General features: G+C 39.6%; 5 protein-coding genes across 5 annotated transcripts; 4 read left to right on the forward strand and 1 right to left on the reverse strand.

Moving 5' to 3' along the window:
• Positions 1-674: 674 nt before the first annotated feature.
• NF1 (neurofibromin 1) lies at positions 675-170,065 on the reverse strand. The gene is given in 61 exon segments (XM_038375337.2): positions 675-5,077; positions 18,595-18,811; positions 19,653-19,699; positions 20,535-20,677; positions 21,937-22,037; positions 22,946-23,073; positions 23,789-23,831; positions 23,833-23,912; positions 26,982-27,139; positions 27,974-28,109; positions 28,695-28,826; positions 29,308-29,434; positions 30,047-30,187; positions 31,887-31,988; positions 32,867-32,945; positions 32,947-32,979; positions 35,400-35,461; positions 35,689-35,903; positions 37,896-38,175; positions 38,382-38,522; positions 41,507-41,556; positions 41,559-41,699; positions 42,827-43,029; positions 45,225-45,565; positions 45,795-46,227; positions 91,882-91,992; positions 93,454-93,600; positions 94,104-94,250; positions 94,416-94,513; positions 96,086-96,244; positions 100,776-100,838; positions 106,281-106,416; positions 108,786-108,889; positions 110,946-111,107; positions 112,358-112,569; positions 112,681-112,862; positions 113,482-113,598; positions 114,928-115,011; positions 115,465-115,587; positions 116,154-116,293; positions 116,792-117,232; positions 117,928-118,011; positions 118,139-118,212; positions 118,715-118,961; positions 120,380-120,532; positions 125,113-125,236; positions 127,347-127,426; positions 130,285-130,398; positions 131,650-131,784; positions 135,578-135,709; positions 137,462-137,536; positions 137,834-137,956; positions 138,613-138,786; positions 142,440-142,597; positions 144,038-144,113; positions 144,411-144,478; positions 144,781-144,887; positions 147,398-147,588; positions 149,838-149,921; positions 153,261-153,404; positions 169,731-170,065. Coding segments are annotated over 61 exon segments (8,505 nt in total). The 5' UTR covers positions 169,791-170,065; the 3' UTR covers positions 675-4,934.
• On the forward strand, positions 51,697-53,548 carry EVI2A (ecotropic viral integration site 2A). Its single transcript, XM_038375339.2, is given in 9 exon segments — positions 51,697-51,718; positions 51,721-51,756; positions 51,759-51,976; positions 51,978-52,107; positions 52,110-52,142; positions 52,145-52,199; positions 52,201-52,262; positions 52,265-52,320; positions 52,322-53,548. Coding segments are annotated over 9 exon segments (762 nt in total). The 3' UTR covers positions 52,472-53,548.
• On the forward strand, positions 55,334-59,647 carry EVI2B (ecotropic viral integration site 2B). Its single transcript, XM_038375340.2, has 2 exons — positions 55,334-56,792; positions 58,233-59,647. The coding sequence occupies exon 2, from the start codon at positions 58,504-58,506 to the stop codon at positions 59,176-59,178; it is 675 nt and encodes a 224-aa protein (XP_038231268.1). The 5' UTR covers positions 55,334-56,792; positions 58,233-58,503; the 3' UTR covers positions 59,179-59,647.
• Positions 61,468-65,749, forward strand: OMG (oligodendrocyte myelin glycoprotein). Its single transcript, XM_038375338.2, has 2 exons — positions 61,468-63,166; positions 63,931-65,749. Exon 2 carries the CDS (start codon positions 63,936-63,938, stop codon positions 65,256-65,258), a length of 1,323 nt encoding a protein of 440 aa, XP_038231266.1. The 5' UTR covers positions 61,468-63,166; positions 63,931-63,935; the 3' UTR covers positions 65,259-65,749.
• A 46,768-nt stretch (positions 170,066-216,833) lies between the features above and the next one.
• Positions 216,834-229,631, forward strand: WSB1 (WD repeat and SOCS box containing 1). Its single transcript, XM_038375761.2, is given in 10 exon segments — positions 216,834-216,990; positions 219,569-219,737; positions 220,866-220,936; positions 220,939-221,133; positions 222,162-222,293; positions 222,762-222,862; positions 225,086-225,258; positions 226,636-226,749; positions 227,719-227,826; positions 228,491-229,631. Coding segments are annotated over 10 exon segments (1,263 nt in total). The 5' UTR covers positions 216,834-216,950; the 3' UTR covers positions 228,651-229,631.
• The last annotated feature ends 10,879 nt before the right edge of the window (positions 229,632-240,510 follow it).

Below are 240,510 nucleotides of genomic sequence, written 5' to 3' on the forward strand. Positions count from 1 at the left end.
GCGTTTATACATTTTAAACAGGAAAAGTAATATTTTCACATGGAAGAAAACAGACTCGATTATAATTAAACTGCTGCCTTAAAAGTTGCCTTTAATTGATACTTAATTCACAGTTGAAATTCCAGGCTTCTAAAATAAGCTTGAATAGACAGACTAGACTAAGATTTTTTTTTAGAAAGACTAAACAGCCACCTTTAGTTATTAAAAAACTAAATTTACATTTAAAAATGAATCTGTTTGAAATACTGAGCTATTTTAATGATAAACTGATTTTGACTGTTGTGAGGTGACATGAAATCGCTCTGCTACTAGATATTAGCCATCTTTTAAATCAATGGGAGTTGCCCACGCTTAACAGAGGGCAGAATTTGGAACAATTAGTTTAACCATGATCTAGAAACAATCAATTATGGAGAAAAAGCATTCAGCAATATTCACAGCCACAAATCCACATCACCAGCTTTAAACACGATTGTGGACTTTCCCACTGAAGTCAGCAGAAGAATCCTTCCGACCTTGATGAGCTTTGGATTAGGTTCTTGGTTCACACTGACCTCTAGCTTCTAAAAGAATAAAACAAATCCCAGTACCCTGAGGGACAAGAAAATGATGAGAGAGAATAAAAAGGTCAGCCGTGAACCCTTGCAGCCAATGACCCCCAAACAACTCAAAGGAGGTTGAATTTACATTTTACTTCAAAAAAAGGAAAGTACATACATGAGGGGAAAATAGGGTGAACAACAATTACCTGAAACCATGATTTCTACAGTTTTTACCTACAAGTTACCAACTGTGTTCGAGTCAGCAGGATTCTCACTGGCTGCTGCACGCTTGCTTACAATAACAACAGGATTGTAAATCAAGGAAACATTTTCGAAGTTGAGGCCCAAATGGAAATAGTAATTTATCATACACAGTGTACATTTATCGTACACAGCATTTTTTCTTCTTTAAATGACAACGCACCAGCAGGAAGGAGAAGTAGTAGGTAACAATTACTAACACTAGAATAATCAAATTTGTATGTTATACATATACAGCAACTAACTGCTTTACAAAAAAGCAAAATAATACAATATATTGTCACATGTATTTACAGTGTAGTAAATATACTTTGTCAAATTTTACACAAAATCTATTTACAGGTGAATATACCGCATTAAAAAAAAGTGTGGGCAACACTAAAAGTGACTGTCTGTGGTAAGTCTGTTGCATAACATTAAGACGTGCTTCATTACATCTGAAAACTATTAACCTTAGAATGAAACAGAAAAAGCCCTAAAAGCTACAAACCAATTAGGAATAGAGCACTGGCACTTTCCCAAATGCTCAGTCCACAAAATACTTATTTGAAATGTTTCCTTTTCATGGAAAATAATTGCATGCACATTAAAGCAAAAGCATTGGTATAATTAACAGGTTGGTTATGCACTATTAAACTACTACCAAGTTAACTTTAAGTCAGGGAAAATACAAACACAAACAATAAAATGTCAATCGTCTTTACAGTACTTAATGTGGTTAATGCATAATGGATAAACATGCTCTAAAACAGGGGTGTCAAACATACGGTCCCCGTGATGTATTTATGTGGTCCGCATGTCAGATTCAGAGTCTCCAAAATCTAAGCTTTCCCGTAAATCAAAGTGTCTAGGCCCCAGGGCTGCAGAGATCACCTTAAGATGTGAACAGAGTGTAACCAATACAGTGATGGCTGCTGAGTCTGCAGCTGTCTGAAACAATGACTCAGAGGTGTGAACTACTCTGTTCCCTGTTAATCGGATTGGAATATCAAAAGCCCAGTGATTATACTTCAGGCTCAACATTAACTATTTAATCACTGACCATTTTAGTAAAAGGAATGGGTGCCAGGGGGAGGGAGTGAAGCACACTGTGTTAGGAAGTGGCAGTTGCCCAGGGAACAAAATGCAGAGAAAAGGGCAGAAGACTCAAAGACAAGGGGGGGGGGGGGGAGAAAGAGAAAGAAAGGGGAATAAGGAAATAATAAAGAACATGAGAAAGAAAAAGACAAAAATAGCAGTAGGGAGCAGATTTTACTGGGGAGCAGGTTTTCTGAGTGAAGAATGTGACAGTAAGGCACTGAACAAATAACTTATCACTAGATAGTTAGTCACTATATAAAGACCATATTCTTCCCTTGATCTCTTTGCAACCCTCCGACCAACATTGGTGGCTGTTCCACTGTATAATGTCGGGGAGTATATGGTCCTGAATGTATACGCTGGCCCACAAACTAGAATAAACCATAGAATACAGCCTTCTCCTCCAAATGAGTTTGGCACCCCTGCTCTAGAAGGTTCAGATCTTCTGACCCAACTCAATGGTAGAAATGTTAAGACAATCCCTCCCACCCAATGACATTGACTAAGGTGAGTTACTTTTTATTGCCTATCTTACATGAAATCAGTTTTGGTTAAGTGGGTATTGAGAGACTCCTGCGGTTCTCACATGAAAGATAATTTTGATCACTGTATTTTGATTTCACAACATACACATTTCAAATGCACACAGTTTTTATGAATTCAAATTTCTTCAGGCAATCTCAAAACATTGGAAAAAGTAGTTTTAAATACACTCAACCCAATCCAAACTGATTTGGTAATAAACACGAAAAATGCAGTATTTTTGAAAATTAGCTCACCAGGGAAACTGAAAGAGCAAAAAGCTTCCATTTTCTAACAGCATATTACCTTTAAAAGATTTCCCAGCCTTATGGTGAGAAAAAATATATTAGTGAGTTTTGTTTAGGATTCATAATCTTTAACAAAACTGAACACTTAGAAAACTGACAGGGCTAGAATGAGCTTGATTCAATACGATCAAGGTTTTAAACGGACAGAGATTTTGAAACTGACTACTTCACAATTGGATGTACTAGATGGAAGAGATTTTATCTGTGATATCCAAGGTTATGAATGCATAGCAGCTTAGTACCTGGCATTGGTCATTGCTCTATTCCTAAATTCAGTTCTATCCTCATAATCCATTTCATATATAGCTTTTGTAGAATTTTAATAATTAAGTTTCTACTGCAGCTCCTACATGATCAAGAATAAAAAAAGTTTGGTTAATTGCACAAGTCTTCAATATTTTCCAACATATCTAGTTCAAGATAACTACTAATTCTAAGTTTTCCTCTTATTTTGGCAAACTATTTGCATATTAAGTTTGTGTTCATAGTTTTTCCAGGACTGTAAACAAATTAAAAAAATTAAATTGTTATTTTCTGAATCAATACAATAAAGGCAAATTTTTATTTACATAAACATGTTACACTGTTACTGTGTGAATAAATGTGAATAATGTGCTATATCAATACAATCTGAACACTTAATGTACCATTCTTTATTAATTTAGCTGTGGAGTTTGATTTACTGAAAGCCACTACTGAAATCGCACTATGGGAGGTGTTTTTGTTTTTTAATACTATATATTTTCTTTAAAGCCATTCATAAATTGCTAAATCCTAACATACAACAGGGACCACTGGCATTAACAGTAGATATTTAGCCCTAAAATGAGCACCCAGATGACATGCCCTCCTTTGTCAGAATTTATATTTACCTCTGAGATCAAAATGTTCTGCACGTTTTTAGTCCATAAAGATAGTATTTGCAGCACTTTATGCTGCTTCATTACATATCATTCAACATAGCAGCATATTATCACAGTCATCCATTGTTAATATACTACTGTAAGTTGATGAATCTTTCACAGTGATAGAAAGCAATTTCAGTTTACTTCTTATAAACCCCAAATATAATTTTTGCAAATAAAAAAAAACCTGAAAATTCTTCTAGAAAAATTTGAGAGAAATGTCTATGCTGATAGCAGAAATTGCATTGCAAACATTCATACAAAACCTGTCTTTGACCAAGATGTCAGTTATTTTTAAATTCATGTACCATTTTGCATTGAAGTCAACATTAATGATTTTGTATCATTGCTTGGGCAGCACACAAGCAGCTTTGCCAAACACAATTCTGAGTGAGTTGAAAGTTACTTCAGACAACTTTCCCAAATAGTTATTCTGCCAGGAATTTCTTGAAGGTGCATAAAATTGGTGGAAAGGGCAAAAGTAACATATAGGATATGTGGTAACATAAAAAGTAATACATTTTCCAAGCAGCTACTAAGAGAGCATAATTAATAGTCAGTTCTTGATTATTTGCTTTTCTCTATACATCCATTTCTTTTAGTGCAGTCAAAGTTCAGCAAAAAATAAATGTACTTTGGAAAAAGTCAGTTTGTCCAGTCTGGTCCATATACAGTTCCAAATGTATGAAGCTACATTCTGGCAAATGAAGAGACAAGTGGCCTCCTCGTCCTCTTAAATTTATTGCTAAATTACTGAAGATTTAATTTATCAACCACCTCTGGTTAGGTTTACAGCACTGTGGCTAATTTCAAGGTTACTTTTAAATATGGTAAAAAAAAGTCCACAGCTAAAAATCTGAAGGGTTTGAATTAACAAGGATTATAGTACTTCCCTGGCTCATGAAGCCATTAACTTGAAAAGTGTGCAAAATAGGATTAAACATTAACACTTTTCTTTAAAGAAGAAACTAACAAGGCATATAACAGAAGCAAGGTAAAACTGTCTATGAGAAATGGCTTTCATATTTGGACAGCGACTGTACTGCACTGTAAAGAATTCCGTTCTTCATTCATCTACGAAGTTCTTCAGGATCTACAAATGATTCCGTCGAATGGTTCTGAAATACTGGCTTAAACCAAAAAGAAAAAACAGAATAAAAGAAGGCATTAAAATTCAGGCAATGTTTTAAGAGTTGATCATCTGGCAACATGGCTGGTGGGATGGGAACGTTAAGAATTAAGTGCAGCATCACAACTGGTGAAGGGCCACTAGCGAAGCCCAGGTACACAAGTCAGTTATAAAAAAAAGAAAAGCTTCACACTATCTTTTTAGAGCTGTGACGTTTGAAACTGCCAGCGCTTCGCTGCTTTTGCACTTGACTTGCGGACCCATGGCGTGTCCTCCCGCTGTTGGAGTGTCCTGTGGTGGGGGAGAGTTCGACATTCTCCTTGTCAATTCCTGATGAGAAATAAAGGGGACACAACATTACTTTCCTGAGACTACGTTTCTCAGTTCCATTTATCTTGTAATTTAATATTTTAAAGGCAGGTTTGTCCTCAGTTAAATTGGTCACCAAGAAGTCATTTAAGAATTTTAATGGCAGAAAAAATGAGACATTCTTTACACTTAAAATAACAAAGTTGCAGAAAAAGAAGATAAGAGAAATAAGAATTACTGCAGGTGAAGCTAGAAGCAGGCAGGCCTTAACTGAATGGTAATAACCATAGAATAGAGCATCTTCAACCCAAACCTTACCATAACTCTCCAGCAGAGGTCACCTTCCAATCATCTATAATTGCTCACATCTCTCCATACATTCTAATCACACTGAACTGAGCAAAATTAACATTGCAAATACCAAGCCAATAAAATTGCACAAGCAGGGCCACAGGTTTCTTAGATATATGAGACAGTCAAGAGGAGTCTACTATTTCAATCTTAGCTCCATTTCATAACAGCCTCCTTCCTCCACTTCTGGTCTTCTGTGTAAAATGCCAAACACTTCAACAGCAAGCAAAGCAACATTTATATTACAGTCTTTTAGTATTGCCATATAATGAGTTCATTTGTATTCCACCTGCACAGCTGAGTCATACTCCCAGTCAAAAGCCCCTTAATATAAATATTATAAGGGGGAGGAGGAGGAGGATGGGAATCAAAGAGTTCTATACAGCTTAATTAAGCAGTAAAAACAGAAAAAAATTTAATGGCAATTTACATGTATACAGTTCTGGCAACTTAAAATTCCATATGACCGGCAGGGTGAACTCTATTGAATAACACTGCGTTAGTTTAAAAAAACCCTGCAGGGGACGTGAAATTCTGAATTTCCAAGACTGATTATAGGGGTGTTTTAACACTTATTACAAGTAGCGTTCAGAAATACAGCATTTCACAGAACCACCATCTTTAGCTGTGAGTATTCTGCAGTAAAAGTTTAAACATTTCATTTCTAGTAAGGAATCTGCAGGAAATTACTTACTTTAAAAATACTGATAACATTGCTTTAGTAAAAGATGTATATAAATCTTACTGTTCTCAGATATCTCAAACTCTAGAGATAGAGACTATCTAGAGATAGACTTGATACAGTTGTATGAAATATGAAAAAAAATGTCAGGATCAGCATCTGATCTTTTCATTAAGAACCAAAAAGAGGATGCAAAGAATGTATCCAGGTACTGCACTGTCAGGCTGTACTATATACGTAAAAATATACAGAAGCTGCATATACTAAATTACCAAAATCAAATACAAAAATTGTGACTTGTGAAACTATTGTTTAACACAAAAATAATTCCCTGTATTGGTGTGGTTTGTTAACTTACTCCAAGCTTAAAAGAGAAGAAATCAGCTAATCAGGCCTCTGGAAACTTGCTGGAATGTTTATTCTATTGTGCTTTCACGACACCCTAAAGGTGATATGTAGGCATATAAACCATTCACTGAATCCAATAAATCCTTGTTTTCTAAACAGGAAGACGTTTTGAGTACAGGTGTAGCAATGCACATCTGCACTTGTTATCTTAAGTATCCACAGATTTTCAATTACAAAAAAAAACCGTATGGCCAGTGTGATCTAAACAGTGCACACACAAGTAAGTAACCTAATCCCTGCAGGTGAGGCTCACGTCTTATGAATTTTGGAGAGGAATGCAATATCTAAGTGCTGTTTCAGATCTATCTACATTGGAGTATGTATCAGAGCTATCAACATTCATGCATGGTAGAAGCAGTTCTTCTGCCCTTAGCGGAAGCCATATCCAGCCTCTTGTCCTTCAGTCATTGAAGTTACTTCCTCTTTCAAACTTCCCTGGTTTATGAACTGAATCACAATGCCTTAAAAACTGTTTGCCCCTGAATCAACCTCTACATTTCGATGGGTTACAGTGGAAACCTAATTTCACTGTATTACGAAATCAACATTTTTGGGTTGGGTTTTATAAAAGGATATTTTAGTGGAATAAGGACGGTCTTCAGGTTAAGCCACTGGACTAAGACTCGGAAGATCTGGGTTCAGTGTCTGGCTTTGCTGGGAAAGTCAATCAATTTTTTGTGCCTCAGTTCCCATCTGTAAAATGGGGACAGTACTTAACTCTGTCTAGTCCATTTCGATTGTAAGCTTTTCAGGAACCGTCTCCTTCCATGTGAAGATAGCACACGGGAGCTTCTAGATGGTACTGGAATAACATACAGGCCTTTTGAACATAAACAGTTTTTATTTAGGCCGAAGGTCTGTCATACTTTCAGAAATACCATCTCCCCTTAATTACACTATTTCTTTCTCTAATTCAGCCTTCAGAATACTCGTCGTTTTAAGTAATTTTATGATATCAGGAGTATGACAGAGACTGGCTGTAGGACTGTGGAACGTTGCTCAGTTTTAGTACCCTGGCTAGAAATGGGGTTTGGACAGTAAGACTAGGATCATTGGGCATATAGGTGGGTGCTATACAGGACAGTGAACAACTGATGCAAATAGAAGTTTAATCAAATGATTCAGTCATGATTTGATATGGAAACTAAGGATTACACTCTCCTCCTGTCATAGGCCAGAAATTTCCCTGGAAAAGAAGAGGAACAGGTATGTACATGTACAAATTCAAAGTCTGAGCAGTAGGTCTGGGGTATGAGCGACACTAGGCTGTATTAAGTCTTCTTACAGTGCTCATCAGATAGCATTGCTCAAGTTAAGGGATTTCTGATATTTTTATTATAAACATCTCACAGGGAGCCAGAGTTGGCAGCTTTAAATCACATTGTACTAAGATTTGCCCTACAACTTGGCAGCAGAGACAGAAAATACTTTTCAAAATTTTCAGATGTTTCTGTTCTGAACTATGCTGAAGAATGTTGAGTTGCCTGATTCATATGGTTATTTAGTGTACTAATCAAGTCAATTAAAAAAAACATCTGAATTATTTAAAAATACCTGCTAAGCACAGGTAGACTTACTTTTTATAACATCTCATTGCATCATGTTCCCTATCATGTACGGATAGTAAAAACAGTATGCAAACCCACAGAAAATTCAACTGTGAGATTAGATTTGAATTTTAATAGTCTTGTTCACTGCCAACAGGATATACCTGTTGTATATTCATATAATTTGTAGTATTAAATGTACATCTACTACACATCTAGTAGAAATGGTAATGAAAATTCCCTTGAATAAAAATGGGGTTTGCTCAGTAACACTAGGATCCTGGGGGAACTAGATGGTTCAAGGGACTGGTAATGGAAGAGAGCTTTTTCAGTGACAGGTTGCTGGCTTGACTCCTGCGCCCTGGTTGGTAGCCAATGTGAAATGACTGGCTTCAGTCCAATACCCTGTGGACAGATATCCCCTTCACACACACTACATGCGCTGAAGGGCTTGTTGCAGTGTCAGCAGAGACCACGTGTCTTGGCAGGGGAAGTACTTCCTTACCCTGAAAGTTGGCCCTCCAGGTTAGGAATAAGGCACCATGGTAGTGTAACTGGAATGTAACTTGCATTGCCTCTGGCTATTGCACTGTTGAACAGCCATACGATTTCACCCTAGGGCAGCCAATTCAGCACCTTTCACAAATTCTAATTTCCCCACAAAAGACACCAAACAAAAATATTGGACTCAAAAAATGGTTCTATCTATTGGGCAGAAATAACCTCAGACTTTATACATAGTTATTAGAGGTGCGTCACATAGTAACAAATGTACTGAAATAATTTTAACACTATCAAGTCCGTATGACAGAGAAACAGAAGGAAGGATGTAAACAGATGCTGCTACTTTAGAAAATGAAAGTGCCCCTTGCATTTAAATGGCTATAAACCAGATAGCAAATTACAAAAGCAGTTCAAATGTAATTCAATCAAGGGATATTTTTTCAATTTTTAAAAAGCTGGTATAAAATTCAAACAAATATCAACGGATGAGTGCCACTAGGAAGTAAATTCAGAGTGATGGTGGCAGTGGTTTGCTGCACTATACTCGCATTGTACAGCTCCTACAATCACAGACCTCTGCTATAAATGGGAACAATTATTTCTAATGCTCCATTTTTTGCTTCTCTGTTGATGCATGTCATTTTGTATATTTAATCATACACTGACAGTGTAACATGAAAATAACTAGCTTTACCCTCTTCAAACCTCAGGGTTTAACTCAACTTGAATCAGAGTTGTTAGGAAACTGGATACAATTTAAAAACCCAGTCACTTATCTTACTGTAACTGTGGCTGTGCAAGATGTATTGTCCACACAATTCCCCTTCTCGTGCACATGTGTCCATGCACACAAGATTAGATTCTTTTAGCCAGAAGTGCCAGTTTGGCTGTGCCTATGCCCTGGATGACCTATGCTCTGGCACTCAATGACCTAACAGACAGAGATAGCTCAGCTGTCCGTCAGCTCCTTTGCCAATACACTATCCAGGTGGCATAGGCCTCCAGGGAAGCAGGGAGGGTCATGAAACCCATGTAGCCAACACACTTTAAAGTAACTGATCTCTGATTGATTGTCCACAAATTCCACTTGCTGGTGACCAGCAAGCAGTGATATCTGATGTTTGTGGGTGAGCTTGCAACTGACTCATGAGATCTATTAAGGTCTTGAAACTCTCCTGTGGCAGATAAGCCCTTGATGTGGAACCTAGCACTGCCCTAATGAACGCTATTCTCTGTGTTGGTAACAGCAATAACTTTTCTTTGTTGATCCTGAGACCCAGTGTGGTGAAAAGTTGTAGGATTAGGGAATGGAATTGTTCACCTGCTACCGTGATCATCCTTGAATAAGCCAACTGTCAAGGTATGGCTATACCTGGATCCCTTGTCTCCTTAGGTAAGCTGCTATGACGGCCAAACAATACTCTTGGTGCTGTTCAAAGACTAAAGGCCAAGACTCTGTACCGGTAGTGAGATGCTTCCAACTGGAATCTGAGCGATTTTCTGTGTGCTAGCTGAATTGATATGTGAAAGTAATTGGACAAAGGTACCATAATTTACTGAGAAACTCCCTAGCAGAGAGACCCACAAATGACTCTCAAAAGACAAGGATCTGGAAAAAAAAATCAGATTATGCAGGAAAATTATTAATCAAGTCTGCAAATGTTGGTCTCCCTGAGATCCCAAAGGTTTATGCGTACAGTGATGGCTCCCTGTCAAGCAAGTAGGAGTCACAAGAATAGGACCAAGTTGAGTGGGGGGTGATACCTCCTTACTGTGCTCAGAAGGGAGGGAGGAAAGAGTACTCATGGGAGGGGGCACTACACTGTCTGGAGTTGTAAGGTGAAAATGAGTCTCCCCCACCACCGGAACTGAAGAGGAAAATAGTACTGTAATAGAATCATGCAATATCAGGGTTGAAAAGGACCTCAGGAGGTCATCTAGTCCAACTCCCTGCTCAAAGGAGGACCAATCCCCAATTTTTTTGCCCCAGATCCCTAAATGGCCCCCTCAAGGACTGAACTCACAACCCTGGGTTTAGCAGGCCAATACTAAAACCACTGAGCTATCCCTCCCCCATAGTACCAGTAGATGATACTGTACAGGGCATTCTCACAAGCTGAGGATAGTAAAGACAGCCTCAAGCTGTGTGGTCAGCACACGATAAGCTGGTAGTGAAAATAACTTCAGTACTAAAGAAATCCGTGCGGGAAGTTTCTGTACTGCAGGGGTTGGCACCAGAGTCAACAGCACCACATGCACAAATATCCGTACCGGGCGAGGCACAGACTGTTGCTGTATGTGCTGGGAGATCAGAAGGACCTGATTTAAGCTGTGAACCACCATAGGCTAAGTTTTTTTAGGACAGCTATGCCTCCTTTAACTTAGGTCCCCTAAGAGGGGCTTTTCTCACCTTCAGCATCCTCTTGCGGAACGAGTGAGACTGAAGATTTACCAGGGATATATATGGCTCTCCAAGACAAAAAAGGCATCTTGAGTGCCAGTCATTAACTAAGTGGAATATCTATGTTAAAGCCGGGATGGTTGAAACCTCAGGGACCATGTTTCAGTCATGCAAGCTAAATCCCATTACCGGGGAAGTCCTTAACACTAGTAATTTTTTTCTTAAATATATATAGCCAAAGTGATAAAAAATTACTATACTAATATTTTAACATATGTGTATGTATGTGTGCGCGCGCACACACACACACACACACACACACACCCACCCCCCAGATCAGTAAAGTAGCACAGTGTGCAGAGATCTGAACACTGCAGGGGTTCTGTCCTTGCAGCTGTGGTTGATAAGAAGGAGCTGACAGATGGTTGGGCTCACTCTGCCCTTTATGCCCTCAGTGAAAATATGTGGCAGGGAATCGAAGGTTCAGGTGCGACCCCAATAGCACTGCTGGCCAAAAATTCGATCTTGTGCACGTGGAGCACACATGCATTAGAAATGGACCATGTGAACAATCACTTGAAGAGCTGTTTAAGTGATGAAAGACCAGTTGAAGTGTTATTTAAGTATCTGTAAACCAGACATTTTTTGAGCACCAATATATTTTCCACAGCGAGCACCACAGAAGATAGAGGTCATAAAATGGGCCTAACAGGAAACTTCACTCTGTGTCAAATGGCTGTGCTGACTACCCACTGACAGGAAACCTTTATCAGCACTCTGGCTAAACAAGTACACCTCTATATGGTAAAGGTTGAGTGAAGCTTACAGTACAGAATATCAGGATGAAAGCACTAAATGGGATTTATGTTCAAATGCACAGACATTTCTAAACAGCTTAAACCCTTATTCTCTCAATATTGGACTAGCTATAATAAGTTAATTGTAAAGAACAGTGTGTAAAAGATTCATGTCAGAACAAAGCAAAGAGAAATTCTAACTATTTTAGTCTGAACTTCACACAAATAACTTACTACACTGCAAATGTGAAAAGTCCACCACACAGAAGGGACTTCGGGTCCAGAGCAATCGTCACTAACATCCTAAAACAGAATAATTAATTTGAGGCAATGAAGCTGAAACCTCATTTTAATCCAAACCTGCTTCCAAGTAACAGTTATCAATTTTATACTGAAATTGTGTATTGAGTGAAAATTATACCTGCACTAATATACTCGTGCACCTAAGACCTTTGCCTCATTATTTCTGCAGCAAAATGAATGCATTGGGGTGTTATGTTCAGAAATATTCAAGAGCATTCGTGTTAATGTTGAACAATAGAATGAGCACTGTACATAGAAAATTATTTTAATGGTAGCAGTTAAAGTGCAGTGTAGAGCAAAAATTAGTGACAGTGGAAAAAATGTTAACGGAATTTCAGATAATTTTTATCCTAATTATGGAAGGAGAAAGCAAGTAACTTTTTACTGAATGAATAAACTTTCCAAGCCATTTTAATAAACTGCCTCCAACTGTCTTCTGTCTCATATAGATGAGAATCAGCCTCTCATTCGATCAGTCACTAGATTCTCCTTTCATTTACACTACTGAGAGGGGAGAATCAGGCCCACTATTTTAAAGGCATAAGGATTATTTCCTAAATTAAAAACACAATTACATTCTGACTCCTGCTGTCAGTGGTGCCTAATTTCATCCTTTCGCTCCCCACACACTGGTGCAGACAACCTGGAGCTCAGGCAAACTACAGGATAAAGGAAAACAGGAAGCAGTCTATAAGGGTGAGCACATAACACATTCTCTGCTACTCTTTCTGTATCTTCCTGCATGAACGGAAACCTCAAAATGACATTGTCTCAATAAAAGCAGCATGTGCCCTTCAATAATTAATCTGGCAAAGTTGGTTCCAAACAACTCCTCTTGTGCATAAGTGCTGGTGGTAAACAACTGATGTTTAAGCTGATTTCCTATTAAGCAAAAGAACTCAAATGAAACATTTTGGCCTCTCTCTTATTCTTTGCTAATATCTGCAGTAGATTATCTTCACTGGGTGCCCATCACTGGAGTATCTAGGTGCCAATTCTCTTCTCAAACTGCCTTATTCCTGTGGATGGGGCTTACATTCCCACCTGCTGTGTTTAAGTATCAAGTAAGGAGCTAATGATAATAAGAAATGCAACAGCATTGCGCTTACTTACAAGTACTGTGTCTGGAGTCATTCCTGTGTTTAAAGAACTTAGTAAATTACTTCTCATGCCTTAAGCCCAACTGTAATGCATATCAAGCAGTATCTCGTGCAAATATGATGAAAGTAGAGGGTACCTTGATGAGGAAGTGGCATGAAAACTGCTGATTTAGAGCAAGGCAGAGAAGCTTCACGGACACAGAATGAAAGAAAAACGTAAGTGAATAATGTCCATGATAAGAAAAAAGAATAAGACACGAAACATTTATAGACAATGATTTTGCCTAGTTCTCTTGTTTCCAAAGGCAGGAAATGGAAAAATGTTAATATTTGCAAGTCTCTTAATAGATTAAAATAATAACAACCTGTTTGTATAAATCAATGGCTCTCTCTAAATTAATTCGATGTAATAAGATGGACATCACCAAAACAGCTGATTCTTTTGGTTGAATGGTTCTCAGACCATGGGTATACGGATCACTATGAAATTCTTGAGTATCCTAGAGCTTCCATGGCTACCTCACCTCTTTCTAGAGACCATGTGTAGTGGTCAGCTCTATCTCCGACCCTGGTGTGCTTGGGTTACTGATTTCATTCTGGGGAGAACATTTCTTTCACCCCTTGCTTCCTTTCACCTCTCCTGAGATAACAGCAGATGGGGAGAGAGATATATAGCAATGATCTGACTTCCCCAACAAGCTGAGCCTCTAATATGGCACAGTTAATTCGAACGCAAGACTTGGGTCACATCAACAGTTGCATTTCGATGTGGTAGGGAGGGGCTGATTAATTGGTCAACAGGACTGAACAGTTTGAAAACCGAGGTCTGATCTACATACCAAAGTTGTACCAGTTAAACATCACACCTTTAGCTAAACGTGTACGAATCTGTGCAGCTCAGGCGCAAGCAGTGGAAGATTTGGCGGTTGAGGAACAACATGAAGGGCTCTATCTATCTATCTGGCTTTAAGATTCTACTCGATAAGTTTATGGAGGAGATGGTATGATGGGATAACGTGATTTTGGTAATTAATTGATCTTTAAATATTCAGGGTAAATAGGCCTAATCCTGAGATGGGATATTAGATGGGTGGGATCTGAGTTACCCAGGCAAGAATTTTCTGTAGTATCTGGCTGGTGAGTCTTGCCCATATGCTCAGGGTTTAGCTGATCGCCATATTTGGGGTCAGAAAGGAATTTTCCTCCAGGGCAGATTGGAAGAGGCCCTGGAGGTTTTTCTCCTTCCTCTGTAGCATGGGGCACAGGTCACCTGAGGGAGGATTCTCTGCTCCTTGAAGTCTTTAAACCATGATTTGAAGACTTCAATAGCTCAGACATAGGTGAGATTTTTCATAGGAGTGGGTGGGTGAGATTCTGTGGCCTGCATTGTGCAGGAGGTCGGACTAGATGATCAGAATGGTCCCTTGTGACCTTAGTGTTTAGGAATCTATGACTTACAAACTGGTCCACAGAATGAGAAAGCTGGAGAACCACTGCTCCAATTCTAAGTCTCCCTTCCACCCAATTGCCAGAATGGGGCAAGTACATTCAGGTACAGGCAAAACACTAATAAGAAATAAAGGTAAAGAAAGAGACAAAGTAATATTTCAGTTAAGAGTTGGGGTAAGATATTCTTCGTTATTAGGGTTTTCAGGTGCTTTAATTTTTAAGTGACAAACTTGAAATATCTTTATGGGGTGATTTTCAGAGGCTTTGAGCATCTCTGAACACCAGCCATTCAAGATATCTGAAATTGGGTACCCAAAATTCAGTCACTGGTAAATTACGAAAGTATTGGCCTATATTAAGTTGTAATGTATACCTATGTTCTTAATAGATGACTTAATGTGTCCTTCTGTATTCCTCTCATTTATTGTATATATTTGAAAAGTTCTGAAAATAAGTTTAAAAAAAATTAAAATGCATCACAGAATCTTAGGACTGAAAGGGATCTTGAGAGGTCATCCAATCCAGTCCCTCCCCTGTACTCATGGCAGAACTAAGTATTATCTAGACCATCTCTGATCATCCTCTGAATTGAGCAACACCTGCAAAAAAAAAAAGCTTAAAGTTACCACTGAGCTTTCAGAGGAATGAGTTCTCCATGTGATAAATTTAAAGGAATAACTTAGTTTCTTGGAGGAGCGAGGTCTAGTAATTCACTTAAAATACTAGCCCACAATACAAAATAAAGCCAAAAAATAAAAATCAGTTTTGTAAATTTTAAAGAAATTTAAGAATCAGATATAGAATACCTTATAGGCTGAAACTTTTCTCTTTTGCTTTCTTCAACACTAGTAGAAAAATCTAAATGCTTAAACTGATAAAAAGCCAATAAGACCATTGAGAAAAATCTGCTCTCAATAGCAGTAACTCCAGGTACATCGTATCTTTTAGCTCCTACAGCACTAAACCACTCTTAATAGCTAAGGTATTGGATGTAGCAGTCTTGTGACCACAAAACATGCTCTGACTAATCTCTAGCTCTGTATTTTACATAGTCTAATTTATTATTACAAAAATATAATGTAATACATTTACACATTGAATAGACACTGCCAAACCCCCCCCCCCCCTTTTTTTTTTTTTTTTTAAAGTTAATGGATTTTTAAAAAAATAGTTTTCTCCTAAATGGTCTCCTATTGACCAGTGTAGTTTGCAGAACACTTTCTAGTGGTTTACAGGGAGCTGACTTGTTCCTTGTTTCTAGTTGAGAGAAACAGAACAGATGGGAAGTGATGAAATGAAGAGCAAAATCTTACATGGCAAAATTCCCCCCCCCCCCCCCCGTGAAAAGACCACAACACCAATACAGTACAGAAGCTAAGAATACACAAATGCTTTCCCAACATCACTTTACTATGAGCAAACAACTGCTGGAGTTGTCACTGAGATGTTATATAATTGTGGGATAAGAGGTAGCCATCGGACAGGTCTTTCTATTAAGACATTGACCAAACTTTGAAAAAGTTTGGGAACCCGTGATTTAAACAGCATGTTCTGAATTTTATTTTTAAAAAATGCCTTTAATTTTTTCCTACTCCCGTTTGTCTGTCAGTTTCCATCTTCCTAACTGACCATAGAGTGAAACAGTGAATTTACTAAACCTGCGTTGGCAAATACATAAATTAAACTGACAAAATTTTCCTTTAACTTTTTTCTGTAATAGGAGCCTTACGTGCTATTTATACCTATAGTCAGGTCAAAATTTTCAGAAAGAAATTGATTTTTAACTTAACTGTGTCCCTTTAAATACTCACAGTAATACCATTGAGACACCATCTAATATCTTCATGTAGTTTTCCGTTTTAAACAAAGTCAACCAACTTGACACTTTTGACTATTCATTGCTTTATAATACTTCTACCAAAAATTTCTGAAATGTTTATAAACAAAGCTAAAGCCACCTAAGAAATTAAGACAGGAACATAAATTCTTGCAATGTATAAAAATGATTTTTCCAAGGACTTCTAAAACTAACATCTACTGTAACCATTTATTACAGAAAAGTAGTGTTGATAATTTTAACACCTTGTGATCATAAACCTGATTGCACCTCAATTCTTCTGTTTCTCACTGCCCAAGTCTCGGTATTTGTCCTCAGCATGAACATCTATAACAAGGACACAGCAACAAGACTGCAATGACAATAAAAGCCTCCCTAGGGCTGAGCTGTGCTATTGATAAAACAGCACAGAAAGGTACAACTCTGAAAAACGAATACTCTTCTCCCATTCAGGACAAAGCTAGTTAGTGAAATAAATCATGTAGGCTTAGCCAGAACTTGGGAAAGGAGCCAGTTTCTCCAGATTTTTCTACTTGCACTGGCTCAATTTTCTCAAGACACAATCCTAGCACTTCTCTTCAATGATTAAATCAACTAGAGTGTTTCACCTGTTCTAAAAAATTGGAGTCCACTTCTTCAAAGACACTGAACAGACTCTGCATTGAGGTCACAATTAAGTGATGAAGTGGTAGGATTTTAAATACACTTCAATGTTACTCATTTGGTAACCACCCTTACAGGGCATTGCCTCATCTTTTGCAAACCTAATATTTATCGTCATATAGACAAAGAAACATGGACAACAGCTGTGAGCGGAAAGAAGAACTGGAAGGCTTGATTTCTTGAGTGCAACTGACTCCTGGTTTTGGGCCAATAGAAGCCAGACAGAAAACAGAGGCAATGAACACAGCCTATTGCAAGTACTGGCTCGAAAGGCAAGGAAGAGACTACCTTGCATCCAGAACAGCAAAATAAGCATGGAACCAAAAAGATGATTTTTAAAAGTGTCAAAACTGAAGTAATTTGAACACAACACGGCAAAATTATACACCTACACTACTATCACTGAGGCAGAAAAGACATAACTCGATGTGTAAGTTAGCAATTCAAAACTACTGCCTAATGTATAAAGAAATTTTCCTGAACATCCACCCTGTGTTTTCTTTGAACACTTCATCCTACTGCCCCTCACTCATATCCTCATGTACTGCATTTAATAGTTCCTCACCTTGCTCACTGTTTATCCCCCTGCATGCAAACATCGGGAGCTTTTTTTCCTCCCATTTAGTTGTCACATAGCAAAGCTATACATATTAAAGTCTTCCATCCTCCATCATTTACTCTTTCCTAATACTTGGTGGTAGTTTTTTTTGGAACTTCTATTTACCAGTATCCTTTTAGTAATGTTGTCAGAAGTGAAACAGTATTTCAGGTGTGGGAGCACCAGTTCTTTTATTCAGCAGGACTACCACCTCTGCTCTGTGACATCATGCTGGTGCCTGTACAGCCTTACACTACACTGGTTTTGGCTTTTTTTTTTTTGTTTTTAAACTATATTACATTACCAACTCTCATCTATTTACCCTATTACAACCCCCAGGTCTCCTTCAGCATTACTACTTTCCAGGGCTTGCCTCCCACTGAATATAGATGTTTTGGAGTTTTTTTTTCCCTGGGGCATTAATTTGCACGTTCCTATCTTGACTTTCATATTGTTATTTCCATGATGAACTATGAGGATATCTCAACACAAATGTAAACTTTTACTTTTTAGCATCCACTGCTCTAATATTATAGACACACACTAAAACGTAGCTCTTTCTGCTTGCTGCTGCACCTTGCTGTTATTCCTCAACATGTATCACCAACAACAGGAAAATCATGAGTTCCTATGCATTTTGCAAGTTTTCCTCATTAACAAATTTAACGTCGATACTGAGATACAAGTAACATATGGCAATGTTGAGAGTCCCACTCCTAGGGCCAGAAGACAATTTTCACGACAGACAAAATCAACATCAAGCTCTGCTTCAGAATGTAATGTCGCTTAATATAGTAACATCTCTGGAGTATTACTGAAAATTTTTGTTTGTGGGGCTACACAGATGTTAGTTTTAATACGTTCCCTTTATATAGGTAATATAAAAATATTTACTGACCTGGGGAATGCTGGGAAGTTGCGAGTGAGGTCATAGAATTAGAAAGGTTAAGGTTCGCAGTAATACTAAGCTGGCTCTGCACTGCAGGAGGATAAGGAGACGTAGGTGTCAGTAGGGATTCCTCACTGGTTTCCTCGTCAATTCCAGGCAAATATGTGTCAATCAAGGCATCAAGAAACTTCACTATAAGCTCAGCATAGTCTGGGATTTGTGTTTGCTGTGGAAATAAAAATTAGATCTGTTCCTATTTCACTTCCACCAATATCAACATAAATTTTACCTCAAACTTTTACTTTGGTGTTCACTTATTTTGTCTAGGTCTTTAAGCATTTTATGTGGGCATCTGCAATCTAGGCTCATATTCAGATTAATTTTAATATACACTAAAGGCAATCCATAGTTATAATATGCACATATCACTTGATAGCAGCATCATCAAGTAATGAAGTGGTAGCACCAATGCTGAAATTTCCTTTAGAAGGTGAACTGCTGTGTCTAGCTCTGAACGTGGCAATTTATAAACATCATCATCTGTGCTCCTTTAAATTTAATATCCAACCACTGCCCATGTCTGCCCATTTGGTCCTTGTTACATCGATTTGACAGAACAAATTGCAGTACAGATGGTCAATACTTAAGATGACATTGGGTTCAGCGTAAAATGTGAAATTTATCATTGTGAATTTACTCCTGTATTGATTTCCACATTTCTGTAAGCCACAAAATACATTTAATAAAGATCTAAAGATGTGTATGTCAAGTGCCTCTTAACAATGACAATGGGAGCATTGCAAAGGGTTATTTACCAACTTGATTGCTCTTACCTGATAGTTTAACAGTAGGTACCATTATCTGTTTTATACCTGCTTATCAAATCTATCAAGATTTGTGAGGGCTAGTTACTGCCTTACACATAAAAGTTTGCCTGTTTTATCAATGTTGTTTTTATATACAGAGAGAGAGAGAGAGAGAGAGAGAACACCATAAGGGCATCCTGGTGCTCCACATACAATAAAGACAAGATTCTGAAGAACTTACATTTTTCATACTATTCTTACCTTAGAGAATGGCCCAGCAAACCTCCACAATCCATTAAATCCAAAACCTATAACAAAAAATTGAATATTACCACCCTATAACAAACAATTTTCTCATTCAATTTTGATAGGAAACCAAACTAATTAGAAGGTATACAAGATGCATCACTTGGATTTGCTTACATATTGAAAAAATGTTATGTAAGGAACTCACAGTGACAAATGGTGAAATTTTTGATGCCTAAAAATAGACTGAATTGTGTTCAACATGTAAAAAGTACAATTACTGAGTTTTGTTTTTTATATATAATATATATCAAGCATTTTAAATGAATTCAAAAGCCCAAAATTGAAAAGGGATGCTGTCAGGTTAAGCATTTAAGTATGGGTAAAATTTCCAAAAGGGCAAATGACTTAGGAGCCCCAAGTCACATTTTCAAAAATGACTTAGGAGCCTAAATCGCATGGACTTTCAGTCACTTTGAAAACAGGTTTTAGGTGCTTTTAAAATTTTACCTTGTGCAATTTATTTACCAGCTGGACAACTGATTGTTAAATCTAAGAGAATTTTACAAATCTAATTTATTATTTGCAACTTTTGACCAGTATTCTCATTTTGTACTTCACATGCTGTTGTCAGTGGAAACAGATTATTGAGTTTAATTTCTAGCCTATTTCACTTACTGTCTTCTTACGTAGCTGGCAACATGCAGTCACAGCAAGGAATTTTACATTAACATTAAAACAGGTAATTTATTACAAATGAATACTCTTACATTAAGATTTGTGTAATTAAGAAAAAACCCACACAACAAATTCTGGGCAGCAGTAATCTTGATGGAAACATTTTTATTTATTTATTTTACAGCAGAGCAGTTTAAAAAAAAGCAGAAAGATATTTACTTTGTAGGTAAGAAGTTTGGTACTGGGGTGGAGATTCTTCATGGTAGACAACACTCTGAACAATCCCATGAATTGGATTCAACAAATTTGGGTCTTGGCACAGTGACAAAAGGGTATTGATCTTGGAATCCAATAAATTGTGCCTAAACAATACAAAAGTAAGTGTCTTTTTGCTCATATAGTTACTTAAAGTTAGATATGAACTGCAGGTTCATTTATCAAACAAAACTATTGGGATGGGATTTTCAGAAGTGTCCAAGTGATTTAGGAGCACACGCCCTATTCCCTTTCAATGGGACATGTGCCCTTAAGTCACCTCAGTGCTTTTGAAAACCCCAGACACAGAAAATGTAACGCATCAACCCTTTTCTTTAATTAGCAATTAACAAAATACTCAAACATGCACAATCAAATATTGGAATTTACAAGAAAATAATTAACTGGTAAAATGAATCTCTGGATTTACTCAATCCTCGGTATTACTCCCGATACTGTCATAAAGGATGCCAATTACTGCCAGTTTGATTTCAGTGACATGTGAAATTCCTTTGAATCTGACCATTTTGTAACAGGAGGATGTGATATTCTTTCTAGAACATGCACAACTGAAAAGTTACACTACAATAGCTGGACTTTCCTAAACTGTATTGATTGCACATAGACAATAATACAGTGATAAACTAAGCAAACAAGTTGCATGCGGAATCATATTGAAGGAGTATGCTTGGGCTGCACTTTACATAACTTGTTTTGACAGGTCACTTGGACACCAGTAAAAAACAAAAACAAAACAACCTGTTTATTTGCTGGAGGAAAAAAAAAATCTAAAAGGTAACATGTATCCCCTTGTTTTGCAACACCACACTAATGCAATGTAAATAAACCATAAGTTTTTATTTCAACTCTTTTTTGTAGTGTCAAACATTGATAAACCATGACTGAACTGCTGAACCAATGGCTGCAATGAGCATTGGAAGGTTTTGGTGTTAAGTTTGGAAGCAGCACAGCATGGGTAACAGCAGTGCAAGACTCTCCAGAGCCAGGCCAAAGCACCCAAACTCTGACTTGGAAGGATTATGGCAGAGCATAATTCAGTCTTCATGGCCTTTGGTGCCTCTGTGGTAACGGTCAATAGGGTACTTATTAGCACCAATTGTGGGCGTGGTTTCTGTATTGAGGATACCACTACCACCAAAACGCATTTCACATAGGCCACTAGATAGCCTCCAATGGTAAAAGCCTTCAGTCCTTGCAAGTCTAAGTTAAATTTGAACTAGCAACCTAGTGGCAAAAAAAGTCTTGTAACCCCCTGCCATCCGGTTCCCAAGGTCATTTTATGCAAGTGTAAAGCAGCAAGCTTAATACAAAAAATTATTATATAAACTGAGTTTTAATTACTTACACAACAGGAAAGACCTTTGGGAAGACAACGCTGGCTTCTGCTAAATATTCATAAAGAATTCGTTGGTCAAACTCATCTGTAGTGTACTTTACTAATGTTGCCTGGCATAATGCAAAGGACAAAAATCAGTATCTCTCTGATTTGGGAGGTGAATATTTGTGCTTCTTTTTTTTTTTTTTTTTAAACAAGGATCTCAAACATTGAGGCATAACACTAGTTCATCACAAACAGCACCTGATTGCCCAAAACAGAGCACTAGCAAGATAGATAATCACATTAAGGGACTTTTTAAGGACACAGTTTTTATTTCAAGTATTTCATGTGTACACAGGAACTGACAATGAACGGAGTTGGTCAAAATTTAAAATATTGGCAAAAATGTTGGTCAATAGATTTCCCTCTTTTGGTGAGAAATGTTTTCAACAAAGATTGCCCCACTGGGTTTCAAAAAATGAAAGTTTAGAAACGTATTCAAACTTCAAAAGAGTTTCAGAAAGAACAAAGAAATTCAGATTAAACATTCTTGAATGTCTTTTCAGAAGATGGCAGTGATGGGAACTGCACTGGAGCAGGCTGGGAGAACAAGTAATTTATACTTCAACCCTCTACCACCGGGCTCAGATAAGTTTAAAACTCAAAGTAATCTAGTTCCAGCAGTTTAAGATTTTCTTTTTTTTTTTAAAAAAAAGTAACGTACACATTGTAGCATCATTTGTTTTGTGATTCTCATCACCCGTGAAAAAGTGAGATGGTAATTTGATGTACTCTGCAAAAAGGTGCATAAATGTGAACATTAAATATTTGCCCATTTATGGATATTAAATATGCATTTAAAAAGGAATTCTCTTGGACATCCTAGACGTTAGTGGGCAAAATAGAATGCCTTTTACACATCAAGGACAGACCCTGATCAATCAAGCCCTATTAGCATTGCACTGAAACATACATGCTGGTTTTAAAGATATAGTGCATTAAAAAATATGGCATAATATGGGGAAAGTGTGCTTACAAGGACAGTAAGCAGCAGGGCTTGAATTTTTGGATCAGTAAGGACCTCTTCATCCAGGAGGACATTAGACTCAGACACAGAAACTTTCCGAAGGTGTGGGTGTTGTTGGGGTGATATTCTCTGGGTTTCTGCCAGAAAAAAAAATTTACTCAGCCACAGCATAATAATTAAAAAACAAAGAATTATATACCATTCCATCAAATTCAGCCACCTACAATTCCCATGAAACAGCTTTGTGTTATCCACTATCCAATGACTTGTATGTTATGAAAAAGCATATTTATTGTAATAATAATAATAATAATAATAATAATAATACCAAGCTCATGTGTAATACTTTTCATCAGTAGATAAACAATATCCCATTTCACAGAAGGGGAAAACTGAGGGACAGGGAGGTGAAGTGACTTGCTCAAGGTCACCCAACAGACAAGTGGCAGAGCCAGGAACAGAACTCAGGAGTCCTGAGTGCCAGCCCAGTCCTCTATACATAAGGCCACTGGTTCCTTTTTAAAAACCCTGCATTCAGTGCTCATAAACATATAAAGGGCATAATCTGGTTTATCTGATTTCATTCTGCAATGCAATGTTTTTTTTTTTGGCTGTCTTTTACTGTAGGTCTCCATATTAACTTTGTTCAACTGTAGTGATTTGAGATTCAATTGCTAGTGTTACAAAATGTTGGAGACTTACTAGGTGGCTTGTTTTGTTAAGACAAATGCATATTTATTGCCTACTTGTACCCTAAACAAATGAACACTGAATTTAGTAATAATTCTTTTCATGTGCATGCACTGCATTTAATACTAGGAATAGTCTAAAAGCATTAGTCTTTCTTCTCACCCATGTCATAGTCATTTTCAGCTACTCTCCTCATTTTGGGGGGGTGTGGTAATCCCAGATTCGATTTCCTGCCTTTTAGGAGCCTTTGTGTCTGATATTAAGTGGTCAAAACTTTTCCTTGTACCTAAAAAAGAAAAAAAAAAATCAAGAAATTAAATCAGTAAACCACAGTGGATATTCTGTGTATCTGAATAGTAAGGTACTGAATGTTTTTTTGCTGTGAAGGTACTACACTACCGAGGGCATATGGACAAGAACACTGGGAGAGGTGGTCTCACCATCCTCTGTGACACTGCTATCTTTTGTATGGAACAGCAAAGCATATCCCTACAAGAGCAGGACCTCTGTAGGTCTTTTTCCTGCTGGTGTTCTAGAACAATCTTCACTTGTGGATACGGTAGCTCTAGGTATGGTCACACAAGTACCTGGGATATTACTGTCACATCTTTTAAAACACTTGGCTAACACAACATACATCAGTTTAGCAGCCAATTTTAAAAAATATTATTTAAGGCTCAGGTGCCACGTGTGTGCTGCTTCTTTCCCAAAATCTACTACAGTGGGAAACTACAGGGAAATGGTCAGCATACTACAGTGTCTCCCATTTAGTAAATATTCTAATGCCTTATTACTGGAAAGTGAGTCACTAACAGGGTCACAACTCCTTCTCACTTAGCGTGTATATTTTAGTGCTTATGAAAGGTGAGAGGTTGAACAGCACCGGGTTTGAGATAAACAAGGTGTGGGTGGCTATTGTGCGGACCCCCACAAAGCTCGAAAAAGCAATATAATCCTAAGTGACATGGTCAGTATAATGACAGGTTTCAGAGCAGCAGCCGTGTTAGTCTGTATTCCCAAAAAGAAAAGGAGTACTTGTGGCACCTTAGAGACTAACACATTTATTTGAGCTTAAGCTTTCGTGAGCTACAGCTCACTTCGAAGTGAGCTGTAGCTCACGAAAGCTTATGCTCAAATAAATTTGTTAGTCTCTAAGGTGCCACAAGTACTCATGGTCAGTATAGTTATTCCAAGTCCTTGATCTACTCTTGAGAAGGAAACAGAAGCAAGCAGCTCACTGCAGTTGTCTAGTTGGCCAAGGCAGGAAGCCTGGACCACAGCAGGTAGTCTCCAATACTCCGATATGATCATTAAGGTTGCAATTTTGTCATGGATATTTTTAGTAAAAATCATGGACTCATTATGGGCACTAAACAAAAAAATCTTGGAAGCTGTGACCTGTCCCTGACTTTTACTAAAAATATCCATGACAAAATGGGGAAGGAGGGTCCAGCACCCTGGCCCTCCCTCACTCATTCCTCCAGCAACCAGCTGGGAGCTGCAGGGATCCCATTGCCTAGGGCGGGGAGATGTGGGGAGGGCCCTGACAATGGTGGAGTCTGGGGAGCTGCAGGGGGAAAGGGGGGCCCTGTCCCCAGCCACTGAGCAACTTTGGGGTGTCTCTGCTGCTGCCACCGGTGGCTGGGAGCTGGGTTGTGTGTGGGGTGGGGTGCAGCTGCTCGTAGCAACTGAGTAGCTGCAGGGGGGGCCCCTGCCAGCAGTGGCTGGGGAGATGCGGGGGGCCCCCACACCTGTGGCCGCTAAGAACTCTGGGATCCCTCTGCTGCTGCCAGTGGTTAGGAGCTGCGGGAAGGCCCTGGCTGCTCGTGGCAGCTAAGCCACTGCAGGGGGGATCCCGGCCACAAGTGGCGGCTGGGCAGCTCTGGGGGCCCCACGGAGACTGGGCTGCTGCAGGGTCTTCAATGTCACGCAGGTTGCTGGAAAAGGGACTGGCAGCAGCCCTGCACAATCTCAGAATACAGGAAGGGTAAGATGGCTTAAAGAACTGCTCAGGTGAGAGGTAATAGGCTATAGACTTGTAGATTGCCAATTCAAATCCAACATTGGCAGTAATTGAAAGTTGTTACTATCTGATTGCTTGTTGGCCTTTATATTAAATGAATCTTGCGGTCTCATTTAAACTTATTTAAGTTTCCACTGGTGCTGTGCTCACACTACCAACTGCTTAACCACTGCTACTAACTGGAGCCCTTATCAGAAGGTTCAAAGGGGATACCAAAGATTTAGTTGCCCTGGTCACTGAACTATCCTCTCTCTCCTTGGGGCTGAGAGCCCCTAGGGCAGGGCTGAAGCATTGTGGGGCAAGGCAACGTAGGAAGCTTATGCAACCATTGCATGTGTTGTAGTTGTTCCATGGCTATGTAGAACAAATTCCTCAATCTTCAAGACTGTTGTTCTGGCACAATTACCACCAAACAAGCCCTGCTCAGATACCCCAGTTTCACCCTCCAAGGAAATTAAGAGGCAAATTTTGCTGCAAAGCAAGGAGAGGCAGATACAAGTCATGTAACGCAAGATGCAATATGCCGGGAAACTTTTATCATTCTTGTTTGTTCCTGTGCAGTTAAGACTTTTCCACCCATAAACCTAATAAGTTAAGGAGCTGTAAGTGTAACATGCAGCTGGCAACGAACCAAAATTTTTCATCTTCTCTCACTAGGAGGGTAATTCTTACACATTTTAATTATGTCCTGAAGATCTGCCTTTTCCCAAGCAAATACTAGTAAGTATTCCTTCTGAAATGTGAAGAGGACATGGACAAAATCAGCAAGATTGAAAACTGCTTTTTCTTTCATTTGTTTTCAAAGGCAATGAAATTTGTAATATATATTTCAGTACTTCAATAAAAAAATAAGCAACAACTACCAAAAGCTCTTAATGTTTTGGGACTGCCTCATTTCTGGTGGTCACTGAGACACTGAGATCAGGAGAAGTGGTGAAGTTAGTAGCCTCTAAGTTTTAATGGAGAGGGCTGGAGGCAGCAAGTGATTCTTAACTCTGGAAATGCTTTCTTTTTGGCCCTGCATTGCTTGAATTTGATGACCTTTATGTTTCACTGCAAAGCTTTTTTATTTTTATTTTATTTTTTTTTTAAAGACTTCCTATTGGGTGGGTGGAAGCAGGGAAGGGGCCAGAGTCTTAGTTTGGAGGGACTTTAATTGTGGAGGTTGGTCCAATTTGTATTTTGTAGGTGTTATATACATCACAAGAAGAAAGGATTGGCACATTTTAACAATGTCAAAATAAATACGTTATATTCAACCCAAAACATTTTCTCTGCTTTAGCTTTTTAAAGACTGATGTAACAAACTAGTAAACATAGTGTTTTACTTACCTAGTAGCTTTTTAGTGTTGGCTTGTGAAGGCTGTCCCATATCCAAGCTCATGGATTTTCGTGTTCGTGGGCTAATTTGTCCCACTGTGGGGTAACTGGCAGCAAGATGTCTGTCTGACCCCTTTGGAGAGGACCACGGTTGGTTTTCCTTTAGTGTCCTGAAAGTGTGGAGGAATTTAATTTTTAAAAACGAGAAGTTGCACATATTTGGTTATAATCCTCCAGTAACTATTTGAACTTTCCCCTTTGTAATAGTAATAGTTAAAGCTGTCAGCGGGAATTGTTTATGTAGTAACCACTTCGGTTGCAAATTTCTGTAAAATTATCAGTGAAATGCAGACCCCTGTGTGATTATATTACTGAAATGGTAAAAACAAATAAGAAAATTACCCAATGTAAGGAAGCCAACTTATAAGGAAAGGGGAAGGCCCTATTTAATAATCAGCTGATCTATAAGGTTTTTAGATCTTGTTTTTATAAAAAAGCTAAATTCTAGAAAAATACTCAGGATTTCATAAAACCAGGCTTGCTCTTCCACTTACATGCAGACCTCCTATGCTATGATTTCACTCCCCATAAGCAATATTGATGTTACCAGCTACTGCGTGCTGGAATCTCAGCTAAAGGAGGAAGTAGGGGATCACTAGGTAGCTATTTTATGGCGCTGCTAAAGGAGAAAATAAATATGATTATGTTTTTAAAATTGTTGAAACAAGATTTAGGGTAAACTTCAGCCCTATGTAGAGAGGCTAGTATAAGCCCAAGACACCACTTATGTCTCACTTAAGCATATAGTGCTTAAGTAGTGCATAAGCCTTGAACCCTTAATGCACAGTTGATCTTTAAGCAGCCCTTCTTAATGCTGGTTCTAGTTTTTAAACACATTACATGTTACCTTTAAATAACCTGCAAAAGGTACAGCTTTCTTCCCAAAATAGTTGCTGAGGTTCACACAACTGCTGTAGTTTAAATAAAATGAGAGACACACTGACCTACAGCTGGTGTCACTGTGATGTATAGGATATGTATCCATAGGAACATTTTCCATTGAAACCTCTGTCAGCAAGAGAGACTTCCTATGTTTTAGGCTGCAGCGACTTCGAACTTCCTCAGACACGGTCAGCAAAGCTAAAAATCCAAAGAAAGTGAACAAGTTTTCAAAGAGAGCAACATTTTCCGAAGTCTATGCAGTACTCCATGGATTTTAATTTTTTTCTTAGCACATACACAAATCCTTTGGAAGCTGCAATTATTTCTCACTAAAATGCTTAAAGTCAATTAAAGGACAAGGAAGGTTTTTGAAATAATTTTGAAGTAGTTGAATTATTTTTCATAACAGTCTCTATAAGTTTACAACTAAAATTTTATTTAAATATTTTCCCTCCACACTGTTCACTCTTGCTAGGCTGCCGGAACTCTTGATTGCTTATTTTTTAACATATGCATTTAATATTTACATTTTAGAAACTCTCTCCAACCCCGTGAGAATTTTGAAACAGATACCTTACTAGGTACCCCACATGCTGAGTTTACCAACTTTTGTTAGCATTTCCTTCACTGATTTAACCTTTCAGACTGATTTTCTGAACAGCCCCGTTGTTCTCTGACAAAGTTTTCTTTAAATAGCTTTTTAATATTTTATCTACCTAAGGTCAAGAATGGCCACACCCTGTTCCTTTTGATTAGGCAGAAGGTTAGGAGTTCTTTTTTTACCTGCCAGATAAGCCACGCTCTGGGTATTCACCTCAAACTTGTCACAATTCCTATGTTTGTTAACCAGAGCTAGTAGCGTGTGTAAAATCCTTACTGTCCTTGCTACGATGGTAGGAGAGGGATGCCTATATCCTAGGAAACAAGGTTATGAAGAAATCAAGGATTGAACATTTAGTTTTTAATGCATATTTATTAACGCTTTTACCAATATTTTCTGATATGTTTCTCAGAACTCTTCATATATACAGAGTAAGAAAGCACAAAATTAGTGAATGATGACACACACTAAAACTATTATTTTTCTGCCCTTTCCCAAAGACCAGAACACTGCAAGTGTCTAGGCAGATATTCTACATATTTAAATTGTCCCATTATCATCACCTATAATATGCAGTAAGCCTGAAGTGAAGTCAAGCCTAACTGATAAAGAGAAAGCACTTTTACAGAAAGTACCATAAAGGATAAACAGAAATAAAGCCACACCTCCAGAGACAGTTCACACCGCACAACGTGAACTCTTGATTCCATTTAAGTGAATGAGTTTGCTTATGCTTCTAAACTAAAACTTAGAATATGACATGAAAAGCAAGCACAACAAATTTTCTATTCCTACCTTTTAGAAGATGTCCTATTAGTGCAAAATTAAAGTTAGAGTTAAAGTTGAGTCCAACAAAATGATCCATCTGTTTGCAGTGCCATTCCAAAGGTCTCCTGATTTCCATAAATACTTCTTCTGGGCTCTGTTAAGGAAAAACAGTGTCTGCTGCAGATTATTCATGTTTATTATTCATACCACTAATGTTTTGGTAAAAAATTACAGAAGTCAAAATAAGTTGGAAACTTGCAATAAAATATGTAAATAAGATCCTTAAGTGTAAATAAAATCCTTAAGTGACATGTCTGTGCTCTGTGTCAGTCTGGGTAGATTCCAAGCTATATTACAGGTTAAATTTGGACTTTTTTCCCTTTGTCTTTCTGGAAGTGGAAGAATGAATTTGCTGTGATTGTGCTCTCTCTGCATGTCAAAGATTAGGTTAAACATTTAAGGAAAAGTGGGAGAAGAGCCCAAATGTATTCAGCTTAATTCAGTATCCTTTTACCTAGCAGTGGAATTTCAGGTTCAACAGGCATCAACAACAATAAGAGAGTTTTTCTAGGCAGGTTTACATGAGGACCCCTAAATGTTGGAATACTGATTTCCTTGCACGTCAGACTACAGTACACCAGTTCTCTTCACTCAACTATTTTGTTCAACAAGGAAGCATATACACAGATTTGTTTGCTTTCAAAGGTAAGAATGCTCAGTACATTAGGGGTTGCTTACACAGTTTATTAGTGGGTGGATCACTTACCTTGTCATTGAATACCCGAAGACTATCTAAGGTATGTAGATTTTGTTCAAGTAGTGCTGTACCTGCTGAATAAAGGTTAACTTCATCTAGTTGCAGCACTGCCATTGCCACCCAAAAGAGGGCCTTGTGCATAGGAGAGTCCTAGGGGAAAAGATTGCAGTGATTTTAATTTCAAAACAGTTTCTGGAAATGAATAAAACAGGACAAAAAGTATCCTGGTAATCTTGTTTATGTCATGCATTCTTAAGCTATCCTTGATTGGTGGTGGTCTGTTATCCGCATTTGGGGTTCTCTCCTCAAACACATTAAAGACAAAACTGACAGTCCATGTGAACACCATCTATATTCCTCAAGTTGTTGTATTCTTCGAAGTGGATGTCTAAGTACCACAGAAGAACCAGTCACAAGGATCACTCTTTGTGATTGCTGCCTCTCCATTCATTCCATTCTTTCAAATCACACACATTTCAAAATCAGTATTGCACCAGCATTCCACCAATCTGGGAACTGATGTTTGCATTCAATACCAAGTCTAGATTCCAAAAGATGTGATCATAATACTGTGGTCAAACTAGTCTGGCCATTACATGCCCAATCAGATTGGCATGCTGAGCATGTGAGCATTCAACTAATCCGGGACTTCCAAATCAGCGGTTTTTATTGAGATTATGTCTTCCTTATAGATGACAGACATATTGGGGATTCAATTCTGACCCTCTGCGCATGACATTACCAGAGATATACACAAAACAGACTTTCAGGATCAGGGTCCAAAGTTACTAGCTTTATATTTTACTGAGGTACAGTCAAACTATTAGACTTAAAGTGAAATGAAGCAGAACTTCCAAAGGCTACGTGGCCTTCATTGTCTTTACAATAAATACTCAAATTACACTTCTGTACTAAAGTGTAAGTTCACGACATAACATAAAACTGAACCTGAAAATAATGTACTAAGGCGCAACTAATTCCTACAACTCATTGTCAGTTCTAAACTCTATATAATGCCATCCAGTTGGCTCAACAGACAACGCTGCTAATACAAAATAAAGTTATCAAGATAAGGATGAAATATCAAATGGTAAAATCACCAGAAGATCCTTCAGACAGATCATTAATGTTTGCTTAAATTCTTTGATGTGTATGGAAGATGAACATTACATTAACATGCCTTTCAAATGCATATATCAAGAAAATTTCTGGAAGTTAATTTATCTTTAGAACATATTTACAAGATCAGTTGCAAGCAGTACAGACTTTACAGAGCTAGCCACCCTCTTCCAGTAATGCCCAGATTCAAGAGCTTCACCCCATTTTCAAATGTACTGTGTCCCTTTGACAGCGTGTGCAATACAACTCTGCAAGGAAATTTTACAGAGATTCATAATTGTACGCAAACTGCTGGGTTGACAAAGTCATGAACTTGATGACTGGAACATTTCAAGTCAAATGAGACTAGCTTTTATGACAAACCATGATCCTGAAGACCTGTGCCAGTAGACACAGATTGGAGTACCAAAAAAGCTGAAGAGGTCAGGAAAGCAGATCATGAAATAACCTCTTTCAAACCTTGCTGTGGCTTGTGTTCTTTTTGACCATAATTCTGCTTCACCACACAATCCCATGCAAGCTCAGCTTTTCCAAAGTTTTTGCAGAGAGGGTCTCAAATACGAAGCAGTGACATTTTTGATTTCCCTTTGAGCAGGAATTACTTTTAGAGTAAAGGAACAGGAATATTGCCAGAGATGAAGTTCATAATTTGTATTAATATTTTTGAGGTTAAACATGTTTATAGTTTTCATTTACAGAACAGATTCATAGTTTTATCAGTGTTATTTACCTTATTAAGAAGTGGCTGCAGCTTGGTTAGTGCGATAACTGTGGCTTCTATAAGAACTTGGCTGTTGTAATTATCAGGACCTTTTAAACAGCTCTCAAGTCCCTTTTTGGAAAAATGGAAAAAAGATTTAATTTTTATTAAAAAACAGGGTCTGCAGACCAAAGTTCTAAGCAATAATTAACAGCATTTTTGATTTAGTTTCATTTTAAAAGGATTCTGAAGTATTGTCAGTGAGGATGACAAACCTAGAAAATGTTTCATGGTGCATATAAAAAAGTTAGGGTGCTGTACTGTTATTTTAAGGATCAGCGGAGCTACTATATTGGAGGGATTGAGTAGTCCTGATATTTCAGATACTGTTCACCTAAATTTTATGTCTATGCAACTTGAGTAGAATAGTAAAATGCTCAAGGGCAATTAATCTTTTTGGTACACTGGTCACCCACAATTAAACACAGCTTTATGATCTTGTTTGGTAGCATGGACACCATTACTAAGCTAACTGCATAGTTTTAAAATATTTCACTGGCATAAATGGTAGGCACTTTATTCAAATTCTCTTTAAGTTACTTTATTTGCTTTTCACAGCTATTAAATTTATAACTTCCCTCACAGTTATGCAGATGCAGCTAAGTACTGAGCTTTTAGATTCAACCTCAATGCAGTACTCCAAATTCAGTCCTCGAGATAAATTATCTAGCCATTCTATGTTTTTGTTTGAGCAGCAACAATAATGGGTAAAATTATTAAAGGAGGAATCATATTCAGACCCACCACATTTATTCTGGTCAGAAACTGTTTGGCTACAAAAACTGGATTTTCATTTATGCAGCAATTCCTTATTCTGCATAAGAATTCAACCTAAAATATGTCAGTCAATAAATTCTGCTGAATCCAAAATTTAATTGTGAGACAAAATTATTTGGCTGTTAAAGGAGCTATTCTATGAGTTACATCAAGAAAAACAAAGAACTATATACCTTGCTAAGAATTCGGATTATTTGTTTTATTTGCCCATGTGACACTCGTTTACTGATACAGCCAAAGACGACAAGTGCTTGGTTGCAGAGATGGATTATATTGAAAAGCAAACCTGTGAGAAATAGAAGTGAGTTGTATTAAACAAGTTTGTTTCCAAAAGCCTGTGTAGTGAAAAAAATCAAGAGATGCACATCTACTACACATGTAGAGTAGCAGCCGTGTTAGTCTGTATTCGCAAAAAGAAAAGGAGTACTTGTGGCACCTTAGAGACTAACAAATTTATTAGAGCATAAGCTTTCGTGAGCTACAGCTCACTTCATCGGATGCATTTGGTGGAAAAAACAGAGGAGAGATTTATATCACACACACAGAGAACAACAAACAATGGGTTTATCATGCACACTGTAAGGAGATGATCACTTAAGATAAGCCATCACCAACAGCAGGGGGGGGAAAGGAGGAAAACCTTTCATGGTGACAAGCAAGGTAGGCTAATTCCAGCAGTTAACAAGAATATCAGAGGAAAAGTGGGGGGTGGGGTGGGAGGGAGAAATACCATGGGGAAATAGTTTTACTTTGTGTAATGACTCATCCATTCCCAGTCTCTATTCAAGCCTAAGTTAATTGTATCCAGTTTGCAAATTAATTCCAATTCAGCAGTCTCTCGTTGGAGTCTGTTTTTGAAGCTTTTTTGTTGAAGGATAGCCACTCTTAGGTCTGCGATCGAGTGACCAGAGAGATTGAAGTGTTCTCCAACTGGTTTTGAATGTTATAATTCTTGACGTCTGATTTGTGTCCATTCATTTTTTTTACGTAGAGACTGTCCGTTTGGCCAATGTACATGGCAGAGGGGCATTGCTGGCACATGATGGCATATATCATATTGGTAGATGCGCAGGTGAACGAGCCTCTGATGGTATGGCTGATGTGAATAGGCCCTATGATGGTATCCCCTGAATAGATATGTGGACAGAGTTGGCAACGGGCTTTGTTGCAAGGATAGGTTCCTGGGTTAGTGGTTCTGTTGTGTGGTGTGTGGTTGCTGGTGAGTATTTGCTTCAGATTGGGGGGCTGTCTGTAAGCAAGGACTGGTGACCGCTATTCCTACCTACATGCCTCTAGCTTTCATCCAGATCATACCACTCGATCCATTGTCTACAGCCAAGCGCTACGATATAACTGCATTTGCTCCAACCCCTCAGACAGAGACAAACACCTACAAGATCTCTATCATGCATTCCTACAACTACAGTACCCACCTGCTGAAGTGAAGAAACAGATTGACAGAGCCAGAAGAGTACCCAGAAGTCACCTACTACAGGACAGGCCCAACAAAGAAAACAGAACGCCACTAGCCATCACCTTCAGCCCCCAACTAAAACCTCTCCAATTCATCATCAAGGATCTACAACCTATCCTGAAGGACGAGCCATCACTCTCACAGATCTTGGGAGACAGACCAGTCCTTGCTTACAGACAGCCCCCCAATCTGAAGCAAATACTCACCAGCAACCACACACTAACCCAGGAACCTATCCTTGTAACAAAGCCCGTTGCCAACTCTGTCCACATATCTATTCAGGGGATACCATCATAGGGCCTAATCACATCAGCCACACTATCAGAGGCTCGTTCACCTGCGCATCTACCAATGTGATATATGCCATCATGTGCCAGCAATGCCCCTCTGCCATGTACATTGGCCAAACTGGACAGTCTCTACGTAAAAGAATGAATGGACACAAATCAGACGTCAAGAATTATAACATTCAAAAACCAGTTGGAGAACACTTCAATCTCTCTGGTCACTCGATCGCAGACCTAAGAGTGGCTATCCTTCAACAAAAAAGCTTCAAAAACAGACTCCAACGAGAGACTGCTGAATTGGAATTAATTTGCAAACTGGATACAATTAACTTAGGCTTGAATAGAGACTGGGAATGGATGAGTCATTACACAAAGTAAAACTATTTCCCCATGTTTCAGAGTAGCAGCCGTGTTAGTCTGTTTTCGCAAAAAGAAAAGGAGTACTTGTGGCACCTTAGAGACTAACAAATTTATTAGAGCATAAGCTTTCGTGAGCTACAGCTCACTGCTTATGCTCTAATAAATTTGTTAGTCTCTAAGGTGCCACAAGTACTCCTTTTCTATTTCCCCATGGTATTTCTCCCTCCCACCCACCCCCACCCCCCACTGTTCCTCTGATATTCTTGTTAACTGCTGGAATTAGCCTACCTTGCTTGTCACCATGAAAGGTTTTCCTCCTTTCCCCCCCTGCTGCTGGTGATGGCTTATCTTAAGTGATCACTCTCCTTACAGTGTGTATGATAAACCCATTGTTTCATGTTCTCTGTGTGTGTGTATATAAATCTCTCCTCTGTTTTTTCCACCAAATGCATCCGATGAAGTGAGCTGTAGCTCACGAAAGCTTATGCTCTAATAAATTTGTTAGTCTCTAAGGTGCCACAAGTACTCCTTTTCTTTTTACTACACATGTAATTATAGATTATGTTTCTGTGAATCACAACGTACTTTTGTGCTAGGTCTGTCCACTGGTCCAGCCACTTGCATGTTGGAATATCTCTCATACAAGCCTAAAAAAAAGATATTGAATACATGTAACCTTAAGCAAAAGCAGCTATTTTAAATACGTATCTGCTTTTAATTCTTAGTGAGCTATTCCTTATTTAAGCACTTAGTGCTAAGTGAAGTCAGGAAGCCGACATCCTCTTACGCTGCTTGCCTGCAGGGTAGTATATGCAATACTACTATGCTATAATTCACTGCTTTTATTAGTTTCTCATAGTCTTACAAATCGTACCTCCATGATCTCCAGCAGAGCTTCAGTAACTGTTTCCAGGGAAGTCAGTGCAAAAGTCTCCCTCTCGTAGGAACCAGGAGAGAATGACCTATCCCGATAACTGGATCGGAATGCTATGACAGCTGCTGATTTCACTTTACTGATTCCAAACAGCAAATAAAACTTGGGCAGCGAGAACTCTGTCAAGCTGAGTCTCAAAACTTGCTTCGTCTCCTCTGTTAATTAAGAATTTACAAGTTACATTTAATATATTGAATCCCATCCCACATTTCAAAAAGTACCTTCAAGACCAAGAGCCCATTTTTAAGGTGTAAGCATGTATTTTAGGAAGTGGACCACCTTCAAAGGGGGGTAGGGAGAGGGAGAAGAAGAGATATTGTGTACCGTTTTGCCTGTTTTAATACTGTTTTACATGCTATTGGCCTGTATTTATGCCACTGTGTGTGGCCCAGTGTACTGATTCTCAAAATGTAGTCAGGAGAATTAAATGGTTTGAAAAAACAAGCAGTAGGGAATTGAGGGAATTTGGTCAGGGGAGGTGGTTCCACAAGCTCTCTCTCTGAGGTGGGCCACAGAATGAAAATGGTAGAGAACACCTGGTTCAACAGTTAACAACCGGTATTGGAAGGTAGTCCTGCTGAGTTCTATTCTGGTCATTTAGGCCCCGATTTTCTGAATGGGAGCTGTAAGGTTCTGAGCATTTTTGAAAATCTGGCCACTTCATTTTAAAGTCTAAATGGAAACTGAACTCTTTTGCAAATCCCTGTTGTGGGTGCTCAACACTTCTGTAAATCTGGTCTTTAACTTCACTATGCCTCAGTTCACCCATCAGTAAACTAGAGATACCTACCTATATCTCTGGGCTGTTGTGAGGCTTAATTAATATACAACGCGCTTTCAGATTCTTGGATAATGGCACTATTGTGGTGTGTGTGTGTGTGTGTGCGCGCAAAGTATTATAAGTGTTAAGGTTCCTTAACATGCTTTCCTGCCTCCACTTTTGTGATAAGATGCTATGAAGACATACTTGCTAGTCGGTTTTAACTCTATTGGTTCTCACGGTAAGTTTTATCTTTGGATCATTGAAAAACAGCAAAAATATAACAGCATGTAAGGTATCCTCTTTTAGTTTCACAATAGTCTTACACAAGTGACATTTTGGTTACCTGGTATTCTATACATCTATTCAACAGAAGAATTTCAGCCAATTAGAGCACAGAGACAGTTTCCTCTTCATCTACATAATGAAAATCCTTGTCGATAATGTGTCCACCTCACCCCTTTTCCAAACAAGCCACTCCCTTTAGTCATTATTTACATTGAAGATCTGTCCTAAATCAGCTAATCAGTTTTCAGCCCAATCCTCATTCATTCTAGCCATATACCCATGCAGCGATCTCTCACAAAGCTGAACAGCAACACACCACTTTCAAAACCCCAGAAGAGAAACAAAACTTTAGTGTTACAGAAGATGGCTATTTGTGAGCGATAAAGATTAAAGATTGATTAAATGACTCACTTTTGTTTCAACTATCCATCTCAGCCACCCTATTGTTATCCTATAATTAACTATTGTTAAATGAGTTGGAAATATTGTCTCTTATTGTAAGTTCTCCAAATTTATGACCATCACAGGTGATACATTTCTACCACTCCACTGTAGCCATTGGCCATACTGGATCAAGCACAAGAAAGCTCTGGCCTCAATGGTGATCTAGTACTGAACTCGAGTTCACCTTTACTAATGGTGTGAAAATACATCACCGCAGTGCCACCTGTTGTCTCATGGCTTGTTTCCACTTACTGTGGATCTAGAATGTAGTGATCAATCCACTGGGAGTCAATTTAGTGCGTCTAGTAAAGACCCACTAAATCGACCACCGATTGCTCTCCCATCACCTCTGGTACTCCACCAGAATGAGAAGCATAAGGTAAGTTGATGGGAGAGTTTCTCCCATTGACCCAGCACGGTGTAGACACCGCAATAAGTCGACTAAGTTAAGTCGATTCCAGCTACGTTATTCACATAGCTGGAGTTGCATAACTTAGGTCGACTTAACCCCGTAGTATAGACTGCCCTCAGATACAGTAGCTTCATAGAAATGACAGTGGGGGAGAATGGGATGGGAACAGGTCAGGGAGACGCTTGCTAAATCAAAGTAAACTAATGAGTGATCAACTTAATATAGTATTTCGTAAGAACTTACCGCTAAAGTGAAGTTGTGAACAAGTGCACAGAGAATGAATGATGTTGATGACCAGGCCATGTGTGGAAGCTCTAAGGGAAAGAGGACCAGTGGCCACCAACAAAGTAACTACATGGAAGAGGTAGGGGAGATGTGCTGCCACATCAAGAGAATTGTTAAAGGAGAGCATCAGCATGTAACGTGCTAGAATGGCAATATCATCCCACATCAGGTGTTGCTCTAATGTAGGAGTTGGAGACAGACAAGTCTTGTCGATTATTTTGCACATCCTCCCTATTACCTGAAAGGGAGCAAACATTTTCTTTTAGTTAAAGCAAAAATAGGGCTCAAAGTTTCACTCAAACACTATTACAATTAAACTTTAAAATGTTTCCATTAAGAACACATTTTAAAATACTATCGTACCACTGTTTAGAGTTGGTACCAAAGAGCAGTGTCAAATTATGGACTGACTTAAAGGTAAGTTAAGGAACGGAAACCACTCACTTTGCTTGAAACCAATTTCACATTTCCAGAAGCCAATGCTACAGCTGTGTCTGCCATAACCTCAGCTTTTATGGATCCCAAGCCCCCTGTGGCACTAGTTTTGATGAAACTGTCCAGCACTACATCAAGTAGATCTGTTATCTATTGGAGAACAATAAATAACCATTTGCTTGTTAACGTCAGTTACATGAAATTCACGTGTAACAATCTGAATTAAGCAGCCTACTAGACAAGTAACCACTTAGTTTTATTACTTGAATATATGTGGTGTAAATTACAGCACCAGTTTCAGTGATTTTTCAGCAAAGATAACCATGCTTAATTTAACATGTTTACATTGTTACATCTGAATTAAGATGAACCCCTCCCAAGTTTTATTACGAATGTAAATACATTTTAAGTGTGTGCGCTTTACAACTGTGTAGTTAGATTGTGAGGACTTAGTTGGCATCGTTTTCTAGTTGCCATTTGAATCTAAGATGTTAGATAACTAGTATTTAGAGCAACAATTTGGAAACTACGCACTGGGATTTTTAAGGTATAGTAAATCTGTTTTCTTTTTAAAAAGCAAGAAGAGATCTTATTGTTTATGTAAGGTATTGCCTAAAGTATTAGCCAGACGTGGCCTTAGCTATCAATAAAACGGTACTGACATCTTGCAAGATTCTTTAGGCTGTGAGAAAGCTATGTATTTAATACAGATATACCAGTCAGCAATGCAGAGAATGTTTCCCCTAACTATCCAGACAAATAGTACTAACGATTGAATTAGGCCACATACAGTGTTTGACTGCTGGTTTCAATCCATTGTAGTTTTCACCATTTAAGAACTTGGATAAAATCTTGGCTCCATAGAATTCAATGGCAAAACTCCCACTGACTTCAAAGAAGCCAAGATTTCACCCCTTAATTCTGTATTCTCCATGTTTGCCTGATAATTGACTTTCATATTGGCAATGGCATAATATAAATGAGACTCTTACTGATATGGTCCAGGGTTGCAAACTATACTATTTTTTAGTGACTGAAGTCGATCAAACAGGAGAGGCAGCTCACCAATTTTGGTGGCAGTTACCATGCGTCTCGAAGTAATTTGGTTGCAACTGTGTTGCAACATCATGTGGTGACAGGACTAAAAAAAGAGCATGAGAAGGGGAAAAAGGGAAGGAGTATAACTAAAAGGAGTTCATGTCAGCCAGTAGGAGGTCAAGTCAGTCAAGCAAACAAGCAGACATCCTCACAGCGAGTGAAGCTGTTTTTTTAATTGAAACTTTCCTTATTAATGGCATACCTCTGAAAGCCATTTTTCCTCTCCTCCAATTTCTCTTCTGGGAACAGACTTTTGAGCTTAATTCCTAATTAGGTTAGAGGAGAGGAGCTGTCATACTATTTGCCCATATTAACATATTATGGAACGTGTTCAATTTTGTTGGTTTAAACAAAGAGCTTTTATGCCCGCTCTTGAAGTATCCATGCAACTATTATGGTTATAACAGGAATGCCAAAGATATTTCCTAGACAAGGTGGATGAGAATATTTTTTATTGGACCAACTTTTGTTGGTGAGAGAGCTTTCAAGCTTATCCAAAGATGATCTTCAGGTCTGGGCTACAACAACACTGCATACAAAGATACTTCCTGAATTTTCAAGTTTCTGTAGAAGGCAGGAATGTGTTATTAAAAGCCAGAGCTCAATATTTAATGTTAATAGGAAACTTCATGAGAAGTTGTGTGTGCTGCAATCAACATACACGGTTAATATACTGAAGTGCTGTTAAAAGAAGAAAACTGTTTTGGCACTAATATTAAATGACTGTAGAATGCCTGTTTGCAGTATTATTGTAGCCATGTTAGTCCCATGATATTAAAAAAACAAGGTGGGTGAGGTAATATCTTTATTGGACCAACTTCTGTTGGTGAAAAACTTTCAAGCTACACAGAGCTCTTCTGCTGGTCTGGGAAAGGTACTCAGAGGCCACATCTAACTATAAAATTAACTTGACCTAACTTACACTGGCATACAGTTACCACAGTCATTACATCACTTGTAAAAAGAATAGGAGTACCCGTGGCACCTTAGAGACTAACGATTTATTAGAGCATAAGCTTTCGTGAGCTACAGCTCACTTCATGAAGTGAGCTGTAGCTCACGAAAGCTTATGCTCTAATAAATCTGTTAGTCTCTAAGGTGCCACGGGTACTCCTATTCTTTTTGCGAATACAGACTAACACGGCTGCTACTCTGAAACCTGTCATTACATCACTTGTGCGTGTCTACACTTTGCTCCTTGTGTCAGCAGTGCACATCCTCATTAGGATCGCTTTTATCAATTGCATTGTTAGTGTGGGGCATTATGGGATGGCTCTTGAAAGCCAGTAACAGTCGACATAAGCAATGCAGCGTCTACACTGACATTGCATCAGCCCAACTACATTGACCTTGATTTTATGCTGTGCGCGGAGGTGGACTTATTAAGTCGGCATAGTGGGGCAGTTAAATTGCGGGGAGCAAAATTTAAGTGTAGACACTTCAGGCAAGTCTACACTACAAAATCAAGTCAACTTAAGTTACACTGACCTACAGCCACTGCAGTTTGGCATGTCCACACTAGTGCCTTCTGTCGGTGGCACGCGTCCTCATTAGGAGCGCTTGCACCGATTTAATTATCAGTGTGTGGCATTGTGATGCACTGACAGCTGGAGGTCCAGCCGGTGGAGCTCTGGCTGTCAGCCACCGGGGCTGAGAGCTGGAACAGTTGACGCAGTATCTACACTAACACTGCATTGACCTAAGTGCTACATCTCTCGTGGAAATGGAGTTATTAGGTCGGTGTAGTAGGTGACTTACATTGGCAGGAGCAACACTGTAGTGCAGGCAGCTTACATTGATCTAACTCTGTAGAGTAGACCAGACCAGTGTGTCACAGCTAAACACAAGGCGGAAGAGATTGTTAAACAAAGCAGTTAACACATATTCAAAGGACCATTCAAGGCAAGTGGTCCATTGACACCCATGCAATCATACAACAAAAAGAAGGGGGTGTATGTGTGTGTGTTGTGGATTATAACCTATATCTCATTTACACTTTGCTGTTAAAGGCGATAATGAATTTATGAGGTCAGTACCTGTCCAAGACTCCCCCATATCTTTGCTTGAATGGAAGGATACATCTGTTCTCATTTATTGTCATCGTTATAAGCTTATCAAGAATAGCTGTGACTCGCTGGCGTTTAGCATCATCATTGTGTTTACAGAATCGGACCAGATTTGACAACCAGGGAGTCATATATTCCAGGCAAAGGTGTTTCAGTTCAATACCTGAAATCAAAAATTAATGTTATTGTAAAAGAAGGCCATTGATGGTCTCTCTCTTTGCATGCGCAGAATTATTTGCAAGCACACTTTTCTTTACAATTTTATTGTCCAAAAATAAAGTCTACGTACCTAGACCAAAAAAATTGTAAAAGATCGGAAGTAGGATTAGTGTGTAAAAGGCAAAGCTTTAAAAAGAAACATACTGTTCTAGTGACATCCACAACATACATCTTTAGGAAGCTGGAAAGAAGAGTGACATCTTAATTCATGCTGAAGAGATGTAAGAGAAAGGGGCTCAAAGCTCATAAACACTATTAATATTTAGAATTTACATAGTACTTTTCATCTGCAATGTACTTTCAAAACATTAATCTTCAACACCCTCTTGAAGTAGATATAATCCCTATTTTACACGAGGAAAGAAAGGCAGCTATGTTCCAAGACTCAGCCAAGGTTACAGAGAGAATCAGACCCTGGATTAGAATTCAAATTCTTTGTGTCTCTTTTAGATTATTAACAATGTGTGTAGAGGAAAGATCCTACATATCTTTTGGGCATATATTTTCTAGACTTCAGAGTTTATCACCAACATGGAACTCCGATTGTGATTTGTGTTTATTTCTGGTGAATTTGTGACACTAAAGTAACCCTCACCAAGATAATCACTGTACACAACTTTCAGAAGTGATGTGGAAGAGCTAATATACAGTAAGATGTTACCTAACAAGCATTATCATGGTAAACCACTTGTACAATTTGTCTTATGTTAATATCAAAAAGTCTAAAGAATGTTTTAGACATTATTCTATAAAAAAGAAGGCACTGTTCAAACAGTTCTGTGAAGGAGGTAATCTTGTCTTTACAATGTTCTCCATATGAGCAGATTCCAGTCTGTATCTTGACACTGCTTGGTTCCAGAGCACTTCACCACTTGCTGATTAGGTCACAGATATAATGCCTAAACTTGAAAAGCACCTGCAGATGCTTTAGGCTGCATTTCTAATTGAAGCCTACTGTGCTAATGGACTGACTCAATAACATGAGAACATTTATTAACTCTATAACAGAGCTGAAAAGCTTGAACCATTTCAAACTCAGTGGTAGCGTTAGAGAAAATGAATGCTACTTACTAGATTTGCTAAATCCAGAAATACACTCTTCCAAAAACTCTAAGGTAAGGTGTGGCTCATTAGCTGCCAGAGTCTTACTAATTGACACAATAAAAAGGGTGTTGTTGGCAGGGATACACAGACCTGAAGTCTCCAGTAACTGGCCCTCAATCTTTAAATTAAAGGTACAAGTTAAGGCACACAGAAGATTATAGGCAGCAGACCTGCAACAAAACATAAGTGATGCAATTTAAATTTTTTTCCTATGCCTCTAAAAATGTGTACACAATAAATAATTCCATTAAAAACAGTACAAGAGTGGTATTAATGTCTCTTAAAATTCAGTCTAGTGTTGCCATGCCAACAGGGGCAGCAGGTTTGTATAATTTTGATGGTGCCCAGAACAGGTTCAAGTCCTCCTCCCACTCCCCCCATCCCCCACCCACATACTGCCTTGTAAGCTGATATATATTTTTTTAAATAATGTAAAAATGGACTGGGAACAGTAAGCGTTTAACAGTGTCCCTATATTGCACCATGTAGGGTGGGGGGATGAAGGCTCTGGCTGGGGGTGAGGGCTCTGGGGTGGGGCTGGGGATGAGGGGTTTGGGAGGGGCTCAGGGGTAGGGCAGAGGATTGGGGTGTGGAGGGCTGAGGGCTCTGGCTGGGGATGAGGGGTTTTGGGTACAGGAGTTCATGGTGCAGGAAGGGGCTCAGGGTTGGGGCAGAGGATTGGGGGGCTGAGGGGTTTTGGGTGCAGGGGTTCATGGTACAGGAGGGGGCTCATGGCTGGGGCAGAGTATTGGGGGGGGGATGAGGGCTCTGGGGTGGGGTTGGGCTGGGGATGAGGAGTTGATGTGGGAGGGGGCTCAGGGCTAGGGCCTAAGCTCCTTCTCCCAATAACCCTCTCTGACAAATTGAAAGAGCATCACTGAAGGGCCCCATGTCTAGCTACTCTTGGATGAAACAGATTAGAATGATACCAAGGGGGGAGGGAGGAAGGAAGAGAAGGGGGCTACCAAAGGGCTATCAAGCAAAAACCTGACCCAGGTTTTTTTTCAGACCCATATAAAATCAATGTGTACATTTGAATTTAGGTATTTTTGAGATTGTAACTAAAACCAGTTCATCCTCGGAAAATCTCTCCTTAAATATTGCACATGTAACACTGAAGTGCTTGCGTCTTACACAGGGACATTTTACACAGTAATCGCAATAAGGCAACTCTAGAATTCTCCTATGCATTAAAATGAGTGCAGGAAATAGTGTCACCTTATTCCCACAGAGAACAACATAGCCTATAAAAATTAAATGGCATGTGTCTATATAGGTACATACACATATACAGAGCTGGCTAGGAACTGGAATTCCCATTATAAATTCTGAAATGTCAAAAAAATATTCTTTCCAAAACTGAAAAACTGAAATTTTTTAATTTCCCACAGAACAGGAATTCCAAATTCACAGACCTTTTTGAAATGTTTGAGGTCCTCCCAAAAATCATGCACTCTGGGGAACCTGGAAGCTGGGGATTCCAAGCAGCTGGGAGCCTGAAAGCCCCGCTTCTGAGGTAGTCTACCTGGCAGGTTGGAGCCAGGGACCCTGGAGGCCTCGGCTTTGAGGCAGCTTTTCTGGAGGGCTGCCAGAGATCTAGGGCTTCTAGGCTCCCTGTCAGCAGATTGCAGAGATGCTGGGGAGCTTGGAAGCCAGGCCTTGTGGGCTGCTGAGAGCCAGGAAGCTCCCAGACTCTCAGCGCCTTGTCAGACTGCCAGGTGACTAACCTGGCAAGAAACCAGGTAGGCTTGTGACAGAAAGCTGCCCGGCAAGCAGGGTTCCATAGGAAACCTATCTCGTTTCTCTCAGACAGGGATGTTTCCATAGAACATTTTGATTTAAATGAACCTACCTCTTCCACTGGAAGAATGCTCAGTTGGAAAGTTTCCAGCCAGCTCTATGTATCTTCCTATTGTTTATTCTGCTTTCTAGCTGCAAAACAGCCACTAGTGCCCCAAGACTGAATTCTAGTTTATGTTTTTAGAAACAAAGCCAGGAGAAAGATGTGAAGAGTTTTTGAATGAGATAAGTAAAGTGAACTGGCATGTAAACAACCATATGATATTTTGTTAAGCAATCTCATCCTTCAAAATTGAAATTTTTTTTTTACAATAAAGAGATTTTTCAGAATAAGAATTAAGACTGCCAAAACTTTTACAGTTAACCTAGTATAATTTACGCTTCATTTTCCCACCATGGAGTATTGATCTTTGGGAAATATCAATGTTACTTTTAGATACATTTCAAGTTTGTGAAACTTTGGTGAAAGAATAATTATGTTTGCTGTAAAACACTTACTAATGGGGCAACCTTAGAAATAAATTAGCACACATTTGGGTCAAGATAAGGGTTAAGAGATCTCTACCGTAAACTAGGGTCTGAGCTTCCCAGGTTAAGCAATGCTATATTCAGTAGTGTTCCAGGGACATCCTTAGGGCGGATTTTAGTATGTTGTGGGATGGAGTCTGGTTGTGATAGCTCCCATCGAGTCCGTATGTGAATGATGGACTGCACGATGGCTTCGCACTCCTGGTGCATGAAGGTGAGTGGTGTGCCTTGGTTGGCAATGGTTAAGGTGAACTGATTCTCATCAACTAGACATATCTCCTCAATCTCAGAGGCATAGTAAATGTCATTTAGAAACACCGTCTGTCCCAGGACTCTTGTTCGATCTGCTGATGTTACCTGCACAGCGGTAGACCCAACCTTAGAAAGGAAAGAAAGTATAATTTAGTAGCTGTAGCTAAGAATATGAAGAATGAACAAGATCTGTTATCACCACTTTTTAAAGACGAGGATGAGTAGCTGAAATCTGAATGACAAACAAGTGAATATTGGTCTGATTTATTAAGACGAATGACAGTAAAATAGCATGCAGGTCTATAATGCCAGATTATACTAGCAATTGATAGGAAGGGTGTTAAATGAGACTTACTTTAATAGAAACTTTGGTGTCTTTGTGGGCCAGTTTGAGAGCATTGTGGAATACTTTCAAGTCTTCTTCCAAAGCCAAGGTAGCAGCTGGAAGTTTCTGCTGATCATGTTCAATGTGTTCTGCCAATTTCCCAGGAGAGTCTATGAAAATAAGCCTTTTGCTGCCTTTCAGGCCTGTCAGAAGCCTCTCGTGGTATTTGGTGTATTCCCTGACCCAAGAGTTGCAATTGTAAATATAAACTGCTGAGACATTTTCATAAGCGAAGCCTGGAAAAACTACAAACCACTTGGAAAGGAAGTCTGTTTTAAAGCGATTGCTGGGCCCGGCGTGAGTGAGGTCCACTACAATCTCATATGGCTTAGCATAGTATGGCTTCAAGGTTAGAAGAACATGGTATATCAATAAATCACCATTGATCTGACCTGTTTTGAACCTAAGAAAAATAAGAAAAAACATTTCACATGTTGTTCCATGATTTCTCTTGGTTACAGTAGGGGGAAAAGAAAAAAAAAAAAAGATTTAGCTTGCATGTAATCCTATACCAACTCCAGATATTCCAAAACAATTGTACTGGATCTGCAGAGACCATGTAGGCAATAGGCAAATAGCATCCATTACCATTAAGCTGTAGCTCATCCATCATATTGGATAATGGAGTTTAGATTCTCTCTCTACAAAGTAAAGGGGCAACATTATCTCAGCAAGGATTCCTCATCAAACTCCAATGTATACACTTTTCCACACTTGCAAATTACACCCGTGTTGAAAAATAAAAAAGGTAATTTAGAATAGTGACGCTGCCCTAATTAAGCATCTGCAGGCACTTCCATTACCATTCCTCCTTTGAAGGGTTTGTAACTCACACACTGCATTTGCTGTAGGTTGAAACTTGGCATCCAACTGTCTAATTGGATGTAAGAGTGGCCAAATGACTAGTATAAATATGATTTTCTGAAAACAACTAAATCTTTCAGATAATTTAAGGCAGTTTCTGATTTGTGTAGTTTTAAATAAAGCTGCTCTGCATCTTGAGAAGGACAGTCACATTTCAAAATTAATCCAGAAGATTTTTAACATGGCAGGTATAATTTTACTAGGTATCATTAACCCAAATTATAGTCAAACTCCACAGTAGCGTGTGGAAATCTGAGACACTTCTATATGCCTCCAGCATCTCTGTGCTACCATTACCTGGACTCTTCTAGCAAAGCTGGAGATTCTGTAAAGACAGAATTCACACAAATACATGCAATAAAAATAAAAGTTAAACCAATACTGATTGCATTGGAGACACCGTTTTTATATAACACGTAGGAGAAATAATCTGGCATAAAGGTAAACATATATGGTGCAGCAAGTAGAGAGTCTCTGCCCTAAGGACAGAAATTTTTTTTCTATTGCACTTCCTGTCATTTTGAGAGCTAATTTGAGCAAATTGGTGCTTTCTTCCCCTTTCTAACATGTCATGGTAGAGCTGCAGTGGAAAGGAAGTGTGTCATCTCTGTGGTTTAGTTTTTTGAGTGAGGAAATACAACTACATATTTTAGTTAGATTCACTTAAAAAAATAAATCACCATCTTCTAGTCCATTTGTTTTATATTGCTGGCGGTTGCATCCCAAGAAAAAGATCAAGAAACTGCGTGGTTAAGTAATAGAATAATCTGAAATTCAACTCTGATTTTGACCATACTTCTGGCAAGGTAGGTCCATATTTGCTTTCTTACACTTTGCTTTTGAGTTTGTTAGAATTTGTAGAAAGTTGTAATGCAAAAAATGTTTTTACAAAACTTCACACAAGTCAATACAATACCTCTGACAACTGTGATCAAGAAGTGAAATACTATCTTTTCCCAACCAGTCTATTTAGCTTGAATACAGGAAACTTACTAAAAATACAGATGTTATACTATGTTAAAGGGAGTTTATACTTCAGAGTCTGAAGAAAGCATTAAGAGTGTCAGTCACTAGTTAGCCCCATTGTGCTATGTATTGTAGATCTTATTATATACTAACGGAAGATCCTATCTATAGCTAAGCACGAAGGGGTAAATTGAAGAGAAAGATAACCTTTAATGATCAAGTCCTTTGCTTTTGTGACTTTAAATAAAACCATTAACATTTTGTCAACAAAGTTTATTTATTTTTAACGGTGCATCTGGTCTGGAACACTACAATTAACAGTGGGCTCATTGTATTGTCAGTGGAAGTATGCAGAAGCACCGTTGCAATTGTGTAATGGAAACATTAGGTGTTTGAGATACTTCCATTACAATATCAAATGGAACAGTATGGGACAGACCCATCTCAAATGGCTCAAAATACCTAAAAAGGGTAGTCCATTCTACTAGGGAATAATTTACATGTTTTACTTCAGCTTTCTCCTTCTACTTTTTTGCCACGTTACAAGGCATTCTACAAACAATCAAAACCATTTTGAGATAAAAACCTTACCTTGCCTGCAGCTTATTGACAAGCTAGTTTTCAGCTCAGTTTGAAAAGGAGGAAGTCCTTACCTCAGAACTAAGTCTAATTTTAACTTAAATATGAACTGCATAGAAAACAACATTTGTGCCCTTTACTGCTTCATGATGCATGAAGCTAGACTCCAACTTAATGTGTATGTGGTGGGTTTTTTTGGTTTTTTTTGTTTGTTTTTTTGTTTTTTTTACAGTAGACATACCAGGAATATTAAGTCCTCACTTCCCTCACTTTCTGGAGGACCCTGGCATCTCTAAAGGACATCACTATTCAGCTTCTGCAAAGATGCCAAAAATCCTTTAGCAAGTTCACTTTTCTACACATCTGTGATTCAACGCATTAGGTACTATGGTAGTTATGTTACAACTTTTGACTATAATTAAAAAGTAAATAGATCTTTTCTAAGATGCTTTGTTTGAGTGGAAGAAAAGGTATTTTGTTCAGCAGAATAATCTGTAAAGCAGTAGTTTAAATACACATTTGTGAACAGTCATAATATTTAGTCATTCCAATTTAAACAGAACATACTATGCAATACTTGAATAAAATTGTGCAATTTGAAATATTCACAAGTAAAAAGGTAAACTAGGTAATAATAAGGATGATCACCTCTAATTTCAGATATCTTTCTCAAGTATTCAATCTGGAAGAAATTACATCACTGACACAAAATCAGCAGTGTATCAAAGGGTTGCAAATGCTGCAATCCAAAAAAGATCACGTTAATTTTCATGCTTTCATTATTATTTTTGTATGTTGGTAGAATTTAAGTATTCCAATCAAGACTGGGTGGATCCCATTTTGCTAAGGACTGTAGAACCACATATTGGAAAGTCCCTGCATGCCCCAAACAATTTATAATGTAAGGCCTTCAATCTTGCAAAGAGCTCTATACAAGGTCAGAAGCCTGCTGGAGATCAGCTTCGTGAAGGAATAAGACCCAGGCTACAACAGATAGACAAAAAAACCCCCAAAACCTACATATGGGGAAAAAAGAATGGAAAGACACAATACCAGAGCACACTAAGATTAGGCATGGCGCATTACCTGCTTATTTATGTAGTTATTAATTTTTAAGAGTCGACAGTCTTTATAGGAGGTATACTGGGAGGGGAGCAGCCGTATTCTTGGACCAAATTTCTCATTGGCTGAAGACGCACAAATTGGATACTGTGCAAATTACGGAATGGAAACATGCAGTTTGGTAACAATGTGATCTGCACCATCTCTCACTATTTCAGTGAAACATTTTTGCATTTTAGTGATGCTATTACTACTATATCTTAGTGTCAGAAATTTCCAGATCACTTTCCTTATTCATCCTATTTCCAATCCCCAACTCATTCACAAGAAATAGACTATACTGTAAATACCTTTGTTTCGCACTACTATAGATGTTTTCTCTTTATCTATGTAACTGATATGAAAGCAACAGTGACACTGTCCAAGCTGGGACATGTTGCACTGCTGCGTTACAAACATCAATCCACTTCCGGCAGCCATGACCGCCTTCCATGCTGGTTCAAATTTTGTCCAATTGTAATTAAGAATTAAAATAAATGCAGCTTATATTCACGCAAATAGGAATGCTTCCTGCACTGCTAACATCCATACATCAAGATTATAGAAAAAGGGCACAATTCTTCTTTAGATGCTCTTAGAATCAGTTAAATCAATAAAAATACCGTAAATTCAAAAAGAGACATCAGTTTGCTGAAATTTACTAAAAAAAGATGTCTTGGCAGCTGCATTCAGTCTTTAATGGATTAATATGAGCGGATACAGTAACTTACTGCTGTCACTTTAAGAGCGTGTAAACTTGATTTTTTTTTTGTTTTGTTTTTAAACATGGCTACATTTCCCACCCTTTAAAATTACTTCATTACTCATTCAGGAGAGTAGGAGGTGGGAACCAGAGTTTTATAAATATTCCTTAGATCAGAGGTTCTCAAACTGTGGTCCACGCATCATTGATGGCCTGCTGAGCTCATTCAGGTGGTCTGCGGATAGCTCCCTCTTTGGTGTGCACCTGAGCAGCCGCACACGAGAGAATGAGGGCCACCCACCTAATTAGTGGAGCCATGCAGGTGGTGCTCTACTAATTAGGTGCCTGGGACCCTGGAAAACCCACACATGTAAGGTGAGGTGGTGGCCTTCGGGGAATAGGGTTAGGTGGGAGGGGGCAGTGGGGTGAGAAAAGGGGTGGGGGGAATTTGGGATGTGCAGGGCTGCGCAGCCAGAGAAAGAGGGCAACTTTCCCCAGCTCAGGTCTGCAGCTGGGGAAAGAGAGCCCTTCTTCCCAGCCCCCAGCTCGGGGGGTTTGCGCGGTGCAGGAGAAAGGGCACATCCATCGCATTAGAAAGGGAACAGCATGGATATAAAAATATGAGTTGGGTGCTTTTACTGTTAGAACAAAAACCTAATTAAGGTTTTTTTTATATAGCGCTTTTATCAAAAGTGCTTTATAATAGTTGGCTAACGGTATAACATCTGGAAAGATCATAAGTGGTCCACCAAGATCCTCAGCAATTCTCTAGTGGTATGTGGGAAAAAAAAAGTTTGAGAACTAGGCCTTAGATTGTTTTCTCCTGCATTTCTAAAAGCAGAATTGATAGATTCCAAGGTGCAACTTGCTCAAGCTTTAAAGAGAAGGAGCTATGACAGTATTCACTCATTTGCATACATAGAATCATAGAAGATTAGGGGTTGGAAGAGATCTCAGGAGGTCATCCAGTCCACCCTCTGCTCAAAGCAGGACCAACACCAACTAAATAATCCAGCCAGGACCTGTCAAGCCAGGCCTTAAAAACCTCTAAGGATGGAGATTCCACCACCTCCCTAGGTAATTTATTCCCGTGCTTCACTACCTCCTAGTGAAATAGTGTTTCCTAAAATCCAACCTAACCTCCCCCACTGCAACTTGAGACCATTGCTCCTTGTCTGTCATCTGCCACCAATGAGAACGCCCAGCTCCATCCTTTTTTGAACCCCCCTGCAGGTAGTTGAAGGCTGCTATCAAATCTCCCCCCTTCTCTTCTGCCACACTAACAAGCTCAGTTCCCTCAGCCTCTTATGTCATGTGCACCAGCCCATGAAACCTCACTCAATAATTTGAAATGTCCTTCCTCCCCTGTACTTTTCTTAGTTTTCTTTTTTTCCCCCCTTAAGTCTGTAGAAATCTGTTCAATAATACTGAAGACCAAACACAGGAACAACTACTGTTTTGGAATTTAAGTAGCTACGTCTTCATAACATGCCCAAAATGCATGAAGTCAAGTTACTGCAAAGAGAGAGTGTCTAACTGTAGATACAGAATCTGCCTAACATTTCAACAGAGCTCCAATTCAAACCTTCAACATCAATACAGGCATACAATTACTAAGCTAATACTATATTTTTATATTTTTTACAGATAGCTACTCATATGAACATGAAATTGACAAGGCACGTAACCCACATTTTGCTTTCATTGTTGTGACCATCTTTTATTGTGCTTGCAAATCAGAGCAAACTACACTGACCATCCCTGGTTCACAAATGAGAGCTACTTGGGTACCACTACCCAAAACGTAAGTGGAAAACCAGAGTACACTGAAGCCAGTACAAATTTTATTACGCAAGACACAGATTACAATGCCGAGTCAACTACTACTTTTGAAATGCAGACAGCCGCCTTTCAATCATCAACATTTGGTCAGGAACCTTACAACATTTTCCCCTAGCTTTCATCTTACTTCTGCAGTTCAGACGCTTTGACCACCACCAAGACCCAGATTACAACAAAACACTGAAAATTGTGAAGAAAAGAATAAATTGCTGATACCAATTTGTTTCATACAATAGCAATGCTTGTTCTTGCTTGCACATTCTATGTCTGTCAACTGTGGTAATGGCAAATAAGGTATCGTATCTCAAAAGATTTAAGAAGGAAAGCGTATGCCAGAAGTAATGGTGATTTTCTGGTTAGTAGCAATTTATGGCCAGCTGGATCAATACATGGCAGAGGAAGTCTAAAGAGCTAACAGGGACTGACTTGATGATGCAAGACCCTGATATCAGAGACAGCTAACACAATTCAAAGAAAAATGCAGTTGAAAACAACTGAGAAACTCACTAGGGGAAGAGCTAATCAGAAAAATGAAGATGCATCAAAACCATGTGACAGCACCATAACCAATTTTATAGTGAGATTTAAATAAGCTCAGATTCCTAACCGAGATGACACTGCAGCCTTGAAGTAACATTATAGTGCCATACAGGAGAACCAGGTTCACATCCTGATTGGTTTCACTGCATAACAATGGGAACTCTAGGCAGTAGCACACCAGCTCCATAGGAAGGAGCACCCCAACTTGTGTGCAACCAACCTTTCAGTCATTTGAAACAGTAACCCTGCCTTTAAAGGGAGACCTCTCCATTATGCTTTGAAAGAAATTGGTGGGGCAATGGAGCTGAGTGGGGATAAAGAAACAAAATATTTAGGATATTAGGGCTGCAAAAGGAACTCCACAAAGGCCATGGGGATGGACCAATAGCCTAGTAGGTATAGAATCCGCAGAGTGCTATTTATGGGTATATGATTACTTTTTTTTATTTTAAATGAAGCTCATTTCTCTCTGATGTAATCAGTGCAACCCACAACCAGTAGGTTAGGAGACCACTGATATTGCAAACAGAATCTCAAGAGCTCCTAAGCACACTTTTGTAAATCAGAGGTTCTCAGATTGTGGTCTGTTAACCACTGAAGGTATGCAGAGAGCTGGCTGATCACATGGTGCTATCTCCTCCTTGTTGCCATCTGCTTAATTATATTAAGAAACAGTTAAAAATAACTAACATGCAGGCAACTGCTGTAGTTGTTAGAGAGATGTTGCATGATGAAAAATGGGAGTAGAGGGCCACGAATGGGAAGTGTTTCCTCACACTAACTCTATAATAAGATATGCTCTGAATTGTGAAGAAGTTTGAGCACCCATATACTAAGTGTTGCGTGAGTCAATCTCTAAAAAACTAGCATTTTCAGTTACTTGTGCTGGCATTTGTTTGGTTGCACCTAACTTTAAAGCAAATATATTGTACAGTAAAGTTACAATTTCTGCTCTTGTTCTTTCAAAACCATAACACAAGCCTACCTTGCTTTTGAAACTAATTAAAGTCAACTGTATTTGCTGAGCTTTAAGTTTGTGCAAAAATATATAAAGCTTGTTTAATACGTAACTGGTTGCAGTAAACTCTCACTTGGTAACCCCAATAAAAACGTACAATAGATTTTGAAACAAGCTGACTCATTCATAATTATGGTATATAATAGATGGTGTTTCTATTGTAGGAAACAACTTCTAGAACATTAATTCTCCATAATGTTTACTAAGGGAAAAATTACGTCACTCTGGAGAGTGAAAAAGAAATGCACTTAAGTAGTTTTTTTTTTGTTGTGGATTTGCTTGTTTATAAGAATGAAGATGAAATTTTATTACTTTCATCTAGCTGACTTTATCCGGACGATTAATACAATGAAACCCGTACTAAGGACCACCTACCAAGAACTACTCTAACATAAGACCATTACTATGATGTATCCCTAAAGATTTCTTCAACTACCACTACCACTTCAACTTTTAGCTCCTCTAAGCTGGTCTTTTGAATGAATGTTTGTAACTGGTTTCACTATTCTAAAGATTTACTACCCTGAGGAAACTGGAGAGACTTCTTGTTTGTGCACATTATTTCTATACCTAAGCACAGATGAACTGCTTCACAGATACGTCAGTTAATTCTTGGGATCTTGAAAAAAAACAAAACTAGCAATTTCAACATTTTCATTGCATCCGATGAAGTGAGCTGTAGCTCACGAAAGCTTATGCTCTAATAAATTTGTTAGTCTCTAAGGTGCCACAAGTACTCCTTTTCTTTTTGCGAATACAGACTAACATGGGTGCTACTCAAACATTTTCTTTGTTGCTCTGCATATTAAGCTACAACAATCTACAATTGTGTTAGCAGGGCACTTCAGCTTGTAAAATGGAAGTTAGTCACTGGGCACAATAATGCAACATTTGTATATATCAAGATGCTCAATTTCACTAATCATACATGCACAGATATGTGATAAAACATTTAAGTCACACTTCTTCAAAATATGTGCTCCCAACTGATTAATATTTGTATTGCCACAAGAGAAGAGATATTGCTAAGGAAAAATTTCCTCCTTCCAGAAACATGGATGGACATATAGCAATTAAACATCTGTATTGGGACAGGACATAGAGGCCTCACCCAGGTTACTTAGCCATTGTGCTAGGCACTGTAGAAACACAGCAAATAATTATCCCTGCCCCCAGACAGCTTGGAATCAAAATACCTGTAATATTAGGTCAGACACACTCTAAAGTAATTAGAAAAAACATGAGGATTTCCTGGGTGGCACAGTGATTCAGGTACATTAGTAGCTTGCTTACAGGTAAGTTATCATATTTTTCCTGTGTGTTTAAAACAAAATTCTGAGAAAATATGAAGTCTTGCAAAAAAAAATTTATGAGACAGATATTAAAAGATGCCTTAGAGGAGCTACCTAAAAAGTTATTTTCAACAAGGACAAATTCTCCAGTTCTGTAAATGAAATGATATGCAGGCTAGACCTTTAGTCTAAGAAGCAGCATATAACTAGGTCTGTTGAACTGGTTTGGCAAGTGTAAAAAACAAACACACACACACCGATGGTATCTCTTGAAAACTAATGGTTTGGCCTTTCCACACTCCCCAGACATTTCCTATCTATAATGTGTATCTTCTGATGCAAGAAAGTGTTGATTTTTAAAACTCGGGAAAATAAAAACATGTAACCTATTTAAGCACCGAATTGATCCTCCTTCACTGAAAGTGAACCTATTCCCCATCAAGGAACCCAACTTGGAAGGAATATATATAAACCCTATTACATATATTAATATTTCTACCTTGCTGCCTCTGTTCAGCCAGAAGTGTGTAAGCCTGCAACAGCAGACACTGAAGTTTTATGCACTGGAATTAGCTGCTGCTCCTCTGGCTAGGATGGTGGAAGGAGTGAACTGTGGTGCTTCCCTTGGTTTAAGGGAATTGAAATATTACACTGCCATTTGTTCCCTAGGTCCCTTGGGGAGCAAATGTACCATAGCGTGTTGCCTTATCCCCTCTGCTCCCCCAGACCCAGAGCCCTTAACTTTCTGTAGGAGTTAAGCTGCAGCAACAGAAATCAAGGGCCTTATTCAACTTCCACTGAAGTCAGGGGAAGTCTTTCCATTGGCTTCTAAGGGCATTGGATCATGACATCATTGCTGGATTCCATTACAGCGCCCCTGGAGAGCAAAGATGTGGTCCCAGTCCCCTCTACCAGCCACCAGCAGAAAACGTGGAGAGAGAAGCCACCAAAAGTGTTCAGCTCCAGTTATAGCAGAACACTGTTTACTGTGAGAGTCTCATTTAAAAAGTGGCTTTACTATATGCCAGTTCCTTCATATGCATGTAAGTGTCATATACTGAACATTGCTTTTTCAAAAAGCCCCTTGAGTCAGCAATGTCTAAATTGCTATGAAACAAATATTTAAGTAGGAGGAGTTCCCTCCCTGCTCTGCACATAATATATAAAATGCACAGTCAAAACTTATTTCTACGATTTGACAATTGTACACCCAAATACAGTACTCCTCTGCACATTTGCTCCTAATCCCCTCTATTTCTGAGAGGCACTCCAACCTCTGTTAATCTACAAGGATATAGTAGCTACTATCCTGCATTTTTTGCAGGATTCAAGCACCTGACATTGATCAAAAGGAGCCCTGCGGATTTCACAGAGCACAACCCCTCCCATTTGCAGTCACACACAATGTGGCAACTACAAAAGTGGCCTATTTGGAACAGTAATATTAGGAAAGTTTTTAATGAGTTTTTAGCGGTCTTTTAACGCAATTTAGAAAATGAAAATACAGAAGGGAACCAGCACCATGTAACCAGCCAGCTCTCCACAAACTACCATTTGAGAACTTCTGATCTAAATCATCTTCATTTGAGCCTCTTTGAACAGCAATAATTGTTGCACTTCACCAGAATTTCACAGAAAGTACGAAGAAGATTGTGTTCGGCTCAATCCACTTTACTTAATATATAAAATTACCATTGCTCATGTTTTCTCTAGAGACACAGGCAAATAAACAATGCTACTACGCATATCTTAGGCAAAAATTGCAAACATGACTATTTACACTTTTTTTTTTTTTTGTTAACACACAACATCTATCCCAAATTTGGTCTTCAAGTAGGCACCTTTTGAACATTAATTCTTAGTCATCTCCCTAATCTTGACACTTCCTGCAGCAAGTGTTGATAAACTTCCTCTTTCTACGCAAAAAAATTCGATGCGAGAACAGTGGACCCTTTTAGAGCTCTTTAATGTGAAACACCCATTCTGACTGCTTTAGTTTTGAAACAGCAAAATGTTAACTTAGTATGTGAAGCTTGTTTACTACAGGAGACTTTATTGTACAGGTAAGGAACGGTTTTCATATGCTAAGATTTAACTGCTTTGGCTAACTAGTTGTTGATGTGACATTAAACAACTTGTATTTTGCAACTTGATGGTGTAGAATATTTTGTAATTAATTTTTGACTCATGTACAGTATTCTGTTTTAGAAAATGGTTTTCCTCCATGTGTTAGTGTTCTGAAGACATCTCCCTACTGTTCAAATATTGCTATTAGAACCTATAATTCTCAAAACCAAGTTCAAAGTCTAATCAACAGTTAACATTTTTAGATTACCTGGAATTTCCCCTGTGAATTATGTTAACAACCGTAAAAAATTTTATCAGTACCTTACTGAGCTCTGATGACGTTCACATGTAGAGAAGGAGAGCAGAGTAAGCACAAATGAGTGAAATATTTTTACCTGTTGCAAGTCTAAACATGAATACAGAAATCTGACATGTTCCCAGAAGTTTTAACTTACTGCCTGGATGTGTTTACACTCTGGTAAACACTCTCATAACATGTACATGAAAACATCTGTGCTTTTATTAATAACATGCACAATGAACTGAGTTCTCAACATTTTACCAATAAATGCATCTCTTTGTGCAATTTAAATATGGAAGGTACATCAAAAGAAGCAGGATGTATTAGGCATACCGAATATGTGCTTTATTAATCTCATCATTTAGACTGATGCTCTAATACTTGAACTTTAAACAGTAATAGCAAAAAACTCCACTCCATTATTGCAAGTGAATTTACATTAACATTTTTCCTCTCACTCCAAAAACCATTATGTATTCAGGAGTCCATTTATAACAATGATCTACTGTTGAAATTCTAGTTCCATTCCAGTAACTGTAGCAGAAAATCATAATTTAAAACTGATATGCTCCAAGTATTAATTTATAAAGAGAACTGAGAATGCAAGATAAAGGTTAAAAGTATTGAAAAGAAAGTACATTACATTTCAGGACATTGCTTGTAACTAACAAATGTTAAACAATGCAAAATCACCTGTTGTAATGAGCGGTTTAATTTGCATTTAATTTCCTGTTTACAAGTGAGGATCTGAACTTTTCAAGGAAATCTGACAATCCATACAGATCACTATTTCGACCTTTTTTTACAGTCGTCTCTCCTATGTCCTTTTTTGGCAAGGACACTGGCTGTTCTCTTTTTAAACAAAGCCACACAAGAGGAAATTTAGGATCAATGATGTTAGAAGTGCCCCTGCTCTTACTCAAGTCAGTCAAAACCTGACATTCATTTCAACAGAAGCAGACATGGTGTTTTAAAAGAATAGCAGGTCTACCATTTACATAGGTTTACATCAAACTTACTGTTGGTAGTCAAAAGTAAATTAATGAAGATAAACAAGATTTTAATTATAAAACAGAAATCTATAGTATAGCTCCAAAGTTAAAGCTAACAGTACTTTATTCTCTTTTTACTGTAGAAGATAACCACGCACTGCGTGTGGTCAGCAGAAGAGAAAGGGACACAAACCAAATAATCCTAATTTTCTTCTACGGACAATTGTGGAGATCACTTTCTACAGAGATACAGAGGCCTCCAACAAACCTGTCGTCAACTTTTTTCTGACACAATCAAGAAATACATCTATTAGTCTTGAAAAAAAAAATAAAGGAAATACAGCTCCCAAGTTCCTTTACCAATCAAATGAACTTGCTATCTTACACCAAATTGAAAAGCCATCAGCAGCTATCATGACACCTCATACCACTGTAACTGAAGAAAGTGAATCCAGTGATGGGAGCTGGTTAGCTGCATTGTTAATTGGCATAATTTTGTCTGGTATGATGATAGTTATTATTATAATTCTACTGTGGAAATGCTCAAAAAAGCCAGCTCAGATTGATCCAAACTGGGCAGGTCGCTCTCCATTTGCAGATGGAGACACACTTGATATCTCTGTGGAGTGTACTAAAGAAATGGAGCTGGCCACAAAACGTACATCAGTTCTCTCTATCTTGCCATGGAAATTTAACAAAAATACACCCCTGGATAATTCTAAAAGCTCTGAATCAAAAGAAAGACTTGAGAAGCCACCCTGCTGCAACACAAAGGAGAAGAGCAATCAATCTACCCCTGCACTAAAGGGAGGCTCAGGCCCATTAGCCGCCAACATTCCGGTTTCCTCTTCAAATATTATCAATGTGCCCCCACCTCCTGTTTCAGATGGACTGAGTGATGTATGCGACCCTCCACTCAACCCAATCCTTCCCCCACCCGAGTCACTTGATCTGCCACCTCCACCTGACTGGGTTAACGAAGTCCAGGAGAATCACTGTTCCGAAATCAGCAAATCTCTTGCATTTCAATCAGAAGCACAGAAAGAGTTTCCCCCTCCTCCTGACTTAACCCATCAAGATGTAAATTAACCATTGCTGCCAGCGTGGCCAGACCCTGGATAAACTGAAGGAGCCGGCTTTGCAACATACTTCACACTGTTCTTAAAAGTGTTTTGAAGCAAATGATTACATGAGAAGCAGAGATAAACAAGAACTATATGAAGTTACAGCTTTTATTAAACATTAGCTTTTCACAAATGGGAACCGCCTACTGATCTGCTTGAAACTAATGACTTCAGTACAGGATATGGATGGTAGCTAAAGAAAAAATGGGACTAAGCACGTAAATGGAGGTCTAGTATTTACAGATTTTAAAAGCTACGGAAACAAAGACATTCCATATATATAGTTTTCAAAATGCAATGAGTCTAGCTTTATAGAAAGACCGCTTCTAACTTTTATGTTTGTTTTTCCAGGCTGTATAACTTGAACTAACAGTCACTTTAGCAGCACACTTCACATTTACTTAATTTTAATAAAATGTTTGAATACAAAGGCATCTCAGTGACTTGTACTGAAATTAAAATTCACTAAATTTTCACTTGGATTAAACACAAAACCACTGATTAAAAGCAAAAGTCCAGTGCCTTGATGCACTTACAAACTTGTATGTTTTCCATATAAAATTTAGGTCTATTTACTGTATACTACTTGGCACTTCTATAGCACATAACTGAAGTATCTCAAAGCACTTCAACAACTTGTCCTCATAACATCGATCCAAAAGGGAGAGGAACCCTTAATGTTTTCTCTCTCCCTCTCTCTCTCTTTTTTTTTTTTTAAACTGACCAATGATTTGAAAGGTGAACTTATTTCCAATAGGCGTTTAGTTGCCAGCATCTCTTCAGTCTTTTTATAATATCAGGGTTTTTTGCAGCCTTGAGGTCAATTACAAACATTGCCATATGTAAGAGAGTTAACCCTGGGAAAGGTATTTACAGTAATAAGACTGAGACCCTATTGGGGGGGAGGGATAGCTCAGTGGTTTGAGCACTGGCCTGCTAAACCCAGGGTTGTGAGCTCAATCCTTGAGGGGGCCATTTAGGGATCGGGGGGGGGGGAATTGGTTTGCTTTGAACAGGGGGTTGGACTAGATGACCTCCTGAGGTCCATTCCAACCCTGATATTCTATGATTTTCTCAAAACCCAGGCAAGCACCCTAACCTGCATGTTATTCTATCCATGCTAATCTTGGATCCACCACGCTGGACTAATTCAAAAGGAGTCTAGTGGTCTTCTCTTTCTCACCCACTGGAAAGAAAAACCACTCATGTACGGACTCTTAATTATTTGCTAGAACAGTAAGAAATGTTAACTTTGACTAAAGATTGTGTTCAGAAAAAGGAAGCAGCTTCATATTTGTAGCTTAGCAGAGCAGAGAGTTGGGTGACTGTAGGTTTCCTAAAAAAAAGTTCAGCTAATGCTAAATACTTATCACTGGGGCATGTGCCTATGCAGCATTTATGGTTATTAAGACATTTTATAAATGTTAGTTCAGAGAAAATTGATTTAAGCTCGATTCAACTTTTAAAGATCAAGACATACAATGAAGGTCTATTCCTCTATCCACTCATTTCAGAGGAGTACAAAGGCCTGGTAATGTGGTTATATGTAATAGGAAGATAAAGTGCATCAGGAGTAATTATGAGCAATGTGGTACAAAAAGAGGGGAAGAGGAGAATGAGGAAGTCTATTTCTGGTACATAAAAAAAATTGAAAGAATTAGACTTCAGATGGATTTTAAACTGAGAGCCACAAAAGTCACTGAGCAAAAGTTCTCAAAGGAATAGGGTAAAAGTGTAATAATATTAAAGAGAACCAAATCCTATGATTTTAGCTGGAGTCAAATGGAGTTTTACGTGTAAAGATTGCAGAATTAGGCCTAGAGTTTGCAAAACAACTTAGTGAAAAGCTCTGAGCACAACAGAAATTTTTTAGCTGTAACATGCAAATCTCAACAAAAAGGACATAATTTGATACTTTCACAAGAGTTAAATTAATACAACATGCCATGAGCCTCAGAGTTAACTCTCATGTACTGTATGTTTGGACAAAGAATATTGATTGACGAATACATTTACAATGCCATAACCTTCAAGTGAAATAATGGTTTCTGCAAAGATGAGACTTTGTGGAATTTTATAACGGATCTTGCCCAAGAGAATTCTTCTGTGTGCTATATAGCAAAACCATATGTGACAGAATATAACTTATTTACAACACTTTAAACTCTTTAACCCTTTTACCAGCTTCAATAGCAATAGCTTCAACTGAATATATAATGTAAAATATATATATTGAAATATAATGAAAATATGTAAGCAGATCTGGAGATTTGCATCTTTAAAATGATTGCAAATGTCAAGAATTTGAACCAAGAAACAAGTTCTAATAGGACTCCTGAATATTGGATTAGCATGAAAAGTCTGTATTTAAGATCAATCAAAAAGAGACCCAAAAAAGAAGCAGCTGTATTACAAAGACAGATTCTCCATAAAGTGGATTCTTCAAAGATTCTAGGAAGAAATTATACAACATTTAAATAAAAGCTACTTTAGTTTGGAAAAAAAAAAGTCAGTCAGAGAAGGGAGTCTGTTCTTTAAAAAGCAGCTCTACTCTGAAAAGGGGGTTCCTGTAAAATATGGTGTCTTGGGATTCAAAGTTTATTGTCCCATAACAACAAATATGTAATTCACTCAGTTTAAAAGTAAAGATGTTTTTCTAACTGCCAGCTCTGAAAAGTCAAGTTGAAATTCAATTCAATTGTATTCTTTCTGGCTTATGGATCAACATCAGCAATAAAGATTCTGCTGGCCAATTCTGCCTTAAGTTTCACCTGAGCAGCCCTTTTATCAATAATGGGGTAGCAGAACACGGCCCTGTATTTGGATCTTCATTAACTATTTTGATGAGGACATATGATCCAGAAAAGAACTGAGCACACTGAATATTTCGTTTCATAGGGATAAGCTGCCAGATGCTGAAACCAGCTGCCCAGAACATTTCAGCAAAGAAGGGAACAGTTTATAATTCTAAGATTGCAGGCTCTTTGGAGCAAGGAGTGTGCATCTGTATTTGCCGCACAGAGCGTATCGTTAGCACATAATACAAAAATAGATAAAAGACTGCAAAGCATTTTTTAAAATTGTCATTGACAATAAAAAGCATTAAGTTTTACATCTACATTTTGTTCACTGACAGAGGAAAAACGAAGATAAAAATAGCTACATAAGATGCCAGAAACAATGTGTCATAAGGAAAAGCTTTATAAAAATTAAGGATTTTAAAAGGCACGTATTCTATAATCAAAATAAAAACTAATAGCATAAAGCTATACACTGATTGTTTGAGGGAAATTTAAATAAAGTCTCACTGAGGATATTTGTATAAATCCCAAACAGTACTATACTGTAGCTGACAGGATACACTGACAATCATTTTACAAGTGGAAAATTATTTTTATATGTATTTCAAATTTTAAAGTATTATGAAAGACTTTGGCTGTATAGTTTAAGAAGGCTGAAGCAGAGGAAGCCAGAGTTAAACTGTAAAGACATTATTACAAAAAAGTGTAGATTAAAATGAAAGTCCCAAGAACACAGCAGATATGAACAGCAGTTGTAAATAGGCTTTTAGGGGCAATCAGCAATTAAGCAAAACTGAGCTATAGAAATTCTACTGGATGTTATTTGTGTAGTCAGAGTTACAGGTTTCATTTTGATGGAGCCACATCTTGAAAAATATGCATACAGAGAAGATCAGTAACTCAATTAAAAACCTATTTTGTGGAGCATGCACCCCTTGCAACAAATTTGAATCAGCACCAACAGCAGCTCTGCAGTCCTCCGATGTAGTGCTGATCAGGTGGTTGCAGAGCCCCTGCTAACAGCAATATGATGCAGCTGAGGAGGAAAGCACAATCCACAGAGAGGAACTGTGGCTATTCTCTAGAACAAGGCGACCTTTAAGCATAAATCTTTCAGAGAAATGATGCACTGATACTGCAGAAGGAACTGTGGTAAGTGTGGGGTTTTTTGGTTTGTTTTTACTTGCAAAAACCTACTGCAAAATTAAAGATTTGGAAATAAGACTGAAAATACTGGTCTAACAATTGCATGCACCAGGAATTTGCTGCAGTGACAGTTAGAGATTTCATTCCAACATTAATTCAGGTTTCAAATATACATGTTGGCTAGCTTTAGAGAATGGGAGTAAAGTTGTATAAAGGAAGAACATTACTAATGTCTGTTCTGGAATAGAGATGTGGAATCAGAAATTCAGGTTTCAAATGAGTTTGTAACAAATTATCTAGAGGCACTTCAACAAATCATATTAAAACAAATACAATGTGCATGTGTGTGTGGGATTGCTATATTACTGCAGAGGTTTTTAAGACAGATCCATTTGACAGCCATTTTTTCATCCATCTGTGTAAAAGAGCACATTATTCCTAAAATAATATAGGCTTGAAATCACTAAAAAACAAAGCAGACATTGTATAACATTTGGAATAGACTTGCATTTTAGGAAGAAAGCCCTCAATTAAGCTCAAGGGGGAAAGGGAGATGAAAAAATGAGTCCTATTCTGCCAGACACATGCCTGTAAATGGAGGGATGCCTTGTAAACTATTATAAAAAGGACTGTACCATAAAGGGTATTTTTAGTAGTTGTTTTTTTACCCAATTTCTCCAGCAAGTCATCAGTGCAAAGATGATCCTTACAAATGCATTAAGTATATTATCTTTATTATAAGGGTGTCACTTTGGTATATTTAATTTCAGGCAAAATGGAATACCAGATATTGAAAACACGTCCTTGTCTACTGGTCCTTCTGATTTTTATTCCCACTGTTCTGTGCATTTGCCCTTCTAAGTGTACGTGCTCAGGAAACAACAGAAATGTGGACTGTTCTGGCAGAAACTTGACTACACTGCCACATGAATTTCAAGACAACATTACATATTTAAATCTGTCTTTTAACCACTTTGTTAATCTTGATCATCAGCTGACCCGGTTCACCAATTTGAGGACCCTTGACATTTCAAATAATTGGCTCAAGAACATTCCTGCTCATCTGCCCAAGTCTCTATGGGAAATGTACGCCATGGGTAACAATATTAAAGTTCTTCAGAAACTTGATACAGCTTACCAGTGGAATCTTAAAGTGCTTGACATTTCCAGGAATATGGTTGAAAGAGCGGTACTTATCAACAATACATTGAGTAGTCTCAAATTTCTCAATCTCAGTAGCAACAAACTTTGGACAGTTCCAACCAATATGCCCTACAACATAGAGACGGTGGATCTATCAAACAACTTCTTAATACAAATACTTCCAGGAACACTGGTGAGGCTGCTACATCTTACAAACATTTATCTGCACAACAACAAGTTCACATATATTCCTGACAAAGCTTTTGACTGGCTCTTTCAACTACAAGTCATAACACTTTATAACAACCCATGGTCATGCAAGGATAAGCAAAATATCCCTTACTTGCTAAAGTGGGTAAAGGAAACAGCAGCCATTGTGATAGGGGCTCCATGCCCCAATCAAACTGTGTCTTGGATTAATGCCACACCACTTTTGACTTCTCCCTCAGTTACAGACACTAACCTCATAGGTAAAGGAACAAAGGCAGCAGACACGAATGGCTCTCCAATGGCAAATGATCCAATCCAAGTGACAAAAATACGTGAACAATTTCGAGCAAATGAAGTTACATTAAGTGCTAACTTAAGCCGAACTGTATTATTTACAGGCACAGATAGACCATTACTCCTCTATCCAGAAGATCCGACTCCTCGAAAAGTTAGTTCGCATGAAGCAGCAGCCACACACACTATTTACATTAAAAATTCAACTGATGTGAACTCAAGCATGATAAGTTCAACAGGATCATCCACTATTCCCATGACCCTAAGTATTACCAGCAAAATGCTAACAAACTACTCTAAAATGCCTCAACAAAGCACAACCGTTACCTTAAGGAAAGAGGAGTCCACCACAAATATTTTTAACACTCATGCGCCCTCCAAAGCAAGCATTTGTGAGGTGTATTCATTCTATGTTGTAATGCTTAATGCAGTGGCAATTCTGATTGGCTAAGGGCTTGCATTTTCTTCTGAAAATTAACACATTTACTCCAGCAATAAATAGTTGGAGCAAAACCACTCAAGTCTAAGAGTGAATCAAATACAAGAAAGTCAGTTTTGAAATTTTGACTCTGCTCTAAAGAAAGTAACCATTCTAAAAGAAAAAAGTGCACAATTTATGTCTTGATACTAAGCTGCTACTTATTTTAATGTCGTACTGAGTAAAACTAACCTATCAAATGCTTTGTTTTTATGAAATGTGCTTATTTTGTATTTACATTTTTAATTTTCCTTGCACAAAAATAAAACATCGGAATTTTATGTATTGGTTTTATGTATGTTTTTGTCATTAAACATCTGGAAAAAATAAAAGGCCTGTAACATATCTGCTTTTTCTTGCTTGATTTGCCAATCAGCAATTCTTGTCATACAGCTGTGCTGATCCTTTGCAAGTTAAAATGAACTGCAAAAGAGGGTGAGGGGGAATAAACTAAACAAAACCTGTTTCACTCGTCAAAAGTTATTTGTGGAAATATGGTTGGCATATATATGTCTATGTTTACTTCATAAGTATGAAAGATATTTTAATCTGAATGAAGAATCACAGTTTTAAAGTCAGGAATTAAAAATAAATTATTTTGGTATCTACTGGATTGGAAAAAACCAAGAAACGCAGCATGGTCTAGTTTTTTTGAAAGGAGAAATGAGCATCAAAGGAACGGTTTCTCTTCCTGGCTCTCTCACTGACAGACCTTCGGCATGTCGCTTCACATCTCTGTCTCTAAAATTCCCCAGACTGTTAAAAGGGGATAATATACACCCACTATGAAATTCTTGGATAACAAGTACTGTAAATAAAAAAGTGATTGGGAAATGCAATTCTTTTAAATTTATTTCAAGTACATCTCTAACAAACTAAAGCAACTTACTCCATTATATTTAAAAGGAAAGTCATTGCATAATTGGTTCATGATGCACCTTCATACTAATTTTGATCTGCAAAATGAACTGCAAGCAAGTTTACCTATGCAAGATTACACAGCATATGTCAATTACAGTAATTATATGATGATCAACTAATTAAATAGTAGAATGTACTTATTTGTCATTGAGACAAACTCTTATGTTTTGAGAGCCATCAAGGCCTAGAAGGCACAAAATTTGAGAGGAACTCTCTAATCAGTTTTGTTTTATGTGCCCACTTCCTTGTCTCAAGAGAATGAGCTCATAATTTAGCATGAGCATTATATTCTGCACACTACTGAGCTGAGCTATACTTATGTGCCTGGTTCCATGTACTCTGCTGCAGAGTAGCGCTAAATTGTGCAGCAAAGGTACTTGATATACGCTACTGAAGTTCTGCAACAATGCGAAATACAGAGGAAAAACTACTGGAAAAAGTTCTACTGAATTTATAACTAAGGCTATGATTTTTTTCCATGGAGATCATGGAAATCATGGAATCCGTGACTTCCAGCAACCTCCGTGAATTCAGCCCCAGAGGCTGGGAGCTGCAGAGTCCCCCCGCCACCTGCAGAGCGCCCTCACCGCCGAGTTGGGTACCCCGCAGCTCCCGGCCGCCCCCCCCGCAGAGCTCTGAGGTGCCACAAAGGCAGTGGGGAAGACGGGACGGGACGGAAGCAGAGTTCCAAGTGGTCCCGCAGCTGCCCAGCCACTGCAGGCGATGTGGGGACCCCACAGCTAAGCTCCCCATTTTGTCATGGATATTATTAGTAAACGTCAGGGACAGGTCATGGGCTTCCGTGAATTTTTCTTTATTGCCCCGGACCTGTCGTGACATTTACTAAAAATATCCATGACTAAATCTTAGCTTTACTTATAACTATTACTCACTTAATATTTCATTATTTCAATCCTTTGTTAATGTTTTCCCATGCATTTCAGGCAGTTGCTTAATTCCCAGCATGCCACAGGATCCAGCATGAGGGTGCAGCAAAAACCAGGAAACCCCACTAAAATTTAAGTTCAGCATGCTATACTCCCTTTTGGCTGTCAGGCGAGGGATATAGAACATTTACAACCCTCCTTTTAGCTATCTAAGAAGTGGAAGGAGTCAATGGAGAGGGGCACTGTAGTAATGAAGTGGGAATTGAAACCCAGGCACTTGGAGATAGGGAGTAGCTGGGAGGACCTTTCAGACGTGCTGCAGGAGTTGCTTGAATTGAGGATACTGTTGGAAGCCACTGGTCTGCAGTGCCTTTGTCAGAGAAGCTGGTCAGGGGAACTCCACATCAAAATTGAAGCACAGCATCGAGGTGGGGCATGCACACTGAAAACAGAACCGCCTCTGTTTCCTTTGTACAAGAGGAAGAGGCTGGCAGGAAGCGTTATTCTATCTGCTGTGAATGTGCAAGCTCCAGGCCAGTTGCTAAAGCAACAGACAGAGGGCTGCAAAATTTTCATGAATAACCATCTCTGCTTTGGAGCTGCCTCTAAAGGTAAATTCTAAATCTAATTCCATGGCCATTGGAATCATAATTCACAAGACTTTATCTACGTGAACAATATTTCTATGATCAAAAACGGTCAGAAAGGGATGAGCAAGCAAACTGCTTATATTTTAACATCTAACTGCAAAGTATATGTTGAATGATGAGACTAAAAAATTCAGTTATTCCACGGACATCCAATTACAGTTTTTAAAATTGCAGTCAATTGAGTTATTGGTAGTGCTCCTTTGAAGAAAATAAATATTCACCATAACCATTACATATCCTCCAAACGCCTCACTGCTATATCCTTAAGGATAGGTTAAGACCATACCATCACATCTCTCAATAGTCTTGGCTTTCCTATGCAAATAGGTCATCCCTTTCTGAACATTGTACCCAGTTCAAAGTTAAAACTTCTGGTGTTAAGGAGGAAAATTGGGGCAGTGACCTAATAAGAGCAAACCTAAAATGTTACCTTGACACTTTGTGTGCATCTCCTTTTCAGTCATCAAGTTAATTTACAATTAGATTGTGCCATTAATCTCAAAACCCACAGAAATTTGCAGATAGCTAAAATATGTATGTCCACCCACAACAGAAAAGCAGCTACTTCTTGGGTGAAACTAAGCAACTAGGAAGCCGTTTAGCATCTAAGAGTACCTAACAGTTGGCACAAGAGAAGAAAACTTACAAAAGATCAGGAAGACTGTATGGAGAATTTAGGTAAACAGAATGTAATTACTCAAGTTGAAATGTAAACAATCTTAGCCCTTAAGAGCTTACCAGGTAACTTCAATGACTGTATAAAATCAGGGCCAACAGAAGCGTCTCATGATAGGCAAAGCCAACCCTTCCTATCTGCCATTGAGTCTGATGTAACAGATGTATCCACTGGTGTCAATAGGCTTTGACCAAAATTTTACCTCAAGTCTACTCACACATCATCAGGTGTATTCCATGCCACTGGTCAGGACATTTAATAGATGGCACTGCCAGCAGCACAACGACCCCTAGCATGCTGATGCATTAGCTTAGTACCAATTGGGGAGGGCGGGGGGCAGGAAGGGAAATGACATCGACCATCTACCACTTCCTGAATCAGATATTTCTTGGAAATCTCCCCTTCACAAAAAATGGTCAAAACCTGCTTAACTTGTGAGATATGACAGAGGTCACAGAACAAGACGAAATGATTGGACACACCTTGGGTACAATCAGAAGCATTCTCTTACACTACATAGACACTAAACTCGCTCTTGCTGCACAATTCATTTAATCATGTCAAGTTCTGTTGGGTGTGACAGAATGAATAATGGAAGCAACTCTGAAATGTCTGAGCGTGTGTGCAAAGAACACTTAGTTTATGTTCAGTAAATGCTAAATGCAGTCTAGGAAAAATCCTCTTGTCCAGCAGGTCCAGGACAACCAAAAACTTGGTTAGGGCAGGTGATTACTGCATACCAGCTGCTACATGGTTACCATATTCGACATAAGGCTGGAGATGGAAATTGGCCTCCTGTGTTTTCTTCTGGCATTTTGTGGTTTCCTCGTAATGCAGAGGGACAGGGGCTGAGGCAGGTGAGGAGTGAGTGGCAACAATATTAGCAAGTAGTCACAGCTAAGAAGTCATCTGAAGCAGTCGTGAATATGTGGCAGTAGAGAATCTGCTCATAGGTGGAAAGGGAACAGTATGCAGCCCCTTTCATGTTAACGCAAAAAAACCAAACCAAACCAAACCCTCCCCAAATCTTAGGACCAGCCCTCTGTCTTAAACTTACCTAAACTAGGGATAAGTTAAGAGGTCCTCTGGTCAATAGGCTGCTTGCAGTAAAGCAGGCTGAAATCATATGGCTCTGCCTGTACTGTTGCTGAGCAACTAGAATTCATAATGGATAACTCATTTGCCTACTTACTCACTGCTCTAACAGCAAGTCATTTGCATTCAAGATAAATGTGAAGAAAATAAAGAAATCAATTAACATGAATGCAAATACACAGGATTACCAGACACATGCACTAGCTTCAGATTTTGTTCAGTACTGTATTTGCTTTAATTCCATTCCTTGATTACAAATATATTTTCACACTTTTTTTTAAGCACTTGTTGCCATGGTTGCACACAAACATCACAAAGCCCTGACAAAAAACAATGTTTCAATTTGACTCTTCTGGGTGTGGACACAATGGAATCAGTTTTTGCTTTTTTAAAATGGTAAAATCATTCCACCCAAATCACCCCTAAGAAAATGGTCTTCATCAGGTGTAAATTTTTTCAAAATACTTATAAAAACACAACACACCATCATCGTCAAGTGCATAAAATGTTTTAATGTTAGTTTATTCGATGCATATGCTAACAATTTTGGATTTTTTTTTAACTTAATTTCATTTCAGTACTTAAACACTATGTCACTTTGTGCATATTAATGGCTCATCTTTAGCAGCAACTCTTAATTGTTACTCAATAGTTACAGCTTGCAACTACAGTAACTCCTCACTTAACGTCCTCCCACTTAACGCTGTTTCAAAGTTACATCACTGCCCAATTAGAGAACATGCTCATTTAAAGTTGTGCAATGCTCCCTTATAACATTGTTTGGCTGCCTGCTCTGTAAACTGCATGTAAGATTTTGTGGAAGAGCAGCAACTTTACAAGGGAGCATCGCACAAGTTCCTCTTCTCCGCCTCCTCCCACTCCCTCCAGAGCTTCCCCTGCCGCCAAACACCTGTTTGGCAGGGCTCAGTACTTTCTGGGAGGGAAGGGCAGGAGCGGGGATGCAGTGTGCTCCAGAGAGGAGGTGGAGTGAGGGTGGGAAGAAGTGGGCCTGGAGTGGAGCGGGGACCAGAAGAGGCAGGCCTGAAGCATCCCCCAGCCAAGTCGGCACCTGTTCTTCTCCAGGTAAGCTGCCACTACTGCTGTGAAGGTGCTTCCTAACATCCTACAATGCAGCAGGCTGTGCCTGTGTGAGGTAAGCCAGGGGCACTTCCCAACCACAGTACAGTACACTACTGTACAGCATATAATGCCTTTTGTCTGCCCCCCAAACATTTCCTTGGAACCTAACACACCACATTTACATTAAATCTTATGGGAAAACTGGATTAGTTTAACATCATTTCGCTTAAAGTTGCATTTTTCAGGAACATAACTACAACGTTAAGTGAGGAGTTATTGCATATATGCTAGTATTGCCAGGCTGACACTTTAGACAAAAATTAGCAATTTTTAATTTAATAATAGGAAGTTAGCAATTGTAATAGATGATGGATTAAAAATTTTAAATGTTACTTAGGAGACCAAATTCTACTGAAAGACAACAGGACATAAGCTCCTAAGTCACTTCTCAAAACAGTGCTTTGAAAAATGTTACCAAAATTATGACAAATAATTATTGCCTCAAAGACATTTAAAACGAAAAGAAAAAACACCTCTGCAAAAATCTCTCTCCAGACTGTAGGAGTGTTAAACACGTGGACTGTAAACTGGGTTTGGCCTGCACCACAATTCCAGATTTTCTGGAACCTAAGATTAAATTTCAAAAGCTTCTAGCACTTAGAGCTGGAGAGATAACCTTCCAAAGGCTAACACAGTATAATCAATGCAGTGATCACAGTCTGAGTCCATGGACTGTCTGACTCATAGGTATGAACTCCCACGTCCCCAATTAATCCATTTAGAGTGTCACTCCATTTACAGTGTCAGCTTTTAAGAGCAATGTTAAAACTTCAGAGTCAGTATTCAGGGGTGTTAAAAACACCCCCCCCCCCGAACAACAAAAAGTTTTGCAGGAGAAAAGCACCGGTTGGAGCACTCTCCTGCTGACGAAGCCGCTCCCACTTGTGGGGGGATGGAAGCTCAGCACAGCTGTGTCGCTAAAAGCTCCGTAGTGTAGCCAAAAAAGGCAGAAAGGGTTGAGTCTAAAGGGGAGCAGATTTTCTCAGTGAGTGATGCATGCAAGAAGGCATTGAAAAAATTACCAACCCATTTATTACATACAGCCCATGTTCTCCCCTCAACTTCTGTGCAAACCTCTTCTTGACATTCATGTGCATTCCACAGCGCAGCATGGGGAGTACACCATTCTGAATGTAAACTCCACTGCCTAATTACCCACAGAATTTGGCTGCCTCTTCCAAATAGGTTTGATAGTCTTTATTGGGGGAGGATGGGGGTGGGGGGACTTGGCCTAACATAAATGCCTTTATATCACGAGACAGGGCTTAGATAAGGAGCTAAAAGTCACAACCAGGACTATAACACTAGATAGGTCACCAATCAGCGATTAAGTTTTTTTAGTACAACTATACAACGAAAAAATCAGTTAGTACCAGACATTAGACAGTGCTCTCAAGCATTAATTTTCATGAGGAAAAAAAATGCCCTTGGTTTGTATTAATTCCTCAATCCAAGCACGGCAAAAAGGAAATTAAGAAAAATTAAGCTGTCATCTGCAAAAGACTTCCACCCACCCTTGCCTATCTGAGGCACATATTCATCTTTAATATTTCTATTAATATTTGAATCATAGCTTTTCAACACTTTAATACAGTTTTACAGGAATGAAAAAGTGAAACCTTGCATTCAAGTGTGGACAGAGCAGATCCCATATTTTTTCTAGAGCCATTATAATCTCGCAGGTATGTAGGTAAATATTTATATTGTTCTACAGAACCTTCAAATACTTGGCCTTATTCTTTCTAAATCACATTTCTTCAGCCATGTCCGAGACACTTAGGCCAAGTTCTAATCTTTTGTATCCATGCTGCTCATTGACCCCAATGGATATGCAAAGGTGAATTTAGTGCTTAATCAAGTCATGGGCTTAACCCCTTGTCAAGATGGAACTCAAAAATTACTACGAGTTTATAAAAGTTCAGTAATGACTGAGAAGAAAAACACCTTTTCATAGATCAAACACATCCAAACTTTGGAGCAAAATTCACCTTTGGGCTGACAAGCAACGTAAATAAGATCAGCATATTTCTCCCCACTCCGCCAGAAAGTTACATGCCTGTAAAATTTGTTAGCAATTTAGCAGGAACTCCGAGAACAGAGGTTTTTCCCCAATTTTTTCCCTGACACAGCTAAGAGTAAGAAACAGATTCGTTATTTATTTGCAACATAATGTGAGCCTCATTCAAAAATTAATTTATCTAATCCCTTACCATCATTCAACACACTATATGTAAAGAGACACTATACCACCAAAAATGTACCTTAATTGCATGCTTGATTTTCTAAAATTCTTTTCCTACAACAAACTCTGGGCTGGTTATGCCCTCTTGCTTGACCTAAATAAGCAAGGAGCATCCCATATTTCTACATAATAGTCCATCATGTCCTGAAGCTTCAGAGAACTCCTTGAATGCTGCTGATTTGGATCAAGGCATAAGCGCATTCTTGGAAATTTTGAAGGTTAAAATGCTTTCAGGGAATTATTTTACTTCCTTTAATCAATGCTGATTAGAATTTTTAAAAGAAGTTATTTACCTTGGGAAACAGAAATCCAATCAGACATAGGTAAACAAGGAAACCAGGCCAGCTATTTGTTGACTTTTTTATTACATCATTATGAAGTGATACTTAAATAGTAGGAAAGAAATTTAAAATTAGCGACAGCACTTTCAGAGTCCAAGGATATCTAGCAACTGAATTCATTTCTCCCTAAAGAGGATCTGAAACAATAAAAACGTATGAAATTATATGATTTGTTAAAATTGTCTCAGCCTTCAATAAATGGTATTAATTGCTTAATTTTTACCTGGCTTGTGAACTTTACCTTAAGTATTTTGAGCTTGGAAACAGACAACTCAAAGCCTGATGGCTTGATATTTTATAAGGAATCATACTTTAGATTGGCTAGTCGTACCTATGTTTTATGTAAATTTTGCTTACAAATTGAGAACTGTGCTGATCTCAGAATCTTTTGTTAAAATGTAAAATAATTGAATATTTATTGAATAAGTACATGTGAAGCTTATATTATTCTGCATTTTTTGACTTGACAATGTTATACTAATTGATCTCATGCCTTTTTAGTAAATACTTCTTTAAAAAAATTTCTCCAAAAGGAAGTAAATTGTACAAAAAGTAATAAACTGAGTAAATGGGAGTCAAGTTTTCCAAAAGGCTAAAATTTTTGCACTGTCTGATGTATGTGATTAAGGAATCATGGCTGGTATGTTCAAGCAAGTTTATTGCTCCCTTTGCTTTATTCAGACCTGACAAGAATCATATTCCCATTGTGATTTTTTTTTAATCCTTATGTGCTACAAAAAAGGCCATACAATGCTATGTGTTCAGGTAGGAAGGAGGGACTCTGATAGCAGTTGCAAACAGGATTCTCTTTACAAGCCAATGTTTTTGCTTTTCCTCCCACATTTATATGTACGGAGAGAAGAACTGGAAGACGACCACTTGAGTTTTACTATTTGAGTACAGTGTATCAGGAGAGCAGTGAGCTAAATCAGTCTGCTGTTTACCAGAAAAACAAAAAGTTTTAAACTTGTGATATTGCTTCCACCCCACCACCCCCAAAATAGAAGGAAGATGCCATTCAAATCACACCTGGCTGTCCTTGTTCTCATGCTATGTGAGCTCCATTTAATTAACGATTACAAGACTGTTGGTCTGGATAGCGCGTGGGCAATGCTGGCAATAAGACAACCCAGCCTGCCAAGAAGGACAAGACTGCACCCTGACAGCCAGCTCACCTCCACTACCCACCCCACCAGCAAGGACAAAGACAAGGAAGTCTCCACCACCCGACACAACAAGGACAATGCTCTACCAACCAGATAATCTCCAAAGAATTCGACATTGAAAAGCGATACAACTCATCACCGTGGATGATGCTACAATCCCTTCGATGTTTACTATTGCATCACTGATGTCAACTCTTCTCAGCACCACTTTACCAAGTGGGGTGCATTTTCATCCTTTCAGTGGGCTCTGCAAACTTTTCAGATTAATTCTTAAATTATGTGATATTATGCCATATGCAACTCTTCGTTAAGACGTTTTCCTACCACTGCAGTTCTGTTGTCACCCCACTGTCAGCTCCATTATGCACCGGTGTTTAGTTCATCACTACCCCCAGCATGTTATGTAGGTATCAAGATTTTCCTAGACTATGATTATCAAAACTGTGGGATTCTCAGGGAGCTGGGTTATATGGGGTATTTGCTCCTTGTATTTGGTTTTCTGCTTTTAACCCAAGCCGGAGTGTGCTGTGATAATGGGGTGATGGATTCTGTATAAATACCTGATGTTCTTATTGGTATCAAGTCTGAAAGATGGTTCACCTAAAACTATTTAACTTCTTTATATACAATAGTGCAGATTTAGTATTTTATTGCTCACATGGCCTTATCTAGTTTTTAAACAAATATTCTAAATAGTTTTATGTTATTCACAGCAATTAAAAATAAGTTGAGGTTGTCCAATTAGAAGCAAAAATTCCACTATTACCCGTGTTATTTTAAACCAAGTGGGGCGGAAAAAAAAAACCTAAAAATTCTTTGAAAGCTACTACAAATTCTTCAAAATTTGATAGGCGTTAAATACCATAATGGATGGAAGCATGATAGTAAAAATAACATCCACATAGAGTGGAGAGCTACTTGTTCCATTACTTTTGTTTCAAGGAACTTTAAACACATCATCATCATCATCATCATCATAAATAAATAAAGGCAGCATTTACAATGATAGCTACTAATTCTACAAATGAACAAACAAGACAAAGGAGAGGAAAGGTAAATTATTTTCTTGGATTCATGCTCAGGTACTGCCTGGAGTGTGCCAGCATTCAGCATGCTTTCTTGGCAAACAAGAGGAGAAAAACCTGTCTCTCCTGAAAGGCTTTTCACATCCAACAAGTCAGTTTATTTATTTGTATTAAGCATGACCATTCAAAGTTAATCTGTTCACATCTGTACTCAAATATTCAGGACTGAATAATTAAGACACTCTAAAATGAAGCCTTAATGAAAAAGCAATACAACAAACACTACCTATGCCTTGTAAAAGTGTTAACATTCTTGTATTAAAGACAGACATGCCAATTTAAAATCCCTTGCAGTTCTACTTACTTGGTCAAGCTTTTAAAAAAAATTCTTTAAATGTTTTAGGTACCATTTTTTAAGTTGTTTCTTTGCCATATTGCTATGACACAATTACAATATGACTCTATTCTGCAGTTAAAATAAAACAGTTTTTTCATATAATCAAACAGCCAAAAACCTACATAGCTGGTCTCTCTACAATTTTTGGTTTTAAATTGAATACAATTTTACAATATTGAAAATGGAAGCACTCTCAATTACATATTTTCTGAAAAGTTTGTTCTCCCATATTAGCTCTCCCAAGCATCAATCATGGTTCCAGCAGCGCTTTGGTCATCAAAATCATCTCATTTTCTTAGCAAGCTCACCTTTTTTCCATTCCTGCCTAGAGAGAATACAATTGTACACGCTTCCACTTAATCATGTATAGCTTTCTTTGTAACTCATGGATGGGTTCTTCCTTCTTCATTGCTGCTCAGCAAGAAGTGGGGGGGGGGGGGAAGAAGGAAGAACGGGAAAAACCATGTAATCCAACCTAAGGAGGCTCAAAATGCACAGCTTTCTAATTGTCACCCTTTAATAGTCCTGTTCTCTTAGTTTTTGAAAATTTTCCTCATTTGTGGAACTGTTCATACAAGAAAACTTCCACAGCCAAACAGGACAAAACCTGGTCCAGAGTCAGGAAAGAGGATCAACAATGTCAATGCCAGACCTCACACAAAAACCAGTTCCCATGAACACGATGCCAACTCTCAAACATGCAGCCAAGCTCCAATCAAGACAGCCTTTTAAGACTCCATAGTTGTAAAAAAGTAACCTCTAGCTCAGACACACAGATGGAGAACCCACGGTAAGCCTCTCAGCTGAATCTCTTGTTGTCAACCGGAAGGGCACATATTTCTTAGAGAATAAAAGATATCTATTTGTTGGGTTGCAGGAAAGAAGGTAGCACACTTGGGAGTCTTTTGTGGAAGAGAGGTCAGAAATGGAGGCAAGTCCTGGGGAGGAAAAAACTTATTCTTAAGCAAGTGAGGATACACAAAAAGGTTCAGTTAAACAACAAAACCTGTGTCTCAGCCCAGAACCATTTTATCGGAGCACACCACAGAATTAAGCACACAGAAAGGTCTCCCTTTCCTCTAGTCTCCAGGGACTAGATTTGTGCATTTGATTTTTATTCATGTTATTGTGGGACGGCTGAGCTGAAGGAGTGGGTTTTGCATAGTCCTCTGAAGGAACTGAGATTTGTGGTCATCCTGACATCTCGACACAGAACGTGTGACCCAGAAACCAAGAAAGCTCTGTCTATTAAATAAATCACATGGGGCTGACGGTTCCACTATACTTGTGCAATGGAGCCGTCACAGGAAGTCATGACCATGAGAGATCAGGTGGTTCCTCAGATAACTTGGGCCAGTCTTGCATACAACTTTAGAGAGATCAACTGACACTTTGACACACCCCTGGAGCCCCGACCTGGGGTATTCTATCTGCTACCCAAGATCCATTAACCTGGAAATCCTGGACGCCCCATCATCTCAGGCATTGGCACCCTGACAGCAGGATTGTCTGGCTATGTAGACTCCCTCCTCAGGCCCTTCGTTACCAGCACTCCCAGCTATCTTCGAGACACCACCGATTTCCTGAGGAAACTACAGTCCATTGGTGATCTTCCTAAAAACACCATCCTAGCCACTATGGATGTAGAAGCCCTCTACACCAACATTCCACACAAAGATGGACTACAAGCCGTCAGGAACAGTATCCCCGATAATGTCACGGCTAACCTGGTGGCAGAACTTTGTGACTTTGTCCTGACCCATAACTATTTCACATTTGGTGACAATGTATACCTTCAAATCAGCGGCACTGCGATGGGTACCCGCATGGCCCCACAGTATGCCAACATTTTTATGGCTGACTTAGAACAACGCTTCCTCAGCTCTCGTCCCCTAATGCCCCTACTCTACTTGCGCTACATTGATGACATCTTCATCATCTGGACCCATGGAAAAGAAGCTCTTGAGGAATTCCACCATGATTTCAACAATTTCCATCCCACCATCAACCTCAGCCTGGACCAGTCCACACAAGAGATCCACTTCCTGGACACTACGGTGCTAATAAGCGATGGTCACATAAACACCACCCTATATCGGAAACCTACTGACCGCTATTCCTACCTACATGCCTCTAGCTTTCATCCAGATCATACCACTCGATCCATTGTCTACAGCCAAGCGCTACGATATAACCGCATTTGCTCCAACCCCTCAGACAGAGACAAACACCTACAAGATCTCTATCATGCATTCCTACAACTACAATACCCACCTGCTGAAGTGAAGAAACAGATTGACAGAGCCAGAAGAGTACCCAGAAGTCACCTACTACAGGACAGGCCCAACAAAGAAAACAACAGAACGCCACTAGCCATCACCTTCAGCCCCCAACTAAAACCTCTCCAACGCATCATCAAGGATCTACAACCTATCCTGAAGGACGAGCCATCGCTCTCTCAGATCTTGGGAGACAGACCAGTCCTTGCTTACAGACAGCCCCCCAATCTGAAGCAAATACTCACCAGCAACCACACACCACACAACAGAACCACTAACCCAGGAACCTATCCTTGCAACAAAGCCCGTTGCCAACTCTGTCCACATATCTATTCAGGGGATACCATCATAGGGCCTAATCACATCAGCCACACTATCAGAGGCTCGTTCACCTGCGCATCTACCAATGTGATATATGCCATCATGTGCCAGCAATGCCCCTCTGCCATGTACATTGGCCAAACTGGACAGTCTCTACGTAAAAGAATGAATGGACACAAATCAGACGTCAAGAATTATAACATTCAAAAACCAGTTGGAGAACACTTCAATCTCTCTGGTCACTCGATCACAGACCTAAGAGTGGCTATACTTCAACAAAAAAGCTTCAAAAACAGACTCCAACGAGAGACTGCTGAATTGGAATTAATTTGCAAACTGGATACAATTAATTTAGGCTTGAATAGAGACTGGGAATGGATGAGTCATTACACAAAGTAAAACTATTTCCCCATGGTATTTCTCCCCCCCCACCCCACCCCCCACTGTTCCTCTGATATTCTTGTTAACTGCTGGAATTAGCCTACCTGCTTGTCACCATGGAAGGTTTTCCTCCTTTCCCCCCCCTGCTGTGGGTGATGGCTTATCTTAAGTGATCACTCTCCTTACAGTGTGTATGATAAACCCATTGTTTCATGTTCTCTGCGTGTGTGTATATAAATCTCTCCTCTGTTTTTTCCACCAAATGCATCCGATGAAGTGAGCTGTAGCTCACGAAAGCTTATGCTCTAATAAATTTGTTAGTCTCTAAGGTGCCACAAGTACTCCTTTTCTTTTTGCGAATATGACTTTGTATTCAATATCAGAGCTCTCCTCCAGTACTTTACCCCTTTCTATTTGTACCTTGATCCTTGGCTCCCATTAGCATCCTTATAGAAAAGCAGCATAATATAAGAAAAGATCATTGTCCATTTTTGCAATCTCACCATACAGCAAACAAAACAAAATCTAGATAATTACAGAGTTATTTCTTGATTTTCAATCTACTGGCCAAAGGAAGGGCAGCAAGCCAGTTTTAGAAAAACGAATCTAAGCTTTCACCTAAACTCTGACCCACGTTTCAGCTGACAGTTTTGAAAAGGATCCAGTCAGGATAGTGACTGTCCTTTCAATCCCTTCCCACTGTGGCCCTTTCAATAGGCTCCATCCCTCCCTGAGATATGCCTCACTGAACATTTTAAGAGTCATCCAAAACTGCATGCAAGGTCACAATATTTCATCCTTCTCCTCCAATTTTACAAGCTTTCTATTTTTATTTATAAAATGTCCCTTCTGGAAGTACATTTGATACAGTACACAAACAGGGATAAGTACATATCTGGAGGAAAAGGTATCTTACAATTTCTCCTCTCCCCTTTCTCTCTCCTTCCATTAGACAAATTCTTAAGATACTTAAGGCTTGTCTACACTTATATTTTATAGCGTTCTAACGTGCTGGCTCAGGGGTGTGAAAAAATCACCCCCCTGAGCACAGCAAGTCTGAGCACTAATGTAGACAGGCTCCGAGTGCTGGGAGCCACGCTTCCAGGACTCGGAGCTAATCCTCTCATGGAGGTGGATTACCACGCTTGCACTTCAAAGCGCTGCCATGTTTCCAGTGTAGCCATGCCCTTAGAGAGCTCATAGTGCAGTTTACGAACATAGCAAGCTAAATAGACAGGTCTTGCACTTAGCCAGGAAGGCAAGTACTCGTTCCCACATTAAAGCCACAGAGTGAGTCAGAACTGAGCACCCCAAACAATAATGCCCTTCTACAAGCCCCCTTGTGTTTAAATCTAGGAATTATTAGTTCAAGCACCTCAGCTGCCACGGGGAGGGGGGGGGTCAGGGGTTCTCAGATAACCAGAACCTCGGCCATATATTATTGACTCTCAAAACCAACATCCTACTGAGCAGAGAAAATACTTTTCACTGATAATTCCTTCTCTCAAGCTTTTGATGATTGTATCCAAAAAGAAATATTCTCAACAATCTCTAAAATAGACAGCAAATGAACATTAGTGGTAGCGAGGCATGAGGGAGCTTCATGTTGCCCTTTACTTGCCACTCCTCATGGTCTTCTCATGTATAGTGGAAGACTTCAGAGATATGGCTTCGAGGGCAGAGCTCCTAGCTATTAAGCAATAAAGGCTCTAGGCCTTGCTGGAGACCTAGGCATAGCTGCTAGGGTGAACCAAAGTAGGCCTGAGCGTGGCAGAATAGGAACATGCCAGGTGTTAGCTAACCAAGTAAGCACATTCCTGGCTTGAGAGGATGGAACAAAAATACCCAGAGCTATCAGATTACTACATACAGATACATACCAACAGATTGTATAGGAACACATTGACGCCCCCCGTAAGAGAAGGATGGAATGACAGGATAATGGATGAGGATGTTTTGTTCGAACTAGCAAGTTCAAAGTGCAGGATATTAATGAACAGCATATAAAATGTAATACGTAACTTATTTGTATCAATGGATAAAAGGAAAGTGGAGGGAGGGGTATCTTTGTACTGGCCTAGGGGATAACATTTTGTTATGTTAGCTGAGCTGGTACCTTATTGCGGGCATAAATGCGTTACGGTACACATAGCTCCTATGAGTTAAATAATTCTGTGCTTTGATGACAATGAACCTGGCCGAGTGCCTCTGCCACTGAACTGAGCTGTGGTCTTTTTGTATGAGTAATGTTGAAGTCTGCTGAATCAATACACGGCACTCTCTCCTAGTTCAGCTAACATTGGCGCTCCAAGAACAGCGGCACAAGCAGCATTAACAACATTGCAGCACTAGCACAAAAACAAAAAAGAGACAAAACTAAAAACCAAAAACGATTTCTTTTTTGCTAAAGCTTAATTAAAAGATCACCAGAGAGCCTATGAATAAAGAGAGATACAAAGTCAAATTGAAATGGAGATTACTAAAGTAATAGATTGGTAAAAGAAAATATAACAATACACAGAAAAAAGATAATGGGGATGGTGGGTTATCAAAATTATCTTTTAGTACCGGGCATTAAAAAAGGAACAGCGATCTCAGTGATGGGTGCAGAAAGACAACGACAAGTAAAGAACTGAAGTGATAGCCACAAAGTGTTTCAACAGTTTAGATGGTTGATTTAATTAATTAGAGGAACTAGTGGTCATCCCAACTCCCTGGAGGAAGAGAACTTGTGGGCCAGAAGCCAAGAAAGCTCTGTCTCTTCCAAGTAGAAAGCCAGTCTTGAGGCTGACAGCTTCACTGATCCCGTGGAATGGAGCTGTAACAGGAAGTTGTGATCATGAAAGGCGAGTGGTTCCTCAGATCACGTGGGAGAGTCCCACGTACCGTTTTGAAGAAGTGGCTTAAGGACAGCGGGACCAGTTTGCTGTGTGATGCAGGAACCCAGATGAACAGTTGTCACTTCCCCCAGATAGTTGCCATGCCATGGAAAGTACCGAAGACTAATCTGTTACTAACAAAACTTGGGACTGAGATCTCCTAACAACTGAAAAGTATAAGAGGGGAGATGTGGAAAAGAATACTGTGCTAAAAATGATAAATAGCTAGAACAGCAAGTATGGATTATTAGGAAGAGAATGAGCACTTACTCTGGTGAGGACGTGGGTACATTGCTCAAAGTTTGGGAGGGACGGGTTAAGCTATTTTACACAGTATTTTCTGGGAAAATAAACTTAAGGTCAATAAAACTCTACAGGGCAAAGTGATAGTGTTTAAAACCATATGCCAAAATGTTTTTTCCTGTTTGATGAATGTTGGACTCTGCCATCAACAATTTTACAGACATAGGAATCTCCTTGTCAGTCCCCTAGTAATATAATATTTGGATGCTAAAATTTTGTACCCAGTAAGAAATGCTAGACAATCTTGACCCAAAAACATAGCATTATTGTATAAGGAGTCTGATTCTGGTTCAGTTAGATAGGAATAACTTAGTGCAATCACTGTATCATAAAACAGCCAATCAGCTTCTGCAAGATGTTACATATCAGTGACACGATAAGCTCAACAGGGACAAAACCTTGTCTTTCCACTGTGTGTCCATTGCTATAGAGAGAAGCCTGTCCATGGTGCAATCCAAGAGGCTGGGGGTCTCCACTTGGACCAGAAAGCACAGGATTTTTGTTGCAAAACTGTTATTCAGGATTGTTATCCTTATGGAACAGAACCATGGAAATGGGAGTTAAATAATTGTCTTTATTTTTTTCTTCTAGAGTTGTCCTAGTTCAACTACTGGTGAACTCCCAATTAAAAAAATCCTGACTGTAGTGTTTCCTACTTGGCTTTATGAGTTCACCTTTTTCAACTTTTATGTAGGAATATATGGAGATTCAAGTTTATACACCTGATCTTAGGATCTGTTAGTTAAAAATTTGTTGACGGCCTGACAGGCAGATATTCCCCCCGTGGGAATGTTATGAAACCCAGCTTATACATTCATTCAGCAGAGCATAAAACAATTACAATAAAACTGTGCAACTACTGCGGCACTTCAAATGGCTGTGGGTACACATTACACAAACAGCTCCCTGCAGTCCCTTGGACTTTTCTTCGCTCATCACTGTCTTGTCCAGACTTGATGGTGCTTCAGATTTCTAGTAAAGTCACAGTGAAACAGAGGTGGCATAGCTGCAGGACTACATTCACCTAAGGGGAGCTGCACGTATAAATCACTATGATTCATAATGTTCCATAGCAACTTTCATCCAATGATTACTAAGTGCTTTACAAAAGTGCACATTATCCCTAATTTTCAGATAGGGAAGCACAATAGGTTGAATGACTCAAGTCAGAAATAAAATCCAGGCCTTCTGACAGTTTCTCACACTATTCACTGGACAACACTTATTTTACATTTCAAATAATTAACTTATTACTCTTAAATCTTGATATTCAACGTGCAAGGACACAGGGTGCAATCTTGTGAGGTGCTGCAGACATGCAGTAATGCATTAAAGAAATATCCTCTATTCCGTCTGAAGTTTGGGGTCCTCCAAATATTCCACTAAGTGTTCTACACCTTGCAGGATTGAGCCCCATAATGAATATCTATTAGCACACTGAATGACTTGACATTTCTCAGTTGCAATATTGACAAACTTTGTGAAGTTCAACAAATGGAAACCAGTTACCAAACAAACAACAAGAAAAGGAGTACCGGTGGCACCTTAGAGACTAACAAATTTATTAGAGCATAAGCTTTCGTGAGCTACAGCTCACTTCATGCTGTAGCTCACGAAAGCTTATGCTCTAATAAATTTGTTAGTCTCTAAGGTGCCACTGGTACTCCTTTTCTTTTTGCGAATACAGACTAACACGGCTGCTACTCTCAAACAAACAACTAAACTCAAGTGTTTCCTGGTACACCACAAAGCAGCCTTTTACTTTGACAACAAGTTTGCATGCAGCCCCCGGACTGCGACCATCTCTTTCAACTTCAGATATTTGTTCACCCAAAACAAATGCTGAAAAGCAAAAATGGGACTTAATTGTTAAAAGCGAATGATGAGAACAATTTTCTGGTACAGTAGCTGGTTTTAGTGACAGAATGCATATTTTTGTTAGCAGCTCAGCTACTTCACTTAAGCTTTCAGTACTCTTGGATGCATACCATGAAGTCCAGGTGACCTGCTGATCAATTTGCTCAGACCCTCTTTTTTGGGGGGATGGGGGAGGGAGAGAGGAATACCTCAAGTCTGACAATATCCCAGAAAAATTTTACATTACCACCAGAATGAAACCACAGTTCATATGGGATCGGTATGTCTCCAATAGAAAGTTAACCCAAGAAGCATTTGCTAAAGATGCCTTACAAATATAGATTTAAACGAGTATTTGGGGTCCCCAGTGAACAAGAGATTAACATTTTAAAACAACTATTTAACTCTTAAATCCTTCCCTTCCTCCTCCTTTCTGTAGGGATGCCCATGGGATTTATTTTTGCTTTAAGGAAGTGACACTTTGGGCCTAAACATGCTTATGGTATCCCTTCAGTACCATACCTCAAAATGCACATGGAAGAGTGCATCACATACTGATAGTTTTCCCTCTAACTGCCAGCATTCCAACAGAACACTGATGAGGGATGGGCAGCTATCAGCCAGGAAAGGGTTAAGATGATTTTAATTGCTGCACTAAGTAAAACCACTAGGTTGCTTAAGTGTCCAATAGCTGTCTATTCAAAAAAGTTCAAACATCTCAGCATCTATGTTCCTAGAAAACTACCACCTTGAAGGCACTTTTAAGCCTGAACGGTTATGCTCTTTATTCTTTCCCCAGAATTATAACATTACTTTTATGTAATGAATTAATTGTAGACACCTTTGCTTCAGTGCTTTCAGAGTATATCACAAGATAAAGTGCTGGTAAATGTTATGCAGATGTAAACACTCCCCCATTATTTCCAGGAATTAAAGAACTCTTCTCTTCAAACGATAAGGCATTTTCATACATTACTAATGTGGAATACACATACAACGTGTCATATCATTTTACAGAAGACGTACTGTATATGCTGGACCTGGATCTGTTCCTTTACACAGTTATAGCCCAGACAGCATGAACTTTGTTAGATGGATTATCTATCCATGGCATTTGCACGCCCAATTTCCTGCTTGAAGTAGCGATGGACCATTTATGAACACAATATTTCACTTGAACCCCACAGCTTCTGAAGTTATATCCTGGGCAATTAGCTACACTTCAAAAATGTTCAACATTGTTTTTATCCACTTCACTGGCCATCCCTCTTTAGAGTTAGGGTAAAATACTCTTCATTGCCATCAAAACATCTTTCCTTTACTGTACCTTACAAGTTGGGCTAGGATTATCAGAAAATGTGAAAAAGTTTAGTGCAGATGCTACAGTTGAGCTCTTCGGATGAAGCATCACACTGAGGCTCCTATAGCCAGTTTTTAAAGGCTATTCATTCAGGTAAGAATTAAGAATTCCAGGGCATTTTTCGAAAGAAAAACTGATATCCGCAGTCCTAGCCAATATTCCTTTTGTCACAAAGATTCCAGCAACCCAGGTGCCCCTGTCAAATGTAGGTACACAGCCACTAATTCCAGCGTTCTATTTTAAATTACATTATCCAATGTGCTGCGCCACCCAAATATTTACCCCCAATGGGGCTAAAGGACATGTGTGCTACCAGAAGAGAGAGAAAACAGATGGAAGAAAAACATTCAATTTGTTTTCCTTCATTTTCTCATAGACCTCCCTCCGACGGTCACAATTACAATGAGAAAGTGCCTACGTTTTTTCTCTTGCCCCATTCCCAGCCCCATTCTGCATAGACATGCCTTCATTGTAAGTGTGAACATGGCAGGGAAGCTGCACCACTTGGTAAAAACACTTATGTTAAATGCACTCCTCTGCAATGCTTACATGCTGTTTCTGAAAAATATACCGGGTATAGTAATAGCCCTGTACTGTGTCCAGCCTGAGTAATTTGAAACACGGAAGGCAAAAAACCACCACAGAACAGAACCAGAAATATCCTCTACTTCTGTAACTAGGGTTGCCAAATTTCTAACCTGCAGGCACTGCCACCGCAGCTTCCATTGGTCGTGGTTCCCGGCCAACGGGAATGCAGAACTGGTGCTCGGGGTGGGGGCAGGGTGCGAAGCCCCATGTGTCATCCCCTTTCCCCCCCAGGAGCGGACCTGCTAGCCACTTCTGGGGTGCAGCGTGGAGCCTGGACAGGTAGGGACTAGCCTGCCTTAGGCCCACAGCACCCCTGACTGGACTTTTAACAGCCCGGTCAGCTGTGCTGACTGGAGCCGCCAGTGATTAAAAACCGGACACCTGGTCACCCGACCTCTAACCTGGAAGTTTTCCTGCAAACATTTTGTTTAAATTCTGATTAATTCTGAAGAAAAAAGTATGCTCTAAAATATATTTGTATAAACGCCAGGGATAAGTCATTTCTGGCAGGGATGAATGGGTATCACTCAGAGAGGAGGGAAAACTATCAGAGGAAAAAAGTGACTCCAGCTCACCCTTCAAAATCGTGGTAGAACTCTAACATGGAATCCTAAGAGTACATTCCAACATATCACTGACTATTCCTCTTTTCACAGGACAAACATAAGACTTTTTTTCAAATAGGCCCCAAAATTAAGCAGATTTAAGTCTCATGTTGGACTGCCAAATTACTAGTTGTTCTGGGAATCACATATTAACATTTTGGGAAGAATTTTGAGGTCTGTGGCAGACTCTACCCAACACGTTGGCATTAAGAACATCCTTGAACAAATGGTAACCAGAAGAACTCAACAGTATGACAGATTCATTTCCATGCCTAACTTGTATGCAATGGTCTCTCCCATTCAAGATGCTGCAGCTTGTTTGGTAAGACAATAAAACTATCAAATTCTATAAAACTCCACTGAATTTAGCGCTACATACGTATTTTAACATCTTGTCTTCACACAATGTTTCACTGATTTAGCTACAAGTAAGTTTAACAGATCTATCTGGTTGAAACGGATGCAAAACCCTGTATGGACATTCTTAATTCTATTTATTCCTGGTTTATATCAATTTAGCTTAAATCTGCCTAGAATCAAAGTAAGCTAAATCAATCTAAATCAGGCATAAACTGAATTAAGAATGTCCACACAGAATTTTGTATCTGTTTAACTAAATTAGTTAGTTAACTCATAACTGGAGTTCAAGATGTGTGGTCCTTATCTGTATTCCACTGTGAATACACCATGCACTCCATGTGCCTGAGAACCGAGCTTTCTAGCAAGTAGCATCCATTAGCCTGCTCTCATGAAGGTGCTTTCCTTGAATGTGTACCAAAGTTCCACCTCTTACCCAAAATCAAAGAAAATCTGAAGCAGAGGAGAATACAAATAGGAACCACACATCTCGAAGAACTCCAGTTAAAAAGGGTAAGTACTTCCCTTTCCTCTTTGAGTGACAGTCCCTATGTGTATTCCACTGTGGGTGGCTGAAAAGCAGTAGTCAGAGAAGAGGAGGGTGTAACAATGCAGATGGTCTGGCTGCTTGTAGAACTGCCATCAAAAAGTCCAAGTGGACTTCTAGTATCTCTAGGAGTCTCCGTGAATATGGAGGAGATGGAGCAGCAATGAGGCCAATGTTATAATTTCTGCACATGTACCTGTGAGAAACCAGTTCTCTTGACAGAGGAAGACAGTGGAATTGTCCCATCCGTGGTGTGCTGCTACTATGGAAAATACTTTTATGAAGACTCGGGGTGCAGTTGCAAGTCTGAATGGGAGTACTCTGTATGGCTAGTGGTCATAGCCTGCCAAAAATCTGAGAAAACTTCGGTAGGAAGGCTGAACATTGATGCAAAAGGAATAATCTTTCATATTGAGAACTGTTAGCCATATGTCTTTTTCTAGGGATGGTATTTATCAATGCCAATGTAACCAGGTGGAATTTTATCTTGCAGGTAAAGACACAGTCATCGCAAGCTGAGGATGGGTCTCAATCCTCCTGTCTTTCTAGGGACTACAAACTATATGGAGTAAAACTCTTTTCCTTGATGTTGAAGGGATACATTCTCTATTATTCCCTGTTGTAGGAGGGATTTCATCTCCTGAAGGAAGATCTCCTCATGAAAGTGTCCCTGAAGACAGACAAGGAAGGGGTTTCTGGATCAGCAAAAATCACAACTGATTTTTACAAGGTTACTCAATAGTCTCACTTCGTACACAGCCATTCAAACTGCTAGCTGACTTTTCAATTCAGAAACTGAAAAGGCTTATTTCAGCCATTCTGTCAGCCAAAATGATGACCATTCATTAGTCCTCAAAGAGCTAGATTGTGTCTCAAAAAAAAAATCTTAAAAATTGTGGCATTTCTGCTAAAAGGGATAAGCAGGGTGGAGACTCAATAGCACGATTCATGCTGTTCCCTCCAACTCCATGGAAATCCCTTGTATGGTAGTAAGGAGTATAGCTGGGCTGAGGGCAGGTGGAGTGATGGGAAGGCAATTCTCCACAGTATCATCCCCTTCAAGCCTTGGGTTTCCCTGCCTACGCTAATGCTGACCTTTTTTTAGCATTTTCTCGTGTGGTTTCCCTCTCAGCACTATAGGCCTCACACGAGGAGGAAGATGAGGAGCCCAATTTCACTCTATGCTGCTTAGCCAGCATTCCCTAGCTCAGGTCATGCCAAGAGGACCCCTAAACATACAACTAGCCTACAAGATAGCCACTTCAAACTCATTTCTACACAATTATAAACCATGGGTGTAATCCAAGTCCCAAGGCAAGGAATCAGAAGATTCCCCAGAGTGGAGATTCTAACTAACTAGTTGTACCAAATGGCCTGTGTCAAGTGATTTTAAAATGTGAAATGCAATAAGTGCAAAGTGTTATTAAAATAAAAATTAAACGGTTGTAACAGGTCACACATTTTCATTTCTCAAGTGGCTGCACCAATGGATTTCTTGCACTGAAAAAGTCTTCCTAAATCTACAAAAACAACGAGGAGTCCGGTGGCACCTTAAAGACTAACAGATTTATTTGGGCATGCATCTGAAGAAGTGGGGTTTTTTACCTACAAAAGCTTATGCTTAAATAAATCTGTTAGTCTTTAAGGTGCCACCAGGCTCCTTGCTGTTTTTGTGGATACAGACTAACACAGCTACCCCTCAAATACTTCCTAAATCTAGCAGCCTTTTCATTATGTAAGTAATTTAGCTGTAAGTTTTCAGCCATTTAGTATGTAGCATGTGTTTCCCCTTAAGTGATTGGGGGAGGGTTGTGTTTATTACAAACTAATACTGTCGAGTATTCCGGAATGAGGAAAAAGCCTCAAAATTTATTTTACTTCCTTCATTGATGTTGGGTTGAATTTTCGTTAGGTTTATGTTTGTTTCTCTGGAAATTAGAGAGACAAATGCAAATATTGGAGCCAACCACTTTTAGCTCTTATGATGACATCTTTGGGAATTTATATATAAATGCAGAAACCAGTTGTAAATGTAGAGGCTGCGCTCAGACGGGTTCTTCAGAAGCTGTTATCTACTTTCACCATAAGAAACTGAAATTGGAATAAGGTATGGATATTATCTTGTGGTAAAATTAAACAAACATCTATAACAGGTAGGTAGCTTACTTTTGGAATTTTACACTGGTACCTACAGATTGAGAGTGAATAATTTTATCTTGGAAACAGACAAAATATTGTTGTACAACAGGTGTTATGGATTCTGTTTCTTGGTAAAATACTTCACTCTACTTTGCTTCACTGCATGTTTAATGCAAGGAAAGTTATACAAAGTGTACAGTTAAGAATGATGAAAAATGATAAAACAAAGAAGTAACTTCGGGATATTAACTGATTCAACTGAAAAAATAATTAATAGTTAGCATGACAGAACAGCTCTTCCTTTAAAAATGTCTACTTCATATTAGCAAAGCTCGAGAATGCCAGACGAGAAAATACTAACTATGTGAAATGTTTAATACAGACAGAAGATGCTGTTGAAATTGTTCTGTATAGTCATGCCTCTCATGTTATTAAATTAGGCTCATTTAGTCACTCCAGCAAATACAACATCAGTGACAACCATGACTCCTAGCTCCTCTGCAGCAAAGATGACTGCCATCACTAAACCTATGAATGGAACCAGCATTAAACCAAGTAAAGGAAGAGTCGCTAACAGAGCGGGCACAATGCAGCATGGAGGCTCAGTAGCTTAAATGGCCTTAAATCTCATGACTATTGCATCTTTTACTGTGTCCATCATTTGAATGCAACTGCTTGTTTAATTGTTATAAAAATAATATTCATTACTTCCTAATCACTGGTAGTAAAATCAAGTTCTCGAGTCCAAATTCTCTATGAATCACCATTCTGATGCCAATTAACTGCTATCATTTCAACATGTTCTTCACTATTGTGAGAGTTTTAATATTGTGGAGCAGTAGCGGTACTATACGTATGGTTGCTAAATTAATGACCATGTTCAAATAAGAACTTTCAGTTCATAAAGTTATTAAATTACTCAAAATAGTATCAAAGTGTCCATGCATTTTATATAAAAAAAAATTTAGAAAAAACTGACTTTTTCCACTGTAACAAATTGTAACAAGCTGGTTGTCAAATAAAGCTCATACTCCAAATGTATTACAAATATTGGTAAGCTATGGAAATTAGTCTTATTACACTTGTTTTACCAAACTACATTTTATGTATTAAAATAAGTATATGTATCCACCACAAAAGCCAAATTATGCAAATATGACCCTATTTCCAACATCTATCCTCATGTGTCCAATGTGCACAATTCTAATAGAGTAACCAAAAGTTTTGGCCTAATAAACTCAGATAACCATAAAAAGAGGTCATGTTCCCTTTGCAAATGTCCAATTGTTCTCCTGCAAGAGACACCGATATCTCAAATCCTTATATGTTCCACTTGTCATTCACACTATGGTTTTTTGTTTGTCAAGATCTAGACTGCAACTTTATTTGGTTTGCATTTTTGTTGATGTTTAGCTTAAAGCGTAATCCTTTGTCAACAATAAGTAATACTACTTAGTTATGCATAACTATGTTCAATCATTTCACTAATATTAGTAAAACTGATGTAAAAATTAAAAGATTACAGTGAAATACTTGCCTTGGTGATCTGAAAAGAATAATCCTGTGTCAGATATATTTCTTGAAACTTTCAACATTAGTGTAGTAAAAATTATCAATTATTTTAGTGAATTGTTCGAGTATGGTGGAAGATCAAAGTTAAAATATGCACAGCCCTGGGTTCTAATATTAAATATTTTGCAAAACTTGTAGTCTATTCTTCACTACTTAAACTGATTTTCTCCCCATTTCTTTAATCAGACTTCTGCATACATCATATGCACTACCCCATATCATACTAAATCCTTTCCTTATAGAAAGGAAGCAACTCAACACTAACAATCATGGATATAATTTTCAAAAGTACTCAAGTGACTTATAAGCACAAGTTCCATTTTCAAAAACAACTTAAGCATCTGGGAGCATAAGTCCTAGGGACTTTCAATGAGACTTAGGTCCTACATGCCTAAATCACTACTGAAAATAGGATTTAAGTATTTTTCAAAATTTTATTCCATGACATGTTTTGCCACCTCATTTTGCATTTAAATTCCCCATTTTTCTGTTGCAATAAATTCTGAAGAGAAGGAAGCTATTGATATGACTTAATATTAGTACCATCCATACGCACTGTGGGTGTAATTTAATATTTATTGACCTTGAATTTTTCACCTCCTAAAATAAAATCTAACGCTTTCACAATGAACTTTAAATACATTCCACAGGCACTCAGACACTATGGGATGGGTGCCCATACAATTTATATCGATAAATTTCTGATCCAGGAAATTGGATGGCCACAAGAGTATATTCTCACCTCAAATCTCAGATATGTTCACAAATTCCTGGTTGGTGAGAAGAACATATCTTCCTTATATGCACTTGCTGCTTTTGGTATTACAGTGGTTATTATAAGACAAGGGAAAGACAGAAGTTTTCTTACCGCCGAGCAATGTAGTAGAAAACAGGATTGCCAGCTTTTGATGTCCCAGCTTGATAGAAAATATTTAATGTTTTCAATGCCTTGAATTCCTCTTTTTCATGTACCTGGTGCCTAGAAATCAGCAGAATTACTAGTTTAAATTGACATCATTTGTTCATAGACGTCTAAGGGAAAAACGGCCCATTTGCACTTTAAAAATTGTCTGAACATTTTATTAAATATTGTTAAGCAAATTTTTAAACACCACCACATCTGTTTTCTTAGAGTTTTCCATTTTACCAAATGAGCTGACATTTGTGGGGAGAAAAAAAAAATCACCACACCGCATGGAATTTATTTCTCTATTTTTGAGTGGAAAAGAACTCAAATGGTTTTAAATTTGGTTCTACCTCTCCCCCACATCCCTCCCTCCGAAAGATCTCATTAGGTATGAAAGTACTTATGTATATACAGTAAGTCCTTGCTTAACGTTGTAGTTATGTTCCTGAAAAATGCTACTGTAAGCGAAATGTTAAGTGAATCTAATTTCCCCATAAGAATTAATGTAAATAGGTGGGGTTAGGTTCCAGGGAAATTTTTTTTGCTCGACAAAAGACTATTGTGGAGCTTGGCTGAGGTGGTGGAGTCACAGGGTGGAAGGGGGTGGGATATTTCCCAGGAAATGCCTTCCTGCTAAATGATAAATTAGCACTCAGCTGAGCCCTCAAGCTGTAGCTCACGAAAGCTTATGCTCAAATAAATTTGTTAGTCTCTAAGGTGCCACAAGTCCTCCTTTTCTTTTTGCGAATACAGACTAACACGGCCGCTACTCTGAAACACGTTGTTAATGTAGCCTCAAATTTTACAAGGCAGCACGAATGGAGGGAAGAGACGCACCATGAACCAGACAGAGACAGACAGCGTGTGTGTGTGTGTGTGTGTGTGTGTGAGTGAGAGAGAGAGGTGCATTGCCCCTTTAAGTACACTGACCCCCCTCTAAGTACACTGCCTTTTTAAGTAGATCAGCAAAATGAGGCAGCAGCTGCTGCCAGCAAACTCCCTCGCTACTCAGCCCTGTTGTGTCTCACCCGCACTCTGTGGAGATGGGGGGCAGGAGTGGCGAGAGGAGGATGCCCTGACATTAGCAACTCTCTTCCCCCCAACTCCTACACAGCAAGCAGGAGGCTCCTGGGAGCAGCTCCAAAGCAGAGGGCAGGAGCAACACACAGCAGTGAGCGGGGAGGAACAGCTGAACTGCCCAGCAATTGATAGCCTGCTGAGTGACTGCCACACAGGGAATTTAGGGGAGCTGATAGGGGGACTGCTGGTCCACCCTGGTTCCAAGCCCCCACCAGCTACCTCCAACAGGCTGCTCTTTCTGAAAGAAGTGGACAAAGCAGGCGACTGCCAAACATTATAAGGGAGCATTGCACAACTTTAAATAAACATGTTCTCTAACTGATCAGCAACATAACAACGTTAACCGGGATGACATTAAGTGAGGAGTTACTGTACACGCTACATCAAAATTATAAGACTGATAGCTTAAAGTTTAAAAAAGCCAATTTTTCCAATGTCAAGTAGCTCCATTACCTAGTCATAAATTCTTCAAATTTGGAACTGGTGAGATTTAGACTGGACCAGTGTGTGTCTGCCACAGGCTTGTGCTCTGGTGGACCCAGGTAGGCAAGAAGAGTAGCCATTTTGTCAAAAGGTCGCCTTCCAACAGCTTTGTGATCCCTAGAAACAATACATTACTTACAAGAGACAACAAATCCTACTTAACCCGCAGGACCACTCCTGATTTTTGTCCAGTAACTTCCCTTTATCACGAATGAGCTGGTTGCTCGTCCCAATTATTTTTAGGCAAGTAAAGAATGTTAAATTTTTTACTCTAGTTTTTATTGCAGTGTTTAGTGAACAACTATAAGAAATCTGTTCACAGTAGAAAGCATAATTCATGCACAGGTCTCAATATGAATGAGACATAGCCACTTAAAGTAATCTACTTGTTTGCCTAACAGTAATATGAAGAACTGCAATGGAAAGTTATGGATATTGCAAACTAAACGTCTCCTCAGACAAAAAAATTCATAAGAGAAGTAGGTTAGTACAATGTTCTTTTAAGTAATAGCTAATGAATGAAATCCTGCCCACACCAATCCCCAGGATGTGAATTAATTGATTTGTCATCTTGAACTGTAATTGCATTTATAACTCCCTTCCACATTCAGATCTTTTACCTATTGCTGGAAAGATATTGGCCAATCTTCTCCTGATTGTTCCAAAGTAAACGGTGTAAGGCAAGTACGTTGCCATCACTAATGAAGGAGAGACTGTGATTGACAGTGTCACTAGCAGGACAATCTGATGCAATATCAAGAAAAAACCTAAAAGGAGACAGAAAACCAATTGCTCCAATTAGCAGGGAAAAATCAGTCCAGCAGGCTGACAACAGGTCACAGAGCCATGAGAAAGCATTTTTCTGTTTGCTTTCTATATTTTACATAAGATGTGTGGTAAAAATTCCTCAGGTAAACTACCAGTGCGATTACCTTCGTGCTGCATCAAAGTTGCTTTTTACAAAGTCATTAAAAGGCCGCATATGTTCTTCTTTCGTGAACAAGACATGGTTGGCAATACTTTGAAGTATCTAAACAATAAAATAGAAAATAGAATTGTTAAAGGCACACAGAGGTTTTACACATTACACAATGCAGCTGTGCCAATGAAACATCTCTTCCCACTTTGGCAGATTCATCCACTTCTATTTATCTATGAAAATCCACAGGACACACACACACACACAAAGGCTGTTGAACAACCCAATTAATTTTAATTTAGTAGACTGTGCCCACTGCAGCCTTTATGCAAATGAATCTTTGTCCAGTTGGCTGGAAGAAAAGGGGTGTTTGCACCTTTAAAGGCTCCCTTTAGTAGTGAGAAGGGGGAAATTTTACAAGAATGGACAGAAAGGACAGGGAGCATGGGGCCAAGTCAGAACAAGCTCACTCCATTGCCTTTCAGGTAGGCTTGAAGAATGAGGGGATATTTATTCTTCTTGCAGCCATGGAATGGTGTTTTTTCCCCCCAAACTCTCATAACTACACTGATTAGTGGTCACTAGTTGAAACAAGTGTACAGGAAGAGAGTTTTTCAACTACAAAATTCACTCACTAAGTGAGTGCACTTTGAGGTACTGCTATTTCAAACAGCCCAACTTGCTGTGCACTAAGGGTATGTCTACACCGTACTTAAAATCCCATGACTAGCTTGAGCCAGCTGACGTAGACTTGCAGGGCTCAAGCTAAGCGGCTGTTTAACAGCAGTACAGATATTTGGGCTGATTACCGGCCAAAGGCCCACAGGAAAGCCTGGTTTCTATATTTTTATCTAAGATGAGTGGCAAAGATTTCTCAGATAAACTACCAGTGGAATTACCTTTGTACTTCATCAAAGTTGCTTTTTACAAAGCCATTAAAAAGGCGCAGTCAGCCTTACTGGCTTTTCAACAACCTCCTATGTAGGTATATTTAGAGGCATCGGAGGAGTACTCAACATTAAAATATTTATATGACAGTAAGGCACATACATGTCAAGTTTTCTGATACACGTACATCCACTGAAATTCAAAATCTTCATGAGGCTTTGAAAATAATTTTCAGAATTGAGGAACAGAAACTTAACAGGAACAAAGGTACTACCTTTTAGACAGCAGTTATCAGCGTGTCCTGCTTAATTTCTTGTGCCCTCACTTCTGAGCTATTAATTTTCAATCAGAACTCTGCAGCCCAAAGCTTGAATTTTGCACAACTGTGCAAACAAGTCTAATATTTTGACACAGAATTTTCAGAATTAAAAAACAGCAATGTAGGTGGGAGGCCAAACAGCATAGGCTCTTTTATACTCAGGTTACTGGGAAACATCAAAATATTTGTTTTTTATACAAAATATTTCCCCTCAAGAGCTAGACTGATATAAAGCCTGCATATTAGAATTATGATATATACCCAAGCATAGTTCAGAAACTGCAATTCAAATTAGCTGTAAAATTAATAGAAATCGTATACATTTAAACACTGAAGTCCTGGCTAGAGTAAACTTAAAGCTGAGCGAAGTCTCCTTATAGTTTTTTAAACAAAGAATTAAAGCCAAATTAAAAATCACCTAGAAAACACAGTAAGTCCAAATAAAAATACAGAATCAAGCAAATTCAATCCTTCACCTTTGACATTAACTTCAAGCCCCTTTCAATTCTAGGTGGAGGCTTTTTATCTAAAATCCCTGCCTCATAAGGGGAGACAATTGCAGGATTGATGAACCTTAGGAACATGGCACTTCCAACTGCTCCAATGCTGTTCTGAGGAAACCGCTGGCTGACAACCTAAAAAGTAAAAATGAGAATTATAAAGCTACAGTTTGAATTAAAGTAAAAGAGGAAGGAAAGCTGAAAAAAGTGTTCAGCTGTAGTCCCATTTTAAGTATTTATCAATCAATCCAGATCATAAATAGGACTATACAGGATTGATACATTTGAGTAGGATTATGCTGATTTGAGAATATTGTTTAAATCCGGATTATAATGGCTTAATAACCTAGAGAAGAACTCCGTCATGATAATTAAGTGCAAGAGGAAGAGGGATTTTTAAAGCAGACGTACATAATTTTACTGCAAGTTTCATACAATCATCCCTATGTGGGTGAAATTTTTTAGTAGAGGTTCAAATTGGTACAAATCCAAGAAGTAGTTTAAAAATTACTAGTCAGTGAAAGTAATAATGTGGACAATTATTCCAACATATTCAATTCAAATATATATTATGTCCCAGTCAAAAACATGGGAAGAGCGTTTCTAATTTGTCAGATTTTTAAGATTACTCACAGAAGCCCCTTCACCATTAAAATTTACATTATAATGATTCTTGGGTACTTTTAACCTTGGAGGAAAGACTTCATTGGAACCTGAAAGAAAACTTGAAGAGGAGAAATAACCCACTATTTCAACAGTTTTGCCAAATGAAATGATACGACCAAGAACAGATCAGTTATATTGGTAAAGAGGAATTCTGCTATTCAACATTATTCTTAACTTGCACACATATACCCTTCCCTCTTATTCACTTCAGTGCCCAGCAAAATCATATAAAGATGGGGACAGAATTTGCTGAAAAACTGTAGATTTAGGTACTACTTTTGGGGACCCAATCCAAAATAGTTGGAATATTTTGTAGAATGAACAGAATGAAATATATGGAAAGAAAAACTAAGTCTTCTTGGTTATTACCTAAAGAATCTTTGCATTTTAATAAAAGGCTTATGAACTCAGGGCTGAAAAGAAAAACTTGCTACCGCTTAGAGCACTAAACTGACTGGAAGTTAGCTCATCTGAAACATTTTTGGAATGAGGTTTCTGAGAAATGCAGAGATCTGAGGAGAACCTTCTAGACTGCTAAATGGAGTACATGTACTACGTAAACTTCTGAAATGCCATCTGAAGAACATCAGTAAGAATTATACTATGGGATTTTAGAAAAATTTCCTGTGGGGAATATGGTGAAAGCTTCTTCTGTAGATATGAAAGTTCATGCCCTTCAAACCTGACACTAGTTCTTTAAAGTACCTTTCCATAAAACTGCTGGAGGCTAGACATTAAAACAGGTTGATTTACTCATCTGGTCATCACATATACCAGTGTGGTTTTTTGTTGTTCATAGGGCTTTTAATACAGTCCTAGAGTTCCCCAGCTTGATCTATCTTCTCAATTTTAAAATGAATGAAACTGAGGATAGACAATCCATGAAGAAATTGTACTGATAAATACAGATTACATGTAAATTACTGGCAGGCTACTAGAATAAATTCATTGCAAAAATCAATGCTGTCAAGGATAAATTACAAATAAAATTCATGACTATATATTTAGGATTGCTCCTTTATCAAGTTCTAGTTAAGGTCCCAAGAAGCAAACAGGGAATGCGACGACTGGACCCAAGAGCGTGTGTTTTTTCCAAATAGCCTGTGGACAGTATGAATTGTTCTACAGCTTATTGTTTAGAAGGGAAGGGAAAAGAGAAATGCAGCAATAATGTTATTTTAATACAAATAAAGGTATCTTGCGAATGTAGGTCTCCAGGATTCATGAGGACTTAAGCTGCCATGAATGCAGCTGAAACAACCATGGTGTGACCCCAAAGCCTAAATTTTGCAATGAGTTTTTGTAGTATTACGTTCTTTGATCCTTTAGTTTACTTGTTCTTGGTTTCTGAAACAGCAGAAGACACTGCAGAAAATCCCCTTCGGGGTAGTTCAGAGGTCTCATTACCTTTCATCCATGAAATGTTATTGATGCCTAGTCTTAAAAAGTATATTGAAGAAATGGAGTGGGGAAAAAGCACAAAAGAGTTGTTAGTGTGGAAAAAGTTCCTTCAAAAGGTAATTGACAGCACAGATTGAACAGGATCAGTGCGTGTGTTCTCATTTGCTTGTAGAAGAAGGCTGATAGAGATCTCTGAGAACACCAGGAAGTTCAATAAGCTCACCAGGGAATATTCTAAACAGCTAATGATGAAAAAGCAAGCAATAGCTCAGCGACACCTCTGCCTATAAGAACTTTAAACGTCAATAGAAGTGTCTTTAATGAATGAGAAAGGTGGGTATCAAGGTTTAGGATTCCCAGGGGTGGTAGTGAACCTGCATCATTACAAACAACAGGTGTACAGGCTCTCCAGGCCTCAGAATTCATTTTCAAAGGGTAAAAGAACCTAGAATTCTTCAACATGTAAATTTTGCTGATGAAGAAGCATGATGAATAACGCATGAAAATTTAACAGATTATATTTTATTTTAAATATTTGGGTAATAGTTCCCAGTTTGTTTGATTTATAATTTAAATAGACTATTTAACATTATTCTTAACTTGCACACATATATCCTGTTTAAAATAGCTTTTAGTTATCGAACCACAACTACTTTTACAAATATCACAAGTACCAAGAACCTTAAAACTTGAAGAACCCCCACCAAGAACAAGGATAGAATAAATGTACATTATGTTAAAATAAATGAATATTGTTTTCAGAGGTAGTGCTTTTTAAAAAGTCAGTACAGTCACATGGCAGATTTTTTTTAGTACTACAATCCATTAAAATATCACGAGTTCTGTACTAAAAAGTTTAAACTTCAATCAAAACCAGACTACTTTATCAGTAAACAGCAACAAAATTTGATTTCTATTAACCACTATTGACCAAAAAGTCTTAAAGTATGAAATTTTACAATATTTTAAACAGCTTAAATTTTAATAGTCTCAAAACTCAGTAATTAATGTTACTATAAATACACTGCTTTGCTTCATACATCAAGTATTTATTAGCAGTATTCAGTTGCATACATCATTGAAAATATATCAGTGTGGCTCTGAATAATTTAGGTTAGATAAATACTGCTCAAGAGCCAGCAGGAGAAAGCATTTTTTCATGGATCAAAAAGAGAATAGATTTTTAACAATAATTTCGCAATGGCAATGGTGTAGTAGTTTAAAAGAAAAAAAAAAGAAAAATATTAGGACCAGAATAATTCTCCATCAGATAAAATTAAGAAAGGTCAACCTTTCCTCTGAAAAGTTTCAAATGTGCCTTTAGCCTTGCAATGTAAAGTTTAAAGACAATCCTATACTGACTCAGTACAAAGAGTACTGTTCTATTTTTCAAAAAAAGGAGGAAATAAATGACACTATTTAATGTAAACTGCATCTTTTGCAAGAATAAATCTCCAAGAGTAAAATTTAGAATATTTAATCCCGTTTTCTTCCCAGACTCTGTATTTCAAAAAGATTTTTAAATTTAAATCCTTAAAAAAAAAGTTTCAGGATAAAATCTAATCCTATTAAAGATGTTCTTAACCCAGAATGACTCATTTAACTTCTAGTTCACCTGAAATGCCATGGAAAACGTATCATTAACACATAGCACATATTAAAGACTATTTTCCTTCATTTACAAACCCACCACAATTCTCAAGATTTCATCAATCACTGATTAACTTTTTTCAGAATAATCCCGTGCAGACCGCACTTTTTGCATACAAACACAATTAACACTCCGCTCAAATAATGCAAAAAAAAAAAAAAAAAAAAAAAAAAAAAAAAAAAAAAAGGGGGGGGCGAGAATCATCAAAATGCTCAACTTGCATTTTTCCTTTATGCATCTTATTCTCCATAGTATTCACACACTGTAGGCTGAGATCACTCTTAAGACACAATAAATCTTAACTTCCAATGACATCACTATATCAACACACATTTTCTTGTAAGGAAAGCAAAAGCATAATACTCAATTGTCAATTTAAAATCTATTTTCTTTAACCCAGTACTGGCTTACCTTAGGAGATTTGCTCATTTTGTACAAGTACAAATGCTAAATTTTATTGGTTACTCACAAGGAAAAATTTAAGGGAAAATAAATAAACAATTCACACGACAATGAAGTGAAACTACTTTTCAGTGCACTATTTGTGTTAACCTGAGTTTTCCCACTTCCAGGAAAAAAACAAATCTAACAAACCAAGATGTTGAAATAAAGCAGACCTGGATTTTCCTAAAGTCTAGAAGTAATTTTCTTGTAACATTTATTTATAATTGCAAATGGTGGCAGGGACAGAAGATCAGAATATTGAACATCAAGCAGTAAGGTTAAAAATGCCTTTTTGTTGACTCAAATAGGCACACAGAGAATATTTAAAATATAAAAACTTAATTCCAGTGTTAATTGAAATGAAAGCTATTTTTGTGCCAGAATTAGTAGAATGATTTTATAGTGAAGGTCAAATAAGCTAAGGTGAAGATGTTCTGAACAAACAGCAAAAGACTTTTGTTTTGCTTTGAAAGAAATGGCTAATAAAAAGTTCTCCAAACTTACTGATTTTTTGTTTTCCTTTTTTTCTTTTACGGTAGCTTTATTCAGTAGAGAGTGGCAAGTTGCCTACAGAACAGAGATGAGCACAAACAAGTCACAGCACCAACTACATACAGCAACAAAAAACAATGTTGACTTGTACATAAAATTACACAATAAAATGTAACAAACATAACAAAAAATGAAATATATAAACTAAAGTTTGATGAAGTTTTTATTCCACATACTTATTTTACTACATCTTATTCACAAAGCACTAAATACAATGCAAGCAAATGTTGGGTTTCAATCATTTCTACTATTTCTGGCTAAGTTAAAAGTCTGCTTAAATTTGCTTATGATAAACAATATCAGGTATAAATTATTATATTCAGCTTTCAAAACATGTTTTGCCATACCCCCAAATATTTTTTAAATAGCATATTTCAAAAAGTTTAACTTTTAGAAGGTCTACATCACTTTTTAAAATTTTTAGATTTAAATCTTCCCAAGTTTCTCTGTGTGTCCTTCAATTTAGTTTAATGTATGATTCATATTCATAATTTTCTCATCTTAAAGTAATTGGACCACAATCATGGTTTAAATTATTTTAATGGATGCACAATATGGCACAAAGTTTCTGTAAATAAAGACTGAGAAAACCAGCAGGTCTATGCAGAAACTGCTACAGATTTACAATTCAAGAGCTTTGACTAGATTATGTTTATTTTTGAAATTCATCCCTGGTCAAAGGGGCCAGCCCAAGGCCTATGCACTATCTCACACTGTGATTTAAGTCAGACAATGGAACGCAGACCTTCTGTGCTGTTCCCTCTGCACAGAGGTGAACTTCAGCCTTGAGGATAAAAGCCATGTCCTCCACATTAGCCGAAAATAACTATTTTGAATAAAGCAGCAGTAACCATCAATACAGATTACAATAAAATAGCACTAAGGAGGAAACAGGTGCCATACTAAAATTTGGCATTTTGTTACAAGGAAGCTTACAAGACACTTTAAAAAAAAAAAAAAAAACCCGCACCCAAAAGTCAGAATTCGGGTAGATATGGGATTATTTTTAATACCGCTCCTGGCGTGCCCCACAATACCCATTCCCACCTATTATAGCAACTGGTCCTGCAGGATCCCATCCCACAATACAGACTCCCACTCCTTCCCGCTATTATGGCAGTAAGTCCTGTAGGATCCCAGTCCCACTGCAGGGCTCTACAATAGCTGCCTGCAGGGCTCTGGCAGATACCATAAAGTCTGTGTAACAGCCTACAAAATAAAAATAGTGGAAATTTACAGAAAAGTTTTCATCTCCAATCCACTTCATATTTACCTTCTAGCACAGTGGTTCAACCCATGGCACTTGCTATCCAACTAGCACACAGCTGCGGCCCATGTGACATCCTCAGGGCCATACAGGTAGTGTGTGTGTGTGTCTGTCTGTCTGTCTATCTATCTCTTATGTGGATGTAGCCCACAAAACAGAGCTCCATACGTGGCCCACAATGGTAAATAGGTTGAGAACCACTGTTCTAGCATGTATGATCAGTTCAGCACAAAATCCACCTACTAATAAAACTAGTTTCACACTGCTGAATCTGGTATAACGGCAATTCACAACAAAAAGTTGTGACAAGATCAGCTGAAATTTCTATTCTATTTACTAAAAAGAAATTTTAATGCTAATCTCAGAAATAGATATTACCACACACACTGTGCATTAGGGAATAAATTTCTGTAGCAAATCAGAATCCCATCCTCATGTTAATTAAAAACAGGTCTCTTTATACAAACCAGAGTGCTTTTTGGTAATGGTATGTTGACTGAGTTTGTTCTTGGCGTCCTATCTTGCACTACATATGGAATAAGTTACCTGAAAATGAGTGAGCATGTGTACTAACCATTGCAATAACCAGAGGCTTAACTATTAGTTACATGTTGGTGATTTACACAAGAAGGAAATACCTCTTATCATGAATTCTATTCGCACTACCCCAAAGTGCTGTTCAGTGTGGTTCTGACTATCCAAATTAAATCTGTTTTAATGAGATTGTTGCATTAACTGAAAGCAATTCATTTTCAGAATCAATTCTGATTAGCATTTCCTTCACATCCATTTATAAGCCCCCCAGAAATACTGCAAAATTAGTCCCATTTGCAAGATTGAATACGCTTCATGCTAGGAGATAGACTCCCTTAGAGATTTTTATGAGGTTGCTTAAAAGAATTGTTTTACTCTTTCCCAGCCAAAATTATTGTATATGGGGGCTGTACGCTATATAGGAACCATAGCGCTCTAAAAGTAGAGTTATATAATGCAAAATAAAGAATGACAATTCAGACATATTTCTCATTTCTTTAATCTTGGCCACCATCTTCAAATTTCTCTAGTACTTGAATGTAGGAGAATAAGCTAATGAATATTTTGATAAACCAAATGTCGTGTAAAGAGGAGAAAGTAGGAGACAATGGGCAAAGAAATGCAAATAAAAGGCTATTCACAAGAAATTAAAAATCAAGCCTTATTTACAGCAGGCTGAAGATAGCAGACTGTTCAAAGACCTCAAGTACTCCTCAATTGCCAGATGAAAACTAGTTTATTTTAGTACTGTATTTTTCCAATTCATCTCATTTGTATTTTTTTTGGCAAAGTCCAATGAGACACTTGGTTCCAGAAGCAACCTAGTTGGTACATAAATGCTTCAAAAAGAAGTAAAAATGTATCTTAGTAGTCCTCTGTAGGATTTTCTTTGGCAATATCTCAATGTATATATTCCAGTAGTCATGTAATTGAACTAAAAAACTTCTGTACACAAATATAACTGTTAGAATATTTTCAAACCTATTTCTATTTCAACAATATTTTGCTAAGTAATAGCATACAAGAAACTAGCTCAGACAAAGAGACAGAACCTAGACCAGAGGAAATAACATCAAGTAACTGAAGCAATACTCAAGGTTTTATCTAAAGTTGTCAGTCGATGATGTTAAAAACACCCCCCACACATCTTCCATGAAGCATTATTTGTTTCATCTTGAAAGGAAACCTGCCTGTCATCCCCTCAAGCCCACTGGATGCAACTTCCTAAAACCACCCCTAGATAGAGAGAAAATGAACGATCAGACTATTTTATATCACAGGCACAAGCTATTTCTTTAGATCTAGACCCATGTAAAAGAGAGTTGATCAGAGATATCTTTCAATGACTTGACTGTGAAATAGATGCATTTCTCTTTATTCCCCTTATTTGGCATTTTGTACTTAAAGACCTGTGATTAAAAAGTTAAAAAATAAAATAATCTCTGCTCAATTTGTTTTGGATATCTACTCTTCAGGAATTCAAGAAAAGTCCTATATTTTCAATCAGCACCAAAAACAATGCATTGTTTGTAGAGTACTAATCTTAAAAGCCAAAAAAGTTACATTTATAGAAGGAACATTCAATGGGTAGAAAACAGCGATGCAGTAGTTCTGGTCTATCCTGGTATGGGTAATTCTTTTATAACACACAAATAGCTCAAGAAAGTGTGTTCTCCCATAACTTAAGACCGGATTATTTGCTATGGAAAAGTATCTCTCTCTCTGAAATGCATGCTGCCAAGCAGGACTTTGCTGTATTGGCTTCAACACAAAAGTAATTGCAGATGGGGGTCTCTGTTTTTGCATTATCTTATTCCTTACTTGCATCTGGATTTTTTGCATCCCACCTTTAAAATTAAACTTGTATACCACTCAGATGTAGTACCACTCAGGGGTCACCAAATGAAATTAATAGGCAGCAGGTTTTAAACAAACAAAAGGAAGTATTTCTTCACACACTGCACAGTCAACCTGTGGAACTCTTTGCCAGAGGATATTGTGAAGGTCAACAGCGTTCAAAAAAACTAGATAAATTCATGGCGGAAAGGTCCATCAATGGCTATTAGCCAGGATGGGCAGGGATGGTGTCCTAGCCTCGGATTGCCAGAAGCTGGGAATGAGCTACAGGGGATGGATCACTTGATAATTACTGTTCATTCCCTCTGGGGCACATGGCATTAGCCACTGTTAGAAGACTGGATACTGGGCAAGATGGACCTTTGGTCTGACACAGTATGGCTGTTCTTAGGTGTAGAACATATGCTGCCCCTCCCCCATTTTAAAGTTACCAGTGTCCTACCTGCCAATAGATGAACTTAAAACTTTCTCTCCTTTTACAATATATAGCTTCATGATAGAGAATGCTTGTATATGATTAAGTACAAGAGCTTAGAGAAATCTTTCTGAAAGTGCTTGATGAGAGAGCACAGTACGTGTGGGACAAAGGAATAAAGACTGAATGTTGCATTGGCTTGGCTCTCTATGCTCACAGACAGAACACTTCCTGAGTCCACATGTTTTACTAGCTTCAAGAGTAAGTCCTAAGACAACTCTCTACTACTATATTGCCATTAACATTTCAGGATATATGCTGCTTGAGACAATCTAAATTTAAAAACTTACTGATGCAACATCAGCTTGGAATTTAGAAGTTATTTTAAAATGATAGAAGTCAACTAAGAGCTTCTACTAAAATCAATAGAAAATTTGCATAAAATAGTTATAGGAAGATACCCTCAAACTGTGAAGCTTGTGTGGTATTTTCCATTTTAACCAGCTTCACGATAAAGTGAGCTGAAGAACATTTTAAACCATTAGTTCTGTTCATTCGTATCTGATGAATAAGTAATATTTCTGCAGAACTAACGTGGATAATAGTTTTTATACATTTTTTACTGAAACAGAAAAACAGTTACGTTTTACTTCAAAGATAACAGTTTGTGCACTTACTGTACTTAAAGTAGAGGACTGAAGAGAACTATTTAAATTCAGGGACCAAGCAGGCTTTTTAATAGCTCTTGTATTTATGCAGCTAACAAGCAGGTAGCTAAAACCTATGATCTTTTTAAAGATCGATGGATGATAATTATACTATTATGGAGCGCAAACCATCTATTAGTTGAATGGATTTTATATAGGGGATGTCACTCCAGGTACAGAAAGTAAGTGTGCATATTGCTATTAAATTCAAAACACTTATCTTCCTCCACACTTGCCAGACTTTCCCTCTTTCCTGCCCTCACCCTCAAAGGCTCCACAATGTACACTTCTGGCAAGAATAGCTGCCCTTTTACCTCTGCAGCTAACCAATGCTGTGCCTTCAGTCTCCTACGAGAGGTATTAGAGCAAGACAAGATGACCCCACCCTTATTAGCTCAGGGTGCTCAGCTGTGAATTCAAAGTGGCATTACCACAAGACTGCCAGGCCAGCCCCATAAACACAGTTCATTCCCTAGGCTAAGATTATGTATGCTGAATTTCAGCTTGGAGGATTAACTACATAAATCCTATAAAACAGTTTTAAGAAAGAAATGGTCATAGCAATTTATTATTGGCCCATGGCATGAAACAACAGTTTTAAACCAGAAATTCTGACCTTTACAATCTCTACAACAAAACTTGGGGTTTAAAGATTTAAACCCTAACTGCGGGCATACCTGGTACAGACAATGGCACACACTGCGAAGCTGGGGTGGAAACTCAGAAGAGGAATTAATGATTGCATGGAAGAATTTCTCTGTCATCTGCAGGAGACTCCGTTGGTTGGCTTCAAGACTTTCTGTATGCTCCAATCTGCAACAGATCCATACATATGACAACCTTTCAAAATGTTACCATTCAAAAAACATACAAGTTGCTCTTATATGTTCGATAGCAGCCATGTTTCAGTGTAACATTACTAGCAACCTCGTTGAAATGCTAACAACCTACCAATAAAGACATCTGCACAATAGATTTAACCTAAGAGGCAGAATGAGTTGAAGTAGTTCACAAATATCAGGCCATTTTACAGCTTTGTAAAAAAAATCATGATAATGGAATTCTCATCCATCACTTCTCTTAACAGCCATGAACACACAGTTTAGGGTCTCGCATACCCATGGAGGACGAGAAGTCCAGCAACTGTATAATAAAGTTGAGAACATCTCCAACAAGACAGGTATTGTTTGTGCCTTAAGATCCGCATACGTAACAGGTTTTGTCAGGGTCATGGTTTTATTGCAAATTGAAGCAGTTACTGAGTTAGCCATAGATAGGTATATTTCATGCAGGTAGACGGGGTATTTATAAATGTGGCCATTTATCACTTCCCAAAGTCAAAGATATGGATAAAAGCACACAAAAAGGAAACATGTTTTGGGGAAGCTATTTTAGCTAGAGTAAAATTAAAAAAAAAAAAAAAAGGAGAGACTTGCAGAACAGAGTTAGGGAAAAAAAGCAGCTACAAAATAATCTAACCATTTAGTATAAATTCTGAGGAGATATGTGAGTAATCAGGACAAAGTAGGCCATATAAAAAGAAAAACATTCTATCTTAGTTGAGAAACTGGTTTAATGGCTTAGAGCAAATGATCTGCAGAGCTATGGGCAAGAGTCACATATCAGGCCAGATTCTTATGGTCCATATTCAGGTACGGCATTGGCCAATGGCCATGCTGCCAAGGCGGCACCATAGAAGTCGATGCAGCATTCAGTGACCAATCACGCCGGTGATGCCTCGGCAAAGGGCTAGCTAACCTACCCTTCCGTGCCAGAGGAATCCCCTTGCGGTGACCATGGTGGAGACATCAATGCCTGCGTTTGTCATCTGACTGTTGCCACTGGAGACTGGTGCTTCGAATGGTACCGGTTCTGGGGGGACCAGTACCGCAATGGAGATCGCTCCCGCGGAGCGAGTTATGGAGACTTACGCCGAGAAGACGACCAGCGGGAGGGTGAACAGTGCTGGTAATACAGAGACTAGCAACTTCCCCAAGTGACCTGCATTAAGATGGCAGAGTCCGCGAACGCGGTGCTGGTGATCTAGGGCGAACCCCTGAGGGCCTGGGCTGCGAAGCCGTAGATCTGTGGCATGGAGTCAGAGAGTATTGCCTCGGTTCAGGAGACAGGCGGTGCTCACCTGCCCCTGGCGGGTCTTGGCGACTAGCCTGCACTTGTAGGAAGCCTTTGCCACGCCCTGGGGCACACGCGATGCCAGCAGCACAGGTAGAGCCCTCTGCTTTCTATGAGCCAGGACAGCCTGGGAAGGCATTGATCCCGCCACAAGTCTGCGTCCCCAACTGCTCCGTGGAGTTGGCGGTGGATCCTTTGTGGGACTAAGGGCCCTGACTGGGGAGACACGTCCATGAGGCTCCAATGTGGGCGGGCGGCCCGAACTGGCTACTTTGCCCGATGGCCCTTCTTCCCTGGTGCCGGAGAGCTGTGTTTCCTGGTCTTCTTCCTGGGCCGGGTGACAGAGAGCAGTGCCGGGGGTGCGCTACTAGCGGCGAAGTCCAGCTGGGATGGCTCGGAAGCTGGTCAGAGGGCAGCTTCCATGAAGGGAGCCCTCAAACGGATGTTGTGCTCGGTCCGAGTCCTGGGTCGAAAATGTTTACAGATACGACACCTATCCTTCACACGTGATTCCCCTAAGCACTTGAGGCAACTGCTGTGGGGGTCACTAACAGGCATAGGCCTGTTGCAGTCTAAGCAGGGCTTAAACCCCAAAGGGCCAGGGCATGCCCCGGCTGGGGCTAAGTCCTCGATGGGACTCTAACTTCTAACTACATTTAACAATTACTTAACACTAACTTCTATAAACCAACTACTTACAAGGCCCTAAGGCTCAAAGTCAGAAGAGACGAAACCACTAGCCCTTGCTATGCAAGGGAAGGCGCTCCGACTAACCACCATGGGCGGTAAGAAGGAACTGAGTGGGCGTAGGCGTAGCTGGCTGTGCCTGATATACCGACACATGTGCGCGGCACTCAAGGGGGTGCCAGAGCCAACCCTACCTATACCACTGGGGCAAAAATCTCCAACGACTATGCACGGGGGCACACCTAGAATGGAGTTGACATGAGCAAGCACTCAAAGAAGAAAAATTAATCCTGTCAAATTAGTGTGGATGGGAAACAGGCTTATAAATCACGATTATGTTAATTTTTTTTCACATTTCAAACCTTGTAGGATCCACCTCAAAGCTGACATGTTGCCATTCAGAGGAAGTGATCACAGTCCTCAATAAAGGTTCCAGGAGCTTCTGCAGATATGTAGCACCATATACCTATGGAGAAAATACATCAGAATGTGTGGCCAGGCCAGCATAACTCAAAGCACAAGAATATTTTCAAATACTGAGTATGTCAAGCTTTACACATTCATTCTATTTTGTCCTGCATCTGATTATGTTTGTACAAACAATGAATCTTAAAATATATACTCTGAGATTATATAGTTCTCATAGCCAGAATGCTACACACACAAGCAAACATATGCTTAAGAAATGTGAAAAGTACTTAGAATTATTACTTTCCTGTCTGAGAAGTTTATGCACAAATGCTAATATATTAAGTACTATATTAAACTTTTGAAGTATATCAAATTAAAGCAAGTAAACAAGCTTTCAAAATAGTACTATAAGAAAAACATGTGAATACAATTCACTACTTCTCTCATTTATAACAGTTTTTTTTTTTTTTAAAGACCGCATACTCCTAACTTAAAAGCTGTTGACTACCTACCCAAAAAGATACCAAGTTCATCATCACTGCTTTATTCATAGAAGTATAATGCAATTTGGGTACCAAATGCTTATTTTCTTATGAATTTTAATGCACAGAAGGAGGAAATATTTCTTGAACAAGTTAAGGACAGAGATTGTTCCACAGCTTTTTAAATAAGATGGCTTATAAAACAGCTACCAGTTAAAATAACTTTTTTGCATTATCTTTCACTTGATAAACAGGTCTTAAATTGATCAGATGGCTTTTTAAATAAGATGGCTTATAAAACAGCTACCAGTTAAAATAACTTTTTTGCATTAGCTTTGACTTGATAAACAGGTCTTAAATTGATCAGATTAGAGCAAAGGACAGAATCATATAAAGTTAATATTTTTACTTCATAGGATCATTTCAGGAATGAAAAGTTATAACTGAGTTCTACAATTATTTCCATAAACAATTCCTCCTAAATAACTAATTGAAGCAGAAGTTATCAAATGTTGTACGCCTCTTTAAAAAAAGAGATTGGACTCCTGCTTAGCCTATATATCAATTCAATGCCCGCATCTCAGTTTACCTAGTTCCTAACAAGACCTTAAACTGGAATTCAGTTTATTTGAAGAAAGGCCAGACCTTGTTTCCCATGTCTTTGAGGACAGGGAGAAAGACACCTTATGCAAAATTAGCCTCTTGGGAGCAGTCTTCCAATTCTTCTGTAAGCTAGATCTGCATTCTAGAATCACCCATCTTATTGTCTGGGCAGACTTCAACTAAACCAACTTAAAATACACTTTAATATTCTGACTAGGACTGAAGACTGCAGTGACTGCCTAACAGATCCTAAAATATTAGAAGATGGATAAGAAGAGTGTTAGCTAGCCCAACCACTTGCATCGAATAGGAAACAATTATACTCTACCTGCATTTAACGAACATTGACTTGTATGTGTCTACTAAGTCTGCTATAAATACTTCTATTATGCAAACTTTTCCATTACTGTATTCAGCTTCCACCCTGATAGCTCTGAAACAGATGAACCCTGCAGAATGAACATTGGGCTCCCTGGAAACTTTCAAGAGGGCCTCCAGATTAAAGTGTGAACTAAAGAGGGTGTGTCATGAAGTCGCCAAAAAAGTTTTGCCCCACCACCCCATCCCAAATCAGGCCTCGGCATGGAAGGTCTCCAAGGATCAGACACCATAAGTCTTTTTAAAAAAAAAACTGCATGGCATCTTGATGAACTTTCAAGAATTGTCTGTGACTGTGTAGACAAATACAGCCATCAAGTTATAGTTTGCACTCTCCAGTCATCAGAACTATCTTATTTTCAATTATCTGTTTCAAGTACTCAGAGTTTAATTACAGGTTTCAGAGTAGCAGCCGTGTTAGTCTGTATTCGCAAAAAGAAAAAGGAGTATTCGTGAGCTACAGCTCACTTCATTATGCTCTAATAAATTTGTTAGTCTCTAAGGCGCCACAAGTACTCCTTTTCTTTTTTCAGAGTTTAATATAATCCAATTGCAGTTTCACATTTCTGAGTTAATTCATTTTTCCCTGTTAGTCTGTCACTCTTCAAAAGAGTTTTATAAACAGGAACCTAAGCTCATACAATTTACCTTGAAACAGAAAGTCATTATTTTACTGGCCAGGCTATTTCCCCTGAACAGAGTCTGCATGGAATCTGCCAGTTCCACTTCCTTAGAAAACATGTTCCAAAGCAGCTGGTAGAGCAAGTGCCGGGAGTCAAAGAGGGTGACCAGGACACGAGCTAGTTCATCCTTAAAGAACAGAAATAAAGAGGTTAGTGTGTCAGATCAGTAAAGAGGCTAAAGTGTGAAAACCTCCCCAAACATGTCTAATGTAAATTGCGCTAGAAAAAGATGTCAGTGACAATTTGCCTCTCAAGTATTCTAGCTTGCGCTAAATATTTTCTTCCATTTAGTAGTTTGTCCTGTTTTGAAATATTTGACCACATTAAAATTTGTATAGCACAGGCTGAAACATGGTCTAGTGCATGAACTCCCGTTAAGTCTTGCAAGTAAACCTTTAAGTGTGCTCATCCCACTCCCCCACTTCTAATTTTATTTCTAAATCTCTCCTCGAGTACCCCATCAGATCATGTTATACTGGTAGGTTCTTTAATATGTTCCTAAAACCATCTCACTTGGTTGAGCCTATGATGAACCAAGGTGGAAATCTAATTCATAGATTCATAGATACCAAGGTGAGAAGGGACCATTTTGATCAACTAGTCCGACCTCCTGCACAGCGCAGGCCACAGAAACTCACCCACCCACTCCTACGAAAAACCTCACCTATGTCTGAGCTACTGAGGTCCTCAAATCGTGTTTTAAAGACTTCAAGGAGCAGAGAAGCCTCCCTCAAGTGACCCGTGCCCCATGCTACAGAGGAAGGCGAAAAACCTCCAGGGCCTCTCCAATCTGCCCTGGAGGAAAATTCCTTCCCAACCCCAAATATGATGATCAGCTAAACCCTGAGCATATGGGCAAGATTCACCAGCCAGATACTACAGAAATTGATTCACCCATTGTATAAACAGAGCACAGACAGATCAGGGAAAAAGCACATTAGGTTACCAAAACACAGGCCTACTCTGGTATTACAGTACATATACCCAATAGTCCCCACACCAAGCAACATTAAAAGGATAAGGAAAAACTATTTTACCATAACAGGCTAACAAGTACTGTTTCAACTATAATTTTAAAATATACCACAATACCTTAGTTTAGATTAAAGCTCTCAGCAAAGTAGACCCAATCACAGTTGTAGAACCCTCTGAGAAAAAGGTCATGTATTACAACATAGGCCCTAATAGGGTAGCCTCAACTCTTCGTTTCTTTAGTCGACTTTTGTTTCAACATTATCGTTAAATTGGAAGAGCAGTAAATTTAATTCCAAGTCTTATGTAAGACTTTTTGAAGGAGTTAAGCAGATTACACCTTACGAAACAAAATGCACTCGGGGTTAACAAATATCATGTAACTGGATGTGTGAATCAACTTACCCACTGCGAACAAGGCACCACATTGGCCAATGCCATAGCAATAGGTAACTCTCCTTGGTCACCCATCATAGTGACCAATTCCACCAATCTCTCAAACCGATCTGCTAGTACAGTTTCTGCTAGCGTATCAAACTCTGTACCTTGCTGTAGAATTTTGGTGAGGACTTCCATAAATGTAGCTCTTGTTTGGAGATCTTTATGATAACCTAAGCCTAACAAGATAGTAACAAAATAAAGACTTGAGTCACAAAGTCATGTACTTCTTAATTAAGGCTCAAGCCTTCGTATGTGAATCATAAAACAATTGTTTCTAACTACTTTACCTATTGAGTGCATAAGGCCACTGTCCACATTAGCATTGAGTAAGTTTGACATAGCAAGAACAGTGCAGTGTCGCAACGAAGCCAGTCTTCGAGACATTCCACGTTTCCTGCCACCTGTTTGCGCACTTTCATCTTCAACTTCACTACAGTCATTTAGAAGGTTCATAAATAGAGTGAAATATCTAAAACAAAAATAACATTTGTAGATCTGGATAAGTGAGACTTTGTATAAAAAAAGAGCGAACAGTCTTAAAGCAGAATGGTCTAGGATATAAAATAGAATGACTTTGTTGTACACCTCCCAGAAATACAAGTTAGACTTACTCTGGGTATTTTTCTCTTTTTTTATTTTGTTTTGTGTTTTACTGTGATTATTATTATAATCTACAGCTTTTAAAGAATGCATTGTGAGAGTGGGAAGGCAGTATCACAAAGCCTACATGGAGAATTCCTCAGACCCGGCAACTGAGTTTCATGGGATTGCTTTTCTAAAAGATTACATATTCTTCCATTCATAAAATTAAAATTGAAACAAGATAATTTTGTGAAATAAGCATATAACACACTTGGAGAAAACAAAGTTGCATTTAATGACTGCTTTCCAAATATTTTTACTTTTACAAACTAAAGTGTTTGCTTAAACCTACGAGGTGGAGATTCGCAAATTCAGAGGATATACTGAAGCAACTCCCTGACTAAAATTAACCTTGCAAGATTAAGAATTTGCTTCATAATAAACACAAAATAATGTATTTGCCTTAATTATAGTAGAATTGAAATTGTTTGAAAATGACTATTTACTTAAGAAATAATTGGGATTTGGCTTCCATCAGTTCAACACCATCTCCTTCTTCAGGCTGTAGTGGAAGCCCAGCAAGAAGAGAGACCACTGCTTCCATACTTGCTTGGTCTAGATCTCTGAATCAAAAATGAAACATAGTTAAATTAAACAGGGCCAGTGTTTTAGTCTAAAAACCTGACTATGCCTACTAAAAATCTAAGTCTAATTTATGAAATACTTATGGATCATATAAGCATGATCACTCTTTCTGCAGTTCTCAGAATGACATTAGCTTTGGTCACAGTTCATGGCAAGTCCAAATGAAATGATTCTCATTCATAATGTTAAAGGGGAACTGAATTTTTTTTTTTAAAATCTTCAACCATTTGTTTAAAAAAAATGTAGGTTTAATGACAGTTACATAGTTTAAACAAAATGTTAAGTTAATTTCCTCTTACTTGCCAAAACTTAAGTTCAGACCTCTGCATTTTCCTTTAGGTTGTAAGACATGCAGCTTATGTTCTGTTTCAAGGTGTACAATCATCAAGTAACAAGAGAAACAGAACCTGAACTTGGGTCTTGGCAAGCAAAAACCCTTGAACAATACAATGAAGTTTTCTTTTCAAAGGAAGCCTTGAACATGTATTGCCTTTATACTAAAATAGTCAAAAGAAGTTTAAACATTTTATCATATTACATGTCACCGTTAGCAGATGAGGGTTTCTCTACAAAAATGTTTAAGGCTGGATCTGCAAAAGGATTTAGGTGCATAACTGCCACTTTAGATGCCTAACTCCCAGAATCTGGCTGCATTCGGATTCGCAAAGCACCTCTCCCAGGAAGAGGGGTGGAGCTTAGTACACACCCCTGTGGCTGGCATCTCTAATTAGCTCCTTGGGCAAGGAGCTGCCTCCCAAACTGTTTTTTGTGAATCCCATTTTCAGGTACCTCTCTCTCCCTATTCACAGAGAAGAGAGCCTAGATGCTGACACTCAGATTCTGAATGCAAGTGATTTTCTTAGGCAACTAAATTGATTGAGAATCTAGCCCCAGCGTGACTCTACTCTGCACTAGTCTGCATGGACCCTGCTGATTTGCGGTAACAGTTCGTTGATGTGCTCTCATCTACTACCACTTGAAAGAGGGCTAGATGAAAGCCCATTAACTAATTGTTAATATGTCAGAAGTGTCCACACAGTTAGTCCACGGAAGGCTTGTGAGGGGCAGGTTCACACCCCAGCTTTGCCATGAACTCCATAGTCACGTACACAAGCCCTGAGACCCTTTAGAAGTGCGATGCCTAGCTTGTACCTATTTCTGAATTAGCATGCTAAAAAGAGTAGTGCAGCTATGGTAGTATGGCCAGCAGCATTACCATGCTAGCTTATGCGAGCTGGGAAACACAGCCCCTAGCATGCAGTGTAGACACAGCCTCAGAAAGAGTATTCTATCAACCTCTCTCTTACCTCGTCAGGCATTTTACATCTTCATCTGTTGCTTGGTTGGATGTGCCCATAACCCAGTCTGTCAGATATTCCACCATTTTGTTCCTATAAGAAATATTACAGTACAGAAAATTGAAAATACACTGTCTGAAGTTGGTGGTGCTCAAGCTGGTATTTTTAATTATTAACTTTATATTTTACAAAACACATTTAAACTGCAAACCTTAACGATTAACTCGGTTTAGTAACTGTAGGGTACTGATTAAGGCTCTGATCCTGCACTGACTTCCAATAGAACCCTGCACCCATGTAGAGTCCCTACTGTCAGACTTCAAGAGGACTCTGCACAGGCATAGAGGTCCATGGTAGCAAACCCTGATGCAGGATTGAGGCCTAAATTAAATACAAAGAAACAAGAAAATGTTTTGCATGTTAGTAAGAAAGTGTCACCCCCACACCCACCTGCCCACTATACTCCACAAGAACACACTACCCCAAATAGAACCAATATTATTATTAAGAATTATTATTGGAATTACTGTTTAATTTAGTACTCACCTAAATTTCATCTCTTGGCAAAACGAAAGGTCATCTCGCCTCTCCATCATTACCTCCACTAATTGACAGAGTTTAGTTTTTATTTGAATTGCATGTACCAAATTTCCGAGCACACGTACGTATCTGTGAAGGTCAGAACAAGTAAAACACTAAATAAATTAACTTCAAAGCATTTGGGGGGATGACACATTTGAGGAATTTCTTCTGGTTGTCTAGAATTATACTTGTATAACCAGTCATTGCATACCTTGGGTGAGATTTTACAATCTGTGCCCAGTGGCTTTTAAAGCAGCGTGAGATAGCCAGTGAAGAATTTCCTCTGTGCTGGAAAAGCTGACTGAGATGGCTCTGTACCATCCTACGCTGGTCCCCACTTACCCCACAAGATGTAGTGAGAGAGGGATGTGTCATGAATGTTTTGGAGATAGGAAGTGAGAGAAAGGGAGGAGACGGAGAATGGCAGAGCTGATAGTTTGACTGTCTACTGGAGGACCTTACATCATGGCAAAAATCAGAGCTGCTCCCCTATAGCATTAACTTCTGCCAATGTCTGGGGGCTGAGAATCAGAACATTAACCAGCTTCCTACATCTCTGCTATTGCACCCAATAGAGCATGAAAGGGGGTGGAGACACCGCGTGATTATCTAAAAACTTACTCTGCAGAGGGGAAACAATCTAGATTTCTTACCTGACTAGATTTAGCATCATGGTCTCTATACTAGCTTGCCCCAGATGTTCTGAGCTCCCTTCAGTATGATTATCAAGCAGGTTTTTCATTATAGCAATAGTCTGCTCTACAAATTGGGTGTTGGTCTCAGTTAACAAAACCTATAGGAAGAAGACATCGAGTCATAATTCTTAGAGGTGATGCCCAAAAAAACTTAATTAAATGTATACAGTATTAGAAAATATTTATATTACTGTAGCACTTGGCAGCAATCTAATGGACAAGTATTGTTCTGATTAACCTACTCAGAAGAATTCCAACACTTAACAGAGCTACGGTCTCAAAAAGTTTATCAAATACAGACAGCATTTTCCCAGAATATAAATCCTATTAAAGTAGGAAGATAGTTAAAAATTAAAAAATTTAAGCATGCTAGACTAATATAGTCTGAAATCTCAAATGCAAATTAAGAATTGTATGGTCTATTCGCACAATCATCATCATGATGCCTGCCATCATGTAATAAATAGTTCTCTGGCTCTTTGTGTAAAAACACAAACATAAAGAGGTAGGTATCAATCTTAAATATCTATGTGAAGGGTAAGATAGCGGATATTTTCAATATGATAAAAATATGGAAACATATCCAAACATTTTACCTGTCCTTGAGAGTCAAAAAATTTGCTGATGGTATTCTTCAGTTTGTTAAACAGCATTGGATAAAGTGCTGGACTCAGTTCCAGACCCACCAGATCTTTAATATTAGTCCGTATCTGAAGTCCCACTTTCTCATGGTTACAGACCATTAGAGATAGTAATCTATCTATGAATTTGCTAACAGGAGTCTCTGCATTTCCCTCGGTGGATACCATAGATATCATGGAGCCTTTACGCTCATTGATTGGACCCATGGGTGGACTGTAAGTTGCTAATCCTGCATTGCTGCGATGCTGGAGACACACTCCTCCAAGAGCACATAAGAACCCTGTCATGTTGATCCATTCCTGCAGAGAATCTGTGTCAGACAAGTCTATGGAGCCTCCCCCACTAACATGAGACATTCGTCGCCTGACAATTGTCTTGTGAAGGCTATCAGTAACCTGGAAAAGAGTTGTTCAAAATGAGATTTCTCTCGAATTGCAAGCAATCATCAGCTAAAGAAAACAGACATTTTAAGAGTCATTCAGTAAAGAAATCCAATAATTTATAAATTTAAAACAATGTCAATAAAATTATTCAATTCTCAGGAGATTTTGCAAATCGTTACATCAAAGGCAAGTGGGTTAAGAGAGTATAAACTGAAATGTATCCTTAAGTCACATTCTCTGTCAACCACTTGAAAAAAAGAGACTATACTGGCTTATGATTTGTACCAATGATACATTTTTAACTCTTATTTTCATAGTAAATGTAAGGGAGACATGAAAATGTTTGACTTCACATAAGCTTGAGAAACACTGATTCTGATCATGATTACTCTGTTTCCAACTATACTGTGTACTCAGTGAAGTGGGGAGAAAGGGTGAACCCACTAGTATATTCCAGAGGTAATGCCCAATTCAGTGCATCACTGCACTGCGCACAGGAACAACTCATTAGCTACGGAATGAATTCAGAAGTAACTCAAGTCACCCACATGAGGGATTGATTGAAAAAAAGCGATAATGTGAAGATCATTTACACTATAAAAAATTAAAGTTAGATATAAATTAATATGGTAAACTTAAATGACTAGAAAATAAAAGATTTCTGTCAGCACTTCTGATAACTGAATAGATAGGAAGCTTCAGAATACCTGGCCATCTTCCATTTTGGTCTTTGGATAGTTGAGAATTAGTTTTGTAGCTTGTTCCCACTTTGTATGTGTATCTTCCCATGCCTAAAATACATCACAAAGAATTTCAGGTATTTACCTCAGATTACTTCCTACAACAACATTACTGAATGCTTTCCACACAATATATTTTCAGCTACCAATAAAACATTTTCATAAAGAGAAAACTTACTTCAGTGTTGCCTGCAGTTGGATGTTCAATGCGCCTTAATAATGCCATCACTCTTTTCTGAAGAGCTGCTCTCCCTAAGCAAGGAGTATACAGTACAATAAAATTAATCTAACAGCCATTTTTATTTTAAAATAAATCTTTGTTAGAGACAAAAGCTTGCATAAATAAAAATGAATATTCTAAAAAAAAAAAAAAAAAAAGACTTGTAAGACAATCACAAGCACACCAGTATTATAAAAAAATGTTTTCGGGGAAACTCTGCCCTTCACTTAAATCATCAGGTCTAGGTGTTCAAAAATTCAGTCAGTGTCCCCCTACAATACTTGATCTTACTATTACATAAGCATTGCAGGGAGGAAGCAATCTTCAAATATGTATCAAAGGAAGATTTTTAGTCTTTCTACATGTAACTTCATTCATGGAAACTGCCATGAAATCACATGATTGAGATAGACTAGAGATAAGTATTACAGCATTTCAATTATACCAGGACTATCTTTAACATTTTGAAATATACTTTAAAGAACAAATAATACTCAGGCAGACAAAAAGTTTGTTTAGTCTCTCCGTTCTTACCTGTAGACATCATATTGCTGACAGATGCAAATTCCATGAAGGTGTTGTAGTTTGGCAAAAAATTATGTACCGAGACTTCATCTACTCCACACCTGATATCTGCTTCCTCACAGAGATGACGGAAACAGGACATCGCAACAAGAACTGCCTCAATGTCAGGGCTCCACAGAAACATGTACAGGGCAACCTCTAATTTTGTTTGGGCTTGGCGACATATTGGAGTTCCACTGCATCCTGCTGTACTTTCCTTGGGGGGAAATACATTTGCATATCCGGTAATATTACTTAACAGGCAATTTTCTCAAAATAGGTCTTTATCCTATTGCTCCTCCTGCAAATTATTTGTATTCCAGCAGCACCCAACAGCCCCGTCTGAGATCAGGGCTCTGTTTTACTGTGTATTTGTACAGCACCCAGGATGAGACAGTCCCATCAAAGCGTGTGGCCCAGTGGATACAAGACTGGACTCAAAGGACCTGTGTTCTAGACCAGTGGCAGAGCCAGGAATGCTTGGTGACCCTGGGCATGTTCTTTAACCCTCTGTAACTCAGTTTCACTGCTGTAAAATGGGAATGATACATATTTCCTACATAAAGCACACTGAGATCTACTGAAGAAAAAAGGGTTATATAAGAGCTAGGTATTATAAATGGACAAGATATCTTAAGTTTGGGAGGATGGAAGTATTATCAAATGCAACTGTGTGTAACAACTTGTTTCTTCACTAATGTGTTTTTCACCAAAATAATGCAAAAAAACAAAAGCAAAAAAAAAAACCCCACAAACCATAAAACTATTGACATTTACTTAAACAGAAAATTTCATTAGTTTGATATCTGACGTGTGACTATAATGTTTATACTTTCTTCATTCAGCAGTAGACCGTAGGTGGGGTCTAGTGGTCTCAGCACAGGATTGGGAGCCAAGTATTTAATCCCATCTCTAACCTGTTGTGTTCTTGAAGAAGTCACTATTTCTACCTTAAGTTACCTCCATAAATAAAAATGGGGATACTATTTATCTACCTCTCAGCAGAGTGAAAAAACAATTTATGCTTATAATCTGCTTCAAAGATTAAAATGTTTTAAGAGTTATGTACATTGTTATAGATTTCCAAAAAAAGGTCATTTAAAAAAGGCAAGTTAGAAATCTTGGCTCATGACAGATTCAATTACAACATTCTGCTCAACTTTTTCCATAACTAATTCATGGTGTAGGTGAAGAGCTGAAAACATTAGCATATAAAAGGAGCCCCTTTATTCAAACAAGGATGAAGATTTTCCTTGCCTTGTGCTTTTTTATTTAGCATGTGTTCAGATAGCATGGAGATTTAGAAATCTGGAGTCCGAGATTTAATAAATGCAGACAAATGTGTAAACAGATTATGGTTTAGGCTCTATGAAGATGACACACCAAAATTTTGGTTTCAAACTCTTAAAAATATTGCATTTACTCTAGCCAGCTTAGCATAGTGGCCTTGAACAAACCTCAACACCTAGCTCATGAGACATTTACATTTAAATTCTCCTATACCCTTTGCCCCACCCACATAACAATGTTTAAAATACTTGAGAAGAATCTCAGTATAGTAGTACAAATGTAACTGATTTTGAAGGTGGCAATGGAGTTTATTTTAAAGTATTAAGAATACAAAATGTGAATTACCATGGAAGAGTTGCCTTTCCCTTTCCTGAGGGTAGCTCCTGGAGCACAGCGCATCTCTTCATGGTCAAGAGAAAGTTGACTAGCTCCACCGCCAGAGACATCACATCCTACCCCATAAAGGAAGAGAAAATGACAGGAACTCCTATCTGATTGCTATAAAGAGAGGTAAGAAAAATAGTCAATTACCCTACTTTTATAAGGGAAAAAGGATGGGTTACAGCAGCTACACTCATGAAAGGAAAACAGCACCTCTTCCATCTTTCACCCTGAAGGCTCCCGAAGAGCTTACAAAAATTACTCATAGTAATTGTGTCACTCACCTCTGAAATGCAGCTACCTCTGGGGTGGAATGCAGCATCTGTAATAATGCACACAGCCATACTACACAGCAGACAGGAAGTGAATACCACACCCAAATCAAATGCAGAGGGTACTCAAGCTGAAATTTGGCCTGGAGAACAAGTCAATGCCCATACGTTTTCTATTACTGCTATTTATTTTGTCTGCTCAAGGTGGCAGAGAATTTATTAAACTGCTTGTTAAAGCAATAGAGAGGAAAGTATTAAGAGAACTATGTTATACATATTAGAAACAGAGGAACAAACGCTGATTTGTAAATGCAGATGAGAAACTGACAATGGAACTTTATAAGATCAAATATGTCACATTAAGGATAGCTTGGAAATGCTTTTTAGCACTATATAAGATTCATCTTGATATAAATCCACAAAGGCACCTCCCCCAGCTCAGGAAGACGCTACGTATTTTCTCCACATACTTCCTTTTCTCTAGGTATCTTCATTATTTGGAATGCCTGTAGATCTTGCATAGAATGACAAAAGAAGACAGGTTTGACCTACTAGAACAATCCTTATGCCAAGCTTAAAGGCTGATGCTTTAGGTAGCAAAATTTCACACAATACCCAAGTGAACAGAGAAGAAGATACTTCCCTAAACCTCACTTGAGGAGAAACAGTGGGGCAAAAATGGAAGACTGCAGAGGGCCTTAAGAGCACAAGAATAGTTCATGCCCATCTGAAATGGGCATGTTTGTTCCAGAACACATCTCTTGAAGCTCCTTGAAGGCATTTCCTAAGAAGAGAAAATTAGAGTTCAATTCTTAAAAATAGACACTATGGGATGTGAAAATCATCAGTGGAATCAGTACACTTGTACTCTGTGAGGACTTCTTTTTACACTGGAGGGAAGCAGAGAAAAAATTCTCTCAATCCCAAGAGAATGTTAACCCACATTTGCTGAAGAAGGAAGTGGAAGCTGTTTATTGAAGTTGCAAGTCAAGAAAGCGAAGGAATTAAAGCTCTAGTAAATGTTATTTCTGTTGTATTGTATATTTTATTGTGCATCTTTCAGGTTTAACTGGACAAAACAGGAACAGAAATTACTGGTTGTGAAATGGAGCGGAGTTAAAGTTGTTCTAAAAAACAAACGTTACTAGTTAAAATCAGTTAGGGAAAAAGTAAGTGAAGTCCATTATTCATGTCTGAGTACTGGTGACAGTAGAATTTTCAGAACATTTCTCAATTCATCACTAACTTCGCACACTCAGGAGCTGGTCTCCCAGTAATCTGCACACACTATCTATCCTTCCCCTTGCTGGTAATCCTCTACTGCAATGACCCACCACCATTCCATTCATGATAACTTTTGAAGTTATTTCCAGCTCTAAGGCTGATGTGACCAAAGTATACACATTTGCACCTGTTGATTTCTAAGAGCAGAGTTCATTTTGCTCCAACAATATTTCTATCATAAGCATTCATCTTCTTTTCTGACCAGGAGACAAGTAAGGATCTTCATCAACACCACAGCTCAAAGGCTTCAATTTTCGTTTTGTCTGCAGCATTAGTTTTCCAGGTTTTACATCAGTAAGTCGCGATAGCAAAATAATGAACTTTTCACCAGTCAACCTTCGTACATTTCAAGATGCCACTGTTTTCAACACTTTTGGAAGGAAAGCCATGGCCAAGCAGGATGCCTCTGTTCTGCCATGATAGCTCTTGTTGGAGAAAATAGAGGGTGATTTTCTGTTGCCTTCCCTCCAGTTTATGGCTGCCATAGGTTAAATCATGGTTCACCTCTTCCGCCATTTGATGGCATTTCTTGCATCGGGGTCCCATTATCTCCCCATGCCCTCATCTCTCTGAAACCACTGACACTTTTTGAGGCTTCAGCCAGTCGCAGATGGTACTGCCATTTTGATAGCAGCCAATAATACAGCCTGACCTGGTTGTCACAGTCTAAATGTATTGGTAGCAGCCAATAATACAGTCTAGACTAGCTATCACAGTCTAAATGTTTAGGAGAAAACAATTTGAGACAACTTTCTTAAAAGACCCATTTCTCAGAACCATAACTAGTACAAGTTTTACCTTAACTTCTCTATCAAGAAATGAAACAATAAATATTAAAGATGATTCTTAACTTGAAGAATAGCGGATTATGACTTAAAAGCCTTGGAAAAATCTCTGATAGTATACTACATACAGTTCCAGTAAAGAGCTGAATTAATTTGTACTCTGAATACCTGAGCTCTAGGGATAAGGACTTGAGGACCAATTGTCTTGAGAATTGACTTGATGTTTTGTTATGAGGAGGTTTGTTTTTTTTAAATGTACATATCAGAAAATGGAAAGGAAAAAAACTTACTACCTTGGATCAGCTGCATCCAAGATGTCAGAGTGTTGTTTGAGTTAGTGTAATTTTTGTGGGAAAAGTCCACATACTTGGAATGTTATCACCTGACTTGGAATGTTATCACCATACTTATTTCTATAGGGAAATGGGCACAATGGGAAGCATTATGGACCAAATTCACTGGTGCACCTAGTCAAGGGGACAAGGGAAATGATTTTGGGAACATGTTTTAGAAAAAATAAGACCATAAGAACTCTTGACATTTTCTTTATGTTTGTGTATTGCTTTCTGTCCGAGACTGTAAGCTCTGTGGGACAAATGCTGTCTCTTCAGGTGTGTTTGGAAAGCTCTTAGCACATTGTGGGCATATAATAATAAATATCAAGTTCCAGTTAAAAGTGATTCTACAAATTTCATGGCTGGGCATATTATGTAAAAGACACATAGCTATGCCATAATCAAATGTGCATCAGGCTACCTGGACTTGTGAACAGCAGGACTGAAAACAAGTCACTGTATTTGCGAAGACTGGGCACTGAAATAGATCAACCCTTAAAATTCGCTGTAAAGGTTATAGACTTGGTGACTTGCAGAAAAGTCCTTGTTTTATCAAGGTATTCAACTCCCCCTCACATCCAAATCATGGAGATCTAACTCCCCAGGTGAGCCATGGAGAAAAAGTAACAACAGAAGTTGAAAATTTGAAACAGCTTTTAGTAAGAACCTCAGGCAAAGGGGTGAAGTATCATCTTGTTCTCGTGGAAAATGGTGAACGGAGAATGAATCGAGAGTCTAGAGTACAATGACATTAAGTAGAGGTGGTGATAACCAAAAAAGCTGCCCAAAGATCAAAATCACAAGAAGAGCTGGCCAAAATCAAGTCCCTCTGCATCTACAAGCACAACTGGAGATTCTTGAGTTTCTTAATGTGTAAAAACAAGATGGATAGCCCAGCTGCAGGAGTGAGATATGCATAAACAGTTGCAAGCTAAGCCTCCGGAACAGTAAAGAAACTGGACTTCAGAGAAACCAGAAATCCCACTTGAGATACTAAAAATACAGGGAGCAATAGTGCTTTTGGAATCCCGGGTACCAGATACACTAAAATGGAAGTTGTGGGGGAAGTTTAATTTTTTTCCCCACATTTTATAAATATTGAACAGGAGATACCCAAGGAACAGGCCTATTTGGTGGTCAGCATAAAGAAAGAATGAGAAAAAAGTTCAAGTAGTAACAAAGCTAATAATAGGGATACAAGTGGCAATCAAGTCACACACACACTAATCCTCATTCTAAAATGGATATCCTCTCTTATTTAAGAAACGTATATGTGAAGAAGTCCAGAAATAAAGACAGAATGTCCTTTCATTACTGGTATTTTAAAAGTTATCTGGAACTGAAGTTTGAGAAAACTATTCCCTCTTCTCTACCCTGATTAGGCCTTCTTTACTGCTGAATATGTAACAGGTTTGGTTTTCCATCTAGCTACTGATTTTCTCAGAGGTGATCTTGCAATAGCTAGAGAGAGTCTGGGCTTGTACTTTGACACAGTCAGACGATCAGAAAGAGAAGGAGGACAGAATTTTGGAAGTCATTCTACCATGTCAGAAGAAAGGGTATCTTATTGTGTCTGAAGATGTACACATTATCCTCATCATCATCTTTCTTGCACTGACGGAAATTTCTTAGAATTTTCATATATAAAGCAACAGTGATCAACAAGTCTTTAGTTCCGCAAAGAACATTTTTCAAACCTTTTGGAAGACATGCATTTCCTATGCAGAAACAGAAAAAAGAAAAATTCTACGCAGTTTTAGCTATGTATTTAAAAAGACCTAACCAAATGTAGACCATTTGAGACCATATATATATATATATACATACATACATACATATACATACACATACATACATACATATATATCACATTCTGCTCTGTAAAGAAAGATAAAGTGCATTAACACAACTAAAGGTGGAGCTAGTAAAATTTTTCAATCAAAGAAATTACCCAATATACAGAGGTAATAAGTAAAAAAAGAAAAACCTGATTTAATAGATTAACATTAACATTTACTTACTTTATTTTTCAGAAGAAATTTGTTCCTACAGATCAGAATCTCACGCAACCACTTGAGGATTTCTGTGCTGCTGAGCATCTGATGACCAGTTAGTTTCTTGCAGATATAGAAAAGCATTTGTGAACTGCAGAAAAATGAAATTCAGTATTAGCTATATTATCTAATAACCCAAATACAATTTCTTGATAAAGACATAGCATCATAGAACTGAAAGGGACCTCGAGAGGTCATCTAGTCAGTCCCCGGCAGCAATAAGTATTATCTAGACCATCCCTGATAGGTGTTTGTACAACCTGCTCTTAAAAATCCCCAATGACGGAGATTGCACAATCTGCCTAGGCAATTTATTCCAGTGCTTAACCACTCTGACAGTTAGGAAATTTTTCTTAATGTCCAACCTAAACCGCCCTTGCTACAATTTAAGCCCATTGCTTCTTGTCCTATCCTCAGAGGTTAAGAACAACAATTTTTCTCCCTCCTCCTTGTAACAACCTTTTATGTACTTGAAAACTTATGTCCCCTTTCAGTCTTCTCTTCTCCAGACTAAACAACCCCAATTTTTTCTATCTTCCCTAATAGGTCAGGTTTTCTAGACCTTTCATCATTTTTGTTTCTCTTCTCTGGACTTTCTCCAATTTGTCCACATCTTTCCTGAAATGTGGCACCCAGAACTGGACACAATACTCCAGTTGAGGCCTAATCAGCGCGGAGTAGAGCAGAAGAATTACTTCTCGTGTCTTGCTTACAATACTCCTGCTAATACATCCCAGAATTGTGTTTGGTTTTTTTGCAACAGTGTTACACTGTTGACTCATATTTAGCTTGTGATCCACTATGACCCCCAGATCCCTTTCACCAGTACTCCTTCCTGGGCAGTCATTCCCCATTTTGTATGTGTGCATATATCTATATATCATTACATGGCATCAGGAAATTAATAGGAATATCCTATATGACATAATAGTCCATTTAAAATATAAAGAGTATATTTTAAATAACAAAGCTGTCCCCTTCCACCTCCCAACAGGCCATTTTTTATTCCCTAGAGGAAATTAAGTGATTTTGGTAGTTCTCAGATGTCCAGTCTTCAGGGCTGTTGATTCAGAAGATCTCCATTTATCACAGAACTGATAACACACTGATATCACAGATCCAACTCTGACAGTGGCAGTACATGTTTACCTACATTGCCCTAATGTGTCTCAACTCTGTTAGTAAGGAACACACATCTAGGAGTGTTCGTTCAAATTCATTCAGTACTCTGTTAAAACTGCCAAAGAGTCCCAATTAGTGTCAGTTTTTATGGGTTTTTTGCCCCCAGCCTGAACAGACAACACACTCATTATAGCTATATAATATAGTTTCAATTACTGCTAGCCTAGGCAAGACTCAAGCCAAAAATGTAAAGGTGAAAGCCTATCCCCATTACCAATCCCTGAAGCCATATAATGCACCAATGAAGACTAATTTATTGATGCAGAGAGCAATGTGTTCTGAAAACGTATACTAAATTCCTTTCTCCTACTAAAAAAAATTGTGTACTGATACACATCCGATGTCAAAACATGAAATATTTTAAGTTTATTTTCATGATTCAATTTCAGGTTCATGCAGGGTCACATGCCTTCTTGTAAGTGCTGTAATACCTTTTCCCTAATAGTCCCATCTATCGAGTCAATTGCTGCAATTGCTATATTATAAGTTATAAGATAAAATGCAAGATTATCTTAGTCAATAGAATTCTTTATTAAAAAAACCCTTTAGGACTAGTCAGGTGATTCACGCACCAGTGAAATGAACTTCCACATAAAGGTGAGCTTTAGATTCAGAAATAATATTAAGTAGTTCCATAAGTGTGGGTTTTCTGGATTTCTCCTGCCTTAATGCATAAATATTTTTTTAAAAAGCAAATAGTAAGTATTTCAATCAGATAAGATAAAAATTATAAACATATTTTTAATTAACAGCGACAAGTTACAACTGAATACTGGATTAAAAAACCTCTGACAAAGCTAGCAAGGTATCTGTCATGCAATTTCTGTAAAATTTAACTAGTACAATGGAAAAAGATTTCTGTGAAAATAAACAAGATAGCGTATACATGAATAGTTTTGGTTTTAGAGACATTGAAACTACATGGCTTTTTTCAGACAAGTATAAACTACAGCTACTTCAAAAGAAAAGATATCTCAGACAGGGTTATTTATCTGATTTACAAAAGCTAATTTACCTACCTAATTTCCCAAAATGTTTCTATGGGTGCATCTGGATTCCATAAATCAATGCTGTCTAACTGATGAAGAACTAGCAAGGCCTGAATTCAAAACAGAGTAGCTTTTCACTTAAGAGAAAATAATTTGCAAAAGTACTTCAGCATATGCAGCAAAGTAGATTAAACATATATGAATCCAAGTATTAATTATATTTACATTTAAAATAGTAAATCTAATGGAAAACAAAAATATGCAGTCTTTTTTTATGGAAAAGCAAAAGTTCATTATAAAGCAAGCTTCCATAATCATCTTTTAGCTTTTATTAAATATTTGCAACCCAAACTTGATACATTATCTTGTAGTACTTGCATGTAAAACTCCAAAATGAACCAAGGACATGTCAAGTCTTTTAAAAAGGGAATTTTTTTACTTAAGTGTTTACTTCAATGACCCATCAGGAAAAATGTAATGAAACAGCAATCCTGCTGGTATAAAACTAGAATAGCAACAATAGACCATCTGTAGTTGAAGAATTCTCTGTTTTAAGAGAAGAGGGGCAATTTCTTTGGTTTTCAACTTGCAAAAAGGTGATTAAAACAACAGTACGTTCTGACCAGAACTGGGAGAGTATTAGCAAGCATATTTCAAAAATATTCATTTTCATTTTTAAAAACTATGTTTGCACCTCTTTGGGGTTTATTTTCTTCAATTATTCTCTTGGACAAGTTTATTGGTTTAAGGAAACAGCAAGGTTTAAACAACTATTGAAAAATGTTTGCAGAAAAGTAATTATGAATTTTAAATATGCATAGTCACACCAGAAACTTGAAAGAACAGAAATGTACTATGTGACCTATGTGCCCAATCAAAAGTGACAGCTCATATAGCAAATATTCACAAATGAGCTCAATACCAATAATTTCTTCGGGAAAATATTTGGCAAATAAATGCGAGAAAAGTCACAAAGTCACGGACAATTAGCAGCAGAAAAAGTAAAATTGCTGGTTATAAGTTATTCACCCAAATACAGTTATGGCAAGCTCTCAAGAGCAAGGGAAATTTAAATTAAAAGCTGCCACTTCATCCTTAACTATACTTGGGTATTGTGACAAATGAGATGCTTCATGTAAGATCACCTACTGTTTGAAGACCCCTGCTAAAATGACAAAGAAATTTAATACTTTGGTGTTTATAAAAAAAATTAAATGAATAAATAAATAAATAAATAAAATCAATGATAGAATAAGCAGCTCTACCTCAAATTCCTAACTTTATCAATCTAACAAATTCCATGAAAGCAGAGATTGTAAGAGCTGTGGTGGCAAAATAATACCATTGAAAGTGACATTTCCATCAGCTAGGGCAGATCCCCACACACTTGTGTAGCAACTTTTAATGATTTTCAGAATAGTTCGTAACAGGAACCACTTTGAAATAACTAAGCTAGAAGAAAAAAAGATGGTAAGTGGGTTAAAGATTGAGGACATAAAACACACCAGATTCTCAGCTAGTGTAAATTGCTGGTACTCCATTCAAAACAGAGCTACCCCAGCTTACTCCAGATCAAAGTCTGGCCCAGCATGCCTAAACTAAGTAACATAACTAATGGAAAATCAAATCCTTCATCTAATACAATACTATACATTAGAGGATGGGTTTGGCGGAGTTTGTCATATTTAAAATTGTCCAAAACACTTTCAAGCCAATCACAGCATGCTTATTTAAAAAATAAAAATACCACTGTATTCTGGGCCAGAACAACATACCCAGAATACAGATACTACAACATTTGGAGTGATTATCATTGATGGAAATGCTGCAATGCAAGCCGCAGAATTTAGCTACAAAGATTGAGTGAAGCAGTAAAAGGAACACACTGAAGAATGTTTTAGATATCCTTTCCTTCAATATTTGAAAGTTTTCCCCCTAGAAGTGTGGAAGATGGAAATCTTAGACACAGTGCTCCTGATGGCATGTGAGAGCCTCAAACCACAGTAATCCAGGACAATTTAATAACTTGTAATTTAACTGGGACATAGAAATGTATAACAGATTTAAAATATATTGAAACTAGAGATGTCAATTTCTTTTGGTGTGTGAGAAGGAAAGATTCTATCACCATGAAAACACATGAACGTACCAAACTGAATGGCAACTTACTCAGCGGCCTTACATTAGCAATATGGCATGGACGGCTTAGAAATCAATCTTTGTGTTTTGCCTGCTGGACTACTGAAGCTCATTTACCTCAAGTGTGATGCACTTTAATTACAGAGCAAGCAGAGAAAGGATTTTAACAGCCTTAGGGTTAGAAGTACTTGCCTGCTTATATGCCCCCTCCACATTTGCTGATTCAGAAAGCAACAATCATTGGCCATGGTCCCAGAGGTAAAATGAATGTTTATCTCTGCCAGTCAGAAAGAACTGGGGCAGACAGGCAGGCTGTTAGTGGAGGGATTTTAACAGTGCTCTCTACAATGTAGTGGAAGATCCATAAAATCCCTTCTGAAATAGATCTTGGTTAAGACCAGCTTCAGTGAGGAACAAATCTCTCAGTGAAATGGGAGGACCACAGAAAACAATTCCCTATTATACCTTTGAAATCTTTCCTTAAATAGGTCTTTGCTGTATTGCAAACTTTCAACTGAACATACGTTTAGAAAAATGCATCAATACAGACCAAACACTAAGGGTTCTCATCTACACACCAAGTTATTGAGGACATTGCTACAGTGCAGTCAAAGTCCCCGAGTGCTGTACCCACGGCCATGCTGCAAGCTGGTGCGCTGCAAATTCACACCCTAGCTTGCAGAGTGGTAACATGCCACGTAGACAAGCTCTAACACTCAACTTTGGAAACAAAGTGATCAATACTTAAAAGCTTTTACACAAAAAGCCTGATATGCTTGGCACAATTCGCAAGTTAATCACCCTGCGTGGGGAACACCACTTCCCTTACCTCCATGGCTTCTTGAGCTATTTCTGGCATGTTGGACTGTGGAACAAGTTGTACAAGTCCAGTAATTAATTCAGCAGTGCTACTCTGTGTCTCAGGCCCTTGCTTCCTTGGATTCTAAACAGTAAAGGGAAAAAATGGTTTAAAAAGCAACATTGTTGAGAAATGGGCCATGTTTTATCTGCTCTGAAAATGCAGACCCCTTCAACACCTTGGCCAACAGCATTCACAGAACTAAATTAACCGCAGGCAGACTTCAGGTGACTACTTTCACAGATCCTCATACAAGTAAAGAGGGATTGGTGAGTTGGGTTTTTTTTGTTTGTTTGTTTATTTTTTGAGATAGTCCTTGAATGTCATACTTTTTTGGGGCAATCTAGAAAAAAAAATTCAAACTGAAAAGTAAACGAAACAGACAATAAAATTTCACAATCCTCACTATAAGATTCAAATTGTAATGAAATTATTATGATTTGGCAATATTGTACATCCAATGTTATTTTCAAGATGTACATGTAACATAATTGGAACTAATTTCTGATACTTGGGTTAGAGTTGATCTCCATATTATGATTTGCAGAATCCCAGAAAAATTATTTGAAAGGAACCTTACGGAATACCCATTATGACATCAATTTACAAAATAACCATATCTTATTAAGTTTACTGTCCTCTCTTTTTCATGTCTCCCTTATGATTCTTTGGTGACTTTCCCTCAGTCTTTCCACAGACCGTTACTCATAACATCTCTTCTATCTATTTTTAGAAGTTGAGTTCATCAATTTTTCCTCTACTATTCTTTTTTTGTTTTTCTGCTTGAGATTTTTACCCTTATTCTTTTTCCTGATCATATTTTCTTCCCCAATCCATTTCCCCTCTATTCAGGTTTACGGGTTTTATACTCTATCACTTTAATCTGGCGCTCTCTAGAACCAAAGAACTTCATGCCCTGCAGTCTCGCTATCTTGTTGTCTCATTCTTGACACAATGATCAGCAACTAGGATGACTGTCTGGGATCTGTGCCAATGCACTGCCCAGGTTCACCACATTACTGATAAGCAGAAGAAATACAGTGGGATGGGCCTGGTGTTTATATAATGGACATTAGGAAGGCTGCCTTCATAAATTGTCTTGATTGGATGATGGGAAGAGAAAAAAGTATCATCTTAGAGCTAAACATTCTGGATTTGAATTTTTTTTTTTTTAACACCAACTTTATGACTTTGTTTTTGGTATTTATACTTTAGTGACTTAATTTCCTAGGGTTATTTATATGATGACTTCATATTTAACAAAAAGCTAAAATGCTTTTTCAATATTTCTTTTAACACCAAGATTTCATTAATTCAACAGTAACATTTACTTACATACAGCAAGAGCTTTGGATCAGCATGTAACAGTTTTACCATGGATAACAGCAAAAACTTATAACTTCTGGTTTCCAAGTCTGTAGGTTTTTCTTTAAATTTAAGGCTTGTCATTTTCTCTTTAAATGTAAGACTCTAAGGAAAAAATATTATAGCATTTGTCAATGAAGTAGTACATATAGCGGGTTGATAATTTAACATTTTTAAAATCTTATTTTTATAATCAAAAATGCATGAAAGGGAACAATATCATAAGGCTAACAATTGTATATGCAATTCAATAAAGTATAAATATAACTTTTGTACTTTAACCTTTTATGTATTAAAAATATAGTTTGTTTAAAAATATGCTATCATTTTAATTAATATTATATGTAAGCAAAAAAGAATTTCATCTGTCAATAAGTTGCCCACAAAAGGTTTTCTGAAAGTGGGGAAAAACCTATGAAAATAATTATTCCAATACTAAGAAAATCATATATACCTAGTAATAAAATATTGTAGTGTTCTTTTTATCCCTCAAACAACAACAGAAATCAAAACATTTATGCTGGCACAGCAATCGATGGTTTTACTTTAACTTCAGTATCTTGTGGGTTTTTTTAAATACGCTTAGATTTTTAAAACAGAATTAGTTTAAATCACAGTAATGTTAATGTGCTGTTTTTCGATATTAATGTAAATGACAATACTTTAAGACAAGAACTCACTCTTCTCACATTTTAAGCAGCAGCAGTTGTGTTACTATGTTTTAATGCAATGGATCTCTGAAAAATGTGTCTTGCCGTTTTCACAAGGTGCTGAATCATTAGTAAAATACAGATGCCCGGTCTACACTACACAGTTAGGTCAACATATGGCAGTTTACGTTGACCTACTTATGTCAGTGTACACACTACAGCCTTGTCCAAATGATGCAAGTGCCCTACTACACTGACATAACAACTCTACCTCCATGAGAGGTTTACATCGATGTAGTTAGGGCAACGCAGTATCTGTGTAGACAGTGTATTCCTTACATCAGCTGTTGAGTGTCTTATCAATTTCAGAGCTCTCCTGCAGCTGGAGCCATTAAATTGACAAGGAAGCCTGGTTCCAGGCTCCCCAACCGGGCTGCTGCCAAGTCTCTGCTCCAAGCTGGGCTGCCAGTCAGGCTCCTGGCTTGGACTGCCACCCGGGCTCCCAGATCTCTGCTGCCCACCCCGGGTTTTGGCTCTACACTCCCTGCTGGGAGCCCAGCTGCTGCCCGGGCTCTGACTTCCCCATGGCCGCTGATTGGGCTCTGGGCACAGATCTCCACACTGGAGGTGAGAAGCCCAAGGAGCATCTGGGCTCCCGGCTGGGAACTGCGCACAGCTGACAGCCTTAGCTCCCAGTCCCCCACACTGCCCCCTTCAGTTGGTGGAAGCGCTCTGGTGAGGAGGAGACAGAAGGAAAGTAGCGTGATCATAGGTTGACTTAACACTGTAGTACAGAAATGCCCGTATAGTACTCTAACACAGGCTAAAGTCAGAGAAAGTTAGCTTCATTTGAAGAGGAATGCAATATTCAATATTCAATTCAATACTCATACAATATTCAATTTCCTCTTCTGTATGGGAGGAGATTCTAATGCCTCTGTTCATCCAAGCTCACCAGGGAAACTGGTATGCAATTCAGATATGAAAAAAAATCTGAACTAGGTGAGAGTCTACCACCTTTATAAGTAAGTGTGACGATCTGTCCCGAGATATGGCCTATGCACCTTCACACAAATGAACACAGAGAATTACAGTTAACTATGTAAAGTTACACTACTGGACAGAGGAAGCTCTCAGGAGCTATTTGACATCTGCAAAGAAGTTTCTTCAGTACAACTAAGAAATATGTTAATCCTTGTTCAGTGTCCTTGACGAAAGGGGGAATTACCCTCCACATCTGACAAATATCTGGATGTTGCTAATTATGAGAGCTTAAAAGTTAGTCTAATTTACAAACGTATGCCCTCATCTTGCAAAACTTACAAAGATGCGTAACTTTAAGTATGTGAATGGCTCCCATTGCATATTGGCCGTGTTGTTTCAATCTCGTTATAAACAATATTTTGACTAAACTATAAATTGTTTGGGACAGAGACCTTTTTGTTCTGTGCTTGTATAGAGCCTAGCACAATGAAATGCCAGGGTTCCTAGGTGCTACCACAATGCTATTTTTTGTCCAAACTGTATAATCTGTAATTAGCATCTAATTTTGCTTACTTTTTAAGTCTGTGAAAATAGGAATATTTAAAATGATAGTATTTCAAGTTTTACAATTTATTTTATTGAGTTTTATATGCATGAGGGACTCAACAATAGCACTGAACACAGCATTCTTTAAAAACTTAAATAAATTCATTACTGGGAAGATACCTTTCAAGCAGTAATACTGAAATTGCAAGCTTTTTAACTTCTTGATCTGCAGATTTATACCCTGGACCAAAAAAGTAGTCTCAAAGATTACAAGCCTATTCTTGAATTCTTTTCAAGTATGGCTTTGTGTAATTACAAATTTGAGACTTTATAATCCCAAACTATTTTGCTAAAAAAATTCAATTTCACTCTTAAAGATGCACAATAAAATCTTATACTCAAAGCATTTGACAAAAAGTGACAACTGTACTGCCAGAGACAACTGCTACTGTATATGATCACTTTGTCACAATTAAGGGAACTCTGAAAAGAAAAGCATGGCAGAAAGGAAGCTGTATGGTTTATCTGATCTGTGAAATGATTTATTTACTTCATACAACCTATAAGTGAAGACATGCTACATATTTCATCTGAAATGAAGTGATGTGACTACAATGGTAACTATACACAGAAAAGTCAAAGAAATTGAAGGCTTTTCTGCGGTAGTTACAATGGGTCATACTTACAGCAACAGAGGCCCACTGCCATGCAAAACAGTGACTGGTTGGCATCTGATCATGTGAGCGACAGCAGCCAATAAGAACAGAAAATAAGAAGCAGAAGACAAAGCACCACCAATCAATCTCAGAGTTGCCAAGTACAATACCCTTGCTATATTCTCAACAGATGAATATACACAGATATAAAAACTGAGTTAAACAATTCTACAACATTCAACTAAATCTGCCCAGTCATTCTCTTTTAAACAAAATACTGAATTAGGAATATTTCAGCTGCATGTATAGCTTTAGGCCTTCTGCTACAGTAAAAAACTACAGCTTTGCAATTCAGAAAACAAACAAGTTAACTTCGCACAATATAGAAAGTCCTAAACTGAAAGTTCAAAATGAGCAGAACTACTTCAAAAGTCATTTGCATAGCATACTACAGACTAATCTGTAATTTATTGAAGATTTTAATAAAGATGATCAAAGCAGTTTTCATTTCATAATGCTTGCAAATCTTTACAATTTCTGTGCTGTCACTAAGACCAAACAGCCAACATGCTTAAGATAGAGTAAGTAAAACAAACGAAAAGCATTTCAAATCAAAAACTCCTGCTCATCATCAATGTAGAAATGCAGCAGATACTGAAATTTATTCTGCTTTATGCAGCAGAGGGTAGAATTATTCTGATTATGAAGAGAGAAAAAAAAAAGGCCAAGTATTGCCTTCACTAAATAGGCCTGGATATAGCAAGACACCTTAAAAGAACAGTCAGACTGTATTACAGAAAGTAGATTATTTCTATCTTATCAGTCTGAGAGCAGCATAAAAAGCTAAGAAACAAGATCACTAATTAACTCAGTAGGAATACTTTGTGAATACACAGAATACTGCAAGGTTTACAGAGCATGTAAGGCTCTCTGTTGCTTTAGCGATTGCTACATTTTTATTCTATCTTCCAGACTAACATTGATGAATAAAAACAGCAGGAATGGAATGGAGACAGAAAATGCAATGGACAGAAATTGTTAAATCACAGCCCCAAGGCTTACCGGTGTCATACGAATTGCTGGATGGGCCCCACAACCCTGCACAGCTTTCTGAAGCGTTTCACTGAACATGCTGCGGAGTTCCACGGCGTGACAGTACACAGCATCAATCTTGGGCCACCAGTCCACTTCAGACTAGGAAGAAAATACAGTGGTACTTAAAAAGTAGCAGGTCATACAAATCACAATCTATTTAAAACAAAAAACCAAAACAGACTACTTGCTGTCATAATTGGTTTTTCAGTCAGTAAATACTTCAAGATCAATGTCATTTAGACTGACATTGGAGAAGTTAGTAGCAGGTTACAAAAGCAAGCCAAATTAAAGAAGTTGCAACTTAAAGTCCAGTTTAAGACATGAATATTCAAAATGGGCTATGAATTACTATTCAAAGGGCAAATAGTTTTTACAACAAATATTTCATTAACTTGGAATGAGTTTTTTTTCTACTCCAAGTTTTCTGTTTTCTTTTGCCAGAAGGGGTTAAATTAAGACCTTTTCCCTAATGGTTTTGTGCTTCATCAAAAACTACTTCCATACTCGCAATATTAGGAAACATGCAGTCACTTTTATCGAAGACGAGTGGGCATGGAGAGTTGTGCTTTAGCATTAAAGACCAAAAAAGGCTCAAACTCAGCCGGAAAGCAGTGCAAAGTCCATGTATGAACTGCACATTCTATTAGACAACAAAAATTAAGCAGGAATTGTTATAGAAAAGAACCATTTAAAGGCCAAAAGTTAATTTTATAAATGTTTTAAAACAAAAATCAAATTTCATGTTTCAGTGAAAGGGAATAGTTACAGTAGCTTTCTGTTAAAAGCTCTTCCCGTAGCTAGTGCAAAACTACTACAAGCGCAGCCCTAGGGAGAGCCACAGGGTTTGGGGAAGGCTACTGCTTTAGCAAAAACCTGTGATGCTCCAAGTTACACAGTGCAATGTGGTTTAAGTATTTTTAAATCTCTCTGGATTATGGGTTTAATCTCTGTTCTAGGAATTTTTACTTTTTTAAAATAAATGCGTGTCCTGTCTTTTTACCCCACACCAAATGGAGATAATAGGGGTAAGCCTCACCCATCTGTTCATTGCATCTACCTGTTGTCTCTCATTTTATACTTGGATTACAAACTCTTTTGGGCAGGGACCACCTACTTTGTATGCGTGTACAGCGCTTGCCCTAATAGGGCCTTTTTCCATGATTAGGACCCCTAGGCACTGCATAATATCACCAATACCAACTAGCACATATGTAGCATTTTACAAAGGAGGTACACATCATTACCATTTTATGGATGAGAAAACTGAAGCACAGAGAAGTGAAGTGACTTGCCCCAGGTCACCCAGTAACTGAGCTGGGTATGGAACCCAGATCTGTCGAGTCCCAGTCCATTGCTCCATCTACTAGGCAATAGTGCCTCCCATAATACAAATAATGAATCTGAGGTCTTCCTCCCCTAAATGATCAATGTCAATACACTGGAAAGAGCAAGAGGGGTTGGAGCAGTGAAGAAACTGCTGCCATGCAACTATGGGGATTAGAATCTCGGCCTATTTTGAAACCTGATAAGTGGATAATGAGGAAGCTTGTTATGCAACAGGAAAATAGCACTTTATATTAAAAATGATACAACAGACATGCTTTTTCATCCTCACATTTCAGCACATTAAATTTGTACTGAGATGCAGCCCTGTAACTCAGTGAGCCCAAGGTCGAAGAGACCTAAATCCATTGTCCATAAATGGGCAGATCCTAATGATTGTGCTAGAACGAGTAGAATGAGCACAGTGCGCAAGATTTAGTCTACTGCTAATATTCTATTCAAATGAATATTTCAATTCCTAAATAAAATCAACCACCTCTAGGCTAACTAAATACTTTTAAAACTTACATTTGTGATTATTCGCTGGAGTGAGTTTACCAGCACATAATGAAACGTTGATGGGGAATTCTGTGCCAAGCAGATCTAGAAGGAAAACATTAATATAAAAGCCATTTAGGAAAACTGTTATTCTTTAATATCTCTCAAGATCAGATTGAACAAAGCACCAAAGCCCTTTTAGTAAATTAAAAAAATTTCAATACAAGCAGCATCAGAACAGCAGACATATTGATACAAAATACTCAATACAAAGAATTTGACAAATATTAGTAAGTTTGAAATTATTTATGAATTTCTGGCTGCCACTAGCACACCCTTGATATCTGACAAGTCATAAATAGCATCAGGAGACACTACTTGTCCATAAAATCATGGCCTCACCTTAAGGTATGGGTTCTTCTGAGGGTTTATGCGAAAGCAGGAAACTAAGCAGTCTATCATAAGGTCTACATCTGCATTCTGATTGCCTCTTGAGAAAGGTTTACTTGGATTAAACAGCAAGGTCTACACAAAAATTCAGATAACAATGTTATTCCAGTCTGCTTGTAATATATCACTAATTTGTTAAAAAAAAAATGAGAGTAGGTCACTCTAAACGTTACAATTTTTAAAATCTGCTAACATTCGTTATTTCTGAAACCTCTTAAATAATATTTAATTTTTTAAAAAGTCAACTTTTATATATTTAATAGAGACAAAAAAGAAAATTCAGAAGCTATCCCTTGCTTTTTAATTCACCCATATAATCTCAGAAGCTTGGTTGATTACATGTTGCAATACCCAGAGCTAAAGATGTATTTGGAATAGCAAGAAGTGGTTTGGGCATTACATAGGGGATGTAAGTGGGTAAATGTTGTATGAAGAGAATATAAAATTCCTTAGTGCTATTTAATCCAAAAGGCATTCAGCAGAAACAAAATGTAGGAAGTCAAGAGACAATGCGGGATTTGAGAGAAGGAAAGTAAGGAGTGAATGAAGAATACTAGAGCTGCAATATTGGTGTAATTATAATACTAGAACATGCACTGCTTGCTTATAAAAATGCTACCAAAGATACTCCAAGACATTGGGCTCATTAGTAAAAGACAAACGAATGAATTTTCTCATCAGATCTAGAAAATGACAAAATGATTTCCAGACTCCTCTCTTTTCCTCTTTACCTTAAGATCATCAACCATGGACTGCACTAGAAGGAAAATGACAGAATTATCTTCCCAGTTGATGTAGGTGGATGCTTTGCACAGTTTAACACAAGCAATAGCAGCACTTTCAGTCAGCTGTCTGCTCCCACTATGGCTTGCAAGTGCTTTCCTGAGGTTGTCCAGAAACAGTTTCTGCAGAATTCAAACATAAAAACCAAAAAAGAAAAAGAAAGAAATAGTTATAACCGATGTTTTAGGAGCTGTGGACAGAGCTTTTACATTTTTAAATACAAAAAATGGAAATACTGGTGTATCAGTTTAGAAAAGTATATTTTATTCATTACACACTCACTTTGGACCATTTACATTTGTGTGACGATACCATGATATATTCAGCTTGGCAGTGGCCAACTTGGATGCTCCAAGGATTGCTTATTTTTAGTGTAGCCAAGTCAATTCTATCTGTGTTACAGAACTTCATTGGCACACCAAACTTTTCAGGTACAAAATATACCAGAAGGACAGAAGAAGGTCGTGTTGGTGGGGGAGTGGCACTATATGTGAAAAAGTGTAGAATCAAATGAAGTAAAAATCTTAAACCAAACTGTACCACAGAAGCTCTATGGATAGTAATTCCATGCTCATTAGAAGAATATAGCAGTAGGGATATATTACAGACCACCTGACCAGGATGGTGATAGTGACTGTGAAATGCTCAGGGAGATGAGAGAGGCTATTCAAGTAAAAAACTCAGTAATAAGTGGGGGATTTCAACTATCCCCATATTGACTGGATACATATCATCTCAGAACAGGATGCAGAGATTAAGTTTCTTGACACCTTAAATGATTGTTTCTTGGAGCAGCTAGTCCTGGAACCCACAAGAGGAGAGGCAATTCTTAATTTAGTCCTATTTGGAGCACAGGATCAGGTCCAAGAGGTGCATATAACTGGACCACTTGGTAATAGTGACCATAATATAATTAAATTTAACTCCCTGTGGTGAGGAAACCACCACAGCAGCCCAACACTATAGCATTTAATTTCAGAAAGGGGAACTACACAAAGATGAGGACGTTAGTTAAACAGAAATTAAAAGGTACAGCACCAAAATCAAAATCCCTGCAAGCTGCATGGAAACTTTTTAAAGACACCATAATAGAGGCTCAACTGAAATGTATATCCCAAATTAAAAAAAAAAAAAATAGTAAGAGAACCAAAAAAAGAGCCACCGTGGCTAAACAACAAAGCAAGAGAAGCAGTGAGAGGCAAAAAGGCATCCTTTGAAAAGTGGAGGTTAAACCCTAGTGAGGAAAATAGAAAGGAGCATAAACGCTGGCAAATAAAGTGTAAAAATATAATTAGGAAGGCCAAAAAAGAATCTGAAGAACAGCTAGCCAAAGACTCAACAAGTAATAGCAAAAAAAAAAAGTCAAGTACATCAGAAGCAGGCAGCCTGCTAAACAACCGGTGGGGCCACTGGACGACAGAGATGCTAAAGGAGCACTCCAGGACGATAAGGCCATTGTGGAGAAACTAAATCAATTCTTTGCATTGGTCTTCAAGGTTGAGGATGTGAGGGAGATTCCGAAACCTGAGCCATTCTTTTTAGGTGACAAATCTGAGGAACTGTCCCAGATTGAGGTGTCATTAAAAGAGGTTTTGGAACAAACTGATAAACTAAACAGTAATAAGTCACCAGGACCAGATGGTATTCACCCAAGAGTTCTGAAGGAACTTAAATTGCAGGACTACTAACTATAGTCTGTAACCTATCATTTAAATCAGCTTCTGTACCAAATCACTGGAGGATAGCTATTGTGATGCTAACTTTTAAAAAGGGCTCCAAAGGTGACCCTGGAAATTACAGGCCGGTAAGCCTGACTTCAGTACTGGGCAAACAATAGTAAAGAACAAAATTGTCAGACACATAGATGAAAATGTATGGGGGGGAGGGGAAGAAGGGGTCAATATGGTTTTTGTAAAGGGAAATCATGCCTCACAAATCTACTAGAATTCTTTGCAGGGGTCAACAAAGATTTGGACAAGGGGGATCCAGTGGATATAGTGTATTTAGATTTTCAGAAAGCCTTTGACAAGGTCCCTCACCAAAGGCTCTTAAGCAAAGTAAGCAGTCATGGGATAAGAGGAAAGGTCCTCTCATGGATTGGTAACTGGTTAAAAGATAGGAAACAAAGGGTAGGAATAAACGGTCAGTTCTCAGAATGGAGACAGGTAAATAGTAGTGTCCCCAAGAAGCCTGTACTGGACCCAGTCCTATTCAACAGATTCATAAATGATCTAGAAAAAGGGGTAAACAGTGAGATGGAAATATTTGCAAATGATACAAAACTACTCAAGATAGTTAAATCCCAGGCTACAAAAGGATCTTTCAAAACTGGGCAATTGGGCAACAAAATTGCAGATGAAATTCAATGTTGATAAATGCAAAGTAATGCACATTGGAAAACAATCCAAACTATACATATAAAATGATGGGGTCTAAATTAGCTGTTACCATTCAAGAAAGATCTTGGCGTCTCTGTGGATAGTTCTCTCAAAACATCTACTCGATGTGCAGTGGCAGTCAAAAAAGCGAACAGAATATTGAGAATCATTAAGAAAGGGATAAATTATAAAACAGAAAATATCATACTGCCTCTATATAAATCCATGGTACACCCACATCTTAAATACCGCGTGCAGATGTGGTCACCCTATCTCAAAAAAGATACATTGGAATTGGGAAAAGGTTCAGAAAAAGGCAACAAAAATGACTCGGGATATGGAACGGCTGCCATGTGAGGAGAGATTAATAAGACTGGGACTTCCCAGCTTGGAAAAGGGATGACTAAGGGGGGATATGATAGAGGTCTATAAAATCACAGCTGGTGTGGAGAAAGTAAATAAGGACATGTTATTTACTCCTTCTCATAACAAGAATTAGGGGTCACCAAATGAAATTAATAGGCAGCGGGTTTAACACACAAAAGGAAGCATTTTTTCACACAATGCACCGTCAACCTGTGGAACACCTTGCCAGAGGATGTTGTGAAGGCCAAGACTATAACAGGGTTCAAAAAAGAACTAGATAAATTCATGGAGGATAGGTCCATCAATGGCTATTAGCCAGGACAGTCAGGGATGGCGTACCTAGCCTCTGTTTGTCAGAAGCTAGGAATAGGCAACAAGGAATGGATCATTTGATGATTACCTGTTCTGTTCATTCCCTCTGGAGTACCTGGCATTGGCCACTTCTGGAAGACAGGATACTGGGCTAGATGGACCTTTGGTCTGACCCAGCATAGCTGTAATGTTCTTATTACCACACATTGCAAAAAAAAAAAAAAACAACCAACCAAAAAAAAAAACAAAAAACCCACCACCCACAAAGTTCAGTTTAGATTAGCAGTAATGTAAAACTTGATTAAGGGACTTGGGGAAGAATAGCAGGATTCAGAACTCTAGGAGTTCTCTCCTCTCAAGCCCAGCAGGAGCTGTAAGTGCTAAGGTTGCAGTTTGTTCTGCACAAACCCTTTTTTTAGTTCCAGGAATTGAATTGTCAGGAGTAGCTATACAACCCTCATCAAGCAGGATATATGCCATTACACGAAGCTCTGATGGTAGGGAAAGTAAAAGGCTAGGTGAGAGCTCCAAGAAGCCTGAATAGTAGGAAAAAGTAGGGATTTAATAGGGGGGTTTAATGTGGGTTTTTAAGAAAAAAACAGAGGCAGAATAGGCTTATATCAGAGAGTATCGAGTTTTTAAACAATATAGGATATGCCAAGACAAATACCCTATTGAATTCAGACTTGTTTTCACTACAACATTTTAGCTTTCTTCACCTTGTTTATTTTGGTTTCCTCCACCACATCCTTGGCTATATCTTGGATGATTTCTGGACACAGGACAAGAAGAATGATTTGCAGTGGCCAAACTGCTGCTTTACGTTTCGTGCTTTCGGCAAACCCATCCACCAAGTCAAACAACTTCTCTGCACAATCTACATTATAAAACAACCAAATGACTACGGAAGAAACACTGAGGGGGAAAGTGTTTAAATATCCTGTTATGTTTAGCTCATAATCCTAGTTTGCAAAGAACGTTACTCAAAAGAAAAAGCACTAAAAATCTTTGGACTTTGGTTCAATAAAGAACAAAAGAAATATGAGCAAGACAGTCACAAACGTAATTTATTCACTAGAAATGACTACTACAAAGCATTCCAGAAATACATATGATCTGTGGATGAAGACTTATGTCAGAGCTAGGTATAATTGTCTGCAGAAAGAAATCGGAAATAAAAAAAAAGAGGATTTCAAACATCTAAAGGGGAAAAAACATTGATCAAAAATATTATTCTATGAAATATTGTAACTGACATGTACAAATGCCAAAATTTGCTTTCACTATTTTCCATAATTTTTAAAATCAATGATATTCATTCTTTTTCCAGCTAACCAACTCACTAAATAGTAGCTGAAGATTTAAACTGTGAAAAACTTTCCAGAATTCTGGTTTGCAGACACTAAAATATGCATTTACAATTAACAGACATTTCAGCCTGTTTTCAGAGTTCAGATACAGGTCCTATTATGACACAAATGAAAACTGGAAGGCTGTGTCTTTAGTACTGGGAAGGAAAAGAAGTTTAGCACCACTTCTGAAAGGAAGATAAAGGGGGAACAGAACATAAGAGGAAAGTACGGCTCCATCTACAAAAATAAAATTGTGTTTTACAACCATGCTTAGGCATGCCATTGTGGCTGAACTGGGCTATAAACAGCATTAAAACAATGATTCATAAAATAACTTTAAAATGTGCTTAAGTCCTTCCCTAATCAGAAAGACTAAAGCATATGCAGAGCCTTGTGTCAATACAAAATTTGTATTTGCATCCAATCTGCGAACTATCTGAGGATATACGCAGATTTGCAGGACTTTAGACATAAAATTTGGATCCGCATTCAACTGCGATTTGCAAACATGGTCCGCAAATATAAAGCGGATAGCTACAGATTTGCAGAGCTCTAAGCATATGCTTACTTGCCCTGCCTGAACAGGAATGCTTTCCTGAATCAGGGGCTAAAATGTGTATTTGTAAATTTACTTTTATTTGTATGCAAGATAGTTTATGTTTGTGCATTTTGTTTACTTGTTATGTGTACCAAAATAGAGTTCTATAAAGCAGGCCAGTTCCCACCATTACCCCCTTCCTCTCCATTTGTTGAGTGAAGGGAGATAAAGAGTGTATCCCAGGCTGCAAAGGATGACAGACAGATGCTTCTTTTATGTGAGCTGCCTGAAAAGCAAGAAGTGTACAAAATGTCAGTGAAGTTGGTGATCACTGACATAAAACTTTGTGAAAGATACAACCAATGGACTTAGCCTGATAAATCCATATTTTAAGAGATATACATCAAAATGATTTGTTACGTCTTACCCGCCATATCAGTCTGTGGTGTCTGGTAAAGCTTTGTGAATTCATCAGGATAGTTTTCCACCCAGTTCCAAAATGCCTACAGATAATTCAACATGTCTTTACACATATGCAACAATCAGTTTAGGAAATAAACTCAGCTTAGGAAATCAACTTTCAATGGAAGAGCTGACTTTATTTTGTCCTTCAGAGTCTCAGCATGCAGTGCTTTTACAGCAGAACTCATATATGTGAGTTTACAGTGAAAAGTGACCTGTCCAAAAAAGACTAGTGTTTTCCGGTTCCTAAATTCAAACAGGGGCATGAGACTGCAAATCAGTGACTGAGGAACAGCAAGAAAATTCCACTTAGAATATATCAATGGTAACATACTTGCCTTTTCAAGACTGTTTATAACGGCCAGTTGAGCTACTTTCTTTAGGGCTTTAAACTTAAATACTGTCTCTGCAAAAATAAAAAATTTTGACATTTGAAAGAAAAACTCATTTTTAACAAAATAGGTATATAATAACCCAATAAGACAGCTCAGGGATTCTAAGCACCAGTTATTTTAAAATCAGATGCTAATTATAATTTGAAGTAAAATTACACTGTTTCTAAATTAATATACAGGAATATGTTATACCAGCATAACTGTGTCTATGCTAGGGGGTCATACCACTAACTATGGATTTCTAAACAGATAGTTATGGCAGCACAAAACTAGTCTGATGATCAGCCCTAAGATACACATTTTCACAGCCTACCTTGCAATATTCGTTTCAGTTTTATGCAGTCCACACTAATATACTGTAAAAGTTCAATATCATGAACATCAGCATTATCTTCCGAACACACAGTCAGTTCCTGTAATCTAAAGAGATGCAAAGTAAAGTAATAACTCAAAACAGTAAATGATATTAACTTCTCAAAACACAGAATGTCAGCCATGGCTGACATGTTTATACTTCTGAAAAACACCTCCTACTATACAGGTGAAACGAAAACAAAACAGTACACATTTGAATATTAAAGGATCATCATCCCCTCCAGAGACTTACCGTTAGAACTTTGACAGATCCAAGAATTAAAAACAAACTTTGGATGACCACTAAGAGGTAATTTTACAGAATATTTTCATTTTATCATCATATAGAAAAGTTTCAGAGGAAAATTTCTCAACATTTCAAGATGTAAGCTACAAATGCCACCAGTTTATATTTATGTTAACATCAAGTTTTTATCCTATATCCTCTTTCTTTACAATGCTGTGGAAGTCATCTATATTACATTTCACCTGAGCATTGACCTCTCTGGCTCATGCTGGTGGTGCCTTTGGGCCATGCCCCTGGAAATGAGTGCCTTGCTTTGCACTTGAGCTATACCATCTGGGCAACAATCAGGAGTATTCACAGTCTCTGAAGGGAATTGCAGTCAACCCTCAGGCAAAGGGGATCCCTTTTTTTTTTTTTTTTTGGTCCCTAATGAAACTCAATGAGTTTTAATCACATCACTTTAAGAACTGTGGTAAATTTTTTCCCTCCTTTTCCAAGGGTAACTTACTAAAACACCTATCAGGTCACAAGCCACTAACAACAATCATATGCGCCTGCAAGCTATGAGATTGTGTTGACTCCTTTCAAAGCTACAGATGTGTACTTGACATGATATGCGATTTCTAGCACCACACACAAAAGCAGCTCTTCATTTAATCAATGGAGGGAAAACTTAACAGCCCATGCTGAGTACGGGAAGGTCCCTGATGCTGTGCTTTACATGCCAAAAATCCCCCAGCTGCTGTACAGAGCCTAGAAATATGCCTAAACAGGAAGCATGGGTCAAAAGATCAGCAATGCTAACTGTCGGCAGGCTGACCTCTGTGGATATTAGCAACAAACAGCCAAATGTTTAACCACTTCTATACCAATAAAAACAGAATTGTGTGGAAATAAAAATCAACTCCAGCCTTGAAACAGCCTAGAATTTCAAAATTAAGTTTGAGTAAAAAAGATCTATACTGAAAAACTATACTGCAGATGTACAAACAAATACACATTAAAGAACTATCTACAAGAATAAGTTCTAGTGCAACTCCCTATAACAGAAGTGCATGGAATTATTTCCTACCCTGTAAGCAACTAAACCTGATCAATTTATTTAGCAAAAACCACATCCTCCATTCTAGCTACTAAGTCCAGGTCCTTGAAAGAGAGATTATTAGAGCCCTTTAAAGTTTAAAGAATAGTTGAGATTTCAGCTAATTAGATGTTTACCAAGTTTCATATTTAAAATTTGAATGCACTTCCATTCTAATGTTCTTAAAGCTCTTTTAATTGTATAAGTTACCCAAGCCCTAGTTTTAATTAGACTGGTGTATTAAAAACAACTCAAACTGGCATACTCACTGCTGCCCGACCCTAATAAAGGAGCATCAGATTCAACCCCAACAAATTATCCACTCAATTATCCACTGTTGGTTATAACCACACTACTCTGATAAGAGTTAAGCCTTTTCAAGCAACTTTCAAAGGACATAAAAGCATTTCCTTAATAAAAGTTTCTCATGCAAGCTTGGTGGGCTGGCCAAAGACATTAGCACCGAAGAGATGCATGCATGCAACATGGGAAGTAAAGAGGGGATAGCATTCCTTGGCCCTGATTCACCTCTCATTTAGAGTGGTGTAAATCAGGAGTAACTCCATTATAATCAGTGGGGTTACACTGATATAAAACTCATGTGAGAGGACAAAAGCAGGCTCCTTCCAAAGCCAATAAGGAGTAATTCTTAGGGTTAAGGCAATCATGCCCCATCCTTAGTCAAACAAATGGACAGATATGGGCCTTCAAGTATGGAAAATTAGGGGAGGACAACACCATTAAGGCTCCAACAGAGCTACAGAGAACTAGAAGTTACCATGAAACAGTAAACACATTATTGGATATAAGTTAAGTGTCTGTCAATCTTTAGAAATCTCTCACTAGCAAGCACCCACCCTACGTTTCAACTTGGTTTTATCATTAGTTCCGTTCTATAGCAGGTTTTGTTCATATAAAAGCCGGTCTAAAAAATAAGTTAGTCGAGCACCCAGAAAATATGCTGTAAAAAACACAGAATGGAGACAGAATCTGACTAATTTTATCAACTGATGCTTAAACAGAGTTTTGAAATGTAGAGGGATTTTCATCAGAAAAGATTTTAAATAAGCAACTTATGATGATACAAACACCCCATCAACATTTTCAAGTTAATATTTTTCAGATCAGAAAGGTCTGTCATGAATTTTAGCCTTTGTTTTAATCTATACTGATTAGAGCCGGACAACATTCACAGTGTTTGAGAAGACATCTGATACACTGGATAAGCTCTGCCATTCGTGCACTCACCTGGTGGAAATGCGGCTGAAGACTGCATTAAAATTATTGCAACTCAGAGAAAAGAGAACCCCAGAGGCAGAATTGCGAAGTTCAGCTGCATGTTGGTTTCCTTCACGGTACGTATGGATAAAATGGCAGATTTCCGGCAGCAATTGTTTGACCAGCATCGTCTCATCTAGTCGCATCGTGTCCTTTGGTTGCTAAAATGTAAACATTTCACTTATTTCCTGAAATTCCCTTTCACAGCTTTACAGGCAAAAATAGTATTTCTAGTTACTACTATCCCAGGAAAAGATCTTATACTACTTACTCTCTACACAGACTAAACTCTCATCGACTTCGATGCAAAAAAGCTCTGACCGCCCCCCCGCCCCCACTGCCACCTAACAGTAATTTCCTATAATTTTGCATAAAGTAGTATTTTACATCTATGAATAGGTTTCCATCACTGACCTGTGGGACAATGTTAGTAGGTCAATATCATCAAGCACTGAATGGGCTATCAAAATACTTTTTTCGAGCAAGAGGTTTGAAGACTTAAGGGACACCCCTGCCAACCTGTCAAAGTATTGGTTTTAGAGCATTTGAGTCAGTTGTTTGCCTTAGAAGAACCTATGGCAAACTCACACTCTTAATTCTCTCAAATGGTTTTCTGACTGTTGTTTTTATCCAGTAGGGATTTAAAAGACATGATGGAGAGGGTGCTTCTTTATTGATTCAGTGTGATTCCAGACAAGAACAAAAAAAGCTACACTTTCCTGTAGAATTCTACTCTTTCCAATTTGCACAGTATGAGGCACAAGGAAACTATTTAACAAAGAATTTGAAGAGCAACTTTACTAAGAATCTTAACAGAGCGTCAGGTCAGCGTTTAAACTTTTAAAATCCTATCAATGAAATTACTATGGAGAATTCAGAAGTTGCAGTGATCCTACTTAGTTGACCCGAGTCTTGTTGCCATGAGAACTTGGTGATACATTAAGAAGCAATAGTAAGCATGAAGTATGTCTGACCATATCACAGAACACAACTCTCTTTGTATACAGCTTTGGCTCAAGTCTTACTAAACATACTTTGCTTTCATCTAAATTGACAAGACATACAATTTTAAGCTGCTAGAGGTTTCATTATGTATCTGAAACACACTGAGGTTTTGATCAATATAAATTGTGGCTTTTAAAAAAGGAAGATATGGATTATGAAATTAGACAAGTCTAAGTTACTACATTAAACACAGGAAAGAAAATATGGTATAATTTACTTTTTTTAAAAATTGAAATCTATTCTGCATTATGTAGATACCTACATTCTTTTCTTACGTATTTAAAACAACACGATTACTTAGATCATCAGCATCTTTACTATATTAAAAGATGTTCTACCTTGATAAACCAAACTCTACTGTATTTATTACACTGTAGAAAAATATCTTTTACACCCAGTACTAAGGAATTGCACATAGCTTTGATGATTTCATTACATTCTTCTTGGAACAAAGCTAAACGAAATCTTTAGGAATAAACCTGAGACTCAGATTTTTTTACATAAGATGAAGTTTGGCTTTGCAATTATACAACTGTTTTCATCCCAAAGGTAAAAGCAAACTGCCTCTCTGCACAGATCTGAATGGAATAGGAAAGTTTGTGTGGAAACATCAGAATTGGACTCCCACTGGAAGTTTGGATATGGTTAAATAATGTAAACTAGGAAATACCTGCAAAAGTAATCTTAATATGGCAATAGTGAAGGATTCTGTCTGGGTATATAATTATAGAAAACAGAAACAGAACTACATCAGCAAGAAATCTCTGCTTCATTTAAGAAACACTAACTAGGACTTCCACGAACTTCACTAATTTTAATACATTTTAAGCATTTATATTTTAATTTTTACTATTTTCCTCTTTTAAAATGACTGTAAAATTATCCTTTAATTTTGTATTGGATTGTGAAATGAAACCATTTTTATTCTTTTGTTTGTATCCCTGTTTAGAATCTCCCCATCCACCCACAGTTTATACAAATGCAATGAAAGCTTAACACTGAAACCCATTACTTTACTTAAATTTGTTTTCCAGGCACACAATGGTTTATTCTTTTTATATGAATTGTTGTAGAGAAACATATAATATTAGAACTTTGCAAGTGAAGTGGAGAAAAGGTTAGATCTGAAACCTTCCTTTGTCCATTTAGTTAACAAATCAAGGCATTTTTGATCATTGTTATGGGGGGAGAGAAGGGAGAGGATGGATATTCTACACATTGTTATTTTATCAGTTACATTAACTACTTCATAGGAGTTTTTCTAAAATTAGCATTAATTCTATGTGAAATAAATCAAATAATTGTTAGTTTATTAGTACCTAGTACACACAGGCACACATAGAACTTCTGTTCACTTTTCTACATCTGATTCAGAAACTCAGCAATTATAAATTAGACTACTTACCCCAGCAAGACATTTTTCCAGTGTATCCAATATAATCAGCTGAGAGAGATATAAATTCTTTTCAGCAGCTTCTCCAAATATCCTCTACAAGAAAAGATACAGATTTAGCTGCAGTGCAAAAATCTCACTGGTAGCCCATTACAGCATTTAGGTGATATAAAAAATCTGCTGGGGATTAAGCAGCACATTAGGTTAATGCTCTAGCCTTTCCAGCTTTGGAGTTCTGGTTCAAATTTAGAAATAGGACTGGTGAAAATGAGATTGATGGTTCCTTCCTAGTTCCTAGCATGAAGTGAGTAAACTGTTTTGGTGTGAATGACATAAATTCAACAAAGTTAACAAGGGACAGGACAGGCTGGCCAATTGGTATTGGAGATGCACTAGCAGACCAACTAGAGAGCCTAGCAAGTCCTTCCCTTTCATGACCCCAAAATTCATTCAAAAGAATGACTGTTACACTTCTTTTAGTAGCTATTACTGTTTGTCTAAAGTATCTGATTTCCTTTGAGCTGTATTTTATTGCCAACACAATACTTAACAGAGCTGAGGTTTTCCACAAATCCATGGATATAAACTTAGTTTGATTGCTGCAAAATTTAGCATAGACCACAGGAAGAAACACAAATACACTACCGGATCTTCAAAGCGGAGGCTGCATTTTAAATCTAGGATACAAGAGTTTATCACATATTTAAAACTAGCATACAATTTCACTACCAGCACCAATGACTAAGTATATCAATATTCAGATTGGAACAGCAACACAAAGCAGAGAAGGGTTAGACAAAAAAAATGTAACAATAAATGTTCCACTGACTGTTGATAGAACACACAGTAAGAAGCTTCTAAAAACGATGTGATAATTAAAACTGCTTGAAAGATTAGTTCAAATATCTGTAGGCTTTAGCTGAGCAGGAGGCCTCTTGAAGCTCTCTTTTCTAAACATGGAGTAGACTAATGGCACAAAGTCTACTGGTGTGTCTGGTCTCCATTCTGAAGGAGTGCTTGAAAAATACTGATAGCTGGTTGGAGCATCTCATCCATTCGCTCTTCCTCAACCACAGGAAAAGTTAAGTCTTGCTATTGGGTACAGAACATTGATATGAAAAGACTCATTCTTCTATTTTTGCCCTTTATGGAGGGACTCACTTGGAAGTACCAAGTCAGACTAATAATTTTTTCGCCATTTTCCATTAAAAGTGGTACTAAAAGTGGTACATGGCTGGTATTCCCTCAGAGACCTTTCCCACTCAGCTTATACAGAACACCTTGTCCAGTTCTCTGGAATCCAAAACACTCAACTGAACTCTAGATTTCACTACTCGGGTCCCTTTATTTGGCATACAGCAAAGCTATGCTGAGTTGATAAGACTCAAGTGAATGGGGTGGGTATAGGGCATGCCACACATCCAAAGTTACACACTTTATATACATGTACCAATTACACTGTATTTACTATACATTGAATCACGTTTTTAGATTGGTTTGGTTACTTTGCAGGAACCAATCCCCGTGCAGCACGTTCTCTCCATGTGCTGTTCACGTAGAACCTGCGCTTTAATATTCCAGGTTTATCTTTGTCCATTGTTAGAAAACGGTTCCCTGGGTGTTCTTCCTCATATCTTAGATGGCTCAGACATTCTGCCTTTTTCAACCTAATGATCTGTTTACCTCCCTAATTTTATCTTCCAAGAAATGAAGCCTCCTTCCAGGTATTAATTGCTCATGTCAGCCCAGGCCTCAGCTACATACATCAGATAAAATACAGAATTTTTGTTTCTATTTGTATAGCTTACACTCTTATTTATCAAGACTCCTTACAATTGATATCTATAGAGTGGCTGATTTATTTTTGGGTTGGCACTATTAATTTTTGTGTCCATTAGTGTAAGTATAGACTACTCATTCTCTTGTTCTGGTGAGGACATATGTTCACATCCTATTGGCCCTTTAGGGAGCCCGCCCTGAGTGTTGTCATGATGAATCTGATTGTTTGTAAGTTGATCGCCCATGAAATATGCTTCATTTCTTCTCCCCCCACTTTTTCAAAGTAACTACAATTTCTCATCTTGCCTGGCCCAGTGGTAATTTTTATTTTTCCTAGAACACACACTTAGGATCCATATTTAATAATTTTCCTGTGTTCCTCCCCACCCCCCTTTGTGTATTGCACTATCAAATTAGTTGTCAATGTTAATTTTATGAAAGTGAGGTTTCAATAACGTTTTAGTATATTTCTGAAAGTGATTCTATGTTCTGCCTTGCTGCATTTTACAAACAAACAGTGTAGAGGGAGACTGTTCATTTAATGTTACAAATTTGAGTTTGAAAGGGTCTTTTTGAAATTTGGTGGGAAGGTCTTCTTGAACCTTTTTCTGTCCCTTGACTTTAACCTGCTGCCCACAAGAACTCGGTGTTAAGGAGGTCCTTGATCCACCCAAGAAACACTGCAAGCTACATCAATTGTCAGTCTGAGGGAAAAAATGTTACTCCACTCAACACTCCACTCAAGCTAAGCGTCCTTTACTGGCCTCTAAGGCATGTGCTCAGGAGATTAACTCTGTAGAACTACCACTAGACCAAAGAGCCTTTTTCAAGCCTTTTCCTTCATGGTTCTCATCTGATAATCTTGTATGGCTCCTGGATTTTTCTTTTTGTTTTTAAATGCAATTTATGAGATGGCAACTTGCAAATGACTGCACCATGCACTTATGCAGAATGTCTGAACAGATCCTGAAAAGAATCTAATGCCCTAGGTTTGTTTTAAATACTTGTTTGTTTTTCCCCTATTCCAATATTACTCTTCCTGGTAGGACACATTCTAGCAGAAAGGATTAGAACAGCTCCCATTGCTCTGGATGATGTTCACTGGATACTTCTGCCCAAATGCCCTCTTCCTTCTCCTCCAAGGCCGCAAAATAGTGTGTCATTAATTAAATGGCATGATTATGCAGCTGTACAGAGAGAACCCATTTCCCAGTGATCAAGGGCACCACTTACAAAATATATTCCACTTGGTTTGGAAAGCAGACATCCAAGGATTGCTTACAAACCCAGGTCTAAGAGGGCATGTGTTGAGTTGTACCCTTAACCTAGCCATATGCACTTTTCCACCCTGTCCATTCCCTCAGTGCCTAACACCTTCTGGGTTATCCAATGCAGCATTACTAACATTCTTCCTTTTAGACCATGTTGCCCATGTTTCCCATAACCCTCACATGCAATGTGGATGCTCATTTCAATTTTGTTGGTAAACTTTACTGCATTTGAAGTTAAAAAAAATAATAAAAAAAGTAAGTTAAATGCACAAAACAAAGCAGCAGTTTGAGTCAATGTCACACTAGACATTCTATAAAGTTTCTGTAAATAAAAATTCATAACCATTTTCAAAAGCATCCAATAAACCAAACCTAGAAAACTTACCATATTGTTAACATTTTTTAAGATATTAGTGAGACCGCTTATGACCAGGGAAAACTTGTACTTGGAAATGTTTATGAGACATTCCTTATTATGTTCTGTGCTGACTTTGGTGTGGGTATTCTGCTGGCCAGCTTTTATGGGAAGCTGCAAAAAAAAAAAAAAAAAAAAAAAAAAAAAAAAAAAAAAAAAAGTAGCATTACTTAGTATTTGTATATTAAGTTAAAGATTTACAGTTTTACAGGAAGGTTAAAGATACCTTGAGGCTTTACAGATTATGTTGTAAAACATTCTATTAAAGACAATCTTACAGTAACATTTTATTATATTTTTCATCTTTTCCTGCTAGGGACATTTTCAGGAAGCAAAATCCAGATTCACTTGTTTTTACTGCTTATTTCTCAACTAAAGCCAAACATCTCTTCTGTGACAATTTCCAAACAAACCAAATTCAGTGTCAAAGAAGTATTATTACAAGTGAAAAGAAAAGGAGTACTTGTGGCACCTTAGAAACTAACGAATTTATTTGAGCATAAGCTTTTGTGAGCTACAGCTCACTTCATCGGATGCATCCGATGAAGTGAGCTGTAGCTCACAAAAGCTTATGCTCAAATAAATTTGTTAGTCTCTAAGGTGCCACAAGCACTCCTTTTCTTTTTGTGAATACAGACTAACACGGCTGCTACTCTGAAACCTATTACAAGCGACTAAGCAATGAAAGTGTAGGCCTGTTTTCACAAAGATCTTAGCAAAAAAACAGTATGTCTTTTGCATTTATGAAGCTAAACATGGACTTCAAAGCCCCACTGAAACTTCTGTCAGGATAAAAAGTATGACAATAGGATAAGAGAAATTCAGAGATCTATCCTGGGTGACGAACTCATTCAGGTCTAAGAAGCATTCCAATATTCACTGCAATTCCATCTAACTGTTCCAGAAAGTTATCCGACAGATCCACATCCATCAACAAGCAGTACAGCAGCATCGTGTTAAAGTACAAAGTCAGGCATCAGGCAATATCATAGCCACTTGCACAACAGCAATAAATTGCTAACGCCTCAGCATGTTTTAGTATACATTAAATCTATCCCCTTCTGAGACAGGAAAATTCCTCGAATCACACTGATGTGTTTAGTCTTAACACACTTCTTGCAAAGTGTTTCGACCCAATCTTTCCAAGCTCCATATCTTTATGTAATAACAAATGATGAGAAAGGAACTGAGTGTTTCAGCGAAGAAAGGAAATTCAGACATATCCTAAGGCTAAGATTGTTTTCATAATCTAGAAGACTGTCATAAAATGTGTTAAATATGTTTTAACTAACTACTAGCAAACATATTTTAGAAAAAACCTATTTTGAGTATAAACCTCAGTGTGACTTAGTGAATTTTCCCGTCTCAGACAGGGATAGATTTAAAACACGCTACAGCATTCTGAGGAGCCAAGGGACGACCATGACCAGCTAACATTTTTTAAACACAATTTGCCTTGTCTAACTAGGTGCAAAGTCACATTTAAAGTTACGTTAAACTTTATTTTAAAATGCTATCACTTTTTTCATCTAGACATGCTCTAGTGGCTTCAAACATAGACTACAAAACCAATTCCTACCTTTGCATCCTCCATCTTTCAAAGAAAGCTTTTTTTAAAACTATCCATTACATACTATGTTACAGCAGATTATATTGTGAAAAACTGACCCTATAGAGCTGGTACCGTGCTATGATAGAAGTATAACGGCATTAACTAACTGCACAGCACTAGAAACACAATATTAGCTACTGGTTTAAAGCTATTCCATTAGGAAATCCTGATTGTCAGTCAGAGAAAAAAAATACCATGTCAAGTATTTGCTGCAGGCACATTCCAAGCTAATGTATACTACCACCTTTTACTAGATTTTAAATAAGACCTAAATTTTCTTCACATTGCCCAAGTATATCAGCAAAAGCCTTAGGTCATGTCTACACTAGAGGCCTTTCAGCAGCACAGCTATACCGATACTTCCTAAAAAGGCAAAAAATCCACCTTGCAAAACAAATCTTCCTTGGTCAGTCTAATAGGTGCAAGAGAACCGAGGCGGCTGAGGGGCATCTCTTTATTTTATAAAATAGTAAAAGTCAGCTAAATAAGTGAAATTGGAACATTAAAATATTATAACTTCATCTATACCTGTAAAACCTAGTGGAGGAAAAAGAAACACAAAAGCAATTGCCCATAAAGACAAACCCATGTATTCGTGAATGGATAAATAATCTCAACCCTTAACACATTACCCCGCATGTTCAAATTAAATTTAAGTTAATATTAACAGATAATTGATAGTCACTGAAATGTTTGGTATTAATAGTCACAAATTAAGGCTCTTTAATCCTCATTGTTAGGATAATGAAAGATAATGGAAAAATAGATGCACTTTTGCATAGCACCTAGCACAAAGACCGATTCTTGATTTGGTCCTTTGGTGCTACTGAAATACATAATAATAATAAAAGGAAGTAAAGGGTGAACTCTCAAAAATATGGTGATAGAAGACGCCAAAATATGAAGTGAGCTGTAGCTCACGAAAGCTTATGCTCAAATAAGTTTGTTAGTCTCTAAGGTGCCACAAGTACTACTTTTCTTTTTGCAAAATATGAGAGGTGATTACAAGCATCGAAGGACAGTTCTCATGTCCAAAAGTTTCAGCAGTGTCACTCAAATAATGCCATTAACTGTAACTCTTGGATTGGAAAGGCCATTTTTTAGATGTTCTTTTGGGGAAATGTCAGGCTACCTCTCTTCACTAAAACAAAATACTACAAGATCACTCAAGTCAGAAGGTGAGCATCCCACAAGTGTGTAAAGAACTCAGAGAAATGTTGATAGTTTTAACGTACAATTCCCTAATGAAGAAGGAATCGGTTGCAGTGTTGCCAGTTATATGCACTGTAGATGTCCAGGCATGAGCTAAAGCATGGGCTCTAGGACCCTGCAAGCAGGAGGGTCTCAGAGCCCAGGCTCCAGCCAAAGTCCGGACATCTGCACCTCAATTCAACAGCCCCTTTATCTCAGCCTGTGTCAGCTGGCACAGACCAGCAGTGGGTTGTTAATTGCAGTGTGGACAAACCTTAAGAGATACTACTTCACCCAACTTGCTTAATAACTTAGAGGACATTTTAATTGTATACAAGTCATTGACATTTAAACTTTTGATATGTCTAAACTTTTCTGACTGACTCAAGTCAGGTACTCAGTTGGCAAGATAAATATGTTTTCTCCCATCTTTTCCATAAATCAGATATATAGATTAATACAAGTAAAATTTTGTGATCATAGATTTAACAAAAATGAAATGTTACGAATTCTACAACAGTGAAAGCTAAAATTTCTTCAACTTTATTCAGAAAAGTGACTTCCAAAGAGGATCTTCTACATTAAATAGTAAAAGTTAGACTTGAGCTGCAACCAATCCAGCACAGATAACAGAAAACTCAGAGTAACTCAACAGATATTAATCCTATTCTGAACACTAGACACTTTGTTTCAAGCTGTACTCAGTAAATTCTTCAAAGGTCACAGACCAATCATGTCCCTTGCGTGCAGTGCAGTTTACCAGAGTCAGTTAAAAAAGGATCAGACCACATTAAAACGTAGGAAGAAGTACTTTGTTGAAATTCACTTTATGGAAGCTTTATATTTAAAAAAAAAAGGCAACAGATTAGGGAAACAAGAATTCAATCAACGCATCTATGTTTCCAAATTATACACACACACTTTGGATTTAGAGCAGACTCTAGGCATCTCAATTTCAATGATAAAATATCAAATATTTTAAATGTTATTTTTTTCTGGTTTTTAACTGGATTCCACTAGAATATTCCGTAAACTCATTCTGAGATTCTGAAAAACAGACGTTCAAAGATGTTTCATGGCTTGAAAAAGGATGTGAACTGGAAACCCAGTCTCTCAAAATGCCACAGAACTTAAGAACTAAAGGAAAAATGCCAGGGAGTTAATATGTCTAAAAATCTATCAAGTGCTTAAAGGTTTCTGGTCATCACTGAATACAGCTGTAGTATCTTAACCCTTCATTTATCATATTAAAATGCATAAACTTCCTTTTAACACAAAAACAGTGAGAAAAAAAGTTGCATTTGGTCTGGGTATCAAAACTCTAGAACAACTGATCTAGCCACCCAAGAATGTCTTTAAGCCCAGAGAAGTTTTATGTCATGAAAATGATGACTATCCTGCCCATGTATCTTGACATGAAAGTGTGCAATATGCTATACGGAATAACTGTTTACCAGCTGTACTATAGCCTGACTTGATAGTAGAGGTCATTGTACCTACTCAGTGCCTGAATGCCAGCAGGGGATAAGTGGGGGTACAAAGGAAAATGAGGCACAATGCTGTAACCGCCCAGTACAGAAAAATTGCTCATCTTTCTGCAACTGTGCTCGTTTCCCCCACCCGACCACTCTTCCAAATCTATTCTAGAAAGCTAGTGAGATCAGGTTCCAATGTGGTTAAAAAACACATTTATTTCTGTTTCTGTAGTTTAGAATTAAATCCCACCTGTATGGGAATTTGGTATGTGCATATTTTCTAATGTTAATCTTGCTTGTGCTGGGTTTGTTTGTTTTTTAAACTTGTGTGGCACTGTACATAGGACACACACTTTGTTTTACCGGCTAAAATAGCAATAAACTATGCTATTTTATAGAAGCATTTACAAGATTGAGAAAATATTGAACATTAAAGATGTATTTAATCTCTTCTCCCCTCACCGCCCTAAGTTGGAGGTGGCAATAACATTTAATTTTTCAAACCAATGTTTTGTTTGATGCTATATTTTAAAATTGTATGGTTTTGGTCGACTTGAAAAATCAATCACCATTAGTTTTGCGAGTTTCTTGGGAAAACGTTAGCACTTTGAGCTAGATTGTTTTAATGTCATGCTGACTTGAACTTGTGAGATGGCTTAAAAATGGGAATTTTTATCATGGTTTAAAAAGCTTGAAGTTGTTTCTTTCATTGCTAAACTTATTGGAGTTGAATACAACACCAAAAGATGGTGATAAACTAACTACTTCACAAAACACTGAGCACAGGAATGTCAAACTAATTAAATCAGTAATGGTCAAGGCTGGGTCTACACTTAAAACACTGCAATGGTACAGCTGCTCGTGCTTCAGTGAAGATGCCAGGAGAGCTTCTTCCATGAATATAGTTAAATCCACTTCCATGAGAGGTGGTAGCTATGTTGATAGAAGCCCTCCTGTTGACATAGTTGATTGGAAGTTAGGTCAGTATAACTGTGTCACTAAAGGGTGTTGATTTTTCACACTCCTGAATGACTTATTATACCAGTGTAAGTTTATAGTGTAGACCTGGTTCAAGTGTCATTTATTTAATAACCCTCTTCTCAGTGTAGATCATTCTTAAAACATTAAGAAACTAAGAGCTAAGAAAAATTAAGGGGGAAAAATCGGTTGGCACCAATCTTTCCTGAACCCCCTCTTCTGGAGGGGGTTTAAACAATTCCCCACTCTCAACAAGCTCATCATCAGAAACAAGCCGCCCACAGATCAGGATACACCAAACTCAATGCAACACCAGATCCTGCCAGAACAGATGCAAAAATCTGCAGATATATCTCCACTGCTACAGTGATCAACAGGGATCCTAGATATCAGCTGACCACGGAAAAATGTAGAATTTATATTTCTTTAAACAGAGAATCTTTAGTTTGTACATTTTGTGAAAAAATTAAAACATACACAGTAGAACCCTGTTTATCTGAGTCTCCATTATCTGGCTCACCATATTAATCGAACTAGAGCTGACGGCCTGAGCACCGGGCAGTGAGGCTCCGGGCTCCCTATTGTGGCTAGGGAAACTGAAGTTCAGCATTTCATTTTAATCACTGAAAAACACACATTTTTATAGAGTTTTTTTAAGCAGATACTTTTGGGTTTTTTAATCACGGAAAACTAGGATCCCTGATGATCAATACCCCTGCAACACACCTGTCAAGATCCATGGGTTCCACACGTGCCTATCACAACATGTGGTATACCTCATCCAGTGCTCTAAATGCCTGAAGTGAATGAAATCTGACAATCACTATACTCTCAAGTAAACTCACACAGAAAAATGATAAAAGACCAAAAACAGCCCATCACCCCTGGGCAAGTACTTTTGGCAAAGCAAACACTCCATATTTGACCTCTCAGTCTTCAACCTCAGAGGAAACCTGTATAAAAGGCGAGCCTGGGAACTTAAATTCATAACTCTGCCGGACTCTTAAAAACCATGGACTTAACAGACACACTGATTTTATGGTGCATTATAACAATATAAACAATTGCCCTCTTCATTTTAAATGGCCTCCTACAGCATGTCCCACCTTGCATTTAGCTCAAGACAATTTGGTTACCTTCTCCAGACCTGAAGAAGGGCTCCATGTAGCTTGAAAGCTTGTCTCTTCCACCAACAGAAGTTGATCCACTAAAAGATATTATCCCAACTATCTTGGGACTCATATCCTGGAACCGACATAGCTATAACATTGCAAATAACGTGTATTAATGTCATTACACGAATAGTGAAATCAAAACGCTTATAGTTTAATATATTTCTTATTATACAAAAAGTATAGCCTGAGGGTTAAAGAGGAATAATGCTTTTATTTTCATAATTATAAGGAAAATAAGGAAAAAAGGGAAAAATATAACATGAAGCATACGTCATCAGACTGAATCCTGAAACTAACAACTTGCACATTACTACCTACCCAATCCAAGCTACATAGTGGACATATTTAAGCCCAAACATAACAGAATGGCAAAGGTTAGGAGAGTCACAAATCTAAAGGAAGACTGATCTAAGCAAATGCAGCAGTTGCCCTCACTGATCTGAAGAGGAAAGCAGTAGCACTCTGGAAGAAGCACAATTCCTATGCTCTAAGTTATTGTATCAATTTAACTATATTAGTAAATAAAATAAATACCAATATAATCACCTTTATAAAACTATAACCGCATCCACAGTAGGGGCTTGCGCTGATTTAATCAGATCTGTTTCTAAACAGATGGCTAAAATCAGTACAAAAATGGAGTATAGACAAGCCCCAAGAGAACTAGAAGAATATTGAACTGCTCACTATAAAAGGAATGACATTGCTGGTAGTTCAGTATTTTGTCCTGTTCCATTGAGAAGTGGAGATGAGAGTTATGACAGAAAAAATGACACTAGCTGGGTCACACCTGTAGTTTTCCTTTTATTCAAACTTTCGAGTTCTTAACCTTATAGGACCTCATTGCAGGAGGCAACCAAAAGGAAAAGCCATAAAGTAGTTTTGTAAGGAAGTCTCAACAATAAAATGCCAGGTTGTGTTGATAACCATGTTAGAACAACAGAAATGCAAGACGAGAAGGGACCTCAAGAGGTCATCAAGTCCAGCCTGCTGCGCTGAAGGCAGGACCAAGTCAACCTAGACCATCCCTGACAGGTGTTTGTCCAACCTGTTCTTACACACCTCCAATGATGGGTATTTCACAAATTCTCTTGAAAGCCTGTACCAGTGCTTAACGACCCTTATAGTTAGAAAGTTTTTTCCCCAATATCTAACCTAAATTTCCCTTGCAGAGGATTAAGCCTATTACTTCTTATCCTACCTTCAGTGGATATAGGTAACATTTCATCACCATCTTCTTTATACCAGCCCTTAGCATATCTGAAGACTTATCAAGTCCGTCCCCCCCGTCAGCCTTCTTTTTTCAAGGCTATACATGCCCAGTTTTGTTTTGTTTTTTTAAACCTTTCCTCATAGGTCAGGTTTTCCAAACCTTTTATCACTTTTATTGCGCTTCTGGACTCCCTCCAATTTGTCTACATCATTCCTAAAGTGTGGTGCCCAGAACTGGACACAGTACTTCAGCTGAGGCCTCACCAGTGCCAAATAGAGCGGGACAATTACAGCCCATGTCTTATATATGACACTCCTGTTAATATACCCCAGAATATTAGCTTTTTTTTGCATCTTCAACACATTGTTGACTCATTCAGTTTGTGATCCACTATAACCCCCAGATCCTTTTCTGCAGTATTAACACTGCTGAGTCAGTTATTCCCCATTTTGTAGTTGACCATTTGATTTTTTCCTTCCTACGTGTATTTCTTTGCATTTCTCTTTATGGAATATCATCCTGTTGATATCAGACCAGCTCAAATTCAAAATGACCCTGAAAATTATAATTCTGTCTCCCAAGTGTTTGCAACCCCTCCCAGCTTCATGTAATGTAGGCACACTCTCCAGTCCATTACTCAAGTCCTTAATGAAAATATTGAGTAGTGCTGGAACCAGGACTGATCCATAAGGGACCTCACTAGATACACCCTCCCAGTTTGATAGCAAACCATGGATAACTAGTCTGAGTAGAGTCTTTTAATTAGGGATGTAAATATCGTTTACAGCACCACCCGTCCCCTCAGCCTGCCGCACTCGACGGCAGCAGCCAGCAGCGGCCTGGGCCCTGACAGTGTCCAGGGGCTCAGTGGAGTCTCCCAGGGGGACGAGTGGTCTTGCAGGGGTGGCGGGGCAGGGCAGCAGGAGGCAGCAGCTGCTCCCTGAGCAGGGGGCCTGTGTCTGTAGGGGAGGGGATGTGCCCACCCAGGGTCCCTGTGCTGGTTCCTGGCGGGGAGCAAGGCACCCAACCCTGGAAGCCAGCACTAAGAGCCCAAGAGTACAATGCGTTCTGACCGCTCCTGGTCCACGCTGTTCTGGGCTCCCAAGCCATTGCCATGCGAGGTCAGCTCGGTTTGTCCTGCCCTGGGCACTGCCACTGGGTGGGGAGAGGAATAAGGATAGGGAAGAGGCGGATTTGTTAATGCACATGGTGTGCTCAGATGTGGAGGTAGGGAGTGCAGCCGGGTTGAGGGAACGACAGCACAAGTATTTTGCTATGTCACAAAGTTATTTTATCAAACCGTTTTAAACGTTAACAGCAATATATTAACAATAAAACTAATACTTATCTGTTAATTGGTTAACCTTTTGATATGTTACATCCTACTTTCAATCAGTATGCTTTATTCTAATGTACCAATGTAGAACATAGAAAGCACAACATATCGTAAATACACAAGTCTCTTGCAAGCTTCATTGGCAGAAGCTGAAGTGTCTTTATATAAACTTACTTGTTAACGCAAGCTCTCCAATGATCAAAACTTATACTTTGACCATGTAGACAAGTAAATCTAATGTAAACAGTACATAAATGAATTTCCATACCTATTTATGATTTCTTCTGACTTTCTATGATTATTTTATCATTATCAAATCTGTCCAAGAATCTAACAATTCTTAAGAGATAATAGAAATCTGCTATTGGCAGGGGAAAATGTACAATCTATGCTGGGTCACTAGACTTATACCTTTTTATTTTACACTTCCAAAAGACAAACAAAATATATAAATCTTGAAAAGCGCTGGAGTTGGAAACCAAGTCTCAAGAAAATAGAAGCATGCAAACAAAGTCAACCCACTTATTCTCCACTTTTAAACTAAGTTTTCAACAGATTTTGTTTCTTATTTTAATTATGCAGGAGATGCAAACTCCCCTTGCAAACTGCAAAAGGAAAGCGATATGAGGTTCTTCCCACTTTGGCTTCATAAAAAATAAAAGTTCAAAACCCCTTCACAGAAATATGTTATTTAAAAATAAAGTTAGTCAGATTCACAGATGCTTAGCAGCATAAATGCCTACTACTGGTATCTTAGAAAATACTCCTAGAATGCCATTTCAATACCTTTTTCCACATCCCCACAGAATGTCACATGGTAGTTTACTGAAGGCTTTAAGCATTAATGTGCTATAAATTGACAACTGTTCCACAAGGATGCCTGGTAGCCTCAGATCATCTGGCCTATTTTGTATCTACAATGGTATATACCACATGGTCTGCCATGTTGCTCTAGAGGATGATCACAACTTTCTCTGTGCCTTTGCCCCTGTCCACGTGCACTCACTTTTTTTAACCTGTCTCCTCTAGCAAGGGAAGCACTTCATTCCTTTCAAAAGTGCCAGGCAGTAACTTCTGATATAACGGTGAAAAACCAATTTAAGTTTATTGGCAATTTACAGAAGAGAAAGTAAACAGATATAAAAAGGCATTTAAAAACATACTTAACAGGATCTCTACAGTTAGATCCTGAAAGATGGCTTTAAGACTTAAAAGCAGATTCTACTAAAGAACTTACATAGCTGTTGCATTGGGCAGAGCAGTGTGGTCTCTGACAGCATACAAGACCGTAATATTTTGGGGAGTGGCATCCCATTAGAGGAAGAAGTGCCTATATCCTCAGACACCTTAGCTAAGGGTCTCTCCTCTGTTATGCAGATGTCAAGTTATTAAGAAAATAAATATCTTTTGTAAGTGTGCCAAAGAAACATTTGCATTAGTTCCACATACTCTTGTTGAAATACAAAAAATATAAAATCCTTTTCCTAAAACGTATATGGACATTGATAGCAACTGTATCTAATTAGAAATTGATAGCATTGATTGTCTTGATCACTTATTTCCAAGATATTCCATTCTACCAGTTTTAGACAGGTAAACAAAGAACCATGAAAGTTTCTTTATTAACTGATATTTGGAATAAAGACACGGTTTAATTATTTCATTTTAGCAAAAGTTTACCTTTAACACCTTTAATTTCAGTGTTCCTGAGACATGTATAAAGTCCATTAACACTTTAAATGGAAAAAGTGACCATTTCAACTTTTGCGTGAACGCCAGCATACGCTTCATACTCTGCTTTTTCCACCAAATGCATCCGATGAAGTGAGCTGTAGCTCACGAAAGCTTATGCTCTAATAAATTTGTTAGTCTCTAAGGTGCCACACGTACTCCTTTTCTTTTTAAGGATTAAAAAGTGGACATACTAAATGCAGCCTGGCAAAAGCTCTGAACTATAGACCAGTAAATTCACAAACAATTTTTTTTTTTAATGAAAGTAATCACAAAGTTCACTATTGCTAGGCCCATGACACAATCGTCAAATAGAATGGATATTATAAGTAGGATCTTCTGAAAACAAGTTTTTCAGCAGAAAACTTTTTGAAAATAAACAAATTCAAGTGCATTCAAGATTCAACTCCAAGCCCCTCTTCAAGTATAAACTGGCTGCAGTCTCTCTCCTCCCCCTTCAAATAAAGGTAATGACATCTGGAAAGAAAATTGCTAGTGGAAATGTAGTAATGACAATCCTTAACAGTATGCATATGAAAACATCTGCTTATTCCCCTTCTACAGAAGGATCTACACAAACAGATTTTATGGCAACACATGGGTATTTTGGACACAGAGGGAAGAGATAAAAAGCACACTCCTTCAGTCAGTATCAGTGTTGTCTGGGACTGATCCAAAGCCCGTAATGTCAATGGGTGTCTTTCCACCAACTATAAATGGACAGAGGATTAGGTCCTGAGAGCTCAAGGTTCAGTAAAATAATCTCGCAAGGTAGTACGTGGCAAAAAACAATGGACTTCAGAAAATACTACTTCGTTCTACTTCTTAGTAAGGATTTTAATAAAAGGGACAACTTAAAGTCTTATGCTGTGAACAAATGTTATCTTTAGCTATATATACTAACAAACTTATTCTATTTACATAGGTTCTTAGATGCTACAGTGATCATGGCAATGTAAGGACTTTCCAGCAGCACATTAAGTGACATGACTAACGTGTCTATCATGTGTGGAACAGTCTCTCCTGTCTTCTCCCCAGAGGGAGACTTGTGTGTGCAAAGTGAAGCATTTTGGGTTGGGGCTTGTTTTTAAATGTCCACGCTGCTCTGTGGTTATGTTAGAGAAAACAGATTGAAGAAGTGCGCCTTGCGGTGGCATAAAAGTGAGGATTTGTGATGGTCCTTAGCTCCTAGACGAGTTCGTTCCAGTCTGAGAACAACCTCCAAGAAAGTTCTGCGTTCGACACAGACAAGCTTTACCTTTATGGTAGAAAGTTCCATTGTGCCTGAGGAGCTGAGTTTTCTTGGAATGTTTTCACATGTCGTTTGTTACTATTTGTGGTCACTTTGCTGAGATGCAAAAAATAATGAAAAATTAATCCATGAAAGGAAGTTCAATTTCATATTCTGGGTGCTGTGACAGATTTCAAAAACAACAAGATATTTATTTGCTTTAAAACAACTCTTAATTCTGTTAGTTCTGAGTTTCGTACAAGCTCATTTTTAAACACTAGAAATGTGGACTATAGTTGACAGTGTCCATTTAACTATAATCCATTTAATAAAGGGTTTCTTTCCTTAATTTATATTACAGAGAGAAAGAAGTCGCTTAATTCTTCTAACCCATCCTACTGCCAATACAGGATTGTGCCCATACTTATACTTGGTAGGGCTTAATACAGTCTAGCTTTAAATGCCTCAAGTAATGGGGCTGCCATTATTCTGTTTGGGGAGACCTATTTGACCTAATAGGTTTTCCCTCTATCTACCTAAAATGTGATATGCACTAAAAAAAATGCTATGAAAATATTTTAAAAAATTAAAATTCAAAAATAGACTGACTTTTCTATAGGAAAGTCCTAAGATTCATTTATTTTAGGGAGGCCTTATTATGTTTTGGAATATTTTTGCTTGTTTATTAATGGTTATTGCACCTGTAGTGATTAGAGGTGCTTTAAGTTACAAAAACATGGAAGATACAAATGACATACTCCACCCTAAAATTGCTTGCCAGTCACCAGTAGCCCTTAGGAGACCAAATCTTAAAAATATACCAAACAACAAAAACTAGAAAGATACCCAAATAAGATGCAAAACAAAACAATCCAATACTAAGCAAAATGAATGAGCCTTATATCCGGGCCTGTAGCTTGCCCAACTTGGGCTCTGGCAGACCACCAAGAGGAGAAAATTACAAAGGCAGAGACGCTTGACATGAAAGCGCTGCTGTCAAACCTGGATAGTTTTACCACAGCATTCCAGCCCATCTCAATTATTGCAATGGAGAATTGAGAGTCTTCTCATTATCTGAGTCCTAGACCACTCAGGTAATAAAAATTTCTAACAAATAGGAAGTCAGCATACTCCTGAAATCTCAGCACTATGTACTCTGCTATATCCTGGCCCCACTCAGGTGGTGAGAAGTTGCTTTCTGCACCAGCTGAAGCCTCCAGGTGGTCTTCAAGAGTATCTTGAAGTAGACCACATTACAGTATCTGAAAATCAAAGATGATTGGGGGTGGGAGAGAGCAGCACACAACTCTGAAAAATGTATTCAGCAGCCAGAGGTTGACTGACCTACAATGCAAACCCACACTTGCCAGTCATTTGAAGTGAGCTGTAGCTCACGAAAGCTTATGCTCTAATAAATTTGTTAGTCTCTAAGGTGCCACAAGTACTCCTTTTCTTTTTGCGAATACAGACTAACACGGCTGCTACTCTGATACCCACAACAGGTGTTCTGGTTAGCAAAACATTTATGAAAATAAACAAGAGCTGACAAGTTTGCTCTGATTTTTTTTTTTGTTTCTTTAATATAAATTAGTCCCGATTGCTCAATAAAATACTGTTTTAGTCACTTTGAAATAATAATACCGGACTTTTTACAAATGAATGGAAACACTGTCTGGGTAACTACATCCATCTTTCACTGAAATTCTATTTTATAAATTTTTAAAACAAAACCTGAGCAAATAATATTTTTCTGATTCTGAAAACAGCAAACAAGAGTTTTCCTTTTTAGTCAGTAACAGAAACATACTCCTGGTATAATATGCAATGTTAGTTCACCTCCTTCAACAATATCAAAAACTTCCTGCACACAGAATTAAAGAAACCTGAAAATGCATTACTAGCACCGTAAAAAAGGAAGTGAGGATTGTATGCATTGGACTGCAGGCACTGTACTTCACTGAAGAGTAATTTGAACTGGCTTCTCAAATTAGCAGCTGCTGGGCAGTCAAAGATGAAACCAGAGGATCAGTGTTCACTGTTGTACCATTATTGGCTGGTCATTCACATAGCTGTTTTAGTAGCAGTTCAGGGACTGGCTTATTATTCATCCACAATTCATAAGTAATACCTGAAGGAAAGTTAAGGAGTAAGAATACCCTAACAGGTTTACTCTAATTGGCATTCCAAAGTCACCTTTTCAACATGAAGATCACTCTCAGAATGGGCAAAGCAAATGAGAAGAAATCTCGAAACTTGAAAACCTCAGCATGAAATAAAGTAAGGTGGAAAGGGGAAATATTTTTCAGCATAACATTTCAAAAAGTTTCAGAATATTAGTGTATCATTGAGGCCTTTTTGCTTTATTCCTAAGCGTCTTATCAAATTTGTGAAAAAATAATAACTATAAGCTTCTTAAAACAGATAGGAATTATGCAATAAATTGAATTCAATAGTCCCGTAAGACATACCTATCATGCAAACTGGAAGACAATTGCAATCAACATTCTCTTTAGTACTTTTTCAACAGAACTGTAACTCCAGTATTCCAGCTAACTCACAATTGAAGGGCTTTGTTTCTAAGGAAGTAGGAAAGGATTCCTCTTGTATACCTACTCTTAAATATTCCATAAAGTGTATAAGAAAATACTTGTTTAAAAAGATCAAGTCCTTAACTCCTAACAGATGTTGGCAAGCCCAATTCCACAATGTATATAACAAAACAAACGATAAAGCCTAAGGCCTTTTAACACCAGTACACAAAAAAATGTTTTCTTGCATTACTGGGAGCATAATTAGTACCATTCCTTTTAAACTTACTGAAAATAAAAGCCCTATGATTCAAGGTAATCCAAAAAGGAGTTTACTGTGCAAAATAACAGGCTCCAAAGCATGCTACATTATAGTTATAAAAAATCCTCATCATATTGACTGTTCAAAAAAAATTAAAGAGAAGCTCAAAGATTTTCTTGCTAAGAAACTATATTCATATCTGTTTTTAAAAGAAAGGTAAAAGCGAAAGTCTTATCTTTACAGACCACTGATCTTTTCTGCAGGTTATCAACACTAGACAATACTGCTAAGAAATATTTAGAGCCAAGGCAGATGAACAGAATTCAACCTCCATAATCAGCTTCATGTTTACTATGGATAAGTATACACAGCGGGGTATCTTATACTCTCCCCCCAAATCACATGAAGGATCTATTCAAGTACAGCAAAAGGAGAAAAAGAAACAAATGAGTCAACCTAAACCAAGTCCTGGCTTACATGACAGAAAGGCATTTGGGGGAAGAGAAAGGAATGTGCAGTCTAAGAACTAACATTGAGACCAACTGGGAATGTCTGTGCAGCCATGTAGTCCCAATGAGCAGTCTCGCCATGTGGATCAGAGAAATACATACAGTCACAAGCCTCAGACCAAGAAATTGCTCTTCCGACCACCCACAAAACCTTGAGTGAAAATCCTTTCCAAAGGCATTAACTCTTATAACGAAGGAGAAAAGCCTAACACTGAAACAATATATACACCTGGGACCCTCCCCCAACCCAGCTGCCTTTGTTTGGTGTTTCCTATTGATTTGGATGCAGTTTCATATAAACATTCACTTTATCCCTCCCCAAACTCCTCACTTTTGAAGCTTTAATCCCCCCTCTCTCTCAATGACAATGAGACAAGTTAAATAAATAAAAATTAACACCAAGCAAAAACTTTAAGTGATTTTTCAGAGGGGCTGGGGATGGAACTGACAAGGAAAAGGACAACTGAGATAGCCGCCCCCGCCCCCCTTTGTGTTTAGAGGAAACTAACAATGAAAATGATCAAATAACCCAGGGGAGTCACCCCACCATCGGGGCTGGGATCATACATCCGGAAATGAGTGGGAGGCAATTTCACCAGTAAGGGGATAAGATGACTTGGAGACTGGGATGGACAAGCAAGAAGTACCCAAGCCCCACCCTCCCATAAACACTCTGCCGATCATAGTGGCCGTAACTAACCATGGGGGGGGAGTCACTGCTGCCCGTCCCCCCAGTCTGAGAAAGGGAAGAAAGCATCAGCCCCTCATACCCTCTCCCAGGGAGCCTAAGCTAGGTAGGAGCAGCCCCCACTAATATTGCCCCCCCGCCCCAGGTCTATGCCCAGTGCAATGTGGAGCAGCCCACCCCCCAGAAGAGAGGCACCCTATAGCGCCTCCCTCCCACTCCCCACCCTCGGTCACCCCAGCCCGGGAGGGAGGAGAGCAAGGAAACGACAACCCCTATCCCCCTCCACAGCGCTGAGAAGCGGGGAAGGGAGCCGAAAGCAGCCCCCCGCCCCAGTCCATAGAGAGAGCAGGCCCCTGCCCCAAGAGGGAGCGGCGCCCCCAGCCCACGGAGCGGGCATGGCCCGCGCCCCCCATCCTTCCCCTGGGGAGGCAGCTCCCCCCTCCCGGGCCCCCCTCCTCCCACGGCCCCCTCCGCCCACGTCGGGAGCAGGCCCCCCCTTCCCTCCCGTTACCTGCTCGTCGAAGCGGTTCACCACGGCCTGCACCCACTCCACCGGCTTGTGGGCCGCCATGTCCCGCCGCCTGCCCGGCCGGGAAGGGGGGCGGGGAGGGTCTCTGGGTGCCTGGCTAGGTCTCGGCTCCTCAGCTCCCCGCAGCCATCAGAGCTCCGTGGCCGCCATGACACCCCACCGGAAGCAGGAGCCCAGTCCGCCCCCACCACCAGCCCAGGCAGCAGCCGAACGCGCGGCCGGGGACGGGAAGGGGGGGGTGGGGGGCGTTTGGAAAGCGCATGAGCAGGGCCTGCGCGCATGCGCTGCCAGAGCGGGAGCCGACTCTCAGCGCGCATGCGGGAAAGGGGAAGTTGCGCGTGCGCCGTGGAACGGCAAGGGGGGGGCACGCATGGGATAACGGAAAGGGCAGTGCGCATGCGTCGAAGTGGGGAGGAGGGAGAAATCAGCTAGGATTGTGTCCCCCCTGTCCTGTCACTGAGCGGGGGGGGGGGAGACCTCTGATCCCTTCCTGGAGCCCTGTCACCCAGTGTGGGGGGGGGGCTCTGATCTTTTAACACCCCCCCCCGCCCTGTCACTGACCCTGGGGGGAGTTCTGCTTTCCTGAGACCCCCCCCCCGCCCTGTCACTGAGCATGGGGGGAGTTCTGCTTTCCTGACACCCCCCCCGCCCTGTCACTGAGCATGGGGGGAGTTCTGCTTTCCTGACACCCCCCCCGCCCTGTCACTGAGCCTGGGGGGAGTTCTGCTTTTCTGACACCCCCCCCCCGCCCTGTCACTGAGCATGGGGGGAGTTCTGCTTTCCTGACACCCCCCCCCGCCCTGTCACTGAGCATGGGGGGAGTTCTGCTTTCCTGACACCCCCCCCCGCCCTGTCACTGAGCTTGGGGGGAGTTCTGCTTTCCTGACACCCCCCCCGCCCTGTCACTGAGCATGGGGGGAGTTCTGCTTTCCTGAGACCCCCCCCCCGCCCTGTCACTGAGCATGGGGGGAGTTCTGCTTTCCTGAGACCCCCCCCCGCCCTGTCACTGAGCATGGGGGGAGTTCTGCTTTCCTGACACCCCCCCCGCCCTGTCACTGAGCCTGGGGGAGTTCTGCTTTCCTGACACCCCCCCGCCCTGTCACTGAGCCTGGGGGGAGTTCTGCTTTTCTGACACCCCCCCCCCCCCGCCCTGTCACTGAGCATGGGGGGAGTTCTGCTTTCCTGACACCCCCCCCCCCGCCCTGTCACTGACCCTGGAGGGAGTTCTGCTTTCCTGACACCCCCCCCGCCCTGTCACTGAGCATGGGGGGAGTTCTGCTTTCCTGACACCCCCCCCGCCCTGTCACTGAGCCTGGGGGGAGTTCTGCTTTCCTGACACCCCCCCCCGCCCTGTCACTGAGCCTGGGGGGAGTTCTGCTTTCCTGACACTCCCCCCCCCGCCCTGTCACTGAGCCTGGGGGGAGTTCTGCTTTCCTGACACCCCCCCCCGCCCTGTCACTGAGCATGGGGGGAGTTCTGCTTTCCTGACACCCCCCCCGCCCTGTCACTGAGCCTGGGGGGAGTTCTGCTTTCCTGACACCCCCCCCCGCCCTGTCACTGAGCCTGGGGGGAGTTCTGCTTTTCTGACACCCCCCCCACCCTGTCACTGAGCATGGGGGGAGTTCTGCTTTCCTGACACCCCCCCCTGCCCTGTCACTGACCCTGGGGGGAGTTCTGCTTTCCTGACACCCCCCCCCGCCCTGTCACTGAGCATGGGGGGAGTTCTGCTTTCCTGACACCCCCCCCGCCCTGTCACTGAGCCTGGGGGGAGTTCTGCTTTCCTGACACCCCCCCCGCCCTGTCACTGAGCCTGGTGGGAGTTCTGCTTTCCTGACACCCCCCCTGCCCTGTCACTGAGCATGGGGGGAGTTCTGCTTTCCTGACACCCCCCCCCCCGCCCTGTCACTGAGCCTGGGGGGAGTTCTGCTTTCCTGACACCCCCCCCACCCTGTCACTGACCCTGGGAGGGGTTCTGCTTTCCTGACACCCCCCCCTGCCCTGTCACTGACCCTGGGGGGAGTTCTGCTTTCCTGACACCCCCCCCGCCCTGTCACTGACCCTGGGGGGAGTTCTGCTTTCCTGACACCCCCCCCCGCCCTGTCACTGACCCTGGGGGGAGTTCTGCTTTCCTGACACCCCCCCCACCCTGTCACTGACCCTGGGAGGGGTTCTGCTTTCCTGACACCCCCCCCTGCCCTGTCACTGACCCTGGGGGGAGTTCTGCTTTCCTGACACCCCCCCCGCCCTGTCACTGACCCTGGGGGGAGTTCTGCTTTCCTGACACCCCCCCCCGCCCTGTCACTGAGCCTGGGGGGAGTTCTGCTTTCCTGACACCCCCCCCCCGCCCTGTCACTGAGCATGGGGGGAGTTCTGCTTTCCTGACACCCCCCCCCCCGCCCTGTCACTGAGCATGGGGGGAGTTCTGCTTTCCTGACACCCCCCCCGCCCTGTCACTGAGCATGGGGGGAGTTCTGCTTTCCTGACACCCCCCCCGCCCTGTCACTGAGCCTGGGGGGAGTTCTGCTTTCCTGACACCCCCCCCCGCCCTGTCACTGAGCCTGGGGGGAGTTCTGCTTTTCTGACACCCCCTGTGCCCTGTCACTGAGCCTGGGGGGAGTTCTGCTTTCCTGACACCCCCCCCCCGCCCTGTCACTGAGCATGGGGGGAGTTCTGCTTTCCTGACACCCCCCCCGCCCTGTCACTGAGCATGGGGGGAGTTCTGCTTTCCTGACACCCCCCCCCGCCCTGTCACTGACCCTGGGGGGAGTTCTGCTTTCCTGACACCCCCCCCGCCCTGTCACTGAGCATGGGGGGAGTTCTGCTTTCCTGACACCCCCCCCCCCGCCTGTCACTGAGCATGGGGGGAGTTCTGCTTTCCAGACACCCCCTGTGCCCTGTCATTGAGCCTGGGGGGAGTTCTGCTTTCCTGACACCCCCCCCGCCCTGTCACTGAGCCTGGGGGGGGTTCTGATCCCCTCCCCCAGCCCTGACTGAGCCTGTGGGGGGGGAGGTTGGATAGGGGGATGAAGCTCTAATCCTTCCACCCCCCACCCTGTCACTGAGCCTGGAGGGGGACTCTGATCCCCTTCCCCCCCATGTCACTGAGCCTGCAGGGGTCTCTGATCTCCTCCCCCCCATCACTGAGCCTGTGGGTATGGCTCTTTTCCCCTCCCCCAGCCCTGTCTGAGCCTGTGGGGGGGCTCTGATCTCCTCCCTTCCAGCTTTGTCATTGAGCCTGTAGGGGAGTGGGGGGATGAGGCTCTAATCCCCTCAACCCCTAGCCCTGTTACCCAATGCATGGGGGGGCTCTGATCTCCTCCCCACCCCAACCCTATCACTGAGCCTCTGGGGGGGGGAAGGACTCTGATCCCTTCCCCCCCCCCCGGCGTGTCACACTGATCCTCCTCTACTGATCACTCCCTCCCCTTTTTCCCTCCACCTCTAACTTTCTCCTTGACACTGAGGCAGCTAAGGGTACAAGCAGCATCCACCAAAGGAAATGGACTTTTGCAGCTGGTGCCACATGGAAAGAACTGGCTGAAGAAATGAAATTAGCTAATCCCAGGCACTCATTCTGCCAAACCTTCTGTATCCAACACTAGAGGAGCATCTTACTGTGACAAGCAATTTAGTACATGGCACTGACAAATCTCCAGGTAGAGAGGCAAGGTGGGTGAGGTAATATCTTTTATTGGATCAACTTCTGTTGGTGAAAGAGACATGCTTTTGAGCCACACAGAGCTCTTCTTCAGGTCTGGGAAAGCTACTCTGAGCATCACAGCTAAATGCAAGGTGGAACAGATTGTTTAGCATAAGTAGTTAGCACAGGGGTGGGCAAATTTTTTGGCTTGAGGGCCACAGCTGGGTATGGAAATTGTATGGCGGGCCATGAGTGCTCACAAAATTGGGATTGGAGTGCAGGAGGGGGTGTGGGCTGTGACTGGGGGTGGGGCATGGGGTGGGGCCAGAAATGAGGAGTCCAGGTATGGGAGGGGGCTCTGGGATGGGACAGAGGGTTGGGGGGGCACGAGGGCTCGGGTTGGGGGTGCGGGGTTTGGGGTGCAGGAGAGTGCTCTGGGCTGAGACCAAGGGATTCAGAGGGCGGGAGGGGGATCATAGGGGAGGAGGTTGAGGTGTGGGGGGCAGGGAGGGTCAGAGGTGCAGTCCCTGGTTGGCACTTCCCTCAAGCAGCTCCCAGAAGCAGCAACATGTCCCACCTCTGGCTCCTACGCGGAGGCGCAGCCAGGTGGCTCAGTGCACTGCCCCACCCGCAGATGCCGCCCCCACAGCTCCCGGAAGCAGTGGCATGTCTCCCACTCCAACTCCTACGTGGACATGGCCAGTAGGAGCTGCAGGGGGTCACGCTTGGGACATTGACAATATATGTGTGGAGCCCCTGGGCCTGCTGCCCCTACGGAGGGGGGACATGCCGCTGCTTCTGGGAGGCACATGGAAAGCCCCCCACCCCACTCCCTGGCTGGAGCGCCAGAGCAGGGCAAGCCCCTGAGCCTGCTCCCCGGCAGGAGCTCGAGGCCCAGATTAAGAGGTCTGACGGTCCAGAAGTGGCCCGCAGGCCATATTTTGCCCACCCCTGAGTTAACACATATTCCCTGTAGTCAGTTTCTCTTCACAGACACCTCAGAAGGCCAGAAGTAACCTGACTAACCTTGATCACTTTCCTTCTGCAGCAAAAGTAGAAACTTTTATACATGGAAATTATGGAGAGAGAAACTAGCTCCCTGTTCAATTTACCTCTGCAGCCTTCCCATGTATAAATTGTTGCTGCTATTCATCCTGCAGAGACCAAGAAGAAAAATGGAGAGAGGGGAAAATAAAAAAACAAGAATAAAAAAAGGGCAGACATACCATGAATCACTTTTCAAGGTGGAAGGACATCTATTAAATGGTTTAATTTTAAATTTTTCATTCATATATAAAAACACATTATTAACCAAAGTTTTTATTATCTTAATATCTTCTGACCATGAACTATGGGGAAATTGTTCACATCTCCAAATCTAAGTGACATCTTGAGTCTAACATGCAACAGAATTTTACACAATGATGTATGCCCTATTTATCTATTTTAGGTATTTATATGGACCCTTTACTGTCATATCTGAGAGCCTCACATTTTACTGACAATGGAATTTAGAGTAATATTACCCCTATTGTCATACTCTAATCTCCCTGCATTTTATGTGGCTCATTAGGGTGAGTAAAGAACCCACATTCATCACAAATATTTTGTTTTGACTAATGTCATGCTGTCTGAAGTAGCTCACAACTGAGAGTGCCAATCTGAGGTCAGACTGTCAGAAAACAGGGCAGAAACCCCAAACTAGTGGTATATTCTGTAATTAGATTACACCAAGCCAGTAACAAATGTGTACTTCTAGGTTACTATATTAGTCTCACCGTGGAGTCACAACAGTCTTCTTGGGCTCTCCAGCACTCTTGCCACCCAGACAAATTGGACTTTGGGTGATAATGGTCCCTTATACCAAATATCACATTACATTAGGTAACTCCCAACCCTAAAGGGTTGGTCACTTACCCCAGGTCAATGGATACTCTCCATCTCACACCAAAAGCAACAGTGACAGACAATTTCTCTAGTAAACTAACTAAAGGTTTATTAGCTAAGAAAAGAAATGAGAGTTATTGAGAGGTTAACTCAGGTACAATACCTTAACACATGAGTCAAAGTTTGTAAATCCATAAATCTCTCAAGGTTACTCAAAATAATCTGGAGATCTCTGTCCAGTTGTTCAGTATTCCACCCTGTTAGAATCCAAAACAATTCAGAGATACAGGATTGATTCCTGGATCCATTCTTATAGCTGTGTACTCTGGAAAGCAATCTGGCAAGTGTCTCCATCACAACGTGGGTTTTTCCTCTGTTCACTAAACACAGATTGGGTCTGTGGATTTCCCATTATTGAACACAATGACCAATGCTGAGAAGTTAGCATGTTTCTTCATTTACAGTTCCAAGGCTCTAGTCTGTTCTAACAAGTGAACTGGCCTATGCCTACTAGCCCACTTCACATTTCTTTGATATTCACAATCTTTGATTTGAGCTGGTTTGTCAGCGTCACAAGTAGTAAGGAAATTTGTCTACCTAAGTTAAGTCTCTGTCGTAGAAGAGAGCAGCACTTTTGAAGGAAAATGATCCAAGATATTTCGGCAAAAAGTCTATTTGCTATATCACAGGTAAATAATAAATCACCCTAGACGTAAACTTGGAAGCCTCAAGGTTTTTATCTCCCAAAGGGTGCTAAATTCATTTGTAAATTTTCCTATATGGCAATCTAGTGGTTAACAGCTATATCACTTAGGTTGTGGTTCTAAACCATAAAATGTCCAGCAGCTTCCCCTACCTTTACCAGACATTCAAAACTCAGAACTTCACTCTTCCCCTACATTGCGAGTGCACTGAATATAATATGGCCCTGGAACTGAGAGCAAAATTAAATCCTTCGTTTAGAAGTGATATAGGATGAAATTCATCCTGGGTATACTCAGATAAAATTCCATTGTTGAACTGCATCAGTTCAACTTTGTGCATCAGGGTTGAATTTTGCCCCTGAATTTCAGAAACTTAGATCAGAGGGAGGAAAAGAAAAGGTACCATTCCTCTGGCAAAACAATTCTCGTGTTTCTAACTACCCAGGCTCCTGTGGGCACATACACTTATGGAACAGAGATCTGACTGAAAACAAAGACAGGAAGTAATGGAGTAGAATTGGTAAGAAAATAAGCAAATCCACTCTGGGTATCAGATTGAAACTAATCCAGCAGAAAAGTCAGTTCAGAATTTATTGGATAAAGTGCCATGAGCTGAAGCCTGGGAAAGATAAAATAATAGTTATTGGAAAAGTGTTCATCAGATCTTTTACAGGGGTATTCATACTATAAAGAGGTTACCAGAAAAATAAATATGATACGGGGAAAGACTTACATCTGAGATCCTCATCATGGGAAGATTTGGATTCGATATTCACAGCTCAAGAAAATGTATTTTGTGAAGTGTAGAGGTGCTCTTTAATAATTATTAATACTGCATCTGGATCTGTCACTTTCATGGGGTTTCTGTACTCTGGTGTGAATTTTTTCACTTTAGGGGTCTGTCTGGGTAGCAGAACCAAGGGTCAGAAGGGGGCACTTTCTAATAGTCACTCAACAGCTTACACTTAATCGTTTTTAAGAGATAATGCCAGAGCAAGTAACCTTATAGCTCTAGTTCTCTCTCATGAGCAACACCACAACCAGATTGAACAAGGTGTGTCAGACAGAACAAGAGAGAGACCCATAGGTCTTGTCTTCACTTCTTAAAAAAAGGTGGGTTTGTTATTGTTTGTTTTTCTACTTCAGGGTGACTAACGTGAGTGAGCTATCCTGAGGTAAAACACAATGAAGATCAGGCACTTTAGTATTGCCACGGGGTAGAGTAGGTGGGATCAACCCCAGGCGGACACATAGTGCTGACCTCACCTAATTTACCTCATGATACCACCGAAGTGCCTGGTCTTCCTTGTGTTTTTCCCTCAAAATAGCTCATGCACATTACTTACCCCAAAGTAAGAAAACAGCCCTTTTAGACACACAAGAGATCTTGGCTGTCTAAGAGAGGGAGTTGGCTCTGTGATTTCTTGTCACTTAAGAGGGCAGCCTATCTAATTTGTCTTATAGTGAAGCATAAGATTAGATAAAACTAAATATGCATGTAAGCTGCTCATTGTTTTAAAATGCTGTTTTCTCTAATGCTTTATTCTGACTGCTAAAAAAACCCCACTTTGGTTAAGAAGGCAATTGGTCAATATCACTGATTACCATTTCCTGAAGGGAAGAAACACAAGTTCCCAAAACCTAATTAGACCTGCAGGGTGATGAGGGGTTGGCCTACACTTGAGAGGAAGAATCATGAGATTCCACTACAACACAGATAAAGGCAAGAGCCCTAACTATTGAAAGTGGGTGCACCTAGAGAGACCAAAAAAGGAGGCAGACATGCAGCTAGTCCCATAACCGTGTCAGTATTTTATTTGTAAAAAAGTATTAAATAGCAAAATTGTTCTCACTTTGTTATTCTTCTGAGACATTGAAAGCATTTTATACACACATACTTACCCACCCACCATATTTAAAGTAGGTTCCTGGATCACAGAATGCTATCTCATTGGGGCATCTCTTTTCTGTCACATTGGAAGTCAATGGAATTGCACCAGTGTAGCAAAAGTAAATTTGATCTAGTGCAATATAGACTTTAAGGCCAGAAGGGACCATTATGATCATCCAGTCTGACCTCTTGCACAATGCAGGCCACAGAATCTCATCCACCCACTGCTGTAACAAACCCCTGACCTATATATAGACCTAATATAAAATGTAGCAATACAGATCAGTCTTAAATGCCATGACTTTTTGCAGATTATCTCTGTGCATATAAATATTCAATTATGTACCTTATTATGGAATTAATGTGAGCTTTCTTGAGATAGGGGTTGTTTTAATGGGTCAACTGCACCTCAGAAAGAGAGAACGAGGTGGGGAGAACACGTTACTAAACTCCCATTACTTATAGAAAAAGTAGAATGGAGGTTTAGTGATCACTTAGAAACTACTAAGCCTGTTTCCTTACAGTAATTAATTACAAAACAGGTTTCAGAGTAGCAGCCGTGTTAGTCTGTATTCACAAAAAGAAAAGGAGTACTTGGGGCACCTTAGAGACTAACAAATTTATTTGAGCATAAGCTTTTGTGAGCTACAGCTCACTTCAATGCATCCAATGAAGTGAGCTGTAGCTCACGAAAGCTTATGCTCAAATAAATTTGTTAGTCTCTAAGGTGCCACAAGTACTCCTTTTCTAATTACAAAACAAACCACAACATCTAATATAGATACAGGAATTTACTGTATACTAGTCTCTCTTGTCCACTTGCTATTATTTTTAAAATAACTCAATTATTTTAATTGAACATTTGCTAAAACCTTCCCTGCAGAACTCTAGTAAACTGAAAACATGTCATGCAACGTATACAAATTCTTTTCCAAACCCAGTCATTACAGTAGCCAGCCAATTGTTTACTCTTTCTGACTCAGGAAAGTAGGCTCTGCAGATAACCAGACAAACATCCACTTTCAATTTCCTTCTTGGGCACGTTAATTTGTTTTGCTTCTAAAAAAGACAGAGGCCCACAATAATGTACTTTCATACAAGAGCCAAGTTAAAATTCTAGTGAAATAAAGATACAAACTGATGCACAACTGTTCCTTGAATGTAAGTTTTAAAGTTGACAAGTATGCAGTGAAGAACTAGAGAGTGTAACAGATTTTATTTCTTTTTTTAAAACATGGCCAGATTTCTACGATCAATGCCCATAAACCATTTATTTTCTGGGACAGGCTGCAGAATTAGATGGACTGCCACAAGGCAGATTTTTAGAATGTTTCAAATGTAAATACACCGAACCTTGCTAATTCTCATTTCTGTAACCACAAACCTGCTAATTCTCACGGTGGAGGAAAGTGAGGAGGGAATCTAACTCCACTTCTCACTGAAGACAGAATCACTCTGGCGCCAAGAAGCCATATATTACTGCTCCTTTTTTTCCCAAATGTGTGTATTTAGAGCCTGATCCAGCTCCATTAAAGCCAATGGGAATTTGATCAGGCCATTACACTATGATACATTTAATATACTATGAAATATTATAAGAAAAATGAAACTGCACTTGTCAAAATAATTGAACAGGTCATTTTGGGATGCTTTGCCCTTAGCTTCTTTCTAATCCTATTTGTTCACTTACTTGCTATTTTGCAACATTTGTTAATCTGCAATAGATCTCTGTCATTAATGCGAATTACTGAGGTTCTACAGAACACAGTTTGAAAGAAGTGTTGCCAAGCAAGCGAAAGCTTTTTCCTCATTTATGTAGCATTAAACAAGTTATTATTCTCTACTCTGCATGAACATGAAACATCATTTTTTCACATGCGTCATTAGATTAAATATTTAGAGATAAATAAATCAAGTTTGAGATCCATTGACCAGATTTAGCTCTGAGTTTCACCACTGTAAATCTACAGTAACACTGGGTTTACACTATGTAAATTCTATTGAGAATAGTAGCTGGCCCACACTGTGCATTAGATTAATCAAACAGAATGGGGGATGAGCAATTCAATCAGCTAAATGGGGCCATGTCTTAATTTGCCAATGCCCAAATGTGGAACAAAAACTCAGATGGGGAAGCACTGGAAAAACAATAGCTAATACATTCTGTAGAATAAATAATTGTATAGATTTCATTATTCTGTGTCTGTGATGTAAATAACAGATAATAATAACATGGAGAAACCAGGTTTGTGGGTTACAAAGGTACATTTAGGTCTAAAATAAGGCACCATTGAAAGGTATGACAAAGATTATGAATAAAGATATAGGGGTTCAATTAATATACTTCCTTTCTCCCACCCTTCATCTGTCTTCTTTAGTTAGATTGTAAATTGTTTGGAGCAGGGACTGTCTCATCTGTAATGCTCAGTGGGGCCATGATCTAACCTCTAGGTGCTAAGGTAATACGTAATTATAATTAATATTATAGTTTTACATGTAAGTGTTTGGACATCAAGGTATATATCCAAAAACTCTTGTAATCCAGATTTAGAAAATGCAGGATTATACTGTATATGGGGAACTGATTCACTAACCGTGTGCTACAGTTTCAGGCCAATGTTGCAAGAAGCAAATATTTTATAAAAAGTGGAAAATCAATAAATTGGGTTTTGTACAAAAATAATGATTTACATGGTTTAAGAATAAAACAGTTATCACCTGTGCAGTTGATTGTGCTGTCCTTCAAGAAATGCAGTAAGCATTCTGATTTATACAAATTATAAAGCTTAATATTGGTCTTGTAAGTGCACTACTTTGTGTATTATTTATTTGTTTATGTGTACGAAGGTAGCTGTGGTGTGAAACCTATTGATTCCTTTGCATTAGAGTGCATTACATTTGCTCAGAGTACGTGTTGAAAAAAAAAAAAGATTTGGGGGAAACAAATATAGACCATTGTGTTGAGTTCTCATTTTGATCCATTAACCCCAGAGATGCCCTCTAATGTCTAGGTTTTTTAAATTACACATATATGGTATGTATATTTGTTTTCTTATGGATCTTCTTAAGTGGCTTGATGGTGCATCATATGATACCCAAAGAACAGTCAGTGACTGGGCACTGGGGGAACCGTATCTAATTGTTTATCTGAAAAAGAGCTTATATGGAGTTTTGCACTTTAAAAGGTTCACTTTACACACAGGGCACAAGAAGCAGTCTATGCCAAGAATAAAATAATAATAATAAATAAATAATAATAATAATAATAAAACAAATGAAAAATGTTCATATCTAAAGCATTTTACAAGCATTAATTAACCTTTGCAGCGTTCCTGTGGGATAAGTAAGTACCCTGTTAAGATTCCCATTTTGAATATGGGAAGCTGAAGAGGATGGAGATCTGATTTTCAGAGGTGCTGAGCCTTCATGACTCCTACTGATTTTTACTGAAGTCATAGGTGGTTAGCACCTCTGAAAATCAGGCCCTACTTGACTTCCCTGAGATCACAGGGACAGAGTCTGGCTCAGATCACACTGGGTAATGCTCAGGAACTGCTTGGACTCATGGGAAATTGATCTGTCATGCAGCCTCTAAAGAAGAGAACACAAAACTCCAGTTGATTCAGTGGGGCCTAGATTTCAGCCAGGATCGTTTGTTAAAAAGTTAAAACAAAACTCTTGTAGGGCTATGCATAATGACAGGTTTCAGTGTAGCAGCCGTGTTAGTCTGTATCTGCAAAAAGAAAAGGCGTACTTGTGGCACCTTAGAGACTAACAAATTTATTTGAGCATAAGCTGTAGCTCACGAAAGCTTATGCTCAAATAAATCTGTTAGTCGCTAAGGTGCCACAAGTACTCTTTTTCTTCTTGGAAGGCTAGTTACTGATACCCTTCCTCAAGTTCAGTAATGCAGGACCTCACTCCTCGGGCAGTCCCGCTGAAGTCACTTTGCAGCCTTGTGGAGCAAGGCACTATTCAGTATGTGTATGGATGGCAGAATTTAGCTCAGAGGTGTTCTAAAAGTTTGGTTTGGTCTTGAATTTAAATTGTTTAAAATTTAAATTGAGAGAGACCCTTCAACTATAATACAAAAATGAAGGATCTCTTCCCTTAATTTTGAACATAGAATTAAAGAGATACAAAAATCTCCGTGGCCATCTAGTCCATTCCACTGCAATTATGGTATTACTCCATACAGTATGCTCAGTTCTGTTTGGTTTTAAATGTCCCAAATGATAGATCTCTGTAGTAGCAATGTAGCCTAATGGATAGAGGACTGTACTTGAGAGATCTGGGTTCTGTTCCCAGCTCTGCCACTGGCTGGGTGACTTTGGGCGAGTCACTTTGCCTCTCTGTGCCTCAGTTTGCCCACCAGTAAAATGGGAATAATGATACTGATCTCTTTTGTAAAGCGCTTTAAGATTGACTGATGAAAAGTGCTGAATAAGAGCTAGGTATTATTTTCAATGGGGTATTAAAAAGGAAACCATCTGCGCAAGCTGAAGATCTGGCCTGAGAGAGTGTGTATGTTTCTTTTTCCCCTTTTCACTCCTGTATTTCTCTTTCCCTGCTCATGTCTCTCAGTCTTTCTTCGTCTTCATTCTCTAGGTTTTCCTCCTTTTTGCCAAAAAACCTGTAGCCTCCAAAGAGGAAACAACTACCTGAATCTAAAACCCATGACCTAGTACTGGGGGCTGCTAGAAGCAGAAGGATTTTATACACCTATTACTATTGTTTTAGACAGACGACTGTGTCTTTGCAGGGATTCGTTTTTGCTCTAACAATGGACAAACCACAAAAGGTTCAGATTTTGGTTTAGCTGCTTATCTGAGCTTTACATGAACCTCTCGAGTCTGACAGACTGAGCTGGAAAAACTATCTATGGGATCAGGCTCTCATGAAATATTCAGGCCTTGCTGCTTTCAGTCAAACCAGAAAAGCCACCTGAATAACTATTCTTGAGATATTCCAGTACTTTTGCTCTTGGTCTGGACAAGAAGAGAACCAACCAGGTGAGGAAATTGAGGCACAGAGAAGGAAAATGATTTGGGGAGAAAATCTATAGCAGAACCCACCCTGACTTTTGATTCTCCAGCTCTGTGCTTTATTTTGGAATAAGAGTGTCCACTTGGGGTGTTATACTGCTATAACTATTGATATAATTATGACAGTAAAATTCTCCATGTAGACAAGCCATTAAGCAGAAGGAAATTCCTTCCTTTCTGATTTCCTTTTGTCCTTTTACTTTCAATTTCTTTCTCTACTTTTCCTACATTAGGCTCAGAAATCTGGGCCTCTACTTTCCCTCCTGCTCTTTCCAATTCCTGAGTCAGCTCTTCTGGAGGCAGCACTTTCCTAGGCTTGTTTCCAGAGGATGTGGGTTTTCTCCACAGCAATTCATTTCCTTTTTCTGTACCTTTTATTTGCAACTCAATTATCTGCCTCCCATTCTCTCTTTTTCTCCTGTTGTCTCTCTTCCTCCCACAAAGGTGTCTGTTCTTTACTCCGACATCTCTTCTTCCCATTCCCTGCATTGCCTCTTTCTTACCAATTAGTTTTCACAAATCCCTGCAAAGGTTCAATCTGGCCAACTGACTCCTTAACGGTTCCTGTTTATCTGCTAATGAAACAGAAACATGTGATCTCTCTAGCAGGCTTGAGCCTTGCCTGGATTTCTTTAACTGGAGGCCCTACAGTGTGGGACATTTGTCAGATCTGACAAATGGCATAAATATTTCCCTGATCTTCCCTAAGTGAAACCAAACTTCAATGGAATGATGTTAAAATAAAAATAGAAATAGAGAAAGATATAAAATACTCTTGTTTTAGAGACTTTTCTGCCAAGTTCTGGTAAGAGGTGAATTAATACCTCTGGGTTACAAACTCCTTAAAAATGGAGTTTTGTGGAAATGCTGACTAACTCTCAATGAAAGATATGTAGTCTGCCTGGCAATACTAGAGCACCTTCTTCTACATTAATATACTTCTGATGCTCTTACCCCATTTTGCTCCACGTATTTCTGCTGAGGACATTGCTCTAACAGATATGTCCAGGAGAGGGCATTAGAGGCCACTAAAATCTGGTTTGAATTAACCAGAGGAAAGGAAAACGCTCAGCATTTATTTTCCTTTATTTGATAAAAGAATTGTGTTGTTGCATTCTTTCCATGCCATTTACATTATTTATTTAGCTGAAATATGCTGGATAGATTTCCAAATGAACTTTCTCCAAAGGATTAAACCAGGGATTTGCTACTTTATTGTTTGTCTCTCAATTTGCCACTGCCTGAAATAGGATCTATCAAATATGAACAAAGCAAGCAAAATGAACAAACTGCATTAACAGCAACCACATAATGACGGATTATGCCTCAGGGAAGTTACAGGATCATGGGCTAAATATTTCACTATAACTTTTTATCCCATAAAGTCTGATCAGGAAAGGATTTAGAGGGCTAATTAAAGTTATAACAACAAATGATTTCACATAGTCAAATTATAAATGCTGTAGTTTAAAAGCATTTCCTTTGCTGTTGAAAGCTCATTTGGCTACAAAGCAAGCCCTTTTCACAGAGGCACTACCACTGGGTTAATGATATTTTAAAGAAGCAGTGCATTATCAATACACTTCGTATGAGCACAAATATAATAAAAGGAGGCTATTGGAGTAGAATTCTTGTTCAATGTGGAGTTGATTTGTACATCACTTATTGTACATGGAAATACATTAATTAGTTTTGAGTGTGTCATTTTGTTTTACTGGTATAAAATATAAAATCTTCATCAGAGCTTGATTATAATTCATTTGACCACCATGACTGCTTGCATAAGTGTCTGTCAATACTGCATAGGAATGAGGTCATTCTATCTATCTACATTTTTAGCATGCAGTGGCTTTCACAGATATTACGCAAAAAGAAAAGGAGTACTTGTGGCACCTTAAAGACTAACAAATTTATTAGAGCATAAGCTTTCGTGAGCTACAGCTCACTTCATCGGATGCAGTGAGCTGTAGCTCACGAAAGCTTATGCTCTAATAAATTTGTTAGTCTTTAAGGTGCCACAAGTACTCCTTTTCTTTTTGCGAATACAGACTAACACGGCTGCTACTCTGAAACACAGATATTACGGTCACTTGTAATGCAGGGTTTGTGCTGCAGTGCTAAATGGATGCCATTTATCATGAACATCAGAAGTAATGTATAGGCTAAGTGACTTAAACACCATAAAATAATACTTGAACTGTTCTGGATGACTAATCTGCCATGTCCAGGCTCTCACAAGTATCATTCAAAGTCATCCTTCCTTTCCTTGAGATGCTGTTTCCTTGCTTGTTTATAATACAACTGGGGCCAATTAGAGGAAAGATTTTAAGGGAGAGAAAGACCATCTGGACCTTGTGACTTTAGTACTGACTGATATGTTCTAGCTTCTTCTCTGGGTGAGCTCATAGAAAGGGGCAGGGCTGTTAGTGCTTAGAGAGAAAGCTGGAGGTCTGAAATTTCAGCTGGATGAGAAAAGGAGTGAAAAAAAAAGCTGTAAGAGAGCTGCAGGCCAATATCTAAATCCACTGCACCCTCACTCTGAGGCTCTCTTGTTATAGAATCATAGACTCGTAGGACTGGAAGGGACCTCGAGAGGTCATCTAGTCCAGTCCCCCATACTCATGGCAGGACTATTAGTCTTAGACAAAGCTACTATGCCTTGACTTGTAACTACACTGAACCCCTACGTAAACAGCTATCCTCCCTCTTCATAGCATTCAAGAAGCTGGCTTCTAAAGGTGTATTATAAGGACTGCCCAGGGGTAGCTGACGAAAAGCACTCCCCTCCCCCCCGTTTTTTTTAAACAATTATCCCATTGTGAATAATACAAACTAATGCTTATTTCTGTCTCTTGGTATGTTTATGGTTTAGCACTTATTTTTAAAGTGCTTTACACCACTGTGAAGTAGGCAGGGAGCAGCTTCACTTTAGAAAGTGGAATGAGGTTGAAGGTGGTTTTCCTACCGCATGATAGCTACTAACATGAAAGGACTCCATACTTTTAAAACAAATTTGGCTCTCTATTTAGAGAACTATTTACAGAGATGCTGCAACTGCAGCTAACATTCTAGACATGTGCACACAGACCGACTTCCTGGTGACTCCTTCAAATTCTTCCCTCCTGCAACTTATGCTCCTCCCTCCAAGTTCCAGACCGGTTGCTAGAGAAGGGACATTTTAATTCATTCCCCACAATTTAGAATGTTTTGTTTTACTTTATACTTTCCTCTCAATTTGGACAATAAAACAGACACCTCATTCTCGCTGCTGTTATAGCAAATATCTAGTTAATTTCACGTCCATTACAAATCCTTCAATTTTGATCAGACAGTGTCTCATTATGGCACCTCTCATCTGCTTGTCATGGAACTGAAGGGTCAAGACAAACACAGCAGTTAACACAGCTCCAGGAATGTGGCTTTCCTCATTAAGAACTTCTGGGCCTACTGCTGGTCATACTAGGACTTCATGACCATATAGTCTCACCACTCTGTGCTTGTTCTGTTCCAGCATAGAGGGAGTCCACAGCTATTAAAACCTGCATCAGCTATCTCCATTCTGCTGTAACTGCATGATCTCTTTAGCCTGCACACTGCTGTTTTCTCATGGTGACAAGGGACTGCCAAAATGCCCTTCATTGCGTCTTGTGCCCTTTATCTGCCTACTCTTCCCCAAATAAGAGTTGCCCTAATGCCAACATTTGGTACAGTTCATCATTCTTAGTTGATCCATGTCTTAACTGTGGTTAGATCAAAGGTCATGGACAGGAATCTAGAACAGGCCAAGCTAGAAGAGGTTTTCTTTAATTAACTGGCGGGCTAAGACCATTTCTGTACGAGTGCCCAGCAAGGACAGACAAATTCTCCCACAGTACACTGCATTATAATTCACAGAGTCACCCAGAATAATGCAGCGCATGGGATACGCCACCAGAAGTCCTCGCGCCTCACACGATTAAGTGCGGTGCCAGGGTAGATGCAGTAACTCAAGTATGGCGATGCGGCATGGCTGCTCATAGCTGAGTTAGGCTAACTCAACTGCCAGCATTTGACAACCAATCATTTGGGTAAACTGTGCTGTGAAGGCAAGCCTTGATGTCTTCAAGGGCACAGGAAAAGCCTGGGCCTGATCTTTCTTTCATTCACACTAGGAGTAATGCCACTGACTTCAATGGAATGATTCCAGATTTACATTAGTCTAACTAAAAAGAAAAGGAGTACTTGTGGCACCTTAGAGACTAACAAATTTATTAGAGCATAAGCTTTCGTGAGCTACAGCTCACGAAAGCTTATGAAATGCATCCGATGAAGTGAGCTGTAGCTCACGAAAGCTTATGCTCTAATAAATTTGTTAGTCTCTAAGATGCCACAAGTACTCCTTTCCTTTTTGCGAATACAGACTAACACGGCTGCTACTCTGAAACCTGTGATTAGTCTAACTGAGATTGAAATCACACCACGTCAGTCTGAGAGCCTGTATCAGAACCTTCAACTCCCAGCTTGCAATTCTGCATGCAGACCACTAGATCATGGCCTTCTCTACATCACTGGATTGTCTCCTGGGACTAAATGCTGCTGGCATTACAGCATTCATGGAACCCTGCCAATGAATTCAACAATGCCAACAGGATTGGTCCTGGAAGCATGTTATTTAATTCTGGAGGTAAGAGCAGAGCTATATGTAACATCATAGTAGGGCTATGTCTTGCATTGCACACAGCACATATTCATCCAGATCATACCACACAATCCATTGTCTACAGCCAAGCTCTACGATATAACTGCATTTGCTCCAACCCCTCACACAGAGACAAACACCTACAAGATCTCTATCATGCATTCTTACAAATACAGTACCCACCTGCTGAAGTGAAGAAACAGATTGAGAGAGCCAGAAGAGTACCCAGAAGTCACCTACTACAGGACAGGCCCAACAAAGAAAATAACAGAACGCCACTAGCCATCACCTTCAGCCCTCAACTAAAACCTCTCCAACGCATCATCAAGGATCTACAACCTATCCTGAAGGATGACCCATCACTCTTACAGATCTTGGGAGACAGGCCAGTTCTTGCTTACAGACAGCCCCCCAGTCTGAAGCAAATACTCACCAGCAACCACACACCACACAACAGAACCACTAACCCAGGAACCTATCCTTGCAACAAAGCCCGTTGCCAACTCTGTCCACATATCTATTCAGGGGACACCATCATAGGGCCTAATCACATCAGCCACACTATCAGAGGCTCATTCACCTGCGCATCTACCAATGTGATATATGCCATCATGTGCCAGCAATGCCCCTCTGCCATGTACATTGGTCAAACTGGACAGTCTCTACGTAAAAGAATAAATGGACACAAATCAGATGTCAAGAATTATAACATTAAAAAACCAGTCAGAGAACACTTCAATCTCTCCGGTCACATGATTACAGACCTGAGAGTGGCTATTCTTCAACAAAAAAACTTCAAAAAACAGACTCCAACGAGAGACTGCTGAATTGGAATTAATTTGCAAACTGGATACAATTAACTTAGGCTTGAATAGAGACTGGGAGTGGATGAGTCATAACATAAAGTAAAACTATTTCTCCATGGTATTTCTCCCCCCACCCACCCCCCACTGTTTTTCAGATGTTCTTGTTAACTGCTGGAAATGGCCCACCTTGATTATCACCACAAAAGGTTTTCCTCCTTCCCCCCCTCCTTCCTGCTGGTAATAGCTCATCTTAAGTGATCACTCTTCTTACACTGTGTATGATAAAATCCATTGTTTCATGTTCTCTGTGTGTGTGTATAAAGAAAAGGAGTACTTGTGGCACCTTAGAGACTAACAAATTTATTTTAGCATAAGCTTTTGTGAGCTACAGCTCACTTCATCAGATGCATTTGGTGGAAAATACAGAGGGGAGATTGATATATACACACAGAGAACATGAAACAATGGGTTTTATCATACAGGCTGTAAGGAGAGTGATCACTTAAGATGAGCCATCACCAGCAGCAAGAGGGGAGGGAGGAAAACCTTTCATGGTGACAAGCAAGGTAGGCTATTTCCAGCAGTTAACAAGAACATCTGAGGAACAGTGGGGGGTGAGGTGGGGGGGAGAGAAATAATATGGGGAAATAGTTTTACTTTGTGTACTCCTTTTCTTTTTGCGAATACAGACTAACACGGCTGCTACTCTGAAACCTGTGTGTGTGTATACAAATCTCCCCACTGTATTTTCCACCGAATGCATCCGATGAAGTGAGCTGTAGCTCACGAAAGTTTATGCTCAAATAAATTTGTTAGTCTCTAAGGTGCCACAAGTACTCCTTTTCTTTTTTGCGAATACAGACTAACACGGCTGCTACTCTGAAACCAGCCATATAACTGTAATAGAATGCAAGAGCACTACCTGGTCACCCACTACACAAGGGGTTAATTTCCAGCTTACCTTTCTCGTCCCTTTATCCAAATGCCCAGGCTATAAGAACCAGGGCGTCTGCTGTGAGAGAGAGAGAGAAGGAAAGCTGCCTGCTGGAAAGCAGGGCTCTGAGCACTGGGCTGATGCCAGGGTGGGGATTTTAGTTCGTCTTCTTGCTAATCTTTTTTTCTCCTGGTGTTAGCTTGTTGCAACTTATGAATATAAGGATTCTCTCTTGCTGAAAAAACCCTTATTGACTGCTGCTCTGTTCTCCTTCTATTGAATCACCCCACAACTCAGTGCTGCCCTATTTAATTTCTGATGCTGTCTATGCCCCCAGTTAGTACTTGTCAAGGGAAAAAAAACACACGTTTATTTTAAATGCACATCAGCTTGTTTGGATTGACGGCCTATCCCATTGCCCTGTGCATGCAGCACAGCCTTGATTGCTAGGCTTCTAAATAATGCTGGCAGCATGGAATGCTCAAACATGGCGTTTCAGAGGTATTGGTAAATGGGGCTGAAAATTGAGGTGAGGTTTACCGTAAATTGCCTTCAGGGCCGTAGAGTATCAATGTCACCTGCCAACATTTGAAAACTACAAAGTGAAAAATAGGGAGGCACCTTTTAATTCCATTGAAATTAATTTGACTGTGGGAACATCAGAAAGACAAGATGAAAAAATGACAGATATTAGGCTTAGAAAACAGGACTTACACCTTAGGTTATAAAAAAGGAGTACTTGTGGCACCTTAGAGACTAACAAATAAATTTGTTAGTCTCTAACGTGCCACAAGTACTCCTTTTCTTTTTGCAAATACAGACTAATACGGCTGCTACTTTGAAACCTTAGGTTATGATCTTTTTGTGGGGAAGGGCTGCCTTTTTTGCGATCTGTTTGTACAATGCCTACCTCAGTGGAGCCTCAATGCCTGATTGGAGCCGGTAGGCCTGGCCACAATACAAATAATAAATGATGATATAATAATAAATATTTGCTGCTCCACAGTAAGGACCTTCAGTCTTCTTTAGCGGTTTGTAACAAGAAAAGTCTTGACTGCCAAGTCTCAGGCACCGTGTTTCCTTCCCAACCTCTTCCTCTTTTTTGCTTAGAGAAACTGGAATTAAAGTGATGGAGAGGAGGGATCTATTAAAGATTGTGGTGACTGTTTCCGGTTTTGGAGAACAAGGTGCATTGAATTATTATATCTAGCCCTTAAAATAACAACACGCTTGACACTGTGAAAGACCCAAAGCCACAACCCAGTTACCACTGCTAATACTTGATTTGCAGATGCTTTTTCCTAGCAAACTATTAGCTGCAATGATAGCTAATCTTATCTATCCAAACATCTTTCTAACTGCCTGGCTGCAGGCAGGGACAATAGAAATCAGTGGCGAAACAAAACCTTCACAATTTCAGTTGGGATTGATGCCCTAAATCTGCAAATGAGTCTTTAAGGAGCAGGTCACTTATTAATCTATTTTGCAAGTGTACTTTTTAAGTGAGGACGATCTATGTGTGACATTTTTCATAGTAGCGGCCGTGTTAGTCTGTATTCGCAAAAAGAAAAGGAGTACTTGTGGCACCTTAGAGACTAACAAATTTATTAGAGCATAAGTAAATGCATCCGATGAAGTGAGCTGTAGCTCACGAAAGCTTATGCTCTAATAAATTTGTTAGTCTCTAAGATGCCACAAGTACTCCTTTTCTATGTGTGACATTGCAAGTCCACAGCCTCATTAACATCACATGACTTATAGCAACAGTTAAAGGAAAGGCCCATCCCCGGCATGAAATCACTACAGGGGAGGAGAGATAGGGAAACAGGAAGAAAAACATTCCAGGTATGCATAAGGTAGGGAAAACCTCCACACTCTTTCCAAGCTATGTAGTGGGACAGGAAATTCCAGCTTTGGAGAACAAGGGGAAAGAACACATCCCAGGGGGGAGGGAGAGGAGAAAGACAATAAGCCAAATTCCTCCTCCCATGAGACCACATTCAATGAATGGGGTTGCATCAGTTTAACCCTGTAACTCATGGAAGAATTTGTCCAGTATTTTAGTTAAAGTGGCAAAACTTGCCTAGTATAGATGCATTATACTGGTATTCCGGTTCTGGGAAGTGAAATAAGCTATACTGGGCATAAGCATTTTTATATTGGTATAATGACAGGTTTCAGAGTAGCAGCCGTGTTAGTCTGTATTCGCAAAAAGAAAAGGAGTACTTGTGGCACCTTAGAGACTAACAAATTTATTTGAGCATAAGCTTTTGTGGAAGTGAGCTGTAGCTCACGAAAGTTTATGCTCAAATAAATTTGTTAGTCTCTAGGGTGCCACAAGTACTCCTTTTCATATTGGTATAACTGCATCTATGTTAGGCATACGTTATTGCATAGCTATGTTCACCCAAAACCAATCTCCTTACCGACCTAGCTATGGTGGCAAAAATTTTAAGTGAAAACCAGACCAAAGGGTATTGACTCCAGCTGTGTCTTTGGTGGATTACTGTGCATCATAACATTAGCACTTAAAAAGTTTGAACTGGAGTTTAAAGCTCAGAAGACTTACTGATATGAGTAAGGCACAGGTTGTGTTGTGTTTTCACATCTCCCAATTCACCTGCTTTCCAGGTTCCTTGCTTGTATGGTCTCTTGTATTGATGGATGGTACTATGATGGTATTGAAGGCCAGAAGGGAATCCCCTAGCCTGAAATTCACCAGACACAGACAGCCCCACTTTTTACAGGTCTGCACTATATCCTGAGAGCCCTGAATTTGAGTTAGGCCTTTACAATACAGTGATGTTGCATCAACGCGCGGCGAAGCCGCATGATGTTATGGCATAACATCTGCAACTTCATGACATGATGATTTCCCCTGCAAAACAAATACAGCCTTGCTGGTCCACCTACTTTCTCTTTCCAGTCAGCAGGTGGTAAAGCTGGTGGTAAAGCTGGTTAACCCTCTCCTGCTACAGGGAGCTAGTGTCCTGAATGTGGTTTGTGTGTATGTAAATCTGTGAGATTGACGTAGGGTTTTTTTTTTTAATTTAAACTCTGTAGTAATATTTATAAACAGACGGCTGGTGCAACTAGGAGAGGAAGGATGGTGTTGTGATTAAAACACTAGACTGTGACTCACAAGCTCTTGATTCAATTCCCAGCTATGCCACAGGCTTCCTGTGTGACCTTGGGCAAGTCATTTAACCTCTCTGTAGCTCAGTTCCCCATTTATAAACTGAGGATAATGATACTTTTCTAGCTCACAGCCATGTTGTGAGGATAAATGTATCAATGTCTGTGTAGAGTTCAGATATTATGGTGATAGGGGCTATAAAAATGCTTAGAGAACAGATGAAATCCTGGCCCTACTTAAGTCAATGATAAAATTCCCACTGATGTCAACAGAGCAAGGATTTCACAAGCAGTCCAGCAATGGCAAAACATACATTGCAACAGTAATTATAAATAATGAAATGCTTTCCACGTTATATAACTATGGTAAATGGCTCACAAAAGATGCTTTTAGTTTCACTCCGGTGACAAAGAATGAACAAGAATATATTCCATATATGCACAGTGTTCAGTACTTTGGGTCACCTAATCTTAGGCTACGTCTACGCTATGCACCTTTTAGTGACACAGCTATGCCACTACAACCAACAAAAAACTTCCACCCCCAAGGAGCGGCAGTAGCTTTGTTGGCAGGAGAGCTCTCCCACCGATAAAGCGCTGTTCATCTTGGTGCTTTTCGTCAGTAAAACTTTTGTTATTCGGGGGGGGGGGGTTCACACCCCTGAACAACAAAAGTTTTATCAGTGAAAGTCCAGTGTAGGCAAAGCCTTAGTTTCCATTTCCAGCTGCTTCTGTGATAGACACAAGAAATGATGAAATATTTTCAAAATAATATAACAAACATCTAAAATACTAGGCTAACTCCTTAGGTGGCAGGTCTTCACCGGAATCAAGGATACAGTGGGAGCCAACTGACAGCAAACGCCAATGTGGTGCAGAGCTGGGCTCACACCACAACATTTTAGGTGATTTTTGAACACCACAAAGTTCAGAAGTGTTAGGATCAAGAGTTTTGATTAACTCCGTTATAAACACTGACACCCTCTTCTACCCCTAAACCCTGTGGCAACCTGCACGAAACTTGGAGGGATGAACACAGGTTGCAAGTGGGAGGAGTTTGAAGGAGGCACCAGGAATCCAGTCTGTGTGCATATGAATACTAGTTGCAGTTGCAGCCTCTTTGAAAATAGTTCTCTTAATAAAGAGCCAGGTTGGTTTTAGGAACATGGAGTTCTCTCATGTATTATCCAGTGTAGGGCACAGGTAACAAACCCCTGCCAACTGCTCCCCCCACAAGCCCCAAAAGAGGAAATTAATAAAATAGAACAACAAAACAAAAACTAACAACCAACATGCCCCAGACAGATTTTGCCCCTGAGAAGAAAGAAGTGCCAGAGTCTGCATGACATCCACTATGGACTCTGCTACTGGTACTGGGTTTATGTAGAAAGTGCTCAAATAGTACGGGTTTCAGAGTAGCAGCCATGTTAGTCTGTATTCGCAAAAAGAAAAGGAGTACATGTGGCACCTTAGAGACTAACAAATTTATTTGAGGTTTCAGAGTAGCAGCCGTGTTAGTCTGTATTCGCAAAAAGAAAAGGAGTACTTGTGGCACCTTAGAGACTAACAAATTTATTAGAGCATAAGCTTTCGTGAGCTACAGCTCACTTCATCGGATGCATCCGATGAAGTGAGCTGTAGCTCACGAAAGCTTATGCTCTAATAAATTTGTTAGTCTCTAAGGTGCCACAAGTACTCCTTTTCTTTTTGCAAAATTTATTTGAGCATAAGCTCATAAGCTCATAAGCACTTCATCTAATGAAGTGAGCTGTAGCTCACGAAAGCTTATGCTCAAATAAATTTGTTAGTCTCTAAGGTGCCACAAGTACTCCTTTTCTTTTTTCAAATAGTACAGTGATGGGTGGCAGTATAAAATAGATTGATTTTGAAATATTTGGATCCAGATGTTTCCATCTGGGGGATTTCCTTCAACTTTAATATTGTGATGCTCTGTTGATAATGGAGTAAGAAGGACATTTTTAAATTGTTTCAGTGTACTTACAGGTTTCAAAGTAGCAGCCGTGTTAGTCTGTATTCGCAAAAAAGAAAAGGAGTACTTGTGGCACCTTAGAGACTAACAAATTTATTTGAGCATAAGCTTTCGTAAGCTACAGCTCACTTCATTGGATGCATTCGGTGGAAAATACAGTGGGGAGATTTAAATACACACACAGAGAACATGAAACAATGGGTTTTATCATACACACTGTAAGGAGAAAGAAAAGGAGTACCTGTGGCACCTCAGAGACTAACAATTTGTTAGTCTCTAAGTCTCTAAGGTGCCACAGGTACTCCTTTTCTTTTTGCGAATACAGACTAACACGGCTGCTACTCTGAAAACTTTCAGAGTAGCAGCCGTGTTAGTCTGTATTCACAAAAAGAAAAGGAGTACTTGTGGCACCGTAGAGACTAACAAATTTATTAGTGCATAAGCTTTCGTGAGCTACAGCTCACTTCATCGGATGCATTTCCCTCTGTTTTTTCCACCAAATGCATCCAATGAAGTGAGCTGTAGCTCACGAAAGCTTATGCACTAATAAATTTGTTAGTCTCTAAGGTGCCACAAGTACTCCTTTTCTTTTTATTCTGAAAACTGTAAGCAGAGTGATCACTTAAGATGAGCTATTACCACGAGGAAGGTGGGGGGGCAGAAGGAAAACCTTTTGTAGTGATAATCAAGGTGGGCCATTTCCAGCAGTTAACAAGAATGTCTGAGGAACAGTGGGGGGTGGGGTGAGGGGAGAAATAACATGGGGAAATAGTTCTACTTTATGCAATGACTCATCCAATCCCAGTCTCTATTCAAACCTAAATTAATTTTATCCAGTTTGCAAATTAATTCCAATTCAGCAGTCTCTCGTTGGAGTCTGATCACTCTCCTTACAGTGTGTATGTTAAAACCCATTGTTTCATGTTCTCTGTGTGTATATTTAAATCTCCCCACTGTATTTTCCATCGAATGCATCTGATGAAGTGAGCTGTAGCTAACGAAAGCTTATGCTCAAATAAATTTGTTAGTCTCTAAGGTGCCACAAGTACTCCTTTTTTTTAGTGTACTCACAATGAATCTCTTCTGTGGAAATAAAGATTTCAGCCAGCGTAAAGTTCACCCCTGTGTACAGGGACAGCACTCACCACTTCAGATAATCTTTTAAATCATTGGGTGCATAATGAAGTTTGCTTTTCATGAAAATCCCAGAGAGTGGACAGCCAAAGGGGCATGAATATAAACTTTTGGAATATTTTTGAATTGTTCACCCATGTCTACACTTAACGCTGAAGTTAACTTGTGGTGGATGAAAGACCTGCTGCGGCCAGGGAAGGGGCACTTATCCTGCAGCCCCAGCCCCAGAGCTGCCGCGGTGAGGAGAGGTGCCTCTCCTCCCCAGCCCAGGTGCTGCTGCAGGGAGAGAGATCTGGGGGGAGTCCTCTCTCCCCGCCATAGCCCTGGGGCAGCCTGAACCCCAACCCTTCATCCCTGGCCCCACCCCAGAGCCTCACCCCCAGCCGGAACCCTCACACCCCTGCCCCAGCCCTGAGCCCCCTCCCATACACCAAACCCCTCGGCCCCATCCCCACCACATGAATTTTGTTATGTGCACAAATATGGAGGTAATGTACATCACCACCATATTGGGGCACATAACAAAATTCATTCCGCACATGGGTGGGAAAAATTGGAGGGAACACTGGAGGTAATTGAGTTTTGTCCACAAGTTCTGTGGCTGAGTCATCGTTCCACTGAGTATCCTCTGCTGGAGTGGCATGTGCCATATATAGAGTTAAGAATTATAAACACTTCTGTTCCCTTGTCATAAGAAGCATTCTTGATGGGCTTTGAGAACAAGAATCAGGAGTCTGCAGTTTCATTAATGGCTTTGAGTCAAAATGCTGGTCATAGCCAAGTAATGGCCTATACCCCCCCACCCCCCCAAAAAATGTGACTAACGAATATTATTTTTAAAGAAGGAATTGCAACACAATACCGTCGTTTTGATGTTGAATCGTTACTTTTTCTTGATGACCCCCTGAAAGCCTGGTGTCAAGGTCATAATGTTCACCCGATAGAGCTCTTGGGATGCTTAATTCATTAATGTAAATCACTTTGGAATCCTTGGGTCAGAGTACAAAGTGTTGTTATTATCACAGTGTATGACAAGCAGGAACATATCCCTGATTCAACAAACCTTGGGAGGTTTTCACCTTCTTCTGCAGTATTGGGTATGGGTCACTTGCAGGTTTAAACTAGTGCCAATGGTGGAGTCTCTTAACTTGAAGTTTTTAAACCATGATTTGAGGACTTCAGTAACTCAGCCAGAGGTTATGGGTCTATTACAGGAGTGGGAGGGTGAAGTTCTGTGGCCTGCAACATGCAAGAGATCAGACTAGATGATCATGATGGTCCCTTCTGAACTTAAAGTCTTTGTGTCTATAAAACACATTGTTAACTTTAAGAACATGGTTACATGTTTTGGTGGATTGGAGCCTATGTGTTTCCCGTTCACATCTGAATGTTAATTGGCCTCAATTTTGAGTCTTCCCCTGAATATTCATGAAAATGACTATTGGATTCAGTTTGAATTTGAATGCGAATATTTCATGAACAGTGCATGATAATACCATCTTCCATCCACTCAAAATTTGCACAATTACATAGACTGAACCATTTCAATGTCAATCATTATTCCTCAGTAATAGGAAGTTATTTCCATTGCAAGATTCATAAATTCTGCAAAGTTCATCAATCCCATATATTTTTCTAGCAAAAAAATTCTCATGTCATGTGGAAAACGGGAGCTCTTTTTTCTCTGCAAATCTATATGACCTTCAAGGCAAATTTACCAGGACACCCAGCTAGTCAGTTAGGGCACTACAGTTTTATGAACTTCTCTCTCTGAAAATATTGCCTCATCTCATCATCCATTAGTGAGGCCTGATTCTAACAGTGTGGGGAATTCTGATGTGGCCTGAAATTTCCTTCTGAAAACGTTACTATACTTCCTTTTCAGCAGTTCCATTCAAGATGTACAGTGAATGATCATTTCCAGCGGAACTGCTTATGTTGCTCATTACGTCATAGATTTAAGATGTTTGGCTACTGGATATTGTGTAAATAACTGGTACTATTAAGACCTGCCAGTATATTATGTTTTGCACACTAACAGGTTTCAGTGTAGATATGTCAAGCTTTAGTGACATCCATTATAACTTGACATCCATTATAACAGATTATTAGAATCAATTTAAGTTTGTGCATCTTTTTGTATACCTGTAAATCTTTACTATGACAGCTCTTTCTTTTTCTTGTTGCTTTGTCTCGTGAATGGATGATGGAGTTAGGAACACTTACTGAAACCGTGGCTGTCACTCCCTCAGCAGGAGGCCTTGAGGAAGCCACTTTACTTCTCTCTGACTCGTTTTCCCCATCTGCACAATGTTGGTAATAATCATACTTGCTTCACACAGTTGTCTAAGGATTAATTAGTGACCTGAATTCATTAGGCATTGCATCCTCTTAGGCCAGGGCTGAATTTGGTTCAGTTTGTAGTCCAGAAATTCCATTTGCTGCAGCTAACATTTGATGTTTCCTATTCAGTCGGAAAGGCTGCTGGCAAAATCTTCCCCTTCAATATGGCAGTAAGAGCTTTTTCTTTGTATTATTTTAACAAGTACCATTTTCCAGTGTCAGTGAAGGACTCTAGCAAGTAGACCATTCGCAAAATGGAAGGTGGAGCAAGATGCACATCCATCAAGAGATCTGTTTTGCAGCCAATAAATCCAGCTGTACTTTTAAGTTTGCAACTCATACTCTCCCTCTTTAGAGTAAACAAAGTCATTGCTGGCAGGAGGCTAAATTATGCACCCAAAAAAATCTTACTCTTGCTACCTTGGTAGCAACTGGTACCAATTTACATTAGTACTGAATTATGCACCCAAAAAAATCCTATTCTTGCTACGTGCACCCAAAAAATCCTACTCTTGCTGTATCTCCTTTGTACAATTTACCGACATTAGAGGGATCTAATTAACTGTAACCTCTTTGATCTCCTCTGATTAAATATATATAACATGCAAAATATTATACTAGTCAAACCTGTAATGACAAAATTGCGTACACATTGTTTGCCCATTGTACTACATGTACCAGACACCTATTAAGATACTTATTTGTATATCATCAGTATTAATCACAAGACTATCCTTGTTCCTTTTCATGTTACAGAAACAGCTGGAATAGTTGAAGACATAATTATATGCAACCACTCTTTAGTACTCAAATTACAAACCTAGATCTTTGTGCCAGGCTTTCAGGAAGTAAGGCTGAAAGATGCCTCACAAATTGTCTGCAGTGATATAATGTAGAAAGCAGGCCTTTCCCCAAAAGCAATTAGGTTCACTGAAATTGTGATCCAGAAGGTGGATCATTGAACTGGACTGTGTTTCAGGAAAAAAATATATTAAGTGAATTACAACAGTATCAGTTTTGGTTTTTGCTATACCAATGTCTGTGTAGGAACTGATACAGTTCTAGCGGTCCAACCCCCCTATTGTGACCCCAGTTATACTGATATAAAGATGCTATCTCAGTACAGTTTATTACCCTAAATTTACAGAGCTGTACTGGCATACGTCACCTTTATACTAGTTGTGCTATTATATCCGTTTTCTAACTGATGTAGTTAAAGCCATATAAAAACTGTGCGTAGACCAGCCCTAAGGCTCATGAAGATCCAATCTGCTGTCAAATGAGAGCAAGAAACCTAGACACTTCTCAGAGGCCCCATCACAGAAATTTGGATAAAGCAAACTCAGCTCCAAATTGGGTTTCCAGCACCAAGGAGACAACAGTGCTGAAATGACCAAATGTTGCCTGTCTTTATTAGGACCACAGCAATGTGTATCTATAGAAACCGGATTACCCAAGCAGATATTGACTTTTATTTTAGGGCTTGAACTCTAGCTAGTTCTTGGTTGGCTGGAGGAACACAAACATTTGGTAAGTGTGACAGGTTGCTGGCTAGGAACCCTGAGCCAGACCTCCCTTACGCCAGCTCCAATCAAGAAAGGGGAATTAGAGCTGGCTGAGTGAGCCCAGGCCTAAGTGACAAATGGGGAACAGCTGCCGACCTCCTTAGCCAAGGGCTGCATAAAGGCTGGCAGGAAGGAAGCCAGGGGAGAAGAAAGGGAGGAGCCAGGGAGTTAGAGGCAACTCTTCCTGGCTGGCTGTAGCTACAAGAACTTGTACTGTATATAAAGAGCATGAGTGTTTGCACCAAACAGAGGTCTCTGGCTGGTTTGTGGATGCAGAAGTGGCAGAAGATAAAGGGGCCCACCTGCACCCTGTTACAGTAAGAAAGATGAAAACTTACAGTAAGAAGGAAACTTATTGAACCCTTTCCTGTTAAATAAAATGTGTAAACCTTGGTTTTTCCTAAATGCTGTTGGTACTGCTGGCTCTCATTGACCTTTGCCCCTTCTTGCTATTACCCGTCTCTCTTTGCTTCAATTTTCTCAGTCTCTTACTTTTCTTTCCTCCATTTATTTCTCCTACAAAGTCCTTCATTTACCTTGCATTTTCCATTCTGTTTTCCATGTGCTTTGTTTTACTGCTTCCCTTTCCATGCTGCAGGGTGGCTGGCAGTCCAACTCCATTACACGAACAACCCCATGACTGTGGTGGGGATGGGCCCTGGAGTGAGAGAGCTGGTAGCCTCCTGCAAAATAGTTAAATTAAGATGCGATTACCCCCAACAAATCCTCACCAAGATGTATAGATGAGGGAGAGGAGTTGCAACCTGATCTTTTTCTACCTCGTCCCTCTCCTTAATCCCCCCATCCTGCTTGTTTGGATCCAGATTGTATGCCATTTGGGGCTGGTTTTTTGTTTTCTGAGATGAGCAGCATCCATGTGAAAATCCGCAGAGTGTTTGGTCGGGCTCAATTGGACCTGACCGAGTCAGTCAGCTTCGGGCAGGCGGTGCATCAGGGGTGTCCACTGGTGGGCCAGCTGTATACTCTGATGATCATGCCCTTCCTCTATCTCCTCCGTCGGAGGCTGATCAGGTTGGTGCCCCAGGAGCCGGAGTTGCGGCTGGTCCTGTTGGCGTATGCCGATGACGTGCTCCTCATGGTCCAGGACCTGGGTGACCTTGTGCAGGTGGAGGCCTGCCAGGAGAGCTACTCGGCAGCTGCGGAGATGGACAGGACTCCTCTGGTGCCTCTCTCTGAGCGGGCAGGCGCTGATGGTGAACCAGCTAGTCCTGTCCATGCTCTGGCACCGGCTCAACGCCATGAGCCAGTCCCTGGGGGATCCTGGCCCAGCTCCAGAGAGTAGCTCTGCAGTTCTTCTGGCCAGGACTGCACTGGGTCTCTGCAGGGGTCTTGAGTCTTCACCTGGAGGAGGGAGGACAGGGCCTGGTCTGCCTTCGCTGCTAGGTCCATGTCTTCAACCTCCAGGCCCCGCAGAGACTCCTTTAGGGTGCAGGTAGTCCGGCTTGGAGCACATTAGCGCACACCTTCCTCCGCGCCTCTGAGATGATCGGCAGCTTTTTTCTCCACCAAGGGGTCTTCCGCGAGACCTCTCAGAGATGCTGTTCTTCTACCAGGACCTCCTCCAGACCTGGAAGCTCTTTTCAGCGACCAGGCCCTTCGTGGCCACCAACGGGGCAGACCTTCTGGCAGAGCCCCTGCTACACAACCTCAACCTACGTATGCAGGTGGTGGAGTCCCCCACCGTGCACCGGAGGTTGGTCCTGGCGAAAACCACCAGAATTGGAGACCACCTGGACTATGACGGGGGGACTGGGTGGATCCCCAAGGGCTCAGTCGGTGCTTGGGGCTCTCCACCATTCTGACCCTCGTGCATGTACTCCAGGAGGTGGGGGGCAGCCTTATCGCCCACCTCTCGGGTTTTCCTTGAGCAGAAAAGGGTGCTCGCTGCCCACCCCAGGCACTCTGGATCTTTTCATTGGGCCCCTGTCCTGAGAGCCCTCTCAGCCCCCTCCCTTTCACAGTCCGAGCCGGCTGCATGTGCTGTAGCCGGTTCGCTTCCAACCTGCGCCAAGGAAACAACTGTACACACTCATGCTCCACACATTTCACTTCCTCACCCTCGTGTCCCACCCTGATACCAAATGGCGGGACTACTTACCACTTGTGGAGGGTGAGAATCCCCGGTGGGCCAGTATCTATTCCACCCTGGTCCCACGGCCCGCCAGGAATATCGGTTGGCGGCTCCTCCATGGAGCTGTGAGCACAGGCGTGTACCTGGTGCGGTTCACCCCCATCCCTGATGCCTGCCCCCTTTGCGGTGTGAGGGAGAACCTGGCGCACGCTTATCTCAAAGGTGCCAGGTTGCAGCCCCTATTCTGGCTCCTCCAGAATCTCCTGTTGAGGTTCTGGCTGCACTTTTCCCCACACCTGTTTATATTCGCATATCCTGTCTGCGGACCCCCAAGTCGCGAGACCTCCTTGTCAACCTCCTCCTGGCCCTGGCCAAAGTGGCCATCTTCAGCACCAGGAAAAGGATACTGGATGAGGGGGTGTTCTGCCACTGTGGGGCCTGTCTCTGCTCCTCCCTGGTCTCACGCATCCGGGCAGAGTTCCTCTAGGCGGCGTCCAATAGCTCCCTAGACAGCTTTGAGGAGCAGTCAGCGCTGTCGGGGTTCTCTGCTCAGTGTCCCCCTCTGGATCCCTAGTTTTGAACCTGTGACCTTCACTCCTGACCCTGTTAATCATTAGTTGTCCAGCATTTTCAGTTGGTTCCCAGGTTCAGAGGTCCCTCCCGCATGGCTGGAGGAGGGGCCTTTAGATGTGGGCAGGCTTGTGCCCGCCTACCTTCCAGGATTTCCAATAAGGCCTAGTTTTTATACAGACTGTACAGGGGCACAAAGGAGATATGAACATGGTCCTCGGTGCCTTGCACGATCTGGCCCTAAGGCCTGGATTCTCATCCTAACAAGGCTTGGCCAGAATGTCTAACTATACCATACTTATCAGGAGCAGAAAAACAACAGTGTGGGACAGTAGAATAAACAGAGAGGCTGTTTTAGATCTGCCAGAGATGGCTTTTGAAGACCAATACATCAGCTGGTTAGGTCATCCTCCCCCGCATCAACCTTAAATAAATGCGCTCACAAGGCGGCTCTGTCTCCACTGGAAGACACGGCAGCTGGAGCGCTGTTTGATCTGGCTGATTAGTCAGACCTTGGCTCCCTGAAGATGACAGACAAATGAGATGTCTGGCATCTTTGTGGGGGAAAGGAAGCTGGTTTGCAAAACAAACAAATAGGGAGGGGGCCCCAGAAACTTCTATGCTTAAACTCTGTACCGTTTTCTTTTTACTTCAACATCATCTTAATAAAATTATTAAATCTGTTAAAACTGAACAGCCAAACATGAGCTAAGATACATTTGCCTCCAATCTGCAGTTGTGCTGGCAGAGGGACTGGGGCCAAGAGGTGTAATCTCTCCAAATGCTTCTTAGCTGCCTGCCTTCACTGCTCTGCAATGGGAGGAGATGGAAGAGTAGCAGTGGGCCTTTACTGAAACCTTCTTTCTTCTACTTGCATTCAGCAAGAGGTGGGCTGAGGCTGAAACCTCAAAGGAAAACCCCATCAAATCTGAGAGCCTTTGGGCACGGGAGCATTTCTATATTTAATCAAATTATACAAAGTGATGGACAAAGGAGCCTGTTTTTCACCCCTACACTCATGTCACATTTTGCAATAAAGTCACAGGGCCTGATTTTAACTTGCTCCATGCCTTGTGTAATCATTTACACCATTCTGTCCAGGGAGCATTTCACACCCACTTTGCACTGGTGTAAATGACTCCACAAGGTGCAGAATAAAGGAGAAATTGGCCCACAGTATGATCCAATGTTTAATTTTAATATTTTGTCCCTCTCTAGCACTTAGCTGCTGAGTGTCTCAAAGCACTTTACAAGTATTAATAATTTAAGGTTGGTTTTTATTAATGCTGTTTCAGAGATGGGATTAAGTGATTTATTGAAATTCACTTAGGAAGGCTGGGGGAGAGCTAAAACAAAAACCCAGCTCTCCTGACTTGAGGTCCAATGCTTTAACCACAAGACCATGCTTCCTCTCTGACTTCAATAAAATCAGTTAGAATCAAAAGTTTTCACGATGGTGGTACTGAGAGATTTAGTGCACCATTGTAATGGAGTATACTTATAGAGCATAGCAAAAGGATTTAATCCAACAAAAACTTCTCTTTATTCAATGGAACATACAGCAGCTAGGTAACATTTTTATTCCAGAGTGAAAAAGAATGTCACTTTCAATCACATGGAAACATCACAGACGGCGTGCCTGATCCTGCAGGGTCTTAAAGGACATCCTGCTTGGAGCTTGGAGGCTCAGAATTCCCATTTAAATCAACAGGATCTTGGCTTTTATCCCCTCCCATGTGCAGGCCTTTAAGAGTGTGTGCAGGATGACTACATACCAAAGAAGAACACACAGCATTGGTGTGTCGTGTAGAGAAATTCTGGACCGCTTAACAACATGCAGGCTAACAGCATTAAGACAGATGTTTGTAACATTTGGGATTATTTTGCCATAGTTCAGGGTGGGAACTCAGCCTATTTTGTGTGCTGCAGGAATTGTTCCGGGGCTGTGTGGTCTCCCCTAACACATGCAGTCATATTTTGGGCTGCTGAAGGTATTGCTAATCATAAATAAAGGTGTGATTCTGCCATTCCTTAGAGCTGTCCAGCCGTTCTCATTATTATTTTATATTTGTATTGTGATGGAACCTAGAGGCCCCAACTCAGAGGAGGTCTGATTTTACCAGGCACAATAAAAACACAGGGAAAGACAGCTCCTCTGCCAAAGAGTTTACAGCATAAACAGAGTGACAGGAAGATGAAGAGACTTGCCCATGGTCACACAGCAGAAGTGGGAATACTTTGCCCTTCTCTAACAGGATCTCAAAGTGCTTTACAAACATTAATGAATTCAGCCTCACAACAACCCTGAAAGATAGGTTTTATCATCCCCTATTTTACAGGTGGAGAAACAGAGATGCAGGAAGATGTCACTTGACAAGGCCAATCAGGAAGTCTGATTGTGCCAGAAAGAGAACCTAGGTCTCCTGACCCCTCAGTGAACACACATAAAGGGACATGATCACCCATGTGGGTTTTCCCATGCCCACTGCCTGTGACAGCCATGCCAAGGCTCAAAATAAAGCAAATAGTCATTCATTGTCTAAGTTTCACACATTAGTAAGGTCTCAGAGTAGCAGCCGTGTTAGTCTATATTCGCAAAAAGAAAAGGAGTACTTGTGGCACCTTAGAGACTAACAAATTTATTTGAGCGTAAGCTTTCGTGAGCTACAGCTCACTTCATCGGAACATTAGTAAGAGACCCTAAGCACCAGGCTGTAGAGTCATTCTCACTCACTCTCTGGCCCAATGATTATTCAAGTGTTTTATACAAAGTGGAATTGCTTCAACAGGAGAGATTGAGAGAGGCCCATCTGACTAGCTGATAGCCCAGGGCACTCACCTGGGATGTAATACCTGCTCCAATTAATAATTAAATCCCTTATGCAACATGGAACAGCTTCAGTAGGAAAGAGCTGCCCCAGCCCAGCAGTTAGGGGTCTGCTCCTGAGAAATGGAGAACCCAAGTTCAACACACACCTCTGCTCCAGACAGAAGAGGGAATTGAATTTAGTTTTCCTACATCCTCAGTTATAAATAAATTTGTTAGTCTCTAAGGTGCCACAAGTACTCCTTTTCTTTCTGATATTCTTGTTAACTGCTGGAATTAGCCTACCTGCTTGTCACCATGAAAGGTTTTCCTCCTTCCCCCCCCTGCTGTTGGTGATGGCTTATCTTAAGTGATCACTCTCCTTACAGTGTGTATGATAAACCCATTGTTTCATGTTCTCTGTGTGTGTGTATATAAATCTCTCCTCTGTTTTTTCCACCAAATGCATCCGATGAAGTGAGCTGTAGCTCACGAAAGCTTATGCTCTAATAAATTTGTTAGTCTCTAAGGTGCCACAAGTACTCCTTTTCTTTTTACATCCTCAGTGAGTGCCCTAATCATTGAGCTAAAAGTTATGAGGTCAGCAGCAGCAGCTCCTCCCCTCCCTGTTTAGTGAATCTAACCCCCCGCCCCCCACCCCTGAAAAAAAACAACCATTTTCTGGATGCAACTATTCTGCAAATTCGAGTCAAATTTGCAAATAGTTTCAGGTCGACCAAAACTGCATATTTTGGGGAACAAACTGTTCAAAAAATTTCGCTGAGCTCTATCCAGAACACTCCAATGGGATACTCAACAACAGCTCATTCTTATCAATGCCACAGTGACAAACCCAGAACCAAAGCATACTGCAAATAAAACTGATTTAGTGTAGAAAAGCAGGTTTCAGAGTAGCAGCCGTGTTAGTCTGTATTCGCAAAAAGAAAAGGAGTACTTGTGGCACCTTAGAGACTAACAAATTTATTAGAGCATAAGCTTTCGTGAGCTACAGCTCAAATTTATTAGAGCATAAGCTTTCGTGAGCTACAGCTCACTTCATCGGATGAAGTGAGCTGTAGCTCACGAAAGCTTATGCTCTAATAAATTTGTTAGTCTCTAAGGTGCCACAAGTACTCCTTTTCTTTTTTTGTAGAAAAGCACTAAGTCCTGCAGTTAGCAGCGGAATTGGCATCTCACAAAGGTAGGGAACAGTCTGGCCTCCTAGAGCAGGTTGTTCTGATCTTTCTCCACTCGACCGTCAGGAGGAATAGAAATCTCTGCACTATACCACAAGAGCTTTCAGGTTCCTAGGTCAACCTAATTTTCCAGGATGCTGACATGGCCTTTCTGTTATGTGAATATCTTTTCACTACCATCTGATTGAACAGTTCAAGTCCAGATTTCCCAGCATGACCATCTGCCATCTAGAATGATAGCTCTCTCACTTCTGTGGGTAAATATAGCACTGCTGCTGTGTCTGGAAGTGGGCTCCCGCAAGGTAGAATGCCCATGGTTAGCTTGCAATGAAGGAAAGCCTATAAGCCTAAAAAATTAAGCCCAAACCAGCACCTTCCCTTACTCTAGTGCAGTCACTAAAAACTCATAATTAAATCAATTAATTTACCACAATCTGCAAGTTTGTCTTATTACACCCCAAAGAAATGGCCCCCAAATGATAAAACTTCTGAGAAACCAAAAGAATATAAGAGAAACATGAACCCAGTTTCTCTCTCAGTATTCCAACTATGGAATTTTTCCACAGCACATGGAAATACAGGACTATTTCATCCGTCCTTTTCAGATTAACCCCTTAAGTCTCAGATGCAAACAAAGTTACTAACAGCCATGGAAAACTGCTCAAGTTTTCAGCTAGAGGTGGATAATCTATAGGTACAGTAGGAGGGAAAGGAAATTACTAGTAAGAAGTGCTGGGGAGGCAGTATGATCTAGTGGACTGGGCTTCAGTCTGGGACTCAGGAGACAGAGTCTATTTCTGGCTCTGCCACTGACCTACTGTGTGACCTTGGGCAAGTCACTTCATCTCTCTGTTTTTCCTCCCATCCTTTATCTCTCTGGTCTGTTTAGATGGCAAACTCTTCAGGGCAGGAACTCTCTAACTACGTGCTGAAGGGAGTTAGGCATCCGATTGCCACTGAAATTCAATGGGTACTGGCACCTATCTTCCTTAACACCTTTCAAAATCTCAGCCTTGTTCCTTTTGGGAAGTCTCAAACCTTCCCTCTTCATGATGCTCGCTCAACCCCTGTACATAATCCTGCCCCCTCTATTAGATTCTTCCCCTTGATGAAGAGCTGGAGCGTGGCTGGGCCTTGTGTGTGTAGGTCACAAGGAACCTTCTCCCCCTTTAACCAGGTAAAGATCTGGCTACTGTGGCAATCCTTACTTACCTGGGTGTAGAGATTGGCCCCTGCTAGAGCTCATAGACCACACTGATGGGTGCAGTATAACAGTCTAAATAGAATGGGGTGTTAAATACCCTGCAATACCCCAATACAGGCCTTTGCCTTTACCTTTGCCTTAATACCTAGCACAATCAGCCCTTACATCATTAAATGTGAGGAGCTGAATTCAGATCTCCTGCAAGTGGGTGCAACGCTCATGGACTTCAAGAGGAGCTGCATGTACTGACTCCAGATCACAGTTTACTCCGCAATGTTTGCGTCAGCTCTGCAACCTAGAGCTCTGTCTGGCCATTTGAACAGGGGGTGGGGAGGAGGCAGAATCTGCAGCCAAATTACATGCATGCCATTCATGTAATGATTTTTAAATGACCAGTAGTGTGGCAAGGCATTACAGTGAAGCGTGCTGCCCTGCCCCTTCTATTCACTAGACTGCTGTTCATTATTTGGCCTGGGGAGATGGCTGAACAAAGACCCCCCGCAATGGAGGCCCAGGGTCACAAGAGGAAACTTGAAATGTTTAAGTCAGCGTTCAAGGGAAAGGGCTGTTGATCTTTCACAATTTCTGGCGTTAATAAGTACTAGAGATTGTAGATTTGGGACATAGGGCTTTCAAAGCATGAATTGCATATTTGGTAACGTTCTTTTCTGCCTTCCAACCTTTTTAGGCCTGAATGCGGGGTGGGGGGGAGAAGAACTGGACAAAGCTGGCACCGGCTAGTACATTATCTCAGCCTTTCCTTGCTTCTGCCATCAGTTTTCTCCAGAATCTGAATTTTTATTAAATCTGGCTCTCCCTTTTTCTCCTCTGTGGCTTATGGACAAAAATAACTGTGGGTGTAGCTTTGCTCCAACGGTGTATGTCATCAGATGTTTAGCAGGCTGCTGCATACGTGCAATCAGCCATTCAAATGCAATCAAACACTTTCACAAAACTGCAGGGGGTAAAAAGGGAGGTTGTCTTGAGACTGCGCTGAAAATCAGGCACTAAGAGAACTGTGAATTGACCCATTACTGTGGAAATGGTGATATTTACTCTGAAACCTAATGATGGACCATTGCTAGGATGATTTAACTGGGACTTGGTCCTGCTTTGAGCAGGGGGTTGGACTAGATGACCTTCTGGGGTCCCTTCCAACCCTGATATTCTATGATTCTATGATTCTATGATTTTTAATGCTATCCTTTTCAGGGGTGGCCAACCTGAGCTTGAGAAGGAGCCAGAATTTACCAATGTATGCTGCCAAAGAGCCACTGTAATATGTCAGCAGCCCCCCATCAGCTCCCCTCCGGCTCCCACTGCTTCCCACCCCACCAGCAGCCCCACCGATCAGCAGCGCCTCCTGCTCCCTCCCCACACCTCCTGATCACCTGTTTCGTGGTGTGCAGGAGGCTCTGGGGAGGAGGGGGGAGAAAAGAGGGCACGGCCGGCTCAGAGAAGGAAAGGGGTGGAGTGGGGGCAGGGCCTGTGGCAGAGCCAGGGGTTGAGCAGTGAGCACCCCCCGGCACATTGGAAAGTTGGCGCCTGTAGCTCCAGCCCCAGCGTCGGTGCCTATACAAGGAGCTGCATATTAACTTCTGAAGAGCCACATGTGGCTCTGGAACCACAGGTTGGCCACCCTGGTCTATTCCATTGTGGGTCATTTCAGTAGAAACCATCCACTTATGCTGCGGTTGGGGGTAAATATTGAGTATCACCACTTTTCCTCTGGACCTGCTATTCCTTTCCTCCCATTCCCTGCTCCCAATGGACCAGCAAAAGTTGATCCAGGATACCTTTTCCCCCTCTCCTTCTTCTCCACATGGCCTTCACTTCCAGCAGCAACAGAAACAGAGGAGATAACCAGGTTGGATCTGCCAGCTGTCGCCACCAGAGTACATATTATTTTTTAATAATTCCACACCACCAAGCCACATGCACAGCTACACAGATCAGCCACCTGGATCTCACTGGCATGACATGTGCTCTGCATTCCCTCTTGGTTATCACTTGTTGTGTTTGGTCTATAGATTATAAACTCTTTGGGGGCAGGGACATAGCACCCTGCCTACCTATAGCACAGGGCTATACATATGACAATTATTACTGAGCCAAATTCTGCAGCATGCTGTGTCCTTTTCCTCTAGGGTCCATCTAGGCAGCCAAACAACCAGGATTAACAGAAGTTGCTACACTCAGTTGTTCATGAGCAGAGTTTGAACATGGTTGGTCTGGCTTGTGTGGAGAAGGTGGAATTGTGTCATAAGCAGCAGAGGCCATGAGATAGATGCACTGCTGGTTCATGCACAAGAATGCATGGTTCTCAGTGATGGATGTCTGCCAACAGAAGGCTATAGTAACGCAAGGTGGCCAACAACCACCACCCCGCTGAGGGACCTGCAGACAGCTAGGCAGTGGGCAATACTGACCAGGGAGGTGGCATGCCCAGAGTGGCTGCGACATCTCATCCTTGATGCACCCTCCACCAGTGTGCCTCTTAGGGCAGTTATGGTGGGACTCACACCTGCCCTTCCTGGGCAGGGCAGCAGAAGAAACACCACCTGCCCTCATCTAGGGGTAAATCCCCACTACCAACATCATGATACAAGAGGCTTTAATGATAGAGAGAAGAATTAGTTGCAACTCTCTGCACCGGTGAGGATGCAATCCAGCCCATAGGCCATATCTTCTGATCTGGTGAGCACTGCTTTACTCTCCTCCTAGCAGTCTGTCCAGTTTTTTCTCCTCCTTTTTTGAAGCTGAACCAACCTCTATGGAAGCAGCAGGATCCCATCAAGGCCCTTAAGATCCCCTAGCCTTTGCTTGTCAAGTTCGGTCTAATAATTCATTGAGTGAGCCATGAAAACATCAGCAAGGACAGTTACAAGAAATCTAAATCAACCCAACTTTGGACTCTAAAAGTCCAAAGGAAGAAACAGAAATGAGACATGTGCCCAGATTCAGTGGATCAGTAAATAAGAAAATTAAATAAATAGAAGCTGGTGCTTTAATGGCATCAGAAAGAGCCATGCAGGCTGGACCTTAGAAAGTAACGTTGGCTGCCCACCTGCCTCAAATGTAAACTCCCTTTTCATTTGTGAAAGTTCACTGCAACCCGTAACTTCTTGACAGAGGCTGACAGGGCAATATGGCACTGAGCTCATTAACTTTCAAGCTGAACAATACTATGCAGAGTTGGCTGCTGTGTCTGAAAGGAAAGATAATGGAAAAAGCATAAATCACCCTGAGCCATTGCACAGCCAGCCTCGTAGGCTCATGCAACATGTGACTGCACGGGGCATGCAAGCCGCTTCCACCCTGCCTAGTTCATCCCTGACCCTGCCTAATCGGCAAAGGAACAGTGACAGTCATCTCTGAAGATAGTCCAGGGTAGCTCATTGTAAGCCAAGAAAAGTAACCATGGCAGGAATTTGAAGAAGGGAAGTGGTGGATTCTCTATCTCTTGAAGTTTTCATATGAAGACTGGATGCCTTTCTGGAAGATATGCTTTAGTCAAACACAAATGATTGGTCTTAGTACCCAAGTAAATGGATGAAATTCTCTGGCCTAAGTTATAAAGGAGGTCAGACTAGTTTATCTATTAGTCTCTGCTGACCTTAAAATCTGTGAATCCAAGGAGAAGGAGAATCCTATGGGGGGGGGGAACATCAGCTGGTGTGGGGATACACATACATACATATACATATAATAAAAAAACTTGAGAAGAATATCACTTCTCTTAAAAATCCTACACAAGAATAGCAGGAAACCCACAGGCTCGATAACACTGCCAAAACTGTGTTACTTGTCTCCTCTCTTTGCCTTCATTTAACAGCCCCACAAGGTAAGCAAACACAGTCAGCAGCCTTCTTGGCTTTGTAGGGGCATGCAAATCCTCAGAAGTCTTCCAAAGTGAGTAATCTCAGCTACGTGATGACCCAGTTCAAACATTCATAGCTTATGAGTAACTCCAGTGACACTTCATGTTATTCACCAGCGGTACAAATACCCCTGACATTTAGGAAAAATTAAGTGGTTAAGTGAGGATAGATGTTCGGGGCTTTTCCATCTCCAAACAGCATGAAGAGACTTAAATGACGCAGACTTTGTGCTGCTCGTAAAGTATCATGTCTAGTGGTCGGACCACAGGGCAGGGAGTCGAAGCCCCTTCTTCTTTTCCTGCCTTTGCCAGTGCACTAATATTAGGGTTTGTCTACACTTCAAGCAGCATAGTTAATCCACCTCCCCAACAGGGGGAAGCTAGGCCAATGGAAGCTTCCGTTGATCTAACACTGTCTTGACTCGGGGTCAAGTCGTCTTAACTTGGTTGCTTGGGGGTGTGGATCTTTCACATCCTTGAGTGATGTTGCTGGGTTGACCTAACTTTTTAGTGTAGATCAGGCCTTAGTAAAGTCATTTAGGCCTTGTGTAAATGGTGGAAATTTACCAGCATAGCTATCGCAGAATAACTACTCCGCAATGGCTATTCCAGTATAATTTAGCTATGCCAGTATAACTCCCCTATGTGGATATTATTGCAGATTAAAGGTAATTTTATTCTGGAATAGAATGTCCACACAGGGAGCTATTCTGGTTTAGCTATAGTGGAATAATTATTCAGTTGTAGCTGTGTCGATCAGTTTCCCCAGATAGACAAGCCCTGAAGCTCTGCCCCACTTTCCTCATCTGTAAAATAGGGATAATAATACTTACAGTATTCTGAGGTCCTCAAATACAAGACACATGGAAAAGTATTATTTAATCTGAGCTTTTTGAAAACCTTGCTGCACAAACTTCTTTCCAGCAGAATTTAATGGTGCCCTTTGAGCTGTCAGGGTAGCGTCTGTTTGTTGCATCTTTAAGTATGAGAGAATGTGTTGGAGCAAGTTTTGGCACAATTGGCTCAATGTAATAGAAACTCTGAAAGGTACTTTGTCCAGTGAATGTAGTTTCTTTCCATGTTCAGCAGGGCCAAGAAGGCTCAGAAATGAATTCAGTTCAGCTATGCTGGCACTTCTAAAAGTGCTATCTGAGGACATCAGGAATCTCTTCCCATTGGGAAGCAGCATCTACATGGAAGTGTAACATGTGACACTGGCGGTGTTGGCATAAATCATGGCAAAATCAGGATGCGGAGCAGAGATTTAGGAAGAAGGAGAACCTAGTGAAGAAACTAAAATGATTGACAGCCCTGGTATGTAGCATGAGATGAGGGACCAAATGGTTGCTAAAGTGAACAGAGGCCAAGGAAAGGGGCCATGTAGCCTTTAGAAGAGAGAGAGAGAGAGTTTGGAGATACAGAAAGAGAGAGAAAGGGGAAAAAAGGAGGAGGAAGGGAAAGAGAGGGGAATAGATGGATGATTAAGGAAGGGCAACAAAAATGATTCGCAAAAAGAAAAGGAGTACTTGTGGCACCTTAGAGACTAACAAATTTATTTGAGCATAAGCTTTCGTGAGCTACAGCTCACTTCATCGGATGAAGTGAGCTGTAGCTCACGAAAGCTTATGCTCAAATAATTTGTTAGTCTCTAAGGTGCCACAAGTACTCCTTTTCTTTTTGCGAATACAGACTAACACGGCTGCTACTCTGAAACCTATCAAAAACGATTCAGGGAATGGAACGGCTGCCATGTGAGGCGAGACTAATAAGGCTGGGACTTTTCAGCTTGGAAAAGAGACTACTAAGGGGGGGGATATGATAGAGGTCTATAAAATCATGATTGGTGTGGAGAAAGTAACTAAGGAAGTGTCATTTACTCCTTTTCATAACACAAGAACTAGGGGCCACCAAATGAAATTAATAGGCAGCAGGTTTAAAACAAACAAAAGGAAGTATTTTTTCACCCAACCACAGTCAGCCTGTGGAATTCCTTGCCAGAGCATGTTGTAAAGGCCAAGACTATAACAGGGTTCAGAAAAGAGCTGGGTAAGTTCGTGGAGGATAGGTCCATCAGTGGCTGTTAGCCAGGATGGACAGGGATGGTGTCCCTAGCCTCTGTTTGCCAGAAGCTGGGAATGGGTGACAGGGGATGGATCACTTGGTGATTACCTGTTGTGTTCATTCCCTCTGGGGCACCTGGCATTGGCTACGGACAGAAGACAGGATACTGGGCTAGATGGATCGTTGGTCTGACCCAGTCTGGCCGTTCTTATGTTAGGAAGAGTGAGATGTAACCCTGTGGTCCATTTCTCACCACACAGGATATAAACAAGTCCCACTGAGCTTAACTATAAATTCTGGCTCAAAATTTTACCATTTCCCCAGACTGTACATGAGACTATAAAGCAGGGCAAGGAAAGGCTGAATAATTACATAATATCAATGGTTGGGAAATATGAAATCAAAGGCCCCTGTTAAAATCCTATAGCCATGGATTCCACAACACAGTCACAAAAGATTAAAGCCACTTCTTGTTTAGATATTGCCTTGCAATTTCATAGACATCAAAGATTTCATAACCTGGCTGGAAAAGTTAAAATAATAATGGAGACAACACCCATCCTACTCATCCAGGTAGGAATGTTACTGCTGCCCTTAAGATATTTAGGCATCTAAAGAGCATGTCTTGTCTTATCCCATATAGATGCTATCCAGTTTATGAACACAAGCTCACTATGTCTTCACTGAAATAGCGATAGCATATTGGCTGACATAATGTCATAGTTAGGGTTCCCAGGCTATAAGTTAGGAGAGAGTGGTTTTTATGTCCATTGTGAATCCTGCTGTTTTGGGGGGATCAGTTACAAAGCATAAGTCTCTTGACACAGTTAAAACATGGTTCAGTCTTGCAGCACAAATAGGACTTAACTGCTTTAAAGGTGTTTCTGAAGCGTGCTACAGCATTGGGAATTACCAAGGCTGCAATACAGTTCAATCTCACCTAACCTGTAGGACTAAGAACTGTGTCATAAATAGAAAAGGAGTACTTGTGGCACCTTAGAGACTAACAAATTTATTAGAGCATAAGCTTTCGTGAGCTACAGCTCAATGCATCTGACGAAGTGAGCTGTAGCTCACGAAAGCTTATGCTCTAATAAATTTGTTAGTCTCTATGGTGCCACAAGTACTCCTTTTCTTTTTGCGAATACAGACTAACACGGCTGCTACTCTGAAATGTGTCATAAATGGATCCCATAACACAATGGGGTTTAGAAGCATTGACTCAACAGATAAGCTTAGTTTGAAGGCACTTTGTAATATGGCTGACTTCACACATGATTCATGTTTGCCCACAACAAGATGAACTCATCGTACAGACATTTTTACCGATTAGATAACAGCTGTAATGTGCGTGACAGGCTGCAGGTGGGTTCTAACAGGGTTTGTCTACTGTGTAGATGCAGAATTGCTTAACCAAATCTGTGTAACCAGTTTAGCCAATGCGCCAGTTCCCTGGGTCTTTTTGAAGGAGTACATCTTTAATGAAAAACACCCACATTTTTCTGCCTTTTGGACTCTGAGCTGAAGCAGCAAGGGATAGCTACCCACATTTTTCAAGATTGCCCTCATACAAGCATCATCGTGCAGCACGGTGGGTGAGCCAACATGCCTGTGGTAAGAAAAATGCTGCTCGGAGGGTTGCACTGAAGTCGTTAGCTGTATTCATGTCAGACAAGATTCCACCTATAGTGTAAAACAAAACACGCTAGACCTGGTCAAAGCATTGTCACACACCCCTCCCCCTCAATATCACTTTGGTTGACTGAGAGGTGTAAACAGGAACGCACTGTGTCCAGGAGTCATACTACAAGCAAGGCTGGGTCCTTGCTAGACTGCAAGATAGTTCGGTCCCATCTGCACTGCAAGAGTGAACCAAGTTTTAATCATGTCAAGGAACATACCTGTCATAATCAGGTTCCCTAAAACGGTTGATTTTTGTAGAATCTGGGTCCCAACGTGATTCTATGTATAGGGTAGACACGGCTAGACAGAAAGAGAGTGGGGGAACCGAATCTTAGGGTCATGACCTGGAAGTAATGGAAAAAAGAATTAGTATACTGTAACAATACATTAGGAGGGTGTCTGGAATCATCTGATTGCAGTCCAGTCACAAAGGATTAGAACTAAAATATGAGCTGAGATTTAAAAAAACAGTTTAGGAATATAAATTACATTAGGGGAAAGAGCATTAGATTAGAGTCTCTTAATGGCAAGGACAGTAAATAGTGCAAGACGGAAGGCATCTTGTGAACCATCAGTACTGCTCTTGAGGCTATTAAAAAGGGACATATTATTCCAGCTATTGCTCTCCCTCAAGCAAACCAGAGAAAGGAGGGACAGCAAAACTGACAAAAAGTTAGCCAGACAGAAAGAGGTATAGAAAGAAAGAGGTATAGAAAGGGAACGTATAAGAAAGGACAGCAAGGGAGAAAAAAGAGTGAAGAAAGGAAACAACTGAACTTATAAATGAAAGACTAATTTGGCTGAGTTTAATTGAAAAGCAAGAGATGATTCTAGTTTTGTCTGGTTCCATAGAAACTCTACCCCTTTGATTCTCCAATAGGATAAAAAGCACATCTCACTCCACCAATGAAACACAAAATAGTATTTCACCATCAGGGGGAAAAAGTTCTCATTGGCAGAATGCACCTTGAGAGCGGGCCTCTGGCTGTTTAGCCTACCTTGGGCTTTTGTCCCTAAGTGGGATCTCTTCCCAATGTCCATTTAAACGAGGAAAACAATATTCACTTCCAGAAGCTGTTGTGAAAATTTAGCCTTTGAAATTTATTCCTCCAGGGACTGCTTGTCTAACTTCCCCGACTTGCAGGCAAAGAAGGCTGCTTGCATGGGAAAAAAATTTACAGGTGCAAAACACAAGCCCAACTTCAGAGACTAGTTTGGGGCCATTTAAACAAGATGGCTTGCAAGACCGCATTTCTCAGATTTTATTGGATTGTTCCTCGTTCAAATGTTCCTAACACCCGTCCTATCATGAACTATTATTTTATATTTGCATTACAAGCAGCCCCAGTAAGGATCAGTTCCCCCTTGTATCAGGTGCTGTACATAACCCTATGAAAACACAATCCCTGTCCTGGAAGGTTTACAGTCTGGTCATGGTTCCTGCCCTAGCCAGGCCTTATTTTCTTGTCAGCTTGTCCAAACTTTGGTTCTGTGCCTAGTTCTGGCCCTGGTCCTACCCCTTGGCTCTGGTCCAAGCCCTGGTCTTACCCCAGATTCTAGCACAAACCTTGCTCCTCATCCTGCCCCCAACTCCATCCCCCTGGTTCTGCCCAAGCTGGGGTTCTGCCCTGTACTCCTATACAGGACGCCGCTCCCCCCGTGGAATGGTTAAATGGTTTCTCCCAGGGCCGAGGCCGCCCCGTACTGCCCGCGGGGGAGCTGCCTCACAGCGGCGAGGCGGGGATTGCGGGGGGTGCGCCATGGCGCTCGTAGCTCCGCCCCCTGGGTGGGGGGCGTGGCCTACCGACCCTGGCCCCGCCCCTACACCACATCCCCGGGCGCGGCGGCCATTTTGTCTCAGTGTCGGTCCTGCCTAGCGCGGCGGTGGTCGTTGGTGGTCGGTCAGTCCCGTAGCGCCCCGATCTGTGTCAGAGCCGGTCCGAAGGGCGGCTCCGTAGATGGCCAGCTTTCCCCCGAGTGTCAACGAGAAGCTCATCGGTGAGAGCCGGGGTGGGGGGAGGGCAGCGTCTGCGGGGTCGGGGCGGGAATGGGGTGGGGGAGGTACAGACGGGGAGGTGGGTATGGGGGCCCTGTGGGGTGGGAGAAAGTGGGTATGAGGGGGTCCTGGGGAGGTGGGCTGGGGGGTTGGGTTGAGTAGCGTGTGGCCACAGGTGGGATGGGGGGGAGATGCGCCCTGGGGGTTGGGGGGAGTGTGGGGAAGGGGGGGGGCCTGAAGGGGGGGAGTGTGGGGGCCTGGGGGTTGGGGGGGGAGTGTGGGGAAGGGGGGGCCTGGGGGTTGGGGGGGGAGTGTGGGGAAGGGGGGGCCTGGGGGTTGGGGGGGAGTGTGGGGGCCTGAAGGGGGGGGCCTGGGGGCCTGAAGGGGGGGGGTTGGGGGGTGGAGTGTGGGGGCCTGAAGGGGGGGGTTGGGGGGAGTGTGGGGGCCTGAAGGGGGGGCCTGGGGGTTGGGGGGGAGGTGGGGGCCTGAAGGGGGGGGCCCTGGGGGGAGTGTGGGGGCCATGTAGTCTGTAGCAGCAAAAACAACGAGGAGTCTTCTGGCACCTTAGAGACTCCCACATTTATTTGGGCATAAGCTTTCGTGGGCTAAAACCCACATCTGATGAAGTGGGTTTTAGCCACGAAGCTTATGCCCAAATAAATGTGGGAGTCTCTAAGGTGCCACAAAGACTCCTCGTTGTTTTAGTGAGGGGGGAATCTCTGGAGAGACTGGGGGGCAATACAAGCATCCTGGATCCCAGTGGGGTGAAATGTTGTTGGTGGTGAGAGGGGCCTTGCCAGGAGTTTGAGAGTGGATGGTGAGAGCGGGGTGTGGATACCAAGGAGGAACCCAGGCAGTGTTGACTATTAATAAGTGTGAAGGTACTATAGGCTTCCAGCTATATGGTTGCAAAAATAAAAACTATCAGTATCCTAGAATCTATAATGTGGTCGCTGTTTTGGGATGATCCAGCAAAGGTTTTGACCACATTATGGAGCATCTTGAGATGCCTTAGGGTGGAGGGGAGAGAGATACAGTATATATTCCATGGCGGGGGAAGGACACGTAGCTATAGAGGAGTTTTTCAGACTGTGCATGTCAACTCCTCCATTTAACTTGATGCAGCAAAGTCTTTGGTCCTTGCCTTTTCAGTTTTGAAATAAGAGGTGGCTGGTAGTTGTGTGAAATCATAGAAATATAGATTTCAGTCAACGTATTAAGTAAAAAATGGATTGTTTGACTATCAACAAGGTTCTTTTGTTAAGCTATGTATTTCAGTCACTTGGTTAAAAAAAAAATTGCCTTGTATATATAATAGTGCACTTTTATGTGAAGCTTTATTTTTGGTAATACCAAAAAAAATTCCAACAAAACCTGCAGATAAGGATAGCAAGGGATTTCTAATGAAAAAAAAAAAGATAATATATGAGATACTTTGTTTAACTATTTTGGACACTTTCTACTGGTGATTTTTTAAAATAGTTCCTTTTAAAGCCACAAAATAAATAAATAATACATATTTGCACTGTTACCAATGTTGATTTCTTTTTTGGGAACAGTCAATAGCTGCCATTGCATGTGTGGGTTTCTCATGTACTCACAGAAAACCTCTCCTTCCTGTATGAATACAGACAGCATGTGAGAAACCAGCCTGGGGCGGTTATCCCTTCATGAAGGGCAGGGCTGTTGCACAATTCCTTCCATTCATATTAGGGAGGCACAAGCTGGAGCAGCAATTGATATTGAAGTAGGAAAAAATCCATAACAAATACTTGCATGTTTAATAAACATTTTTAAAATTTCATAACAACCATGGTGATATTTTTCTACCCCTTCCTTTTAAATTTGCATTTGTAAAAATGGACTTGATAAGCATCATTTTGTCCTCTTAAATCTGGCTGGTGTAATGAGACAATAAAACTGCCCCTCCACTTAAATTGGAGCGAGAAGATATTCTTTGTTCGAGTCGAGTAAATAAGAATAAAATATTTATTAATCTGATTGCCTGATGCTAGGTTCTTCTGTTATTTTCCACTCATTTCTAGTGAGTATTTGGTATAAAAATCTCTCTCTGTTTGCCTGACAATACATCAGTGGTGGTGGTTTGTTTATGTGGGCTGATGAGACTAATGTAACTGACTTGCACACACTTAATGTTAAATTAAAAATTTCAAGTACATTTTCTATTCAGTTCTACTGAAAATATTTTCTTGAATTGCAGAGAGGCAAGTTTTGGTGCTATCTGTATGCTGGAGGTTAGAGTAGTTTAAATAATAGTTTCAACAGACTCATAAATGAGATTTCAGCTGGGTTCATATTAGCTTGAGATGTGGTTTTTCCTGTTGGTTATTAAGTACATTTCTGCTGTTTAATGACCTGAAGTTTTGCAGTCACTACTAAGGAAGACTTTAAATGAATTTATTGTGACACAGCCATTTTCTAGCGAAAAATTAGTTTTAACTTGTGTCTGATTTTAAGCCAAAATATCAGCAGAAATCTCTACATTGTTGGTAATAAATTTAAAATATGCTGAATCTCTTGTTCACATTTTAAATGGGATTTCCTTTTTGTTTTTTTTAGCAAGATCACGTCATATAGGAGAACTCTTGGCCCCAACATCTCCTTTTGATAAGAAGTGTGGACGTGAAAACTGGACTGTTGCCTTTGCACCTGATGGATCTTACTTTGCATGGTCACAAGGACATCGCATAGTAAAGCTTGTTCCCTGGACTAAATGCTTTAATAACTTGTAAGATTAAAAATTGTGCTGTTGATATCAAATTCACTTTCTCCTATTTCTTCATTTTGTAAAAGAAATATGAGGTGACCTGCAAATAAATAAACATGATGGTGTGCTGTTTTTGCTTCTTTAAGATGTATAAATGAGAGATTGGGTTATTTGGGTTTTTAATCTATAAATTGTCTTGATTCTTACATAAGTGGGAGGAGTCTATGGACAAAGGGAGAACTAGTGATACCACAAGTGAAAGACAGACTTGTGCAATGAGAGAGGGAAGTGAGTTTTAAACTTGTACTTTTTAACACTAGATCAGCTTCCTGAAACATTCAGAGAGAAGCTCTTTTAAAAGATTCAGATAGCCTACCTCTTCAGTTGAGGACTGAGAACTCCCACTCCAGTTCTTTGCTTCTCCAACAACATCAGGAAACATGACCTTATATTCTTGACATCTCTAAGCTTAAAAAACAAGTAGAATATTGTCAGCATTTTTTCAGCACATTTTTTTTCAGCCCAAAAAAACAGCACATTTTTGTTTCATTTGCAGGTCACTTTTAAGTCCATCTGGAAGTTGGTAAATTACATCTTTGTAATTGACAGCTGCATTTCCCTGTATAGCAAATACATTTTCTCTGCACTTGTGCTCAGTTTATTAAGTCTGGTGTGCAGGCTTATCTCTTACTATGATTTTTCTAATTAAATGTGTTTTGAATGGCGTATTGGTGAGTAGTAGCAGAACAGAAAGGATCCCTTCCTGCCCCAATCTTTTATATAAAAAATGATTCAAATACTTAACTGTAATATAAATTCAGATTCTCACTAAAATCTTCAGTTTAAGTATAGTATTTAAAATGTTGTCTTTCATGAAGGGTTAAAGAAGCTATCTGCTCCATACGGAGGCAGAATTAGGCAACTAAAATTTATTGCTATAATGAGAGGAGTTTGCCATATCTGAAAACCTTCTTCACAACTGAGGAACAAGGGACAGTCAATTTAAAATCTTAAGTGAAGGTATTAATTTTAGATACAGTGGCGATATGTGCATTATGACTGTCCATAGATTTAGTGAAATAAAATACTGAGTTAATTATGTTTATAGAGTAAAGCTTATTCTTTCTAAAATGCTGACTTGTTTTACAGCTTGTTGCATGGCACAAAGAATGTTGCAAATTCAGTCAATGCAAGACTGTCAAGACAGAACAGTGATAGTGGTCAAAAAATAAGCCTTGCGAGCATATAATAGACTGTGGTGATATAGTCTGGAGTCTTGCTTTTGGGTCTTCAGTGCCTGAAAAACAGAGTCGCTGTGTGAATATAGAATGGCATCGGTTCAAATTTGGGCAAGATCAGCTTCTGCTTGCAACTGGCTTGAACAACGGGCGCATCAAAATATGGGATGTATACACAGGTACAGGAACTTGTTCAAATGTATGTCTTGCCATTGTCATTTAAAAATGCAGCATTGTAGCTCTATCATAAACTAGAATAACTAGATTCTAAATATATTGGTTTATGAATGCTAATTTGAAAAGTGCAGTTAAAGTGAACTAATTTAGGCCTAAAAATAGAAGGGACCATTGCAACTACAATTGTACTAAAGAAATGCTGTTGAAAAGAGAAATGGTTTAGTTTGCGCTTCAGCGTCTCCAGGCTAAGATGGCAGGTTACCTACCAAACCACCACTGTCTTGTTGCTTTGTGAAATCTCACCTGAAATGCGCTTTAGAAGTGTCATTTGGATGTGGTAGAGAACAGTGTGGCATAGGGAAAGAAATACTAATTTAGGCCTCGGTCCGTAAAAGTGTGTAAGTAAGTGCTTGACTTGAGGCACTTGAATTTTTTTTTTTAAAGCAAAACACAGCATTCCAGGTAGGGAAGAGTTTCCTTTAGCACTTTGGTTATGGGGAAGGTTTTTTAGAAATATTTGTTTTCCCCCACTTTTTTTATAAGCAATACTAATCTGGTTAAGATAGGCTAATGGTCTGTGATCTTTGAAGCTGCAAGGGAGAAGGGGATCCTGCAATCTAACTTGTAATTACCATTATATTGGGCTGCAACTAACTCCTGGTCACTTAGCAATGAAATTACTTAATGAATATTAGGGAAGTTGCTATTGAAAAACTTCCTATTTGAAGTTAAGAAGAAAACCATGCATTCATCTCAAGTTAAAAGGTAATTCACTTAGACATCTAATTTTGTTAGTGTATAGATCAGAAGTTTAGCTTTTCCACCTAGTCAGAGTTGAAAGATTAAATGCAGTTTATCACTATGAAGTATGTATACAAGATTAATTTCTTCACATGTTTTAGATATGTCTGTGCTCTAGCCAGTCTCCAAAAGTAGACAAGGAGGAAGGAATTTTATCTTTAAGCTTTGTTTGTGGGCATTTAATTTGAGTAAAAGAACTACTATGTGCTTTCTCTTAATTGTGCAACAGGAAAACTCCTCCTTAACCTGATGGACCATACTGAAGTGGTCAGAGATTTAACTTTTGCCCCAGATGGCAGCCTGATATTAGTATCTGCATCAAGAGACAAAACGCTGAGAGTGTGGGACCTGAAAGATGATGGTACAGTTTTGTTTTATTTGGTGGGTTTTTTTTTTTTTTTTTTTTTTTGGAAAAGTCACCTGTTGGGAGAGCATAGAGCAATCTTTCTGCAGTTGTCAGCAGTAATATCAATGTATATTTTGGATTTTTAAATCTTTATTGACCTCAGCCCCCTTCTAGTAATCATTTAATCTTCATCCCATATAGTGCAGACTATATTTACCCCTCGGCAAGGAGCATGTATTTGAGGTTCAGCAGCCATTTACAGTGGTATGTGTGCTGACCCTGCTGGTCAAGGTACAGAGTTCTGAGGTAACTTTTATACAGCCAGAGTCTCTTTAAAACAAAAAAGTAGTTTAGAACAACAGTACAGTGTCTTTCAAAAAATCTCTTGCATAAAATGTTAAATAAAACTGGATTTGGACTATTCCTGCGGGTTACTAATCTGGAACTAATATTCCTAGTTTTGCCGTTTTTTTTCCTTTGCAGGAAATATGATGAAGGTATTAAGAGGGCACCAGAATTGGGTGTATGGCTGTGCTTTTTCTCCAGACTCTTCCATTCTGTGTTCCGTTGGAGCCAGTAAAGCAGTATGTGTCAGAGTTTCTTGTTCCTAAGTTTATTCTTGAATTGTGCATATAATCACTTTAAATCTAAGTAACAAATAAAGCTTGTGCTCGGTGTCATGAACTTGTAATGTTTTTATGATGATGCAAGAAGTTGCATGAAAGAAATTGAAGTAAACTACCTAAGATGCCTTCATATACTGATTTATGAACTGAGAACTTGCACTGCTTTTAGTTGAAGAAACTTTAAGCATCCTTTGAAGTAGCTTGCACATCTGCATCTGTTCATAAAATAAAAACCAAGGAAAGTAAAATGTGTAGTGTTAAGAATGGAAGATTTAGGCTAACGTTTTCATCAAATTATCTTGCTGTTGATTTTATCCTTTCTATTTCCTGCTCAATTAAAAGGACTTTTCAAAGTCTGAGCTGGTCATGGTCTCTTCTGCTGAACAAAAATGTTTCTACATATTCTCAAATACAACTAGCACTCATATGTTAAAACATCTAGAATGAAGAACAGCATTGGTTCTGTTTCCATCTGTATTCTAATGTCCTGCTAGAGAACTGAAAGCAGTGCAGGTAAAGCACGTTTTACAATAAACTGCTCTTCTTGGCACTGAAAAACTATTAGTATAAAATAGAGGAAAGGGAAAAGACTAGTATATAGTTTCTATTAATAGTACTAAAGTTAATTGATTAGCAAAACCATAATTAATGTGAACATTGAAGACTAGTAGCTAGGATAATTGTTAGAATGCATTTTATATGTAAAAAAAAAAAAGTCTGGTAAATTAACAGTTCAGATTTGATAGAGAACAGTTTGTTCCTTTAAAATAGAACAGATGTGGATGTATTCATTGATATTTTTAGGCTGTGTGTTTTCCATAAGCTTCTTGCTTTCCCTGTCACAGGTGGTGGCAGCAATATTGGTGTGATTGAGATTAAGCTGGCACCACTCACACAGGCGCACAATGGTGTTAGCTGGGCAGAAAGAGTGGCATCTCTGGCTACCAGGCTGGGGGCGAACTTTACCATAGGACGAAGTAACCTTGCATTCGACTGTAAGGTGTACTGTACGTACGCAGGTGCTGGTTGATGTCCACTTTCTGCTTTTTTTCTTTCTTTCTTTTTATTTTTTAATTTTCACAGCAGTGAAACCCATTGACTCCTAAAACTTAAATTTTATTTTCCAGTTTTATGGAATGTTGGGGTCTTACTAGTGAAACTGGTCAACATGATACTTCTAACTAACTGACTTAAAAATGGTTTCATTTTAGTAAAGTGTGTGAGGCACTAATACTATTTTCTTTGGTTAAACTTAAGTTGTTTGCATTTTATCTGTCTGAGACATTGTTAGTATTTAATCTGCAAGTAAAATTGTACTGGGGGGAGGAGACCTAAAGAGCACTTACAGGGACAGATTTAATATATAGTTCTGTACCCATAAATTGTTAGCCTATTTTCTGTAACATTACATTAAAACATAATAGATCCTTCATATTAAGATATTCTGCACAGTTTTCAGTGCAGTTTTATATGATGTAGAACTGCATGTAAAATCCCCCCAAATTAGTATTGTATTCAATTTCTGTAGTAAGATTTACAGTAAGCTGGGTAAATCATAGTACTCAAATGTTTATTTGTTGATATAATTAAACTTAAGATGCATAAACTTTTTTTAATAATGTGGTTAGACTTCCTTGTTATGTTGCCAAAGACATTTCTTTTGGCTGTGAAAATTCTCTTTGCTTGCAGTATCTGTTTCTCTTCCTAGGCTGACGTTGGTGATCCAAGCGTATTGTAAACATGATCTTAAACTCAAAGGGGATGCCACTGGAGTAACAATATGTTAACCTTACTTTTTCTGTCTGTATATTTCTTAAATTTTGGTAGTTACTGAAAAGAGGGGACTGTAGTGCTTAACCCTATTTATTTCTGTGTATTTTAATAAAATAGTTTCGTAACATGGATTTCAGTAAAACTACATGGTTAAATTGCATTGCCTTTCTTATATTTTGGCTTATTTTTAAATACATTTAACAAACTTAAGTTATAATTTGCATGTCTGCTTTAATATTTTTAAAAACTGATTTTAATCAGAGTATGACACGAGCATATTTCTTAATGGTAGTAATTTATAATGCTTGATTTAATATAATCCTCAGTAAAACTAGCAGACAGTTAAGAAATGTAAATGCTGCACTGGTAACTGAGCAAAAGCTATAACATTAGCTTTTCTAATTTCAGGTTTTTCTTTGGGATATGGATAAGTACTCCATGATTCGTAAACTAGAAGGACATCACAATGATGTTGTAGCTTGTGAGTTTTCCCCTGATGGAGCTTTACTGGCTACTGCATCTTATGATACTCGAGTTTATGTCTGGGATCCCCATATTGGAGTTATTCTAATGGAATTTGGGTAAGCGAGTATTTAAATGTGTTAATTTTTAGTTCCCTCCTGGAATTTACAAAAGGATCTGACCACAGTTTATACCTAATGAAAATGCAAGGGGTGACAAAGTTATGGAATTGTTGCATGTTTGGATTTAATAAGATACGATATCAAATAACTAACTTGGTTACAGTTTTATTTATTTAAATAAGACAATCAGGCAATACTTTAATATAGCACTTTACCGGAAGGGAACATATGTTCCAGCTCTCTGTAACCGGAGAAGTGGTGACAGCATATTTCAATTCACATCTAGAAGTGAAGAGTTTTGGGGAAGTTAGTTATAGGATGTGAGAGACAGATTTCAAATCAGGTCGTTATTACTGACAGCTGTGGCAACCAGCAGTTCCTAATAAGTTAAAAATATCTTTCAATGGGTTATTCATCACAGAAAACATCTGCAATAAGAAATACCTTTATCATCACAGAATGTAATTGGATCATAAGCACCCCTTATCAATACCCTGTCTTGTTTATTATAATGTACTTCTGTAGACATCCTTCATTAGTTGAGAAGGGTCCCTTTCTGGACCCTGGACTCTTACCAACTGAGAGGAGCAGGGAATAATTAGATAGTCCACTACTTGATTAAGTTGCTGAGCATTGGTCATACACTCAGTTCAGTTTAAAAACAGACACTGAGGCCTTAGAATCCAGACACACTTTGGCTAATACAACACGGATTCTGGGAGTATTCAATATACAAAGAATTATGAGTTTAACGTACACAAATCATAACCGGTTAATATTTACTAACAGAATTGCTAAAATGGTTCAAGATCTTATAAAAATCTAAGGTATGCCCGTTAATTGCACAGTAATTGAAAAGAGAATGCAGGGGCTGGACTAGATGACCTCTTGAGATCCCTCCAGTTCCATGATTCTTATTTGGTTTGCGACTAGTAAATGAGAAAAACTCAGCTTTGGACAGTAGAAGGTAGAGAAGTACCATATTGGCACCAAACAGTAAGATTTTATTCCCTGGGAGAAAACTGCTCTATCTCGAAGTTATTAAATTCCCCCGTTTTAAAATGTAAAAGATTATTTTTGAGATGAACAATTAGCTCGAAACTCAGTTTCTGGAGAGTACTTTCTCTGTAATTGAAAATGTGTAATTCAAGACTTTGGTGCTTTAAATCTACTAGTGGAAGTGTCTTCAGTATATAACTAATACTGTGGTGCCTTTTGTAGAGCTCTGCAGCAGTATCCCTTAATTCATACTTCAGACACTAATGTAAAAAAAAAAAAATTCTCTTGAGGTCTATCACGGATCATGGCTAACAGAAACGCCTACATAGTTTTCAGTGGTTATGCTGTTAACTGAGCCTGTCTGTCTGTCTACAGGCATCTGTTTCCTGCTCCGACTCCAATATTTGCTGGGGGAGCGAATGACAGATGGGTGAGATCTGTGTCTTTTAGTTATGATGGACTGCATATTGCAAGCCTTGCTGATGATAAGTAAGTATGAGGAAAGAGTTGTCAGTCCTTGCTTCTTCCCAGTAATTAAAAATTTCTTGTACTACGCACAACTTACTTTTTAAACTGAGAACTGACTGACTGCTTGTACCATGCCTTGCTGTCTGAATGGTGGTCTGTTGTAAAACTCTCTCCCATAGCCATATAAAAAAACAAGAGATGGTGTACAGGGTAGATGACTTAAATAGCATTATAATATACAAAGGGTGGAAAAATAAAGGCCCTTATTTGGCTTGATTTCAATAAATCATTGAAATAGCGTGCTTCTGTGTCTGGTTGAATGACTTTTTTCAAGAAAAAATGAACCATATGATTACTTGGTTCATCCTGTTTTACTTTTGTACTTGTGTATGGTTTTGTTAATGACTGACAGTCAATTTTTAAAATAGAAGATTTTGAAGATAGGAAAGGCATCCTGTCTAAGACAAGGAAACACTTTACCTTGTCTCAGTAGCTTGCTAAAATGAATACTGAGAACTCCTAGCAGAAATAACTGCTAAAGTTTTGAGACTCAGTCTACACTTTCAGATCATTTGGCTGCAGTAACTTAATTTTTTTTGCATGCTGTTACTAAGTCTGTAGTGTCTATTACAAACTCTTCAAACGATAGTCACTTACTTTATATTTCTTTAGAATTGGTATCTGTGTGATGCACAAATATAAAGTTATATTTGACTCTATCAGTGGTTTTCAACCTGTGGTCCGTGGACCCCTGGGGATCTGCAGACTGTTCAAGATTTCCAAAGGAGTCGGCGCCTCCATTTGAAATTTTCTAGAGGTCTGCAAATGAAAGGTTGAAAACCACTGGACTAGATGACTGCAGGTGAAGATGGTACATTATAAATACATAATATATTTTTCTTTCTGAGGTTAACACTTCATAAATTATAGTAGTGCATTAAAGAAATTGGTTACTCTACCTTTAACAGCTGACCTTTTTTTTCCTTCCAGAATGGTGAGGTTCTGGAGTATTGATGAAGATTATCCTGTACAAGTTGCACCTTTGAACAATGGGCTTTGCTGTGCCTTTTCTACTGATGGCAGTGTTCTAGCTGCTGGGCAAGTATACAGCTAATAAATCATACTTAATGCTTATGCAGCAGTATTCATCCTCAAAGGACTTTGAAAATGTTAACTAACAATTCTAGCTTCCTCATTTCTAAATGCCATTTTGTTGCTTTTGATTGTTTGAAAGAGGGATCAAAGCTTAGACAAGCAAGCCTTGAGTTCAGCACCACCAAGAGTTTAACAAGCATAGTCTCACTTTATTTCTCTTTAGTTATTTAGGGAATGATCAAGCAAACCACAAACATGGGCCTGACTCATATACACTACAACAGCACAGTGCAAGTGCTGTAAAAGCCCTTTAGCCATCCAGGGTAGAATTCTCCTTGTGCAGGTACTACACCAGGCAGCCCTGCACAGACCCCTTGAATTCCCTAGCATGGTGCACTGCTATATATAGTCTGAGCAGCTCAGTGTCTGCTGCCACCATAGCTTGAGAGAGACCTGAGTGAGATCTGCTGAGTGCTTTTCAGCCCCAGCCCAAAATCCTAGGAGCAGAGCATGCAATCTCAACTATGCTATCTAACATCTAGAGTTAGAGAACAAGTAGTTTAGAGGAGAGGATTTCTCTGGCCTTCTCCCAACTATCGAAGTATAAGGGTGTGCAATTCTGAAAGTAATTCTGTGGAATAATTGACTTTTATGTGTTTGTGTGCAGAACGCATGATGGAAGCGTGTACTTCTGGACAACTCCAAAACATGTGTCCAGTCTTCAACACTTGTGTCGCATGGCGGTTAGAAGAGTGATGCCTACTAGCCAAGTCAAGAACCTGCCTGTCCCTTCAAAAGTGGTGGAGTTTCTTTCCTACCTGACTTAAAAAAAAAAAAAAAAAAAAAGAATCCAAAAACCCCAAAATCCCTAGCATGTGACCAGTCTGCTGAAACTGGTAAAATTACTGGTACATTTTTACAACCTTGAAGCTTCAAACTCTACAAGTTTTCAAGATCTATTTAAATTTGGTACATCTAAAAAAATTGTCCTGCAATTTGACAATGGAGTTTTTAATGTTTATAGAAAAATACAGTAGAAATATTTCTGAAGTTCTCAAGACAATTTTCTAAAATCTAACTGTGAAAACATGTACATATGTAGATGTGTAAGCAGCTATGTGTTATCAGTGGACCTTTTACATTGCTTTTCTGATTCAGTGTATATCGTGTATATATTTCTGTAGAGCCGTCAGTGCTGTAAAGCAGAAGGATAGCTATTATTCTGGGACACTGAGTTACAGATATTAATTTAAAGAAGCTTAACTGCTTTGTACGTACATACATTAGTTGGGGTTCAGGATGCTGATCCACAGATACAAAATTGTTCATTTTGTGGGAAGATACAGCTTAGTTTTCATTAGTGCTGATGTGTGTTTAAGAGAAGTAAGTTGAGTGAGGGATGGATTAGATAGAATATAAGTCTGGAACTATAAGTTTCAATTAGCAAACATGTTTGTCATCTAAAGCAGGCCTTAATTTTTGCGACAACAAAGGTTAAATTTAAACCCTGAGTTGTGATTAAGAAAAATATCCTTTACATTTCTGAAATCTAACTACTGTAATGTTGCCTGATATGTTGTCTGTAATATGTGAAGTTTACAGACTTGTATTATTCTGTGACCCTATAATATCTCTTGAGGGGGTGATATTGGTTAACTGCCAAAGATAAGCAAAATGTTTGCTTCTGCCTTCTGTTATTTATCTGTTCCTAGCAGATATAAAGAATGTATGCATTGCATAAAATGCCTGATTATATATTTTTTGTTTTTTTTATTAAAGACTTGTACAAAAACCTCACTTTTCTGAAACCATGATGTCTGGTGCCTTTTTTGTATGCAAGGAGGTGTTGGTTATGAAAATAATTAAGTAGTTTTAGTGGAAATCTGTTAAACTATATTGTGATAATACTCTAAACCCTCAAGGGCATAGTACAGTGCATATAATGAAGGAGGGTTGGTAGTGTTAAATCACATGTCAGTATATCTGAAAGTATTTAAGTTTCTCAAAAGACCTTCCAAAAGTACGAAAGATACTCTTAGGACATATGTACACCATACTTTTGTTGGCATAGCTGTGCTGACAAAAGATCCTAGTGTAGATGCAGTAATACTAGTGCTTTTACTGGTATAGGGGTGGCTTGGGGGCTGGAATAAACTCTACTAGTAACAGTGGTCTGTAAGTGATAGGATTAAAGTTACTTATGGACAGAGTAGCAGAATTATTGCACAATTACTATACTGGGGTGTTAACTTCCAGCTAATGATGGCAATTTAAGGAAGAAAAGTTTGATTACAAGACATCTGTACTGAATATAAGTGTTTGCAGTTTCTAGTCTCTGTATCTTCTATAATGTGATTCAGGGAACTGACCTATTGTAAGCTATCTACCTACATGGATGGGGTGATAGAGGCAACTAGTAGAAAACAGGAAAATGGTCCAAATGTATAGGAAAAGGTAAATTTTACTAGCTTGCTGGATTTTCAAAGGAATTGGTTGAATATGCTTTTTTTTTTTTTAAAGGTAAGCTCTAGGCCTGATCACTTTAATCCAGTGTTTTTCAAACGAGGGTCCTGAGCCAAAAGAGGTGGCGGGGGGCACAAGGTTGTTGTAGGGGAGTCATGAGATCACAAAAAATATTGCCATGTGGAGGAAAGGTACAGTAGCTGCTGTCCTCCGGCACCCAGCTCTGAAGGCAGAATGCTGCCGCTGCAGCACAGAAGTAAGGGTGGCAATACCATGAGTATGCTCTTATGAATAAGTATGGTAATTGCTGTCACTTTTTTGGGGATGGGGGGGTCATCAGTCTGAAATACTTTCAAAGGGAGGACCTAGAAAAAAAAGTTGAGAAGCCCTGCCTTAGTCAAATAACTTCTACTACAAACCTATCAGCACATCACCAGCCAGCTACTGAGAACTGTGCTGTCACACACTCTGATGACCTATTCAGCTTGTGTCCTAGTTCAAGTCTCATACTTTTGCATGCCACTCAAAAACGCGTGTATAGAGGATTTGAAGAAATCCAACTAGAAAAGGCCTTAACTCAGAAGGTATCTGAGCCTATCGTTTTATGTACTCATAATCTTCCAATCCCATATATGTTCTGAATTCCAAAGTCAGAGAGAACATCCGATGAAGTGAGCTGTAGCTCACGAAAGCTTATGCTCAAATAAATTTGTTAGTTTCTAAGGTGCCACAAGACCTCCTTTTCTTTTTGCGGATACAGACTAACACGGTTGCTACTAGGAGTCTTTTTTAGGTACCACAGTTTTTAAAAAAAAAAAACAAAAAAAAACCCTTCAAATTTAATCTTAATGTAGTTGAAATGTTTGGGGTTGGTGGTTTGGGGTTTTTTTTTGGTCTTATAAGTGCTAGTATGGTCAAATTGCCAGTCAAGATCTACCCAGGTTATACATTTTAAAACCAACTAAATGATGTAACTAGTTCAGATGGAAACAGTTATGCTCGTTCGACGGAGCAGTACACAATTCCATAACATCATGGTGCCAAAAAAAATTGGTCAATCATACGAGAGTAAAAATACCTGTCAGCTGGACTGAATTGTACCGAATAAGTCTACTCTCAACTAATGAAACAGCAGCAGCTTTCTGAACAGTAGTACAGTGAGCATCTGTTGCTCTACTCACCTGCATTTTTTTGTTTTGTTTACAGCAATTTCAATTAATCTAAAGCAAACATACAAAGTAGGGGGCCTATAGCATCACCTCTGTGCCAAAGTCAAATGACAGGTGACTGGGGTGTTGAAGACATTTGAGGTACAGAGCCTTTCTCCAGGAAAGATGGGACTTAGGTCTTTTGTAATCTACAGTGTTATCACCTGATAGCTGCTCCTATGGTCTATGTGAATTCAGTTGTTCATCTCTGTCCAGTTTCTAACAGTTAGTAGATACATGGCATTTGGCACAGATTCCCTGCTTGCTGTTCTCACCAGGGAAGATAGCAAACCAGCACCCCCAAGGAGACTGAACCTCCTGTTCCTAGACTTGCTCCCTGATCTCATGGTTGTTGCTATAGTGGCAAGTTTAGGGTAGGTCTACACTATAAGATTTTGCCAATATAGCAATATGTTAGCATAGCTGTACTGGTAAAAGTCCCAATCTAATAAAAGTTGAGGAACCAGCATAAGCTATACTGTACTTTTATACTGATAGTACCTACATCATGAGGGCTTGATTGGCTTAACTAGGGTGACCAGATGTCCCAATTTTATAGAGACAGTCCTGATTTTTGGGTCTTTTTCTTATATAGGCAGGACCGCCTCTAGGCACCAGCAAAGCAAGTATGTGCCTGGGGCGGCACAATTCCAGGGGTGGCATTCCAGCCATCCTTTTTTTTTTTTTTTTTTTTTTTTTGCTTTTTGCTCTCGGAGCTTGGGGTGGCAAAAAACCTAGAGCCGGCCCTGTATTTCAGCTCTTATTATCCCCCACTCCCTGTCCCGATTTTTCACACTTGTTGTTTGGTCATCCTAGGCTTAAGTATATTGAATAGTTAATTCAGCAAACCTTTGTAGGGTGAACTAGACATTACTCAGCCACTGCTCATGCTGTATTAGTTCTGTGAATGACTAGAGAGCTCAAATCTCCAGAGTTATAACCGTGGTGTTTACTAGCACTATATTTACCTAAATAACTATAGTGACAAAGCAGAATGTATATATAGACTCCAAGATTAAAACAACATTACCTTCCGGGATGCAACCCCTAGTCATGTTAATTTAAATCCATTTAGAGATCTTATAGTGGCAGTAGCCCTGTCTTCTGTGTATTTTTAAAAATAACTCGATATAGGAAGCATAAATGTAATAGGAAGGGCAATTAACTTGGTAACAAAATGAATTTCCTGCTTTGAAAATGGCTTGCTTAGCCTTGACTTGTGTTCAAGTGCCTTGGCATTTATCTTCCAGCAAGAGATCAACTAGCCACACCATTCAGTTTCATTAAGCAATTAGTTTAATTAGACTGAGATGGGGGGGGAGAGAAATTCATTCTGCTTACAAAGCATGCCCAAATATTGTAAAATTGGGATTACTTCACATGTAACTGAAAGTATAAAAGATCAAAGTGATGATGTCTTGTGTCTTATTTAGGGAGCATGGACCATTTTATTTTACATTATTTTAGAGAAAATATAGCACAATTATTCTGGCACTATCACCAATTAATTCGGGATGTGCACTAATGACATCTGCTTTGATTTAACAATGCCACGCACTGTCAGTCAGAATGTTGTGTCTTGCATATTATGTTGTCCCAAGATGTCTGATGTTTTCATGCTTTTGTAGCTAGAGGGAATAAAGATGGAACGTCACATATGTGAAGTAACCGCTGTACGTTTTTAGGATTTGGGCTTTATCTCTAGCTTGCTTCAGCCTTGTGCCTGATTCTCTTTATGCAGTTGTTTACATCAGTGCAAAGTGCTACCAGGTCAGAATAGTAGCCCTTTGCCTGATTCTGATCTTTCACCAATTTTACACATAGCCACATGGAGTTGGTTCTAATTTGCAACAGTGTTTAAGGGAGATCCGAATCATGCCTTAGAGGTGTAGTATTTCATGAAGTAACATTTACAGGCTTGGAAGCTGCCTTAATGTCTGTAATTTGAGCCAAGTTTGGAAAAACTGTAAAAATTTATGATCTTGAAATTTTTGTTCTCTTGGAGTGATGCTGTGTAACTGAAAAGCAGTTCAAACCAGTTTACGCTAGCCTGAGAGCAGCAAGGACTGAAGAGGCTTGACTGTAGCTGAGTATAGTTAGTTTGTCAGAGTCCATATCATGTATTTAAAAGGCACACATCAACCCCCTTGTCTTAAAGAGGCAAACAACAAATTCAGCAGGAGGACGCCACTTCCCACCCAGATAAATTATGCCTGTAACGAAACTACTCTGGGTTCTGATACTTGGCTTTTATATCTGTCTCCTTGAAAACCCACAGGGTTGATGTACATAATCTTTCCCCAGAGCAAGGAGAGAGCCTAAGTTTTGTGGTCTTCCTTTTCCCTCTGAAGAAAGGTAAAAGTGTTCTGCCTGGTGTGAAACCTGCTGGTGTTTGCTCCAAAGCAGCCAAACCAATCTCTTTTGACCAAGTACAAATGCCTCCTTTAGGGCCAAATCTTTCATTTTAGGAATATAAGGACTCTGGAGAATTGAGGAAGTCTGCAGTGAGGCTCAGATTAGGGATATGCATAGAACTGCAGCAGCAGTAAGCATTTCAAGCCTTTTCATTTTTATATAAACAGGAGCAGCTTAAAGCGGTTCTCATGTTGTCTTCCTCTGACCAGCTTGGCACAGACAGTGTAGGATCTAGAGTCCACACATGGGTCTGGTGGTTACTCTAGAGCACAGGCCAGATTCGCTGCCACTGATTTTAGAAGACTCCCCGATGGGTGCGATAGTGCAAACAGCAGTCTGCCCCTTCCCCTTCTGATAAATTTCCTTCCAATCCCTGTCTTTGTCACACCAAACTTTACCACAACATAGGGGAAGCAAGTGTGGTTTAGTGACCAGGCACTGAACTAGGTGGTTGGAGCCCAGCATTCTCTTCCTGGCTCTGTCACTGACCTGCCGTGTGTGCAAATCACTTCACCTCCCACTTGTCTGTTTAGACGGTAAGCTCTTTGAAGACAAAACTGTCTTTTACTATGTTTATATATAGAACCTAGCACACAAAAACCCTAGTGTTAGTTGAGGTATGCTTGAGGCATTACTACTGTGATCTCCTTTCTATTAACTAACTACGAGTTGGAAACATCTCGTGAAGATTGACCCTTATGAATCTGTGGGCTGCTGGGTAATGGGAGAGTAAAAGCCCACCTGAGTCAGCAAGCTTGGGTCATTCTAACAAGCTGATGCTGGGGTGGAGACATGCCTCAGGACAGCTCCCTTTGTGGGATGGTCCCTGTTTGCTGCGACTTTACAAAGCCGTTACAGTTGATTTACTATTTTTCTGTACAAAGTAGCCATCTTCTGCCAAGCCATCCCAGCCCAGTCAGTAGTCGGAACTGAAGATGGATAAAGTGGGAGGGTGAAGCACAAAACAAAGAGCCGGGAGTTTGGGGTTCTATTCCTGGCACCACTTCTGACCTGCTGGATGACTTGAGCAAGTCACTGCCCCTCTCTGGGCACCATTCTCTGTTAAAAGTCAAGGGGAGATCCCACCCTCCACACCTTGGCTAGAGTAAGCAGTTCTCCTTCGCAGCTTCCCCTCCTCTTTGGCTGGTGGTGTGATTGCTCCCTCTCCTATTCCAGTCGGCTTTAACTACCCTGTAAAATGGAGTAGGATTATACCATTTACCTACTTCCTAGGGACATTGTTAGTGTTGGTAAAGGGATCTGCTATCCTTGGATGGAAGACGCCATAAGAGTACAATGTATTTGTTTATTATCAGTATTAGTATTGCAACAACTCAGGTTCACTGGAAAATGATGCAGGAGAATATTAACTGAGCTTTTGTTGGTGCCCAGTACCTACTTCTGCTGTCTTGGATTAAGTACAAACACTGTATGAGAATGAAGAGGAAATAACTACTTACCATAGTCTAGCAGGCCTCAGCACGAGAAAGTTGTTTGTGAATATCCCCACCATTCGGTATCTTTCCCATCTATACTGTTGCCCCTTTCCTGAGCAGTAGTACAAACACACTAGTTGTGACGCTCAGATGGTCACAAATAGTGCAGAGGCAATTCCCTCTTGAAATCTCAACCCAAACACCAATGTCCAGTTCCCAGGAACCTACCCTGATCCAAGAATTTCCTCCAACTATAGAGAATAAAGCAGAGAGAAAACTTCCTGCTATCTGCCATAGCTTGTCTCCGAGGACTACTGCATAACAAAATTAACAACAATACAGAATTTCTTCAAGGACTGAAAACTTGCTTGCACACCAAGAAAAAGAACTTGTAAGACTATGTGTAACAGCAGCATCTGGCAATTCCTGCCATAATAATACTCTGTAGTGACAGAATTACACTGAGATAGGCCAGATCTTCAAAGTTATTTAGGTGCCTAACTTCCATTGATTTCAATGAGAGTTAAGTAGCTAAATGCCCATGTGGGCCAATATGCCTTCCCTCTGACTGGCCTAAACATATGAACAATTAGAACAGGGACTCTCAAGCATTGCCTGTATAAGATACATTGGCAACTTGCAAGCATGCTGCTCCAAATTTGTGTGAAAAAGAGCAAACTGCATTCAATCCCAACTTTAAAACAAAGGTGGAAAATATATGCAGGCAAGGAGTTTTCTGTCTTGATCCAAAGGGGCTGGATCAATGTTCTATGGAGCGTGACAGGTAGGGCCTGGTAAATGTGAAAGCCAAGTCACTCAGAACAAGATGGAGCATTGCATGCTGGGTTCTGTCGTCTCTATTGGCCAGTTTATAGATCCCATGGACTATATTTGGCACATGGGCTTCACATTGGTCACCCTCTCAGTATGTCCACCCTGCAAATGAGGGCTGTGATTCCCCTGCTCGTATGCACACATCCAGGCTCTCAGCAAGCTAGTGTGAGTATAAATAGTAGTGACGCTGCGGTGGCACTGAGACATGGCGCAGCTGTGCCAAGTACAAACCCACCTGAACCTGAAGGGTACATGCTTGGTGTGGCTCAGCCATCCTCTGCTGCTGCTACCAGGGCTACCACGGCTGCCCTGCTATTCAGACTCGCACTAACTTGATGAGAGCAATGTGTAATCGAGCAGTATGTGTCCATGAACAAGGGAATCACCCCCCTGCTCTTAGTGTTCTGTAGACACTGCCCTAGAGAAAATATAAATGTTCCTGCTGACGTAACTGTAAAAGTCAGGTTTAAAAAGACAGACAAGGATGTTTGGTAGCCACTTGGAAAGTTCACACTTAGCAGCTGTGCTGAGTTTTTTGAAGAGAATTATTGTTCTACATCCAAGGGAAAGGCCTGGAAACAACATACATCTGGAGAAAAGGCCAAGGCCATTAACAACATGGGCTGCGGGGAGTGTTTGTGAAAACAACCCAGGTTATTGCAGCACTATTAGTGGGTCTGGAAGTTAGTTGCGGACTGATGTACTTTTCGCTGGGATTTTCAGGCTCTCACCCATCTGAATCACAGCCTCCAAAGAAAAGCACTTACTGGATACAAACAGCACTTTTGTTTTCCTAAGTGTGCATAGCCTTGGCCACTGAACCCAAGAACTGGGATCATAGGATAGCAGGTGTGAAAAATCGGGATGGGGGGAATAGGTGCCTATATAAGATAAAACTCAGAATATCAGAACTGTCCTTATAAAATCAGGACATCTGATCAACCTACCCAGGTGGCTCTCCACAAAGTGGATCTGGTGACTCCTGTCCTCTGTGGACCATCTACATGGCCAATATCTCTCACAAACCATTTATTGCAACAAAAGAAAATAGGCAAAGATAAACCAGGCTGTGACAATGTAGGGGAAGGAAAATAAAAAAGATATGGAAAACATGCACCAGGTAAGCTGGGAGTATGAGGTCAACAGATCCGTCTTTTTCTGGGGGATGAGGGTAATAGGGGGGTGAATAATTTGAAACTATTAAAGTTGATCGTGAGTTCATCTACAATTTGTGATCCTGCCTAACTGGAGGAAACAACACTTAAATGATACGTTAAAACAAGGTACTTTCCTTTTGTAACAACTCATGGTCCTCTGGCACTTTTCACAAGAGTAAATATAAAGAGCTAATAAAGAGCTAATATAACTCTAATACTCTGGCTCAATTCCAACCTGGGTAATTCCATTCTGCCTGCTTAAATTCATACTACAATTTCACTGAATATAATCTTCTTCCTTGCCTACATGCTGTGGGCTGCTGTTTCACTTCAGCATTAACTGCACTCCGGTCATGGCTATACTGATTCCGGGATGTTTATAGAGCCGTCCGTCCCAGAGCAGTTAGGTTGGCAGAGTCTGAAAAAATCATCCCAGGGTTTGATCTGGAAAGGAGCTGAGCCTCCCCACCTCTCAGAATCAGGCCACAGTTCTCCAAGAATTTACCGTTTCCCCCATTATCTGTACTTTAGCTGGGCTAGAGAGGACAGATGGTCATGTGGTTAAGGTGATTGACTCGCAATCAGGCAATCAGCATTTAATCCCGGCCCTTCCAAAGCCTTCGTCTGTGGATTTGGCCAAATCATTAGGGCCTGATTTCCAAAGGTTCTGAGCGACCTCAGCTCCCATTCACTTCAATGTGGGTTCTTCCTACGTCTGAAAATCAGGTTCCTAATCTCTCACTCCCTAGTGTGTAAAATGGGGATAATAATTCTGTTTTATCTGTTTATACTGTAAGCTCTTTGGGGAAGGGCTCTTCCCCTGAGTACGTGTTTGTACAATAGGTGTTTGGGGGTCTCCTTGTACAAAGGGGCCCCAATTTCAATTGGGGTGGCTAGGCGCTGCTGTGACACAAATAGTTAATAATAGAGAGTTTCCAAGTTTGCAAACAACATCGCTGTTCCTCTTTTGCTGCCTCAATGTATTACTGTTGAAACTTCCTGGAGATGATATTAACATCGCCTCTCAAATTACAAACATTTGATCTTAGCTGGTGACCCTGCTTGGAGCCAACCAGGAATTCCTGGAATAAACCCATGAAAGAAAAAAAGAAACTTCTCTAGTTCCAGACTCTATGATGTGTCAGTTGTAGACTATGGAGCCTTGACTATATGCTTCAGCTTGCTGCACAGTACACAAAGATCAAAGTATTTATGTCAAGGATCCTTGTGGGCTTTGTATATTTCCTGGATTCCAGCTGGTGGGATTGTAGGAAATCTGTTGCCAAACACATACGTTTCTGGAGTTCATGACTTTGTCCTGCTGCAGGGGAAGGAAGGGACAATGTCTAGTGCAGAGCAATTGTCATCGGGTTTTGAATGGATGCCAGGTTCTTTCCTGAATGATCTATATTTAACAAATTTAATGCGGGTTAAAGATCTAAAAATGGAAGAGGTTGCTTTACTTCCAGTGCTTTTGCCATCAGAACAGCCATCTAATTCATGCCCTTGAGTTCTATATAAAAGTGCTATATGTGTAGCGTGACCAGACAGCAAATGTGAAAAATTGGGACGGGGTGGGGGGTAATAGGAGCATATATAAGAAAAAGACCCAAAAATTGGGACTGTCCCTATAAAATTGGGACATCTGATCACCCTATATATGTGTGTATGTAGATAGTTAATATAAGGAGTGTCATTTGTTGGCATATAAGACTATGTAGCATTATCCATAAGTCATTCGATTCAAATACGTTTGTTGAGAGCAGGTCAACATTTTTCATTTGAAAAATATGTAACAAAAAATGTCTTTTTCCTCAATGAAAATTTTCAGTTTTTTCCAGATTTTCTGGCAGGTGTTTTTGCAATGCAAAAATGAATAATAGTAATTGTAATAAAAAAATCAGTTTTTCAATGAAAAAAAGTTTCTGTTGAATTTTTGTGTGGGAAATATTTAGCATTTCCCAACCAGCTCTTTCCATTATTATGTTGTGCTTCTTGAGCCGGGTTCCTAATAAGATGTCAGGAGTAAAAGCGTGGTGTTGTAGCTGTGTCAGTCCTAGGATATTAGAGAGACAAGGACAAGGTGGGTGAGGTAATAGCTTTTATCGGACCAATGTTTGTTGGTGAGACAGACAAGCTTGTTTCTGGAGTAAGAGTTTTCACTGCTTTAATCCTTTGTTGTGGCTGCCCAGAGGTACTGAGTCATCCTCTTTCCTGCTTTACCAAAACAATATTATGAGTGGCAAGCAAATGCAGCTATAGCCCTTATGGTATTGTTGTTGTGATGCTTAATTAATGATTGTAAATCACTTTGAGATTCTAATTAATGTTTTGTGAAGCACTTTGGGATCCTTGGATGAGGATTGCTCCAAGTATTAGACTTAAGAAAGACATTACAATTGACAGGAGCTCGGAGGAAAGGAACCAGGAAGTGGAGCCAAACCTGCAATACAGTAGAACCTCAGAGTTACGAACAGCAGAGTTATGAACTGACCGGTCAACCATATACCTCATCTGGAACCGGAAGGATGCAATCAGGCAACAGCAGAGACCCATTGACGTCAGTGGTGAAACTGGGTCCAGGATGTTACCCAATGTCTTCTGCTGAGTTCCACAGCTCTAATTAGCAGAGAAAACAAACATTGATTACAGTTCAGTGATTACATCACCTTGTTACATAAAGGTTCTGAGTGCAGTTCTTATACCTCCCTTTTATACTGCTCCTTAAGGCCTTTAATTTAGAACTGCACATTACATAACTCTCTGAAGCAACCAATTTTAATTGACTCTTATTAGGCTTGCACAAGAAACCTCAAAGCAAAGAGAGGGGTGATTTAGAAATAATGCCCAGTGTTGGGAAGAACTGCCGTGCAAAAAGGCATTTCGGAAACCCTGGGGGAAGGAGACAATCAGTGTGGTTCCAGGTCATCAGCAACCTAGGGAAACTCAGGTTAGGTCATGAAAAAACAGAAAGTAATGCTATTTAATTGGGGTGGGCACCAGTGTCGTTAAAGCCTGGTCTACATCTACAACGTAGGTCATCCGAGCTGTCATTCAGGGCGGAGAAAAATTCACATCCTGACATATGTAGTTCAGCTGATCCCAGCCCTAGTACAGACACTACTTGCTTGATGGAAGAATTCTTCCGCCAACATAGCTACCGCCTCTTGAAGG

This window comes from Dermochelys coriacea, chromosome 17, assembly GCF_009764565.3.
Source record: "Dermochelys coriacea isolate rDerCor1 chromosome 17, rDerCor1.pri.v4, whole genome shotgun sequence".
NCBI lineage: Eukaryota > Metazoa > Chordata > Testudines > Dermochelyidae > Dermochelys > Dermochelys coriacea.

Bases quoted from the DNA above. Each gene is read 5' to 3' on its own strand.
- OMG (XM_038375338.2), top strand. From the start codon at position 63,936: ATGGAATACCAGATATTGAAAACACGTCCTTGTCTACTGGTCCTTCTG.
- EVI2B (XM_038375340.2), top strand. From the start codon at position 58,504: ATGACACCTCATACCACTGTAACTGAAGAAAGTGAATCCAGTGATGGG.